At 44.9% G+C, this 220337-nt stretch overlaps 3 protein-coding genes, 2 long non-coding RNA genes and 1 pseudogene across 16 annotated transcripts; 4 read left to right on the top strand and 2 right to left on the bottom strand.

Moving 5' to 3' along the window:
• Positions 1 to 7736: 7736 nt before the first annotated feature.
• Positions 7737 to 8834, bottom strand: LOC123386235 (glycine-rich cell wall structural protein 1.8-like). Its single transcript, XM_045060652.1, has one exon. It carries the CDS (start codon positions 8832 to 8834, stop codon positions 7737 to 7739), a length of 1098 nt encoding a protein of 365 aa, XP_044916587.1.
• Positions 8728 to 147410, top strand: APH1B (aph-1 homolog B, gamma-secretase subunit). Of its 7 annotated transcripts, none has more exons than XR_002742900.2 (8): positions 8729 to 8945; positions 10355 to 10525; positions 16085 to 16155; positions 17552 to 17674; positions 36776 to 36903; positions 46995 to 47189; positions 75082 to 75159; positions 146974 to 147410. XR_002742900.2 is itself a non-coding variant. In XM_023255250.2 (7 exons), the coding sequence occupies exons 1-6, from the start codon at positions 8833 to 8835 to the stop codon at positions 47160 to 47162; spliced, it is 774 nt and encodes a 257-aa protein (XP_023111018.1). In that variant the 5' UTR covers positions 8729 to 8832; the 3' UTR covers positions 47163 to 47189; positions 146974 to 147410. The 7 variants fall into 7 exon arrangements, 5 of the variants coding, with proteins under 5 accessions (XP_023111019.1, XP_023111018.1, XP_023111017.1 ...); XR_002742899.2 differs by lacking the exon at positions 146974 to 147410 and adding an exon at positions 83860 to 87195; XM_023255250.2 differs by lacking the exon at positions 75082 to 75159.
• On the top strand, positions 32369 to 36768 carry LOC101098231 (annotated as a pseudogene).
• CA12 (carbonic anhydrase 12) lies at positions 66382 to 118231 on the bottom strand. Of its 6 annotated transcripts, none has more exons than XM_023255241.2 (11): positions 118007 to 118231; positions 112643 to 112663; positions 86241 to 86420; positions 85221 to 85363; positions 82790 to 82885; positions 81850 to 81913; positions 81509 to 81666; positions 80118 to 80244; positions 70752 to 70784; positions 69799 to 69886; positions 66382 to 68961 (listed from the first exon to the last, which is right to left on the bottom strand). In XM_023255241.2, exons 1-11 carry the CDS (start codon positions 118086 to 118088, stop codon positions 68889 to 68891), a joined length of 1065 nt encoding a protein of 354 aa, XP_023111009.2. In that variant the 5' UTR covers positions 118089 to 118231; the 3' UTR covers positions 66382 to 68888. The 6 variants fall into 6 exon arrangements, with proteins under 6 accessions (XP_023111009.2, XP_023111010.2, XP_023111011.2 ...); XM_023255242.2 differs by having other exon boundaries at positions 66382 to 68958; XM_023255243.2 differs by lacking the exon at positions 70752 to 70784.
• Positions 147411 to 170542: 23132 nt separating the features above from the next.
• On the top strand, positions 170543 to 175510 carry LOC123385899. The gene is made up of 3 exons (XR_006599149.1): positions 170543 to 173359; positions 174105 to 174202; positions 174294 to 175510. It is a non-coding gene; the product is annotated as an uncharacterized LOC123385899 (long non-coding RNA).
• Positions 175511 to 185336: 9826 nt separating this feature from the next.
• Positions 185337 to 210236, top strand: LOC123385898. Its single transcript, XR_006599148.1, has 3 exons — positions 185337 to 186734; positions 193833 to 193933; positions 206682 to 210236. It is a non-coding gene; the product is annotated as an uncharacterized LOC123385898 (long non-coding RNA).
• The last annotated feature ends 10101 nt before the right edge of the window (positions 210237 to 220337 follow it).

Raw genomic sequence — 220337 nt, 5'->3', positions numbered from 1 at the left:
AGCATTTTGTGCAGTCTTTGTTATAAATGTTCCGAAGACTATACTCTTTACTCTGAAGGACTATTTTTTAATTATACCTCATTTAGCTAACTAGTATTCTAATACCTGGTAGAAAAACAGTGAGCCAGCCTTTAAGCATCCGGCACCATTTAGATTTTATGTTTTGTTTTGGACTAAAGACATCATTGGAAGAGGTAGGAGATAGTTTACTTTAGAATAGAACATACATGTCATATCCACTTAGTGCAAAAAAGGTATTCTCGCCCTGTCTACATTAAGAAATTTAGCTGTGCAATATAGATAAATGTTTGCAGAAATTTCTAAGTAAGAGATTATAACTCCATTTTACGGATTCTGAATGCTGAGAATCTGTATTAAGACTTATAAAGTTTTTCCTGTGAACAGTAAGTGATACATTTAAGGAGACTTTCTTTTCTAGTTCATGACTTAGATTTCTTTACAAATTTAGTACTTAATCTTTAAAGATGGACTTCTGAGCTTCAAATTTTAAAACAGCATTTCGTTACGTTGGTTTACTTAGCTCAGATTTTAAGCACTCATTTCTGCTGTCGGGTTTTTTAGAATTTTTCTTTTAACAGAAAGGACCATTCCTTTTCCTTCTTGTGGTATCCAAAGAAAGGAGGAAAAAGGAATGTCTAAAAATGAAATTCCTTGTCCTAGAGGTACAGGATATGCTAATAAAAATTTAAATCCCAGCACAATTTTACAGGAGAATCAGTCTTTTTTTTTTTTTTTAGACTAATAATATTAATGGGAGTCATGGTCAATATGAAAAAATTCTAAATGACTGAAATTTACAGAAGTGAAAATTAGCAAACAGTTATTTTAGGGATATTTTCAAATTTTCCTTTGTTTTTTGCAATGCTTGTGCCATATGCAATTGCATTTCTTATTGCCAAGAACTAATAGAAACTTCTTGTTTCATTTTCTTACCTGTTTTAAAATGTGAATTTAATTATTATAATTCATTCCTATGGCCTTACAGATGGGTTTTATTTTGTTTGTTTGCAGCTGACACTGTAGTTCCTTTAATGCAAAACGCCATAAACGATTGGACTAAAATCATGCCCCTAGTGGGAAATATCTAGTCTTTCCATAGAATTGTCCTACTGTGTATGTTTCGGCACTTTTTTTTTTTTTTTTTTTTTTGCTTCAACGGCTTATTGTGAAAAGCTCCTGCAGATAAAGTGAACCTGTCATGTGGTTAATCTTGTTTAAGCCAATTCATTAACTGTATACTGATAACTGATGCTGTGTTTTTTTTTTTTAATGGACTTTATTCCAGGTGAACTTTTTTTTACAATAATGTTCGTCTAAAATAAAAACTACATAATGAAAACACCCCCGACTCTGAAATGGACTGCACGTTTAAAAAAATGTTTCTTCAAATTTGCTAAGCGTGTGTGATTCAAACCGTGGTAGACTTAAGATATGTTAGCAAACATATCTGGCTTGAAGTTGTTTAAAACTTGGAAAAATGGCCACATCTGCTCATACCTACATCAGCATACATTGAGGTTGTTCTATTCTAGAACTGTAGCCTTCCCTTCTTAGTCCTCACAAGTGTAGTTTCTGTTGTTGTTTTGTTTTCCCTTCCAAATCCCATGGATTGAGGCCCTGGACCTATTGCTGTCCTACCACTATGCTTGTGCACATTCCTGGCCGTAGCCTTTTGCATTCAGCCCCACCACCAGTTTGAACGTTCACTGTTCCCGAGCTTCCTACTTCTCTCCCTCCACTCATAGTAGAGAGGTCTTCCACCTCCTGCCTCACAGAGAAAAGCATCAATCAAACACGAGGTTCTTAGCCACCTCTTCCTCCCCAACCGATAGCTTCCTATGGGCTGGCTGCCCATCGCCAACCCTCATCCTCACTCCTTCCTTTTGGAGTAGAGGCATCTTTTCCATTCTGTGCACTTTGCACCACTGCCTCTTCTCTGAACTCTTCCTCCCCCCCTACCCTTCAGAGAACTCGCAGCTCTTTCTCTTCTACCTTTACACCCTTCTCCTGTGTCACCCCTGTCCCTTCAGCATCTAAGCAGCCCTGATGTTTGATGTACCTGCAGCAGATCCCAGGGGAGATGTCTAGTAGGCAGATCAACTTGGAAGTTGATCCAGCCTTTGGCCTCGTCTCTGTCTCACCTATTGCCCTTTTTCCTCTTCTGTTGTAGCTAACTAAGCTTCTTCAAAGAGTCGACTACAGTTACTGTCTTCAGTTTTTCAGTTTTCATTTATCCCTCAGCTCTCCTCCAGTTTGGCTTCCACCCCTGCCACTTCACTGACATTGTATTTACAGTTGCCTAGTTGCTAAAGTAGCTGACAATTTTCAGTCCTTATCTGGGTTAACCTCTTGGCAGCATTCGAGCAGTATATCTCTTCTTCCTAGAAATGTTCTCGTGACGGCTTCTGTGACAGTGTTCTCCTGGTTTTCCACGTTTTCCAAAAATAATTTCATCCCTTTTCATGGCTTTTAAATGTTCGTAACTTCTGTGGTCAGCTGAATAATGGCCCCCAAGGATGTTCATGTCCTAATCTCTGAAACCTGTGATTGTTACTCTATACAGGGAAAGGGACTTCGCAGATATGATCAAGTTAAGGATCTTGAAATGGGGGGTTGTCCTGCATTATCGGAGGGTGGGGAGCATGTAATCTCAAGAATCTTTATGGGAGGGACACAGGAAGAGTTGGAATCAAACAGAAACTATGTGATGACAGAAACAGAGGGAGAAAAGGTGTGATCGTGAAGGGCTGTGAGCCAAGGAATGTAGGTAGCCTCTGGGGTCTGGAAAAGGTGAGGGAAGAGATTTTCTCCTAAAGTCTCCAAAAGGAACCAACCTGGCCCTAACAGGTTGGTAAGGTGTATTTCATAATTCTGCCCTCCAGAACTCTTAAGAGAATAGATTTGTGTTGCTTTAAAGCCACTAAATTGTGATTATTTGTCACAGCAATGATAGGAAACTAATACCGCTTTCAAGTTTATATCTCTAGCCCCAACCTCTTTGCAGATGGGCAGACTTCCAAGTCGATCTGTCCACCGGACATCTCCCCTGGGATCTGCTACAGGTATCTCAAACATCAAATACAGTCTGAAACTCATACTCAGCTCTCCATCTTTCCTCCTCCCCAGCAGTTCCCACCAACAGCCCTTAAACCTAAGAGGAAAAAGCTCTTCTGTCTCCTTTTTTTCTTCCTTGTGATAGATAGCATCATCACCTACTTAGATCTGTACACAGTTCACTAGCCTCCAAGTCTTATTTATTTATTTATTTTAATTTTACCTAAGTAGGCTTCACGCCCAACGTGAAGCTTAAACTCACAACCCTGACATCAAGAGTTGCGCGCTCTGCTGACTGAGCCAGCCAGGTTCCCCTTTGGAGCATTCTTTTTTTTTTTTAAAGATTTTATTTTTAAGTAATCTCTCTGCCCAACATGGGTCCCAAATTTATGACCCCGCGATCAAGAGTTGCATGCTCAGTAGCCTCCAAGTCTTATAGATCAAACACCTTAATCTCTTTCTAATCTGTCCACTTGTTCATTGTTTCTGCCTCTGTCTTTGTTCAGGCCTCGTCATCTTTCGCCTAGATGTCTGCAACCTCTCCTATCCAGTCGCCCAGTGTCGAATCTTATTTTCCTCCAAGCTGGTTTTCACAGTGCCAACAGGCTTTTAAAACTGTAATCTTCAGGGGCGCCTGGGTGGCTCAGTCAGTTAAGCCTTCGACTTCGGCTCAGGTCATGACCTCCCGGCTCGTGAGTTTGAGCCCCGCGTCGGGCTCTGTGCTGAGATCTCAGAGCCTGGAGCCTGCTTCGGATTCTGTGTCTCCCTCTCTCTGCCCCTTCCCCACTCTCTCTCTCTCTCTCTCTCTCTCTAAAAAGTAAGAATTAAAAAAAAATAAATAAACTGGAATCTTCTATCACTGCCAAATTTAATCCTTCAGTGATACTTCATACCTTGGGGTATAAAAAGCTAAACTCTTTAGCCTGGCAAACAGAGCCATCTACCACCCCCACATCTTTCTCTCCAGCCTTGGATCTCGTCATACCCTAACTCATACCCGTTTTAAATGTCACCGCTAATTGCAGTTTCCCAAATACACCACGTTTTGTCATTCCTTTTCTTAGGCTACTCCTTCTGCTGACTCCCTACCCCTTTTCTGGCTAACTCTTCCTTATCTTTCAAGACTTACTAAGGGTTTTTCTGGGAAGACTTCCTGCACAACCCATCCAGGTTAGGAGCCCCCTCCTCTGTAGGCCCGGAGTGTCACTGTACCGGATTCAGATTGTCATCTTATTTCCTTCCCACTAGACTCTAAGCTCCCAGGAGCTTGAATCTACGGTATCCTGTAAGGAGCCTGGCACATAGTAGGTGTTCAATCAGCGTTGAAGGAATCAGTGAACTTCATCAAAATTAACATGTTGGTGAAGAAAGCTAAGTAATTTAGGAGTTTTTTCCCCCATTTACTTCTTAGAGAAAAATTTAAAGTAAATTCATCAATGCCTCAGTAAGTATAGCAAGAAAAAGAGGAGCTTCATTACCTGGTTTTTATTCTAGCCCTTACTTTACATTATTTTAGTCTTTATTAAATACAGAAGAATTTCCTTTTAATAAAATAAATCACCCAGAATGCTACCTATGTATTGATAAATTGAGTAAACTTTTTCTCTCCTTTTCTTCATGTGTCCTACCTTCAAAATGTGGGTTTTCCAATATTGGTTCCGGGAATATATAAGAATTCCCCCATAGCGAATAAAATTAATTTCTGTCCCTCAGAAATGCCCTGCTTTCTTTCACTTTGAGGCCTTTCCACTTGTCCATCCATTTCTCCCCTGCTTCTCATCTTTGCTAACTCCTAAGCAGAGGCCTGAGTGAATGCATGTTCTCTTTAGCAAAACCTCACACATCCGGACTGGGTGCCCTTCCCTCTTCCTATACATTCTCACAGCACCCTATACCTGCCTATCCGGCTTCCCACTAGACTGTAATCTTCACGGAGACAGGAGCACATCTGGCTGCTGGTGGATTCCCTTTGCCCAGCATTGTGCCTGATAACTTCATCGCTATTCAGCATGCATTTTGGATGAATGAATAGATGGTTGAGTAACTCTGAATCTATCAGCACTACCAGAAACAAAGCTCAAGTGAGTTCATTAGTATCTTGTGAGTTACACGTAGGTATCTCAAAGCCTTATCTGATAAATTGCTAAAATGTGGTATTACTTTTGTACCCCCCCCAACCTCCCTGCCCACACCCAGCTTCCCACATGCACCCAATTTTGAGGAATTCCCAGCAGTCTATATCCAGAGCCATACCATGTGCCAGCCTCTTTCTGCCAGTCACCTCTTAGGGATTTAACCATCATCACTTGGTACCTTATGTTTTCAAGTTTTCACGGGACGTTAATAGTGCATAAAAGCTTGAGGAGTCAATAGCACTGCTACTTAGCCTCAAACTCCTCTCTTGTAAACAGAATTGTTGAAGTCAGTGTGAAAGTGTTCTTCAAATAACAATGCATTATATAAATGTAAGGTGCTATTATGCAGAGAAAACTTGAAATCAGTTTTTCCAGTAAATAACCGTGAATGCTGAAGATGACTATTTTCTTGGTGATTTTTCCAATTTGGTCTAGTTGCTTTCTTTTCTCTTCCAAAAGACATCAGTTAAAGATGTCTTTACTGATGGGGGCGGGGGGAGACCCATTACATTTTACATTACCTTCCCATTGTTTTTAAGTGGATTTGAGGACTAAGATTGAACTGAAATATGGTCAAGACACTATGAATACAAATTGCCCCAACTTACAGTTCTGCCTGTTGAGTTGCCTACTACAAGATATTTGAGGCAGCTTTAACCAAGACACAAGATCTTAGTTACAATTGGGGTAATCAAATCATTAAAATAGGGAATAAAGAATACGGCGTTTTCTGAGGTCATGGCAGTAATTATAATGCTAAAAAAAACCAGAATAGTTGCTATCACCGACTATTAAATTTAGCTCGAAGCTTCCTGAGAGTGCAATAAAGCCTGAATATGATGAGTTAGCTCTCAAAGCTGAGCTGAGTATCTATCGGGAGAAACAAAACTTTTTTCTAGCCCTGAACTCAAGTAGTAAAGCATGGATCTACTAAAGATATTGAACACTGATAAAGTTTTATAAAATATGCAGGAAAAATGTAGATGGCCATTTGTGGTATAAAAATCTTAATTTATGCTAAGGACATGAGTCCATTATGCTTCGTGAAGACATTTCTGCATGGAGCTGAAGTAATGGAATTGCATCTGGTAACTTTGATTCAGGTTAGAACCAAAAGAATATGTAATGGTGACTCACTCCATCATTTTGAACTGTGGTCTCAACCTGAGTTTCAGTAGGTACTATATAAGACATTTCAAAATGAAGTATATTGTGGAGTAAATGGAAAGTACATATGTCTGTTTTCAGTGAGCAAAGGTGACGTTTTATAATTAAATACTTGTAGGGATGCCCAGGTGTCTCAGTCTGTTAAGCTTTTGACTCTTGATTTCAGCTCAGGTCATGGGCTCACATTTTGTGATATCTCGCCCTGCATCAGACTTTGTACTGCATCAGACTTTGCATCAGACAGTGTGGAGTCTGCTTAAGATTCTCTCTCTCTCTCTCTCTCTCTCTCTCTCTCCCTCTGCCCTTACCTCTCTCTTTCTCTGTCAAGATAAATAAACTTTAAAAAAAGGAAGTAAATACTTGTAGTTGTATTATTTGAAAGCCCATTATCAGAGACGAGATGCAAAATATTTTCAGTCAGGTCCTGGCTACCAGTGTTTCTCTTTTCAGTGTTCATTTCCAAGAGCTTTATTCATATTAAAGAATGAGTAGGAATGGCTAACACTTACATACCACTTACTGTACAGGCACAATCCTCAAAATAACACATAAGGTATTATTATCATTATTATTCCCTTTAAACATGGAGAAAAATCTTAGATGTGAAATCCAGGAACTTAACCTTCTGATTTTAATTCTTAAACCTCTCAGAAGTTGTTCCATTAATATAAAGTAGCAAATGTTTATAAGTTCCATCTTTTAAATTGTTTAGTTCACTTAACAGATATTTAGTCAGCACCTTCTAGGTGTGTGGAAACAGCAAAACAAAACAAAACAAAGCCCCTACCCCCTAAAAATTTGCGTTTTAATCGGGGACACAAACGAGTAAGTGAAAACAGAGCAGGGAGATTTTACTGTTCGTATAGAGTGGGGGGTAACCGGAGAATGTCTTCAAAAATATCTTTTCGAAGACCTGGGGGTGAGGGGACAACATAAATAGAAACAACCCTGAGGACAGCTTCGTCCACCACTGTTTCGTATGTGTGAGTTATCACCTAGGTTACCGCTATTCCAGCTTGGGTTTTACATACGATGGAGCACGAAGTTCCCGCAACTGTGCAAATGGCAAAATGTGCTTTAAAAAGACACATTTAACTTTTACTTAAAAAGTTAAAATTGACAACTTTATTTAGAAATGGAATCCTGCTTCTGTCCGGCGCTATATTTCTTTAGGGGATCTGGAATCTTCCCCCGTTCAGGCTCCAAAGCGGGCTGAGGACCTCTCTTCCTAGCCGCGTCGCGGCCGGCACCGGCGGCCTGATCGAAGTGTAGGAGTGGTGATGGTGGTTTCGGGGGCTCGGGGCCCCAGGCTAATGTCGCCAGGTACCCAGGCAAGGGTACCTCGGAATCCGGTCGGCCCTAAACGCCCAATTCGGGGGGTGGGGCGGGAGCTTGGTGATAAGGCCCGGCCTCCGCCCCGCCTTCCAGCATCAGCGCTTCACCCCCTCCGCCCCGCCCCAACATCCCTCCGCCCCGTTCCAACCTGCCACCAACCCTCCTTGCTAAGACCCGTCCCGCCTGCCCCAGTTCCCTCCGCCGCACCCAAACACCCTCCGCCCCGCCCCCAGCTCCCCTGCGCCGCCCTATCTCTCCGCCGCGCTCCGCCCCTCCCCCTTCTCCGTGTTCCGCCTCATCCCCCCTGCTGCGCCCCGCCCCCGCCCCGTCTCCAGCCCCCTCCTCCGAGCCCCGCCCCACCACCCCACTTCCAGCCCCCTCCGCTGCGCCCCGCCCCCTTCCAGCCCCCTCCGCCGCGCCCCGCCCCGCCTCCAGCCCCCTCCGTCCCGCCTCCAGCCCCCGCAGTCGCGCCCTGCTCCGGCTCCGCCTCCAGCCCCTTCCGCCGCGCCCAACCTCCAGCCCCTCCGCCGCGCCCCGCCCCCGTCCCGCCTCCAGCCCCCTCGGCTGCGTCCCGCCTCCAGCCCCCCACCGTCGCTCCCTGCTCCCGCCCTGCCTCCAGCTCCCTCCGCCGCGCCCCGCCCCGCCCCCGTCCCGCCTCCAGCCTCTCCGCCGCGTCCCGCCCCCCCCGCCCCGCCTCCAGCCCCCTCCGTCGCTCCTTGATCCCGCCCCGCCTCCAGCCCCCTCCGCCGCGCCCCGCCCCCGTCCCGCCTCCAGCCTCTCCGCCGCGTCCCGTCCCCTCCGCCCCGCCTCCAGCCCCCTCCGCCGCACCCCGCCTCGAGCCCCCGCGGTCGCGCCTTGCTCCCGCCCCGCCTCCAGCCCCCTCCGCCGCGCCCCGCCTCCAGCCCCCTCCGTCGCGCCCTGCTCCCGCCCCGCCTCCAGCCCCCCTCCGCCGCGCCCCGCCCCTCCCCGCCTCCAGCCCCCTCCGCCGCGTCCCGCCCCCGTCCCGCCTCCAGCCCCCGCCGTCGCGCCCTGCTCCCGCCCCCGCGCGGCGCTGAGCTCTGTCGGCGCCTGGCGTACTTCGAGTCCCCGCCAGGCCTCCGGGCCGGCTTCCGCGGTCGCCATGACGGCGGCCGTGTTCTTCGGCTGCGCCTTCATTGCCTTCGGGCCTGCGCTGGCCCTCTACATCTTCACCATCGCCACTGAGCCGTTGCGCGTCATCTTCCTCATCATCGGGTGAGGCGGTTGCGCCGGGAAACCCAGGCCCGGGGCTCCCCTCCCCCGCCGGAGATACCGGCGACCCCCGGCGTCCGCACCAAACGGCTCGATCTTGTTGGGCTTGGAGGGGAGAAAGGTTGGGAGGGTTGAGCCGGGACCCCGGTCCCCTAGTACTCCTCGTCCTCCGAGGGTCGGCGGGAAAAGAACAGGAGCCCCGGGACCCCACAGTGGGGGCTCTGGGGAAGGAGCTCACACTGGGTCTCAGAAAACCCTGATGCTTGGCTCCTGAGTTTTTGCCGAGGGTCCATGGGTGGGCTTTAGTGAGTCGTGAACCCATTAAAATTGCATGAAAAAATTGTGGGTAAGTTCACATATTCACCTTTTATATTTCTTGAGGGGGGGGGGTCTCTAGTTTCCCTCAGATTCTCACAGGCATCTGTAATCCCGAAGGGGTTAAGAGCACATTAGCACCTGGGGTTTAGGTGCTTTTAAAACATACGCATGCCTACCCCCTACCCCGGATCAGCCACTTCGGAATGTCGGGGGCGGGGGGGAGTCGGGCTACGGATTTTCTTCCTTAATGCTCCCCAGAAGGACAGCCAAAGGCTGGAAACCTGTGAAAACACCGACGCACCTGTCAGTGCATCTCCTGGCAGGAGCTTGGTAAATACTGAACTCTGGTGGCGAAGGTGGTCATAATCCCGGTTCTCACCTGTCCTGCAGCCTTCCCGGGGCTCCCCACGTCCCCCTCCTCCCTTGAGTCTCACTTAGTACCAGGAGAAACAGCCTTGGTAGGCCAGTGATTCCCACCTTCTCTGAGCTGTTTCACCTCTCGCAGCTGTAGTGAAAGTGCTGCATCACAGGTGTCATTTTAAACACAATAGAGATTTGGGCAAAAGGTTTGTAAAGCTGGTTATAATCATTTAAAATCCACAGGTATGTTGCAAAAGCGGGACTGGAAAACTGATTTAGATTTGCAACCATCAGCGGTTTCCAACCTCTGAATTTTGTACTAATCACTGTGTTAATAGAGATGTAGACATTTTTCTGGAAAAGGCTCATACTTACACATCAGTGGGCAAAGCCTTAATTAGGAAGAGTAGCAAATAACCAAGTTTCTAGCTAAATGGCCCTTGGCAGGTAGTCTGCAGATGTACTTAGAAATAGCAGAGTCACTGAAAAAAAAAAAAAATAGACTTAGGAAAAATCTCACATTCCTCTTGGAAGGCATGTTCGTCTCCCTGGGGAAAACGAACCAGTGATGAAGAACAGTTGATCCAAGCATCACTTTATGAGGACTTCCCCCCACCCCCCCTTGTTAAGGAGTCGGGAAATCTGTTACTTTTCAAGTAGGGTTTTTTTTTTCCCCACTTTTAAGTCTTTATTAATCCTGTTCACTTAACCTTTTTCCCCCCTCTAATTTTCAGAGCTTTTTTCTGGTTGGTATCTCTGCTGTTTTCGTCCCTGTTTTGGTTCATGGCAAGAACCATTACTGACAACAAAGATGGACCAATACAGAAATATCTGCTGATCTTGGGAGTGTTAGTCTCCGTCCTTGTCCAAGAAATGTTTCGATTTGCATATTATAAACTTTTGAAGTAAGTTAAATGTTTGCTTTGCCTTTCTTTGCATTTATACTTGAATTATGATTTAGTAGTTTGAAAATGTTAATATAGTGTGGTGTTTGAGGGTCCGTGTCTTCCTAACAGAGTTGAAAGTCAAGGGATTGTACATGTTCAGCCTGAAAATGCTGAGTATTTTAACTGAGTATGTTAACTCCCTTCATTCATTCACTCATTCCAAAAATACTTCTTCAGAATTTACTTAGTGCCAGGCACTGTCCTGTGCCCTGGGAATGATACATCCTGATTAAAAGACAGTTTCTGTCTTCACAGAGGTTATTTTATAGTAGAAAGAGATGACGAATGAACAGGAAGATACATTGTATGTTAGAAGATAATAAGTGTCTTAGAGAAAAATAAACCAGAGAAAGAGTTATTGAAACAACAAGAAAAAGTGTTCCAGGTTAGAATTTCTGTGTGCTTCTTTTTGCTGCCACTTAAAATAAATAATTCTTGTGGCGATTTTGCCTACCACTGTTTTAAATGCATTAGGGGAAAACTGGGGTTTATTTTGTGATATTTCATGGCATTTCATATCTATAATAGAAAAATAGATTTAAAAAGAAGCCATTGTCTTGAGTTTCATTTTTTGGTCATAGGCTGTCTGTAGGACCCATGAAGACCTCACATGAAACCACTGATTTGAAACACAGCTTGATCTTGGGACCATGTTTTCTTTCAGGCAGTCATGAGGCTGCCTTTGATTATGTAGTAAGAATTAATAAAGTGATGTGTGCTCTTTTTATTTCTGCAAATGAGATGATTAAGACATTCCACGAATTTCATAGATGAAATCAAGACAGAGCCTCAACAACATCTTTTGTAATAGGCTTCTGATAATTTGTTCTTGCCACTATGCCCGGCCTTCTCTATTTTTTTTACTTGTTGCTTTTAATAACAGATATTGCAATTTAACACTGAAGCTGTTTTAATTACAAACAACAAACCCAGGAAGCTACTGCTGAAAAGCAAAAGTTCTATCTTGGAACAGGTTTAAAAATGATATTTCCCCTAGTTTCTGGAAATATTAAAGAGCAAAAACAAAATACCGACAATTACTTCTCAGTTTCCACAGGAGTACAGTACCCTTAACAGATGGACCATCTATTCACCTGTGGATGTTTCTGGTATGCAGCAGTTACTTTCATTCAAAAATTTAATTTGAACTTTAGAATATATTAAGGTAGACAAAGTCTCCCTCTTTCTGACCTCTGCCCCACATGGCCAAATGAAATCTTTGCTACATGGTTGTCCTCTTGTCTCTTACAAGGCTACCCATACCTCATTTCTTCGCCTGGCCCTCAGAAGACGTAGATATGGCTTCCAAACCTATTCCATCTCTGTTCTTTACGTCACTAGACACCCCCGTTTTTAGTGCCTGGAGTTTACCTGTGCTTAAGACCAGCACAGCACTCTGCTGTGGTCGAAGTGGTACCGAGCAGTGGCCCTTCCCACCCTTGACTGGGCACTGTCCTCTGAGCAACTCAGCCTCAGATTTTACTGTTTTTTTCCTGTCAGCAACATCATTGGCTCATGTTAGTTTTACATTTTCCACATGATGATCCTGATTTTGAAATAGGTTAATTTTGAACGATTTTACAGTGTAGGGATATGGGTTGAATAACCCCTTAGGGCTTTAGGTCTGTAATCCAGCTTGCCTGGAGTGGCTAAATCTGCCGTTCTTTACCACCTTCGCTCTTCATGGTGTCTACCTGGAATGCAACCTTTTATTTTGCGCTGTCCTGTGTTTCTAAAGGACCGCAGGCTGAACATTACCATTTTTAATAAGGGTAGTGAGGGAGTGGGGCCATATGTGGAAGGAATTACGGGTCAGTCTGATGGCTCTCAGGCCCGCAAGTTCAGTAAAGCCCCTTTGGCTTTCTGGGGAAACCATGTTTACTCCTCTGAAAGGGCCTTTGAAAATTAGCAACCAGGTAACACGACAAACCTGTATTAATAGGTTCCTTTAAGGACACCTGAGTGGCTCAGTTGGTTGAATCAGGCTCAGGTCATGATCTCACGGTTCTTGGGTTCGAGTCCCGTGTTGGGCTCTGTGCTGACAGCTCAGAGCCTGGGGCCTGCTTCAGAGTCTCTGTCTCCTTCTCTCTTTGCCCCTCTCCCACTCACACTCTGTCTCTCAAAAATGAATAAACGTTTAAAAAATAATAGGTGGCTTTATTTGCCATTGCAAAATGCCTCTTTGCTGAAACTTTGGATTATTGTACCATATCTTCCTAGCACATTTTAGACATATTGGCTGTCATGTAGTTATGTGTTAAAACGAGTTTGAGAATGATTATGATACTTTATTCATGACTAATATATAAATACATTTAAGTTGTTGTCTTATGCTATGCTGTATTTAAATATAGGAACTTTGGTTCAGTCGATATTTTAACTATCTTCACTGTTAAAGTGGGTTCTCAACTGTACAGTACTGCCTTAATCACATATTTGCTATCCGAATTTGGTGCCAAGATTATAATGTGAACATTTTGCACTGTTTTTTTTTTTTTTTTTTTACATATATGAAATTGAATCAAAATAATTATCATTGTAATCTCATAGCTTTATTTCATAGGTCAGGCTTTAGGAAAAGTACTTCATCTTGAATAATGAATAATAACTTTCACCCTAACAAAGAGTTGTACCCTGAGAAACTGGCATGTGGCCACAAGTGATAGCTCTTCCTATATTAATTTTTTAAAAAATCCAAATTATGGGCCTATACATTGCCTAAAATATACATTAAAAAAATGTTGGCTTGGGTTAACCTTTTGCAATTTAATCCAATTTTGTCTTACAATGCTGATACCATAAATATTTCCTAATTTTAGAAAATCTTCCATTTATGAAAAGATAATCTTTACTATAGTTTCTTAAAAGGCATAATCTATTTTTAAAAATTTCTAAAATGGAATGTTTATATGCATATTTTTTGATACTGTTTGTCTTTTACTATACATACACAAAAGAAGACAAAGAAAACATGATTTATCAGTAGTTTTTCAAAGTTTGTATTTTAAAAATTGGACTTTTTCTTTTATGTTCTTGAAAATAGTAATAAATGCAAACAGAGAACTTCCCACTTCAGTAAAACTGTCAAAAACGCTGTCCATCAGGAATATGGAAACTACATTTTCATTTCCTAATGTTAGCATTGAGAACTGTTAATGGCATTGACCTTTCCTCTCACAAATTTGTAATGTGGAATGAGGAAGTTTATTAAACTTTTGAAATTATATATTTAATATATTTGTGATAGCAGTACTTTGCTATACCAGATAGCAAAAATCTTTTATTCATTATTGAGCAATTTAAACAGATCCTCCAAAATTTAATGATTCTGTTGTATTCTTATGTCCATTTGTTGATAGAGATTATTGCTATCATATATGTTTCTAAGCATTTTTTTCTAAGCTTTATTATTTTTTTAAGTTTATTTATTTATTTTGAGAGAGAGAAAGCTCGAGTCAGGGAAGGACAGAAAGGGAGAGAGAGAGAATGAATGCCAGGCAGGCTCCATGCAATCAGCACAGAACCCAACTCAGGGCTCAAACCCATGAACTGTTGAGATCATGACCTGAGCTGAAGTCAGATGCTTAACCTACTGAGCCACCCAGGTGCCCCTTTTTCTAAGCCTTAATTAGCCTTTAATAACATTCTTGTGACAGGTTATTTTATTTTATTTAGAAAAATTGAACATTTTAGTTGGTTACTGGTCCAGAGAAAGATGATGACAGGCACTTAATGTCAATGTCCTTGCTACCAAATAATGCTTCTAAATGGAGTACCCTGAAATCGCATATTGTTTGTCTTGAGTCTGGAAAAGCAAAAGGCCTTTTTCATTATGCTTATTGCTATTTTGGTTGAATTCTGCATTGCCTTAATTTACTTTTTTTTTTTTTATTTTTTTTTATGTTTATATTAGAGAGAGAGACAGAGTGTGAGCAGGCAAGGGGCAGAGAGAGAGGGAGACACAGAATCGAAGCAGGCTCCAGGCTCTGAGCTGTCAGCACACAGCCCAACGTGGGGCTTGAACTCACAATCCGTGAGATCATGACCTGAGCCAAAGTCAGACGCTTAATCGACTGAGCCACCCAGGCGTCCCCACATTGCCTTAATTTAAAGAAATCCGTGATATTTATATTTATGTAATGAATAAGCCAGCTGTACTGAATATGTGTACCTTGAAATTTAAATTAACACAATGCCCAGAATATAAGTATGTTTTGGTTAATTTAAATTTTCTGTTTTTAGAGTTAACCCAACTCATTTTGTTTCTGCATTTGCTAAGAAATCAGTCTAAAACGTTCAGTTTCTTTATTGCTTTAACAAATGTACTTTATAGTAAATATAATGTAGATATCCTTGGAGTCAGGATCATTGTTGCAGAGTTTCTAGCCGACAAATGTTAGTAATAGTGACAGTAGTGAAACAGACCAGCCACATCTTGCATTCCTACATACATCTGCATGGGAGCAGGGACTCATGGTAAGTTTCTGAATTGTTCACAGCACAGATATGATCACTCTGAAGATCATTTCTCATTGAGCAGTATTTTAATGTTTCATTTAGGTATTCATTTATCTCCTTTTCTGAGGGCAGCATTTTATTCTCCTCTGATTATTTCTTATCTGAAGCCTGATTGGGATATGAAACAAATATGTTCAATACTTTTATCATCCGAAGACCAGGTTAAGTACTCATATAAGAGTTCAGACCATGGGTATTCTAGGATTTAAGAATAAGAAAGTAGAGCACCTTAGGGACCTAGATCCCTCACTGAGTGGCTCAGTGAGTGGGGTGTCTAACTTTGGCTCAAGGTATTATCTCACAGTTCGTGAGTTCAAACCCCATGTAGGGCTTTGTGCTGACAGCTGGACCCTGCTTCAGATTATCTGTCTTCCTCTCTCTCTGCGCCTCCCCCACTCACACTGTCTCTCAAAAATAAGCATTAAAAAAAGGGGGTAAGGAGATAATAGCAATTACCAGTCACTGGCAAAGGTGGTTTCTTTGAGACACTGCTGAGTAAGTGAGACTTTGGAGGATGAGTATAAGTTAGGTCCTATGAAGTGGAAAGTAGAAGGGAGGGGAGCACATAACTATAATCCAGGCAGGTGACAGTATAAAGTGCCACTAAACTGGGATTGAAGATATAGTACTTTTGAAAGAGAAAACAATTCAGAGTGATAGATGCCATAGGATATTGAATTAAATATTTACTGAGCTCAGAAAGTAGTCAGAGCCATACTTTTTTTCTTACTAAACCCAATCCTTGATAGCTTGTTTACTTACATTTTTCTTATTTTTTTCTCTTCTGCATGAAAGTCAGATAAAAGGCAAAATGTTGGTTGTAAATTTCGATTGATTTAAGTTAATTGAAAATTTTCTGGGTTTCGTTTAAATGGATTTTAGATTTAGAGTATAACCTGATTAGAAACCTCAGTAAGCATCTAGATTTTGAAATACCTTGTGTATTTTCCTGATATACCATTTTCCTTTTAAAAAATTGTCTGTATGGTTTTATTTTAGAAAAGCCAATGAGGGTTTGAGGAGTATAAACCCAGACGAGACAGCACCCTCTATGCGATTGCTGGCCTATGGTAAGTTGGGACTGCATGTTGTCATTAAGAGAAAAAACCATACCTGGCATAAGAGCCATTTTTACTTTTATGTCTTTGTAGATTTTAAATAGTATTTTATTACTGCCTTGGCCTGTTGGTGTACATTGTGTCTTTTTCTAGCTTTTCAGGACCATTATATAAAGAGAAATAATTACAGGTGATCTGTGTGTCCATTAAATGTTAACTGGATTTGAAACTTGGGTTTCTAATATGTATACACTCTAACAGTGTTTAAGTGATGTTTCTCTTCTCTGGATGGTTGCCGTGACTTTGGCTATAGTAGGAGGACTTTTCATATTAAATAATTAATACCCTTGTATAGTCTTCTTTCAGAATTATGTTTTAAAGACTGGATCTAGGTCCGTAAGTTGAATCACCTTTGTTTGACCCAGGAATTACTTTCTATAATCCAGTCATCCCTCAAGATCAGTTCCAGTTTTGAACCCCTGGACTTCTTTTTTTTTTTTTTTTTTTTTTTTTTTTTTTTAATTTAGCTTTATTTAATTTTACCTTATTAATTTTTGGAGAGCTGACTATATAGATTATGACGTAGGTGTGCAAAGATGAATACAGTTATAGACTTTAAGATGTGAAACATTGACCAAAACAAGAGAAGTATTAACTCCCTTACTCTGTGCCTGGCAGACCAAATCTAGACACTGTTTCATTCCAGGCATCCCGTTTTAAAAATGATATTGATAAAGTAATGACAGCTCAACATTCTGACCTCTTGGTTTTTGACCTTTTCATCTTCAAGGACCTACCTCCACCTTTCCTTAGCCTCCCCCTCCCACGAATGGTAGGAGGCAGAGTTAGGAGGAATCTGTACATAGTTTATCCGTGTTGATTCCCTTGTCCTAAGCTCCCAGTTGCCAACCCTGGCTGCACATTAGTGTTACTGGGGAGGCATTAAAATATATTCATGTTTAAAACCCACTCTGGAATAATTAAACAGAATTGGCATGAGGAAAGGGAAGAGATCTGTTCAATTTTAAAAGTTGCACAGATGTTTGTAATGTGTGGTCAAGGTTGAGAATTAGTTCTACAGACTGTTAACCTAAACCAAAGCCAGAACTTCAGCGTAGTGTCTTTCTCTGTCTTGCCTCTTGTTTCTGTGCCTTTCTAGATCTTTTTCTCTCCTTTTCATATCTCTGCTACATTCCACTGTTTATTTCCCTTCCTTTTACACCATTCTTGCTCTATTTATCATTTAGCCAAGCACTCATCTTTTCTGAGCCAGCTTTCTCCACAGCTTCTCCAATAGCATGTGTCCTTTTTCTCCTTTAAAAAATAATATTCTCTAATCCTTGGAAATTTGATTTGAAGAGAAATCATAACATAAAAAGGGTCTAACAGTGTGTTTCTTCCTCTTTAGTTTCTGGCTTGGGTTTTGGAATCATGAGTGGAGTATTTTCCTTTGTAAATACCCTTTCTGACTCCTTGGGACCAGGCACAGTGGGCATTCATGGAGACTCTCCTCAGTTCTTCCTAAATTCAGGTATGTGCCTACCAGTTGTGAATGTCAAGTCTTCTGGTCTAAATGATCATCCTTATTGAAGTTACCTGGCTTAGGAATTCAAGTGAATATAAATTTATGTGATACCTTTTAAAGGCAAAATACTGTTAGACATCAGAAGGAAAGGACCTAGGAGGGGTGCCTGGGTGGCTCAGTCAGTTAAGTGTCTGACTTTGGCTTAGATCATGATTTCACAGTTGGTGGGTTCAAACCCTGCGTCGGGCTCTGTGTTGATAGCACAGGAGCCTGGAGCCTGCTTCACATTCTGTGTCTCCCTCTCTCTTTGCCCTCCTCCACTCACATGTGTGTGTGCTCTCTCTTTCTCTCAAAAATAAACAAACATTAAAAAAAAAGAAGTAAAGGACCTAGGAAAATAAAAATTTGGTTAGGGTATTTAGGATTTTAGGGTGGAATTTAGCATACATAAAATTTGTTTTTATTTTTGTGTACTAATAATGTTGCTGTGTAGTTGATACATTGTAAGTGAATTTTTGTAGGATATGTGCTTTTTGATTTTTATTAGTTTGTATTTATTTTCAGTATAAGCAGTAGTCTTCAATTAGTCATCCTGGCCCCTTTTTGGGATAGGCAGTATAACTGGATTTTGAAATTGAGAGGGGAAAATGGTTGTTTAATGTGATGTTTATGCGTCTACAATGTATATTTAAACATACCTGTATCATTTAGAGATTAACAACAAATCTTCCCTTTTCCTTAAGAACTAGAACACTAATAGTACCTTAGAATCCCTTGTTTTTCATTGTTTCTTCCCCACAGGTAACTATTGCCTTTACTTTGTGTTATTAATTCCCTAGGTTAACCGGGTTTGAAAGCTAGGGTTTTTTTTGTTTTTTTTTTTTTAACTTATATACGTATTTTGTTTTGAAGGTAAAACATGAAAGTTTTACCTTCATGTATGTATTTGAAAAGAAATTAATCGTTTTCCTGCTTCTGAATATTTAAAAATAAATCATGTGACATTCTTTGAAAAAAGAAATTGACAGGAAAAAATGATAGTAGAGAAGTTGACCTTTTTTTTTTATTGCTTTTCAAATTTTTATTTAAATTTCAGTTAGTTAACATAAAGTGCAGTATTGGTTCCAGGAGTAGAGTTCAGTGATTCACCACTTACATACAACACCCAGTGCTCATCACAACAAGTGCCCTCCTTAGTACCAGTCCCCCATCTAGCTCATCCCTCACCCACCTCCATCCATCAACCCTCAATTTGTTCTCTATCATTAAGAGTCTCTTATGGTTTGTTCCCGTCTCTCTTTTTTCTTTTATTTTTCCCCCTTCCATTTGTTCATCTGTTTTTTTCTTAAATTCCACATATGGGCGAGCTAATTGTCCTTCTCTTTTTTCGCTAAGCATAATACATTCTAGCTCCATCCATATTGTTGCAAATGGCAAGATTTCATTCCTTCCGATGGTTCAGTTATATTCCATTGTATATACATACCGCATTTTCTTTATCCATTTATCAGCCAATGAACATTTGGCCTGTTTACACAGTTTGGCTGTTGTTGATAACGCTGCTGTGAACATTGGGGTGCATGTGTGCTTTTGAATCAGAATTTTTTTTTTATGAAATTTAGTTAGCTTGGTTTCCATACAACACCCAGTGCTCATCCCAAAAGGTGCCCTCCTCAATGCCCATCACCCACTTTCCCTTCCCTCCCACTCCCCATCAACGCTTAGTTTATTCTCAGTTTTTAAGAGTCTCTTATGGTTTGGCTCTCTCCCTCTCTAACTTTTTTTTTTCCTTCCCCTCCCCCATGGTCTTCTGTCAAGTTTCTCAGGATCCACATAAGAGTGAAAACATATGGTATCTGTCTTTCTCTGTGTGACTTATTTCACTTAGCATAACACTGTCCATTTCCATCCACATTGCTACAAAAGGCCATATTTCATCCTTTCTCATTGCCAAGTAGTATTCCATTGTGTATATAAACCACAATTTCTTTACCCATTCATCAGTTGATGGACATTTAGGCTCTTTCCATAATTTGGCTGTTGTTGAAAGTGCTGCTATAAACATTGGGGTACAAGTGCCCCTATGCATCAGCACTCCTGTATCCCTTGGGTAAATTCCTAGCAGTGCTATTGCTGGGTCATAGGGTAGATCTATTGCTAATTTTTTGAGGAACCTCCACACTGTTTTCCAGAGTGGCTGCAACAGTTTGCATTCCTACCAACGGTGCTGGAAGGTTCATTCCCCTTTCTCCACATTCTCGTCAATATCTGTTGTTTCTTGTATTGTTAATTTTAGCCATTCTCACGAGTGTGAGGTGGTATCTCATCATGGTTTTGATTTGTATTTCCCTGATGATGAGTAATGTTGAGCATCTTTTCATGTGTCTGTTAGCCATCTGGCTGCCTTCTTTGGAAAAATGTCTATTCATGTCTTCTGCCCATTTCTTAACTGGATTATTTGTTTTTTGAATATTGAGTTTGATAAGTTCTTTATAGATTTTGGATACTAACCCTTTGTCAGATATGTCATTTGCAAATATCTATCCTTTCCTATTGCGTTGGTTGCCTTTTAGCTTTGATTGTTTCCTTGGCTGTGCAGAAGCTTTTTATCTTGATGAGGTCCCAATAGTTCATTTTTGCTTTTGTTTCCCTTGCCTCGGATGACATGTCTCATAAAAAGTGGGTCAGAGGGGTTGCTGCCTGTGTTCTCCTCTAGGGTTTTGATGGTTTCCTGTCTTACATGTAGGTCTTTTATCCATTTTGAATTTTTGTGTATGGTATAAGAAATTGGTCCAGTTTCATTCTTCATGTTGCTGTCTAGTTTTTGCAACATCATTTGTTGAAGAGACTGTCTTTTCTCCATTGGATGTTATTTCCTGCTTTGTTGAAGATTAATTGCCCATACAGTTGTGGTCCATTTCTGGGTTTTCTATTCTGTTCCATTGATCTGTGTGTGTGTGTTTTTGTGCCAGTACCATGCTGTCTTGATGACTACAGCTTTGTAGCATAGCTTGAAGTCCAAAATCATGATGCCTCCAGCTTTGCTTTTCTTTTTCAGGATTACTTTAGCTATTCAGGGTCTTTGTGGTTCCATATAGATTTTAGGATTGTTTGTTCTAGCTCTGTGAAAAATGCTTGTGGTATTTTGATAGGGATTGCATTTAATGTGTAGATTGCTTTGGGGTAGTATAGACATTTTAAAAATGTTTGTTCTTCCGATCCATAAGCATGGAATGTTTTTCCATTTCTTTGTATTCTCTTCAGTTTCTTTCATAATTGTTCTATAGTTTACAGAGTACAGATCCTTTACCTCTTTGGTTAGTTTATTCTTAGTTATGGTTTTTGGTGCAACTGCAAATGGGATTGTTTCTTTGATATCTTTTTCTGCTGCTTCATTGTTGGTGTATAGAAATGTAACAGGTTTCTGTATGTGGATGTTATATCTGCAACCTTGCTGAATTCATTTATTAGTTGTAGCAGTTTTTTGGTAGGATCTTTCAGGATTTCTACAGAGTATGAAGTCATCTGCAAGTTTGGCTTCTTCCTTGCCAGTTTGGATGTCTTTCATTTCTTTTGGCTGAGGCTAAGACTTCCAATACTTTGTTAAATAGTGTTGGTGAAAGTGGACATCCCTGTCTTATTCATGACCATAGAGGAAAAACTCTCAGTTTTTCCCCATTGAGGATATTAGCTGTGGGTTTTTTGTATATGACCTTATGATGTTGACATATGTTCTGTATATCCCTACCTTGTTGAGGGTTTTTATCAAGAATGGATGCTATATTTTGTCACATGCTTTTTCTGCATCTGTTGAGAAGATAGATCATATGGTTCTTATCCTTTTATTAATGTGATGTATCACATTGATTGGTTTGCAAATATTGAGCCACCCTTGCAGCCCAGGAATAAATCCCAGTTGATTGTGGTGAATAAATCTTTTAATGTACTACTCGATTTGATTTCCTAGTATCTTGTTGAGATGAGTTGACCTTTTTATTCAAAGATACAGTGTAAAAGGACCACCTCATTTCAAATTGCTTTTTCATCCACCAGGTAAAAATTGTCATGCTGCCATGGTCATGCATTTAGAGTTGATAATGTACATAATATAAAATTTATCTTAAATGTTCAAGAAGAATCTTTTAAAAATAGTTTTAAGAAAATTCCATTGTATTTTTTTCTCCACAAGTTATATCATTAAAATAAGTGTCCCCCATAAACACGTTCTATTAATTAAAAATTATTTAACATCTTATGGGGTGCCTGGATGGCTCTGTTGGTTAAGTGTTGAATTCTTGGTTTCAGCTCAGGTCATGATCTCATGGTTCGTGGAATGAGCCCCGTATTGGGCTTTGCATTGACAGCACAGAGCCTGTTTGGGATTCTCTCTCTCCTCTTTCTGCCCCTCCCCCCCTCAAAATAAATAAACATTAAAAAAAATATTTAACATCTTATACTAAAGGAATTTCTGTCCTCAAGGATCTTACCCTCTGGCAGGGAAAATGAGACTAAAAAAAAAAAAAAAAAGGAATAACTGTTTTAATATAATGTAAGGTAGCAGTAGAACCAGATATTGGAAGGTATGCCCAAATTTTAAAAACTGCCACAGGTATGGAGGTTCCTCAAAAAAACTAAAAGTAGAACTACCCTACAATCCAGCAATCACACTACTAGGTATTTACCCAAAGGATATAAAAATACAGATTCAATGTAGCACATGCACCCCAGTGTTATAGCAGCATTAACAACAGTAGCCAAACTATGGAGAGAGCCCACATTCCTTACACAGAAGAATATTACTCAGCCATCAAAAAGAATGAAATCTTGCCATTTGCAGCAATGTGGATGGAGCTAGAATGTATTGTGCTAAGCGAAGTAAGTTAGAGAAAGACAAATACCATATATTTTACTCATGTGGAATTTAAGAAACAAAACAGATGAACATATGGGAAGGAGGAAAAGAGAGGAGAGAGGGAAACAAACCACAAGGGACTCTTAACAATAGAGAACAAACTGAGGGTTGCCTGAGGGAGGTGGGTGGGAGATTGGCTAGATGGGTGATGGGTACTAAGGAGGGCACTTGTGATGAGCACTGGGTGTTGTATGTAAGTGATGAATCCCTGAATTCTACTCCTGAAACTATGATTGCACTGTATGTTAACTGAAATTTAAATAAAAACAAGCTGCTGAGGTAATTTAGTCATCCTGACTGTTTTAGTGATCCCCAAACCCAGTAGACTCTTGTTCTTCATTTTAGTCCAGGCCTTGGTATCTCCTGTCTAGATTACTACCATCAACTCCCAACTGCTTAGTCTTTCCTCAGCACACATTTCATATGAATCTGTCCTATATGCAGGCAGCCACCAAACTGATCTTCCTTGTACAAACATGTATGACTTGCTAGGGTCTCTTCTTTCCAGGGATTAAGTCAGGGCCCATTACATCTGGCTACAAGTTCATGGGTTGGACTTATTTAGAGGCACCTCCAACAAATCTAATTTTCTTCATCGTAAGCATTCCATAATTACAGCATTTCTGGCAGTTTTTTAAAGGAATTATAATGAACATTAGGTTTTTAGAATAAATGTAATGTTAATAGCTAAAGTCTGTTAGAGTCTAGTATAAATGAACAAAACATAATCAGGAGGGAGTATTACTGCTACGCTTTTCTGTATTTTCTGAAATTGGCCCATTATACTGCTACCTAAGCAGTTTTCTTTTGGTTCACGTAGCATTCTCCTAATGGAGTTTCTTTTTCTGCCAGCTTCTTTCGCTAGATGGTGCTAATTCCCTTTCATAAGACTAGCTGAAGATGATTCTTTTGGAAGAAAGTGAAAGAAAGATGTGCTAGCAGTTTGGGGATTGTATTTGCAATTTCTATAAATGCAAGAGAAAATGCAATATTCCAAAGAAAATAAAGTATTTTAATGTCTCTGGCTGTTAGGATGGCAGGTTGACCATGCTGTGAATATGACCTATAGAAATAAAGAACAGCTGTCATTTTATTATATGCAAGAGTTTCTTATTTGTTATAGCATCATTATTTGCAACATAAACTCTGAATTATGCATTGAAGACATTTTCATTGCATTTTTTTTTCAATATATGAAGTTTATTGTCAAATTGGTTTCCATACAACACCCAGTGCTCATCCCAAAAGGTGCCCTCCTCAATACCCATCACCCACCCTCCCCACCCTCCCACCCCCCATCAACCCTCAGTTTGTTCTCAGTTTTTAAGAGTCTCTTATGCTTTGGCTCTCTTCCACTCTAACCTCTTTTTTTTTTTTTTTTCCTTCCCCTCCCCCATGGGTTTCTGTTAAGTTTCTCAGGATCCACATAAGAGTGAAACCATATGGTATCTGTCTTTCTCTGTATGGCTTATTTCACTTAGCATAATAACACTTTCCAGTTCCATCCATGTTGCTACAAGGGGCCATATTTCATTCTTTCTCATTGCCATGTAGTACTCCATTGTGTATATAAACCACAATTTTTTTTATCCATTCATCAGCTGATGGACATTTAGGCTCTTTCCATAATTTGGCTATTGTTGAGAGTGCTGCTATAAACATTGGGGTACAAGTGCCCCTATGCATCAGTACTCCTGTATCCCTTGGGTAAATTCCTAGCAGTGCTATTGCTGGGTCATAGGGTAGGTCTATTTTTAATTTTCTGAGGAACCTCCACACTGTTTTGCAGATAGACTCCACCAGAAGTCTGCTAGAACTGATACATGAATTTAGCAAAGTTGCAGGATACAAAATCAGTGTACAGAAGTCAGTTGCATTCTTATACACTAATAATGAAGCAACAGAAAGACAAGTAAAGAAACTGATCCCATTCACAATTGCACCAAGAAGCATAAAATACCTAGGGATAATTCATTGCATTTTAAAAAAATTTTTTTTTCAACGTTTATTTATTTTTGGGACAGAGAGAGACAGAGCATGAACGGGGGAGGGGCAGAGAGAGAGGGAGACACAGAATCGGAAACAGGCTCCAGGCTCCGAGCCATCAGCCCGGAGCCTGACGCGGGGCTCGAACTCACGGACCGCGAGATCGTGACCTGGCTGAAGTCGGACGCTTAACCGACTGCGCCACCCAGGCGCCCCTCATTGCATTTTAAAATAATAACCTCAGATTTGCATATTTTTTGTGTTTGTTGTATATGTTATTTATAATTGCTATCGTAACCACTTATTTAGGCATAAGCTCATTTTTTTTAAGTTTATTTTTGAAAGAGAATGAGAACATGTGCGAGCGGGAGATGGGCAGAGACAGAGGGAGAGAGAGAATCCCCAACGGGCTCTGCGCTGAGCTTGGAGCTCAGTCCCACGAACGTGAGATCATGACCTGAGCCAAAACCAAGAGTCAGTGTTTTTTTTTAATTTTTTTTTTCAACGTTTTTTATTTATTTTTGGGACAGAGGGAGACAGAGCATGAACGGGGGAGGGCAGAGAGAGAGGGAGACACAGAATCGGAAACAGGCTCCAGGCTCCGAGCCATCAGCCCAGAGCCTGACGCGGGGCTCGAACTCATGGACCGCGAGATCGTGACCTGGCTGAAGTCGGATGCTTAACCGACTGCGCCACCCAGGCGCCCCCAAGAGTCAGTTTTTTAACTGACTGAGCCACGCAGGCACCCTGCCATGAGCTCATTTTTAATTTGTTAGTTAAATCTGTAAGTTTATATGTTAGTTTAACATATGTCATTACACATGCCTAAGTAGTAATCAGAATAGGGCCTATGGGGTCACTATGTTAGTGTCAGAGATACACTGTATAATACCTGTCTGTACATAAATTTTTGTGTTACAAGTAGGCATAGTTTATAAATGATATGTATTTCTAAGTTAATTATTTTTATTTATAGTTGTGTAGCAGGCGAGCATTAAATTTTATTAGAGTCATTACCATCTTAGTAACGCTGTATAGAGGCAAAAATATGGAAATTGGAGTCCTAAGTTCAAGTCTTTTTCTGGCTCATTAATATAGTATTTTGGGCAAGTCCATTTGATCATTTAATCACTCATTCCACACAGGAATATTAAGTATTTTTATCAAACAAGTTATACCAAGCTATGAAAATACAGCTTAATTGGTGTCTGTGCCTTCCACTCTTAGTGGGGGATGAAGACAAACAGCTGATTATAGTAAAGTGTGATAAATGTTACGATGAGGAAGAGCCATGAGCACACAAAAGTCAAGCCCTGACCCATGCTCAGTTGACCTTGTGCTTGTCTTTTTAGTACTTTCTGCAGTTGTTATTAAGTGGTCAAGTGTGTAGTTATTTATGTCTTTCTCTCCAGCTGGATGCAAAGCCTTTTAAGCGCAAGGACTATATCTGTTTTGTTCACACCAGCACCTTGTGGAGTCCTGTATTTCTCAAATATTGATGGAAAAAATGAAAGCTGGGCACAGCTTATGGAGAAAGTGCTATTTGAGTAGAAACTGAAAGATGAATAATAGCTAGGCAGGCAAAAGAAGGAGGTTGTCAGGGAAGAATGTACCAGGTGGAGGGAAGAGGTCTTTTCCCTACTGTCCTGGAGGTAAGAAAGACGTTGTTCCTTGGGTAAAGGAAGTACTAGACTTCTGTCTAACCCTCAATTTCCTCATCTTTCTTTTTTTTTCTTTTATATTTGGCTTTTATTTATTTATTTATTTTAAATATGAAATTTATTGTCTAATTGGTTTCCATACAACACCCAGGGCTCATCCCAACAGGTGCCCTCCTCAGTACCCATCACCCACCCTTCCCCCCTCCCATCCCCCAAACAAAATGTCCTCATATTTCAAGAAGAACAAAAATGATGCCTAGCTCCGAGTTGTAATGAATTAAATGAAATTAATTTAGAGAGTAAATAATTGAATAAACTGTAAAATGGCCTAAAGGTAGAAAAAGTTCTTATCAGGGTAGAGAATTTGGTTCTTGAAATTAAAAAACAGGATTTGGAGGATAATTTCTCTAATTTATGTGGAATCTGGGTTTATTACTCTGCATTGTCTCTCATGCTTTAGAAGAAAAATGTCTTTAACTGGTACTCAGTAAGAAGGGCAGCTAATATTTTATTCTTAAAACTTCCCCAAATCATTTCATTTATATTTTCTTGGCAGTGCTCCTATCTAGGTAAGGTCTTAAACTTTGTACCCACTCACTAGGAGAAATCAGCACAGGTCAGATCATCATGTTCAGTTCTGAGCATTGTGATTTAACAGGAATACTAAAGAACTAAAATTGGTACAGAAGAACATTGTGAGTATGGTGAAAGACTTAGAAGCTGTGTCCAATGGGGACTGATTGAAGGAAGAGGAACGTTGAGCCTGAAGGAAAATAAAAGTAAGAGGAACACCGGAGATTCGATATTTGTCCCAATTTGTCATTCCCGTTATAGAATTACGCATCCACATCCCTGCATGGCCTGTCGTGGCCAGGATGTACTTCTCTGCGCTTGAGGTTACACACAGTAATGTGACTTGAGTTGGTTAATTAGTGGATGTAAGGTAAGTCAGAGGCCAAAAAAGCACTTTATGGTTGGGCCTGCCTCTTCGGACTCCGGTCATGTGCCATGAGAACGTGTCCCGCATAGACTCGCATGCAGCTGTAGCAGCCTGTAGCAGTGCTGCCCGGCTGAGCCCAACCTTAATCAGCCAGAGCACAGTCAGTGAGACCTTTAGACCAATGAACATGACTCTTATAACCCAGTGAGTTTCCTTTTTTTCCTATAATATTTTAAGTATAATCCTTATAATATGTCAGTTTGTTACATGTTTAGACTTTTATTATTTTTGTTAATGTTTGTTTATTTTTGAGAGAGAGAGAGAGAGCGTGAACAGGGGAGGAGCAGAGAGAGGTAGACACAAATCTGAAGCAGGCTCCAGGCTCCGAGCTGTCAGCACAGAGCCCGATGTGGGGCTCAAACTCATAAACTGTGAGGTCATGACCTGAGCTGAAGTCAGACGCTTAACCACCTCAGCCACCCAGATGCCCCAGGTGTTTAGACTTTTAAATGAAAGCTCTTTGTAAGCAACATTATCTCAAATGACTGTCTTACCAATTACAAAGTGGTAGACTAATAGATTAACATCTATTAATGATACAGAGAAAGTTTTTAACAACGGAGATTAATCTGCAATTCCTACTCTTCTCTGAATGTATTAGAATCTTAATTTCTTAGAATAAATTATCAGAGCTAACTGCCACTGCTTATGATGCAGTAATATGTCATCAGTGTTGTCATCACATATATTTTTTCGTTAGGTTTTCATTGTATCAGTAGCATAATAGTCTTTCCTTCAAGCTGTCCATGTAACAGAGAATGGGAAACTCTACTGTTGGAATGTCCTCGGCCTGTTAGAGACTAGCAGCTTGTGATACGTTATCATGGATGCAGAGCACCGACAACCGTCTTTAGGCAGTATGCAAACGGAGCTCAGGAGGCTGCTTCACAGTTTGGCTGAAAGAACGACGCAGGCTGTGGCTCTAAGACTTGGTGGCTCTTTCAGATATGTTCCAGGCTACTTTCTGAGACACTGCTGTCTTTTCTGTCACAGGGCTGAGTGGCTGGGCCCTGCTGACCCCTGTGCAGCTCAGGCAGTCTACTGGCTTCTGCTGCTCATTTTTCCTCAGGCCCTGTTTCTTCTTCTTTGCATGTGAATAAGTCCTTATTTTCTTCATCCACTACTGCCTTTAATTTTTGGTGTTTTTGTGTTTAGTTTCTTTTTCTTCCTAGAGAAAATCCCAGAGAATTTTTTCATAGCAATGATGAGCAGGATATTACTCTGCAGATGATTTGCACTGGATAAAAGTAACATTTTTGGAATATCATCCGACATAGTATCTTTTTTTCCTTCAGTCCCATAGGAACATATATTTTTTCCACTACCTCACTATTTACAAGTTTGAAAGGGGGGGAAAAAAACCCACCCTGTTTCCAGCTTTATTGACCAGTCTGGCTTTTCTCAGTCACCTCAGCGTGATCCTGTGAGCTCCGTTGCTGTGTTGGGAGCATGTTCTGGGAGTCCTGGCATTTGCTGATCTGTTCTGTGCCCACTTCTCGTCACCAAGGATGCTCTTCACTGCTGGGATCAGTGGTGCCAGTTTGCTCCCCTGCCTCTCCATGGTTCTTCTAAAGAGAACTAGAATGTTCACATCAGGGCCGCTGCATTGCATCATTTCTGGGGAAATCATTCATATTGTAATATGTTTCACTGGTGTACTCTGAGGTTTTCCTCAGTACTCTGAGTGCTATTACTGGAGCAAGTCTTAGCCAAATTTCCTGGAACCAGACTTTCTGTATTTTATGCATAAATGTTTAGAAATCTTTGTGGTTCTTTTTTAAGGAATTAATCAACCTTGAGGCTTATTTTAAGGGATAGATCTATTTGATTTTATCAGCTTTTTCATTATTCGCAGTTCTTCGCCAAAGAAGATATATTTTATTTCATCAAAATATCAAAAATATTTTGATATACGAAGATTTTGATTTACAAAGGTTTACTCAAATATTAACTTTGAATATTTTTTTCAATTTTTTAATGTTTTTTATTTTTGAGAGAGAGAGAGTGAGCGAGTGTGAGTGGGCAGGTACAGAGAGGGAGAGGGAGACACAGAATCTGAAACAGGCTCCAGGCTCTGAGCTGTCAGCACAGACCCTGATACGGGGCTTGAACTCGGAAATGGCGAGATCATGACCTGAACCGAAGTCAGATGCTTAGACTGAGCCACCCAGGTGCCCCTTTACTTGAATATATCAATCTTGAGATTGAATTCCCAGTTTCAGATGTTGATTTTCCATCTTTGGAGGATTTTTTTCTTCTTACATTGAATGGAACAATGATTTGAAAATCTGACTTCTCATCAGTAATTCTGGAGGACAGAAAACAGTGCAACAACATCTTTAAAGTGATGTTCTTAAGAAGTCTTCCTCATTTCAATTGATGCCCTTCCATCCTTCCTCTTGCTCAGGCAAAAACCTTGGCACAATTCCTTTCTTGGCACAAATTTTCCTTTTTTCTTATAACTCACATCCAGTCCAGCTACACATCTTACCTCCAACTTTCATTTAAATCTCCATCCAAGTTCTTTTGTGCTTAGTTTTGCTTTATATATAGCATTAGGAACGAACGGTTTGAGAGCTGGTTTGGAGCAAACGCTTAAAGGTAAATCTTGGGATGCCTAAGTGGCTCAGTCAGTTAAGCGTCTGACTCTTGATTTAGGCTCAGGTCATGATCTCATGGTTTGTGAGCTCAAACCCTATGTTGGGCTCTGCGCTGACAGTGTGGAGCCTGCTTGGGATTCTGTCTCATTCTCTGCCCTTTCCCTGCTTGCTCACTCTCTGTCTCTCTCAAAATAAACAAACAAACAAACAAACAGTTAAAAAAAAAAAAGGTAAATCTGATGGTGCTGAGACTATTCCAGGTCAGAGACAAACATGGAAAGGCCCTAGTTAATGTCATAAAGCCAACACAGCATTAATACAAAGCAGTAGAATCCGGAGAACCCACACTCCCGGCCCACTGCCAGAGGATGGGTTTCCCATTAGGGAGTTGTACCGTAGGTTCCCATGAACACTGCCTTAGGCCACGCCTGCTCCCAGTGGCAGCTGTAGCCAATAACTTTTGGCATAGTTATCCAGCATTTTTGTGACAATAGCTGAGTAATAGAGTTTCAGTTTTTTTTAAGTGTGCTACATATGGGAAATAAAAGAGTTGACTCATTTTTCTTCAAAAAGCCTTCCTAGGATCAACAAGCAGCATTTGGAGCAGAGTTTCTCAATGGCACTATTGACATTTGGGCTCAAATAATTCTTCATTAGTGGGAGATGGAGGGCTGTCTTGTGTATTGTAGGGTGTTCAATAGCATCCCTGGCCTCTGTCTACTAAATGCCAAAAGTACCCCATCCTCAGTTGTGGCACCCAAAAATGTCTACAGATATTGACAAATGCTCTCTGGGGGCAAAATTGCCTCACTTGTGAATCACTGAGTTAGAAGGCAGATTTGGGTTCATTTGGAGAAGAAACTTTCCCACCGTGACTGCTTTAATGAAGTAAGCTTCTAGACTGGATTTGAAGTGGACCCTGTGGGATTTACTTTTTCATTGCACAGAGATTAGTTCATGAAACGTCTAAGAAGTTTCCCAATGCTGACTCCCCACTCTGATGAACTAATCTGGAGAGGATTTCATCATTTTTTAACATTTGTTAGGGAGACTTTAAACAAAATCATATCTTTGACAGTCTGTTCAGTTCATGAGAATATTTCAGAAGCATTTTCGTAAATATGAAATGATAAATGCTGTTTAAACACCAGTAGTTAATTCAGATTGCTTTCAGGACATCTCTTTTATGATCGGTTTGGTATTAAGGGATAGTACTACCCCTTTCTTATTGCTATGTAATATAAGGTAGTTTTCAATATGTCTTTTTTAAATCTTGGAGAATGTTATTTGATCAGCAATGTATATATTTCTATATTATAATAGGTCACAGGAATGTCATGTTTTTTAAAGCTAAATTTTAAGTTAAATCACTCTTACAGGAAAAGCATTTTCAAAAATATTTAGTTCTGTGGCTTGACTTCTACTTTGGCTAGGTCAATGGAGATCGCTCAAGAATCCAGAGAGTTTCTGTAACCAAGAGGGATGGAGAACAGTCCCTCACTTCACAGAACCTTGACACCCCAGACTCTTTTCTTACTTAGAGAAGGAAGCCAGAAGCTCATTAGTAACTACAGTCTGTCTCTAGGCAGTTGAGGCTAACCCTTGGCTTTGCTAAGTCCTCCTCTGCGTGTTGCTGCCACCACCCAGCAGCAGCCTTTGGCTCTCTCTGGCATAGTTGGAGATACTCTGAAGTTGTCGAGGGAAGCCAGATGATAGCAGTGTCTGTGCTGGTAGGATCTAGTGTTAGAACCAGTCGCTATTTTAAGCTGCTATCTTTGCAGGGACAGAAAAGTAGATACCAGGAATAAGGGAGAGAGGGACAAGCATGAAAATGAGGATATTTGTGAATCTGTGTGCTGAAACATTTAGAGTATATTCAGGAAGAACAAAAGAGCCAAATAGTAAATGTGGCCTCTTAAAGATAACGCTGAAACATTTTGCTTAAAAATGGGTTAGATTAAAACATTCTCTACCAAGGGAATTTGACTTAAAAGATATTTGGAAGAGGAAGTCCATTATCAAACTAGCAGCTACAGTTTCACAAACAGATGTACAAAATTTGTTAGAATGTTAATCAGGTTTCTGATTAATGTTCCAAAACACTAGAAATTATAGAACTTCCTTTTATCAGTCTGTATTATAAAGAAGTTGTGAAATTTATATGATTAAGTTAGAGAAGTTTTTTTTTTTTCTATTTTTAAGAATATTAGAACAAGGCACACTTAGGGTTAGATTCACTGAAGGAATTGTTGAATTTTATAGTTAGGAACATGAAATGAGAAAGTTTTACTAATGAAAAGATAATATCCTAGAATAGCAAATCCTCTAGTTGGAATTCTGTTTACTAGAGACAAGTATCAACATAGTATGTATGTACCGCTAGCTACATGTACATGGCAGGATACTCAGGTCTCCATTTCTCTTGGACCTCTAACCAGTTGCAGAGGGAATAAACAATGAATCGCAGTATTCTAAAGAGCACATTGTAATAGGAAAGGCTTGTGATGACATGGAAGCCAGCCAGAAATGAATGCCAGCCGAGTAAATAAGCAGTCAGGTAAGAATATGCAGTGTTTTCACAAATGTCCGAGAGGTCCCCTTTGGATACTGTTAATAAAACAGGAAACTGAAAGGATGAGGCAGAGTCCCATGGGACTGTGCTTTGTGCGCCGTGATAGCCCCAGTGCCTGGAACAGTGCCTGCCCATAATGGACATTGAATAAGTATGGGGAGGAAGAAGACAAATGTAAAAGTAATACCAGGTCAGAGGAAGAAATAAATGTCCAAGAGTGAAGAAGAGTGCATTTTAAAACATAGCCCAGTACCTAGGAAACTTGGATAAATGTGGTAACCGCTTGCTGCTTTGCCTCGCTTTCTTTCCCACATGACAGTACAACTCATTAAAGGCTCTGCCCTACTCATCTTTGAACCTGGAGACGATAGCAGATGGTAGCATCATTTATTGAACAGCTGTGGTTTTTATTAAAGCACTGTTCTTCCCTGGAAGAGCCCTATGAGGTATTATTGGCCCCATTTCTGAAATAAAGGAAACAGAAGGGGAGGGAGGTTAAATAATCTGGCCAAAGCCATATTGTGGAGCTCGCATTCCATCTCAGGATTGTGCGACTCCTGAGCTCCTATACAGAATCTTTAGGCCAGACTATCCAGGTGCTCAGTAAATGTGTGCTCAGTGTTTTTGAAAAATGAAGATTAGGTGTCCTAAAGAATTGACCAAGGAGATGGCATCAAGCTAGATCTTAAGTAAAAGTAAGATTTGGATGTGGTGAAATGTTGCCATCATCCCAAAGGTACATATTTTAAAACTCCTCCTCTACTTTAAAGTATTTGTCATCATTTCGCTAAATGATGTCATTATATATAAAAACTTGCCTTCTAGGGGAGCCTAGATGGCTCACTTGGTTAAGCTCCCGACTTAGGCTCAGGTCGTGATCTCACAGCTTGTGGGTTCAATCCCTGCGTCAGGCTCTATGTGGACAGTTCAGAGCCTGGAGCCTACTTTGGATCTCTCACTCTCTCTCTGCCCCTCCCCCGCTCACGCTCTGTCTCTCTCCCTCTCTGGAAAGTAAACAAACATTAAAAAAAAATTAAAACTTGCCTTCTTCTAATCACAACAATTATATCCTTTTAATGTATAACAGTTTTGTCCTTTTAATATAGTTTTTGGATGTTTTTAACTTTGTATAAATAGTGGTTGGTGTCCCACAATATACTTTTGTCCCCACTAGCATTATATTATTGAGATCATTTATATTATAGAGCGTATAGTATTCCATTGTGCGAATGCACCACAGTTTATCCATTCTGATAATGATGGAAATTTTTTGTTAATATAAACAATGATAGTATAAGTATTCTTGTATGTGTCACTTGGTGCACATATATTAGAGTTTTCCAGGGTAGTGGTTCTCACATTTGAGCATACATCAGAACCACCTGAAGGGCTGTTTAAACACAGGTTGCAAGGCTCTTTGATTCAGGAAGTCTGGGGTAAGTCCCAAGAATGTGCATTTCTAACAACGTCTCAGGTACTAATGATCTATTGATCCAAGAACTAACTGCTTCAGAGTATATATCTAACTGTGGAATTGTTGGAGTGAAATAGAGAGTACATACTTTCAATTTTACTAGGTAATGCTAGATTGTTTTCCTATCAGCAATGTGAAAGCAAATTGTCAGACTTGAATTTTTGCCAGACTAGTGGGTGCTAATGGTATCTTATTATGTGGCTGAAAGGGGAAATCGATATGCTTTTTTTTCTTCATATTAAAACTTTCAGAGTAGACCCTAGAAGCAGCTTCTTGGCTCCTTCTCGAACCTCAGGCAGGTTCAGCCTACTTGCCTCCCCTCCAGCTTCCACACTGGCCTCCACCATGTCTATCAGGGCGACCCAGAAGTCCTACAAGGTGTCCTTCTCTGGCCCCTGGGCTTTCAGCAGCCTCTCCTTCACTCACGCGCCTGGCTCCCGCATCAGCTCTGCCCTGTCCTGGGTGGAAAGTGGCAGCAGCTTCCAGCGTGGCCTGGGCAGCAGCATGAGTGTAGTTGGGGGCTACGGCAGGCCTGGGAGTATGGGGGGCATCACGGCTGTCTCAGTGAACCAGAGCCTGCTGAGCCCTCTTAAGCTGGAGGTGGACCCCAACATCCAGGCCGTGCGCAGCCAGGGGAAGGAGCAGATCAAGACCCTCAACAGGTTTGCCTCCTTCGTCGACAAGGTGCGGCATCTGGAGCAGCAGAACAAAATTCTGGAGACCAAGTGGAACCTCTTGCAGCAGCAGAAAACCTCTCGCAGCAACATGGACAACACGTTCGAGAGTTACGTCGACAACCTTCGGCGGCAGCTGGAAACCCTAGGCCAGGAGAAGCTGAAGCTGGAGGTGGAGCTTGGCAACATGCAGGGCCTGGTGGAGGACTTCAATAAATATGAGGAGATCAAAGAACGTGCAGACATGGAGAATGAATCTGTCCTCATCAAGAAGGATGTGGACGAAGTTCACATGAACTAGGTGGAGCTGGAGTCCCGCTTGGAAGGGCTGACTGATGAGATCAACTTCTTAAGGCAGCTGTACGAAGAAGAGATCCGTGAGCTGCAGTCCCAGATCTCGGACACGACTGCGGTGCTGTCCATGGGCAGCAGCCACTCCCTGGATCTGGATGGCATCATTGCCAAGGTCAAGGCCCAGTATGAGGAGATCGCCAACAGCAGCCAGGCTGAGGCTGAGACCATGTACCAGATCAAGTACGAGCAGCTGCAGACATTGGCCAGGAAGCATGGGGATGACCTCCATCTCACAAAGACGGAGATTTCCAAGATGAACCAGAACACTAACTGACGCCAGGCTGAGATTGAGGGCCTGAAAAACCAGAGGGCTTCCCTGGAGGCCACCACAGCTGATACCAAGCAGCTTGGGGAGCTGGCCGTGAAGGACGCCAATGCTAAGGTGGCCGAGCTGGAGGCCGCTCTGCAGCGAGCCAAGCAGGACATGGCCCGGTAGCTGCAGGAGTACCAGGAGCTCATGAACATCAAGCTGGCCCTGGACATCAAGATCACCACCTACTGCAGGCTGCTGGAGGGCGAGGAAAGCAGGCTGGAGTCTGGGATGCAGAACATGAGCATCCACACTAAGACCTCCACCGGCTACTTGGGTGGGCTGGTCTCAGCCTACAGGGGCCACATGAGCCCTTGGCGTCAGCCATGCCTTCCAGTCTGGCTTCAGCTCTGGCCAGAGCTCTGCTTCCTCTGGCCATGTCAGCTCCTCCAAGGCTGTGGTGGTGAAGAAGATCGAGACCTGTGATGGGAAGCTGGTGTCCCAGTCATCTGACGTCCTGTCCAAGCGAACAACCACTGTGGTCCCTCCCAGCCTCCCCGCTCCCGTGGCTGCCCTAGAGCCTGTGGGGGAAGGAGCCGTGCAGGGGAGTGTCGGGAATGAGAGGCCCACCTAAGCCTCACCTCAGTCCTTGGTCTACCCTTAGAGGGAGTCCACCACCCTGGGCACACCCCTCTTGCCCATGTCCCCAGCTAAAAGCCAATTCAAGAGTTTTTTCCCAAATAAAGCCTCAGATGGCTCTGCCAATCCCCCCCTTCCCCCCAAAAAACCTTTCAGAATATGCGGAATTGGTTCATTTTAAATAATATTTTCAGGGCACAGGAAACACACTCTTTTCCACAGAAAAATCTGGGTGTGCTGATCAAATTCAGTTTTTGTTGCCTAAGAAGAATCTTAGATAATTGTTGTAATTTTTAATTTTTTTATTCTTCCATTGGCCTTTTTAAAAAGGAAAGAACACAGGAGAAATTCCACTTTAGTGAGACTTGTGTAAACTGAATGTACTCCGTTTAGTTGGGGATGGTGCAAAAGGCTAATTTGGAAAGAGTTGATTAGATACCACACTAGTTTTATTGCGTTCCTCAGAGATACTCCTTGAAAGCCAGGTCCAAGCTGACTTTAGGTTTAACAGGTTTAACAGGTTCACATTCTGCATGAGAAGCTACTGCAGACCTGGCGCCTCCTTCAGAAATGTTGCTTTCCAGGGGTGCCTGGGTGGCTCAGTTTATTGAGCATCCAACTTCGGCTGAGGTCGTGATCTTGGGATTCGTGAGCTCGAGCCCTGCATTGAGCTCTTTGTTGACACCTCAGAGCCTGGAGCCTGCTTCAGAACCTGTGACTCCCTCTCTCTCTGCCCCTCACTCTCTCTCTCTCTCTCTCTCTCTCTCTCTCTCTCTCAAAAAATAAACATTAAAAAAAAAAAAGTGTTGCTTTCCAGTTTACTATTTGAGCAAATGTGTGTCAAAGTCCTGCTTCTGGCAGGTGATAGTTAAACGCTCAAGGTGGTGTACCGCACCCCAAGAGCCTGTTGTATCATGACCAAGTGTGACTGGGCTTTGGCGTCCGCGTCTGTATGACTGGACACTAATTGATAATTGTCTTTCAGCTTTCATGACGCTGGTTATCATATTGCTGCACGTGTTCTGGGGCATCATATTTTTTGATGGCTGTGAGAAGAAAAAGTGGTCTGCCCTTCTTGTAGTTCTTCTGACCCATCTGCTGGTGTCAGCCCTGGTGAGTATTGATTGTCACCATGCTCACAGTATTTTTTGGATCATAAGTCCACATATGGTAGATTCCACTCTCAATGAAATACATGCTCATGAGAAGATGAAGCTCTTTAATGAGTGAATGGTAGATAGATAGATAAATCATCTATTCCTACAGAAAAAAGTCACTATTAATTTGTTGGTTGATTTCATTAAAGATTTTATTCTATGTATCTATCTTTCTTTTATGGGTATAGTCAAGCCTGAAATAGTCTTGCGTTAGGCTTACATTATGTAACACATCTTACATAAGTACCATGTTATTAGAAATCCTTTTCATATATACATTTTAATAGCCTTATATCATTACATAGAAATTATATTACAGTTTGCTTAACTGATCACATCTATTTCAAAATTTTGTTTCTTACAGTGCTGTCTTGAACATCTTTGTACATGAAATTTTTTCAATATGATGTTTAGATTTCATAGAATGAAAATATGAAATTAAATGGTACAAATATTTTTAAAGCCCTTGATATAAATTGGTAAAGTCCTCTTCACAAGGATTGTACCATTTCTACTCACTCTGATAAATAACAAGGGTGCCCATTTTATTCCCTCCTCACTGAGATTATAATTATTATGCCAGTTTTCTAAATAACTAAAATTTAAAAAGAAAGCTTGACTAGCTATATTTCTTAAGAATATTTAATGGTTTGGGTTTGATTTTCATGGTAATTTGCCATGTATTTACATCAGAATTATCCCCACCACTGCCTTGTCCAGACCCTTATCATTTCTCATCTCTTAGTATTAGAAAGGTTCTTTCTGATGGGGTCCTACCTCATGTTTCTCTCTTCTCCATCCACTTAGCATTTATATCAAGTTTTCTCATACTGGGCTCCTTGACCTCTGATGCATCGAAAATGAAGTCTTGCAGGGGTGCCTGGCTGGCTTAGTTGCTAAAGCACGTGACTCTTGATCTCTGGGTCGTGAGTTCAGGCCACCAGTTATAGGCATAGAGATTACTTAAAAGATAGATCGATAGTTAGATAAAAATGCAATCTTATTGCTTCCCCTTCCTAAAACCTTTCAGCGGTGCAGGATACTAAAGTTAGTGTGATGGCAACTATGTGAAGCCAAATCTTCATGGAAAAAAAAGACTGGAAAGAGAAAGCATTAAAATACTAATAGTATTTATCTCTGAGTGGATTCTTTTCTTCTTTATAGTTTTTGGCATGTTCCAAATTTTCTGCAATGTACGCTTCTATAATCAGAAAAGAAATTAAATGAAAAAACAAATGTCCTTTTCATGGATCCATTTGGCTAATTCATTCATTCAACAAATATTTACTGAGTACCTTCTATGTTCCAGGCGCTGTTTTAGGTAAACAAAACAGTTTAGTGAACAAAACAAAGATCCCTGCTTTTACAGTTTAGTGGTGAGAGAAAGGCAGCAAGCAGCAGGCATAATAAATAAGAAATTTTATCGTGATAGGTGCTATGGAAATAGAGCACAGCTAAAAGGAATCCAGAGTGTGGGGAGGCAGAGGATGTCCAATTTTTTAATTAGGTGGTCAGAGTAGGCTTCGTTGTGAAGGTGACCTTTGAGCAAAGAAGTGAAGTAGATTGGTCATGCGGCTCTCTGGGGAAGAGCATCCTGGACTGCACAGCCAGTAGCAAAGTCTAAGATCAAAGAAATTGCTTGGTGTATTTTTGGAAGCGAGGGTGGCCAGAACAGAGTGAGCTAGGGTAAAGGTAATAGATATTGTCACGGAGTTGAAGGTGGGGAGGGAAGTAGAGGTTAGAAGTGAGAACCGCATCTAGATAATGCAAGATGTTGACATTTACTGTCAGTGAAATGGGAGTCGTTGCAGGGTGTTAGGGCCATGATCTGACTCACATTTTTAAAAGATCACTTGGCCGTGTTAGGAGTGAACTGTAGCAGGGAAAGATTATAGTCATCAGGAGAAGGATGGTGATAACTTGGGTGAAAAAGCAGTGGATATAATGAGAAATGATCAGATTGAGGATATATTTTTGAAAGTAGAGCCAGCAGTATTTCCTTACAGATTGGGTAAGGCATAGAGTGAAAGAAGAGGAGCCAAGGATGTCTCCAAGTTTTGGGCCTGGACAATTAGAAGGATGGAGTTACCATCAGCTGGGATGGGGGAGCTTGTGAGGGTGGATCAAGGAGTTCGTCTGGACACATTATAAACGTAGTAGAGGTGCCTGTTGGACATCCTAGTGAAAATATCCATTAGGCAGTTGGATGAGAAAGTACGGAGTTGGGGAGAGAAATCCAGGCCAGAAATCCAAAGACTGAGCTCTGGGACGCTCCCACATTGAGACTGGGGAAAGAGAAGGTGCCAGCAAAAGAGACTGAGAAAGAGCCACTAGTGAGGTTGGAAGAAAACCAGGAGCCAGATGTCCTGGAAGCCAGATGTGTTAAGGAGAGAATGATCAGCTGTAGTAGATGCCTGTGGAATAAAACCCAGACTTCTTTGTTTGACATAAGCCTCGTATCAGCCTTACTGGTACAGAACTTAACCTCCTGCTGCTCCCCACAGTTCACATCATATGCTCCATCTAAATTAATCCATTGTGGCTTCCCAGTAGGTGTGCCTTGTCCATGCTGTTTTATCTGAGGTGACGCGTCTCCCCCTAACCTAAGTCAGTTTGGAAAAGTACTCGTTCCATGTGAAGCCTCCCTGGAAAAGGTGCATATTCCAGACTGAGCACGATCACCGGCCCTTATTCATAGCTGTGTTATAACACTTATCCACAGATAACACTGTTTTATTTAATATAGCTATTTATTCATTTATTATTATTTTTTTTAAATTTATATCCCAGTTAGCATATAGTGCAATAATGATTTCAGGAGTAGAATCCAGTGATACATACAACACCCAGTGCTCATCCCAGCAAGTGTCCTCCTTGATACCCCTTGCCCATGTAGCCCATCCCCCCATCCCAAACCCCTCCAGCAATCCTCAGTTCTCTGTATTTAAGAGTCTGCAGCTACTTTCGAGAGAGTGCTTTTCCTGTACTCTCACGATGTGCTGCACGCTTCTCCCCTTTCTCTGTCCTCTCTCTGCAAAAACAGCTCCCTACCCTCCACAGCTTCTCTCTCTCTCCCCCACTTCACCTCTCCGCACCATGTACCTGCCAAGTTCTGTGGTGCAAGTTATGCAGATTGTTGTGTTAATCCTCAGATCAATTTCCTAGATGTGCAAAATAATGTGGTGCTGATCTAACTGCATTTCAGGGATGAGAGAATCTGAGAACTTGAGTGCTGTGCTGCTCTCCCATCTTGGCCTCACCATCTTATTTAATATCGTTTTTGTATATCTCTCTCCAACTAGAGTTTGATCATCAGGGATGATCTTATCTTGTCAATCTTTGTATCCTCAATCCTATAAATGTTGTAGAATATTGAATAGTTGATATTCTCTTTAATGACTAAAGAGAACCCAGGAAAACAAACTAAAATAAAAAAGAATTCGGGAAATTTGGAAGATTATCTACCAAAATTTTAATAGTAGTTATCTCTGAATAGCAGAGGGGGGAGGGGAACGGGGTAGTGCTTGGTGGCTCAGTCGGTTAAACATCTGACTCTTGATACCTGCTCAGGTCTTGATCTCCTGGTTGTGAGTTTAAGCCCCCTGTGGGGCTCCATGCTAGACATGAAGCCTACTTAAGAAAAATAACACACACACAGAAACATATACAGATCAAAAGTGTACATCTTGTAACCTATGTAATTCGAACGTACATGAAAACTAAAACATCAGATCCCATGAGCCTCCTACCACAGTCCTGACTTCTAACACCATGGCTTGCCTTGCCTTTTGGTAGTTTATGTAAACAGAACTGTACGGTATTTACTCTTGTGTCTGACTTCTTTCGCTTAACATTATCTTTGTGAGATTCATCTACATATATTGCTCATTTATTACACTCTAGTATTCTACTTTGTGACTGTACTATGATTTATCCATTCTACTGCAGAAATGGTATCTCTAGTTTTTGACTTTTGTGACTAATTATAATGCTTTGAGCATTCTAGAATATATCTCTTTTGAATATATGTGTACATTTCTTTTGGATGTATGCCTAGGAGCAGAATTGCTGATCTTGGGGCATGCATATGTCAGCTGTTCATACCACTCAGCTTTTCAGAGTCATTGTATTGACTTACATTCCCATTAATTTGTGAGTGGCCGTTCCTCCACCTCCTCACCAATGGTTGGTATGGCACTGTCTTGTTACTGATCCCCCTGGGTATGTGGTGGTATCACATTATGGTCTTAATTAGCATTTCACTAATGATTAATGAGATTAAGCAGATCTTCATATATTTATTGGCCATTTGGATCATTCTTTTTTTTTTTTTTTGAGTTGTAAGAGTTGTTTATTTTTTAAATTTTTTATATGAAATTTATTCTCAAATTGGTTTCCATACAGTACCCAGTGCTCATCCCAACAGGTGCCCTCCTTAATGCCCATCACCCACTTTCCTCTCCCCTCCCACCCCCTATCAACCTTCAGTTTATTCTCAGTATTTAAGAGTGTCTTATGGTTTGCCTCCTTCCCTCTCTGTAACTTTTTTACCCTCCCTTCTCCTCCTCCCTGGTCTTCTGTTGAGTTTCTCAGGATCCAGATATGAGTGAAAACATCTGGTATCTGTCTTTCTCTGCCTGACTTACTTCACTTAGCATAACACTCTCCAGTTCCATCCATGTTGCTACAAATGGCCAGATTTCAGTCATTCTCATTGCCAAGTAGTGTTCCATTATATATATAAACCACATCTTCTTTTTAAAAAAAATTTTTTTTTAACGTTTATTTGTTTTTTTGAGACAGACAGAGACAGAGCATGAACGGGGGAGGGTCAGAGAGAGAGGGAGAGACAGAATCTGAAACGGGCTCCAGGCTCTGAGCTGTCAGCACAGAGCCCGACGTGGGGCTCGAACTCACGGACCGCGAGATCATGACCTGAGCCGAAGTCGGTCGCTCAACCGACTGAGCCACCCAGGTGGCCCAAAACCACATCTTCTTTATCCATTCATCAGTTGATGGACATTTAGGCTCTTTCTATAATTTGGCTATTGTTGAAAGTGCTGCTATAAACATTGGGGTATAAGTACCCTTATGCGTCAGCACTCCTGTATCCCTTGGGTAAATTCCTAGCAGTGCTATTGCTGCATCATAGGGTAGATCTATTTTTAATTTTTGAGGAACCTCCACGCTGTTTTCCAGAGCAGCTGTACCAGTTTGCATTCTCACCAACATTGCAAGAGGGTTCCTGTTTCTCAACATCCTCGCCAGCATCTCTAGTCCCCTGATTTGTTCATTTTAGCCACTCTGACTGGCATGAGGTGGTATCTCAGTGTGGTTTTGATTTGTATTTCCCTAATGAGGAGTGACGTTGAGCATCTCTTCATGTGCCTCTTGGCCATCTGGATGTCTTCTTTAGAGAAGTGTCTATTCATGTCTTCTGCCCATTTCTTCACTGGATTATTTATTTTTGGGGTGTGGAGTTTGGTGAGCTCTTTATAGATTTTGGATACTAGCCCTTTGTCTGATATGTCATTTGCAAATATCTTTCCCCATTCCATCGACTGCCTTTTAGTTTTATTGATTGTTTCCTTTTCAGTGCAGAGCTTTTTATCTTGGTGAGGTCCCAATTCATTTTTTGCTTTTAATTAATTCCCTTGCCTTTGGAGATGTGTCAAGTAAGAAATTGCTGCAGCTGAGGTCAGAAAGGTTTTTTCCTGCTTTCTCCTCTAGGGTTTTGATGATTTCCTGTCTCACATTCAGGTCCTTCATCTATTTTGAGTTTATTTTTGTGAATGGTGTAAGTTAGTGGTCTAGTTTCATTCTTCTGCATGTTGCTGTCCAACTCTCCCAGCACCATTCGTTAAAGAGACTGTCTTTTTTCCATCGGATAATTCTGTTTTTTTGAGAGCAAGAGAAAGAACAGGCATACACACGTGAGTGGGGGAGGGGGTGAGAGAGAGAGAGAGAGAGAGAGAGAGAGAGAGAGAGAGAGAGAGAGCGCGCGCGCATGTGAGCAAGGGAGGGGCAGAGAGAGAGAGGGGGAGATAGAAAATCCCAAGCAGGCTCCATGCTGTCAGCGCAGAGCCCAACTCAGGGCTCGATCACACAAATTGTGAGATTATGACCTGAGCTGAAATCAAGTCAGACGCTCAACTGACTGAGTCACCCAGGCGCCCCTGGATAATTCTTTTGTGAAGTGCCTATTCAAATCTTTTGCCTATAAATCATTTTGATTTTTAGGAGTTCTCTTTATGTTCTCTGACAAAACGTCTTTGTCAGATATACATATTGTAAATAACTTCTCCTGTACTGTGGTTTATCTTTATCTCCTCATACTGTTGTCTTTTTTTATAAGCAAAGTTCCTCATTCTAATTAGTTTAATCAGTTTTTCTTTATGGTTTGCAGTTTTTGTGTTCTGTTCAATAAATACTAACCTATCTGAATTTCAAGTTTTAAAATTTGTTTATTTTACTCATTGGTGTATTCTAATTTTTTGCAACAATCACAGCTGCTTTTGTAATTGTTTAAAAGAGAAAAAAATTTAAAGAAACTAAAAAGAAATACAAAAGAGCTTAGCACCCTGTAAAATAAGTTAAAATTCAGTGGATTTGAGGTAAAGAATTATTCTGAAGAATCCAGAAAATGCTCAATGCCTGTCATACCCACCAATGCCTCTTGAGAAAAGCACTTTTTTCTGCATAAGTAGCTACCTGCAAAATCAGCCCATTTTCCTGGCCAGAGCTGATAGGTGGGGTCATGTACAGGCATGGTGAGGGTAAGGACAGTGAGGAGCTGTGGAGGCACTTCCCCTGAAGCCCCTTATTGGCAAAGGGGTATGGTGGCAAGTTGACCCAATCAGATTCTCTCCTTTGGTACGTGTAAGTGCTGGCTTACGTGGGAACCCATCTCCTTATCTTACCCTGGCCCAGTAAAGGAAGTATCCCTCTTTCTGTCAAAGGCCAGTCCCTCCTCCTGGCCACCAGATCCAGTTCTCGTTTAAGGACTTCGCTCCTCTGATTGTGCCCTTTATCCCATACCACCAGCTTTTCCCTCTTTTCATCAACATACAGACATATCTTTTTGATTTTTTTTTTTTTTTAGAGAGCATAAGCAGGGGAGTGAGGTGGGGGGGGGGTGGAGAGAGAGAGAGAGAGAGAGACAATATCTTAGGTAGGCTCCATGCTTAGCTCAGAGCCCAATGCAGGGTTCCATCCCATAACTCTGGAATCATGACCTGACCCGAAATCAAGAGTCGGACGCTCAACCACTTGAGCTACCCAAATGCCCCCATATAGACATATCTTTAAAAAAAAAAACAAAAACCTCTCCTCTTGCCTTTCCCCCTCCTAGCCTTCACTCCTTTTTTTTCTCTTCCACATCACAGCCAAATTTCTCAGAGTTACGTCCACTAATTTTGTCTCCACTTCTTCACCTCTCCTGCTTCTAATCCAGTCTGGCTTCTGCTCAACCACCTTCTTTGTTGTTGTTGTTGTTGTTGTTGTTGTTGTTGTTGTTGTTCTTAAAATTTTTTTTAACATTTATTTACTTTTGAGAGAGAGAGAGTGAGCACAAGTAGGGGAGGGGCAGAGAGAGGGAGACAGAGGATCTGAAGCAGGCTCTGTGCTGTGAGCACAGAGAATGATGCTGGGCTGGAACTCATCCAGCATCCCAGCTGGAGCCACCCAGGTGCTCCTCAGCCACTCTTCCAAGATTGCACTTGTCAAGGTCAAAACAGACTTTCGTTTCTCCAAATCTGATGGACATTGGTGTTTTGGGTTTTTTTTGTTTTGTTTTTTTCATTTCAGCAGCCTTTAAAAGAGTTCACCCCCTGTGAAACATTTTCCTCTTTTGACTGCTATATCACACTGTCCTGATTTTTCTTTTACCTCACTGTTTGCTCTTCTCAGACCCTTTTGCTGACTCTCTCAGTACGAGTCAAGCTCACAGATTGGGGTACCTGGGTGGCTCAGTCGGTTGAATGTCCGACTTTGGCTCAGGTCATGATCCCGTGCTTCATGGGTTCGAGCCCCGTGTCGGGCTCTGTGCTGATGGCTCGGAGCCTGGAGCCTGCTTCAGATTCTGTGTCTCCCTCTCTGGCTGCCCCTCTCCTGCTTGCACTCTGTCTCTCTGTCTCCCAAAAATAAATAAACATTAAAAAAAATGTAAACAACAAAAAAAGTCAAGCTAGTAGAAAGGTGTTGACACTTTTAATTTGCTCCTATAATACTAAGCAGCACAAACAATCTATAAATGTTCTCAGGGCTTATTCTTCTCCTTTCTCTTCTTTCTACAGTAGCTCCCTGAGTAGAGACATGGCTTTAAATACCATCTATGGGGGTGCCTGGATGGCTCAGTCAGTTGAGTATCTGACTCTTGATTTCAGCTCAGGTTATGATCCCAGGGTCATGGAATTGAGCCCCATATTGGGCTCTGCACTGGGTATGGGTCCTGCTTAAGATATTCTCTCTCTCTCTCTCTCTCTCTCTCTCTCTCTCTCTCTCTCTCTCTCACTCACACACACACACACACACACACACACACACACACACACATACACAGACATTCTCTCTCTGTCTCTTTTTTAGAGAGAACTCTAAAAAATAATAATAAAATAAAAATAAGTTAAAATTTAAAAAATTTTTAAACTTTATGCTTATGGACTGTGCTTTGGTATTCCTCTTTCTAGCCTAGGCCTCTCCTCTGAGCCCCATGCTCATATACCTAATGTTTACCTGACATTCCGTCCTTTGAAATCTCACAGGCATTTCACTCTTAGCGTGTCCTTATTGGACTTGATTCTTATCCATCATTTCGAGCCTGGTCTTCCTCAAGTCTTTGTCATCTCCTTAAATAGCACCATCATTTACCAAGAGCCAGAAACCTGGAAGTCATTTTGGCCTCCCCCTTTCCCTCACATTGCATCCATCAGCAAGTCCTGTCAGTTCATACTGCCCACTCTCTCCATCTCTACTGCCACCACCCTGATTTCATCAACCAGTGCAGAATCTTCCCAATGAGTCTCCCTGCTTTCACAATTGCTTCCTTTAATCCATTCTCTGCAGTTTTAAACAACTAAGCCAAGTCATTCAGCCCCTCCACGTAAGCCTGTTCTGTGACCCTCTGTTGCACTGAGGATAAAATTTACACTCCTTACCCATATGCTACATAGCTGGTCCCTGCCTTCCTCTCTGATGCCTCATCTCTTGTGCTGCCTCTCCATCCCTACACATCAGTCATAGCCCTCTCTCAGGTTCTCAGCTGCCCCAAACTCTTTGCTTTACTGTCATTCCCTCCCTCAGTCTACATGAGGCTGGCACTCTCCTCCCAACTATGTGTCTCACTTTACGTGCCACTTACTCAGGACCTCCCCTGAGCAACCTCAATAGACCACCTTATTCTTACTTATCCTGGCACCATCACAATTAGAATTATTCTGTCTAGCATTCATCACAATGTGTAATTATTTAATTCATTTATTTGTTCTTTCATTACTTGTCTCTCTTCCTAGCATATAAGCTCCAGTAGGTAGATACTTTGGTCTTCACTGTTGTGTAACAGAGTACCTCTTGGCTTTTCATCATTGTTTTTTAAATAAACTTTTGGAAGGCTCAGCAATTATGCAGCCGAAAAAGAAATGCTGTGCCCTCTTGTTCCCTTAAATACTAAAGGTTCATACTAAAGTAACTTGGACGTGTCCTACTTCCTTGCAAATATTAAGAGCCAGCTAACACAGAAATTATTATAAACTGGGCCCAGATTATATAACATGTATCTTCTCTTGGGTATTCCATTAGATGCTGACTTCTAATTACCCTCTAGGTTTGGCATTTGAATATTGCAAAGCGCACACCTATGGGTTAGCGTCTGTTGACTAGGTTAGTTCTGTCCGTCTTTGTGGAACTCCGCAATACATGACATACATCATATGTCTGTTGAAACACACCCCAGCTGTTGAAAGTATCCTAGATTTTCCTTTATCTTTGGTTACTCTACATGTTTAATCAGCTCGCTGTTATTACCCAAACTGCTTTATTTTCCTTTTGCAGACCTTCATAAGTCCTCATTATGGAATAAATTTGGTGTCAACATATATAATTGTGGTACTCATGGGCATTTGGGCATTCTTTGTTGCTGGCGGCAGCTGCCGAAGCCTGAAACTGTGCCTCCTCTGCCAAGACAAGGACTTCCTCCTTTTCAATCAGCGTTCCAGATAACCTCTGACAACCAGCACCTGCCAAACAGTAAGCTGCATCTTTAGAGGAAGCACAACTGTGCCTTTTTCTAAAAATTCCTTTTCCTGGTGGGATTTAGAAAAAACAAAACCCTCTAGATAAATAAAATATGACTTCATGCAACAGCTCTCTGGAAGGATACAGCAGTGGATGTACACATCCTGGCTGCACATTAGAATCGAATCCCTTGGGGAAGCGTAAAGAATATTGATATCTGGGCTTCACCCTCCACATATAATTGGTCTGGGCATTTGGTCATTTTTAAAAGCTTTTCCCAGGTGACTCTGATGTGCAGCCAGGTTGATAATCATCACTGTCCAGATAAGAACTTTCTGAGAACACCATAAATGAATAAAAGTCCGATGTTTAGCCGTCTCTCAACTCAGCTTGTGCTGAGCAGGTAAATCTCTGACTGTCAGATCCTGCTTAGCCTTTGTCTTTTTAAGTTACGAAGTCACAAAACGCTAAAGGGCTCTCACCCCTGTGAACTTTTCATGTTCTTTATTATACCCTAAATTTATGAGAACATGGTAGGTTGTGCTTCTAAATGCAATAGTAAATTGCACTGACTTACTATGATAATTTAGCCAAAGTAAGCTAGTGATTAACAAGCTGCATTTTTCCTGTAGTTTTACATTCTGGATTCTGCTTTTTGAGGCATTACTTTGTTCGTGAGCGTAGATTCAGTTTCTTTACCTAAAAATCAATTATTTTCTGATTTCTGGGAAAGTATTATAAACCAAGAATTTTTGTGCAACTTCCGTAAATCTTTCCTGGGTTTAAGGCTTTTCGTGAGCTGTGCCCCGAGGCAGTGTTTACCAGCCGAGTGCTAGCAACCAGCTGGGCTAGTTGGGGTGAAGTCCATTGTTCTGTCTCTGAGTAGTTCTGCAGGTTGCTGAGTGATGTACCCTGGGACACGCTTCACTAGAGCTGGGGAAAGTTCAAAAGCATGAGGACAACAAGCCAGTAGAATGATGTTGACACTTTAAATTTGCTCCTGTGATACTAACCAGTACTTCCTCCTCCTCACCAAGTGATGTAGTGCAGAATTAGAAATAGGTCTTAAACTGCCAAATCGATGCTTTTACAGAATCCGTATAATCTTTAGAGCTAGCAAATGTCTCTGGGTTTTAGTAGCAGATACAACACTCCCTTTATAGGAATACCCAAGGTGTTCAGCTTCTGAGCAGCCCTTTTGATTTCCTTTATAAAGAGGAAATGCCAGTGAATTGTGCCTTTACTAACTAGAAATTCCTCCCAGTTAATGGCTTTTAGAGAGTGGATGGTGTGAAATGAAAATTCCCTACACATTAAAGTGATCAGCTCAATGGATCCCATATGTGCAGTAGAACACCCAAAAGAAATGGGAGCAGCAGTGAGAGAGAGCTCACCAGTGCCATGGCAGATGGGAGAGTTGAACGGTACTGTGATGGGAAAGAATAACGAACATGTCTAACGTGGAAATGTGGCCAGTGTTTTGGGCTAGCCACACATCATTCCAGGGGCCAGACCTTTCACACGAACTAGATCTTTCTCGGTGAAATCTCCGCCCATGTTTAAATTATGAGAATTTCTCAATCTGGGGACTCAAGAGAAATAGGATTTCTAGCAAGGCTGTAAACAGTCTCATAGCAATTACAGTTATTACCCTAAAGTTCACTTCACAACACTAATACCGACGCTTCCACTGGAGTTTGCAGTTTTCCCCCTTTATACAAAGTTTTCCTTAGATGAAAAGAGCCACAGGAAGAGTCAAAGGCATAGAGACTGAGCAGTGAAATTTACTGTGCAGAGTTACGGGAAACAGGATACCCACTGAACTGCCCTTTATTCCTATAGGAATGTGGTGTTCTTTGATGAACAGAATAAGAAAAATACATAGTTGGTTATTAGTATTGACTTACACATCTCTTAAATGGATAGTCTGATAAAATATTTGATCTGTAAAGTATTGAAAAATCCGAGAATATTAGTCGTACACATTCCTGCCCTTTGAGGATATCCTCTGTGCTTTAATAGTTTAATATTAAGTAAAGAAGCTGGGATATGGTACAATCTTATTTATAAAAATTTCTCAGGCCAGAGGAAAATTTTCTTTGATGCTAAGACTCTTGTCTGAGGAAATTATTTTTGACTCCCTATGAGTAAAGGAACTTTGTAATCCTGATTTCTCTTAAAATGTGAGCATTGCCATAGTCAGCTTAGGCACTGTTGTCATGAATAGCCCTGATCTGCCTGATGCCAAGGACACCCAGAAGGAGAGGAGAGGATAGTATTCCTCTGTTGCTGTGTATATATTAAGGTGCCTTTTTTTTTTTTTAACATTTGTTATCTATGGTGAGCCTTCTGAGCCCTGATAATATTTGTAGAGGAGGTGGTATTGATATTTTGTTTTCCTCCGCACAAAGCTTTCTCAGTTTGGAAGGAAATGTGGGTTATAGAGTTAAAGTTGACCTTGGAATATGAATATTGTTGCAGTGCTTGACTATTTTGCCATGTGATTAATAGAGATTGGTTTTGTTGCTCTCTAATAAATTTGTATTTATTTTGTATTCATTTAAGTCAGTAGTTGTAACTGCAGAAGTTTTGTTACCTCAATCCTGGCCCACCTGGCTGGTCATATAGTAAGTAGCAGTTTCTTTTAGAGCATCTAATGAAAACATGGCTGAAAGGAAGAAATGATGATAATGGCAGATTGTCTAGAAAATGGTTTTTGTTCTCAATGTTAATTTTTTATTTTAAATCACACTTTGGTGTTTGCTGAGAGTGGTAGATTCACATCAAAAATATTAGGTGTTCTTATCCATAGAGTTGGTGCAGTATAAGCAGTTGTTGACAGAAGCTTCCTCTTACCTGCTACTCCTCCCACTTCCCAGTCACCTCATACTAGCGCCAAGACAGGGATTAGCTGTCATTATGGGCCTGAGGGCTCCAGGGAGGCCAGGGTGGCGGCCTGTCTTGAGCAGCGGCAGCCTGATCCCCAGGAAGAGCTCCTTGAAGGTGCTAGCTTTCGTTAGCTGTTTCTTAGGCCCTGCTATTCCTAACTCTGGGTGGACCAAGTAGGTATCACAACAAACCAATTTTAAAGTGCTTTGCTTAGAGCATTTTGTTTAGATTGCAGTGTTTACAGTTCTTATTTAATACAAGGCTTTACTTCTATTAAATTCTAGTGTTTAGAGAGGTGGGGTACTGTATGTATCATTTTATGTAAGTATGCAATATGTATCATTTTATATAAGTTACGCCGTTATGTATCCTTGTAATGTCAGGCCTTGCGTTCAGTACACAATGCAATAGACTCTTTGCAGACCTGTATTTTTCAGTGAACAATAAAAATATTGTTTGGCACTATTCATTTCCCATGTTTCCTCTTTTTGGAGTAGTGTATCCTTCAGTGTGTGTTGTTACAGTTTTTGTCTCTTATAAAACTTGGCTGTATATTTTGTTGTTTATGACTGGTCAGCTCTGAGACTTTTTAAAGAGAAATCTTTGTTACCTTAAAATTCCTAAGGCCTATTTCATTTCTGTGTGTTCAGAAACAGTTTGGTGCAGAGAAGTTCTTTGAGGTGTTCTAAACCAAGTGGAAGATTATTCTTGAAGATCCTAGAATCACCTTGAAAAATCTCCTCTAAGTAATTTTTTTAAAAAAGTTTATTTATTTTGAGAGAGAGAGAGAGAGAGAGGGAGAACATGAGCAGGAGAGGGACAGAGAGAGAGAGAGGGAGAGAGAGAGAATCCCAAGTAGGCTCTGCACTGTCAACGTGGAACCCGATGTGGGGCTTGAACTCACCAAACTGTGGATCATGACCTGAGCCTAAGTTGGACACTCACCCGACTAAGCCACCCAGGCATCCATCTTTCTAAGTAATTGTAAAACAATTAATTTATAAAACAGCATGTAATAGTGGCTAAAGATGGGAATTGGTTGACAAAGAGAGTATAGTTTACTTTCTACCCAGTGACCCTGAGCAGCCTATAGAGTCCTTATGTTTTTTTCTCTCCTCGATGTGGAGGCAGGGCAGCTGAGGGGTTGAGCTTGGCTTTCACCGTCAGACAGGCTGTGAAGAGAATTGTTATGGCCTGAAACGCAAACCATGTGATACCTGTTCACTCTGGTTTGAAATGAGGCTGCTCAGGTTTATGTTGACTGTGTTATTCTGTGAAATCACCTCAGAGACCAAGAGCTTTTTGGTTGTAACTTGTAAGCCAGTGGAAGAGATGTACATTCTGTAGGTAATAGCCCAGATTTGTGTGCAATTTTTTGACCCCTTCCCACTGAAACTGTGGCTCTAGTTTAATTGTTTGATATTTAGTTGGAACAAGGATTTCTCTGTGACCAGCCTCAACACATGAGAAACCTCCAATGGAAAGAAGTACATATTTTATCTTCATCTCATTGAAAATGTTGAATAGAAGGAGCTACTTAACTGGCTTTTGGATTTAGTCTTAGTAAAAGAATTGGGGACTTGACACATTCTAAGGCGACTGTAATTATGAGCGCGGAGCAAGTCCTGGCTTTAAGACTCAATAATACAAGGTACATGTTGCATGAGTGTGGATCTCTCTAAACCTTTCTTCGATTTTGTAGTAAACCATTCTTTTTTCAGTGCTTGAGCCAAATCAGAGATGGAGTTTGTAGTGTTTAATCAGGGCCTAGCATGCACAGAACACTGTATTAGATTCTTTAAAAAGATGGAAAAGAACAAGATGGTGGAGATCTTTGTTCTCTGGGAACATATAATCTCACCGCACAGATTAAAACACATAAATATTACTTTAAGGCAACTAAAAATGTACTACCAATTATGAAATAATACAGAATAGCTTGAGGGAAAAAAAGAGGGTACAAATATGACTATCACTACAGATCCTACGTTTATTAAATAAAAATAGAATATTATAAACAGCTTAATGCCAATAAATTAAAAACTTAGATGAAATGGACAAATAGCTTTAACAACTCACCCAAGAAGAAATTGAAAATCTTAATAACTCTTCAGACTATGATAATTATTTATTAAACCTGCACACCATATATTGAGTAACAGGAACTGAAATAGGCTTTTAGTGTAAATTTTAATCTGAGCAGAAGTTGGATTGTATTAAATGTTTGTTGCAGCTCTAAGTACCAGAGGCTTCAGATTCCTCTAGTGTCCTGTTTTGGTCTCGCCTCTTGACTTTGGGCTTCTCTATATGCTCCTTGTCAAAGGAAGTCTAAGTCTTACAGCTCTTTCAGCTATAATCCACTGTTATTATGTTGGAAACCTACTGGTGTGACAGTAAAAGACTTAAGAGAAAGAAGGTGTCCTATAATCTTAAGAATAAATTTCAATTTTGTAGTGGGCCTGCATCCTTAAACTAAGCATCTCTTAATTTTTTCCCCCCTGGGTAAGACAGGAAAGCCAAACAGGGCTAGAGTGGGAGGAATGCCTTCCCCCCAGGTAGGATAAGGCTCTTATAAGGTCTTTTTCTGTGGAGAGTAAGTCTTTGTTATGGATAACACTGAGCATAATTTACAATATTTGCTCTTACCCTTTCCCTGCCTGAGCCATAGCGGATGGACCATGAGATTGTGGTCATGTTCCTAGGGGTAAAACCTAGAAAAATGTGAGCCTCTTAAGACTGTGTGCTAGTCTTAGGGATTTCTCACTGTTAGGCTACTACACACTCAGACTGCAGCAGTTTGTTAAAATTAGCCTGTAAGTGTCCCTATCTATTTATGACTCTGGTGGCTTCTGCCCTAAGCAAGCAAATCTCAGTTGTGACTCTGCAGATTCCCGTCTTTCAAGATTTCAGGGTGGTGGCATGTCCTGAGACTCAGTTCTCTAAGAAGTGCAAAGCATTATTGATTGTTAATTGGTTTAGTGTTTTCTTGTTGTAAGGATGGGAGCGACAACTTCCAAACTTTTTACTTATTGGAACTAACCAGGATTCCCCTGTCTCTATTAAAGAAATTGAATTTGTAGTTTTCATGAGGGCAATTCCTAGAAGGCTTCATTGGAGAATTCTACCACACAGAAAGAAAAAAGGAGAAGGAAACAATACTGATTCTACACAAATGTTCTACAAAACAGAAGGATGGCACACTGTCCAGTTCATTCTATGAGCATTACCAATGATAACAAGACCAGACAAAGATATTATAAAGGAAAACAAAAATAAAAGCTACAGATCAGTATCTAACGTGTATAAACATGTAAAAATCTTCAACAGTCTTTTGGCAAATTGAATCCAGTAATATATAAAAGATAAAATGCATGTGACCAAATGGAGTTTATTCCAATAATAAAAAATTAGTTTAACATATAAATACCATTCAGTTCACCATGTTAACAGACTAAAACAAACAAACATGATCATATCAACAGATCCAAAAAAGCTTTTGACAAAATCTAAATTCCATTTTTTTAAATTAAACAACTCTCAGCAAACTAGGAATAGAAAGGGATTTCTCTGACCTGAAAAGAAGACATCTATGTAAAACCTGTATCTAAGGCCATGCCTAATGATAAAGTACTGAATGCTGTCTCCACTAAGATTGAAAACAAGGCAAGAATGTCCACATTCACCACTTTGATTGAACATTGTACTGGAGGCACAAAAAGACAAAAGGAAATAAGTCATCGATCAAAAAGGAAGAAATAAAATTTTCTTTTTTCAGATAATATGAATTATTAGTGTAGAAAATCCTAAGGAAGCTACAGAAAGGTGATTACAACTAATTAGTGAACTTAGTAGGGTCATAGGATATAAGACCAACATAGAAAAATCAATCATGTTTCTCTATACAAGCAGCAAACAATTGGAAATTGAAATTGGTTGGCTCTCTGGAACTAGTTTGCTTCTCAAACTGTAGTGAAGGGCCATTTTAAAAAAAACCTTCTAATTCATTGCAGATCAATACTTTTGTAAAATACAACAAAAATGAATTATTATGAAAATGTGATAAAACATTCAAATTACAAACCCAAAATTGTTGTTGTTAGAGTCAACAGATACAAAATTACATTCAGTAAATAAACCAAAGCAAACATAGAGGAAAAAAAGAATTACAAAAATGTATATGTTTTATTGACCATGTGCTTATAGGCAGTTAATATGGAACCAATATTATACTCAAAACTTTCTGTTCTATAATAACTGAACAAAATGTCATAATGAAAAGGATATTCTCCATGTTGAATGCCTATTTAACACACCATGAAGCTTTTTTATGTGATAAATAATCTTGTATCCTGTTTCTTAATTTACCTAGTCTATTCAAAGAATAAAGCATATTTATAGTATTTCTGTGTTTATCATACTAGTTACCAAAATATACCATAAATCTACAATAATAGATATGGATAGAAGATTCAGGAGCAGGCCAATGTGTATATGAAAATCTAGTATATAATAAAATCAGCATTTTAAATTAACAGGGGAAGAATCAGCTATTCAGTAATTGGGCTGTTTGATAATTTGATTATATTTGGGGGGAAAATGTACAGCCAGGTCTTTGACTTTTACTGTAAAACAAAATCTAAACATTAAAAATTCAAATGCAAGAAGTAAAACTAGAAAAGAACTAGAAAAAAATTAGACTACAGTTGATCCTTGAAAAATGTGGGGGGGTAGTGGTGTTGACTCCCCCGCCCCTTGCATGCAGTTGAAAAATCTGTGCATGACCTTTGACTCCCTAAAAACTCAACTACCACTAGCCTTACTGTTGACTGGAAGCCTTACTGATGACATAAATAGCCAATTATCACATTGTATGTGTTATATGTATTACATACTGTTTTCTTAAAGTAAGCTACAGAAAAGAAAATGTTATTCAAAAATTATAAGAGAATGGGAATGCAAGCTGGTGCAGCCACTCTGGAAAACACTATGGAGGTTCCTCAAAAAACTAAAAACAGAACTACCCTACAACCCAGCAATTGCACTACCAGGCATTTATCCACAGGATACAGGTGTGCTGTTTTGAAGGGACACATGCACCCCCATGTTTATAGCAATACTATAGACAATAGCCAAAGTATGGAAAGAGCCCAAATGTCCATCGATGGATGAATGGATAAAGAAGGTGTGGTATATATATATACAATGGAGTATTACTCGACAATCAAAACGAATGAAATCTTGCCATTTGCAACTGCATGGATGGAACTGGAGGGTATTAGGCTAAGTGAAATTAGAGAAAGGCAAAAATCATATGCCTTCACTCATATGAGGACTTTAAGAGACAAAATAGATGAACATAAGGAAAGGGAAACAAAAATAATATAAAAACAGGGAGGGGGACAAAACAGAAGAGACTCATAAATATGGAGAACAAACTGAGGGTTACTGGAGGGGTGGTGGGAGGGAGGATGGGCTAAATGGGTAAGGGGAATTAAGGAATCTATTTCTGAAATCATTGTTGCACTATATGCTAACTAATTTGGATGTAAATTTAAAAAAATAAAATGGAAAAAAATTATAAGAGAAAATATATTTATAGTACTGTACCATATTAACATTGTAAGTTTACATCATCTGCTTACAAGATGAATTGTCAGTACCTACATCAATATTGCCTTAAATGATACAAAACACTGTAAATGTTATATGTATTACTAACACTGGACATCAAAAATGAAAAGATAATGTGAAAAAGAAACTCATTTATTTACAGGTATAAGAACTCATGCATTGAGAAGCAGCAATATGATTGCTTTATGGTAACCATATTTTTATGTAATCAATAAGATTGCTTCATGGTAGCCTAGCCTACACTCTGATGAATTAATTGTTAGAAGATTATTATGGCTTACAGTATTACAGTCATATTCATAACACAGTATTGGAAATATTGTTGCTAAAAAAAAAAACGCTTGTGATGATAGGCTGATATGCAGTTTCTCTAATTATAAGAAGCATACTGTAATTCCTGAAAGCAAAATTATAAAACAGAAAACTAACACATTATTAACTTTATGTTAAATATCACTCACCTTATGCCTATGTGAGGATAGGCTCTCCACTCCCATACAGGTTTCACATGCAGTGCTCTACATGATGAACACTTAGGCGATGATGGTAATGGTGACACAAAATGTCTCACACAATTATTGTACAGTTGTTAGATTTTCATATGAAGACACTCACATATATACATAACACATAAGTTTGTTGGCTGTACAGCATGATTGATTATTAAGTGGAAGTGAATCACCATAAAGGTCTTCATCCTCGTCATCTTCACATTGAGTAGGCTGAGGAGGTGGAGAAAGGAAGGATCGGTCTTGCTATCTCAGGGCTGGCAGTGGTGGAAGAGGTCAAAGGGGAGGCAGGAGAGGCAGGCACACTCAGTGTCACTTTATGGAAATACATCGCAATTTCTGACTTTTTGTATTTTCATTTCTCTAAAAATGTTTCTATCCAGTATCAATTGTTTTTCCACCGTTTGTTTTAGTTTCAGTGCCTGTATCGTAGAAGGGTCCATGTTGTAGAAGTCACAAGCAGTCTTGAATAATCAGAACCCTTCTGCCAGATTGTCTAACATCCACTTGTTTTCTGGCTTCTGTGACTCCTTCTTTGTCTCCTTCCTCATCATCTGGCACTATTTCCAAAGCATTCATTTCCATCAAGTTGTCTTCTGTTCATTTTTCTGGTGTGGTGTCTATTAGCTCTTGAATTTCTCTAAGATCCTTGAAACTCTCACCCTCCACCTTTTTTTTGCTATATATAATCTCTAGGACTGGCCCTGTTGTAAATCCTTTGAAGTCATGTTTAACATCTGAGCACAGCTTTCTCCAGCAGGAATTTATTGTTCCTGGCTTGATGCTTTCATGGCTTTTTCTATAACAATGATTGAATCTTCGATGATGTGATCCTTCCCGACTTTCATAATGTTTTCCCTTTCAGGGTTCTTTTCCATAGTGTTGACAATCCTTTCCATAGAGTGTTATGTATAATGAACCCTAAAGGTCTTAATGACCCCCTGATCTAGAGACTGAATTAGAGATAATTGTGTTTGTGGGTAAGTAAACCACTTTGATGCCTTCTGTGTTGAGCTCATGGAGTTCTGGGTGAGTAGGGACATTGTCCAGTATCATAAGAACTTTAAAAGGCAGTCACTTACTAGAGATCCTGTCTGGCTCAGTAGGAACAGCATGCAGTTCTTGATCTTGGGGTGGTGAGTTCAAGCCCCACATTGGGTGTAGAGATTACAAGAGAAAATAAACATTAAAAAAAAAAAAGCCTGGCTGTCACTTACTGGCAAGGTACTCCCTAACTTCAGGAACATTGATGGAACCAATCCAGAAAAAGAGTTCTGTTGTCCTCTTGTCGTATAACCAAAAGATTGGCACCTGGTCTTTTTTTCCCTTCAAGGCTCTGAGCTGAGTAGCATTACAGATAAGGACAACCCTGACTGCATCTGCACAGAACAGTAGAGGTAGCCTATTCCTTCCTGCCTTAAATCCTGTTGCTTAATTCTTTATTAAGAAATGCCCTTTGTGGCTTTTTCTTCCCCCCTAGAATAGGGCACTTTTGTCTGTATTAAAACCTGTTCAGGCAGATAATTCTTTTTTCAACAGTGATTTTCTTAACGGTGACTAGGAGCTCATCTGTTGCCTCTTGGTTGGCAGAAGCTGTTTCTCTTGTTATCTTGACACTTTTTAAGCCAAACCTCTTTCTAAAAGTATCAAACCACTCTGCTGGCATTAAATTTTCCAGCTTTCGATCCTTCACCTTCCTTTTGCTCTGAGTTGTCACATAATCACTTTTCTTTTTCTCAAATCATGATTAGAGTATATAGGAATGCCTTTCTTATAGCAAGCCTGCACTCACATTAAGGGTGCATTTTCAGTACAAGATAAAGGTGATTTGCAAAAAAGTGCAAGATTTTTTGCCCCTGCTGGCATAGCTGCAGTGACAGCTTTGTGAATTTTGGTTTTGTTGTTGTTGTTGTTTCCCACAATGGTCCTTACACTGGATTAATTTGCCTTGAAAAAGCAGGCAACTGCAGCTGCAGACCTCAAAGTATGGTGCAATTCCGCTTTTTCTTGTAACGTCGTGACTTCTGTTTCTTGGCAATGTTTCCAGCATTACTTAGTGGTACTTCAGAAGGGTCCTGTAGTGGTATTCCAGGTTTATAGTATTGCACTAAACATAATGAAAACTATGTGAGACCTGAGAGAGATCACTTTTTACTGTGATACGCAAAAATACTGGAGAGGTAAATTGGTCATGCAGAGACGATTAGCGTCACACAGCGTTTTAAGCAGATGCTTGCAATACTTGAGTCCACCTCAATAGCAACAGGAGGTGGCTGTGAACTATTACAGTAGTACGTTATGTATTGCAGTTAATTTTATGCAGTTAAGATTTAATGCAGCATTTTTGTGTGTTTACATTTCTCCTGACTAATGGCGCCATGTAAGTAAACTTTAACTTTTTGTGATAGATTTGTGTATTTTTCATGGAAAAAAATGATAAAGTAGACCATTATCTACATCTTTTGTATGCCTGACATACCTAACATTTTCTTAATTTTTTTTATATTTCTAGGCTATGCAGTTGTCTAAGTTTTTTTTAATTGTTGCAAGTCTCCAAAATTTTTTCAATAAATTTATGGAAAAAAATCTGCCTGTAAGTGGACCAGCACAGTTCAAACTTGTGCTGTTCACGGGTCAACTGTGGTTTCATAATCTTAAGGCAGATAGAGTATTTCTCAGCACTTTACTATAAATCACAAAGGGGAAAAAATGGATGGATTTAACTGCATAAAATTTAAAACAGCAAAAGATACCCTAAAGAAGAAGACTGGGAGAAATATCTTTGGCATATATTACAAAGAATTGCCACCTATAATATATAAGAAGCTTCTATAAATAAAAAGATGACTGATTTAGTGAAGTGATCAAAGGAGGTCAACAGATAATTCACAGTATGTAAATGTAATAGCCAACAAACATAAGATAAAATGCTAAACTATTAATAATAAAAAAAAACACAATTTTTAGATTTATCAGATTGTCAAAGGTGAAAAAGATTGATAATATCAAGGGTGGTTGAACATATGGTGGAAACAGCATGTTGTGAGATAGCAAATTAGTACAACCTTTTGGGTGGTAATTTAGCAAAATTTATTGTATCTATAAAATGTTGAGATATGCATATGTTGCGCCAGCAGTTCCTTTTCTGGGAATTTATCCTATTAAAATATATCCAAGTGCAAAAGGATCTTGCATTAGTACTAAAAGGTAAGGAATTTGCAATGTCTGTCAGTATAGCTTTGCCTCAAGGAGCAGAATACTTTATAGCCATTAAAAAGAATGAGGATGTTCTTTGTTTTATTAGGAAACAAAAGCAAGGTATAGACCATTCTTCCATTCAGCACATATTTCTTTTTTTTTTTTTTTAATTTTTTTTTCAACATTTATTTATTTTTGGGACAGAGAGAGACAGAGCATGAACGGGGGAGGGGCAGAGAGAGAGGGAGACACAGAATCGGAAACAGGCTCCAGGCTCTGAGCCATCAGCCCAGAGCCTGACGCGGGGCTCGAACTCACGGACCGCGAGATCGTGACCTGGCTGAAGTCGGACGCTTAACCAACTGCGCCACCCAGGCGCCCCAGCACATATTTCTTAGGCTAGGCATTGTGCTAGATACTGAGAATACAAGAGTGAAAGTAGACAGGTATGATCCTAGCCCTTGGAAAGCATGCAATATGTATCCTTTTAGTCCATTTTATTAAAAATTTAAAATAAATATTAAAATATGCACACGCTTACATAAAAGCCAGAAAGATAAAACTAAATTACTAGCAATTTTTATTTTAGGAGTTAGGATTATGGGGGACTTTTGGTTTTATACATATATTATTTGTATTTTTTAATTAGCATATATTGTTTGTGTAATCAGACAAAATGATAAGCCCTTTCATGATTTTTGTTGTCCTTATTAGAAAGTGGGTATCATTCGAGGCCTTTCACCATCTGATCCCAACCACTTTTTCCCTATCTTTGTTTCTCAGATGTTCTCAAACACATCCCTGAGAGCTCTTATTATCCACTGTGGACTTTCACACCTCCACCTTTTTGCTTTTGTTTTCAGTTTCAACCAGAAAGCATCCTATTCCTCCTTCAAGGTCCTCAAATTTTACCCTTTGTGAAGTCCTTCCTGGTTAGACTCAAAACAAATGGCTTTCTCCACTGTTATCCTTCAGCACGTATTTTCTTAAATTAAGGAATAATTTACATATGATAAAATGCACAGATTTGGAGTATACAATTGGATGAGTTTTGACAAACGGATACACCTATTTGGTGAACACCACATCTGTCAAGATATAGAACATTGCCTTTCCCCAGGTGGTTTCCTCATGCTCCTTTCTAGTCTATTCACCCCACCTTCCACAGAGGTAATTGCCAGTTACAACTTCTATCGCCATAGATTAGTTTCACTTGTTTTGAACTTCATATAAATGGAATAACACTAAATGTACTCTTTTGTGTCTGACTTCTTTCATCCAACATAATTTTCTGAAACTGACCCATGTTTTTGTGTATATCAGTAATTTACAACTTTTTGCTAAATACCATTCCATCTTTTGGATATACAGTTTGTTTATCCATTCTTCTGTGGATAGGTACATAGTATTCTTTTCATATTACTCTTCTATATATTATGTTTAGCGTTTTCTGCTTGCTTCCCCAAAAGAGACTGTGATACCAATTGTCACTGAATATAGGAACTCTATCTAAATCATGTTTGAATCTCCATCACTTAATCTATGCTTAGCAGACAGTAGTTATTCATTAAATTTTTGCTTTTGAATAAGGAGGTGTGAGAAAGGAAGGCAGTTGGAAATTACTTTGAATGATAGAGGAGAGATCAAGGAAAATGCTGTTCTGACAAAATGTGTGAGGTTTTCCACACCAAGCAATTCTCCAGTTCTCAGTGGACACTGTGTAGATGTTCTATAATTTAACTCATTTCTAACTAACTCCCCAGACCCACAGGTTAAAGGCTCAATCCCACAAGACTGCCCCCACTTCAAACACCAGTTTGTCTGACACCAGTTTGTCCCAGATTGTCACTTGTACTTCTGACCAGGTATAAGTTGTAAGTTTCCATGGCTCCCTTCTCAGGTCTGATAATTTGCTGGAACAGCTCACAAAACTCAGGGAAACATTTACTTATATTGACTGCCTTATTATAAAGGATATTACAAAGAATACAGATGAACAGCAGATAGAGAGGTACATAGGTCAAGGTATGGGGAAGGGGCACAGAGCTTCCGTGTCCTCACTGGGTGTACCACCTTCCCAGCACCTCCAGGTATTGGAAGCTCTCTGCACCCCGTGGTTTAGAGTTTCTGTGGAGGTCCCATTATATAGGTATGATTGATTAAGTCATTGGCTATTGGTGATTGAACTCAATTCCCAGTACTCCCCTGGAGGTCAGAGGATAGGGCTGAAAGTTACAACCTTCTAATCACATGGCTGGTTCCTCCGGCAACCAGCGTCCCATCCTCCAAGCATCACCTCTTTAGCATAAATTTAGGTATGGCTTAAAGGGACTTATTATGAATAACATTTGGGATCTCTGTACCAGGAACTGGGAACAAAGACCAAACATGTATTTATTATTATATTACAGTATCACAGGAGATTAATCCAGATTTCACCCAGTGGCTAAGAGAAGGTGATAAGCTCCAAAGCATGCTTGTCCAACTCCATGAAAGATTGTACGTTATTTAGGAAAACTTTTTTAAAAATTTTTTTAAATGTTTATTTTTGAGAGAGTGACAGAGCGTAAGCAGGGGAGGGCAGAGAAAGAGAGGGAGACAGAGAAGCCAAAGCAGGCTCAAGGCTCTGCACTGTCAGCACAGAGCCGGACACGGGGCTCAAAACCAGGAACCATGAGATCACGACCTGAGCCAAAGTTGGACACTTAACCGACTGAGCCACCCAGGTGTCCCAGGAAAACTTTTCAAATGGTTATGTGTTGGGTGGCTGGGAAGGAAGGAAACTAAGGTGCATGAGAACTATTGTTGGATGTCTAGGTATCTCGGGAAACTAGTTTCAGCAGACGAATGAACTGGTTATATTACCTGTCTCACCAGGAGAGTCTTTGCTTCTTGTAGAGAAGGTAGTAGACCCTGTCATCACTGACAACAAAGTTCCTATAGAGGTCTGCATCTGTCCTTGAACCTGTAGCCCTGTGTTTGTTGTCTTCATTGCAGGTAATTAAAAGTTAATATTTGATACTAGTGAACTCAAGCAGAAACAATGACTTTGACTTCCAGTATCAAGAGGTCATAGCTGGTCATGTGAATAGAGAGCACACTTCTTCCTGGGCTCCCACCCACAGGGTGGGTCCCAGGGAAGGTGCCAGTCCTGGGCAGGCTTCTTCTAGATGGACCAGGAGGATAAGCTCTCAATGGAAACTCCAGGACAGGGCAGGGTGTCATTTGGCTGTGTGTGGGCGCACATTTAAAGTGTAAAATTTGACCATTCTTGACCTATGCGGAGAAACTATCACTGCAAACAGGATAATGAACGTATCCATCACCTCACCAGTTTCTGGTACCCCTTTGTAATCCCTTCATCCCCCACCTTCCGCCCCCACCTCATCCCTAGGCGACAACTGATCTGCTATCACTATAGTTTATTTTGCACTTTTTAGACTTTTATACAAATGGAATTAAAGTGTGTGTGTGTGTGTGTGTGTGTGTGTGTGTGTGTGTGTACACATGTGTGTATTTATTCCTTCTCTCCAGTTCAGCCGTCAGATAAAGTTCAATGAATGCATCCTTGGGACACATTTGGTTTGCAGAAGTAAGAGGTGAGGGTTACATCCCAGGAGCTGTGCTGACTCCTTTTTCGACTTGCAGTTGGCAACCTTTGGACCGACTTTTCCTGAACAGAGGCCAGGGGTTAATAGGACCAAGCAGAGTGGCGGCAGGAGGTGGTTGTTGACTTTCCAGAAATTGTTGGCACAAATGCCTTTATTGCCTTTAGCCTTTGGGGCTTTATGAGGTTGTGGCATGATTGAGATAAGCATAGTACATTCTATTACAAGAAGGTGTTTTCATGTCACTGGAGCTGCGAAGGGCAGACCATACTGTCACTGCAGATCCTAGAGCCGCAGGAGCTGTGTCAGCTTAGCCCAGAGCAAGAGCCCTGGTTTGGTTTCCTACTTACAAGGGCAGTGTTTCCTCTTTTCCCTGGGTTGTGAGATAATGGAGTGAAGGTACGTTCAGTCTAGGATATACAGGTGGGAGACTTACTGAAGCCTCCCTGGTTGACCTGCAGTCATAACAATATGCTGACCTGGTTGCAATGATTTGTTTATGGTGAATAATTCTATTACAAGGCACTGTGGCCCTTATCCCTACCCATTCAATATAAAATGAAAAGGCACAGGTAGAGCATGGGGCCCCTCCTCTCCAGCACTGTCTGGGCCTTATGCCTTCTCTCCCACCCTCTCGTAGTGGAGTCTGAGCCAGATGACCATAGAGGATCATGCACTCCTGCCAGGCTGTGTACAATGTGGACATAGATGGCAATGCCAGAATGTGCGGTGGGCACCTCTGCTTCCCAGCAGGCCTCTCCAGAGGTCTCCTTTCCTCTTGTCTCAAGACTTCTCCCCACACCTGAATGGAAGGCAACTTACAGCCCCTTCCAATATGAGGGGCCAGGCCCAGCTGACAGTTCAGGGAACTCAGGTTTCAGGCATTTGCTGTCTTCAGGCTGGCCAGGACTGGAAGAGTGGAGACAAAGCAGCAATGTTGGGACTCTGAGATCAGGAAGAGGATGTTGTCAGGGAGGTGGGGGGGGGGGGGGGGGAAGAGGGGAGTTAGCACCTGGCACTTGGCCAGGGAAGTGCAGCAAGGTCCCCTGACAGGTTAACCAGGCATCCTTGTGCCTTTAGCTCAAACTCCTGCAAAGTCACCAGAATGCCCTAGATCGAGTTGCTACTGAGCACCTGGACCCCAGGGCCTGGCCAGGGGACATTGCCAGGGTGAGAAGGGCTGAGAGCCCCCATGGAGCTACAAGAAGAGGTGTGAGGGAAAGGAGATCTATGCCTAAGGTCTGCTGCTCTGTTCACCTTGTCCTGATTTTTCTGTCTGCCCTCTTTTCTTCTGTCGTCCATATCCACCCACCTGGATTCCCCCATTTTCTATCTCTCATCCCCCATCCCTTGCCCCTCAAAACTTTGTTCTTAGGTTGATTTTGCATGAAAGTTCTCTAGGTTTAACTCTCACAAAGGGTATGTCCCAGGAGGTGAGCGGTCCATATCTGCACAGTGGTTGTGCTGGCCTCTGGCCATATGTGGCTACTGAGCACTTAGGATGTGTCTAATGAAACTGAGAAAAAACTTGATGTATTTTCCTTTTTTTTTTTTTTTTTAATGTGTATTTTTGAGAGAGAGAAAGAGAACAAGTGGAGGAAGGAGAGAGGGGAACAGAGGATCTGAAGCTGGCTCTGTGCTGACAGCAGAGAGCCTGATGCAGGACTTGAACTCTCAAACCACGAGATGACCTTAGCCAAAGACGCTTAACCAGCTGAGCCACCGAGGTGTCCCTGATTTATTTTACTTTAATCACTTTAAATTTATTATTTTTTTTCAACGTTTATTTATTTTTGGGACAGAGAGAGACAGAGCATGAACGGGGGAGGGGCAGAGAGAGAGGGAGACACAGAATCGGAAACAGGCTCCAGGCTCCGAGCTGTCAGCACAGAGCCCGGCGTGGGGCTCGAACTCCCGGACCGCGAGATCGTGACCTGGCTGCAGTCGGACACTTAACCGACTGCGCCACCCAGGCGCCCCATAATCACTTTAAATTTAAAAGCTGATAATTGATTCAGTTATTTGGAAAATTTTTAAGTGTGTTTGGAGCAACTCCTGGCATATGAATCTGCGTTTTCAACTGTAATTTTGTCAAATCTAAATACAGATCAAATATTTTCAATGAAAGTTCAGCATCTGAATCAAGATGTGCTATAAATGTAAAAATACACACTAGGTTTCAAAGACTTACTACAGGAAAAAAGAATGAAAACACCTCATATCAAAATATTGATTACAAAGTGTAGTGTTTTGGACCCACTTTTTTCCTTTTGGGAGGTGTGGCTACTGCGAATGTTCATGTGTCTTGCATTATGTTGTCTTGTATTCTGTTGGGCTTTGTGCTCCAGAATGTCCATATAGCTGGATTTACAAGAGGAGGTAATGGCCAACCTGAAGAAGGACTTGAGTGTCACCTGGCATCCCATGGCTCTTGCCACCTCACATCCGTGATCATCACCCCTGATGAATCTTGAGTTCAGGGAATGGGGAGAGAGGCTATGGAGAGACGAGGGAGATGATTTCTGTTGCTGGCCCCAGCCTCCCCTCCCCTGTCGCCCCAGCACCAATGGGAATGAGAGTCACAGGCACTCTGTGTATGCCTCGCTTCACCTGTCCTCACCCGAGAAGGATGCTAAAAGGGGCAAACTGAAGAATCCCTGTGTTCTGACCAAGAGACCATCAGAACCTGAAGGGGTTTATAGTGTTTCTCTTCTAAAGCTGGGTCCGCTGTTTTATCACCTACTGAAGCAAAATTACCCTTGGACAGTTCATCTATTTCCATCCTTGGGCAACTAAAGTGAAGACTGGAAGCTTTTCTAAATAACTCAAACAATTTTGTAACCAGTACAAGACTGTCTCTTTTAGCAAACCAGAATATGAAATCTGGAATTAGATAAAAATTATATGGAAGGCGATAGCATGTTTTGAAAAAAAAAATCCAAAATAGGTAGCAGGCAAGCTAAAGCGGCTACCAACCTACTAAGTGCAGTAGCTACTAAGACCCATTCTCTATATTCATGTCACTTTGGTTAGGAATGCCTCCCTCTTTCCGTCCATCTGTTCAAATGTGACGTATTCTTTAAGGCACAGCTCAGATACCCGCTTCTCTCTGAGCGTTTCCCTGATTATTCTAAACTTCCCAGCTGTACTCCCTAAGCAGCTGTGTGATCCTAGGACTTTACTGCACATACCATAGGCCTCCTTCCTCAGTAAAATGATTAAATACATCGGTGTATTTTCCTTTGGAGCCGGGTTCTAAGACCTGGATGCAGGTGACATCATTATGATCAGTTACGTGTCACCATAGACCAGGAACTACAAAGTGCTTTGCCAACAGTAATGCTTAGCCTCACCTCCAAAAAATCAGTCTGATGTGAAAAACATTTTATTTATAATTTCTCATATTTATAGTTTAGGTCTTCATTACAATCATTCTTACAATAAATACAGAAGTGCTAAACGTCATCATCACAGTGGCCCATGATCCATCCATGGCACAGGAATGGAGGGGTGCTGCAGACCCCACTGCTCCCCAGCGGTGCTCAGGAGGACTTCAGAGAGTTTAGCAAAGGGGAGAAGAATCTAAGGTCTGAACTTGAAATAGGATTAATAGTCAATGCAGCAAAATTCTAGAATGTCTATTAAGGAAACAAGTATAAGTTACTGTTTTTACCAGATGGCACTAAAGAAACAGAATACAGAAACTCAGGTTATCCGTTGGTGAAGCAAAGAAGCCAGGGCCTTCCGTGTGTCCCTTTCCAGTCTGTGCCTGGTTTTTGTGATCCCTGCCTGCTGTGCACCCAGCACAGCACCGGGGCCCTCCACCAGGTGCATGGGAGACAGAGGAGCGTCACACACCACAGTCTGGGTTCCTGTAGTGGCCACTGGTGTCAGTGGAAGGAGGGAGAATCTGAAGAAAGGCTTCCCAATTCCAAAGCTGCTGGGTCCCCAGAGGTCCCATAATGATTCACATGGAAGTTGACAGTGTTGATTCTTGGAGCCTTCTGCCTGCCTCCCTAGCGTTGCTTTATCTCAGCCACAGGGCAGGAAAAATGCCAGTTTTCATGGCTCAGTAGATGTCCCTTTCTTTGAGCAGCTGTCATGCCAGGTATGATGATCTCTTTGTTCTCTTACAAAATTTGTTCATAAAAGGTATAGAGAGACATTCCCATGGCTCTGGAGTGGTTTATGTTGGTTTCTGATGGACAACTTTGGGCCAAGGCCAAGAAAGGATCCCCTAAGTCACATTGCTCTGTCATGAGGGCTGTCCCTACTGTCATTTGATCAGCATCAGGCATGCTAATGGCAAGGTTGGGATGCTGCCCCAGGCTCCAAAGCTGTCAGAGTTCTCATCCACACACATCTGAGTGTCCATTAGGTCTTTCATAACTTTGTTTAGCAAACTAGCTACAAAGCCACGGGGCTTGCCATCGCTACAGAAAGTCATGACAGTAGAAAAGGGAAAAGGCTTCTCAGAGTCAGAGAGAGGAGTAGAAGGAAAAAGATGTTATAAAGAAATCTGTGCTTTGATAGGACATTCCATGCTGTCACAATGAGACCAGGAATCAGAAAGCTCTCTGTGAACTGCAAGGTGCTGGCCATGAGAGGTTGGTGCTGGAAGCTCCTTCTCAGTCATGGAACTAACTGATCTCCATGGGGCTCTTACATCTAGGAAAGAGTTAAGTCTTTTCAGAAACTGCAACTTGAGTGGAAGACCATGAAGAATCTTTGTAACATTTCATTATTATTGGTCCCTAAATACCGTGGTGCCCCCACCCTGCACAGATAACTTCCCACTTTCATAGCTCGAAAACAGATTTTAACCAAGCCCCCCCCCCAGATTTTAACTCAATATCCCCCAAGTCAGAGAAGTAAGAAGTCCCCATTCCATCCAGCTAGGCACTAGAGATACCACAGAAGTGGCAGAAATGAAATTTGGGCAAACGAGATGAAGCTCTTCAATCGTTTTGCATCTGCCTGTTTCCTGTAGAGTCAAAAGCAGTTTGGGTCATCTCAGAACTCATGTCTAGGAGAGAGAAAGCAACAACACATTTTCAAGGAATAGCCTAATCTTGTATAAAGTGTGTGGAGTACAAAGCATAACTGCCCCACTGACAGGAGTCTGGGCTTGACCTTAATATTCTGTCCTTCTCACACTTACGGCTTGACAGACAACTTCTGACTCCAAAGTGAGGTTCCTCCAGACCTTAGGTGTCTTCTCATTCTCTCCCTCTCAGGTCCCTTCGCTACATTTGAACCCAAGTACAGGACTTTGGAAATGCCTCTACTGTGTTTCAAAGAATCTCTCTTGTTTTCTTTTGTCTCTGATACCTTGACCCTTCCTGAATCATTCTTCCTTCCAATTGTAAGGTCAGACCAAAGCTTTTGTCATAGCAGGAGGAAATCAGAGGAGAACAACAACCCCTTCCCTGAGGAAAGAAACTGAGTCTCAAAAGCAAATCCTAAGCAGAGAGTGCACATCCAGGTCTGAAAGCTTCGACAGGAAGCAGGATTTCCAGGATCCTTGAAATCACACTCAGGTGAATCCCTGGGTCAGAATGTTTTACAGTCACTAACAGCCCCCAGTGAGTGACCTGGCTTGTGCCCCCAGAATCCAGACAACTTAATGGTCCACACAGCTGAAGCAGACTCAGAGTTTCTGCCTCCTTGGTGAGTTATTCCCATCCATGCATCGCACTGGCCGGTGGCCGTGGCATCAGGATGGCAGGGCACCCACCGAGAAGCGCCCCCATGGGTCTGGAGTGTTTGTGGGTGGAGCGTCAGAGAACCTCAGGTATTTCAAGTGTCTAGGGAGCCACATTGTGTAGTGTCCAAACCAGAGTCCTTCCTTGGACGTGCCTGGGAGTTCTGGGGCCTCAGGCATGAGCTTCGGTCTCCTTCTTGATGGCCGGTTTGTAAATGACTCCTTTGTTGTCACCTTTTTTGCTACTGGAACAGGAAGAACACACATTTAGTCTCAGTTAAAGAGAAGAGACAGGCAGAGAGTAGCCTGACTCAGCTATGAAATAAGATGAATTTCAGGGGTCAGATTCCTTTCTTAGGGACCTTTCCCCAGTTCTGTCACTCTTGGGAGGAATGCCCCCAAATAAAGCATCAACCAAAAAGGAACCTCATCTGAAGAGTCTGTTTAAATGTAGACTTTTTTTGAGCCCAACCATCAGAGACTGATTCAGTCTGGAATGGGGCCCAGGAATCTGCAACTGTTCTCTTTGACCAGCTGACAATACTAGACCTGCATTTTGAAGAAGGTCTCATGACTATCCTGACTTCAAACCTTTGATTGTGTATAACTTTTGTTACAAATGCCAGAAGAAATAGATTTTATAAAAACCAAACATGACAATAAAAACATGAGCAAAGGGCATTAATAGCTAATGTGAGTGATGAATCAAGTTTTCCTTCTTTTTTCTTCTGGGGTTCAGAGAAGAAAAATCAGATTTAGAACGGAGACAGCCTTGCAGCTTGTATTTAGCCAAATGGGGCCTCCCGCGCCCCAGTCGAGAGACTTGTCTCTTGTCTGAGGTGTTAGCTGGTGCAGCAAGGCTGGCAGACACACCTCCAGCTCTGAGCATAAGGATCCTTAAATGACCAGCATCTCCTGCAGAGGATGCGAGGGGCAACTGTGTTCTGGAAACAGCACCCGTAGGATAAGTGTTGGTACAGGTGACAGGGGCCCTTCGTTCTGCAGGCTGCCTTTCCAGACAGATCAATCCTCATGGACAAATAAGCTGCCCACTCTCATTTAGAACCAAAACCAGCTCCTACCTCTTCTTTCTTCTGAAAAGCCAAATGGACACTGCCAGGACAACGCAGATGCCAAGAACGCCAGCCAGGGCCACTGAAAGGATGATGCCTGGTGAAGAGGCAATGAACACAAATTACCTTCCTCCCTTCCCCTGCGTCTCGTCCCATGGCACATGGATGTGAAGTCATGTGACAGCTGTATAATCTGCCACAGAAAGGTGTCATTTCCCTATTTCTGTTCTCAGGTTCTGGTCTTTGGCTCAGCAGAACTGGCTGGAGTACTTAGCGGGGGGCCATTTGCAAACTGTAGTGACTCTTCAAGGGTTCTCAAACTTATACCAGGATCATCTGAAGAGCTTGTTTAAATGTAGACTTTTTTTGAGCCCAACCATCAGAGACTGATTCAGTCTGGAGTGGGGCCCAGGAATCTGCATTTTTACCAAACAAACAGCTCTAGCTGATGCTGATGTAAATGGTTCATGAACCATACTTTGAGAAACCCTGAGCTACAGAATAAGAACTTACTCTGTCTTTGTTTGCTGGATTTAAGGCCCATTGGGATGCCTCTATTGGCTTTTCCCCCAAGCTCCATTGCACAGTCCCAAGCAGTCCAAGACAACCAGGGGTCCATTGCCAAGATCACCTAGCCAGTCACCCAACCTCCACACTGGGCTCAGGCATGTTTTTTTTCAGACAATGGCTTCCCACCATGGCCAGCAGGTCTTGGATAGCTCGTTGAATGTACACATGCTATAGAGTGATTAGGTCTTTCATTAGGGAAGCATTTGATTGGCGGTTCATCTTTGAATCACAGAGTGACCTGAAGGTAAGACCCACATCAAGGAGAGGACCGGGAGCCAGAGCAACAGCACAGAGAAGCAGGGAGATTGGACTGGAAGTATCACAGGCCCAGATCACACCAAGAATCACAGAGATCACCCAGCTGCAGCATGCAAGGCCGGCAGGCCACATACCCAGACTCAGTCCTGTGTAGGTAAGGTCTTGCACTTCAAAGGGGAGAGGAAAAGGTTGAAAATTAACCAAGTCAAACCATGGTGGATTTGACCAGTGTGCTGAACATTTGGTTGGAAGTACAGGGCTTATACAGACTTTCTGAGAGTATTCATTCTTGACTCAGGTGCCTGATGGTATAGAAGGAATTGCCCACCTTGGGAGTTCACACTGTGATCCTCCTTTCCAATTTTTGTCACAGCAGTCTTTTTGCTAGGGCAAGACTTCAGTTTTTAGTACAACATGGCTAGAGTGGAACATAAGGAAGGGTAAGGATCAGAGTCTCCTTGGGCAGGCTATTATCTGCTGCTTGGATACCTATCCCTCTTCATCTGCAAGGAATCTTCCAGGTTCTGGCTGTCTGGGGCTGGCAGGGCTTAGCCGGAGCCTGTGGCTAGACTTCTGCTCCATCCCTGTCTAGTCCTGTTATCATGATTTGGTTTTGTTTTTGCTTTGGCCCCACTGGGCAAACTGGAGATACCCCTCCCTGATACTAGCCTCCCTTCTCTGATGTGGAACGAGAAGATTATGGCTTCTCTTAGTGAGTTCCTTTGGGGGTAAGTTAGGAGTCTTCAATGGGGCTGAAATAGTGCCCAGCTATCTAAAATAAAATCCCATAGTCAGCCTCCTAGGGACCTCCCTGGGGGAGGGTAATGGGTGAGCCCATCTTTTTGAGTAAGACAGTGGTGCCCAGTCATGAAGCTCCCCTGGGTAACCCCAGCATACTCCTTCCAGGTTCTTAGAACTACTCCCCATTTTCCCAGTCAGGTCCTGCATCTAAAGAAAGTCTCTGTTACACATACCCTCTTGTCTGGTGGTTTTCTGACCTTAGCAGAAACTTCTAGCATATGTGTGTATGTGTCGTGTGGGTGCTTGTTCCAGTTCACATTGGAAGCCAGAGTTGTGCTCGGAGTTGTGGCCACCCAGCGTGACACTGAGGAGAGCCTGTGCCCACAGAGCCCACTCTGAGACTCAGACCTTGGGAGAGCCCTGGCCAGTTGTGAGATGTCAGCAGAGGGCCAGGGACTCAGACTTGGGGGCACTTGACACCCTGGGGAACCAGACCTGAGACTGCAGGATGAGGGTTTTTTTGTTCACTCCCTTCTCCTGTTATGTGGCCAGAGTCTGGTTGATTCCCCCGGAGCCATCAGCCCTGTGTCTTTTCTCGGCTGTCCTCTTCCACAGTCTCACACTGACCCTGCAGCCTCCCTCATCCAAGGCTGGCCCCTGGAGTCTCTGGTCTGGCCTCCCCAGGTGGCCCGAGGCTGTTGTCAGAATAAGCAGAGCCGGTATGGAGAGGAGCTATCCACAAAGTACAGGGTGGCCTGTTCTCTTGGCTCTTGCTAGCCATCAGCAGCCCATGGCCTCCCAAGTGGCAGAGAGAGTGTGGCTCCGATGGCCTGATTCCCTGCTTCAAGTCTCTTCTTGTAACCTGAATACAAGGACCAGTCTGTGGCTTAGGGAGACACTCAGGATATGAGTCTCCCCTGAGGAGAGTGTCCAGATGTCTGTGGTACCAAACTAGTTCTCGCCACATAAGACCATCACTAGTAAGCCTAACCACTGGCTAAGCCGCCCCAACTGAACAGTTTCTAAAGTCGTTGCTTTCACAGTCACCTCAAACATCCTTGAGAAACACACAGGGCCCCGGACAGCTGAGCAGCCCCACTCCAGACTGTAGGGGCCACCCCCAGGGAGCTTGGGGAGCAGAGCCAAGTCTACAGAAGCAAGGCCCCCAGAGATGGGACTTTTCTCAAGAGTCCATGGCCCAAGTTGATGTCTTATCTGGAAGGAAATCTGGCTGCCCTTGGCTGTATTAGGCCCTGTAAACAACAGCCTAATTTAATTCAGGGCTCTAACCAGGGTTCCTTGCTCCTGGATGACCACTTGTGAGGGCCTAAATTGCCTTTCTGTGGAAATAATGAAATGAGCAAGCAGCCACAAAGGCAAAGTAAGCCCCAGAGACTGGGACAGATGCTTTTCAGCCAAGACTTTGATGCAGCAAAGACAAAGCGGCTTGACTGAGCAAGTGAAAAGTGTAAGCCACTATGGAAGAGGAATGGTAGTGAGGGTGTCACCTCCCAAGAACTCCATCCCCAGGGGAGCCCAGGGCAGGAAGATGTTGTTGGGATGCTACCCCCTGCCAGTTGAGACAGCACCAACCATCCAGGAAGCGGGACTTCTCTGCAGAGCCAGATGAAGTCCACAGGGCTTGGGGCCCCCTGGAAGCAGCTGCTAAAGCATCTGTTAATTAACAGGAGAGGGGAAAGTCAAAGAGACTTTGGGGGCACAGGGAAAATTCTTGGGGCAACTGAAGAAGTAGAGCCCAGAGAGAAAAGCCAAAGCCTGCATCAAACAGAGCCTGTGCGGTGGGGTAGAGAATAGGGAACACAGTTGATGATGGGAGGGACACAGCCAGAGAAATTCATCTGCAGATTAAACAAAGAAATGGATTGGTTTCTATATGGCGACTAACACAGGCAGTTCCCACTGAAGAACAGTGAGACAGGAGAAACAGAGACAGGCTGCTTGACGGAGATGGCCCACAAGAGCTACTGCATGAGAACACGACGAAGGGGCTTCCGAGCTGGTTGGTTAAGAGGGTGCATGCCATACAGATGTGGGAGCTATCTGCTATCTAGAAAGTGCTCTGGTACGGATCAGGGTGAGCAAAGATAGGGCAGTATGACACAGAGAATGAAATCACACAGATACAGAAGAATTCGGTTGTCACATGCCTCCCCCAGGAGGGTACAGATCCCGGAGAAGGCAGACAAGCTGATTGCCACAGGGGCACTGCTACCTGTTGTTGCTGGCTCAGGAGCTGGATCCTCCACTGGTATCTCGCTGGACCGAGGGATGCTGGTTAACTGCTTTTGAGGTCTTCTGAAGCCTCAAGTGCAGACACAGAAAAGCCCAGCAGAAGGAACAAGCCCCTCGTTCACACAGCTTGCCGTTCCTGGAACAACTCTAACATTTTCGAGATCTATTTGCAATTCTGTTTATTCAAACAGAATTTTAAATAAAGAGGAATACAATCCTTATTGTTATTCCTTTCAAAATGTTATTTTAGGGGCGCCTAGGTGGCTCAATCGGTGGAGCATGCAACTCTTGATTTCGGCTCAGGTCACGATCTCACAGTTTGTGGGATCGAGCCCTGTGTCAGGCTCTGTGCTGACAGCATGGAGCCTGCTTGGGATTCTCTCTCCCCCACTCTCACTGCCTCTCCCTCGGTCATGCTTGTTCTCTCTCTCAAAATAAATAAACATTAAAAAAATATTAAAGTATAGCCTATTTTGGTAAGTGACATTTTACATAGTTACATACACGTGTACACATATGTATATGCCTCTTTAGCAGTCTCCAGTCGTATAAAAGAGACAAAAAGAGCTTTGGCTTAGCAGGGATTTGATAGTTTAAATACATAAAATCCAGTTTGAGATGATAAAAGCTCTTATTATTACGCTTAATACAAGTCATAGAGTGAAGTAACTGAAATGCTAGTCCTCTCTTTGGATGATGCTTTGGTAAGAAAAGCAAGGAAGATGCCCTCAGTGACTACAGACCATAACTATCTTTGGAGAACATATTTAACTGGAGGACTTTTTTATTGACGCCATGGAACCCCAAAAAGAAAGAATTTCTACAGATCTGCCAAAAGGATGCCACCACATTACATCAGAGTGCTGGTTTCCTACAACCATGATAGGGACTGAGGGCTTTCCCCTCCAGATGGCAGGATTGTAGGCCCAGGACAGAAAGCCACATATTGCTCTGAGGGGCCTGAATCCCGGGGCAGTAGGCGTGGGTTCCAGTCCCAGCACTGGGGGTTTAGTGCGCTCCGTTCCCTTCAGTGGCCAGGCACAGGCTGTCTGTGCTGAAGGAATGGTAGGTGGTGGCACGGGGGCCTCTTACTCCTTTCAGGCCGGAGCAACAGAAAAAGCCTGACAGCATCCCTAGGCGACTCTCTCCTAAGACCTTGAAACTTGACGGCTAAGTTCTGATCTTTAAGGCTTCTTAAACCAATGGATTGGTTTGAATGCCTGTTGGCAACCTGAAACAAAGCAAAAGAAGGCTTGAAACTAAAAGGTGACCGCTGGCCAGGCTTACGTTCAAATCATCCTGCAGAGAAGAAAGAGCCTGGGGAGGGGAGCGGAAGGGAGCTGGCTTGGTTATATCCTCTTAAACTTGTAATGAGCACCAGGCACGATGCCCGCCACAAAAGTGAGTCCCTGTCCTTAGGGTCTTGGAGTGTGTGGAGAATCTAGACATTGTTTTTCTTTTTCTGTACAGCAGTAAATCATTATCCTGCGCTATGCTAAGAACCATAACAGAGATGAACGGGTTGTTCCAGCCGCATTGAAAGAGACTGTAAGTCACCTTCAGGGGAACAGGGAAGATTTCTGGCATGGCATTAGAGTGGGGTCGTGAAAGAATTTTCCAGGTGGAAGGCTGAGGGGCATCGCCGGCAAAGGGAGTCGTGTGCAAAAGTAAATCATATGCACACGTAAAAGCCGTGCCTTGCTAAGGGAGGCCCTGCAGAGCGTGGACGGGTGTCAGGAGGAGAAATGCCGGAAAGATAGCTGGGGCCACCTTGCCGTGGGTGGGTCCAGCTTTCTGACTCTCCACCTGGTCTGCCCTGTGCCAGAGGCTTGTTTTTAAGGAGCAAGAGAACATCCACAGTGAGGTTTTTTGTTCTCCATAATGCTCGGCTTGGGGTATGCTGAGGAAACATGTGGTGTGTTGAATTGCACTAGATGAAGGGGCTAGGGGCTTCGTAGCACATTTGACAATTACTCCTGACTGTTCAGCCCCCTGGATCCAGGGGAATTGGAAGGTGGGAACCCCTCTGTCTTTCATTTGGATGTCTCAGTAGACTTGATGATACTTCCCATCTAATAGTTTTTATTTAAAAATAGGAACTTTTAGAAACAAGAGGTCGATAACCACAAAGCATACAGTCTAGTCTCAAAAAGTAGATAATTAGCCATCTTAGCTTTGTAAGAGTTTTTCCTCTTTTTAAAGGTTTTATAAAACTCCCCAGGTCTCTAAGGGTCAAGCGGATTCTAATCGTGCGACTCCACAGATTTAGCACGGGTCAAAGCCCTGCCCCACTACTGTCCAGCGCTCTTGTCTAAGAGTGCCTCAGCTGGCTCTGGGCTCTGCAGTGGGGAACATGCAGTTGCTCAGCGAAAGCCCACTAACACGTGATTATAGAAACTCTTTGGCTTCCCCTTGTCCCTCGAGTGTCCCTGGCCCTGGTATATTAAAAATAGGACTCAGGGCGCCTGGGTGGCGCAGTCGGTTAAGCGTCCGACTTCAGCCAGGTCACGATCTCGCAGTCCGTGAGTTCGAGCCCCGCGTCAGGCTCTGGGCTGATGGCTCAGAGCCTGGAGCCTGTTTCCGATTCTGTGTCTCCCTCTCTCTCTGCCCCTCCCCCGTTCATGCTCTGTCTCTCTCTGTCCCAAAAATAAATAAACGTTGAAAAAAAAATTAAAAAAAAAAAATAGGACTAGATAACATTAGCATTTAGGTTCAATAGGCTCTTGCTTTATTATCCACCACCGTCAGGACCCAATGTTGCTATCTTTAGCTTGGAAGAGGTCAACGTGAAGGACCTAAGAATCAGGCTCCTGGGCTGTAAATCTGCCCGTGCCATCTTTCTCCTTCTTCACACAGGGCATCTGACTCCTGTGAGATCTGGTCTGGCCACAGGATGTCTCCCCCCTCTCTGGGGTCCCACCTTGAGGGCAATGGCTCTTGTCTCCCCTCTTCAGCTCAAGTCCTCCATTTGTACCCCTTGGAAGAGGCACTTTCACAAGAGCTTAAAAAAAAAGTGCCTGACATGACTTTCACCTCTCCATAAAGAGTGGTCATTTTAACTAAAGGCAACAAGAAACACAACACACATGAGAGAAAAAATGGTATAAAAGCGAGGGAGAAAAATGATAACGAGTTCCCGAAGCAAATTGCTGCCTCGGAGGCATCTGGAACCCTGATAAAGGGGTTTGTATGCTTCTCTTAAGGGTGGATAGTTCTCGCCTGTCCACTTCTCTTGGCCTTGGACATAGCCAATTATACAAAAAGCAAGTATATTCAAATTCTAAAGGAAGGTAAGGAACAGGGTTTCTCTTGAGTTTGGTTGTTCTACCTTAGTAACCCAACAACCTTTCGGTTTCAAGGGTAACCATCACCAATTTGAAAATGTCATGCTGTAATACAGGAAAGACCAGGGCATATGATAGAAAACTCCAGAATCCTGTCATATAAGTGAAAAAAAAAAATCAGCATGGGCCTAGGAAATTCATCGTGTAATTCCTGGGTAGTGGTTCTCAATTTTGCCCCTCATGCCCTGGAGACATTTGGCAATGTCTGGAGACATTTTTGGCATTCAAAAGTGGGGGGATGCTATAGGCATCTAGTGGGGAGAGGGCAATGCAATGCACAGGACAGCCGCCCAGTGAGAATTATCCAGACCAAAATGTCAATAGCACCAAGGTGAAGAAACCCTGCCCTAGGGCCAAATCATAGACTACCCCTTAAGGACAGATTACTACCTCTTAAGGACAGAAATTAAGTTCTTTATTCCTATTCTAAGCACAGTTGAGGAAGCATGGTAAAGTTAAATGATTTAGTCCCAGTTGTTCCAATGTGGCTAAACCTCAGAGCCTACTCTCAAAGTCCTTGCACTTTCTCTCCTAGAGGATTTCCTTAACATCACTTTTCTCCTGGCTCAATGTTCCAACTCCATAGTTCCTGTTAACTTCCAGAGAAAGCTCTGAATAAATCAGGCCCTAATTACAAGTTTGCCTTAATGGAAGTTTACAGATAATTCAGCACAATTGCTAAAGGTTCACACTGACACAGGCTCACTCCAGAAACCTGAAATGGCATGTTATGGTCTGAGGCCCCTCCAGGTTGGTGTGAGAGCCCTTCATAAATGCAGGTGCCCCCGGGGGGTGAGGTTTGGGGCTTCTCTCCTTTGTGGCCGCCCTCCCCATTGTTCCTTGGGAAACAGCCCCAGTAGCTGCCTGTGTCTTCAAGAAGTGGGAGGGGACAATTCTAGCCAAGTTTCTATAATCAGCCTCCAAATGAACAGGTTTGCCTTGGACTGCCAGGGTTTCTCACTCCAAGGGGAGAGCTGGGCACAGCCTGGGCTCTTGGAAGCAACAGTTCTGGGTGAGCCGTGCAGGAAGGGCAGTGGCAAAGCTGCATTTGGGCTTTGATCTTGATGTCCTGAGCTTGGAGTTGGTCTCCAGGCTTCTGCTAAGAGGCCCCTCAAGCTCCCCAGCCAGACTGGGAGAGTCTACTGAAGCGCTCTGCTACAAGCCTGACTGCACTGCCCACTCTGTGAGGGCCAACTTAGACCTGAGCTGGTCTAAGAAGATGGCTAATTATTCCCAGTGCCATAGTCCATTGTTACAAATGGAGGTTACTTTGGGATGTCAGACTCAAGTTCCTGTGTGGTTTCTTCTGATCCTCTGTAACTGCCCTCAAACACTGTCCCTGCAACGTAAAGTCAGGATGGGCAGTTGTTAGTATCCACTTCGAATCCTATAGCATGTTAGCGTTGAAAGCACATTAGCTCACCTTGTCCAACCTATCATTTTATGGCTAAGCCAAGGCCAAAGAAGGGACATGATTTGCTTACATCATACAGCAAGGAGGAAACAAATTGAGGCCTTGAACCTAAGTCTTCTGACTACAGGGGGAGTCTTTATGACCATATCCCCTGTGACTTATATAGACCAATCCAGAGAAGAGATCTGAGTATTATCTTGAATCACAAATAAGATCTACCTTATCTATGTGGGCCAAGTCCCTTATCTCCAGGTAGTTTTTTTGTTTTGTATTTTATTGAAGAGTTGAAGTATTTTCCAGTTACCCTTGACTACTACTCCATTTAGAGGAATGGGAAAAGAGAAATTTATATCCAAACTAGATCACAAAGGGATGATCTGTACATTTGAGGCGCTTTCCTAGAAAAGAAGTTGACAGTCATCATCATATACGTTCTCTGTGTTTAAGAAGGACCATTGTTCACAGATGACGTTTTCAGACCAGGAAGCTGAGAAAAAGAGAGAAACTACCTTAACCAGTGGTATGTGGCAAGGAGAGCACAAAAGATAAATTCTTGGGCAGGTTTCATTAAGTGATTGACAGGACATAATTCTGATCATATATATGGGTCAGTGCAAAAGGGCGTGTTTCTAAAGCTTTCCGGCAAGGACCCTGAAATACTATCTTCCTATGTTTAAGCTTAGTCAGTGGTAGTTATAATCTCACACAATAACAAAGGAACAAGAAGGTGAGACAAAGAGAACTGATTCTCGGACAAGTGGGTTAATGGGGTCATCTTTAGATATGAACACCTGGCCCAGTTCCATCACAAGTGACATAAGGAGAAAAAGTGGAACTTGCACAGACCTACCTGTTTCTGACCATGAGATTCCCGTGTTGGGAGTGGCCCAAGAGTCTACGGTGAGAAAGTGAACTTGGAGGTTTGAAGAAGGGTGTGGACCCCTAGGGTGCTCTCTTACCTGTTTCCCTGAACCCCCAGCTTCCAACAGTATTGACAGGGGTATTGAACAAGTAAAGATGTTAAATGTCCTTCTGGGGAGTTATGGTTACAGATTTAAGAGGAAGAACGGAGCTTTCATAGCATTAGGAATAAACCAAACTATTCAGCTTCATTCAGTATAGCTCCTGTGTGTCTGTGCTTAGGCAAGCTTAAGGAGATGAGACAAAAAGGCAGTGAATGCAGACGCTTTCTTGCCTGATGGGTCCTGCTACATCAGACCATGAGCTACTTATGCCCACAAATGTGGATTATGCCCACTCTCTGAAAGCTTAACGAAGGAGCATCCCTGGACGTTGGTGATGCTGATGGTGCTATGAATCACCTGGTGAGGCTGAAGATGGGCCTTGATGCCAAGAAAGCCTACGGCAAGACGTTAGGAGTTTGTCTCGTGAAAACAGTCCTACCATGTGTCTTAGGAGATGTAGTTCTCTGACAGAGAGGACCCCAGAACATCCTCTCTTCCCCATCTGTGAGACACTCCCAGACTTAATGGGGGCTCCGGTCCAGGCACCTAGAAGCCTTGGCTGGTGCTTCACTGCAAAGGCTCAGGGAAGTCAAGAGCAGGGGAGGGAGACCTCAGTAAACCCACACACAATAGCTTCTTACATACTTGGTTCCCTTGGCAGCCAGAGTGCTCTGAACCCACCCCCTAAGGGTATCAGTGACAAAGCCCGAGGGTAGGGCACCCGACTGCAGATAAAATGGGTGTCCTGGCACCATACGCCCCCCACACACCGCATCTTCTCACCTTGTCGGAAAGAGATATACACCAGCCTCTCGTCAAAGTTCTGGACCCGCCGGAAATTGTTGACCATCTCTCTGGGGGATGGGTCATCCACATGTGTGCAGTACAGAGCAGTCTCCAAAGCTAGCAGCTGCAAGGCAGGAACACACCCCATGGGCAAAGTGATGCTCCCTTGCCTGACCTCAGTGGGGAGGAGAACTCTGGGGCTTGGCAGGAGGCACGTCAGAAAGCAGTGGGAAAGCCAGAGAACTGTCTCCCCTCCCTCGCAGGCGTCTGGTTGCCTGGACACCGGGTGAGCTGGTCTGTCACCACCACCCAAGGCTTGGGGGGAGGTTACAGCTCTTATCTGCTGGGTGGTGGAGGGGCTCCTCAGCCTCTCACAGGCCTGATTTGCAACCCAACTCTAAATCAGAGGGGCTTGGGGCTTATTCTGGTGGTCCCATCACAAGGAACAAAAAGAGGGAGGCAAGAGTTTCACAGTGCCTCTGACCACTGGTTCCATGGAATTTTCGTACACCCACATAGATTATATAATCTGTTTCCAAGGCAGCTTCTAGGTTATTGCTTCCCTGAACATTTCATCTCTTGATTCATCACATCTCTATTCCTGTCCGCCCACCTGCTGCCATTTATCTACATTACTCAGATCAGTAGCTCATAGTAAAAAGAACGACCAACAGTGAGGGCCTTACTGGTCAGGAAGAGGGGTTGGGGGTGGGACGGGCTATGAGCCAGTGTGCAGCACTGCCCCTGGCCCTGCCTCCTGGACAGTCAGTTTTCTTCTTGATGAATTTCAACTGTGGAGTAGGGGATGGGCAGCGACCAGCAACCCCAATCTGACTTTGGGGCTTGGTCTCCAACCAGCAGGCGATCCCACAAGCTCCCTCAACTGTCTATCCCTCACTTTCATCATCTGTAAGATGAGAAGGTTGGAGACGATCGCTGAGGCTTCTGTCCCCCAGTTTTGCACTAGACTTTGAGCTTCTTGAGAACAGAGACCATTGCCTACTCACTGCCGCAGTCCCAGCGCTCTGGTTGGTTAAACCATCGAAACTGGGTCTGTCTTTATTCTGCCCTGTAAAGGAACCGTGCCCGCTCCACCATGGAGGCAAACGCTATGCAGCCACTGAGGGGTATATTAGGAAATGCAGCCTAACGACTTGCTTGTAAGGAATTGTGGAGATGGGTTCATTTTTCAAGCTTGACTTGGTAACTCTGTTTTTGAAGCTCGGCCTGTAATTTTTGCAGTGCGTCCAGGAACCCGCACTATTTGGAGAGGTTTTGCACAGCTGTCAGTGAAACTCTAAGTGAGGAAATCAAGTTGTTATGATATTGGGTGATGGTAGAGACGGAGGTGCCACATGGCCTCTGACTCAGAAGAGCACGACAGTTACCTGCTCCTGGGAAATTTGCACAGGGTTCCGGAAAACCGTCCAGAGCACTGTGGGGTGGCAAGGAGGTGTGGTCAGGGAGCCTTTGTAGCGGTAGTATTCGTCAGGCCTCTCAGGAAGCAGCTCTTCAATGCTAAAACCCGGAATGAGCACTTCTTGGCCTGGAGAGACATATTGGGGAGATGGTGTCCGCCTTTCTCCCCATGGCAGAGGTGCTGCTGGGCATGCGACTGAGCCTAGAAATATGAACAGCACCTGCCCCCTGCATTCATTTTTCTTCAGGTCACATGGGGGTGACTGTGTTCTCCTCTCTAGGGGTAGATAAGCATCCAAGAACCCCTTACCTTTGTATTTGACATCTTGAAGGTGCCTGAAGATCTTGTCATAAGATGGATTGAAGGAACCCATCTGCAACATAGATGGGGCAGGTTGAAGTAGGACAGAATTATATAGGCTGAGCCTGGTGTAACAGTTGCTAATGGAAGGACTCGACTAGGGGTGTATAGTCACCACTGCCAAGGTCCTCCCTGAAGGATTCACTTTACTAGGACAATTATGAAGGATCGCTAGCCTGTTACAGAGTGAGGGTGATGGTCCTGTCCTCTTGCATCTCAGGACGCGAGGCACTGAGCCCTCAGGGCACTGGGGCTTGGGCGTCGGGAGGCAAAGAATATAGCCTGTGCTCCTGGCGATCAGGCTTTGAGTCTGAAAGCCACAGCTAGCATGTTTTCTAACCAGAAGTCAAGGGAGATGTAGTACGTACAAGCCAAGTCAGGCAAGTAAGCATGTCGAACAACGAGGTACTTGTCTTATTAGGGAAATACATGCAAGCGAATCAGGAAACATTCCCATTTGGGGGATTAAGGAAAGAGCTCACTCCAGGGTCCATAGAAAGACTGCAACTTGGATGTTAGGAGTTGTGTAAGGGATTCGACACCTGATGAGGCAGCGCTGAATGATCCCCACCCCCCAACCCCATACACACAGGGCCTGCCTCGCTGGACAATTCCAAGCTTTATACAATAGGGCTAGCAACTAGGGCTCATTTTCTCCAGTCTTCCAAAGGACATGCCCATTTCTGCTGCCCAGCTACACAAAGTGCTGCCTCCTGGCCAAAAGACAAGGTCCCCTATGGGGGCATACCCCTGGCTCTAGAGGCAAGACACAGCCAAAATGAGAGTGAGCCACACACATCCAACAGACAGGCAACTCAGGGACCAAATGCCGAGTGTGATGCCATCCTGGCTTCAAGTTTCATGTGAAACCCCTTTCAACATCTCTTACCTCTATGAGAACAGCTAGGACGGCGAGGCCTTCTGACTTGTTACTGGCGGTGCTGGCGTTGGCATACAGGTCCGAGTTATAATGGACAATATGCAGCTGCAGTGGAAGGAAAGCTGCTCACCACGGGTGGGCGACTCATGGGAACCTTTTGCTTTTGCAGGGGGAGGACACATATTTATCCCTCCGGTGGAAGAAGAAATCACAGCCCGGCTTTTGTACGGGTTTAATCAGCCATATTTCAAGAGGCCAAAAAAACAAGGACGTTACTCTCTGAATGTAGATTCTTAGCATTCACAAAAAAATTCTAAGCTCATTTTTTCAAAGCAGGAATTACTTGTGATTATTAAAGTGAGGGAAAGAGAACGTTCTGAGAAATCTTGGGTTTCAAAAGTCTAGGTAACTGGGACGCCCGGGTGGCTCAGTCGGTTAAGCGTTCGACTTGATTTCGGCTAAGGTCTCATGGTTGTGAGATTGAGCCTCGAGTCCAGCTCTGTACTGAGCGAGGAGCCTGCTTGAGATTCTTTCTCCCTCTCCCTCTGCGCTCCCCCCCCCCCAACATTGCATGCACACATGCTCTTTCTCTCTCTCAAAAAAAAAATAAATAAATAAAAATGTCTAGGTAAGCATTAAGGTATTGTTATGATAAATTCTGACAATAGGTTGGACCTAGTTTTTAATCCAAAATGTGGTGTCTGTCACTTGTCCTCCAAAAAACTATATTAGTAGATACATCTATATATGTGACATGCATTTTTGTTGAGTCTTTGCCTCTTGAGACTGTGACACGCTGAGATTTTTTCTTTGTTCATCTCTTTCTCCGTCTTACATGGTCATAAATGGAATTCAAGCAGATTTTGCTGAATACGGCTTAATGTTCCCCGCCTTTCAAGTGGCCCTTTCTAATTTTCACAAGTGACATGACATCATTTCTTTTTTTAAGTAGTCCTCGCTTTGAAGGATGTAGCCTGCCGCCTTGCCCCCCACCACGTTAGCTTGGCACAGCCTTGAGAAATGGGGGATTCTGTGTGGCTGACACCCTGCAGGTCCTAGATCCGTATTTCTTTTTACAGCTGCCCTTTGAGCACGCGGTCTGCTTCAGCACTTTTCTTACTGTGTTCAGATTAAACGGAGAGGAACAGAATTCCCTGCTGAAGAGATGAAGAGACTCTTCTCTATAGGACTCAATCCAGAAGAACTGTGCACTTTCAAGGACCCTCCACAGGGAATCTGCCACTTTCGGGTCACCTTGAAGTATTTTCTCTGTTAGAGACATTTATGGCCCATCTTCACCAGGCCCTTGGTGATGATGTGGCTTCATAGCAGAAAATATAATAATGAGAAATCCATTTAAATGCCCACACTCTCCCAGCCTACACCCTAACTCCTTCTTTATTCCCCGTGTGTAGGTAGAAGCCTCCACATTGCAATTAGCCTGAAAGAAATTGCAGTCCTGGGGTTTCAGAGATGGGCCTGGTTTGAAATGCATGCCCCTCCAAGAGTGCCGTCCTATTGGGCCAGAATTATAGCCCCTCCACACGTGTAACTCTACCTATAATTAGCCTGAGACATTAAGCAGTTCAGCAGTTAAGAACAGAGGAGAGTGGTCATCTCATTATTTACCTTGGGCTCCACTGGCTGATCAGTAGCATTTATCTCCTTGTATTTATTGCCCTGTAAACAGTCAGAGCCACACCCCCAAGTTCTGTCCTCTGGGAGCTCTTAAGTGGAGCATCTCAAGCACCCCCACCGTACCCCCTGCACACCTATAGTGAAGGAACAATGCTCCACTCCTTCCGTTTCGTCTGGGCATTTTGGGGTAGTGCCTCAGAACGACACAACACAATGTTGTGCCGACATCCCAGACTATCCTCTTTGACTCTCTCATTGCCGTGATGTCCCGTGAATTATAATGCCAGTCTTCCCTTGGCTTGTGGCCCTGGGCCCCAAGGTTCCAAGCACAACCCATGCCCAGGAAAAGGAAAGCTGGAGTGGGAAAGGCCTGTGCAAACAGCACGGCTTGTGAAGAAAGATGGAGAAGTTGGGGGAAGCAATTAGCCCAGTAGGATTCAGCAGCGAGATACGATACGTCAGCGAGACAAGCCGGTGGGATCCCGATCTGTGCAGGCAGAAGAGCGATGCCGACAAAAGGGGCATGTGTGCCCCACTGTGCCACCCCGGGAGCATTGCCTTCTGAGCGGCGCCACTCAGTAAAGACAGAGACAAACTCCGTACGTTCAGGATTGGAAGGGGACCAGGACACCGCGGAAGAACCGCGGGGGGATGGGAGTGGCTCTGCCTTCCCTGAGTGGGTGTGTGGAGCCCGAAGGCAGCCCTTGCTTGCGCTCTGATCTTCGCTGCACACCAGCCAGGTGGAAGGGTGCCAGACCACCCACCGCCAGGCAGCCTCTGCCGGCCTGCCCGCTCCACTCACCTCAGCAGCAAAGTGCTTCCCACCGACAGTGTGCTCGGAGCCGTGAGGGTCATTCTGGTTCCCCCAGTGCAGGTGCAGCTGGGCGGCACTGTAGCGGGACCGGAGGCCCTGGATGTGCATGTCCGAGGGCAGGTTCAGCCTCACTGTGGGGAGTGGAGCCTTCAGAGCCCTGGCCAGCTGAGCACTGCCTGAGAGCAGTTAGCGATGCGACACTGGCCCCGGGGCCCAGACAGGAGGCAGGTGGATGCAGTGAGTGGAGACACAGCCTGGGGCTCAGAAACCTGGGCTCTTCTCCTGAAAGTGTCCCCATTTCCCTAAAGCAATTCTAGTCGCACCAGCCCCTTCTAAGCTCCCCTGGGAAAAGGATGGCAAGAGCACTAATACTAGATGGGTGGGTGTGTTTTTACATATGCACGTATTACACACCCAGCTATCAAGATAGAACCTTTAGTGAAGTATCTTCCAAGCCGTAGAATAATATAACAGCAACAATAATAATTGCTATTTATGAAGCATCTTCTGTATTCCAGATCCCCAACATACATAATCTCTAGTCTTTCCGCAGTACCCATCAATATGCCCATTTTCCACATGAAAGCTCAAGGAGATTAATATTCTTACCCAGAGTCTCATGACTCATAAGTAGTCAAGCCGGGATTCAAATCCAGGTTTGTCTGACTCCAAAGCCTGGGCGACCCCACAGTGAGTTGCGTGGCTCCTGGAGTGTTTGCGCCAGGGAGCCCAAGGGCTCAAGCCTGTCCCCCGCCTCCCCCCGCCCCCCCCCCCCCGCCCCTTCCCAAGAAATGTGCTTCTTATGCAAGGTGCTGCCCTGGAAGAACTGCCCCCGGCATCCCCCCCAGTGAGTGGTCCAGGCATCTCTCATCCCTCCCCCCTCCCACCGTCCCTTCTCCTGGGGGCTGTACTTCAGTGCAGCCCCCTCCCTGCCAGGGGCAAGAGAGTGGGCCAAGGAGCTGAGGGGAGCTCAGACATCCCCTTGCAGTCCTCAGAGGTCTCTCTCACCTGAATGGCCATCGTTGTTCAGGAGAAACTGCTCGTTAGCAGAAACATTGTAGCCTTGGAACCCAAGGGGCACGAGGCTGGCGTCGTACTGGAGGATGTCACTGTGCAGGTCTATTGGGGACTGCAGCACGCCCCCACATGATGGGTACTTCTTGGACCAGCTCTTCTCCCCATCTGGACCTGAAAGGGGAGATTCAGGCCCTAAAGTGAGTCCATTTCCCACAAAACTGTTTTCCTCACTTTCTAATTCTGTGTCCAATACAATCACTTCTTTTCTCCTCTTAATCCCCAGAGGTATATTCTTCGAGGCCCAGAAATCTCAGCCTCCTGCCATTTGTCCTTGAAGGGAGATGGGGATAGAAGGACTAGAGCAGCCCCATGCCACGGAATAGGGCCCACCAAGCTCCGTTTTCATTGCTCATATTCTGGCACAGTACACATCCTTTTCATGTGAGGACCTGTTGATATTCAGCAATTTAGCCTCTGTTTATGGAGCACCTATTACGAGCAGGAATTACTCAGGGTCTTGGGGCCACCAGGTTGAACACAACCATAGGGCCCCTGCTTGCCCAAGCTTGCATCCTCTGGGATGCTCCAGGCTGGAAAAAGTGGTGTCTTACTGACCACAGCTCCAGGAAAGTGTTCAGGGCTCGTGGATTTATAGATATGATCTTCCTGATAGGAAACCTTTGAGGACATTGACTCTTGATAGCCACATCCAGAGCAAGTGTAAAACCCCATCTGATAGGGATGCTTGAAAAATTCCAAGTAATTAGGGGATCACAGAGCTAAGTGCACAGTGTACCCTGAGAGAGTGTGACAACACTACAAACTAATGACAAACGATCAGTGAGGAGGAAGAGACTTAAAAATAAATCCTCCAGGGCTCAGGCTTCTTGCTAACTACCAGGTGATTGTCCTTCCTCTGGAAATGGAAATAAACAATCCAATCCCATGTTCAGATAAACTTTCTTACTCCCACAGGGAAAAATCTTTAAAGAATGTAAAGCTGTGTTTAAAAGATTATCTCCCGTGGTAATTAAATGGATTTTCAGGCTGAGGTTTCTCCAGAAAAGCGAATAGTTGGCATGTCATGGCTCGTTAGGGCAAAACCATTGTGCCCTGTGGGCTCCGTCTGAGTTGGGGACCACGCTTTGCCATCTGGGGTCCATTCATCAGTATTTTGGCACCAGGAATGATGTTAACTGGAGTAGAGGGAACGGAACTCCGCTTCCAGGAAGCCTTCCATAGACAGTGGCACCATTTCCCAAGAGTGTACGTGTGTATTCTGGTTCCCTACCCCTTGTTCTCTAACTAGGGGACTTCATCTGAGAGTAAGGAGAGTCTAAAGAAAAACTTGGGTGCCCGTGTTCATTTAAAATGCTATGAGGAATTGATCCGAGGTCTGGACACGCAGTGGAACCCTGCTAATTTTTCCGACCGTCAACCTTTGGATATACCTTTTGGGAAATGTTAGGGCTTGAAGGGATTTCAACATCTCCTGTCCAGCCTTCCAACAGACACCAGTTTCCTCACTTGCACAAGCCAGTCAGAGTCTTCACTGAGATATATTTTAATTTCGCAGACCTCAGAGCCCTGGACCTAGAAGCAACTCACACCAAGATGGCAGAGGGAGAGGGAGGCCGGAGGACATCAAAGCTGTCACTCCATGGGGCAAACCGGAGTAAAAGTAAGACCGTTGCTCAGCTGAGGGCAAATCCAAATTCCTTAGGGACAGTCGGAAGCATAGATGAAGCAATCATGGGGACCCTTCGGAACTCTCGGGTCAGGAAGAGGTACAGCTACCGGGTGGCAAGCCTTCTGGAGTGAGGCCGCCAGCCTTTTCTCTGATCACAACATCGTCTGGACCCACAGCCAGCGTGGCAGAAGCTGCCAGCCAGGCACGAATGGAAAAACTCAGTGAGTAAAGAGGCGTAGCGATGAGACGATTTCTCCTTGCCCACATGACTAAAGGGAACTGGGTCAGAAGGACTTTCTCTTCCCAGAGCAGAGGTTCCAAAAGGTGTCATGAAGAGAGCCTTCTAGTGATAACTAAACCAACAGCTCCTGGGGGACAGGGACATCTCTTGTTCGTCTCTGTGAACTCATGCTGTGATTAGGGTCCCGTGCATAACAGGCATTTAGTGAACAGCTTCCCAAAGAATAAAAGACCCCAAAGAACAGAGAGCTTGGGAAAAGGTTGTCAGGAGGAACTTTTCCTTTTCATTGCACCCTAAATACTCTTTGTTGGAAGTCACACTGAATTAGGTATTTGGGGGCAGAAAGACTAGGGATATAAAAGGCAACAGAGTCTGTGTTGGCAAAACCTCCCGAGGAAAGAAACGCAACTGCACAGGACCAGAAGAGTCCAGAAAACAAGATTTCAGCTCCAGCTGTCCCAGCACCTCAGTGAGTGACCTTGAGCAAGTCACATGCGCTACCTGAGTCTCCTTTGCCCTCATACAAATGAGAGGATTGAACGCCGCGTTCCGAAAGTTCCATTCTGGCTCCCAGCTCCGAGACTGATTCAGATCACCTAGGACTAAGCACCTCCACCCTCGGTGTCAGGCAGGTTTGAACGGGTTGGAGACGGTTGCTCATGCCAAGGCAGCTCCTGGGCATGTGACAAGGTGCCCAGTGGGGAGCGGCGGTGAGGCTGAGCGCAGGGCGCTGCTGCTCCGAGGTCTGGCTGGAAAGTCATCTGCATCAGGAACTTGCCACAGGTGTTGGCTGCCGTCCACAGGGGGCCTCGTCTTTGAGCCCCACTCACAGGCGCTTTTAGGGGCAACAGCGTCTAGTAGAAAAGGCTACTCCTCCTGCCTTGTTATTATTTTTAGTAGTTGTGGTTGTTACATCTCTAAACTCTATAGGATCCGAAAGGCAAGACTTGCCCCATTTTACAGATGAAGAATTGACATTGAATGATTTGCCCTAAGTTAGACTTGGGCTCAGGTAACAGAGTTACCTTGCCTGGGTGCCAGGACCTCCATGCCCTTCTGTTTTAGTATGTACCCAGGAGATTTGGTGCATGCCTGTTTCCCCCCTCTCCTGTGCTCGCCATGCAGGTAAGCATCATGTCACGTTCACCTGGCTGGCACGGAGCAGGCCCTTACTTGTTTACTGAGCTGGATTCTGATGCTAATTTTGTGCTTGTTCCTCTCCAGGGAAGCATGCACCTACGAATGCCCCTGGCTTCCCTTTTACCCCGTATAATTTTTTTTTTCCCATTAAAAAGAAAAGAAGAAACTTCTGTCCTTTGCTCAGGTTCAAAATTTACCCTCCTAGCTTCCTCGTTTACCTGCGTGAGGGTTCGTTCTGTTTGGGGGCCACTCACTGAGAACAAAATCTGGTTGCTGCCCTGGAGCCTGGGAGATGGTCTGCCAAGTATGGGGCTTCACCACAGTTCGTAGGACCCTCCACCAGCACGTGGCAGCCAGTGTCCCCTTCTTGCACATCTGGGGACACTGTCCGAGCGGCCTCCCATCGTTGTGGCTTGTGAGTGAGACAGGTGTGAGGTGCTGTGTGGGTGGACACCAGGGCAGCCGGTGTCAGGTCTGGGGGTGTTGTCAGTAGACCTCTCTCTGCCCCCCACCCCTCGCCTCCGCCTGGGCAGTTTGTGACTTGTTGCAGAGGCAATGCTGGCTTTTTACCGGCAGCTCCAGCCCAGGCTGTGGTTTTTCAACTTGGCCACGATTTTCACACTCATGCCAAGTGCTCTGGTGCCAGAAAACCACCCTTGGGATGGACTCTTCCAAAAGAAGCATTTATTTCCAGCTATCAGGAAAATGCCACTTTTCTCATCTGAGTTTTGACTTTGCCTTTTCAGTTAGTTGGATTCCTCGCATGATCCTGATAAAGGAGATCGTGTGTATCTCCCAGTTTGTTTTTCCAAATAAAGTCCCGGCATTATTTCTTTTCCAGCACATGTTTTTCTGCTTTAGGCAAAACAGAAGTGGACCTCATTTTTGTTTTGAAATGTGACAAGAGATTAACATAGCACAGCTCAGAATGCCTCTCGTGATCTCTGAGTGGGAATTATGAAGCCCGGGGTCCAAGATTTGATGCCCAAGGACCAGAATTTTTTTCCATGGAGAAATTCTCCATGGAGAATTTCAAATACATACAACGGGGGAGAGGGGAGCACAGTGAAACTCCGTGTCCCCCAGCTTCGACAACTAACAATTTGCAGAAACAAATCGCACCCGCTCCCCCCATCACTGGATAATTTTGAAACAAACCCAAGTGCATTTTTTCTGCACGTATTTCAGTATGTGTCTCTAAAACACAATGACTCAAAACCACAAGACCGTTACCACACTTCCAGAGTGAACGACTCCTTAATGTTATCAAATCTAGTCAGAACTCAGTTTTCCAGTTATCTCCTAACTGTTGAATGGTTTATTTGTAAGTATGGTCCACAAACTGCAGTTGAAGTATGGTCCACAAACTGCAGTTAATCAACCTGTGATGGCCTGGATCTCAATTCGATGGTGTGATGCCTCATCAGAGAACAACTGGCCCCACTCCTCCAAGGCTCCAGATCTCAGAGCCAAGCTGGCTGTGTCCATCCTGTGCCCTCACTTGGTCATGGAATCAAACAGAAACTGTTACCACCACCGTCTCCACCACCCTGGGGTAAGCCCTCATCATGTCCACCGTCAAGGCTTCCTGCAGAGTTCCGTGCCTCAGCCTCTCCTGTTAGCTGCCAGGCTCCTTTCTCTCGTAACCGAGTTTAACCAGACTAACCAGACGTTGCCCTGCCTCTGTGGCGCCGCCCCTCCACCCCACCCCCCTTCTCCAGAGCACGCCCACTCCACCCAACAGAGCAGAGCAGAGCCATAGCCATCTTTCAAGGCCTGTCGAGGCCTTCGGTGGCCCTCATACCCTCCCCCGCCAGCCCCTATGGCCAGGCCGGCTTCCCCATCCTCAGAACAAGCTATGAACTAACTCAACCTTCCCATATGTTCTTATGCTAAACAATGTGCTTAAAATGCCACCTTCTTTCCTCTTTGCCTTTCTGAATCTTGTTCACTCTTCCAAGTCCAGCTCAAGTCCTGCCAAAACTACTCCAGGGCTTTCTCCCTGCCCCGGGGACTCCTTGGCCAGCCTGCTGGGGGTTCACACGGTGGTACAGTGATACGAATACTCACTAAAGTCTCATGTGTGACTGCTGTCTCCAGACTAGCACATGAACCTGCTCCAGACTAGAACTCTGTCTACAAATTTCACAGTCCTGTTGAAGACTAGAGCTTTTTGTCACGTCCCTCCCCCATGTCTGATATAGCAACACTTACTAAACACTTAATAAATTGATTTGGGGGATTTCTTAAGCTCATTTCAGAAATCTAGCCATAAAGAGTTGAGAGAAGACTGTGTGTGTGTGTGTGTGTGTGTGTGTGTGTGTGTGTGTGTACATGGGCATGCGCACATGGCTATAGGAAGATGAGGATAACAAGAGGGGTTTTGTTCTTAATAGACAGACTTAAGCATACTTCCATACAGAATGGAAAAGGGAGTAGAGAAAGAGAGTTGGATCCAGAAAGAGGAACCCATGGATGGAATGTGGCTCTGAGAAGACAGCGGGTTGGGGAGGGTCCAGCCAGCGGAGCACACATTGACTCCAGGCTGAAGGAGGCACTCAGTAAGTATTCAGCAGATGAATCAGAGCAGGACACTGAAGGCGGCCTGGAAGTGAAACCCATAGACTGAAAACCTAGGCAGAAATCCAGGAGCTCAGCGGGCCCGCAATGCTGATCAGAGGGGATTGGCTATGGGAAGACAAACTTTCTCCACATTCTGCAGTATATGCAAGCAAAGCGCGCCAGTGAGCCTAAACAAGTCAGTGTGATTTTTTTTAATGCACTTATATTTTGATATTTTCTTAATACATCTTGTGTCTTGTTTTAAAACTCAATTACAGAGAACTTCAAAGCAGGTGCAAAGGTACCATATAATGTACCCATCTGTCAATCCATGATTAGTTTAGTTTTTGTCTGTCCCCCCACCACTGGATTACTTTGAAGAAAATCTGTGGATGCTTATCTAAAGATAAGGAGTCTTGGGGCGCCTGGGTGGCTCGGTCGGTTAAGCGTCCGACGTCGGCTCAGGTCATGATCTCACGGTCCGTGAGTTCGAGCCCCGCGTCGGGCTCTGTGCTGACCGCTCAGAGCCTGGAGCCTGTTTCCGATTCTGTGTCTCCCTCTCTCTCTGCCCCTCCCCTGTTCATGCTCTGTCTCTCTCTGTCTCAAAAATAAATAAACGCTAAAAAAAAAAAAATTAAAGATAAGGAGTCTTAAAAAATAACCACAATATTGTTTTCACATCCAAAAACTGTTGGCAGTAATGCCTTAATGTCATCAGATATCCAGAGACTGTTCTGGTTTCTGCAATTGTCACATAAGTTCATTGAACAGTTTGTTTGAGTCAGGGTCCAGGTAAGGTTCATGGATTATGACTGGTTAATATGGCTCTAGGTTTCTGTTTAATGGCTTTAGGTCTCTCTTTCCTGCCCCCGCTTCATCTCTCCCCAATATGGGTGTATTTACTCTGTACATATATGAGGTATGTCTTTGCCTCAAGCAAATAATAATTTATGCAAGTAAATGGAGGATAATTTTATTATTTTATAACCTGTCTGCAGACGTGGTATGGGGTAAGTAAAAACTTTATGGGTTGAGTAATTTCTTATATTTTTATGCCTGGTACATATACTGTAATAATAAAAGCACGGAGAGCGCCTTCGAAGATGAGAACTATGTAGTCACTGCTACAATCGGATTCCGGTTTCTCACTGATTATTCTCTCTCCCTGACTGTACATCCTATGTGCTCAAGAATAATAAAAATTTGAATAAAAACATTGTCTGTAACTTGCACTGTATCCGATGAGTCTGGACAAAAAACAAAATGCATTCATTGTCATCCTATTTTGAGGTTTGTCTTTGAGCCTCCCTTAAGTCGGTCCCTCAGATCCACCTGCTGCCCCTGACATTTCTTCATGGTCATCCTCTCTGAGGTAGACTCATCTCCGTGTCTCTGTGAACCCTTGTGCAGGCAGCTGCCTGGGAAGCCAGTCCTGTGCCACAGGCTCCAGGGCGTGTCTCTTCAGCGTGGCCGCCGAAACACAAAGATCAAAACTTGTGCCAACAGATAAAACCATCGTGGGAAGGTTTACAAGGTCTACATATTATGGATGTTGACATGCCTTTTTTTCAACCAATAGTCAAAGTTTCAGTGCAATAAAAGCTTTCGGTCAGTCCCCCAAAGGATCTGACTGTATAATGAAAATGGACCTAGTCCTGGCATGTATATACTTAAGTGATCACAGATTGTGTATCAAGTTTGAATACATTTAATGAGATTGATCATGTTTGCAATTAAAAATGGGTATTCAAATGTTGAATAGAGGAGGGAATTGCTACTCTCCTTGGAATGCTACTCAATTTTGAAGTCCATTCATTCATTTCTCCAACAAATGTGCCTACTATGTGCCCGACACTGTATTGGGTACTGAAGATGCAATGGAGAACAAAACAGATGTGGTCTCTGTCCTCATGGAGCATCCATTCCAGAGGAAGAGTCTGATAATAAAGTGCAAATAGGCAAACCAATACATAAATATAATAATTACAGTCTGCAGTCAGTGCTATGAAGGAAATCAGCAAGGACTAGGATGGAGAAAATGGAGGGATCACTGTGGACCAGGTGCTACAGGAAGGCTTCTCGGAAGAGGTGCCATTAAAATTGAGACGTAAAGGATGGATCTGAGCCAACCATGAGCAAAAACAGAGGAATGGCATTCCAGAGAGAGGGCACCACAAGCTCAGAGGACTTGCTGCAGCAGAGAGCCTATGTATTTTGTATGCATGTGACGTATCAACTCAGAAAGAACCTAGGATACATCTGGCTTCCCCATGCCCAAGATGGGCATCGCCCTACGACAACACTGCGAATCTTTCGGCACCTGCTCATGTACACTCCTCTGTTAGAAAGGCCCCCCCTTTCAGGGAGCTGGTACTCACCTTTCCCTGAGGGCCATCAGTCATGGTCCTGTGGCTAGAGCCATACGGAACATGGCTAGGCCATAGGACCCCATTCAGAGGAGAAGGCAGCCTTTGGGGCCCCCTCTAAATCCATCTTGAAACCACACATCCTGAAGATGTCATTAGGACATGGGAGTCACGTTTTAAAACTATTTAATATATACTTTATAGGTCCTGCAGTTTACTTCCAAAGTTGATTAAAAGATATACAGCTTCTCATAGAAGTCCAGTGGGTTCAGCCTATGGGGAGTAGGGAGTTCCCACAGAGTCCGCCCTAGCTGGGTTCTGGCCCCCCCTGCAGAAGGCCACGTTCTGCCGATTCTGCCTGCTTTCCTGCCAGTCAAGTGGAGAGGCATGGCCACAATAACCAAGATCCTGCCCGGAAGGAAAGGAGGCTAGCAGGGCTGTGGGTTAATGATTGGTGGATGAGGTCTTATGATTTTATTATAAACAAGAGGAGGCCAAGGAATCAAACTGGCATTTTCCTTTGTTAATGTTACAAATGAGTCAGAGACAGGGCAGTGAGCAAGGGCTGGAGAGTCAGGGTTACTTATTATTTATACAGCTTAAAGCTGGATTGCCGAAGGAGGCCCATTCTTCTTCCTTGGATTTTATGTTATGGGTTAATAAAAAGGGAAAAGTTTTTTTTTAAGTTTATTTATTTTTGAGGGAGATAGACAGAATGAGAGGGGGGAAAGGCAGAGAGAGAGGGGGACAGAGGACCTGACAATGTAGGCCTTGAGCTCACAAACCTTGAGCTCATGACCTGAGCTGAAGTCAGATGCTTAACCGACTGAGCCACCCAGGCGCCCTGAAAAGGGAAAAGTTTTCTAAAGATGCTTTAATCTGTACTTTATCTCAAACTTTCCTCTTTGTTATTTCCATGAGTATTGGGGCCAGCTTGAGAGGGAGAGCTGATGCTGGCGTCAGCTGGGCCCGTTTGAGAGGATCAAGCCTTGTTTGGTGTCATTTCTGGCTTAGCCGTGGCAGTAGGGGGAGAAGAGGTGAGCTGTAAGACTGACCGCCAACTCAACTCTCTGCTAGCCCTCAGAAGCCCCTCCCCTCTGCTTGCCATATCTAGAGGTACCCCCACAGTAGCACTGGGGTTGTGGCGGGGGGGGGGGTGGAGGTACGAGGGTAGATATCTCTCCCTGCCCCTCTCTCCCCCTAACACAGGACAGAGTGTTTCCCCCTCCTCTGCGCTCCTGTAGAGCCCTTGGCATTTCTCCTTCCTAGTAACACATACACTTTTCAAAATAGTATTTTCTATCTTTGTATCCCAGTAGACCAGTGGTTCAGTCTAGTCTCAGAACAGCTGTTGTCAGGCTTGAGTGACCACCAGAATTCCCTGGAGGGCTTTTTAAGACACAGATTGCTGAGCCCCACCTGCAGAGTTTCTGATTCAGCTACCAGGTGATGCTGATGCTGCTTGTCTGGGGACCACACTTTGAGAACCACCGTCTACAGCAGTGTTTCTTAACCCTGGATTTACACTGGCATCTCTGAGAGCTTCTAAGTGTGCCCCTGGCCCCAGCCCCTGACATCTGGTTTAATTGGTCTTGGGTGGGATCCAGACACAGGAAGCCTTAAAAAGCTTCCCAGGTGATTCTAACGTGCAGCCAAATTTGAGAAGAGCTGATGAAAAGTTCTTCCCAGATCAAAGGCCTTGAAGTTGGAGCCCCGGCTTTTACTCCCCATCGTCAGGGTAAGATTGCTTTTTTTTTTTTTTTTTAATTAATTAATGTTTCATTGTGGTAAAATATATATAACATAAGTTTGCCATTAGTGACACTTGGTATATTCACAGTGTGGTGCAACATCGTCACTCTTTAGCTCCAGAACATTTTCGTCACCCCAAAAGGGAACCCCATCCTCATTCCCCATTTCCCATCCCCACCCCCAACCCCCGGTAACCACTTATCTACTTTCTGTCTCAATGGATTTGCCTACTCCGTATGTTTCATCCAAGCGGATCGTACAACATGTGGCTTCTCTGTCTGGCATCTTTCACGTCGTAGAGTGTTTTCATGGTGCATCCATATCGTAGCATATATCCGTACTTCCTTTTTATAGCTGAATTCTATCGCTTTGTATGGATATGCCTTCATTTATTCATCCGTAGTGTTGCTTTTTATTGTAGTTTAAATATCTGACTCTGGTTAAAGTGCTGTTCGGTTGTGTAATAAAGCATCAGTGCCTCTCCTGTGAGGGTTTTAGAAGAAGTGTGACCAGAGTCAGCAGAAAAGGAAGATGGAGAAAATGCAGGCTGCTTTCCCGGGAACAAGAGTCTAGGGGTCAACGAGGCTCTTACTTGAATGAAAAGGGGAACCTTCCATCATCATGCTAACAAAGGCATGTTCCATACACGGTGGTGTAGCCGTGTGCCCTCCCACAAGAAGGAAGTTGGTGGGAGGGCAAATTAAGCGGGCAGAGGCTGCCTTTGTGACAGGCTCTTTGGCGAAGAGAGATGTGAAAATGTCTCAGGTGCTCTGAATCATTGGTACAGCCGTCTCCTCCAGCTGACAAGAAGCTGCTCGTCTCCAACGCCACCCCCACCCCTTTGTTAAAAGGGTGAACCTGGGGGTGACAAACCGTGACTGCATTCAGGCTTAGACAGTAGGTGAGGGACAGAAGTGGATATCTAAGTTGAATGTGGCCTTGGCAAAATCCTTAGTTGTGGACCTTGGATGTCCGTTTACTAGAACGAGTACTTCCCCTTTCGCTTTTACTGTGATATCTTTCCTCCACTTCTCAGCCAAGCATCTCCCAAGAGTTGTCTAAGCTGCTGGCTTCTGCGTCTTCACTTCCCATTCAGACTCCCTGCCCTGCGACTCTGACTTCTGGGTCCATGTGCCACTGAATTCAAATAGACTCTTCAGCCCTCGTTTTTCTTGCAGCCCTTGATCCCAATGCCCCCACCCCCGTTTCTGAAACCTCTCCTCTTCCGCTATCTGTAACTCACTGCCCCCTTAATGACAGCTGTCGTATGGTTTTGTTCTTGGCTCTTTCTTTACTTTCACACACGCCTCCGGACTGAGGCCATCCCCTCCCACGGTTTCAACACCACCTCTGCCCTACGCAGTTTCCTCCTGAGCTCCAGACCAGCTGCCTACTGGATGCCCCCATTCGATGTCGATGGCTCCCTGAAACCAGACATGGCTGGAGAGGAAGGCAGAGAGACAAACCATCAAAAAAGAATAACCAAACTTGCCATATTTTCCTCTCTGACCCTCCTCCTTCCAAAACCTCCCTTACTTCCTTCAAGGTTCTCTGTCTCAGCTGATGGTACCACCCACCACACCAAAGCCTGGAATCCCAATCTGCCTCTTCCTGTCCTCTCCTTTGGCCCCATTGCTAGGCACGGAGACATAATGATTTTATTTTCAGGTATCTTTTTTAAAGACTTTTTTATTTTGAAAAATCTTAAATGTATGGAAAATTGAAGGTACCACAATGAATTCCTATGTACTCTTCACCTAGAGTCACTAGTTGTTAACATTTTGCCACACCTGCTTTATTACTCGCTCTATATATACATATATATGCACATTATTATTGTTATTACAGTTCCTCCTCAACCTGTGACAGGATTACGTCCCAATACACCCATTGTAAGTTGAAAATATCATGTAATTTGAAAATGCACCTAACCTCTCGAACATCTTAGCTCAGCCTCGCCTACTTTTAAAAAATTTTTTTTTAACATTTACTTATTTTTGAGACAGAGAGAGACAGAGCATGAACGGGGGAGGATCAGAAAGAGGGAGACACAGAATCTGAAACAGGCTCCAGGCTCTGAGCCGTCAGCACAGAGCCTGACGCGGGGCTCGAACTCACGGACTGCGAGATCATGACCTGAGCCGAAGTCGGCCGCCCAACCGACTGAGCCACCCAGGCACCCCACAGCCTCACCTCCCTTAAACATGCTTAAATTAGCCTACAAATGGGCAAAAGCATCTAACCCAAAGCCTAGTTTATGAGAGAGTGTTGACTATCTCATGTAATTTGTAGAGTGCTGGGCTGAAAGTGAAAGTCAGAGTGCTTGTCTGGATACAGGATGGTTGTAAGTCCCTCAGGTGTGTACCCTCGTGGTGGTGTGACTGCCTGGGAGCTGCAGCCGCCCTACCTGGTGTCACCGAACGGAATCACACCAGGTATCCCTAGCCAAGGAAGAGATCCAAATTCACAATCCCAAGTATGGTTTCTACTGAATGCGTATCACTTTCACACCATCCTAAAGTGGAAAAATTTTAAGTTGAACCATCACCAGTCGGGGCTATCTTTTGAGAGAAAGGTTTAGACCTCATGCCTTCCTGTACTTAAATACTTACATGCCTGTCTCCTGAGAACAAGGACATTGTCCAACATAATCACAATGTAACGATCCCAGTCACGAAATTTAACAATTAGTACAGTTACCTAATATACAATCAACATTCAAATTTTTTGTACCCAGTCTCAAAGGATCTTCCCATAGATTGCCTATGGTAAAATTAAAATGGAAAGCTACAGGCATTATCTTAACCATGTGATCAAAATTATCACCAGTCGAGAGCCTCCTGATGAAATACATAGATATTCAAGGACACATTATTTCTACGGTATTCATGCCAAAATGGACAACCTAATCTCATGAGAAACCCTCAGACAAACTCAAATTGAGAGACCTTCTAGGAGATATCCAGTCTGTTTGCTTCAGAAATGTCAGAGCATGAAAGGTCTAAAGAGGCATGCAATGAGTTACCTGGATTGACTCCTGTATCAGTAAAAGTGCTATCAAGGACCACATTAAGTTTCTTTTAAACTTGGCCTTCATGTGTTCCCACTGGCACAGGCTTTGTTCAGACCCACAGCTCCATATCTGTCTGCCTCACTGGCCTTGTCTCTCCAGGCTTACCCCACAGCCCTCGCCTCTCCACACTAATTCACACCACTTCTGAACATTACTTTGCTGAAAATTCTACAGTGGCTCCTCAAGCCTTTGGGATTAATCCCAAGGCCTTTACTGCAGCCCTCAAGACCTTTGTGATCCCCCCTTCTCCAGCCTTTGCTTTCCCCACTGCCACCTGTCAAAAATCTGAGGTCAGTGGAGGGGGGACCTAAAATTTCAACCAGACTAACAAGTTAGGCTACCACAGTTTCATGGGAAAGACACGAGACTCCTGAGTCAGAGACAAAAGACAGTTTAATACTCACAGCAGTAGCAGAGTGACATTTGTGTCTGTTTCCAAGCCCCAATTCCACAGGGTACTACAATGAGGGCCAGGTGACACCTGCACATGCCAACTGCTCCGCATCATGGCCAAGCAACTCCAAGTTGGGAAAACCTGCCCAACTTTACCCCCAAGGGAGATACTGTCTTTATCTTACTGGATAGCAAACAAACCTGCTCTCTGCCCTGGAGGGAGACACTGTCTCTGTCTTCTAAAACTATTTGCTACATACACATCCTTGAAATGATTGTCCGGAGCAAAAGCCATCAGTGCCTCTGCCCACAGATTTGCTGAAACACAAGAGACCTAGGGAGAACAAGCTCCCAACACCACTCCTCAAACGCTAGGCTGCTGCCACCCTGATTCTCTAACCACGCCACACACTCTTACCTGCTTTTTGGACCTCTCTTGCCTTCAATGGAAAGCCATCCTCATCCCTAAAACACACACCACCCATGCACATAAACATTCACATGCTCTTCTCGCTGTGCTCCTTTGTCTTTCAAGAAACAGCTCCTCAGGCTGGCCTGACAGTCACTCTGCCTCCAAATTGAGGCTTGTTGTCATCCCTCCGTGTCCACAGCTCCAGCACACATTGTCATAGCACTTAATTTGCTCCACTCTAATTGCCTGTTTACATGTCTGCCGGTCCCTTGGCTGTCAACCCATTGAAGACAAGGGCTGTGTCATGCTTGTCGCTAATCCCAGGACCAGCCCAAAAAGGAATCATTAAGGACTGCTGGCAAGAATAAGTGACTCTGTGAATGAACTGTTATTTTATAGCAGCCAGCAGTTTCTTCCTGTCACTTGAGGTAGAGTCAGATGTACAAACCCTTGAAGCTGGAAGATTGGCATGGGACAAGGGGTGGGGCAGGTGTGGGGTTCATAAGCACCTTCAACATTCTGGGGGAGGAGCCAGAAATTTGTCCACGGGAGGCCCTCCCCGTGTTGTAGGATGGAGCACTTGGATAAGCCTTCTTAGCTATACACACCTGAGGCCTGGAACTACCCAATGTTGCTATGAAAACGTAACCCTGCTTGTAGCCATCCAAATGCTCGTGTTTCAGGCTGAGATGCTAAGCGTTCTGTTTAGTGACCCAATGATACAAACTGGGTGCATGTTTAACAGGTCTGTGTCCTTGCAAAGAACACTGTTTTTCTAAATATGAATTTAGGTGTCCTGAACAGGAACATTGTTGTCCCACTTGTGATGTTATTTCCAAAGTTTAAGTCATTGTGGTCAAGAGGAGTGATATTACCCCTCAGGGGACATTGGCAATGACTAGAGACATTTTTGGAATCCCAGCTGGCAGGTGCTACTGACATCTAATGGGTAGAGGCCAGGGATGCTGCTAAATATCCTACAATGCACAGGACAGCCCCGCACGACAAAGAATTATCCTGCCCTGAATGTCAGCAGTGCAGAGGCTGAGAAGCCCCGGGCTAGTCTATTGTGACTTCCTCTTCTGGGTGGTATGGAAGAGGGACCAGGTCATACAGTGCGGAGGAGGTTTTTCTTGAAGGAATTGGGTGCTCTCACTGTGAATCATCCTGGGGCCACAAAGAGGAATAGAGACCTGGTGTCAGGGAAGAGGGAACACAGTCAGGAGGACTCCAGGCCAGGAGAGCAAGGCCGGTGCCTACCTGGTGGTAGGGGACCCATGGCAAAGGGATGATTGTTGCCCTCAGGGAGATCTGTAGACTGTAATTGCCTGTGTCATCCCAGGGCCTGAACCAATTTTTTTTTTTTTTTTTTTTTTTTTTTTTGCTAAATTCCAAGGCCTAATGAATTGTTTTTTAGTGTTAGTGTTTTTTGTTTTTGTTTTTGTTTTTTTACACTACCATATAATGAGCGCTTACTATGTACCAGGTATCACTCTGTATCTGAGGTTGGCCAATATTTTCTGCAAAAGACCAGAGAGTAAAATATCTTAGGATTTGCAGGCTGTACTGTTTCTGTCACAACTACCCGGTCCTTTTGCTCTAGTGCAAAAGCAGTCCTAGCAACTGCGTCAGTGGATGCATGGAGCCGCACGCCAAGAAAGCTTCGGCTACAAAAACAGGTGGTAGGCTGCCTTTGGCCCACGGGGCATAGTTTGCCAATCCCCATTCTGTATGCGTAACATCTGTTAATTTAATCTGCGTACGAGCCCTATGACATAGGTACTATACTCTCATTTAATAGAGGAGGTGACTGGTGCACAGAAGTTTGAGTAATATGCCCAAAGTCATACTACCATTGAGTAGCAAGGCTAGGCTCTGACCTTGGCAGTTCATACTGGCCACCATGGCAGCTCCCAGCGTGCTTTATAGGGTACAGAGCCCGGGCATCGGCATTGGTTCCAGGGTGGTTAAGAGGTGACCAGCAGGTAGGCCCTGGGTAACCGCCCAGAGCTAGAGAGGAGGAGCAGCCATGGAGGCATTTGTGACCTTGTAAACATTCCCCAGGGAGTCTGGGAATCATGAAAAGAAAGGATCTGGTAAAAGACAAACTTTCTGCAGTTACCCTGGGTGGAAGCTGAACTAAAGTGAAGGGTGACTGGCCTCGACACACCGGCCTGATGTTAGCTCAATCCTTCACTTACCAGCTTTCACAATGAGGAAGTTCTTTCTGATAGCTAACCTACAGCACTCTTGCTGTTACTTAAAGCTACTCCCTCAGTTTTCCTGTCTAGTGAGAAAAGCTACTTTTTCATGGGTCTCTCCCACCTGAAGACCTCATCCCGGCTACTTCTTACTGTCCCCTTTCCGGAGAGGCATGAGGTGCAGCAGGAGGGCTTTGGAGCCCTCAGGCTGAGCTACCAAGCACAGCTCTGCCACTTACAAGCTGTGTGACCTTGGGCACATGTCATCGATGCCCTGAGCTTCACTCAGAAAATGGAAGTGACAGCACCTCCTCCCACCCCTGTCATGAGGAATAAATGTGGTAGCGTAAGATCAGTGTCTAGATGTGACAGACTCCCAAGACAGGCTGGGCCCTGGGCCATTCTGAGCTAAATTGTCTCAATCCTTTCTCTTGCGGGCCATTTGCCAACCTTTTCGAGCAAGGTCTCCCTTTCGCCTCGCTGGAAAAGAAATCCAGGGTTCCCTATGTGTCTCCGTTTACTTCTAATGAGATATGCGTGGTGATGTGGCATTTCGTTTCAGACTGGCTTTTACCTCTGAAATCCTATCATCCCAGATCAAGTGTCACCTTCTCCCTGGTGACTTCTCCAGCTCCCAAAGCCTAAAATAAGCAGAGAAATAAACCATTCTTTCCTCCTTCGCTCAACCAATGTTTCCCAAGCATCTTGCCTGGGCTGGGGTCGGTGCATCTGTCCAGGCAGCCCCTATGGGGAGGGTGTCGCTCCCCACAGGCTGTGCAGTTATGTGCTTCTTCTGGGTGACCCTCCTGGAGGCTGGAAATGGCTCCTTGCTCAGCCCCGTACCCTGCAGAGGCCCTAGAACACTGCCCTGCTTGCAGTAGGCTTATGCTAAAAAACAAAACAAAAAAACAAAAAAAAAACAAAAAAAACCCAAAAAACTTCTCCAGTGATAATCTTCACGTTAATCTTCACTGGAAAACAAGCGCTTGGCTATTGTTACCAACCCAAGAGGCACCTGTGCTTCGGGGGACAGTTATGTGAAAGGAGAACATTAAGTTCCTGCAGTTCTCCGTTTCTCTCCAGGGTGTAGTAAGTTTTCGGACCAGGCAGCTTTGCATACTCAGTGTTACTTGCACACCTTCCATACTCAGGGTTGGGACACTCCCTCCTTCATCCTTGCTGACGGACACATTGAAGCATCGCACCCAAAGGTTTATCAAGAGCCGGGGAGGTTCTTGGGTCACTGCCAGAAGGAGGCACAGAGGAGTCACTTGTAAGATTGCACCTGAGGGTCCCTCCAAGCTGAGTGTGTAAACAGACCATGCCTCAGAAACCAGCCGAGAGGCTACGCCAGCTCACAGGCTAGGGGATGGAATTGTGAGCGTGTGTGAGTACAGACGCATCTCAGAAAGCAGATACTCACATGAATATGGATGTGGGCGTGCATGTGTATATGTGCATGTGGGTGCATAGGCACGCCCTCCTTCCTGGGGAACCAGGACAGAGCACAATGGTCAGGCATTCCTCTTCAGTCTTGCCGGCTGCCTCTAGCCCTGCGGTGTGCCGTGCTCACACGACACTTGTCCACCAGATGCTCCCTCTGCCCCTGCCACCCAGCCCACTCACTTGATCTGCTTTTCTGACCTGCTTCCTCACCTCAATTCATCCTCTACTCCCTACTCTTCCTTCCAACGCTGATCCTTCTGATTCCAATGACCACATTCCTTCAGCTGCCCTTCCTCTTCCTAAGAATCTGAGAAGAGTATTGATTCAGGAATGCCCCCAGAGGAACCCCGACAACAGTAACAGCCGTGTGTTGCCAATGGTAACGATGGCGTGTGGGGGGGATCTATTGATTTTTTTTCCTACCAACCACACTGGTCCTTGATCTACATTTCCCATGAGTGTGGCACATGGAACCTTATCAGATATTTACCTATGTCAAAACGTATTGTGTTTTCTTTAACCACTAAGCCTTTTATCCTGACGAGGGGAAGAAAAGCACGTTAATTTGGCATAATTTGTTCCTGGCAAATCTACATTATTTACTTTAAAAAAAAAAATCACTGCCTTTCCTCAAGGGCTTTTACACAATGTCATGATGTGCAGTGTAGGGCATGCAACACCTGGTATAAAATAAACATCCGCAAAATGACCGGGAAAGCACATGCAATGGGAACCGGGAGGCACAAGTTCTGGTCCTGGCTCGGTGCCTCCTGCTCTGTTGGGACCACTGTGGAACGGTGAGTTTCCCCTGCCTCAGTGGGGGTGGGGTTTGGCTACATCAGTGTCCCATACACACACACACACACACACACACACACACACACACACACACACACACACCCCAGGGTCCCACGTAGGCAATATGGCAGTCTGCCTGCCAATTTGAACAGAGACAGGCACTCATCCACAATCAGGCTTCACCGTGTCTACGTTTCTGTTAGGTGTCTACATTTCCAGCTGATTTATACCAACAGGTCATTACCCCTATTCCCCCTCCCTTGGTTCAGACCCCTAAGCCCCTCTCCCACGTCCCTCTGGCCTCCCTTTCTCCAGTGTTCGCACTCCATTCACTCTCTACCCTGCAGCTGAGATGATCCTTCTAAACTGCTCATCTGATCACCTCAGGTTTGTACTTGGAATGTTCCAGCAGTCCCTGCTGCCTCCAGAATGAGGTCCTAACTCCTCAGCTGGCTCACACTCAGTCACAGTCTGGCCCTGGCCTGCCTCCCCAGCCCCAGTCCCCCTCATCAAGGTTCTTGGGTGGTCCCCAGAACATACCAGCCTAGGTGGTCATTGCATAGTTTGTCCCTTGGCCCCCAGTGCCCTTTCATGCCCTGCCCTTTGCCTGGCTTGCTCTTATCTGTCCTCCAGATCTCAGATTAGATATCACCTCCTCTAGGAAAGCTTTCTCTAGTCCTTTCCCCCAAACCCTAGGTGAGGTCTCTTCCATGCTTCATTTCTCTGTATTGTAAGACCCTGTCTAATTCACTGTCTCCTCCCAGATTCATAGTTCCACAGTGGTAGAGACCATGCCTTACTCGTCACTCTTTAGCATCTAGTCCAATACTCGGCACTTAGTATTCACTCAGTATTTGTGGAGTGAATGTGAACCAATTATCTTGGGCTAACTGAAAACTCTGATTGGTTTTTATGTGCATCTTTGATTAATAACAAAGGAGAAAGATTATTTCATTAATGTATTAATTTGTTAAAACAAATCTTTTAAGCAGTGGTGCCCAGGGAGGGGGCAGAATAAAAAAGAGTGGTAGAAATCTAGAGTATCTCTACTATAAGGTCCCTTCTAGCTAAAAATTCCAGAAAGCTATTTGTTGTAACCTTTTGGCTCAGGACCAGGAAAAATATCTAGAAACCAGAAGGGTGATATAAGGAAGAATCTTTAGATTTGCAGGTCATAGAAGAATAGACAGTTACTCAAGTCGGAGCCACCAATTTGCCTCTGGGCTTCCTGGTGGCCAAAGCCAAAAGGGAAACAGTCATTTGCATGACTGCCTCAGACTTGCTACAAAATGTCTTTGGGGGGGGGGGGGAAGTTTTTGTTCAACAACCTTCAGAGTCACCTTTTCTCACTTCTCCACTCCTCATCCACCTCCCAGAAGGTGGAACACCCAGGAACGGCCGCTGCTACGACAGCACTAGGCACCATTTGCCAATGTCCTTGTTCCCTGCTTTCAGTAAATCTCACTTTGAACATAAGGAGCCTTTCCAGAGTGATCAGCCCCTGGAAGGTGGGGGCTGCCTGAACCTTGCCCTGACTGTGCTGGTGTCTGGACGGGTCTCATCCAGTTCACCCAGGAGTCACCCAACTGATCTAGTCACCAGTTAATGATTGCAAAACCATTTAAAAAGTTAAGATGATTTAAACAAACCATTCCGAATTACACCAGTTCTGAGTCAGCCTTTATAGGCAGAAGGAGGCGCAGCTGGCGTTTCTTCCTTCCTGGTTGGCATAAAATCGAGTGCTTGTGAGGAAATCGGGGAGCTTGCTTCTTAAAGAAACACTTTGGTAAAAAAAAAAAAAAAAAGCTCCTAAATTACTTTGTTTATAAGTATGTGTAATATTATCAAACAGAACCGAAAATTGGAAAACGTTACAGTTTAAAGTCAAATATGATGACCCATCATTCCCGTATGCTGTGTTGGGCAGTGTGCGTACCAGCCATTATTTTCACACTTTTTTGCCCCCACTGTTTTCACTATTGAGTTATCAAAAGTAATCATTTCAGCTCCTTTCCTCATGTTCTTAGCATGTAACAGGGTGCTTCTCAGTGTTTGTGGAGCAACTACCATATTTCATTGCTTCCAGACACCATTGATGGTATGTCCCTATTTCAGAGATGCTAAAATGTGGGGGAAATGTGCATCTGAGAATCAAGCCATTATGGTCTTTGTCCAAGGCAGCCACTTGGCCACATGGGGTGGCCCCTGGAAGTCTGGCTGTGCTTCTGGGCTTCTGTACCCCTCACCCCTGTGGGTGCCGCTGCATAGGACCCATAACATAACTCTGCATAACAGAGCAGGAAGGAAGGCCCTCCCGCCCAGGGGATTGCAGAAAAGGTCTCGGATCCATTCTCTCCCTCCCGGAAAACCAGACTTTCCAGTCCCTGCCTAGAGCCTCCTTCACACACCTGCTTTGAATTCAGCCTTTTTTTGCTTTAAATCTTCCTTTGAGTCAGTTTACCCCGGAGGCTCCTCTCCGTTCAGTGCTGAGGCTGGGCTGCCAAGGGCTTTCACCAGCTCTGGGAGGGCCCTGTTCTGCCCTCACCAGGATGCCTGGGGCACAGGGCAGGAGGCGCAAGTCTGAGCACCGCAGGAGGCCTGATGGGGCCCCTGAGGAGACCTGCTCCTAGCTCCAGTCAGCCAGCCAGCTCTCACCCTGCAGTCCCAAAGCTTGACTCTGCCTCGGGTGGGTGAGGGTTTCTGCCTGGGGCTGGGCTTACTTAGCTCACAATCCTCACAGCCCAGCCTCAGGTTTCTGCCCAGGTTCAGACCTCCACCCCGGCATCCTAAATCGAGGATCAGCCTTGGCGCTTCCCAGGGGCTGGGTCGGGAGGCCAAGGAAGCTGCAGTGACTTCAGCTGTCTCGCTGAGGTGGCTGAGGTGGCTGTGGCTGTGGAGCCAGGTATCTGGTCCCTAGAGGCCAGAAAAGCACCGGGGAGATGACGTCTGACTTCATCAGAGCTGACAGAGCTAGAAGGAACATTCTGGCCTGTGAGGAGCTCGTGTTTTTTGCCCGGTCCCTTTCTTTCTCACAAAGGAAATGTCCATTTGCTCAGAATACAAAAGGAGTACCTCCTTGCTATTAAAAGCTCAGGCAATTCAGAAAAGCCCGAAGAAGCAACCTCCTCCCAACCCAGCTCAACGTCTGTTTGGTGCCATAGGGTTTACAAGGCATTTTCCCACATATTAGCCAATGTAATTCCACTCTGTGGGGTGGAGGGAAAGAAAATGGTGATTAGCTGTATTAGGGGCTCACTATGTGCCAGGCTCCACCAGGCTCTTTCCACACGTGATCTTGCTCAGTCCTCCATGAAGCAGACCCATGCTTCTCAGACACCAGTGGGCCTCAGGATCCTCGGGTGGGCTTCCCCAAATAGATGGCTGGGCCCAGCCCCAGTTTTTGTAATTTGTAGGCAGATCTGGGACGGGCCTGAGGTTTTGCGTTTCTAACAAAATCAAACACGGTGCTTTTGTTACTGCCACAGAACCGGAGCTGAAGAGGTTGCTGTTTCCTCCCAGCCTCCTTCATGTGTTCCTCTTCTAGTTCTTTCTTAGTGTTTGGGAAGGGCATCGCGAGTCCCAGGTGACGCTGATGCTACTGATCTGAGAACCACGGAGTAGACGCTATTACTCCCATTCGGTAGTTGAAAAAAACTGAAGTTCAGAGAGGTTAAGTTCCTTCCCTAAGGCCCTTCAGTCAGAAAGCGGCCCAGCAGATATTCATGGAAGTCTGCCTGGGTCTGGGTTCCATACATTTTCCACTTCTTCCTCCTGGTTCTTCCCCCCACTCCCGAGCCACTACACCTGCCTTTAGGAACTAATCCTGGCTTCCCTATGGTACTACCCAGCTGGTAAGGCCAGCCATGAACACTAAAATGCAGGCATTTTGGTAGCTACAGGCCAGGATCCCCCCGAACACACAAACCTCAATTCCACAGCTCAGAAGAGAGGAGAAATAAGTATGAGTAGGCAGACCATACCACATCCTAACAGACCCTGGATGTCACAACCTCAGTTCGAAGTAACTGGAACAACAGCACAGATTTCATAAATGATAGTGGGTTGGATTGCTAGCCTCAAGGGAAATCCCTAAGGCATAGGGCTGAGGATTCAGTTCCCTGGTATGAGAAACATGTTCCAGCCTTTTCCTGCTGTCTCTCCTCACAGTGCTCTGTGCCTCTTGGCATTCACCCTCAGGACAGCAAATGGAACTGGGGGCGGGGCGGGGGGGAGTCACTGGGGTGTTTGGAGTTGGTTGGGCTCTTATCTTTGGTAAAGATAAGAGCTATTTTTTTTTTTTTTTTAGTTTATTCATTTATTTTGAGAGAGAGGGAGACAGAAAGAGCAGAGGAGGGGCAGGGAGAACGGGAGAGGGAGAGAATCCCAAGCAGGCTCCAAGCTCAGCACAGAGCCCAACATGGGGCTTGAACTCACGACCACGAGCTCATGACCTGAGCCAAAACCAAGAGTCGGACGCTTAACCAACGGAGCCACCCAGGAGTCCTAAGACAAGATCTGTTCTTAACTAATTGCACGTGCTTCCTACCTGTGTTTTAAGTTCTCCCTTTAGCTCTTAGTCTGCTTCCCATACTACATTTGAGAGTGAGGTCACAAGTTGCCTTTATCTGTACTAAAAAATAGAAAGTGAAGAGTTTTTCCCCCAACCTCCCCCTTGTTTCGTATCTAGCCTGTAGAGTTTGGGAAGGCCTTGGGAAGGATGTCATGTGTCAGGGAAAGCTTGTTTGTGGCAATTTAGTGTTCCAGAAGATTCGGGACAGAAGGTGGGTGGAGCCCAGAGTCGGGAAAACCAGAGAGGTTTGCCCCGTGAAGGATCCCTGCCTGATTCCCAAGGAAAATCCTTTAAGACAGGGTATCTATTGTCTGGGACCAAGGGGAGCAGCATGAGGAATGAAGTGACAGGGCCTGGATCACACGGAGTCCTGCCAGAGTCCAGGGCCTTCCGGCCACATGGCAGAGACGCTGGGCAGGAGGGTCTGTGAGGGGCTGCAGCCCACTGCCCGGTGCCCCCAGGCCACGCCACCGTCGTTCCAGAGTTCCCTGCACCAGGATGGTGGGGCTGACCCGGCGGATGTCCTGCAGGGCCCCGACTCCAGGAGAGTGGGACGCCCGCCCCATGTTCCCCATCCATCCCATCTCCTTTGAAGGCTTATCTTTTATCTCCCAAATCTCTAGCAGATGATGGTATCTGTTTCTGAGCCAGCTCACATCTAAGGAGCACCGTAGCAATGACTGCTATGCTCAGGGATGGGGCACGGCACCCGTTCTCTGCTCATCTGACGTGTCCTTAGGTCATTAGTTCCAACACACTCATCCTTTTTGGCTGCTCTGTCGTTTTGAACACACTAAGGGGTCTGGGGGGCGTTTTTGTGGGGGGAGAAGTAAAAAAAACTTCCAGGGTAAGGACGACTCTCCCAGCCAGCTGGAATTGGTTGACTCTTTTATTGAATATAACACACGTACAGAACAGTGCATGGAGCATCCGTGAACAGCTTGATGAATTCTCCCCCCTCTGAGCACAGCACCCACACCAAGGAACTAACCGTGACCAGCACCCTCCTGGTGCCTCCTTCCAGTCACCTCCACCCCATGAGGGCCCCGGCTACCCTGACCTCCGTCAGCAGACAGTGACTTGAGCGGGCTGGCGTTTATCTCCCACTCACAGGACAACCTGACTGGAAGTGCCCTCCAGTCCACAGTCGGCGGAGCTTCCCGGGCTCAGTAGGATTGATCTGGGACTCACGAGCGGTGGGGAGGGCCTGCTCGGCAGCTCCAAACCCCGCTGACGCACCCAGCTGCTGCCCCAGCCACCCCAGAGGGGTGCACAGGACCGGGGGTGGGGGGGCCGTCTTGCCTATCAGAGGGTTCTCCTGTCTCCAGGCGGGCCGTCCGGGAGCTCAGCCTGGTGACTTTGTGGAGCGGGAGGGGGGAAGAGCTCTCTTTCCATGTGCTTCTAGAAGTCCTACCCTGTGTTCCAGGCCTTGGGAGGTCCCTGGTTCAGGATGACTCACCCGCATTTACGTACAGAGTAGCTGAGGTCTGCAGCCTGGGAAAACTAGCGCGTGGCATTTGGTTGGACTCGCCTCATTCAGGGCAGCCCTCACTGTTTGGAAACCATTTCCCCCGAGCGCCTATGCCAGGCCCTCTGTTTCGCCAGGTGACGCTGAGCACAGGTGCCCGCTGCCAGCCTGGACCCGTCCCTAGCCATCCTTCATTCGTCCTCCTTCACTGGCCCCCACTGAGGGCTGACTCCACATCACGTGTACTCATGTCACTAACAGGAAGCCAGATCTGTCTTTGTGCTCACCCCACGAATGTCACGCACCATTAGACTCTGCCCTCTGCTTCCTCAGCGGGGGGCTGCTACAGAGGTGCCGGCCAGAGCCCGTGGTCAGGAAGAAACGCTTCTGCACCACTCCTGACGGCCCCCCCCCCACCCCACACTGACCCTCCCGAGGAGTCCTGGGGCCCAGACTCTGTGGGTTCTTCCTTTGTCACGTCCCTTGCCCTGCCCTTTCCTTTCCTCTTCAGCCCCTACCACCACATTACTCTCCCTAAAACACAGACTACTCCCGGCCCTGCCCCTCCATCTATGGAAAAAGTGGGAAAGCTCCGCCCTGCCCCTGCCTGTCTCCCCTGTTCAATCCAACCTATCTTTCCAAACTTAGAGTTAATCACTCCCCTATAACTTTTTTTTTTTTAACATTTGTTTATTTATTTTGAGAGAGAGAGAGTGTGTGTGTGTGTGTGTGTGTGTGTGTGCGTGCAAGAGGCAGAGAGACAGAGGGAGACAGAGAGAATCCCAAGCAGGCTCCTTACTGTCAGTGCAGAGCCCAGTGTGGGCGGGGCCTGGATCCCCTGAACCATGAGCTCATGACCTGAGCCGAAATCGAGTCAGATGCTTAACCAACTGAGCCACAGATGCCCCAACTCTTTCTGTACTTGTCGCCCCTCAAATACCACCTTATTTCTTGCCTCCACTCATGTGATCCCATCATCATCTTGGCCAACACCACTTCTCTGAATCCACCACCACACTGAATCCTCTCCATCCTCCACGGCCCAGGTGAAAGCCCTTCTCCTCCAGGAAGCCTTCCTTGACCATCCAGCCCTAACCCTCTCTATCCTCCTCTGAACCATCAGAGCACCGAGCCATTTATTACCTGTCATTATCTATTTAGCTTTGAACTGTGAGCTTCAAGTATTCCCAGGTACAGACCACAGCCCACCCTTCTCATCACCCACGCACTCCGCAGTGTGCCTTGCACACAGCAAATACATAAGGGACGTTAGTAATGATGGAGCCATGCAGTGCTAGGACCAAGGGGACCTTGACCTGTAGGATCATTGGTTAACTAGCTCAGTGACTTTGCTGTGCCTCCTGGGTTAACAAACATCCAGAGGCTAGCTTTTGCAAATCTAAGGCAGACCTTTTTTGGATTCTTACGCTGTCGAGATCAACTCCTCTGCCTGTCACCACTCCTCCTGTGCCAGTGAGGCAGTCCCAGCCTCCTCACTAGACCAGTCCATCTTGCCCATTGCTTGTGACCGTCCCTAACAAGACATTATTAACATTCCTGTGCTTGTCAGTGGACCTGCCACTTGGCCTCCATTCCCACCCCAGCTGACGACCAAATTTCCAGTTCATTGCGACACAGCAGCTGGGCTGATTTCAGGCTGCTAACCTTGCAGGCCCGCCAGAAGTGGCTAATGTCATTCTTGAGCCAATCCCGCAGAAACCCCATTGCTTACTCGATGTCCCTCTCTCTCCTCATGCACGAGGCAGGCATCCCTCTTTCACGAAGGACTAACTGTCACTACCCCTGAGCTATGCTTGTTTACAAACATGGCAACAAGAAGTTAATCCTAGGCACACTGACAGCTTAACTCCTGGGGCCTGAGCCAAACTTCCAGAAAGGAGCCCTTTGTTCTTTGTTTTTTGGAGAATAAATGTCCTCCAGAGGAGAAGGTCTCTCTCCTAGCCAAGGCCCTTGCAGTCTGGAGGTAACCCGGGCACATTCACCTGGGAGGTTTGGTAGAAATCCTTGCAGGAAGCTGGAAGCCTTAACGCTGGGATTCACAGTTTACGTGCACAGAGCAGGCTCCTCGGCTTGGAGAAAGTGCTGCGTGGAACCTGGGTGGGACCGTCCTTTACAGAAGCCTGGGTACCCCCTTTTAATGATAGCAGAGTTGCTCTTCTCAACCCCCACCGTCACCTCCACAGATCGTGGAGTTTCTGGCTTTCTCATTAAATACAGCCATCTCCTCAAAAATAAAAAAGTATGCAAGATCTCTACTTACCAAAATAGCTCCACTTGGATCCTGCAAAGAACAAAACAAGGCAAAGTAAGTGCAACTGAACTTGAGCAAGCTAGAGAAAAATGCAGATTTTATTTTGAAATGGGTGCGGTCACAAAGGAGGTGGACACCCAGGCATAAAACGTCATTGGAGTCGGTGTCAGAACAACCGGTTCCCAGACTCACCGTGCTCCAGAGGGAGGCACAAGGCCATGGGTTCGGGCTGGGGCTCAAGGATCAGGGAGGGGGCTTCTTGATTAGAAGCCTCCCAGATCTTAAGCCAAATTTTATTTTTCTGAGTACGTAATAAAATTCACAAGGCTCAAAACCCAAAAGCTCCCGAAAGGTACCCGTGAAAGCTCCTCCTCCCACCCGCTCTCCCTGCTTCCATTAGAGACAGCCAGTTTTATAGTTGATGAGAACATTTTCACGGTCTGACTCTGCACACACACGTAATCACGTTCTTTCTCCCCCTTTGCACACAAACGTCCGCATACTGGAAACGTGGGTCTGCATCTTACTCCTTCCCACTGAACAGCATACCCTGGAGAGCAGTTCACCTCCGTGCATAAAGAGGAGAAAAGTCATCTCAAAAGGCATGTTCTTCGTGGAGGAAGCTGCCACCCTCACCTGCGTTGTTAGAAGGCCAGGGGCGGTAAGAACGTGGAGAAGTTCTGCCGGGAATATAATGGAAGCCGCCTACCCCCTCCCGCTCCACGCCCTTCACAGGTAGAAGTCCTCTGTTCCCACGTCAAAACACAGTTTGGGAAAAGAGGCTGCTGGGCGGCACTTTTGGTACCCCGCCTGACACCTCCCTCGTCACCTCCAGAAGGACACAGAGACCCTGAATCGAGACTCAGGGTGTCTCAGGGGACACCGCCAGGGAGAGGGACTCTCTAAATCCTAAGTGCCTCTCCTGGCTTCTCTGGAGGCCTCCATCATTCTGGGCCCACGGGGTATAGTCGGAAGAAGCTCTCACGTCTCCTTTCTCTCCTGGGAATTGATTTGCAGTAAAGCTTTAACTGACCAGCAATCTGTTCACTTAGCACAACTGGGCATTTTCTACTCAAGCCAATGGTGATTTTGAAAAGCTAAAAGAGTTTTTTTTTAAAAAAGGGAGGGTGCGCTTGGGTGGCGCATTTGGTTAAGTGTCCGACTCTTGAGCTCGGCTCAGGGCATGACTTCACAGTTTGTGAGTTCGAGTCCCGCATCAGGCTCTCTGCTGTCGGCACGGAGCCTGCTTTGGATGCTTTGTCTCCCCCTCTCTCTGTCCCTCTCTTGTTCATTCTCTCCCTTCCCCCTCTCTCTCAAAATAAATAAACTTAAAAAAAACTTTGGAAATCATTGAGTCTCCTTCTCAATCTGTAGTGTGGGAAAGAAGGGGGTGTTCAGATCTCTTAGAATATCTGATGAGTACCTAAGGACCTCTTCCCCATAAAAATGCCTGTAGGCTTGGACACACAAGATTTCACATACAGGTAATTTCCAGAGGTCCACAGACCCTCTAAAACCTTCTCTGGACCCCATACGAGTTAACAGTCCCAAGATTAACCTTCCCTGAATTAGCAGTTAGATGAAGACATTCAGAACCATGGGGAAACCGAACTTGTACGCTACCCCCAACTGTACCGCTGGACCTTTTACTGAAACAACACTGCAAAGGAACAAAGGAGGCATTGCCGTGGAACCAAGCTACCGAAGACCTCAACCCTCTTTGCTGAACATTTTTCCTTCAGCGGTTTTGCCCGAGGGGTTCATTATTAAAATACAATCATGGATTTCAGGGACAGAAGAAATCAGACTGCCACTTAGGCTGGGCAGCGCACTTGGAAGCTCAGGATCTAGAAGCTCACAAGTCATCGGGGAGTTTATCCTCACCACTAACCCGGAGAGACGGGCCACTGCGGTGAGCCCGGAGACCACCAGAAACACAGCTGCTGCCCGTGAGCAGTCCTGCCTTGTCCAGAAGTTGAATTGCACCTGCCCCAAATCAAATCATAGCCTCAGTCTTCCGCACCTTCCGCTCTCCTCCCCAAAGCTGGCCACGCTGAGGTTTTCCCTACTGTTGTAGCTCTTCTTCTGATGAGGCATCTGTGTGATACTTTGGAAAGCTCAGGGACCAGTGGTATAGAGTGGACATCTGGGACCGTAAAGCCTCGCAGGACCAAGGACTCAGTCTTTCTCAACATTTTTTTTTTTTTTTTTTTTTGGGACAGAGAGAGACAGAGCATGAATGGGGGAGGGGCAGAGAGAGAGAGGGAGACACAGAATCGGATACAGGCTCCAGGCTCCGAGCCATCAGCCCAGAGCCTGACGCGGGGCTGGAACTCACAGACAGCGAGATCGTGACCTGGCTGAAGTCGGACGCTTAACCGACTGCGCCACCCAGGCGCCCCAAGGACTCAGTCTTTAAAAAGCAGCGGCATCCAGAGTAAACGTTCCCGCCCTCCTCTCTCTGAGCAGGCCTGCCTGGTCCTTAAGACCAAGATACAAATGGCAGTGTCTGGAAGGACTCAGGAGCTGGAGGCTGGGGAGAGGAAGCATGATAAAATGAAGGGGAGAGTAGTCTAAGGGGGAGGGGGTTTCAGATGAAGGTCAAGGCCCAGCCTGGTCCATCTTCAGCTCAAAACTAACCTTAGGAAGACTTTCTAAAGGAAGTGTGTGTGTGTGTGTGTGTGTGTGTGTGTGTGTGTGTGTGTATGTTTGCTTTATCTGCAAGTAGCACCTCCTGGTTCCTCGCCTCTAGCTTTAGGGGCAGGAGTCTTTTTTTTTTTTTAATGTTTATTTTTTTTGAGAGAGAGAGAGAGACAGAGTACTAGCTGGGGGTGGGGGGAGGGGGTGGGGGTGCCGAGAGAGAGGAAGACACAGAATCCGAAGCAGGCTCCAGGCTCCGAGCTGTCAGCACAGAGCCTGACTCGGGGCTCAAACTCACAAACCACGAGATTATGACCTGAGTTGAAGTTGGATGCTTAACCAACTGAGCCACCCAGGTACCCCTAGGGGCAGGAGTCTTAACAGACTCACCTGACCATACACAGGAGGCAGGCCAGGCCAAAGCTCCTTCAGCCACATTTCAGAGGCTTCCTGAGGGAGCAGGCTCTTCCAGAAGGAAAATTTTCCCCTTCCTGGAAAGGTGATCTTGTCTGTTAGATGTTGGAGGCTCAGCTCAGTGCCTGTTAGAACCTGCAGGCCTACTCTGTACTGGGCAGGGAGAATGCCCTGAGGGCTCACTGAGGAAGTAGTATGGATAAGGATCCAGGCCAAGGGTTCAGGGCCCGCCTGTTCCCTGTCCTGGGTGTTAGAACCTTCTCTGAGTAACTGTCGTCGGGGAGGCCAGAGACTGTCTAGCTCTCCATACCAGGTTCAGACAGACCAGGCTCTGCAGAATTCATTGAAATGTTCCCCCACAGCAACTAAAAATTCCAAGGTTTTCTCCAGAAGACACTTGACCTCACTTTATTACATTCCCTCCTTCCCGACTCAAGTCATTTTTTTCAGACATTCACCAGTGCCAAACGCTGGAAGTTTAAGTGCTCCAGGGGGAGGGCAGACCACACTCCGATCTCTTTACCTAGCTTCACCCCCCTCCATTCCCAACCTTGGGTTAATACTGACACTCTACATCTCAGTGACGTTTGCTTTGACCTTGTCCCCCAAGGCAGTTAAACAGCCAAGAAACCTGCACGAGGAATAGCAGAGTAAAACCCGTGTTCTTCAACTCTGGGGGGTAGGCAGGCTGGCTACTCAGTGTGGGGTGAAAGTGAATTTTTTTACTGCAAGCTTCCCCCGCCCCAACTTGGAGAATGGGGAGGGAAGCAAGGCAAAGGAGGAGGGAAAGGAAAGGAAGAGGGAGGGCAGGGAGAAGAGGGGAAGAAGAGGAGGGGAGGGCAGGGAGACAGGGGAAGAGACAGCAGGGAGGAGGAGCTGCCCCAGAGTGAGGGGAGTAACAGGCTTTCTGGAAGGCGAGCCAATAAATGGCTGTTTCTCTCCCGTCTTGAGCAGCTTGGAACTACAAGGGAGATTTCTAGCAAAACTTCAGGTCTTGGTGCAGCTTTCTTGAGAGGGGAATCCATGTCAAAGTCTGCAACTGTAAAAATTAATTTCCACTTTTAAATAACCCCTTTCTCCCACCCACCTTCTCTTTCTCCTGGGCCAGATAGGGGAAATAATATCAAGCCTATCTTGCCAGCCAGCGGATTTGAGTTGAATTAAGAGTAATGCCAAAGCTGCAACAGGTCAGCTCCCTAGACCTTCCTCCTGCCCTGCCCCACGGGTACAGTGACCTCCAGGAGAGGAGGAGAGTTGGAGCTTGCACACTACAGAGGAGGTCCAATGTCCCACGACCACTGCCTAGTAGGGGAGGATCCATTTCCAGCCATCATAGTCACTTTCAGGCCTCCTACAAATGTTTCACCCTAATCGCGGTCCAGGAACCAGGCACCTACAAATGCCCCTACAACTTGGGACAGACTCTGTCAAGGGCAGGAGCCACCATCAGTTAGTCACCCAGAAGTTTCCACAAATGTCACCATCTACCCTCAAGAAAAGTGCTCACCCAGCACCTGGAGAGGCAGGGGACAGGTTGGGGTCCTGCTGTTTGTTCCTAAGGATGAACTAACCTTCGCCTTGGCTGCTCACCCAAACTCACTGCCTTGACCTGAGCCTGCAGTTCAGGTCCTCCCTGTCTCCTGTCATCCCATTGGGCACCCTCAGCCTCCAGCCCTTCGGGGTTAAGGGCCCTAATTACACTCAGAAATGAGGTGTGTATGCTCTCCTGAGTGCACACACACTTCCGTTCAGGATAGTGGAGCCCTTCTGGAGAAAAACAGTGATTAAGGATGGGATGCATCATCCCTTAGACTTGGAGGTAAAACGTCATGGTAGAGAGTCTCTCCTCCAAAGAAAAGCATCCTCCACTGTGGAAGGTTCTGCAACTGGGGCGCGGCAAACCCCTCCTGGTAACCACGCAGCCCAGAAGGCCACACTCACTTCTCTGCCATCTACACGTGGACCGAGGCACAGTACCTTAAATCCCGGTTCCCTTTCTCCTCCCTTCAGCAAGTTCCCAAGCCGCCCCTGCCGAGCTGGCGGGAGCTCAAAGAACACACAAAACATCTTTCAATCCGAAGACGACGTGCTTCCCTCAACCGCAACAGGTCGTGCCTCCCAGAAGAAAACGAATTTCCCAAAACGCATTTTCTACATTGTCTAAAAAAACACGCGTTGGAAAGTATGCATGACCTTCCCGGCTCCCCGGAATGATTTTGCTTTAGCATGAGAGAGAGAGAGAGAGCCCCGCAGGAAACCCCTCCGTCCAGGTGTAGCTGAGCTCCTGGACCGGGAGGAAAGAAGAGGCAGGCGCTTTACCGTGCAGCGGGGCCGGGCCGGCTGGCTGTTCGTTTAAGCACAGGAGCAGGAGGACGGCGGCGGCATGCAGTCTGCGGGGCATCGCTGGCTGTCGGGGCGCGGCGGGAGCGCAGCCTGGGCTGCCGCTCCGTCCCCTCCCGGGCTCTCCGCGCTGGGGACCGTGTGCGCGAAGCCCCGCCGCCTTGCGAGCACGTCTGCTCTTCGGGCTCCGGGCTCCCCGCGGGCTGCTTTTAAGGAGCGACTCAGCCCCAAACACATGATGTCATCGTGCAGGGGTGGGGGGGGGGGGAGGGGGGGTGGAGAACGCCCTGCCTACGGGAGGTCTGGTGCCCGGGGCTGCGAGGTGAGTTGTAGCCTGACTCGAGCCGCGCTCCGCGGGGCAGCGCTGCCCCGGGAATCCAGGGCTCGTTGGGAGCAGCGGGCAGGTGTGGGTCGAGAGCCGCCTGCCTCGGCCCCGCCAGGACGGGTGCGGCTGGGGACTGGCTCCACTGGTCACCGCCTTGATCTGTGGCTGCCCTTAAGTGAGAAGGGCCCTGAGTATAATGCCACACGGACAAGTGCCTCCTTCGGGACGCCCAGTTGCGTGCCTGCCTGGACCGGGCACACATCAGGGACTGGAAAGGACAGCAAAGGGGCTGCACTCCAATTCAGAATTTCCGCAGGTTGTGCAGTGCAGCCTTGCTTTTGAATTTGCACACAAAGAAATTAATTAATTAAGAATAGGTAAATAGGGGAGGCAGTGAACAGCTTTAGGAAGCAATTAGACTTTCCCTGGTAACATGTTAAGTAGACAAGGCTCATATTCGTTCGTAGTACCAATCCGTTCTCTACGAAGCTGGGGGGCGGGGTGTCCCTTCTGTGGGGTAGAAAAAGACTTCGATTATTTATTGAGTACCTTCTGTGTGTCAGGCACTGTACTAGGCATTTTGCATCATGCATCAATGTCTGAGTTCTGCTTCCCATGCATATTATCATCACCTGTTGCTCATTTCTGCCCATTTTTCTCACATATCTGTATTCTTTTCTTTTCTTTCTCTCTTTTTTTTTTTTTTTTTTGAGAGAGAGAGAGAGAGAGCTCAAGCAGCAGAGGGGCAGAGGGAGGAGAGAGAGAGAAGCTTCAGCAGGCTTCATGCCCAGTGCTAGCTGGACATGGGGCTCAGTCTCATGACTGGAGATCATGACCTGAGCTGAAATCAAGAGTCACGTGCTTCACTGACTGAGCCACGCAAGCACCCCTGTATTCTTTCAAGTATGTGTATACATACATCTAGTCACATACACATGGTTCTGATTCCCCTTTGTATTTAGTCCATGTTCATTTGTTAAGTCAAAAGTCTTACTAACCTGCTGCCTCGGTACGTCTTCCTCCTGCTGTTACTGCCACTTGCCATTCCCACATCCTTGTCGTTTGTTCTTTTGGCTTCCCCGGGCCGTCTCCATGTCTGCACTGCTCCCCGTGCTGGGCTCAATTTCCTTCCTGCTCTGCGACCTTGCCTGTTCTCTCGGCTCCAGCTGCCTATAGACGCTGTACAGACCACATGGTGTGCTGAAGGGCACCCACCGGCCCTGGTACACGACCCCTGCTTTTGTGACTTGGCCCATCCTGCCCTCTTCTCTTGGCCACAGCAGCCTGACCAGCCTCCCATCTCTCCGGTCTGTGCTGACTCTCAAGCCTATGTGGACTCTCAGGCTGGCCTCAGTGACCAGTGAAACCACTTGTCCATGCGGGTTTGGGAGGGAAAGAGCAGCTTCTGTGCTGACAGTCACCAGCAAGCACATGCCACCCACATTAGAAGGGGTGCTACTGTTCTGTCCCCAGCAGCTCAGCTACTGTTTGCATTAATCAAGAGCCCTGAAGTCTTCTTAAGGAAGTAGCTACAAAGACAATCTTGTTACTGGCACTTCCAGACCACAGCAGGCTTAAGGATGACCTTTTCTGCCTCCAAATCTTGATAAAGAGCCTTGACTAAGCTCCAGAGCAGCGAGTGAACAGTTCACTTACAGTTCTTAAGACATTCCTGCCTCCGATTTGTCATCAAGGGCTTTGGAAGATTAAATGTACTTGAAGGACACAAGAGATAGGGAAGAGCTGTTGCAGGTTCAGAGATGCACACACGGAACCTGTGCAGATGAAATCATTCACCCCACGTCTCACAACGACTTAAAGGTACCCTGGGCCATGCACACACATTTCGTTACTCTCAGTTCAGGTGTTTTCCCATTATGTCTGGCTAAACATTAAGTTCAATTTCTCCTTGAACATGCATCTCTAAGTCTTCTCCAAGGATCCTCTGAGATCGAGGTGGACGGGTTTAGAAAAGAGGGGGGATTTAATAGAAGAGTAAGGCAAGATTGTGAAGTGGGTTTGGTGGAGAGAAAGGAGAGGGCTGGGATGTTCACTGCGTGTCTAGAACAGAGATGTGGTTAATTAGTAAAGAATGGATAGCAATCCAAAGAGAATTGAGAATATCAACTAAGACCCAATTGCCCTGCTTTGAGTGATTTTTTTTTTAAGTTTAGGGGATCAGAAAGGGGGAAAAGCAAGCAGGAATGGATGGAGTGACCAAATTTCTAAAGTATTAAAGCTGAACATCAAGCACCCCCTCGCTCCCCAACAAACAGCACAAACCTAACCAGCTTAAGTTCCCAACTCTGGGAGCCTTCCCTGCCAGAGGCTCCCTGAAGCCTGCGTAACTGGACATGCACGGGCTCGCTTTGCCATCATCAGATGGGGCTGTCATCCGCCAATAAATAATCCATTACTCAATGGGTTAAGGTGGAAAACGGACCCGTGGCACACAAAATGTGGCAGCTGGCCACCAAACAACATGCCCAGGCAGAAGGCTCCAGGGTGAGGAGCTCCTGTATAATGTCGCCATCTGAATTGACGAGAGGGCGAGGCTGCTGAGTCAAAGGGCAGAGAAGTGTGGGGCAAAGGAACTCGAGATTTGGTGTCGGGGGGGTCTGGGCTGAAATGCCTGCCCCATCACTACTTACCGAATGGCCTTGACAGTGGTACAACCTCTTGAAACTTCAGTTTCCTCCTCTGTATAGTGCAGGTTGTAATCCTGGTCCCTGGGTGACTAACAGAAATGATATATGGCTGGAATGAGGGCGAGCGGAAACTTTTCTGTTCATTCATTCACCCTCTGTGTGCCAGGCGCTGTCCTAGGCGTTCTCCTTGCTCTTGGAGAGTGTGGAAACGTAAAACAACCTCATAAACAACTATATCAGATTGGAATAAGTGCGATGGAAGGTTGATGTATAACCAGACGGGAACCACTCTGCCTGGGGCAATGAGGGAAGACATCATCCATGTAAGAATTAGATTCTGTGACTTCATAAAACCTCTGAAGCACACTGCTAATGCCAATCTCTTCTTTCCCAGAGCTGGCATCGTTTGGCCATACATAAGCCAATGTGTAGCTATAAGCATTCCAGTATAAAGAGTTTGATTTCCTGGGGCACCTGGGTGGCTCAGTCGGTGAAGCGTCTGACTTCGGCTCAGGTCACGATCTCACAGTTTGTGAGTTCAAGCCCCGCGTCGGACTCTGTGCTGTGTGCTGACAGCTCAGAGCCTGGAGCCTGCTTTGGATTCTGTGTCTCCCTCTCTCTCTGCCCTTCCCCCATTCGTACTTTGACACACTCTCTCTCTCTGTCTCTCTCTGTAAATAAGTAAACATTTAAAAAAATTTTTTTAAGGAGAAAAAAATAATTTGATTTCCTAAGGTATGAACTAACTTTTCACATAGTGTCACTCAGGGTTGCCCAGGTGGCTCAGTCGGTTAGGCATCTGACTCTTGATCTCAGGTCAGGTCTTCATCTCAGGGTCCTTGAGTTCAAGGCCTGTGCTGGGCCCCAGGCTGAGCGTGAAGCCTACTTAAAAACAAACAAACAAACAAACAAACAAACAGTGTCACTCAGTTGGGAATGACTTGTTTATGGGGCTAACGAAAGGACTAGTGGGCGGAGGACTAACATTTAGTGACCACCCACCGTTTGGCACTGTGCATGGCACTTTATTCTCACAACAGCTTGTGAGGATAGTGTTAGGATTGCCATTTCACAGATAAGGAATCTGAGGCGTGGCAAGGTTAACTCCTTTCCTTGAACGAGGCTGTTGGGTGGGAGAAACTGAATCCTCAACCAGACGATTCTCTGTCTCCAAGACCCAGGCAGGCTCTTTTCACGGCTCCCCTAACAAATACCTTAGATGGGGATACTTTGTATCCTTCTAGGATGAGGATTCTTTCATTTTTTAGATGCTTTGATCATTTATTTGTGGATTGGGGGCACAATGTGCCAGAATGCCCAGCATGGGCCGTGGCTGTGTCCTCCCTGACCCCCATGGGGTTACTGAGAGCCCCTGCACTCTGATCAACGCATAGCACATCTGCCAAAATGTGATACGAGGAACCTGAGACCACAGAGCTTTGATATGACGCGTCTCTCCAGCAAATGAGAATATGAGCCCGACTGCCTAGTTACTTGTTATAGTAATGGACTTGTTATATAATGAACCAAGGAAAGGGAGTATGGAGGAAGGCAGAGGGAAAGGAAGGAAGGAAGGGAGGAAGGGAGGGAGGGAGGGAGGAAGGAAGGAAGGAAGGAAAAGGAAGGACAAGGAAGGAAAAGGAAGGAAGGAAGGAGGGAAGGAAGGAAAGGAGGAAGGGAGGAAGGAAGGGGAGGGAGGAAAGGAAAGGAAGAAGGAAGGAAAAAGCCACAGGTTTTTCTTTGACTTGGGTAATACCTGAGGAGACCTCTGGGCCAAGACTTGCACAGACCCCTTGATCCTGGTGCAAGTGTCTAGGTCTTTGAAAATGCAGTCACTTTTGCAGCTTTATTCACATGGGCTCCTTCACTTGTGAAGCTGTGGCTTGGAGTCATAGCCTCTGCGTGAACCCTAGCTACCCTGCTCACTTTCAGGCAGGATCGTCACAGGGTAGAGTGACCCACAGGAAAGAATGCTGGACTCATGGCTTTGCCAGGAATGAGCTCTGGGCTTATAGCAGATCTCTTGCCCAGCATAGGCCTCAGTTTTCCGATCTGTAAGTTGAAGTAAGAATGTCTAGCCACACACAGGGTTGCGAGTGTGGGATGAGACCATAGATGTGACAGTACGTCGGAAAACCAAGTGAAAGTACTCGACAAACACGATATTCCTAAGAGAGGGCTTGAAACAAAAGATATTGTTTTGATCTCGGCCTTGGTTTACCAAAGAAAATGAAAACTGGATTCCAACAAGGGACCATAAGTTCTCATTCAGCCCCTGCCACCAGTTACCATGGCAACTTGTGACTCTGGTCCAGCTACTTGTCCGCTGAATCCTTCAGCTGTTGCTTCTGTCAAGTGGGAAATAATGGCTTGTCATCAGGACTTTTATAAAGCACTCTGCATGATTAATAACAAAATGACAGTAATTTAAAATTCTATGCACAAGGAAGTACGCATTGTCAGTGAGAATAAACCTTGGTGCAATATGTTTCCTCTTTCCAGGCAAACGATTCTGAAAACCATGGTTAGCCGACAAGAGACTGCTTAGGAGATATAATTAGACTACAATAGCTTAAGGTTTCTCACATCCATCTCCTTTCACCCCTGCTGGTTGGATCCACTCTTCTCTAACCTCGGAGGTTTGGTCCAGATCCTGGACTATTCACCGAAAGTGAATAGTCCTCATATCAATTCTGACAACTTCCGCCCGGGGTTAGGAAGGCCGAATGGTATAAAGAGTTCGGCATCACATGAACCTGGGTTTTGAAAGTCAGCAACACCACTCACTACCCATGGGAACTTGGGCAAGTCACTTAGCCTCTCTGAGTTTCAGTTGCCTATTTTTCTTTTCTTTTTTCTTTTCTTTTCTTTTCTTTCTTTTTTTTTTTTGAGAGATAGAGGGAGTGAGAAGGGAAGAGGGGCAAAGGGAGAGAGAGAGAGAGAGAGAGAGAGAGAGAGAGTCTCAGACAGGCTCCATGCTCAGCACAGAGCTCAACATGGGGCTCAATCTCACAACTGTGAGATCATGACCTGAGCCAAAATCAAGAGTCAGATGCTTAACTGACTGAGATACCCAGGCACCCCTCCTGTTTTCCTTTTTAAAGAGATGAGGGCCATAGAGTAAGAATACCCCAAAGAGCAATAAGGAGGAATAAACAAAATAAGCTAGGCCTGTAAAGAACTTAGCCCAGTGGCATATAATGAGCACCATATAATGGTAGTTCTCTGCTATAGAAAGGCCTTGAATGGCTGATGGGGGACTATTTCACCCATTGTTCCTGGTTTAGGCAACCCCACCAACTTCCCTGGTTTGGGCAACCACACCAACTGTCATGAACCCTAAGAGAAGAATGAGTGAAGATCTCAAGACATCTCTTTTCCCCTAATTTTACACATTGGTCTCTCAAAGAATGTCACTTTTGTCATAACACACCAGCCTTCCTACAGAAGCAATGATACCTTTTAATCAAGGAGACTCAGAACTACTTTATCACGGGAAATGCCGGATCACTGGAATCTCGGAGCTGGGAGGTACTCCTGAGCTCAGAGATGCCACATGCTATTAGAATAAGCTGGTAATTTCCTCTTGCTTCGATACCCTTGTTTTTTACAATTGCAGGAATTTATAATCTGATCCCTCATTTCCTTTCCTTTCAAAGAAAACTGGCAAGCAACTCCCACCTTCCTTTGGCCCCAGTGCCAGGCAGAGACTCAGTAGGCTGGAAGCCTGGTGCAGTTAACATTGCTGGTTTCATGGCATGGACGGGTGAGGGCCACTGAGCATCTCAACAGACCATCCAAGTTGAGTTGGCTCTCGGGTCAGGTGCCAGCCCTTGGCAAGGATCCAGCTCCATCTCAAGCCCTGAGAAAGGGCTCAGGTGTACCCAGTGGCCAAGGACAGCAGATAGGCAGCCAAGGCTTCATTGTTCTCTCACCCAAGAGAGTATGGCCAGTGAACTAGAGATACCTCCCTGAGGAAAGGCTGCACGGTGAGCTCACTGAGATGAGTAAAGAAATCTTACCTATGGAACTAACTTCTTTATGCCCACCCCATCCCCCAATCCTTGAAATCAAGAGTCTGAGGCTCAGGGAAGAGGAGAGGGGCCGGAGGTTGAATCAGTCACCAACAGCCAATGATTTCCTCAGTCATGCTGATGTAATGAAGCCTCCAGAAAAAACCAAAAGAACTTCTGGGTTGGTGAGCACATGGAGATGTGGGGAGGGTGGGCCCTGAAGAGGCATGGAAGCTCCATACTCCTTCCCCAGACCTCATCCCGTGCAGCTCTGCCATCTGTTCCTGAGCTGCACCCTTTAAATGTGTGGGGTTTTCTTTTTAATGTTTATTTATTTAGTTTGAGAGAGAGAAATATATGCGTGCATGCACACAAAGGGGCGGGGCAGAGAGAGAGGGAGAGAGAGAATCCCAAGTGGGCTCCATGCTGTCAGCACAGAGCCCGACGCAGGACTCGATCCCATGAACCATGAGACTGGCAAGATCAAGAGTTAGACACTTAACCAACTGAGCCACCCAAGTACCCCTGTTTGTTGCTGTTGTTGTTGTTGTTGTTGTTGTTGTTTTGAGAGAGAGTCGAGAGTGGGCACAGGGAGAGAGACAGAGACTCTCAAGTGGGCTCCAGGCCCAGTGCAGGGCCCAACACAGGGCTCAGTCTCACAACCACGAGATCATGATATGAGCTGAGCTAAGAGTCTGATGCTTAACTGACTGAGCCACCCAGACACCCCGAGTTATATCCTTTGATTATAAACTGGTGATCCAGAAAAAAAAAAAGAGTTTGAGGCTCACTTTACAGTGGAATAAATTATAACTAGGTTACTTACATCTTCGAATTCTGTTTCTCTTGGGGAGGATGGGAAGGAGAAATGCCTCGGATACCTCGGTCATTCCATTTTTGTAACAGACACTGTGCCAATTAATTCCAGTGAGAATTTGTAAACTTCTTTTGAAACATTTAGGAAGGATTCCATACTCCATAATTACAAAGTGTACTGATGCTTGTTACTATTGAGTTGTTCATCTTTAGTGAAGGCATCTGATCCCCCTGTGATAAGAAGGATCTCAGAGTCATTACCCCTCTGAGACAAAAAAAAACCATGTTAACACAGGCCCAGTTCATAGTAAAGAAATCACTTCAGAGCTAGTGAATAAGAGAAATCCCGTCATGGGGTGCCTGCCTGGCTCAGTCAGTAGAGCATGCAACTCTTGATCTTGAGGTTGTGAGTTCAAGACCCATGTCGGATGTAGAGGTTACTGAAAAAATAAAATCTTTGAAAAAATAAAAAAGAGAAATCTTATCGTAATAGTTCCTATATAACGAGCTGCCAGCAGAAGAAAGATGGTAAAAACTGGGGAAGAAGGCAGAGAAAAGTTATGGAAGGAACAGTGCTAACTTGTAGCCATTGTCCAGACTAAAGGGGAAGAAGCCTGGGGAAGTCAAGGATAACTCCATGGTCTTCCGCCTGAGGGATGAGCAACATGTGATTTTGTGAAAATTCAGGAGTCTGATGCTGGACCAAGCATTCCTGGCCAAGACTGGAAACACAACTTTTTTTTGTTGTTTCTTTTTTTTTTTTTTAATGTTTATTTATTTATTTTGAGAGAGTGTGTGAGCAGGGGAGGGGCAGAGAGAGAGGAAGAGAGACAATCCTAAGTAGACTCTGTGCTGTGAGCACAGAGCCCGACATGGGGCTCGATCTCATGAACCATGAGCTCATGACCTGAGCTGAGATCAGGAGTGGGACGCTCAACCTACTGAGCCTCCCAGGCGCCCCTGGAAACAGAACTTTAAATGCTCAACTATAACAGGGAAACATCTCCAATGATTTTTATAAACAAAGTTATTTAGAGGGAATTCATAAAAGGAAAAGAAATCGCATACGAATGCATCCTAGTTGACAATAACTTCTTGCATGTTCCATTCTTATTCTTGTTCATGTGAACAAAAAATATTTATCCAGTTACTATCAAGTAAATATGCCATAATGTGCATACAACTTTTAATTAAAAAAAAATGACAGTGGATCATAAGCCCTTTTATACTTTTCTACGTAATCTTAATAATTTTTACATTGACAAATCTTAAGTTTCAAGAAGTCATGAAACCTGGGAAGAGTAGCGATTTAAAACAGGGAATCAAATTTCTTGAGGGAGTTCCTCAAGAAGGTCAGGAAACTCCTAGAAGAACAATGGAAGATACAATTTGACGGATTTAGATAAATACGACACTGGGTAGATTGTAAGTCAGTGGCTTGATGGCTTTGGGAACAAGGGGAAGTGATTGCATATACAGCACTGGCTGCACAGGGGAAGTGAGCCCACAAGGATGGGTCCAAGTTCACAGCCCAGAGCAGGAGCAGCCATAGTGTATGACAGTGAGTCTTCTTTCAAAGTTCGCATGCTGCACAGTGTTTCACCAGTAGGCACTCTAAAGAATCTTCTAGGCTTCAGAGCTCCTAAAAGAGCCCAAGACCGAGACCAAGAACCAAGGACACTCAATGAAAGGAAAAGTTTGGGGAATCATCAGAACCACACATCCAGGACATCCAGAGCTGGGCATTTTATTCCTTGTCCCACTTCTAGGTTGCCAGCCGCCCTCCTCCCACTCGCTTGTTGTGCTTTTCCTTTCTTCTTCTCTATTTCATTTATTCCTCCCCCGTGAACGTTCTCCATCTTTCAGTCTGAAGAATCAATGGGCTAGGGCACCTGGGTGTCTCAGTCAGTGAGTGTCCGACTTCAGCCCAGGTCATGATCTCGTGGTTTGTGAGTTCAAGCCCTGCATCGGGCTCTGTGCTGACAGCTTGGACGGAGCCTGGAGCCTACTTTGAATTGATGTCTCTGTGAAGAGGGATTAGCTAGGGCAGTAGGAAGTAAACTCCGAAGACCCTGTCCCAGGAAACAAAGTGACAGTTTTACTTGTTACACTTCTGTATTGTTTGAAGTTTTGGGGTTGTTGTTGTTTGTTTTAAGCAAATCTGTTACACATTGAAACAGTCACACAAGTCAAATTTTAAAACCATTGAAAGAGGCAAATGTTTTCTTTTTTGAAGTAAAAAGAAGCAACAGACAACTGTTAAAGAACAAAAGTGCAACTGAGTACATTTGAAGCTCTGATTGGCTTTATGAAGCGATTCCAGAATCTCACAAGTGGAAGTGAGCTTCCGGGAGAGGAATTCGACCACATGGAAGGTTTTTATAGGAAAGACAGTGGGACAAAGACGTCATTAGCAAAAGAAATGATTGTTCCAGGAGAGGGCGCTTTCTCTTTGGGAAAAGGGCGGGGGGGGGGGGGGGTCTCATCATGCAGATTACTTCATCTCCCCTTGGGTGGGGTGGAGAGGACCCTCGGGACAGGTTGCCTCATTGGTGCTGGCTGGCCTGCATTTGTAGGGAAGGTTGAAACTACAGTTAGGTTAGGTATAAAGCCCCTGTTTCAAGACTTGGCCTCAGTAACGCCGTGTTGAGCTGCTGGTTCTTTTTCACACTACCTAAGGAGAGTCTACAGTGCCAATAGAGCAGGGGCAAGATCCCAAATAGCAAATGCAGAGGAAAGGTCTCAGATGACAGGCAGTCAGTGCCTCCGAGAAATCCCGTTCTGCAAACACACAGAGTGAGCCTCGAGAAAGAACCCTGATAGGAGGGAAATGGCAACTGATAAGAGATGGGTCATTTAAAAACGTCAGCAGGGAGGACAAGGAGACAAGGCAAAAGCAGCAGGAGTCTCAAAGATTTGGAAAGCTTGAGGCAAACACAGAGAATAAAAGGAGCTGCCATTTCCGAAGCCAGGAGGGAACATTCCAGACAGAGGAGAGCTGGAGAAAAAGGGACCAAGAGGAGCAAGGAGAGAGCAGTTAGGGCTTGCACTGCGGGAAAAAAATGGTTCCGATTTATTATTATTTTTTTTTTTAATTTTTTTTTCAACGTTTATTTATTTTTGGGACAGAGAGAGACAGAGCATGAACGGGGGAGGGGCAGAGAGAGAGGGAGACACAGAATCGGAAACAGGCTCCAGGCTCTGAGCCGTCAGCCCAGAGCCTGACGCGGGGCTCGAACTCATGGACCGCGAGATCGTGACCTGGCTGAAGTCGGACGCTTAACCGACTGCGCCACCCGGGCGCCCCGGTTCCGATTTTTTAAAACGTTGTACTAGGGAAAGCTTTCAAACACATATAAAAACAGGGTACAGGGGCACCTGGCCAGTTCAGTTGGTGGGGTATGTGACTCTTGATCTCGGGGTTGTGGATTCAGGCCCCACACTGAATGTAGAGATTACTTAAAAACAAAATCCTGGGGCACCTGGGTGTCCGACTCTTGGTTTCGGCTCATGACATGATCTTGTGGTTCCTGGGATTGAGCCCCGAGTCAGGCTCTGTGCTGAGTGTGGGCCTGCTTGGGATTCTCTCTCTCTCTCTCTCTCTCTCTCTCTCTGCCTGCCCCTTCCCCCCATGTGTGTGTCCCTCTCTCTCAAAATAAATAAACTTTTAAAAAATCTTAAAAAAAAAAAAACAGTGTAGTTACAATGAATCCCTGTGTACCCATCACCCAGCTTCAACAATTGGCAGCTCATGACCAACCTTGCCTCTTCTATACGCTCACCAACTCATTACCCCTTCCCTGGGCTGGCTTGAAACAAATTCAAGATTCAACATCCTTTCAGTGGTTCTCAGACTCGACTGAGCATCAGAACCCCCTGGAGGGCTTGTTCAAACATGGATTGCTGGACCCCACCCTGGGTTTCTGATTCTGCAGGTCTGGAGAGGGACTGGGAATTTGCATTTCTATTTATTTACTTTTTTTAATGTTTATTTATTTTTGAGAGAGAGACGACAGACAGAGCGCAAGCAGGGGAGGAACAGAGAAAGAAGGAGACACAGAATCTGAATCAGGCTCCAGGCTCTGAGCTGTCAGCACAGAGCCCGACATGGGGCTCAAACTCACAGACCTCAAGATCATGACCTGAACCGAAGTCGGACGCTTCACTGACTGAGCCACCCAGGTGCCCCGAGAATTTGCATTTCTAACAAGTTCCCAGATAATACCAGTGCTGCGGATCCAGGGGCCACACTTCGACAACCACTGTATTATTTCATCTGTACATATTTCTCTTTTAAAAACGACCCCCTTGGGGAGCCTGGGTGGCGCAGTCGGTTAAGCGTCCGACTTCAGCCAGGTCACGATCTCGCGGTCCATGAGTTCGAGCCCCGCGTCGGGCTCTGGGCCGACGGCTCGGAGCCTGGAGCCTGTTTCCGATTCTGTGTCTCCCTCTCTCTCTGCCCCTCCCCCGTTCATGCTCTGTCTCTCTCTGTCCCAAAAATAAATAAAAAACGTTGAAAAAAAATTTTAGAAAAAAAACGACCCCCTTATTTAAAACATAATCACAATGTTGCCACCACTCACAAAAATCTATCGTAATTCCTTACTATCATGTTTTCCCAGTTGTCCTCTCGGTGGTCTTACCAACCACTTGTTGATCTGTGCTCCGGACAAGGTCGGGGTCTTGCCGTTGGTTAGTCTATTTTCTACTCCTCTGGTCTAAGGGGTGGGGTTTGAATGAGTAGCGTGAGGGTCGTTTGGGCGCTAGCATTGAGAGATGTGCCGCTGTGTATTGTGCATAGAGCACAGCCTTTGGGTCTGCGTCGCGCTCTGCCACTTGCAACTGACAGAGGTCGGACCCGCCACCGAAGTGCTCTGAGGCTCCTTGGCGTCATCTCTGAAATGAAGAGAATAAGCCTGTCTCATGGAAGACTTGCGAGAACTGCGTGAACATCAAGCCTGTGGCATGGTGTCTGGTCACCTGTTGGGCTAAGGAACCAGAAGCCATGGTCGGTAGCAGCTCTGTGACCTTGGGACCTCAGGCAGGTGCTTCCCTAAGCTCCAGCCTCCTAATCAATAAAATGGAGATGATAATAATAGTACTTTCGTGGGGTGTGAACGCGCTAATGGGCGCAAACAGCTGAAGCATGGCATCTAATGTGCAGTAAGCTCTCAGATTTGTTGTTGCTCTTAGGAAAATACCAGCTATTATTAGGAGCACAACGAATATCACTTTCACCTGAGTAGGAACGCCTTCTTAGAATCTTGGTTTTCAGAGTGATGGGCTGGGAGATCCCAGGCCGTGAATGTTCATGTTCCCCACCTCACTTATTTCTTCGTTTGGTTAATGGCACCACCGTCCTCCCGGGTGCCTGAGTTAGAAACTGGGGGTCGCCTCGACTCCACGCCACATTCAAGTGCATCATCCGTTATGAGGGTTTCCCCCTTCAGGTTGCTGCTGGGATCCCAAACTGAATGAAAGAACCTAATAGCGCCCGGTATACACAGGTCCTTAATCAACACTGATGGTTTATTTTTACTTCCATTGCCTCTGCTCTCCTTCTGACCACCGCCCTCCCCCCACCCACACTGCCCAGCAACTCCCCTCCCCAACCTCCCTTGCCCCCCCCACCCCGCCAGCCTCTCATTCTTCAGATGACAGCCTTTCTCCCTGTTTCTCCCCCTCCCCCACCCTGTCTGCAGTGCAGTCTCCCTCATTCTCCAGCTGTGTAAGGAGCCACTTTCCTTTTGTTGTGCCTCTCTCCCTTTGTTCCTAATACTTCTGGCTGCCTCCTTCCCATAGGCCTTCACTCTCGTGGGTTTTTTTAAATGTTTATTTATTTTGAGAGAGAGAGAGCATGCACAAGCAGGGGAAGGGCAGAGAGAGAGAGAGAGAGAGAGAGAGAGAGAGAATAGCAAGCAGACCCTGCGCTGTCAGCAGGGAGCCCGAGGTGGGGCTCAGTCTCGTGAACCCTGAGATCATGACCTGAGCCGATGTCGAGTTGAACCCTTAACCGACTGAGCCACCCAGGTGCCCGGCACGTTTTTGATAACGTGTTCTTGGCTACGTATGTGAACTTAAAAAATACATTGTGTTTTTTTGCGTACATTCTGCTCTTAAACCCACCTACCACATCTACTTATCCGGTTCCCTGGCAAATACCCTCAGCCCCCTGCGGCCAGTACTACAGTGAGACGAATGTCTTTGTTGATGATCCTTTAGGACCTGAGCAAAAGTTTCTCTGAAGCATATGCCAGGAGGGGAATCACTGAATCATAATATCTATGCCAATTTCCTTTGACAAAGTACTGCCGGGTCGTCCCTGAGAACTACAGAACTCTCGGCATCCGAAGACTCCGTTGTCCAAACCCTTCCACTAACAGACTTGATGAAACTCTAGCATGGCTTCAGTCACTTAAGATCATCCCTGGGATGATCCTAGCCCCCTGGAAGGGCCCACCCGGGAAGAAAGTTCAGTGCTGCGAGGAGAATTTGCTGTTCGTTCCCACAGATGGGCCCCCCGAACCCCTCAAAGGGCAGTTACTTTAGAAAGCTTGCAATTATGAATTCTTTCTCTGCCCTTTGAAATGCAAATCTACCACCTCAAACTGTTTCCTAAAAGACCTAAGAGGAAACATTCAGGGAGATAACCCTCCTCTCCTGCCTATCCCTGTGGGAGGACAAAGACCTAACTTGAGCGGGCGCCTTGTTGCATCTCACACCACTGCCTCCTTCATAAAGACGGGAGAATTTGTTTCTCCTCAAATAAGCACCAATTAACGAATCCAGGTAGCCTCGTCACATAGGCTGAGCCCTCTTAACCCCCACCTCAGTATCTTTCCCCTTGCACAACCTTGTTGAAACGTTTCCAGCCTTTTGTTTTGAGGACGTTGAGTCCCATTCCCTCTGGACTCATTTTCCCTGTTGCAACATAGTTACTGAATAAAACCTGTCCTCGCTGCTTAAACTCGTGTCCAGCTTTATTTGTGACACGCGCTAGAAAAATCCTAGCAGTGTACTTTCTTCCCAGCAGGCGACCAGAAGAGTTTCAGACCTTGCTAGAATTTCATATTACCCAGTCCCCTAATTCTTGCCAGCCTCCTGGGTAAAAAGAGATCTCTTTTGCTATTGTTTGGATTTTCATTTACCTGTAACGGGTGGGATTGAGCAGAACTAGTGGACTTTCTTGCGTAAGTCACATATTCGTATTCTTTGTCCATTTTCCTACTGGGTTCTCCATCTTTTTCTGATTGATTTGTAGGACTCTCTTATACATTCTGGGTAATAATCCCTGTTGGTTTTTGAAGTCTCAAATATTTTTTCTCAGTCTACCACCTGTCAGTTAATTTTGGTAACAATATCCATCATTATCATTAATTTTGACATAGATCTCTCCATTTTTTTGGCCTATGATTGTACTTTTTAGGTCTTGGTTTTAAAAGAATCCTTCCCCACTTTAAAATCATAACTATATTCTCCTACATATATTTCTGAGTCTTTTTTTGTAGGGATGGTTTTCACAGTCAATCTTCAGTGTATCTGAAATTCACCTTTGTTTATGTGTGTTGAGGCTTCAACTTAATTTTTCCCCATGTAGTGAGTCAGTTTCCCTGTCCTATCAACTCAGCAACTTATCCTGTCCCCGTTGATTGTGGTACTTTTTTTCCTGTACATCAGGTACACTCACACCCAAAAGCATATACGTTTCTGGGCACTTTATGGCCCTTGGTTTCCTCACATGTTTCTGCACCGTAGTGTTTTATGCCATGACCCTGGAGTATCGTGAGGTAAGTCCCTCCTCTTTGCCCTTTTCTCAGAATTATGGATTTTGATTTTATTCTTCTAGATAAATTTCTGAATATGCTTTTCCTTTCCACTCAAAAAATTATTAGATGTCTGTTGAAATTGCCTTACATTTTTAGATTCACTTTGGGAGAATTGGGATCTTTACATGTTAGGGAGTCTTGTCTGCCAACATGGCATATGTCTCTGCTCGTTCAAGTCTTGTATCGTGCCCTTTAATAGTTTTACATTTGGCTTCCAAAAATGATTTTGAACTTTTCATTAATTTTTAGGTACTTTATAATCTTGTTGCTCTCATAAAAGGTATCTTATTTTCTATTATATTTTCTGGTAAAATATTGCTAATACAGAAGAATGCTACTGATTTCTGAAAGCAGACCTTGTTCCTGACATCCTTGCCAGGATTCTATTAATTCTGGGGTGATTTTCTATATGGATAATCAAATCACCTGTCAATAGTGACAGTTTTGTCACTTCCTTTCCTTTTTTTTTAATTTGAGAGAGAGAGAGAGAGAGAGAGAGCAAGCATGCAAGCATGGGAGGGGGCAGAGGGAGAGAGAGGATCTTTTCTTTATTAATTAAAAAAAATTTTTTATGTTTTATTTATTTTTGAAAGACAGAGAGAGACAGAACAGGGTAGGGCAGAGAGAGAGGGAGACACAGAATCCCAAGCAGGCTCCAAGCTCTGGGTTGTCAGCACAGAACCTGACACGGGGCTCGAACCCACAGACTGTGAGATCATGACCTGAGCCAAAGTCGACGCTTAATGGACTAAGCCACCCAGGCACCCCAGAGAGAGAGAGAGAGAGAGAGAGAGAGAGAGAGAGAGAGAGAGAGAATCTTAAGCAGGCTCCATACTCAGTGTGGCAGTGTGGAGCCTGAGGTGGGGCTCAATCCCATGGCCCTGGGATCAAGACCTGAGCCAAAATCGAGTCAGATGCTTAACCAACTGAGCCATCCAGGCACCGCCCCCCCCCCCTGTTTTTTAAATTTAAATCCATGTTAGTTAACATATGGTGTAATAATGATTTCAGGAATAGAATTTAGTGATTCATCACTTAAAACACCCAGTGTTCATCCCAACAAGTGTCCTCCTTAATGCCCCTTGCCCATTTAGCCCATCCCCCCCACCCAACACCCCTACAGCAACCCTCAGTTTGTTCTCTGTATTTAAGAGTCTCTTGGGGTTTGTCTCCCTCTCTGTTTTTATATAATTTTTGCTTCCCTTCCTTTACGTTCATCTGCTTTGTATCTTAAATTCCACATATGAGTGAAGTCATATGATATTTGTCTTTCTTTGACTAATTTCGCTTAGCATAATACCCTCTAGTTCCATCCACGTAGTTGCAAATGGCAAGATTTTATTCTTTTTGACTGCTGAGTAATATCCATTATATATATATATATATGTGTGTGTGTGTGTGTGTATATATATATATATATATATATATATATATATATATACCACATCTTCTTTATCTATTCATCTGCCAATGGACATTTGGACTCTTTCCATACTTTGACTATTGTTGATAGTGCTGCTATAAAGATGGGGGTGCCTGTGCCCCTTCGAAACAGCACACCTGTATCCCTTGGATAAATGCCTAGTAGTGCAATTGCTGGGTCATAGGGTAGTTCTATTTTTAGTTTTTTGAGGAACCTCCATACTGTTTTCCAGAGTGGCTGCACCAGTTTGCATTCCCACCAGCAGTGCAGAAAGGTTCCTCTTTCTCCACATCCTTGCCTACATCTGTTGTTGTCCAGGTGTCCCTTTTTTTTTTTTTTTAAGTAGGCTCTACATCCAACGTGGGGCTTGAACTCGTGACCCTAATAAGATCAAGGGTCACATGCTCTACCAACTGAGCCAGCCAGGCACCCATCACTTCATTTCAAATCCTTATACCTCTTACTTCTTTTTCATGTCTTAACATGTTGGCCAAGACCTCCAGTACTCTGTTGAGAAGTAGCAGTTCCTGTTCTTAGAGGGAATGTGGATCTACCTGAACCTCTTATCTCCTTCCTATCCCCAGGGGCTAAGCCTGCCTTCATGTAGCCACAAGCTCTATTTCCTACTCGTGCAAGACTGGTGATTCTGTTTTGCCATGTAGTAGAGTTGGGATAAACCCTAATCTGTCCATGGAAATATGGGGGAGATGTAAGTTTCCCCACCTGTGGCACCTTTCCTCTTCCCCTATAGACTGTAGTCACATACACATATACCCTGGGACCCAACTATTTGCTGTCTCTCTAGAAGCTTCTCACAGTTATTACATTAGATATTCAGATTCACCACTGCTCCATTTCTGAGGCGTTCATTCCCAGCACTGGGTTGAGGAAGGTAGCCAGTAGCCTAAAATGGGTTGCCATTTTGTCAAGATCCAGAAGCCAGAGTGACATTTCTAAAATAATTCCCATCATGAGAGTGCTTTAATCATAGACCATTGAAGGCCCTCACTGTCAATTAATAAGAGCATTCAAGGACTTGACAAGGTGGCCTCACCTCCTTTTCTGCTTACCACAGCATACCCCACACTCAGACCATCCTGGGTGATCTCCTTTTCCTGAATGTGTGTCCACTCAACCTTATCTGCTTACCATTCAGTTCCCTCTGCAAGGGATTCTCTCGCCGTTTCTCCACACTGAGAAAGCCTAATCATTCATCAAGGCTCAAAACAAAAGTCATCAGTCTTATGCTGTCTTCCCAAGTTTATCTCATTGGTGTAAACCATTCCTTCCACCGTGGTCTCCAGAGCACTTGGCTATCAGATTTGCCTTACAGTTTGTTGTTACTTATCTAACTGTTCCTTTAGACAGCGACGTCCAGAAGGTCAAGGACTGTGTTCTATTCATCTCTGTCTCTGCAACAATTCCTCACACACAACAAGTGCTCAATAAATGCTTGTTCATCAAATGAAAGGGTAGAGATCACAAATTACTCAAAAAAGAAGTCGTGAATAAAGATGAAGTAATGCCGATCGAATGTGTATTTGCAGAGGTGTTGTTACCTGCAGTAATAGTCAGCAACACGCAGATAGGAGCGAGAACAGACCCCGTACGTGCCTAGTCATTCTTGTTATTCTGTGATAAACCTTGTGGGTGCTATAGTGACAGGTGTTCAACCTGTGCAGTGCGGAGCAACCCTGGGGGCAATTGTGGAAGTTAGCGTGTGGGCAGACATCCCTGGGTCTCTCCTTCTGAACGATACTTCTACTTATGCTGTATGCTACAAAGGCCCTTGAACTGTGCCACTTTACAGGTCAAGATTATAAGATACCTGGAAAGGGCTTTTGAAATATTACCTTTGGAGCACCTGGCTGGTTCAGGTCACGATCTCACGGTTCTCGAGTTTGAGCCCCACGTCAGCCTCTGTGCTCTCAGCATAGAGCCCGCTTCACATTCTCTGTACCCCTCACCCCGTCTCTCTGCCCCTCCCTGCTTGCACTCTCTCTCTCTCTCTCTCTCTCTCTCTCTCTCTCTCTCTCTCTCAAAAATAAATAGAAACATTTTTAAGCACCTTTACTTTTGATAGGCATTTTCAATAAGTGGGAGAGATTGGTCATGTGGTAGAGGAAACATTGAAAAAGTACATGAACAAACTGAAGTAAAATTGATCACGTTTGTATTGTTGCTTTTCTTTGAATGATGGTTTCTTCTGTGCGTTTATTCTTTTTGCTTTTTGCCTGTCTAGGCAGTAAGTAAAGAAGGTATTATATATATATATATATATATATATATATATATATAATACCTTCTTTACTTATATACCTTATATATATATATATAATACCTTCTTTACATATATATATATATATATATATATATATATATATATATATATATAGCAATCTATCCTAAGAGAGAAAGCAGAAAGGAAGGAAAAAGCAAAGCAAGGGCCATGTTTTTGTCCCCATGATACAGAAGAGAGTCTTGCAGAGTCACTGGCCTGAACAACTTCAGGGAGCAACCATTCACATTGAGGTCTATACTAATAGTCCCCCCACCCAGTTGTGCAGTGCGCAATGTACACAACTGTACACGGGGCCCCTGCCTGGCACCTAGTAAATGTTGAATGAATGAATGAGCAAGTGAGTGAGTGAGCGTGTGTGCGTGCCTACACATCATGTTTGTGGCATTTAGCAGAGTTTTAACTGGAAAGAGAAATAAGCCAAATTAGAAGGAGTATCCCTGTTTAGTGGGCTCCCAGAGCACAAACCACTTTGCTTTTGGTGTGGAAAAGTGAGAAAATAGCCAAAGCAGCTATAGATTCAAAGAAAAAACTTTCACCAAACGTTTGGTTAATGGTGACACCTAGTGGTGGTATCCAAGGTGTGGGTTTTCCTTGGAGTAATAAACTATTTTATTTTACACGTTAGGGTAGCGGAGTCCTTGGGAAGGTCGATTCCTGCTCCCCTAACAGATTGGGCAGTTAAGGCCGATAGGCTTCCCACGGTCAGCACAGCTGGGACACTTGTTGTTCTGGAGTTTAGCCCTGGAGAGGGCATTCCCTTGCTGCTGCCACAGAGACCTCGGAATAAATGCCAGAGGTGGTAGGAAACTCCCTTCCAGTGGCACAGGGTCACTCACTGTCACTTAAGACAACTGTCCTCAGCTTTTCCACGTATGTCTTAATCTTTTTCCCTCTCCTTCCTTTGCTTCTTCTATTTGTCCATTGCCCAAATCGCCAACCCATGTGGCCATTTAGAATGAAATGAATTAGGGGCACCTGGGTGGCGCAGTCGGTTGGGCGTCCGACTTTGGCTCAGGTCACGATCTCGCGGTCCGTGAGTTCGAGCCCCGCGTTGGGCTCTGGGCTGACGGCTCAGAGCCTGGAGCCTGTTTCAGACTCTGTGTCTTCCTCTCTCTCTCTGACCCTCCCCCGTTCATGCTCTGTCTCTCCCTGTCTCAAAAATGAATAAATGTTTAAAAAAAAATTTTAGAATGAAATGAATTAAAACTAAATGAACTGAAAACTTCAGCCCCTCACGTTTCAAGTGCTCCACAGCGCTGGTGGCCACTGAAGTCAGTGCAGAGCACGATCATTTCCATCATTGCAGAAAACCCTCCAGGAAAGCGCCAGCCTGGAGTTTGGTTACCTACCTCTCCAGCCTTCCCTCTCTTTTCCTTCTCAACACCTCTTCTCTAAGGGGTGATTCTGACCCCTCCCTCCCTCCCTGCTCACTCCAGTTTATTTGGTGGCTTTCCGTGTTCTGTATATTATTATGTAAACTTGTTGAGGTGACCTTACCAAGTGAACACAAAAATATATAATCATATTGGACAGTTTATTCAGGACAGTCAATGATTCATAGCATCTTGTTTTCCATGCTTTGGAACACATCAAAATATTTTTAAACTCAACACATCAACACATCATTTAAAACAATTATAGCTCAGGCTTTCTGTCTCTCTCTCTCTCTCTCTCTCTCTCTCTCTCCTGCTTTTTATTTTTTTTTTTAATTTTTTTTTCAACTTTTTTTTTTTTTAATTTATTTTTGGGACAGAGAGAGACAGAGCATGAACGGGGGAGGGGCAGAGAGAGAGGGAGACACAGAATCGGAAACAGGCTCCAGGCTCTGAGCCATCAGCCCAGAGCCTGACGCGGGGCTCGAACTCATGGACCGCGAGATCATGACCTGGCTGAAGTCGGACGCTTAACCGACTGCGCCACCCAGGCACCCCTCTCCTGCTTTTTAAATCCACAGGTTTCTGCCCTTCTACTTTGTCTTGAGTTAAAGTGGCTTTAAAATTAAACAGCATATCTTTTTTAATGTCTGAAAAAATATTTTTTAAGGTTTTATTTTTAAGTAATCTCTACACCCAAAGTGGGGCTCAGACTTACAACCCCAAGATAGATCGGGAGTCGCATGCTCTACTGACTGAGCCAGCCAGGTGCTCCAGAAAAAATATTTTTTAGGCATAGAATAGCTTTGAAGTAATATACCAGAAACTTTTGGTTGAATACTCTTTTATAATATTTTAGTTTTTACCAGATTTTTATGCATGTGTATATTTGTATCTGTGTATGTATTTATCTCTATGTATAACTTTTTATTACTTTTTAGACTTTTTTAAAGTTTATTTGTTTTGAGAGAGACAGACAGTGCCTGTTCAAGAGGGGCAGAGAGAGAGGGAGAGAATCCCAGGCAGGCTCCTCACTGTCAGCACAGAGCCCGACGTGGGCCTCGAACCCACGAAACTGTGAGCTCATGACCTGAGCTGAAACCAAGAGTCAGATGCTTAACCAACTGAGCCACTCAGGCGCCCCTGTATGTATAACTTTTTTAATTAAATTGAATTCTAAATCACTTTTGCAACTTAAATCCTTTCTGAAAATATATGTTGCAACCCTGAGAGGATCCAACCAGAGGCTTTGCAGGATACATGAGCTCTCGGAGGGATAGTAATTTCTGAATGAGCCTGCAAAGTTTGGGTGGTGACCCATCTCTTTAAAGAGATCAGGCGGGACGGGGCGCAGTGGGGGTGGATGTGGCACTGCATGAACTTCAGATTTATGTCTAATGACAATTTGCCAAGAATCGGAATGCACTGACAAGTGGCCCTCTTGACTGTCGATAGGAAGTTACATTGGCTGGAGAGTCTTCCTTTTCCTTCCCACCCATGATTAGAGAAGAGTGACTGAGAGCTTGTCCCCTTGGTGCCCATCTCGAAAGGGACCTTGGAAGGTGCTAACAGCTTGGATCCTCCCTTTCAGGGGCACACTGACCCCCCCCACGTCTCTGTAAGGGCTTGATGAACAGGGTGAAAGTTACCATCTCTTGGGGCACTTGGGTGTCTCTGACGGTTAAGACTATGACTCTTGGTTTCGGCTCAGGTCATGGTCTCACTGTTCGTGGGTTTGAGCCCCTCTGTGCTGACAGACAGAGCCTGCCTGAGATCCTCTCTCTCTCCCTCTCTCCCTCCCCGCCCCCTCAAAATAAATAAATGAACATTTAAAAAAAAAAAAAAAAACATGGGCTCAGGGCATGATCTCACGGCTTGTGAGTTCAAACCCCATGTCCGGCTCTGTGCTGACAGCTCAGAGCCTGGAGCCTGCTTCGGATTCTGTGTCTCTTCCCCTCTCTCTGCCCCTCCCCCTCTCACGCTCTGTCTCTCTCTCTCTCCTTCAAAAATAAATAAATATTAAAAAAATTCTTTTAAACAAAAAAAGAACAAAGGTTACCATCTTTCTTCCTTTTCCTCTGATCCCTCAGCTAGTCATGGCCACCTACCCTCCGTAGAACCACCGGCTTTCAAAGAAGAAAACCGGATAAACCCTGAGATCTCTCCTGACTTCAAATCTGGTTTCAGCTCAAAGTTACTTCAGAACTTGGATTTATGCAGCATTTATGTAAAGACATGTATCTCTCTGAAAAGAGATTTGGGGACCAGGACAGAATCACCATACTTCCATGATAAATAACGGCTCTACTGCCAGTATGAGAAAAAGGGAAACTGAGGCAGGGCACAGTAACTGTGGTGTGTGCTGGGATTTGCAGCCACTACTTTTGACTTCCCGTAAGCCAGTTTGCATCAAAACCGTATAATCATATGCCCAGACCAAACTGTAGCATCTCTGTGTGGATTCCTCTAAATAAAGTGCCGCCCGGACCATGCCACCCAGGGGAGTTGGTTTGTGGTTCCTTCTGACCGTGGACGCCTGTGGTGCCAGCCTGGCTCGGGCAGGATCATGGTCCTTCTGAAAGAACAGGCGTTTATGTGTCAGCTCCGTGGGGCATGCAGGAGTCCGTTTCTAATGGTGCTCTGTGATGAGAAGACAAATAACATCCCATCCCTTCCCCGGAGGACCAGCATGGTCCTTATCCCAAGGCAGACTGGCCATGGGAAATGGAAAACTCAGGATCATCAGTGCTACGAAGGCCCATGAAACACTCCTAGTCCATCCCCAATTTTATGGAGAGGGAAACTGAGGCCCCAAAAGGTTAGGGGGTCAAGCGACCTTCCTAAGATTATATAAAGGGAGTACAGGGCTGCAGCACAACCCCGGCCCCTGCCAGGCCTCCCAAACCATTTGGTGCTGCCTTGTCTGCACCATCCCAGCGGCCCCGAAGCCCCCCGTGCAAAGACTTCCTCTAGCCTCGTGGAAAGATGCAAACACCTTCATAGTGTCCATTCGTTAATATGAAGATTCACATACTGAGGATTACTCGGTGAGTGTTTTCAGGTCAGATTTCTTTTATTTATTAATTTTGAAAGAGAGTGCGTGCGAGCAAGGGAGGAGCAGAGAGAGATAGGGAGAGAGAATCCCAAGCAGGCTCTGGGCTGATGGTGGGGCTCGAACCCAGAAACCCATGAGATCATGACCTGAGCCGAAACCAAGAACCGGGCATATAACTGATGGAGCCACCCAGGCACCCCTCAGGTCAGACTTTAAATGTAGATCTGTGCTAATAAATTAGCTACTAGCCACATGTGGCTACTGAGCTCTTGAAATGCAACCACTATAAACATGCTATAACTGTAAAATACACATCAGAGTTTGAATAGTTGTTATGAGAAAAACAAACTTTAATCATTTTCATACTGACTAAATATTGAAATAATATTTTAGGTATATTAGGTATTATTTAACGTATTATTAAAATATGGGTGTGTTTCTTTTTACATTAAAAAATGTTTAATGTTTATTTATTTTTCAGTGAGACAGAGAGAGAGAGAGAGAGAGAGAGAGAGAGAGAGCATGAGTGGGGGAGGGGGAGAGAGAGAGGGAGACACAGAATCTGAAGCAGGCTCCAGGCTCTGAGCTGTCAGCGGAGCCCGCAGCTAGGCTCGAACTCACAAACTATGAGATCGTGACTTGAGCCAAAGTCAGACGCTTAACTGACTGAGCCGCCCAGGTGCCCCAGACGGGCTTCTTTTAATGGCAGTCTCAGGGCATTCTGAGTGATAAGGGCAGAAGTTGCAAGTCCTTTTGGGTTCTAGGCCCTGAACTCACGGGATGCCCGCTTAGCCATCTAATATCGGTCAAGGCAAGTCACAAAGCCAGCCCCACTTGAAAGAGTAGGAAAATAAACTTTGCCTCTTGGTGGGAGGAGCTGCAAAGAATCGATGGCTGGATTTCATTCACCACACACATGTACTAAAATATTCATTTACTCTTTTGAAATCTACATAATGCATGGCAAACCTAGAAAGCATTGTCTCAATTTCCACCATCTCCCTTAACTGGTTACAAGGAAAAGCAACTATCGCAAAACTATCCAAACGCAGAAGGTTTAATTCTATTTAAACTTAGATAAATGTGTGGTTTTTTTTTAAATGGAAGAATAAAAGGAGGGCGGGGAATGGACTTTTAAAGAGAATGATGAAATGCAGGCCTGGAAATGGAGTCCCCAGCAGGAACATCTGCTACCACTTAATATTTAACTGTGTGAGCCCCAGATGATGAGAATGGGTGGGATTTTAGTGTTTGGAACTTACTAAGCACCATCTATTTGCTACACTAATTTTTAGTTGATGTGGAATTCTGTATTTTAGGAAGACAATTTGAAGGGCACAAAATAAAGCTAAAATGAATATAAGTGAGCAAAGTGGGGGGAGCCCCGCGGGACAGCAGGTGAAGGGGGTTAGCAGGAGTGTAGCTGGGTGTTCATTAGATGTGATTGTTACATTAAGTATCAGTTTTGCACTCAGACAAAATGCATGGAAGAGAAAAAAGGAAAGGGGAAACAGCGAAAGGAGGAGAATCTTAAATGTTAAAAAGTGCAATTTGTGAAAAAGCTTTACTTCCAAAAGAAAAGAAGATTCATTTAATTTTGGAAGAAACTCTTTCTCAAACAACTGCCGTTTTCATCTCCAAACCCAATCCACCATATGTGAGATTGCGTTCAGTTAAAGAGAACAGGTTCTGGAAATGATTTACACACTCAGGCATCAGGAAAAGTCACTGATAAAAGCGAATGTGCAATTTTCTTGGGGAGAAATGACCAATGACCACAGGGATTCAGAGAGTATGGAGTGGAATCAAGGGCTGGGGGAGCCAGGCTGAAAACAAGAGAGAAAATGTAAGCCAGGTGAGAATGATCTGGATACGAGAATTGCAGGCTACGAGAAAGGGAGATAACTGGGCAAGAATCTGCTCGCTTCCTCCCTACCGGGATCCTGCAAAAGCATTAACTGGCCTTTTAAAAATGAGAAAAAGGAGAAAGAGAAACCAAACGAAAAGGAAGACCCCGAGACATCACCAGCCTGGACCAAAAGCCAAAATGGGGGCGTTTAGAGAGAGTTGCAAGGCCTGTGGCAGCTGTGGGGTCCTGACCCACCCCTCGCCAGCCATTTGACCTTGGGTGAGTCATATGATATCTTTGAACTTCAAGTTCTTAGTCTGCAAAATGGGAGCCGAAAGTGATGCACAGAGCACGCCAGGCACGCAGTAAATTCCTATTATTCTCTCGGGGCGAGCTAAGCTCCTGCCATTTTGTCACGCTTCCTGTCTCCTCCTCAGCCCTGACATTTAAGCTCATTCAAGACAGGCCCCGACTCAGGCACGGCAGCTTTGGGGGGGTCCCAGCAGAAGCGGTGAATAGTTTTCCTTCTGGTTGGGATCTAGTGGGGCCCAAAGGGGCAAACCTCAGCACGGCTCTAATTTTTAAACATTTTGTTGCCTTAAGAGGCCAATGTAAATACTTCCCAAGAGCCTCAGTAGATTTCCAAGCGTTGCCTGTGTTGCGGCATCTGCGTCACCCCAGAGGGAAAATGCTTAACGTTTTTAATGTGGATTTTCCTTCTCCCGAAGCCTTTAAAAAAGATCTATTTCTCTGAGTACCTTTTGCCAAGAGACAAGAGAGTAGAGAACATGCCTCTGTTGAGTTTTACTTCTAAGCGTAACGTAATCCTTTGCATTAGCTGAATTCACTTCAAAAAATATTTATTGAACATTTACTATGTGCCGGGCAACTAGAGGAGCTCAGGTGAAACAAAGAAAAGTGAAACATAGTTCTTGCCCGTGAAGAGTTTCTGGTCCAGAGGGAGCTAAACCGAATACACACTCAGGGACTCCCAATCAGGTAGGAACAAGGTAAACCGGGGGTTTTGAAGGAAGGGTAGCATTTTCTCTAGATTTTTATCTCATCAACAACATTCTAATAAAAATAATGCCCTAATAAATAGTGATTTTCCGTTCTCTGTGCTCCCTTACACAATCTTATTCAAGCATCTATGTGATTTTTATAGTATGTTCACAGTACAGTTTTGTGCTCTCCTAAGCATCAAGTTATAAGCATTTCCTTTTGCTAAATACTTTTCATCATAATTTCCCTCTGTTGGTGAATGCAATTGCCTTTACGGTCCCCCATTGTAGGATGGTTGGGCTATTTCCAGTTTTTTCATAGTGACAATTTATGATGTAAAGGGTATCTTTACACATGTAGCTTTTTTTCTTCTTTAGTATAATCTTATTTAGGTTAGGTCTGCAAAGTAGGATGGATAGGGGTCGAAGGGCATGAACATTTCTGTATCTTTTGAAATATATTGCTCTGTTGTTTCCAACACTCTCCCTCAAAACTTGGGCCCATTTACGATGTCACCAGCAACCTGTTTCTTCAAAACAATGTCAGCATTGGGTGATTTTTTTTTTTTTTGGCTTTTTGTTTTTTTAATCTGATGTCACAGCTATGCCATGATGCCTCACTGCTATCTTAATTGACATTTCTGCGATAACTTTTTCCATATCCTTCCTGGTTGTACCTCTTAGTGAGTTCCTGTTCAGGTCAAGGGGGCAGAATTCTACAGGCAGAGAGCCGGGGAACAGGCCCGTTGGGGAGAACAAATGGCTCAAGCAGGTGTCGGGATGGAAGGGAAACGCAGACTCTTTGGTTGGGGGATAGGGTATACCAAAAAGAGAAATGGTGGCGGTGAGGCTAGAAAGGGAAGTGGAGACCAGCTTGTGCAAAAGTTTGCTTTGAATCCTATGGGTTTTTAGTGTAACTGGTACAAAATGCCTCATAGGAGCAAACAGTGAGATGGCCTGAGTCTCTTTACCTTGATGAATCTATGTGACCAACACCCAGAACAGCCAGCTTCACGACCCCCTATTGCTTCTGCCCAAATAAGCTCCTGCTGCTCCCTTCTTTTGCACCCAGGGCCTGCTGATTCCCTGACTCCTGCCCACCTGCCTCACCTCCAGTCACACACTCGGGGAACCCTGGCCCGCCTCCTCAGCGGCGTCCCGCACTCACCCTCAGCATGTGGCGTGGGTCATGCTACGTGGGCTCTCTCCACCTGACCCAGCCCAGGACCCAGCATCAGTCCTGAGCATTGGATCCCCAGTCCTGCACTCCTCCTGCGCCCACCCCGGCCCCCTTGGGGATGTGTTCTCTCTGTCCTGCAAGCGGGTTAAAAACCACCAGACTGGGAAGGAGGCATCCACAGTGTCTTTCCTCACCTACTGGGAAAACCGGGCACCCTGAAACAGAGCTGTAGAGGAGTGTGTTGTCCTTTGAGAAAGCACCTAGGCCTTGATTCCTAAGCTTGGTGGAATCTTACGCAATAGTGTTTGCAAGTATGAGAATCTCAGACGTGAAATAAGGCTCCCAAGACAATGGCCTGGGAGCACTCTCTGACCCAAGGGTTGCCCTTGTGACTTTCTATAAGCAGACCTTCTGATAGAAAGCCCTTGATTCCCAAAACATGCCTGTGGGAAATTTCATCCCCCCACTAAGCCTCAGTCTCCTTATCTGTGAAGTGGGAAGAATAAAACCCATGCAAGGTGTTGTGAGGATTAAACGAAATAATGTATACAGAGGACTCAGTGCCCGGAGACACTCCATAAATGGTGGTCACGATAATTTGGGTTGATTTGGTCAGCTGCCTGCCTCTGTGCCTCTTCTGAGTGCACCAGCCTGAACACCCACGATGAGATTATTGAGCATCTGGCCCCAAGCCCTCAGGTATACCACAGGCCGGGGCCCTTCCCTCCAACCAGATCTGTAGACCAGAGCTTCCTTTCAGACATCTGTGGTGGGTCCAAATGCGGGTCTCCCGATGTCCACCCATGTTAGTAACGACTGTTCCTCCAGGGCAGGGAGGGGAGAGCCAAAACCAAATCCATGCTGGACCTTGATGGGAGGGGCTGCACCCAGGGGCCTGAGGTGGGCGGGTTCCCTCAAGGCATCGTGGCTTCCACGCTGGTTAGGGGCCTTGCAGCACGTGGCACCGCCCAATCTCAGGGGCCACTGGTGGGCCACTTACTGAGCTCCCGGTGCTCTGCTCAACCCACAAAGCCAATGTCATTCTCTCCCAGTGCTCTCCAAATAGGAGGGGGAGAACGCTGAGGGTTCTGTCCCTGGGTTCTCTGTGTGGACAAGCACTACTCTGTCTCCACAGGAGGAAGGTGTGAAATCATGTCTGTGGCAGCCCCGTGGAAACGACAAAGAGCTACACAGTGTCAGGCTCCCAACTGTGAGTTTTGGCGTGAGCCCCGCCCCTTCGATTTACTGACCCCTGGAGACCAACTGCAGGTAGCGTGTTGTGATACTTGAGCAGATTGCATGGTTCGCCAGCATGGTTTTTCAGACAAGGCAGATGAAATCACACCCTCGTCAAACTGGATAGACGCCCCCAGCTGGGGTCTGGTGTAAGCTGTGTTGATGATACCATCCAGATTCCAAGCTTGTCCCCACGCTTACCTGGTGCACACCCCGAAGGGAATACTGGCAGCTCCAAAAAGTAGAAAAACAGTTGCTTTTGATCCTGGACTACACTCTGCTCTCATATTGTGGGAGAGCAATTATTAACTTGTCTTAACTTGACATTCAAAACCATCTCAGTGTCTGTTTTTTATTAACTATATCCCACCAGACAGCCTAAGACAAGTGAGGGAAAAGGTAAAGCTTTGAACGTTATCTTAGAGACCAGCTGGAGGAAAATTTAAAAAAGAACAATCATATTAGCCTGTATTCAGTGCTGCCCTCCGCTAAATCCTGCCTGCGTTCTCCCTTTATCTTGACAATGACGTGGGAATCTATTATCGCCATTTGCCAAACAAATGGATCTCAGCTATTGGAATAATCAATATTTGGTTTTTACAATGAAAAACAAATTGAGCTTTATGTCCACATGTAGTACAGCAATGGGGATGCTTTTCTCTCTACACCAAAACACCAGTTGTGGTAAAGGTGTTGGTTGCATGACTTTTGTACGTTCTTTGACTAATTCCATCTGTTCTTCCTGGGGTAAGCTCACTACTTATATTTGCAGAGGCTAAAGCATGCATTTAAAGGGGGGCTCCCTGGCCACAGCTCATGTTGCTGCTCTGTGCACACGCTGTTCTGTTCCTCACTGCAGAGGGCCCTGCATGCACGTAGGCCAACTTCGTCCTCATGCTCCCACCAGAGCGCCCTTGGCTACCTCTTGGGCCCCTTGGTGTGCACGTCAGAAACACTACCCGCCTTGGGGAGGACGGATCTGGGGAAAAGTTCATCAAAGGGTCTGGGGCTCATTTCAACAGAGAATTCCAGGGCCCCAGGCACCACAGCCTGATCTGGAAGGTGCTTCTTGTCCCCGGCCCCCTTGGCTCCATCTTGCTCCGTGGGGGAAGAGCCCAGGGATAGGAAGGCCTAAGCACGTGGTCCTGTAGTGCTGAGTGTATAGGGCAGGAACCCTGACTGCCTGATCCAAGGGTGACATTTAATGGTGTGTGCCAGTGCCAGCCCAGATGGCAAACCAAGTGGAGAAGCATCGGCTATTCTGGCCCCACAGGGCCAATAAGCATATCCCTGGACCCAGTGGAGGTCCCCAGAGTGGAGCTCACAAGGACTGGATGCCCTCTCCACCTAGATATCATGTGGGTTTTTTTTTTTTAAGTTTATTTATTTATTTTCAGAGAGAGAGAAAGAGTTAGCACATGTGCATGCAGGGTTGGGGCAGAGAGAGAATCCCAAGCAGGCTCCGCACTGTCAGTGCAGAGCTCAACACAGAGCTCGAACTCAAGAAACCCGTGAGATCATGACCTGAGCCACAATCAAGAGTCAGACACTTAACCAACTGAGCCACCCAGGTGCCCCTATGTCAAAAGTCTCCTTAGCCTGGCCTCAACCCATTCCTCCCAACTTAGTCCCAGCATGTTTCCAATTAAAGGTTAACCTCCTCCCCCCAGTAAAAGAAAGGATCTAGGCCTAAAGCAGCTACTTCAGGAGGCTTAAGCCATGAGGCCCCCCCAAGCATGCAGAACCGACTAGGTGAAGTAACCAGAGAGAAGATTGGCTCAAAGGCTAGACAGAAGAACAAATGAGAAAAATGAGTCCTGCTTCTATTCCTGAGTATAGTACCTGGAGAAAGGGGTTTACAGACCTAGGATTTAGTGGGTAAAGGCATCATGCAAAAGCAGGACTTGAAACCTTCCACTTAAGGCAATAAGAGCTCTGAGCCTCAGTTTCTTCACTAGAAAACAAAAATCTACCTCCTTGCAGGGATATCGTGATGCGTATGTGGAGATAATGCAAATGAAGTGTTTTATGCTACCGAGTGCTTCACGTATGTAAGGGCGTGCTACTGGGTAATCTTGGAGGTCTTTTCAAGTCACTTGGAAAAAATAGTTTTGATGAGGTATACTTTGTGTGCCATGAAATTCACCCATTTTAAGTGTACAACGCAGTGATTTATTTTTGCACAGTAACAGAGTCGTGCAACCCTCGCCCCGATCCAGTTTTAGAACATTTCCATCGCCCCAAAGGGACCCCTGATGCCCATGTGCTGTAGAGTTCCATTCGCACCACCCCCTAGTCTGAGGCAACCATTGATCTGGTTTCTGTACCTTTGGATATGTCCTTTCTGGACATTTCACATAAATAGAGTCATACAATACATAGTCATTTACATTCAAGTTACTTTTTACAACATTATATATGTTGTCTTTTCCTTTTTCGCCCCGTAATTCCCAACTCACCAGACGATTTTATTCTAAAAGTTTATGTCTCACATTGGTCTTTAAACCTCACTTATGCTTCCCCAAAGAAATACTGTTGTAAGTCATGGTTAAGTTCCCAGGCCAACTCCCAATGCCTACTTAACCCCGAACAGAGCCGAACTAGACTATAAACACTTCCAGCCTGAGCTTTGAGTTCTGAGAGGAGGGGGCCACGGGATACAGAAGGGACATAGGTTTTCTCCTGCTTTCCCTTATACAGGGTGCTCCTAGTAACATCCTTGGGGTGGGCAAAACTTCCTACTGCACCTCTCTCTAGATCAAAATGGGATCCTTGGATTACCCGCATTAGAATTCATTCATTGGGGCACCTGGGTGGCTCAATCAGTTGAGCCTCCGACTTTGGCTCAGGTATGATCTTATGGTTCATGAGTTCAAGCCCTGCATCGGGCTCACTGCTGTCAGTGCAGAGCCTGCTTGGGATCCTCTGTCCCGCCCCCCCCCCGCCCCTCCCACACTTGCACTTTCTCTCTCAAAGAGAAATAAAAATCTTATTTTAAAAAATTCATTCATTCATTCAACAGAAGCATTTCAAGAGCTCTATGAACTATGCATCAATTCCCCTATCCCATATTTGGAAACAGAATATCTGGGAGTAGACCGCAAGAATCTATCGTATTTCACAAGCTCCCCAAGAGATCAGAATGCACAAGACAGTGTACCTCTTCTATGCTGGACTGGCTGTCCCTGAATTTAGGGTGTCCTAAGCCATTCAGGCCTAGGCTAGCCACAAAGTATCGATTACCTATCTCCCCTCCAATTAATAAAATTCCCTTCCCTCAGTATAGCTCTTTTCTGCTAGATAATAAAAGAGCATCCAGCACTGCCCTGCATGTTTCTGTATTTTCCAAGTTTTCTTGTCTAACAGTTTAAAATTAAAAAGAAAATATAGATAACAACAGAGGCAAAACTGGATTCTGTAGCCCCTTGTCCTTCCCTGCTCAGAGCCCTATAAAAACTGCACTTAACAGCTTGATTACTGTCTCCCTCCCTCCTGCTGGGGCACAAGCTTTGGGGGGGTGGGGAGAGAGAGAAGGGGGCTAGGCAGGCTGCCTTTGTCTGGTATATTCCTGCTGCCTTGCCCAGTGGCTGCCAGATAGTAGGTGCTCAATAAGAATCTGCTGAAGATTGTGAAAGATATTGGAAATCTGATTGAACAGCTCAATACTTTGAGGAGGGGGCACCTGGGTGGCTCAGTCGGTTAAGCGTCCAACGCCGGATTGCTGCTCAGGTTATGATCTCACGGTTTGTGGAATCGAGTCCCGCATCAGGCTCTGTGCGGACAGTGAGGAGCCTGTTTGGGATTCTCTCTCTCCCTCTCTCTCTCTGCCCCTCTCCTGCTCACGCCCTCAAAATAAATAAACATTAAAAAAAAACCCAACAACTCAATTCTTGGGGTTAATATTTCCATTCACTCAAAGGTAGTTAAATTTTTCAGAGACTGTCTCTAAGAGCAGGAGGGGTACCTGATGTTTCCCTGCAGTTTCTGACAGAGAAATTAAGGGAAAATAAGAGTCCAGGCTTTTTGAAGAAAGAGGATTTGGGGCCCAGAGACCATCACATGCAGGCTCTTGCTTTTAACTCCACCTTCCCAGTTTGTGGGACTCTGTTACAGAGGCCTGAAGAAATCAGTACACTGTCTCACCTCACTTCCATTTTTCCTTCACTTTTGCTGTGCCGTGGGATTATGTCCTTCCATAAAGTGTTTGCCTTAGGCTCTGTTGTCAAAGGCAGTTAAAAATATTATATATATATATGTATATGTAATATACATATAATTTTTATATTTTACATATTATATTATATATATTATTTTATTATATATTATATTATATATTAATATATTTTACAATATATAATATAATTATATAATATGTGTATATTGTAAAAAATATATAATATATATTTTATAATAAAATATAATTTATAATGTAATATATAATATCTATAAAATTTTAAGTATTATGTATATATTTATTATGTGTATATAAAAATGATGGTAATATTACGTATTATGTATATACACATTTGCGTATATAAATATATATTTGTGTGTATTATGTATACCTGAGGTGGAATTCGACCCATGATAGATAGGAGATGATTTTTTATATATATATATATATATATATATATATATATATAAAATATACATTATATGATTATAGGAGATGATTTTAGGAGGGTTATGTTTATAAAGGCATGAACTATTATTTTTGAGAGAACACATAAGAAACTGGTAAAAATCATTGCCTCTCCAGAGGAGGAGTGTCTCGGGACAGGGATGAAGAGAGAATTTTCTGGTTTTCTTTTTGCACCCTTTGCATGTCGAACAATGTGGATTTATTGTGTTTTGGTTTTTTTAAGGTAAATTTAAAATGGTTCAAAGACAGTGAGCCTAAGAAGGCCAGAGGCCCTGAAAAGGACACAGAGAGTACAGAGTAGAATGGCCTTGATGTAGAATGTAGAATGGCCTTGATGACCAGATAACAGATGAGGTACGTGATGTCCCAGAAGCCAGCACATTCTGCGCCAAAGCCTAGTCAAGATGAATCACGGTTCAGGGAGTAAACATGGGCAGGTGTCTTCCTCCACTATGGTGATGACACGTAAGCCCCCAGGATGAAGGAGGACAGTCACCCTAGGGAAAAGAAAAGAGAGGAACAAATACAGACTCCACTGAGCTTAAAACTAAAATGACCAAGAAAACCCTCAAGTGTCTGAATTTTCCTGGAATTGACTATCGTCTGACTGTTACTGTGTCTGCATTTAACCAGAAGGCAGGATGGGAGCTCGTGATAGTATTTAAAGCTAAATTTCAGAAAAATTTGGTATTTTAATTGGTATTTCCCCCATGTTACAGATGGGAAAACCAAGACTTAATCACGGTTATGCAACATCTACGTGTTAGAGCTGGGTGTTAGTGTCAAACCTAGGTGCTTCTAGCCCCCGAAGCTGATGCTTTCTTCAGGACTCCACATTCCATGTTAAGTGGGGTTTATTTGGTCACTTTTCTAAGAGAGGTCCGCACGTCTGCCAATTAAGTGGCCAATTGGCTCTTAACCAAATGATGCTTTGGGGTCGGGAGTAGGAAAGACTGAAACTGGAGAGGAGTGGAAAAAATAGAGGGAAAGAAGTGAAGCCCCACTCCCACTCATCTTTGCTTCTCTTTCTGGAGAAGGTACATCTTGTCCAACAGGTTACTTCTCCCTTCAGTACAGTCTGATCCAGGTGTAGCTCCTACTTGGCCTGAATTCTTGGTGACCTGGTGTTTTGGGGGACTGATTTGAGAAGGTTTGAGTTGACAAGCTATGGTGTCATGTCATAGGATGTCTGTTATTGCCAGAGTGTTCCCCAAGGGACAATGATAATCTGGGTCAGTCATAGACTGTTCTCTTGGTCTGACTTTATAAAATTCGAAGGATTCTGCTCCCAACTGGTTCTTGTGATTAAAGAGCAACAGTATTCCTGTGGCAAAAACTTATAGATTATTTATATAAAAATAAAAAGAATGCCTGACACTATGGAAACTGGAATCTTCTGACCTAACTATGGTTAGCAATAGGAGAGCTTCATGTTTACCAAACACTTCCTTTCCTTTGGGCCCCAGAGTTACTGAGTTCATCTTCTATCAATCTACTTATTCTAACAATTATTGGGAGAGAGGTTTTAAAATTTTTTTTTTTCAACGTTTTTTTATTTTATTTTTGGGACAGAGAGAGACAGAGCATGAACGGGGGAGGGGCAGAGAGAGAGGGAGACACAGAATCGGAAACAGGCTCCAGGCTCCGAGCCATCAGCCCAGAGCCTGACGCGGGGCTCGAACTCACAGACCGCGAGATCGTGACCTGGCTGAAGTCGGACGCTTAACCGACTGCGCCACCCAGGCGCCCCGGGAGAGAGGTTTTAAAATCTCAGACGGTTGGGGCACCTGGATGGCTCAGCTGGTTAGGCATCTGACTCTTGATCTCAGCTCAGGTCTTGGTCTCAGGGTTGTGAGTTCCAGCCCTGTGTTGGGCTCCACACTGGGCATGAAGCCTACTTAAGAAAAAAAAAAAAAATCTCAAACAGTAATTGTGGTTTTGTTTATAACTCCTTGTAGTTCTATCAGTTTTTCCTTCATGTACTTCATGAAGCTCTATTATAAGGTATACAAGTGGTTAAGATTGAATTGAATTGACTTCTTTGTCATTATTTCATTACTCTCTTTATTCCTGGTAATATTCTTTCTCTGAAATCTACATCGTCTGATATTTGTATAACCACTCCAGTTTTCCTTTGACTAGTGTTAGCATGGTATTATTTTTTCTATCCTTTTACTTTTAACCTATTTGTGTTTTTTTTTTTTTAATTTTTTTTTCAACGTTTTTATTTAGTTTTGGGACAGAGAGAGACAGAGCATGAATGGGGGAGGGGCAGAGAGAGAGGGAGACACAGAATCGGAAACAGGCTCCAGGCTCTGAGCCATCAGCCCAGAGCCTGACGCGGGGCTCGAACTCACGGACCGCGAGATGGTGACCTGGCTGAAGCCGGACGCTTAACTGACTGCGCCACCCAGCCGCCCCTAACCTATTTGTGTTTTTATATTTAAAGTGAGTTTCTTGGGGCACCTGGGTGGCTTGGTCGGTTGAGTGTCTGACTTCGGCTCAGGTCATGATCTCACAGTCTGTGAGTTCGAGCCCCGCGTCGGGCTCTGTGCTGACAGCTCAGAGCCTGGAGCCTGTTTCAGATTCTGTGTCTCCCTCTCTCTCTGCCCCTCCCCTGTTTATGCTCTGTCTCTCTCTGTCTCAAAAATAAATATATGTTAAAAAAAATTTTTTTTAAGTGAGTTTCTTATCGATAGCATGTAGTTGAGTCTACTTTCTTATCTTTGTTTTAATCTGGATATTTAGCTCATTTACATTTACTGTGATGATTTTTATGATTGGCTTCAATTTTCTCTCTTGTTCTGCCTTTTTTCAGCTAATTAGATATTTTTCATGATTCCATTTTTCTCGATTTATTGGCTATAGCTCTTTGTTGTGCTACTTTAGTGACTGCTTTAGGGTTTATAGTATGCATCTTTAACATCACAGTTTAACTTCAATTGACATTATACCACTTCATGTATGATGTAAGAATGTTATAATGATATACCTATGTATAATATAAAAACCTTATAACTGTATATCCTTCTGGCTTTTGGGTTATTGTTCTCATACATTTACTTCTAAATAATGGCATTATTATCTTTGCTTTAAATAGTCAATTATCTTATTTTTTAAGTGTTTATTTATTTATTTTGAGAGAGAGAGTGCACAAGCACGAGCTGGGGAGAGGCAGAGAGAGAGGGAGAGAGAGAATCCCAAGCAGCCTCCACAGTATCAGTTCATGGAGGCCGATGTGGGGCTCGAACTCACAAACCATGACATCGTGACCTGAGCCAAAGTCAGACACCCAAACAACTGAGCCACCCAGCTGCCCCATAAATAGTCAATTATCTTATAAGGAGATTTAGCTAAGAAGAAAAAAGCCTTTAAATTGCTGATGCAGTTGTCATTTCTGATGTTCTTTATTCTTTTATGTGGATCTAGATTTCCCTTTGGTATCATTTTCCTCCTGCTTATTAGACTTTCAATAACATTTCTTGTAGAATATGTCTGCTGCTGATGAATTTTTCTAGCTTTTGTGTTTCTGAAAATGTATTTTACCTATCTTTCTTTTTCCTTCTTACAAAACTTTTTTTAAAGATTTTATTTTTTTAGAGCAGTTTTAGGTTCGCAGCAAAATTGAGAAGGAAGTATACAGATTTCTCATATATCACCTACCCCCATACATGCATAGCCTCTCCCCTTATAAACATCCTCCACCAGAATGGTACATTTGTTGCAATTGATGAACCTACATTGACACATCACAGTCATCCAAAGCCCAGTTTATCTTAGGGTTCATTCTTTGTATCATACATTCTGTGGGTTTAAGGCAAATGTGTAGTAACATGTATTCACTATTGTAGTATCATACAGAGTGTTTTTACTGCCCAAACAATCCTCCCTGCTCTGCCTGTTCATTCCTCGCACTCCAACTCCTGGCAACTACTGATCTTACTGTCTCCACAGTTTTGCCTTTTCCGGAATGTCATACAGTTGAAATCATACAGTATATAGCCTTTTCAGATTGACTTCTTTAACTTAGTAGTATGCATGTCTTTTCATGCCTTGATAGGTCATTTCTTTTTAGCATTGAATAATATTCCATCGTGTGGATGTACCACAGTTTATTTAGCCATTCATCTATTGGAGGACATCTTGGTTGCTTACAAGTTCTGGTAATTATGAATAAAGCTGCTAAAAACTAAGGAGTGCAATTTCTGAATCATACGGTAAGAATATATTTAGGGGTTTTTTTTTAATGTTTATTTATTTTTGAAAGAAAGAGAGGGAGAGGGAGAGAGAGAGACAGCGCGTGAGCAGGGAAGTGGCATAGAGCGAAGGAGACACAGAATCTGAAGCAGGCTCCAGGCTCTGAGCTGCCTGTCAGCACAGAGCTGAACACAGGACTTGAACCCACGAACCACAAGACCATGACCTCAGTTGAAGCCGGACGCTTAACCGACGGACACCCAGGCGCCCCAAGGATATGTTTAGTTTAATAAGAAACCTCCAAAATGTCTTCCAAAATGCTCATGCGATTTTGCACTCTCACTAGTGGTGAGTGAGAGTTCCTGTTACTCTTGAGTCCTCACCAGCAGTTGTCATAGTTGACAGTGTACCAGATTTGGCCGTTCTAATAGGCATGTAGTGATACCTCATTGTTTTAATTGGCATTTCCCTGGTGACATAGAGTGTGGATTACCCTTTCATATGCTTATACACCATCTGCATATCTTCTTTAGTGACATGTCTGTTAAAGTTTGGCCCACTCTTTATTTGGGTCTTTTGTTTGTGGGTTAAAAAAAAATTTTTTTTAATGTTTATTTATTTTTGAGTGAGAGACAGACAGACAGAGTGTGAGCAGGGGAGGGCCAGAGAGAGAGGGAGGCACAGAATCCGAAGCAGGCTCCGGGCTCTGAGCTGCCAGCACAGAGCCCAGTAAGGGGCTTGATCTCACGAACCATGAGATCATGACCTGAGCTGAAGTCAGATGTTCAATCGACCTAGCTACCCAGGTGCCCCTAGTTGTTTGTTTGTTTGTTTGTTTAATTACATCTCTCTTTTTTTTCTTATTGCTATCTTATTGTTGAGTTTTAAGAGTTTTGTGTATGTTTTGGATAACAATCCTTTGTCAGGTATGTCTTTTGCAAATATTTTCTCCCTGTCTGTGGCTTGCCTTCTCATTCTCTTGATCATCTTTATTTTTTAAAGATATTTTCATTGAATGCAGAATTCTAGTTTGACAGATTTTTTTTTTCTTTTTAGCACTGTATTTAATTTTTTGGTAAAGTTTATTTATTTTGAGCTAGAGTGTGAGCAAGCACAAGCAGGGGAGGGACAGAGAGAGGGAGAGAGAGAATCCCAAGCAGGCTCTGTGCTGTCAGTGCAGAGCCGAGGGCAGGGCTCGATCCCACAAACTGTGACATCATGACCTGAGCTGAGGTCAAGAGTCAGATGCTCAACTGACGGAGCCACCCGGGCGCCCCTCTTTTTAGTACTATAAAGATGTCATTCTACTATCTTCCAACTTGCTTCGTTTCTGACCAAAATAATCTGTCATCTTTATTTTTGTTTCTCTGTAATATGTCTTTTTTCCTCCACTGCTTTTTATTCTCTCTTTATTACTCGTTTTAAGCAATTTGATTATGATGTGCCTCGAAGTTTTCTTCTTCATGTTTTTGTGCTTAGGGTTTGTTGAGCTTCTTGGATCTGTGGGTCTGTAGTTTTTGTCAAATTTAGAATATTTTTGGGCGCCTGGGTGGCGCAGTCGGTTAAGCGTCCGACTTCAGCCAGGTCACGATCTCGCGGTCCGTGAGTTCGAGCCCCGCGTCGGGCTCTGGGCTGATGGCTCGGAGCCTGGAGCCTGTTTCCGATTCTGTGTCTCCCTCTCTCTCTACCCCTCCCCCGTTCATGCTCTGTCTCTCTCTGTCCCAAAAATAAAAAAAATAAAAAAATAATTGAAAAAAAAATTTAGAATATTTTTGGCCATTATTCCCTCAAATATTCTTTTTGACCCCTGGACCCCCATTTCTGGGACTCTAATTTCTAAATTACACGTATGTTAGGCCACTTAAAGTTATTCTTCATTTTACTGATGCTGTAACTTTTCTTCAGTCTTTTTTCTAAGTTTCATTTGGGATAGTTTCTATGCTATGTCTTCAAGTTCACTCTTCTTTTTTTCGATAATGTACAATCTATTTATCCTAGCTCGTGCATTTTTCATCTTGGACATCATAGTTCTCATCTCTCAAAGTTCACTTTGGGCCTGTTTTATATCTTCCATGTCTCCACTTATTATGGCCATTCTTTCTTCTAGTTTCTCAAGATATGGAATACGGTCCTAATAACTTGAAAAATACATTGTTGTACATGAATTACAGCATCTGTATTCTTTCTGGGTCATTTTTAACTCACTGATATTTGTCTTCATTCTGGATTATATTTTCCTGATTTTATGCGTGCCTGGTACATTTTGTTTGGATGCCAAACATCGTGAATTTTACTTTGATGGATGTGAATACTTTTGTATTTATATAAATATTCTTGAGCTTTGTTCTTGAATGAAGTTAAGTTACTTGGCAATAGTTTGATCATTTCAGGTCTTATTTTAAAATTTTGTGAGACTAGATCAGAGCTGCATTTCATTTACAGTTATTTTTTCCCCGAAGACAAGACCCTCCTTAGTACTCTAGTCAGTGCCTCCTGCATTATGATGTTTCCACTCTGGCTGTTGGGAAAAGGAATTACTTTTGGCCCAGTGTGAGCTCTGAGTACTGTTCCCTCAAATCCTTTTAGGTGGCTCTTTTCCTTGTCTCAGCAAGATTCTTCACATGCGTGGGCTGACCAGTATCCAAATGTGTACTCAGGGGGCCTCCTTTGCAGATCTTCAGTATTCTCTCTCTGTGCAGCTCTCTCCTCTCTGTTACTCTGCCCTGTGAGCTCTAGCTGCCAGGGCTTCCCTGGACCCCACCTCTGTTTATTCAACTCAGAGAATCTCTCCTTCCGAGAGAAGCCTCACCTGAGATCAGGCCCTCCCCAGGGCAGCTCACATCTGGAGACTTAGAGAGGCAGACGTTATGGGGCGCCTGGGTGGCGCAGTCGGTTAAGCGTCCAGCTTCAGCCAGGTCACGATCTCGCGGTCCGTGAGTTCGAGCCCCGCGTCAGGCTCTGGGCTGATGGCTCGGAGCCTGGAGCCTGTTTCCGATTCTGTGTCTCCCTCTCTCTCTGCCCCTCCCCCGTTCATGCGCTGTCTCTCTCTGTCCCAAAAATAAATAAACGTTGGAAAAAAAATTAAAAAAAAAAATAGAGAGGCAGACGTTTTGTATCACTGTGGGACACTCTGAAGGCCACTACTCATCCCTGAGCTCCCTGTGGGTTGACTGAAGCTTTGTCATCCCTGCATAGCAGTTCTTCTTCTCCCGATGCCCAATCCTGGTTTCTCTGCCTGCCTTTTGCAGGCATTAATTCCTAACAAATGCCTTGTGCCCAGGCTCTGGCTCCACATCTGCTTCTGGAGAAGCCCGCTTGAGATGATTATCAAGCCAGTGACTACTGTGGGCAATTAAGTGGAGCTTAACCTCCAGGGACCTCTAGGAGACAGTGCAGGGCGTGTGCCTCGGAGTTATTCTGTCTGAGGATCAAGGGAGCTGGAGAATGTATCTACCAGCTCCCCTCAAGCATGGACTGAGGGCTGCTCTGGGAGCTGTTAAATCCTGGCCCTCTGGTCTGCCCCGCGGGCAGCACAGCAGGCTCCAGCAGCCAGAGAAAGCCCTCCGGCAATAATGTGGGATGCTGGAGCGGGGCCAGGCCTAAGTGCTGGATCCAGGCAGGCGAGATTCCTGGTTGGTACAGGGACTGCTACATTCATACAAAGGAAGAGTAAATAGCAGGAAAAATGAACGCAATATCTGTATCGATATGAATAAATCTCACAAAAATAATATTGAGTGAAACCAGCAGGTTGCAGGAGGAGATATGTAATAGAATATAATTTATGGAAATGTTTCAAACATGCAAAACAAGAGCAAATATTTTTGCGACGTAGGTACTCGTAGTAAAAGTAGAAAATGTGATGAACAGCGAATTCAGGTGAGTCATGACCACAGACAGGGAGGGAGGGATGGGATTAGAGGGCGCACACAGGAGGCCTTAAAATAAAAGTGTATTTTAAGTGTTTTGTTTTTTATGCTGGGCAGTAGGTATACCTATGACCATGGCATTATAGTCTAAAGTTTTTCTAGGTCTGAAATTTTTTAAACGAAAAAGTAGTATTAACCAAAGTAAAATCTTATTGGAAGAATCCAAATGGTTTTAAGGATTAAGGATCTTTTTAAGTTGAAAAATGCATCTGGGAGAAGAGCACCAGAGAATGTAATAGAAATCGCCCTTGGAAAGTAGAAATACTTCCAACTTCATACTTTCCCTGTCTGAACTTTTTTTTTTTCTTTTTTTTGAAAAAAAATTTTTTTTCAACGTTTTTTATTTATTTTTGGGACAGAGAGAGACAGAGCATGAACGGGGGAGGGGCAGAGAGAGAGGCAGACACAGAATCGGAAACAGGCTCCAGGCTCCGAGCCATCAGCCCAGAGCCTGACGCGGGGCTCGAACTCACGGACCGTGAGATCGTGACCTGGCTGAAGTCCGACGCTTAACCGACTGCGCCACCCAGGAGCCCCTGTCTGAACTTTTTTTAACATGAGCAGAAACTGCCTTTTAAAAGTTTTTTTTTTTTTTAATATTTATTTTTGAGAGAGAGAGCATAAGTGGGGTAGGGGCAGAGACAGAGGGAGACGGAGGCACTGAGACGGAGGCACACACTGGGGTGTGTGGTGTATGGGGATACAACCCTATTACCATACCATTGCCGGGATTCCCTCCGTGGCCTTCATTCCCCTGACTTATTCATTCCCAAACTGGACACCGGTGTCACCCTCTCCCTGCCCGCTCCCCTTCACCCATTTTGCCTAGGCCCTCACCCCTTCCCCTTGGGCAACCAGTTTGTTCTTTGTATTTGTAGGTCTGTTCTGCTTTTTTTTTTTTTCTTTTTCTTAGATTCCGCATCTAAGTTAAGTCACAATGGTATCTGTCTTTCTCTCACTTATTTCACTTGGCATTATACCCTCCAGGTCCATCCATATTGCCCCAAGTGGCAAGATCATTCTTTTTTTTTTTTTTTTTTTTTATGGCTGAGAAATATTTCATTGTGTGTATCTATCTACCTACCTACCTATCTCTTTATCTGTGTCATATCATCTTTATCCATTCATCAAGTAATGGACATTTGGGCTGCTTCCATATCTTGGCTATTATAAATAGGGCTGCAATAAACATAGAGATGCACACATCTTTTTTAATTTGTGTTTTCATTTTGGGGGGGGGGTAAATAACCCAACAGCGGAATTAACTGGATCATATGGTATTTCTATTTTTAAGTTTTTGAGGAAACGCCATACTGTTTTCCCCAAGAGCTGCACCAGTTTGCGTTCCCAGCAACAGTGCATGAGGGTTCCTTTTATTCCACATCCTTGTCAACACTCGTTACTTTTTGTCTTTTTGATACTAGCCATTCTGACAGGTGTGAGGTGATATGTCATTGTGGTGTTGATTTGCATTTCGCTGATGGTTAGTGAGGCTGAACATCTTTTCATGTGTCTGTTGGCCATCTGGATGTCTTCTTTGGGAAAATGTCTATTCGGGTCCTCTGTCCACTTTTTAATCAGATTATTTGGGTTTTGTTTTGTTTTATTTTGTTTTGTTGGTGTTGAGTTGTAAAAGTTCTTTATAGATTTTGGATAGTAAACCCTTATCAGATATGTTATATGCAAATACCTTTTCCCATTCAGTAGATTGCCTTTTTATGTTGTTGATGGTTTCCTTCACTGTGCTAAAGCTCTAACACCACTATTTTAATTTCCATTAATCCTTTTCCAGGTTTGCCCACACACATACATAGTGCTGAACTGCAGTCATATTGCACATGTATCCTATACTCTACTTTTCTCACCTAATTATACGTGGTATGTCCATAAATGTTTCTCCATTTCTATATAGTCTAAAGAATCATCCTTTTAAATGGCTGCACAATGTTCCGTTGTGTTGATGCATTCATCCAGTCCTCTATTTTGGACATTTATATTGCTTCTCAATTTTAGATATTGAAATAACTTTATGATAAATATACTCATAGAGGTTTTTGTTTATGTTAAATATAACCTTAGCAGAATCCCAGGGATACAATTACTAAGTCAGGGGGTGTGACTGTCTGTGTGGAATTTTGCCACGACACACATAAAGCTTTCTCTCTGACAATGGCTGTTTACTTAAAGCCCTGGCCCTCCCAAATGCCTAGGAATCTTCATTTTAGAAATAATCTATTTTGGGCTTGTTTTTGTTTTACTAGTTTGTGGGGAGGCTAAAGAAGACAGCTGGGAGGAGATGGGCAAACCCCAGTTTGCCCAAAGAAATGTCTATTTTCTTTTTTTTTTTTTTTTAAGTTTATTTCGAGAGAGACAGAGACAGCACAAGCAGCGGGGGAGAGGTGCAGGGAGAGAGGGAGAGAGAGCATCCTAAGCAGGCTTCACACTGCCAGCACAGAGCCTGATGCGGGGCTCGAACTCAAGAAACTGTGAGATCATGGCCTGAGCTGAAACCAAGAGTCAGATGCTTAACCGACTGAGCCACCCAGGCACCCCAGAAATGTCTATTTTCTAAGGGCCATGAAGAATTTAGGGGGAAGGCAGTCCTCACTTCTAATCCTGACTACTACTGCTGAGTTGTGCAGCCTTAAGAAAGTGGTCCCCTCTGAGACTCAGTTTCCTCATCTGTGAAATAGATAGCAACTATGTCTACCTCACGGGTATGTTCTGAGGATGAAGTGAGAAAACGCACTGAAATGCCGGATGCAGAGCTTGGCCCCTAGCAGGTGCTCCCCAGATGCGGACGGATACTACGATCAGCAGAAATACTCCCCCACAGACCAGTGCATCAAAGGCAGAGCCCAGCCCTGCTGATGGAAAGGGTGCAGAAGCTGGACCCACAAATCTGCCTGGCCGCAAAGTCGCTTCCTATGTGAAAGGCTGGTATTTCTCAAGGGTTCTGATGCTGGTGATAGTTAAATGATTGAAGGAAGGGGAGGGAAAGAATCTTCTCTGAACTTGGGAACCTGTACTTTCCATATTAGCCCAGAAATGAGAGGAGACTGGTGTTCCTTGGACAACTATGATGTCCTAGGTGTTTCCCGGGCACTTGTTGCCCCACGGTCTCTGTGCAGTGTGAGGAAAACTTGGAGTCGTCTAGGTAACCCATGTTTGCACCCTGACCCCCCCACAGCTGGGGAATTGCACAGCTGTATGTAATGTTTCCTTGTGCGTAAAATGGGGGTGATCAATCATCCTCGTGGGAAGAAACCATGCCTCTAAAGCGCCTGGTACATAGTACGCACCCAGTGGCAGCTGTAATGGAAACTTGCCCCGGCGCTGAGCCTGGGGTGGGGTCTCCTGCCTCCAAAATCCACATTCTTTCCACCACCATTCTTCCTCTCTATGCACATACCATGGTCTGTGTGACACAGAACACTGAAGGAATACTTGCATGTTGATTCAAGGAAAGGATTCTTCTGGGCGTCTATGTTCGGAGCATTCTGTAATCATGAAATTCATCTCTCCACTCACTTCTGAAAGTTTCCCTTCTTATTCAGGACCTCAAAAGGGGTGGAGACCCCGAAATGTAGATTTTCCCCAGATCAGAACAGCCACTGGGAACAGAAGCCCTGATACCCTCGTGGAGAGCAGTCCCTGCCTCTTCTTGGATGACGGCTTTCCCTGGAATAGCTGGACATTCATTCGTTCACACAAGGGGAAGCAAGCTCAGAGAAAAGCAAACCCGCGTTTTAAAGCCTTGGGGATATTTACCACACCTTGTTGAACCTGTTTGGTTAACAGGTAAGGAAACTGAGGCCCAGTCAGTCACGTTGGTCACAACTGCTCCACGCTTTCGTGTCTGAAACAAAATTTCTAACCACCCTGTGCTTCTGGTAAACAGTGTTTGAGGTTTCACGTCAATACGAGCGATCATATGTGAGAGCGTCTCTGGCTGTGCCGTTAAATTACCACCTTTCTAGAGTAATCTCTGCCCGAAATACGCTGCGGCTGGGATGGCCTCTTGCGCGTGAAATGACCGCGGGCCCCGTGGGCATGCAGAGGTCTGAATCAGGAGAAAGGTGACCCCCCCTTGGCAAGATGGGAGGAAACCTCACGTGTTTCAACTCGCTGGTGCCAGACTCCACACAGGGCCTGCTTCTGTCAAACAGTCCCTCTCTGCAGCCATCCTCACGTGACGGGGTGGAGCCACCACGCTCGCTTATTTTCAGCGGGAGCAAGCAGGGGCTGCTTCATAGAGGAAAGAGCTAAGAACGCACTCTGCCCACAGCGGGTACGGCGTCTTGCTGTTCTAAGCCTCGGTTTCCTTATCTGGAAGGTGGGGACGGTAACCTTTCCCGCATCCAGTCCTATGCATGACCAGCAATACCGTCGGTAGACCGATGCCTCCCACATTCGAATCTCCGTCCCCAGTGGCTCTCCTGAGCTCTAGATTCATGCATGTGACTGTCCCCTGTACCTCTGCTTTGTCATCCAATAATCAACACGCCTCTTCTCTGTAACCCATCAGGCTTCATCCACCTGCTCAGGCCAAAGACCTGGGGGCCCCAACTCCTCTTCCTCCCCTCCCCATGCTTAATCCACCAGCTGGCTCTGCCAGCTTCACCCACAGGATGCATCCAGAACCTATTTGTCACCACATACCCTATTTCCACTAGTGCCGGCACTTTCTTCATTTTCTTGCCAGGAACTGAAGGATCCCTGTATCAGAATGGTGTTTTTTCAGTACCTAAAACGCTGGGGATTACAAAGAAAACCAATCATACTGAAATATAGCTACCAAAACATTTTAAATAACAGACTTGTGGTATATTAATATATGTGCTTCACTGGTTAAGTGAAAAGACCTAGTGGCAAGTCTAATAATTATTATAATTACAAAGTAGTGACGAGGATAAGCAGTATTTCTAGACACCTGCAGAAACTGTATGTGACGTGATGTAAAACCATCTGTGATTTCTAGCGGTGACAGAGTCACAGGCGCTGCCCATACTGTGATCGTTGCCTACATTTACCATCGCGGGCAATGCTAACGTTTGGTTAGAGGTTAATAAAAATAAAGCGAAGCCCCATCTAAGGGCATGAACTCCTCGAATTCTGCAGGCGAACACCTGGAGTTTTACAGGAAGCCTCCAGGCTTGCAACCCGGCCTCCCTCCGTCCATTTTCCACACCACAGTCCCCCTGACTGCTTCCTATATATGTCCTATCATATCACTGCCCTGCTTCAAACCCTCCAACAGTGTCCCATCACCAAAAATAAAATACCAAGGGACCACAACAACAGGGCCCCACCTGATCCGGGCTCTGGCTGCCTCCCCCCGCCTCATCCTACCACTTTTCCCTCACTCGTTACACCTGGTGGGCCCACAGGGTCTTGGCCCAGTGACACTCCTTTCCCCAGTACCCACACGGCTCCCTCACTTCCCGGGGGCTTCTGCTCACATGGTGCCTCCTCAAGACACTTCCCGCGGTCCCCTCCCCACCTACCCTGTCTCAAAAAGACCAGCCCCTTTTCTCAGTCACCTTCTATCCTCATGCTCCACTCTATGTCCTTTCTAGTGTGTATTCCTCCCTGAAACGTGTTATATGTGTCTGGTTTTTTCTTGCCTGTCTTCCCCACTAGAGCGTAAGGCTTTATTCACTGTTCTTGGGGAAAACAATGCCGGCCCTATAGAGAGAACTCTAGACGGAATGAATGGAGAAATGTAAGCTTCAGACTCCTCAGTCTTGAGAGCACCGGCCAGGAGAGGCCAGTCAGGGTAGTTCCTGGAGAAACCGGAAGGCGAGCAGGGCCCCTGCCAGTTGAAGTTGTCCTCTGCTTCAGTGCCTCACTTCATATGCTCCGGTCCCCACGTCACTCACGTTGCCAGCGGACAGCCCATCTCAGAACCCACAGAGAGCCCAGAGGAGAGCGGGGCACCAGGCAAAAGGAAGTCCTGCAGTAGCCGAGCCCAGCCTGGGAGGGCACTGAGTGAGCTCTTGGTGTTACCAGCGCAGCCCTGAGGCTCTCAGCCCCTGCCCCAGGCTGAGGTCCCCTTCCCCAACCTCATCGTGCTCTCCATGAGGCGTGTTGAGAAACACAGTTCCGGAGGGGAACCGTCTTAGTCCATCTGGGCGGCTGTCTCAAAATGCTATAGGCTTCGTGCCTTATAAACAGCAGAAATTTATTTCAAACAGTTCAGAAGGCTGGAAGCTCAAGATCAACATGCCAGCATGTTCTGGTTGAAGCCCCTCCTCCTGGTTCATAGCCAGTGCCTTCTCACTGTGTCTTCCTATGGCAGAAGGACAAGCAAACTCCCTGGGTCTCTTTTATAAAGTGCTGATCCCATTCATGAAGGCTCCACCCACCGTGACCTAATCACAATCCCAAAGGCCTACTTCTTAATACCATAGGCTTGGGGGTTAGGATTTCAACATATAAATTTCAGGGGGACACAGACATTCAGACTATAGCAGGTACTACTGTCTTTATTGGTCAGTGCTCCGCCGATGCCCCTGTAATCGACTGTAGTGGGCTTTTCAGCCTCACAGTCTTGTCCTGGACAAGGACTGGGACCTGGACAAGAACAAGGATCTGGACTTCCCTCTCTCCTGGCCTGGCCTACCTGATCTCTCAATTTCAGGTTTTGGCAGAGCCCCAATAACCTTCAGCTCCCTCCAACCATCATGCTGCCTGTGCCCCAGATCTATGGTGGACCTGCCTGAAGAGTCAGCCCGTCGGCCACAGAAGAAAGGGGCTGCCCTCCCCTTTAATGGCCTGTCACATCTTGAAGCAAACAAAAGCAGTAATCTAGCTTAAGTCCCAGCCCGATTCACCAGATTTGATTCCCAATCGTTGAAATTTCCTTCCCAGGCCTCTCGGGACCCAAGGCTGGGCGGAGGAGCTGGGTTGAGCCGGCCTCTGGGCCACGTGGCATGACACCACGGGGGAGCTATAAATCAGGATCTTGGGTGAAGTTGGGGCCTTCCAATGGAGCCATGCCGAGAGGCCGACACCAGCCCAGAGCAACAGGCCTGCCAGCTTGGGTCTCCTTAACATATACAGGCTAAGTGTTCAGAGGTCACAGACCATATACATCAGTATTTTAAAATTACAAATCAAGGGGCATCTGGGTGGCTCAGTTGGTAAGCCTCCAACTCTTGATCTTGGCTCAGGTCATGGGATCGAGCCCTGTGTCTGGCTCTGTGCTGACAGAGCAGAGCCTGCTTGGGATTCTCTCTCTCCCTCTCTCTCTCTGTCCCTACCCTGTCTGTCTGTCTGTCTCTCTCTCTCTCTCTCGAGAAATAAACATTAAAAATAAACAAAATAAAATTACAAATCAAGCTAACAACAGCATGAAATAAATATGTTCTATCCTCCTACCTTGGCAAATACACCTTTATACCATACCTTCATTCCACAGGATGGAATCCCAGGTTCAGATGTAGAATTTTCACATTCCTCAAAGTTCCAAGCCCAAATATGATAGCAGAGGAAAGCCCCCAACCCCCAACCTGTCGGTCCCCCTGCCCAGTTTTCTTTCCATTGCCAGCTCTGTGTCATACCACGAGGGGACTTAGGTGAATGCATCTCGGCACCCCAACTCCCCACACAAACTTCATAGTCACAAGCAGCTGCCCTTGATATCTCCTCAGCCGAGGATAAGCACAGCAGCAGTGTAATCTAAGAGCGAGGTCATGCAGCTTAGAGGCTCTTGGGTAGGGAATGTGGGAGCTCCTGGTACCCTGAGGATGGTCCAGTAGTGAGGGCACAGCCACCTGGCACCATGAACTCCTGACCCCATGGGGAAGGCCAGGGCTAGAGAAGGGCCAGAGCAGGCCCTATAAAGTGTGAGGCCCAGGGCAAGTATCCCCCTTCCCCCAGGTCTAAGGGTGCTACCTCCCCAGACCTCACAGCTGAGCTGGTTGTGACATGGAACATGGGAGGGTACTGGGGAATGGAGCGTAGAGCACTTGCCTGAGGTGGGAAAAAGGAGCAAAACTCTGTTTAGACGGTGCTAAGGATAGACCTGTTATAGCATCAGAGGCAAATCCAAACCCATCTTCGGCTGTTTCTAAAAAATCTTCCCTTAAAGGACGATTTTGTTCTCATTGAGGATTTAAAAAAGAATCCCCTACAAATCGTTCCAAAACATTCTCTTGTAAAAATTCTAGCATGTTGGCAAAAAATAAGCTTTTCTGCTTGATGGCTTCACCATTCATAAAATATTCGATCCATCCAATTCAAAAATTGGAACAGGATATTTAAACTTTCAATAAATATAGGTAAGGACAATGAAACTTGAATTGTGGTTTTTAACCTTGTTTTTTAGTCGTGACCAGTTTAGGGGAGAAATACCAGGGGAAATGGGAATAAAAAGGTAAAGTAATTTTTTTAATGTAATTTATTGTCAAGTGTATACAAGTGTATACAGTGTGCTCTTGGCTTTGGGGGTAGATTCCCGTGATTCATTGCTTACATGCAACACCCAGTTCTCATCCTGACAGGTGTCCCCCTCAATAAGGCAAAGTAATTTTTAAAAAATATGGGGCGCCTGGGTGGCGCAGTCGGTTAAGCGTCCGACTTCAGCCAGGTCACGATCTCTCGGCCCGTGAGTTCGAGCCCCGCGTCGGGCTCTGGGCTGATGGCTCGGAGCCTGGAGCCTGTTTCCGATTCTGTGTCTCCCTCTCTCTCTGCCCCTTCCCCGTTCATGCTCTGTCTCTCTCTGTCCCAAAAATAAATAAACGTTGAAAAAAAAATTAAAAAAAATAAAAATAAAAATAAAAATAAACGAAGTTGGGGGGCACCTGGGCAGCTCAGTCTGTTAAGTGTTAGACTCTTAATTTCAGCTCAGGTCATGATCTCACAGTCATAGGCTCAAGCCCCACGTCCAGCTCCGTGCTGAATGTCGAGCCTACTTGGGATTCTCTCTCTCTCCCTCTGCCCCTCACCCCCAACTCGCGCTCTCTTTCTCTCTCTCTCAAATTAAAATAAAATAAATGAAGTGGAATAGGTATAGGAAGAAACAGAAATGTGTGCACAATGAGAAAAAGAAACATAAAAGACCTACCCACACTGATGAATATTCTTATACTGGTGCCTTTTAAGACACTAAGTATTTTGAAACCATGTGGCATTTTTACAACCATAGGCACCAACAGCGATATCATCTCTAAGTACTTGCCATATGAGTTGTATGAACTTGTGTGACAGACTTCTGGTTTCTCAACTTTTTCTAAAACTGTCTGGGCATGAATCACAGAGGGCAGTTTATCTTAAAAGCATTAAGCAAGTGGCAGGGGTCAGATATCTGAATCAGCAGGACTCTCTTTTGTCCCTATAGCAACCAGTCATCCATAATAACTAATTTTTAGATAGGACTGGTACCTTTTAGCCTGTGACGTCATATTGCCTCTAGTGGTCCCACTATAGCCACGGGTGGGTGCCTATCCTTGAGATACAGATAAAGAAACTGGAGAAAGGGGAAAGCGCTTGCCTAGGGTTTGAAAGCAAGTGAGTTACTAAGAGATCTAGGGCAAGAATGAGCAAGCACCTAGGTCTCCCGCCTTCTAGTGCTAAGTGCTCGCCATTTTGCTGACACTCAGCCTCCCCTCCCCCACCTTCCCCACCCACTCAGTGGAGAAGAGCTTGGGACATCCATGTTCCCAACAGCCAGGTGACTCAGGCACGGATGCCTGACAATGGCAGCAGGGAGGCATCATTCTGGGCTCCTCTGATGAGAGGTTGTAGGTGTAACCAGCTGTATGTGGTAGGGGAGGACCCAAGAGGCAGCTCTAGGGTGCCTTGTTTCTAAGAAGCCAAGAAAAAACAGGGTCTAATGGTGCCTTGAAATTAAATGCATGACATCCAGGTGGGCCAAATATAGAAACAAAATAATAGACGTGCTTTGGGAAATCACCATCCTTGCCACGTCTGAGGACACTGGCCCAGATTAAAAGGGAAGGAGGGAGGGAAGGGGCAAACCAGGGAGGCCAAGCTGTGGCTTTGAGCCAAGTTTGCCCCTTGAAGAGAGGTGCCAGGGCCACTGTTCCTGGCTACAGCTAACTGTGACCACTGGGCGAGCCATAAGTAACTCAAGAGGTGGCCCTAAGAGTCAGAGCTTAATAAATACACGTGGGATGAAAGAATGACTACGTGGACAGACTGAAGGATGGATGGAGGAACAGAATGAGTAATCAGTGTCTTGCTATCAAAGTTTCCGTGGGCACAGGGTTCAGGTTACATTTACTGCTCTGTATTTCTGGAGCTGTTTTTCAGGTTGGAATATTGGATTCTGCCTTTAACCAAATTTTTTAATTTTCAGAGTGACTTGGCCACTCCACAAAGCTGCAGACATTGGAGTGGGGAACCCATCACTCAAAAGTCACATCTAAAACTTGGCTTGATTTTTGTCTAGCCCTTGACAAGAATTTCCAAAAACAGTGACCTATGACTTGACTCTAATGGGCTTTTGTTGTTTAGTTTTAAGAATACTTTTGGGGGCGCCTGGGTGGCTCAGTCAATTGATCGGCTCAGGTCATGATCTCATGGTTCATGAGCTCAAGCTCTGCATCGGGCTCTGTGCTGACAGCTCAGAGCCTGAAACCTGCTTCAGATTCTGGGTGTCCCTCTCTCTCTGTCCCTCCCCAGCTCACTCTCTCTCTCTCTCTCAAAAATGAATCAACACTAAAAAAAAAAAAAGAGTATTTTTGTCCATGTGGCAGAAAACAATAGAAAGAGCACTGGTGTTGGAGTCAGAAAACTGGCCTCTGTCCTCAGATGAGATGTGTCATCATGTGAATCTGAGTTTCCTTGTTTGCAAATGGATAGGATTCTCTGCCCCTCATAGGATGTTGTAGGAATCAAACGCAAATGAGATGATGCCTCTGAACATTCTCCACACATGGAAACTGCTAGTTATAATAGTTATCGAGTGCCTTCTTGATGCGAGGCGTTAGTTCTAAGAACTTCACATGAATCAACTCATTTCATCTTTATCACAACACTGTGAGATACTGTGAGATACCTGTGGCGCTGTTAGTACCCTCACTTCTAGATGAGGCAACTAAGATACCAGCCCAAGACCACTCAGCCAGGAACTGGAAGCCCTCAGATACAAGCCAAACAGTCTAGCTATTGCTGAGCCTACACTGCAGCGACCGCCCATGTGCTCCTGAGTGTCACTGTCGCACCACTGAATGCAACGTACTCAAGCCTGTCAGTGTTTGGGTGGACGGTGGGGTGCTATTGGCATTGACGTCAGACCAAAGGCTGATTTCAAAACTTGTACCAGGCCCGCGATTATTGCTTATGTTTGTCTGAAGCCATTGGTAGGAATGTTTCTTCAGATTTGTGACCCATGACGCTGTCACAGAAGGGGAAACTAAGGCTGAGAGGTGAAGAGCCTTAGACCGTGGTCACCTAGCTAGGAAGTAAAGTAGCATGGGTGGGATTTGAACCAAGTCCCCAGAACCCACGTATTTGCCCTCACAGCAGGCCACCTCTTCTTGTCTGTGCATCCTGCTTAGAGCCTGGGACAGGGCAGGCTGGACACTGGGACAACGTGAAGAACATATTTTTCTCTTGCCACTCGAGGTTCCACATGAAGAAAAAGCAATCATTTTTGTTTTGTTTTTATTTACTCTGAGAGAGAGATAGAGAGTAAGTGGGGGAAGGGCAGAGAGAGAGGAAGAGACAGAATTCCAAACACCAGTGCTGACAGCACAGAGCCTGATGTGGCGCTCGAACTCACAAACCGCGAGATCACGACCTGAGCCGAAATCGAGAGTCAGACGCTCAACCGACTGAGCCCCCCGGGCGCCCCAAAAGTAGTAGTTGAATGATATGGCTATGGCAAGGCAGACAGACCATTTTGGAGGACAGGTTACTGTCCTGGAAGGGAAGATGCAGACAGGACTCAACAGTGGGGGCCGGGTCAAGGGGGCGTGCAGTGATCAGAGGGCATCAGAGGACACGGGAGGCGAACTTGGCCTATTCCTCAGGCCAGCCTGGTGTTGAGAAGAGGTTTGAAATGAGTGTGTTTACCTTGCCACGGCCCTTCCTGCAAGGCAGCGTGGCCCTGGTGAACATAGCAGTGTGGCTCCTCAGATGGGATCTGGTCTCTGGGCTCACCTCGGTATGTCTACAAGTCCCATACGCTGTGGCTCAGAAGGATGGAAACACGTTTTTCTTTGAATGGACAGGTCCACACCCCACCCATGCTATTTAAAATCAGAGTGGGCCAAAACAGCACGCTGGGATCCCAAACCCCAGTGGTTTTCATTCTGGCCCCCGAATCCAGGGGAATGATTTCCAAAACCTCTTTCAGTTGCCCAAACATGGCGTCCACCTTAAACCATCTAAAGATGTTCAGAATAGCCCCAGACGGGAGCCCAGAGCATTTGGGGCAACTTGGGAGCTCAACTGAGTCACAGCTTTGACTTCTTTTAGGTCAAGACTATTCATCTAAATAAGGCACAAGAGAAGCTGGTGTTTTAAGCTGTCAGGACAGACGAAAATAGCTCCCCAGCCTCCCTGGAGTCTGCCTTTCCACCTCAGCACCTGACACAGAAGTCACCAGGCCTGCAGCCAGAGATCTGTAATCCAAACTGTGGTGAAGGGGAATAACCGCCAAGGAGGCTCCTCTGTTAGCTTTGGATCGCCAAGTGAGGACGGGCCTCTGGCCGCCGGACTCTGGCTTGGCCCACAGACCTCAAATGTCTGAGACGGGAACGATGACATGTGTGGGGCTCTGATCACCAGCCTCGGAGGGCACTCGCTGACCAAACGGGATGGCGTGCCATGAGCCGTGGGCGTGGGGGAGGCCTGGGTCTGGCCGGTGAACAACAGTAGCTGCCTTTTCTGGAGCACCTGCCTGGTAGAGATTTACATTAGAGACTCCTTGCTAAGGTCAGGTTGGACAGAGGAACCATCCTGAGCAGAGGAACAAATTGGAGACCAAGAGTGGCTCTCCTGATTCAGCTCCGTGAGGACAGCACTAAGTCTGTCCCCTTCACTGTCCTTCCCGACACTCAAACAGTGCCCAGCCCAGGGTAGAAATAGCACATTGTTACTGAGTGGACTCGACCTCCCCTCGTGGGGCTATTGGCGTCAGAGTACTTTCTTGGAAATACCGGACACGTCAGCCCCCGTTCTGTGGAGAAACGTTAGTTCTTTAGTTTCTCTATCTGTAAAATGGGCGTAAGGCTCCCCTGCCTCTTTCCCATGGTTGCTGCAATGAATGCGGGAAATATCTGAAGTCTGGAAGCATCTTATAAGCGTAAGGGGTCAGGACCGTTGCCGATGAGGGAACCTCTGCTCAGATCTGTTGTCCCCGACGTTGAAAGCAGTCAGAACCTGAAAGCATGTCAGAGATTCGAGATGCCCTTTCGATTGTGAAAGATGGTATACTAAAGGACTTTCTCACCTTCGGGTTTCCATTATAGCGCTGCACTGTGGCCACCCCTGCGATGACAGTGTTGGATTCACATCCACCAGAGGGACAACCAACCACCATTGTAAGTGGCTAACCGTGAACTCAGCATTCACATCTGAGCGGTGAAGGGTAAAGAAGTGGGAATTCTTCACCTTTCTTAGGCACATTAAAATAGACCTGACCAACACAGTATCCTCTTTAAAAATCAATTCTCGGGGCGCCTGGGTGGCGCAGTCGGTTAAGCGTCCGACTTCAGCCAGGTCACGATCTCGAGGTCCGGGAGTTCGAGCCCCGCGTCAGGCTCTGGGCTGATGGCTCGGAGCCTGGAGCCTGTTTCCGATTCTGTGTCTCCCCCTCTCTCTGCCACTCCCCCGTTCATGCTCTGTCTCTCTCTGTCCCCCCAAAATAAATAAACGTTGAAAAAAAATTAAAAAAAAAATGAATTCTCTGAAGGGGCACCTGGGTGGTTCAGTCAGCTGAGCGTCTGACTTCGGCTCAGATCATGATTTTGTGGTTCGTGAGTTTGAGCCCCGCATCAGGCGCTCTGCTGTCACCGCAGAGCCTACTTCGGATCCTCTGTCTCCCTCTCCCTCCCTCCCTCCCTCCCTCTCTCTCTCTCAAAAATAATAAATAAAAATTTAAAAATCAATCAATAAATAAACTCTTTGGGTGTTTTGTATTAGAATGAAGATCCAGGCAACTCAGTGAATATAAACATTAGCTACTATTCAGTGAGTGCCTTCACCTGGGCCAGGTGTTTAACCAACACAATTTCCTTTTACTTCTTCCTTCGATGCTCTGAGGCCAGTATTATTCCCATTTTATAGATGAAGAAATCCAAGCCCAGAGACTTCAAGTAACTTTCCCAAGATCACCAGCAGACACCGGGGATTTCTCCAGCAGCAAAGAGGAAGAAGCAAAGAGGGTAATGGTTTGGGACCAACCAGTGAAGTGACAAATGACAGCAAGATCCTTCCGGTTTATTACAGACCATTTTTTCCTTTTCCACTTCAAAGTGTGTAACAGGTTGGAGCCATCTATAAGCTGCCATCCGGGACAGCCGGCTGCACCTGAAGTAAATGAGATCAATGAAAGGAACCGAGGTGTGCCCACTGCCAGGGATAAACTGGAATGACCAAGTGGTTAAGGTTAGTTTGCAGCAATCACACGGGAGCTGAGCCCTCCAAACCACTGCTGTTCTTTTCAAAGGAAGCACCTTGGAGGACTCCACTTCCTGCACTGGGCGTCGCAACCTGGCACATCGGAACCACTGGGAAACTTTAATACACTGATGCCGGGCCCGACCTGCCAAGATTCAATTGAGTTGGGCAGGCAGGGCCAAGGCATGGGGATTTTTCACATCTCACCGGGCGGTTCTAACATGCAGAGGGTTGAGAATCACCGCCCTGGGCCGAGCCTTTTGGGAACTCTTCCTGTAGAAATGCCTTCAAAGTCTGTGGCACTTTCCTTTGAATCTTATCAATAGTAACCAATCTTCTTCCTTTAAAGATAGATTGGGGTTTTTGAAAAACAGGCGAAGTCATTCAGAGCTGGACCTGTGGAGTAAGAACGAGATACTCTTCTTTGTCCCAAATAAGATGAGAAACCTCAAAAATGCACCTGGATCCCATGTGTGGCTCTGCAGGGGGTTTCAAAGGCAATAATGCACTAAGCACCTGCCATACGCCAGGGGCGGGGCTGGGGCCAAAGCTGTCAAGATCAGAGCTGGTCCTCCGGGTGAGTGGGAACCAGGACCCAGGCCTTGGATTCCCTGTCACTAGGGCTTGCTCACACTGGCCTCCCTTTGAGGGACTTTGCCAAATGCCCCATCCCTCTCCTGCCACATGGAGTTGTGGCATCTAAACGCTCCTGGTTTCTGGGGCAAAGATGCTCTGCAACCAACATCTCACCAAGCTACATTTGATCCTGAGCTGTGGCCTGAGGTTGAGGGTGGGCGACTTCCCATCCCTTCCTCTGTGCCCACCCATAGATGCCACAGGCCCTGCCCATCTTGCCTCATCCCTTGATGGAGTCTTCCCAGAAGTAGGTTCCAGAATGGGAATCAAGGTGTCAGGAATAAAACTCTGGGACACAATGACAAAGGGAAAGGGAGGACCTGACTTAGCCTTTCTTAGTAATGCCATGGTTTTTTTTTTCCCAAAGAATTGTGGGTTTTGTTTGTTTGTTTGTTTTAATGTTTATTTATTTTTGAGAGAGAGAGAGCACAAGCAGGGGAGGGGCAGAGAGAGAGGAGGGGATACAGAATCCAAAGCAGGCTCCAGGCTCCGAGTTGTCAGCATAGGGCATGACGCAGGGCTCGAACCCACAAACCATGAGATCATGACCTGAGCCGAAGTCGGATGCTTGACTGAGCCACGCAGGCACCCCAGTAATGCCGTGTTCTGGATAGTAATTTCACAGTGTAACCTCAGCAGTGTCTACACAGCTTGAGATCCCAGTTTCCCCAACTGTACATAAAGGAGATTTATTTTTGTTGTTGTTGTTTGCTCTTTTTTATTTATTTATTTTATTTTTTATTTTTTTCAATATATGAAATTTATTGTCAAATTGGCTTCCATACAACACCCAGTGCTCATCCCAACATAAAGGTGATTTAAATCGTTAATCTTTAAGATCCTTTCCAGCTCTAAAATGCTGTGAATCTAAAACTCTATGGGCCTGATTTTTTTTTAAGTTTACTTATTTATTTTGAGAGAGACACACACACAGAAGCCCAATCAGGCTCCATGCTGTCATCAAGAAACCTGGTGAGGGGCTCAAACTCACTAACTCTGAGATCATGACCCAAGCCAAGATCATGAGTCAGACACTCAACCTACTGAGCCACCCAGATGCCCCTATGGACCTGAATTTTTTAAATCAAGACTGGATTTTAAGACAAATTCATTACAACTCTGCTTTGCTGCCCAGAGGGACGAGGAGAGGATGGGCACAAAAGCAGAGTGGACACCTTGGGCGTGAAATCCGGAGACAAGTCTTGATGGCTTGTAGTGTATTCTAGATGTGTCCATACAATGAGCTTTCCAGATAAGGTTGGGAACAGTCCCCTGGTGCCAGAGTGAGACAAATGCCTTTCCTTGCTGCCTCTTAACACAATTATTGTCACGTCTGCGTGGTGGTGGTCATAGAGGCAAGACAAAATCATTCTGGAAGGAGAGCAGGACTTCTGCAAGTACTGCTTGTTGGCTTGATTATTTTGTGGAGGGGCAAGCCTTGCTTATGAACCCTCGTATTTCTGTAAACCAGAGGAGCTGGTGGAGCTAGATCATTTGGGCTTCGTGGACTCACGTAGCTGAACATTGAAAGTGGAGTCTGCCAATCACCCTTGTGGGTTAAGGCCCGTTTATCCCTGGCCGCTTTCAGAATTCTCTCTTTATCCTTGTATTTTGCCAGTTTCACTATGATTCGTCGTGCAGAAGATCGATTCAAGTTACGTCTGAAGGGAGTTCTCTGTGTGCCTCCTGGATTTCAATGTCTGTTTCCTTCTCCAAATTGAGGAAGTTCTCAGCTGTGATTTGTTCAAGCACAACCTTCAGCCCCTTTCTCTCTCTTCTTCTTCTTCTGGAACTCCTATGATACAGATATTGTTCTGTTTCATTGAGTCACTTAGTTCTCTAATTCTCCCCTCGTGATCCAGAATGTTTTTATCTCTCTTTTTCTCAGCTTCATCTTTTTCCATAATTTTATCTTCTAATTCACCTATTCTCCCCTCTGCCTCTTCAATTCTGGCTGTCACTGCCTCTAGTTTATTTTGCGCCTCATTTACATTTTTTAATTCCTCATGACCATTTTTTATTTCCTTGATCTCTGCAGCAATAGATTCTCTGCTGTCTTCCGTGCTTTTTTCAAGTCCAGCAATTAATCTTATGACTGTTATTCTAAACTCTTGTCTAGTTATATTGTTTATAACTGTTTTGAGCAATTCTTTAGCTGTCATTTCTTCCTGGAATTTCTTTTGAGGTGAATTCTTCCATTTCATCATTTTGGTTAGTTTTCTGTCCCATATGTGTTTTAAAAGCTTGTTATGTGTCCTGCACCTGTGAGCACTACTATATTAAAGAGGGGTCATGTGGGGCACCTGGGTGGCTCAGTCGGTTAAGCGTCCGACTTCACCCGGGTCACAATCTCGCGGTCCGTGAGTTCGAGCCCCGCGTCAGGCTCTGGGCTGATGGCTCAGAGCCTGGAGCCTGCTTCCGATTCTGTGTCTCCCTCTTTCCCTGCCCTTCCACCATTCATGCTCTGTCTCTCTCTGTCTCAAAAATAAATAAACGTAAAAAAATAAAAATAAAAAAAAAAAATAAAGAGGGGTCATGCACTGTCCAGGGCCTGGCCCTTCAGGAGGTGTTTTTTGGAGAGTGTTACTTGCTCTCTGTTGTTGTGAGTTTGGTTACTTTATCTCCCTACTCATGGTGATGTTTTGAACCCTCCACTAGGTGTGCTTTGGTTTGTTCCTTGAAGTAGTCCTATGGCCCGTCAGGTTGTCCCGGTGGGTCCCTGGAAGCGCGACTGTCTCTTTTCCTCCCGGACTCTCGGAGTTCAAAGTCCTTTACCTTCAACACTGCTTTGTTTGTGAGACTAGGAAACTTCGGATCCCCTTATTTCTCTGCCATGTTGGCTCCTCCCCCCTGGAGTCTGCCAATCAGACTTGGTTTCCAAGCTTGGTCTTGCCACTTACTAGCTGTGTGACTTTGGACAACTTTTGTCACCTCTCTGAGCATTGGTTTTTATCACTGGAAAATACGTAGGGATATATCCAGCTTGCAGGGTATAGGTCCGATTAGACACAATAATGCACATGAAGCAACTGGCAATAGAAGGTCAATGCTCAGTAGCTGAAACCTCCCCGTAACCTCTGGGTGTTTACCACCTAAACAGTTTGAGAACCACCGGCACTATTTATTGCAAGATCTGCGCAGTAAGGGAAAGATCTCAAGGAAGCAAAGACCTCTGCTCAAGGGAGGAAGGTTGGACCTTAGCAGCCAAGACTCCTGGGTATTTCCCTTTCTCTTCCGTCACCCCTCTGACAGTGCAAGGGGACACTGCCCTCCATCTCTGGCAGTAGAGGCACTGAATTATAGCAGCTCCAAAACCGTGCTAGCAAAAACATAATATAAACACAAAGCTTCATTGTAATTCCCAAGCCCAAATTATTCAAACCTGGGCCGGGGACCAGCCCGACATTGAAGGGTCTGGCTGGAGGGCACCCATGTGGTTTCCTGGAAACCTCTCCCCGACAGCACAACATATGGTCAAGATGACAAGCCTCTGTGTAACCCCAGGTTAAATGCATAATGTGCTTATTACACATTTAAGTATGTTGTTGATGTTTTGAACAGGCAGCTTCAACATTTCAGTATATACCTATCATTAAGGAGAGTTTTAAAAATAAGATCCTATGTACCTGGGGTGGGGGTGATGAGAGACAGAGGCATCAGCATGATGTCACTTAACTTCAACCTCAGGGAGCCTGGGTGGCTCAGTCGGTTAAGCGTCTAACTCTTGATACTGGCTCAGGTCAGGTTCTCACAGTAGTGAGATCGAGCCCGGGTAGGGCTCTGTGCTAACAGTCCAGAGCCTGCCTGGAATTCTCTTCCTCCCCCTCTCTCTGCTCCTCCCCTGCTGTCATTCCTTCTCTCTCTCAAAATAAATAAATAAACTTTAAAAAAAAAAAAAAACCTTCAACCTAAATACACTCAGCAAAGAGGCAGTCTCTGAAAGGCTTGCCCATATAGAAGTGCCCTCCTCATCACCTTGCCCCCAGGCCTAGGGGTGCTACCATTAGTCTGGGTCTTTGTCCCAAAGGGAGAGAGGAGAAAGGTCAACAGGAGTTAGGTTTATTAACTCACTTAACATTGGAATCACCTGGAGAGTTTAAAGTAGTGATGTCACCCCAACCCTCAAGCCTCTCCTCCCCTCCCCTTCCCACTCCAGTCCTGGTCAGTCTAGAAAGCCTGGGGCTCAGCAGACACCCAGTAACAAACTACAGGTAGGTATTGTGTTCCCATTTTATAGATGAAGAAATTGAGGCCCAGAGAGTTTAAGTGATTTTTCCCCAAGGGCACCCAAGTAATTAATGGCAGACTGGATTTCTCTGGCTTCAAAGAGATTCCCGGCTCATCAGGCTGCCTTGATAACCCAGGAGCATTAACTCCTTAAGCTATTAATACATCAGAAGATTTAATTTATAGTAGTAATGACCTCTTACATTTTTATGGAGGTGTTATGGTTCACAAAGCACTTTCACAGTAATTTGTTTTTTGATAGTAAGGATAAGAAAGATAAGAAAGTTTAAAGATAAGAAAACTGAGGCCCAGGAACATTAATACCTAGTTACACAGGTAGAGGAACCACAATTTGAGTGCAAATCTTCATATTCCTATTTCCAAAGCCTGGAGCACTTGGGAGAGGGGGGTGGGGGAGGTACCTTTTTGGATCTAGGGAACTGGAAAGTTTCAGAGCAGGACAAGCTCTCGGGTTCACTAAAGGCAGGAACCTGAGGGACTTCAATACCCAGGAGGCAGCAAAAGAGGGCAGGAGGCCATAAAGAAGGCTCCATCCTTTCTGCAGTTGGGTTTCTGGCAGCCAGCCCAGCTCAGAGAAGCACGTGTTGCCAAGTGTAAGGCCACTAATGCCCAAGTGCCCTCCCAGGAAAGACAAGAAAGGAGAAGGCCTTTTGCCTGGTTCCCTGTGCAACTGCCCCTGCATAACGTGCTGAGTTCTGTTTTATTTTTCTAAAGTGCATTCTATATCACATTCAGCACCCAAATATTGGTTTCCAAACACCATTGTCCAGTAAAAGCACCAAGGGCTCCTTAGAGAAATAGTTGATTCCAGGACTTGGGCAGGGAAGTAGAAGGTGAGTCTGGAACATCTTGCAGGACCAGAAAATGAGGGGCTTTTGAAATTTTTTAGTAGATGGGAAATACCCCAATTAATTTTAAAAAGCTGATAGGGACATTAAAAAAAAAAAAAAAACAGCAGGAAAAGGTTACCTCCTGGACAAACCAGAGACAATTTGGGCATCAAAATAAATAATAACTGTAAAAGATTATAAGATGTTATCCATCCAAAGACTCTATTAGCCCATATTGATACTTATAAACACAAACAGATATACAAATAGATAAATAATTAATTAAGGGATAGGAAACAGTAAGGAGAAAGAAAGCTCTTCCTGTCAAATAATAAATGTAGAAGAAATGATGAGTAAGAAAATCATCATTTTCTAACTATTATACTAATAAATGATTGTGTATTTAAAAAAATTTTTTTTAATATTTTGTTTGTAAGTAATCTCTACACCTGGGCTGGACCTCACCACCCTGAGATCAAGAGTTGCACGCTCAAAAAAAAAAAAAGAAAAAAAATCACATGCTCTAATGACCCTAGCCAGCCAGGCACCCCAATGATTTGTGTATTTTTTTATTATTGTGTATTTATTATTTCTTAACGTTTATTTACTTTTGAGAGAGAGACAGAGAGACAGAGCATGAGTGGGTGAGGGGCAGAGAGAGGAGACATGGGATCTGAAGCAGGCTCCAGGCTCCAAGCCATCAGCACAGAGCCCGACACGGGACTCGAACTCACAGACCATGAGATCATGACCTGAGCCGAAGTTGGTCACTCAACCTACTGAGCCACCCAGGCACCCCTGGTTTGTGTATTTTTAATTACAAAGTGAAAAGAGTCCCTTTACAGTTGAAAGATCTAGAAACACAACCTTAACCAACTGATCAAAGTTAACATCACCATTAATGAGACAACCAACATCATGTGCCTCCTGGTATGATGCACTGAAGAGGACACACTGTTTCTGCCAAAAACTCGTAAGCTGGACCTAATCATGACAAAACAGCCAGACAAATCCAAATTAAGGGACATGCTACAAAACCTGTGCCCATGATCTTCCAAAATGTCAATATATAGAATATATATAATGCACTAAAATGTTAAAGCTAGCGGATCTCATTGAAGAGTAAACAAGTGTTGTATTATTTGCCACTCTTCCATAGACTTAATTTTTTTTAAATGAGAACAGGAAGTACCGGTAGCTTTAGAAATAGCCACACAATATTCAAAGTGAGTTGTGAAGAACCAGGGAAGACACTTTTATTCTGAAACTCGGTTACTGTTTCTAACAGCAAAAGAATACTGAATCATTTACCTGTGTCACTGCAAGGTGGGAAAATCCTGTATGCCGTATAAGCACAGCTCTGTGTCAGTAGTTTCTAGGTGAAGCTCTTCAAAACAAAGTTATTTTTTTAATGGAAAATGAAATTTTAAAAAATGTTTTTCTAGGGGCGACTGGGTAGCTCAGTTGGTTAAGTGTCCACCTCTTGATTTCGGCTCAGGTCACGATCTCATGGTTCGTGAGTCTGTGAGTTTGAGCCTTACGTAGGGCTCTGTGCGGACAGTGCAGAGCCTGCTTGGGATTCTCTCTCTCCCTCTCCCTCTGCCTCTCCCTCACTCACACTGTCTTCTCTCTCTGAATAAATAAATACACTTTAAAAAAATAAAATAAAAAATGGTTTTCTATAGAATTTTATTTTTTTATAGACTTGGCAGTTTTGCTCAGACTTCATAGTTATTTAGCAGGGCTTATAATTCAATAGAAATGAAAATATATACTATGTTTCTATATTAAAATAGCTACACAAAGAATGTATTTACTTTTAATTATTAGTTATAAATAAATAACAGTTTTATATAAATTAAATACATTTTATATAAATAAAATCCTATGGGAATTTTCATTCTGGGATATTGATGTATACCCTATGACTTTAGAAACATGTTAGAAGTAGAAACTTTATATAGTTCATTGTAATAGTCTTTATCATAAGGAGACAGTACACAAAAAATACCATGGTGTTACTCTCCTACTTGAAGATTCTTGGAGTGTCCCATTAAGCCAACAGAAGCCCATGCTCCTTATGTGGACCCCCATAGCCTTCATAACTGGCTGCAACCCACTTGCTAGAATCATCTCTCTTCCCTGCCCAGGCACTCCCAGGCTCTTTCCTGAACAGGCCCTATCCTTTCAAGCCAGAGTCTTAGCAAACATTCTTCCCTGGCTGGAAGGCTCCTTCCTGCTCCCCAGCAGGTGACTCCTTCAAATAGCAGCCCTACCTCAGCCCCACCCCACCCTAACCCCTGCCCCTCTTTCTGCTCATAAATGTCCCCGGGGTAGCACTGCCTCACTATATTTGAACAACATATCATGACGGTGGGATCTTTCCTCTTTTCCAGAATTGCCTATGGCTTTTCCATAGCTGGAAACCTCACATTTTTAGAACAACTCCACCAGCTACCCCTGTACAAATTTTCTAACATGCAAAACATCATTTCTAGAGAATCAGCACCCCATTTCTCCCACCCGAGCCCCATGATTCCACCCTGGGTCCCTGCAAGATGCACTGGGGGAGGGGGATTGATGATTAACTTTGAGGGGTGAGCACGTTTGTAAATTGAGATGACTTTTTTGCCCTCTCCTGCCATTGTGAGAGGGTCCCCCGATTGGTCCCATGCATAAAGGCCAACAGTAGAAGTACCAAGATAATGACCCTGAGACAATCTTTTGTAGGGCCTCAGAGCTTGCTGGCCTGAGCAGAGCTGAGGGAGGTGAAGAGGAGGCTCACTAGGGTGAGTTAGCTAGAAGGGACCAGGGCCACTTCCTCTGCTGGGGAATATCATCGCAAAGACATGACCTCTGATTGATTTATAAGCCAGACCCAGGCACTGGGAGGCTCCTCACTCCTCCCCTGTCCTGGGAAAGTGAGTTCTGCTGGCTTTTCCTGCTCCCAGAGGCAGCACCAAGGACCTGGCCTTGAGACAGTGATGTGTTGAGAACATCTACTTTGTAGGCGTGACTAAACCCAATTAAATCCTCTTTGTAAACTTTTAAGGGTTTGGAAGGCGGCTGCAGGGACCTATTGGTCTTGCTGCAGCCAGACGAGCCTCATATGTAAGTTCCCTTTGCTTATTAAAATTGCCAGGACCAACCTGGAGTGGCTGCCTCTTCCTTCAGTCTCTCTGAACTCTCTGTGCACCGACCCTTCTCAGGTTACACCAGGGGAGTTCCTAAGAGGGTTTCAAACCAACATCCTCTAATCCCATTTCTGGAAAGGTACGGCTGGGGGCTCCAGAGCTGGAAAGTAAAGAGACAGGGAGAGCAAGCTGCAGCGTGGTACCGCCAGTGGGGGATGCACACGAGGTGGGGCGGAGTGAGACAGCCGGAAGTTGGACGCCTGATCAATTCTGCGCCAACCAATGTCAAAGGGATTGCGTGAGCTTGAGTCCTGTCACACTGGGGCTGGATGGAGCTTCTACCCATCCACACGGAACCTCTTGACAATGAGGTAGCTCAGGGACCAAGGTCCCCTGGCCATCCCAAAGATCAGCAATTAGAGCAACCAGGGGGACCCCCTCCCCATCACAGTCAGTTGTGGGAGAAGACTGGTTTCCCTCTCGGGTTTCCAAGCCTGGAAGGGCAGGAACAGGGAGAGAAGAGGGGCTGGAAAAGGACATTCCCCCAGGGATACACTGCGGGAGCTGTGAAGCTGGGGAGGGGACCCAGAACCCTATGAAAGAGAAAATGGGAGTTTGCTGCAAGAAATGCATATTTGTAGATGTTGGCACTGATTTTTTTAAATGTTTATTTATTTTTGAGAGAGACAGAGCATGAGCTGGGAAGGAGCAGAGAGAGAGGGAGACACAGAATCTGAAGCAGGCTCCAGGCTCTGAGCTGTCAGCACAGAGCCCGACGCGGGGCTCGAAACCACAGACTGTGAGATCATGACCTGAGCTGAAGTCAGACGCTCAACCGACTGAGCCACCCAGGCACCCCTGCACTGAAAAATTTTAAAACAATTTAAAGGCCATGTATTAAGTGTATTCCCATTTTAAAGTACGCATTTGGGGGAGCCTGGGTGACTCAGTCCGTTGGGCATCAGACTCTTGATGTCGGCTCAGGTCATGATCCAGGGTCTTGGGATCAAGCTCCAACTCAGACTCTGTGCTGAGTGTGGAGCCTGCTTAAGAGTTTCTCTCTCTCAAAATAAAAAAAAAAATTTTTTCTCTCTCTCTACTCCTCTCCCACTCACATGCTCTCTCTCTCTCTCAAAAAATAATAAATAAAAAAAGTATGCGCTTGAATGGCTTCCTTGTGTAAAAATGTGGAGCACATAACTGTAATACACAAACTCCTTACCTGTGAGGAGCCCAGGCGCTTTATCATTGGGTAGTGAAACCGCTGTGTATGCTGAACTTCAATTGTATTAAAGTGGTGGCATTTCTTCAGTTATTTCAAAGTTGTGTTTATTTTGCATGATGGGATTTTCTCCTGATGGCATGGCATAATACTTACTTTAGATTGTCCAAATTTCCCCTCTTTGTGTGTCTATATGTGTCCTATGTTATTTTAAGAACACGTAAAATGCTAACAACTTTTCTGAATGTTTCAAATGATATAAAAATAGGGGCGCCTGGGTGGCTCCGACTGACTTGGGCTCAGGTCATGATCTTACAGCTCACGAGTTCGAGCCCCACGTCGGGCTCTGTGCTGACAGCTCAGAGCCTGGAGCCTGCTTCCGATTCTATGTCTCCCTCTCTCTCTGCCCCTCCCCTGCTTGTGAGGTCTCTCTCTCTCTCTGTCTCTCAAAAATAAACAACCATTAAAAAATTAAAAATAAACAAACAAAATAAATAAAACATTACCCCAAAGAAGTTATTATAAAGGTTGTGATAACTACCACTGATGTTTATACATGGGTGATCACACATGGGTCCCTTTTATTAATGAAGTTGAAATGATTTAGACATCAGGTCACTTTTTAAGAAACGTAAATGCCAATGGAAAACAACATTTTTTTTAATGGAAATAATAGCCCTTTCTACTTTTTTTAACTGCTTTATTGAGATATAATTCACTTACCATACAATTCACCCATTTAAAGTATATAACTTAAGGCTTTTGATATATTATTAAATTTTAAATCATGGTAAAAAATATATAACATAAAATGTGCCATTGTACCCATTTTTAAGTGTGTAATTCAGCGGCATTAATTATATTCACAATCCCTGATATCACACTATTTTTCTTACTAGGAAAAAAAAGTTGATTTTTCACGTGAAGTGCTTTTAATTCTCTGCAGGGAGGATGAAATCTTTATGTTCTGATACCACTTGTGAAAGATGAAGAATAAATTAGAAGGGAGACCTGAAAGCAAATTTAAAGCCCTCACATCTGCTGACCAGCCCTGTGCCTTGCGACTTAAAAAAAAAAAAAAAAAAAAAAAGATTATTTGTAATTCCTACATACTACGAAAATACATGCTTTTAAAATGTTTCATCCTTCTGGGGAAAATGTGTTTTCAAAAGGAGAAAAATCCCTCTTTGGGCTACAAGAAAAGTCACCTGTGTGAGCAAGTGTATCCACACGGTAACCTGGGATGAGCACTGGGTGTTGTGTGTAAGGGATGAACCACGGGAATCTACCCCCAAAACCAAGAGCACGCTGTATACACTGTATGTTAGCCTGTTTGACAAGAAATTAGATTAAAAAAAAAAAAGATAATCTGCTGATATAATAAAGTGGATTAATTGTTACTTCTCAGGGGAGAAAAGAACAATCTGTCACACTGCACAGACATACACGTTCAGAAGTGAAATACAAATGTAGTTGCATTTTTATAAAGGTCCTCAATATCTTACTCAACCCAAAGAGACAGCTGAACAGTGGGAATCTGAGTTAAGGTGGCAAACCCCAAGGAGGGAACGATGGTGAGCGAGGGCCATGAGGCATAGTGGAGGCAGCCTTGGACCTGAACTCAGGGACAGCTGGGACTGGGACCCTTTTCTGCGGTTTACCAGCTACTCGGCCCGGGGAAGTCATTTCCCTTCTGATGCCTCAATTTGTTCTCACCCACGAGAAGGAGCGTGTCGAGCGGAATGCTTTCAGCTGCAAAGAACAGAAAACCCAACTCACAACAGCTGAGACAATCGAGAGTCTCGCAGGGAGAAGTGGGAGGGAGGAGGGTCAGGGTGGGCTCTCTCAGCTCCAGGCTGTTCTCCAGCCCCCAGGTTCCTTCCGTCTCCCTGCTCTGCCCGTGTCTGCTCAGGATAACCGCTCCTCCTCCAGGCCTCAAACTCAGACGCAACAGCAGCCAAGGAGCAGAACAGCAGCTCTGTGAAGAGCGAGGAGGATCGTTCCTCGAAGCCCTTCACCAGACTTGCTCCTGCATCCCTCTAGAACTGTGCCAGGTGCCTAACTGGCGGCTAGCAAAGGGAGTGCCCCCCACCCTGCCCTGTGCTGCTCCGAGATCTGGGAATCGGGGAGCAGCGCCCACCCCCTCTGAGGCCCAGGAAGGAGGAACAAAGCCGAGGCCCAATATTCACACGGAAAAGGAGACAGATGGGGACCCCCGGAATAACTGGTGAGTGGGCAGCCAACTCTGCCGCCTGCGGTTAAAAATAAGACCTATTCTAAAGTCTTGATATGAAGGGGCGCCCGGGTGGCTCAGTCGGTTAAGTGTCAGACTCTTGATTTCAGCTCAGGTCATGATATCGTGGTTTGTGGGTTCAAGCCTTGTGTCGGGCTCTGCACTGACAGTGTGGGGTGTGGGGCCTGCTTGGGATTCTCTCTTCCTCTCTCTTTGCCCCTCCCCTGCTCCTGCATTCTCTCTCTCTCTCAAAAATAAATAAACATTGAAAAAACCAGAGGCGCCTGAGTAGCTCAGTTGGTTAAGCGTCTGACTTCAGCTCAGGTCATGATCTCGAGGTTTGTGGGTTCGAGCCCCGTGTTGGGCTCTGTGCTGACAGCTCAGAGCCTGGAGCCTGCCTGGGATTCTGGGTTTCTCTCTTGCTCTGCCCCTTCCCTGCTCGCGCTGTCTCTCTCTCTCTCAAAAATAAATAAACATTAGAAAAAAGCCTTAATATGAAGATTAAATAAGATAAACATGTGTAATCTATTTGTAAATGTTAAAACACTGGGCATGTGTTAATTACTGAAATTACAAAGTGTTGAGCACAAAGGAGGGAGTAATTTTTGCTTCTCCGTTTTCATATGCTAAATGAGATGAGTGGACAACCAAACTTTCCTTCCTTCCTTGTTTCCTTTTCTTTCTCCTTCGCTCCCTCACTCCCTTCCTTCCTTCCTATCTTCCTCAAACAGTCCCGGGAGCTATGCTAAGTGATAGAAACAGAGATATGAATTAGTGTCGTCTTCCAGGTGCTCCCAGTCTGCTAGGGAGCCCTTACAACTTGTCTTACACTGTAAATGCCCTAAGGCGGGCAGAAAAAGCCCCAGCGAGCAGAGAGCTCAACTCTGCCTGAGCGGTGAAGGGCAGGTGGTGGTGCGGCCAAATAACACTATGCCTGATCTATTTCCAGTTTAAACTTGAACATAGCATGGACATACTGATGCTAAAATAATTGCTCCGTGATTATCTAAACTGGGCGCCCTGCGTGTTTGTGGTCATTGAATCTGACAATTCTGAGAGTCGGGGGATGTTAGAAGAATTGAACTGAGTGAAATGAAGTTGCTGTGGCCAGTTCCGAAAGCTGCAGGAGTTGGGGGGTGGGGGGTGGAGAGGAGGGATGGAATTGGGTTGTTGACCTGAGTTAAATAGAAAGGAATGGAATTTCACTTGTTAGGGTGGAATAAAACACAATGGAATCAGCTGAGTTGAGAGGCACGTAGTAGACCCACCTCTTGGCTCCTGCTCACCATTTATTGAGTGCTTGGCTTACACCTGACACGATGCTAAGCACTGAGCATGCGCTGTCTCCTTGCACCCACTCAGAGCAAGGACCGAGGTGAGGCAAGTGAGGTGCCTAGGATGCAACCCTTACAGGGACCCTCATGCTCAGGGCCAGACAAGTATGCCCTCTTCCCAGCCCTGCATCCCTTCTACAAAACACAGCCCCATGTCACAGATAAGATTAAGCTGAGGCTTGGGAAGGATTTAGCAGTGTGTTGAATTCATCAGCAGTGGAGTCGGGAGGCAAACCCAAAGGTCTGTGCCCATAACACACTCATGGGCTGTCTGAGAGGGGCAAGTGGTAGAACCACGAAATGAACCAGTCTCCCTTCCAGCCTGCACTTCCTACACACAACTTAATTTGTGTGGAATGAAATTCATGTAACATGTTTAATCTAGGGTGAGCAAAGTCTCTCTACATGGGACAGAATGGAGAGAAGTAACCTGTCTTTGGGGTTGGGGGATCCACAAATCCTCGCCACTCTGGCTACCCATTAGCATGCTTGGAAAACTTGAAGAAATGCGAGCCCCACCACAGATCTCCAGGGGTGGAGCCCCAGCATGGAAATTAAAACATTAAGGTTGAAAATCACACCTACCCTTAAGACTTGCGAATGCCCGGCTGATGAATTATCAGACACTAACTCCAACTCTGAAGAGAGATTGTTTCTGCCTTCCCACTGGGCCCCTCGCCAAAGGCCTGAGAGGTTTCAGGGGCCAAGTCAGATAGGCCATGGTAGGCTGTGTGAAAGGGAGTCTGGGGACACGCTGAAGGCTGGGGACCTTTGGCCTTCCTGTGTCCTATAAACAAAGAGAGCAAGAAGATAGCAACGTGGGTGTTTTGATCCCAAACAGGCTTGTTTTAGTGTAGGCAAGACTGTGACATTTTTTAGTTCTGATAGGGGTCGGGGGGCAAAGAGAAGGGCAGGACTATTACTAGCTCTATTATCTTAGACCTCTGCCGATACTCTTTGCTAGAGGTTCTCTCTCTTGCCTCTTTATCCCTGAAGCTGCCTAGTTTGTCCACCCACCAGAGGGAAGATGTGGAGTTGCACAGAATCCTGTGTCATGTCCTCAGAAGGGGAGGGGAGGGGACCCAGGTGCTGGGAGGAGGGGCCTTCCATATGCCTGGCTCAGCCACTGACTGTCCAGGTGCCCTTCACAGGCCCCTTAACCTGCTTGAACCTCAACTTTGTCATCTACAAAATAAGGACAATCGTTCCTCTTCTACCTACTTCCTAGACTTGGTCTAAGCAAGACTGAAGGAGATACTAGTTTAAAGCTGTGCTTGAGGGGCGCCTGGGTGGCGCAGTCGGTTAAGCGTCCGACTTCAGCCAGGTCACGATCTCGCGGTCCGTGAGTTCGAGCCCCGCATCAGGCTCTGGGCTGATGGCTCAGAGCCTGGAGCCTGTTTCCGATTCTGTGTCTCCCTCTCTCTCTGCCCCTCCCCCGTTCATGCTCTGTCTCTCTCTGTCCCAAAAATAAATAAACGTTGAAAAAAAAAATTTTTAAAAATAAATAAATAAAGCTGTGCTTGGAAAGCGTGGACACTTCATGCAACTCTGGCTATTTATGGTTCTAATTAGAATTTCGTATGTCGTCTCTGGGCTCTCGTGGAAGGCTCTAGATATTTCTGTGAATACCTGAAAGGACTTACAAAAAATCTTGATAGTATTTCTGACGCTATCTCTGTAAGCCTCTTATAGAACCCATATTAATTTATTTTATCTCTATGGACCTTATACTGACACTCAAAGTTTGCTACATGCTCAAGGGTCCATCAGTTATTCTAACTTAACATTTCCAGGGACTTCGTACCATACTTCGCAGGTGTTTGCAAGGATGAGAAACAATAGCACAACCTGGGAGATGTTTAGAAATGCAGACTCTCGGGTTCCACCCCAGACTTGTGACTCAGAAATTCAGAATCTACATTTTAAGATCCCCAAGCGATTCAATGTACATTTTGGTGTGAGAAGCCTTGTTCTAGTCACCAACTACAGAGTTAGAGAAAAGCTATGGGAAAGAAATGATGCCTGTGCCTGTGATACTTGAGAAGCCCTCACTCAGAAAAGCTTCCAGACCCCTGTGTCAGGAGGTCGTCTTGCACCTGCTAAGGAGGGCAAACACCCCCAATAGTGCACAGCTCCCGAGACAGGAGAAGAGGTGAGAAAGGGAAGCCAAAGGCAACCAAGTGATGAGTGTGAGGCTCTGTACGTGCAACTACCTGCTAGACAGACTTCATTGCCCCATTTCACAGATGAGGAAACAGAGGTTGATCAGGAGTGAGCAACTTGACTAAGGCCTTGCATCTGGCTAGTGGAGGAACTAGGATTCTAATTAGTATCTCATTAGCTACCTCATAAGGCAGAATGCATTCCACCACTCGACTTGGAGCAGAAGACCTGCATATAAATGCTCTGTTAGGCTCACGCATCTAGCTTCTAGATCGTTGTATTACAAAACTCTCATTGTGGTTTTCCTCCACTATCTCCTTCCAGAACATTTTTATCATTCGGTAAAGAAATGCCATATCCGTTAGCAGTTACTACCATTCATCTTCCCCCAGCCTCTGGAAACCACGAATCTATGCTGTCTCCATGGAGATGCCTTTTCTGGAAATTGCATACAAATGGAACCATCCAACATGTCTTTGGTGACTGGCTTCTTTCACTTAGCAAATGTTCTCAAGGTGCATCCATGCTTGAGCATGTATCAGCACTTCATTCCTTCTTAATTGCCATATAAGGTGCCATTGTATGGTTATAGGATGGTTTGCTTATCCATTCATCAGTTGGTGGGCATGGAGGTTTCCACTTTTTGGCTATCATGGATAATGCTGCTATGAACATGGGTGTGTGATTTTAAGTGGACCTGTGCTTACAGTCTCTTGGGTATATATGTAGGAATGGCTTTTGCTGGGTCTTACAGTAACTGTTTACAAACATTTTTCAGAAACTGCCAAACTGTTTTCAGAGAATCTTTTCACTATTTTGGTACTATATTGGATTTAAACAAGATCAGCATGCAGTTAAAGAGACTTGAATAAACTGAATAGACAAGAAATAGAAACGATTCAGTGAACTTCAACCTACACTACATCTGAAAAGCAGGCAAAAAAAAATGAATTTGACCAGAACCTAGAAAAGCCAGTTGTCTACAGGCCTGTGACTCATTTGTTTTGTTTAAAAAAATTTTTTTAATTGTTTTTTAATGTTTATTTACTTTTGAGAGAGACAGATCTTGAGCAGGGGAGGGGCAGAGAGAGAGAGGAGGACACACAGAACCCAAGGCAGGCTCCAGGCTCCGAGCTGTCAGCACAGAGCCCAACAAGGGGCTTGAACCCAGAAACCACCATATCATGGCCTGAGCCAAAGTCAGACGCTTAACCAATCTAGCCACCCAGGTGCCCCTACAGGCCCGTGACTATTAATGACAGCACAGGATGCTGGAGACCTGGGCCCAAGTCCCCATTTACCACTGACTGACTGTGTAATCTTGAGCAGGACCCTTCCTCTTGCTGGCCTCATTTTTGTCATCTACACATTGAGAAGTTCTGTCTGAATGGGATCTCACTCCCTGTAGTTCTATGGCCATCTTCCGCCTTCCCACATCTCGGAGCTCCTACTCCCAGTGATCAGGTGCTTTCCTGATCTAGATATTCACCCTGGAGCTCCAGAAGCCTCAGGAAATGGCTAAAATTACAGGTGCCCTGGAAGACCTTTCAAGAATGATGACAAGTCAGGAGGGTTTTCCAGTCATATGCACAGTGGCAAGCGAAGTCTCCTACCACAGGCACAGATGGCACTCAGCCACTGTGAACTGAACGATGTGGGTGAACAGATGCTGCATGCTGTGGATATGAAGATAGGATCCACCTGCACGGAAACAGTAAAACAGAAACAGCAACCACCTGACCAAACTCCACGTGTTTAAGCTTTGCATTTGAAAAAGAATATTTATTACATGTTAGTCACTCTAAAAATTCTATGTACTCATTACAGAAAGTTAAAACACAAAAAATTATGAAAAGAAAAATCAAGCATCCTACTACCATCAAAAATAACCATAATTTACAGTTTAATGTTTATTCTTAATATCTTTATAGTTTTAATTATTGGTATTCTACTTGATAGTTTCCTATTTTTCTCTTATTCCATGTCATTAATGAGTCATCAGGAACTTGATTTTCATTGATTACAGGCTATTCCATTGTATAGATAGACTATTGTTTTTTTAACCATTCATTATTAGATGTTTATTGGCGGGGGGGGGGGGGGTCCTAAGTTTTGTCTCTGAAAATAAACGATGTTCACCTTTGGGAATCCCAAGCACCTGGGTGTTTAAAGCCCTTCACAATTTGTGGTGCCTTGGTGGCTCAGTTGGTTAAGCATCTGACTTCAGCTCAGGTTGTGGTCTCACGGTTCCTGAGTTCAAGCCCGGCATTGGGCTTTGTGCTGACAGCTCAGAGCCTGAAGCCTGCTTTGGATTCTGTGTCTCCCTCTCTGTCTTTCCCCTCCCCTGCTCATGCTCTCTGTCTCTCAAAACCTGAATAAATGTTAAAAAAAGTTTTTTTGGTGGGGGGGTGCCTGGGTGGCTCAGTCGGTTGAGCGTCCAACTTCTGTTCCACTCATGATCTCGCGGTCTGTGAGTTCGAGCCCCGCATCCAGCTCTGTGCTGACTGGAGCCTGGAGCTTGCTTTGGATTCTGTGTCTCCCTCTCTCTCTGCCCCTCCCCCATTCGCTCTCTCTCCTTCAAAAATAAATAAAAACATTAAAAATTTTTAAAAAAAATTTTAAAGATTGTTTCTCTCTCTCCCCCTCCCCTTCCTCCTCCTCCTCCTCCCCCTCTCCCCCCACTGCCCCTTTCCCCTGATTGTGCTCTCTCTCTCTCTCTCAAATAAATAAAATGAAAAAAAATGTTAAAGCCCTTCACAACTTAACTCCAACGTGACTTTACAGCCTCAGCTGCCATTAGTCTCCAATGCAGGGCAGATGTTTAGCCAGCAGGCACTGATAGAGCCATCCTGGGTGTTCAAAGACGAATAACATCCTTCAGCAGGGTGGTTAAATCGATCGGAAGTCATCTCTAACTGCTGTCCTGAGCACCCACGCACACACACACCTCGGGGTCCCGGCCCTAGGAACCTTTCCCAGACCCAACAACTGAGATTCACCTGGCCAGTAATCATCAGGACTGGTTAGCCCGTGCACTTTACCGAGTGTTAACTCGGGACTTTGCCACCTTCTCCGGGGTGACCCTTTTGTTGATGCTGCTGCCCCCTTCCTCTGCCTCTGGCTACATTTCACCAGTCCTTCAAGACCTAATTCAAGTCGCCTTCTCCAGGAAACTTTATCCAACTACTCCAGATCAGTTCGATCTCTTGGTTCTGTGAACTCTTACAGTCTTTTGTTATCGTATAGTTACTGATATAGTCAGCACCTATCCTGCGAATGCCATGGTTGACACAGTGTTTGCAATTGTGCTGTTACTCACATTTTCATACATGCTCACTTTTCTCCCCAGCCAGATCCTGGGCTCCTCTGACACAGGCACGTGTCTTAAAGTCCTCTTTACTCTCTGCCACAGACAGTGCTATAATGTATTTATCAAGCTGTTGCCTCTTCCTAGACATACTGGAAAGTGATTTCCTCATATCCCTTGCGGTTCTGTTGGGACCGTTTGAATTCTAACCAAGAACATGTGTGCAGAAGTAATGTGCCTCTTCAAAGATCTCAGGCAAGCCTTCAACCCTCCTTTCTCCTTTCACAGAATGGCAGAGATGGTGGCCTCACAAGATGGAGGTGGCCTGGGTCCCTGAAGTACCACACGGAGCCTAGCTGCTCAGGAGATCACTGAGGCTGCCTGGGACAGTAAGTGAGCAAGTCTAAACCTTCAATGTGCTAAGCCACTTAGGTCGGGAGATTCTTAGCGCCCCCAGTCTGTTTTTATTGGGAATACAAGTTAAGAAAGGTGTTTGCGTTTTCAAAGGGATATAAACAGAATGCAAGAGCTGTATGTGGCCTGCCAAGCCTGAACTATTTGCTCTCTAGCCTTCTACAGAAAATTCTTGCTGAACCCTGGAATAACCGATAATGCTAACATAACTCTGCATAGCATTCAGTGGCCATATGAAGTTCACTCCACTGGTCCTTCCCCAATAGACTATCTGCACAGTGCATGAAGTCATGTGCTGGATGCGTGCTTCATTCATCTCTGCACCCTTATGGGTACTGTGCAAATAAATGTCGAATGAGTTAAGGAATATGGACATACCTACGTCCGTGTGGATGCGCTGTTCTGGGAAGCAGAGGTCACATAAACCTAGGAGTGAAAGATGTACCAGATCCAGTTTATATGCTCCCTATTATGTCTCCTTGGCCCTCAAACATTCCTTGTCCCAGGCCTTGACCCCTCTCCTTAATTCTTGGCCCAAGGGGTCCTGGCAGAGCTCATACTATTTGTGAGCTCATAAGGTCCTAGCAGCTACCACCATCACCCCCTCTCCCAGTGCCACTGGTTGCCTCCACCTCCTCTAAGGACAAGGGCCAGAGTACTAGGTGCTTCCATCCTGCCCACCACAGCAAGAACCACAGTAGCTCAGACCCCCGGACCTGAGCTCACCTGACTCATAGAGGCCTTGGCTTCTCCAGAGGTTGCCCGAAGTCTCAGGGGGGTGGGCTTGTAGGGGCGTGCAGAAATGCAAGGGCTAAGTACCCCGTAGGGCAAACTTTGATTAGCCAGAGACAGGAAATAGGAAGGTGCTGGCAAGTAAGGTGTTCTTCTCTCCTCCAAGGCTCTAGACGGTCTCTTCAGAGAAATCCCACATGACCCCATAACCCGCCATGCCAGCTCAGTACCACCATCCAGTATTTGCTCTTCCTTCCTCCCTCTCTTCTCTTTTCCCCCTCACTCTTGTTGCCCTGGGTGAAGCCAGCCAATAAAGCATCAGTGCATAAGCCCGGCTGCAGGCTCTGTTTTCTGGGGAACTCAAGCTAAGACAACAGGAAACAAAGGCTTATGGATTCCTATTAAGTGCCAAGCACAGTGAGCCTTCCCTGTGTTGTCTCATTTCATCTGTAATACTACGATTATTTCTTTATTTAAAAAAAAATTTTTATTACATTTATTTATTTTTGAGAGACAGAGTGAGACAGAGCACGAGATGGGGAGGGGCAGAAAGAGAAGGAGACACAGAATCTGAAGCAGGCTCCAGGCTCTGAGCAAGAGTTCAGCACAGAGCCCAACGCGGGGCTCGAACCCACGAATGGTGAGATCATGATCTGAGCCGAAGTCAGACACTTAACCGACTAAGCCACCCAGGCACCCCTATAATACTGTGATTATTAACTGGGTCTTCCAGATAAGAAAACTGAGGTAAAAAGAAATAGGCAGCTATTAACTGGTGAAAATGAAATGGAGTATTCAGACAGGCAAAGGGCACCATGCCTCACCCTCAGTATGTTACACTTTTTGTGATCTCCTAAGAGTTTTGGTCCTTTGAGGAGCCTGTAGTTCCATCAGTTACATGCCAAAGAGGTTTGGGGCAGAATTAAACCATAGATAGCAGCATCTGACCTAATAACAAACTGTTGTGAGGGTCCTCCAAATGACCATACAGAATCAGGAGGAATTCCAGGAAAGGAGACAGAGCAAGAGGGAGGAGGACGGGTTTGAAAGACTGGCGAGGAAGCTTTCATGTGGTTCTTTCCAAACCAAGGAGAGGCCTGAGCCCCAGAGGCTCAGGCCCAGTGTGAAGCTGGGTGACAGCAGGAGGATGTTAGCTGATGCAAAGGTGCCACCCTGGCGGGCTGCTGGGAGGTGAGAGCATGGGGGCAGGAGCTGGGCACAGCTGAGCAGGGCCGAGGGACGGGCTTCACCACCTTTGAGCCGAGCAGATTGTAGGGTAGGGAGCTCCATATCTGGTGTGGAGGCGCCTCCTAGGGGCTTTGGAGCAGCTGAAGGATGCAGGACACAGGGCCTTTGAGGGCCAAGCCTGCAGCCCCCAATGATGTCTTTCTCTTGGCCCCTGTCAGAACTCAAAGCCCTCTGTGCTGAGAGGAGACATACTAGAATAGAAATAACCTCTGGCTTACATTTTATGGAAAGATAGGAGCTCGGAAGACAGAACAGTCCTAAGAAAGGCATTTGGAATTTTGTAACTTACAGCAGGAAATGTAGGAGATTATCTGTGTGATCTCAGGTGAAAAATAATTTCCTAAACAAGATGCCCAAAGTGAAGGAAATGATGAAGGGAAAGATGGACTGTGCATTAAAATAAGAACTTCTATTCACTGGGGGGAAAAAATCACAGAGAGTGACAAGACAAGCCAGAGACTAGGAGAAGATCACTATCACACATACAACTGGCAAAGAATTCGTGTCCAGAATCTATAAAAGGCAGCTACAACTCAATAGGAAAAAACTTAATTTTTTAAATGGGCAAAAGACATGAACAGGCATTTCAGGCATGAAGACCAAAAGGCCACAAGTACATGAAAAGATGCGCAACGTCCTTATTAATAAAGAAATGCAAACCAAAACCAAAATGAGCAAATACTGGATGGTGCTACGGAGCTGGCTGTAGCTAGTCACAGGATCAGGTGGGATTTCTTCTCTGGTGAGTCAGTCTCGAGCCCTGGCTGACAGACAAGTGCCTTCCTACTTCCTATCTGTTGTTAATCAAGATTTGTCTTGTCCACAGTAACCAGAAATTTAGAAGCAATCAAGCATGAACAGGAATGCAGAACAGTGCGAATTCTCATATACTGTTGGTGTGAGTGTTAAGTTGTATAACCTGTTGGAAGAGTTTGGCCTTATCTTAAAAATTAAAGACCTACATGCTAAATGACCCAGCACTTCCACTTGTAGATACATACAAGCTCTTACCCATACGCTACAGGAGACCTATAAAAGTCTTGTTTGTAATATTCTCAAACTGGAAACAACCCAATGTCCATTTGCTGTAGGACAGGTAAGTGAATGATAGCACATCCCCATCATGGAATACTATATACCAGTGAAAAATGAATGAGCTGCAGCTGTATCTATCACCACAGGGACATCACAGATGCAAGAAGTAAGTTATAGAAACATACTTATAGTACAATCCTCTTTATAAAAGTTCAGAGACAAGGGGTGCCTGGGTGGTTCAGTCAGTTAAGCATCCAACTCTTGATTTCGGCTCAGGTGCTAATCCTGGTTTGTGAGTTCAAGCCTTGCATTGGGCTCTACACTGACACTGCAGAGCCCGCTTGGGATATTCTCTCTCCCTCTCTCTCTCCCCCTCTCTCTCCCCCTCTCCCCCTCCCTCCTCTTTGTCTGTCCCTTTGTCACGCGCTCGCTCTCTCTCTCTCTCTCTCTCTCTCTCTCTCTCTCAAAATAAATTAACTTTAAAAGTTCAGATACAGGCACCTGGGTGGCTTAGTCTTTTAAGCATCTGACTTCGGCTCAGGTCATGAATTCACGGTTCATAGGTTTGAGCCCCACATCAGGCTCTGTGCTAACAGCTCAGAGCCTGGAGCCTGCTTCAGAGTCTATGTCTCCCTTTCTCTCTGCCCCTCCCTTGCTTGTGTTCTGTCTCTCTCTGTCTCTCAAAATTAAGTAAACATTAGGGGTGCCTGAGTGGCTCAGTCAGTTAAGCATCCAACTTCAGCTCAGGTCATGATCTCATGGTTCGTGGGTTGGAGCCCTGTGTCGGGCTCTGTGCTGACAACTCAGAGCCTGGAGCGTGTTTAGGATTCTGTGTCTGCCTCTCTCTGCCCCTCCCCCATTCACACTCTGTCCCTCTCTCCCTCTCTCTATTTTATTCTCAAAAATAAAAATAAACGTTTAAAAAAATTAAAACTTTGAAAAAAGTTCAGAAACAGAAAAAAACTAATACATTTCTTAGGGATATCAAATATGTAATGAAGTTATTTTTCAAAAGGACAAGAAAGATCGACACAGAGTGAGGCTAGCAGAGTGAAGGGGCAGCATCTGGGAAGGACAAGTAAGGGCTTCACAGGAGATTTGGGGGATATTTTTTCTTAAGGTCAGTATGTGTTTTGTTGTATGAATGAACTTTTCACTAAAAACTCTTTAAAGATCAAGAGCTGGTTTTTTAAATTTTACGTATGTATGTATGTATGTAGGTATGTATGTATTTTACATCCAAGTTAGTTAGCATATAGTGCTATAATGATGTCAGGAGTAGATTCCAGTGACTCATCCCCTATGTATAACACCCAGTGCCCATCCCAACAAATGTCTTCATTAATGTCCCTTACCCACTTAGCCCATCCCCCCCACGCATAACCCCTCCAGCAACCCTCAGTTTATTCTCTGTATTTAAGAGTCTCTTATGTTTTGTTCCCTTCCTTGTTTTTATATTAGTTTTGCTTCCCTTCCCTTATGGTCATCTGTTTTGTATCTTAAATTCCTCATATGAGTGAAGTCATATGACATTTGTCTTTGTCTGGATAATTTCGCTTAGCATAATACCCTCTACCCTCTAGTTCCATCCACGTAGTTGCAAATGGCAAGATTTCGTTCTTTTTGATTGTCAAGTAATATTCCATTGTTTGTATGTATGTATGCATATGTATATATATATGTATACATATATATGTGTGTGTATATACACATATGTGTGTGTGTGTGTGTGTGTGTATACACACCCACCACATCTTCTTTATCCATTCATCTGTCAATGAACATGTGAGCTCTTTCCATACTTTGGCTATTGTCTATAGTGCTGCTATAAACACTGGGGTGCATGTGTCCCTTTGAAACAGCACACCTGTATTCCTTGGATAAATACCTAGTAGTACAATTGCTGGGTCGTAGGGTAGGTCTATTTTTAACTTTTTGAGGAACCTCCACACTGATTTCCAGAGTGGCTGCATCAGCTTGCATTCCCACCAACAGTGCAAAAGAGATCCTCTCTCTCCACATCCTCGCCAACATCTGTTGTTGCCTGGGTTGTTCATGTTAGCCATTCTGACAGGTGTGAGGAGGGTTCTCATTCTGGTTTTGATTTGTATTTCCCTGATGATGGGTGATGTTCAAGGAGCTGGATTTTTTTTAAAGGTTAGTCAGATAAGGGGCGCCTGGGTGGCTCAGTCGGTTAGGCGTCCGACTTCAGCTCAGGTCACAATCTCGTGGTCCATGAGTTCGAGCCCCGCGTCGGGCTCTGGGCTGATGGCTCAGAGCCTGGAGCCTGTTTCCGATTCTGTGTCTCCCTCTCTCTCTGCCCCTCCCCCGTTCATGCTCTGTCTCTCGCTGTCTCAAACATAAATAAACGTTAAAAAAAATTAAAAAAAAAAAAGGTCAGTCAGATAAGTCTCAGAGGGTACTTTCTATGTAGCTGATCCATCTGGATGGGCTCAGGACAGAACATCAGGGCTGGGGGAAGGGAGGGCATTCACACTAACAGGGGGCTTACCCTATGCCAGGGTCTAGTAGGCATGCACACTCTCAGTGGGCATCAAATGCTACCTTGCCAATAAAGCAGACCACAAACAAACTGAGGGGCTGAAATTCTGAATGACAGCGAATTAGAACTTACTGCCGTACCCAGTAGTCCGTGTGGAACATTTGCACAGTGTTTCACAATTTACAAAAACCTTTCATATGAGTTAACCCGGTTGGTTCCCATGATCTCTCTGAGAAGTAGCCAGAGAAGGTTATTTTTAGGCCTCTTGTAAAGGAGAAGAAGTCAAGTCCAAGAGAGGTGATGTGACTTGATTGAGGCCACACAGCCAGCACTAGGTCTTAGAACCTCTGGTCAAGTGCTCTATGGTTATAGCTGCTGCCTCTCTGTTCTGAGTGTGGTAGAGAGAGATTCTACCATAAATCTGCCACCCACCCACCCCTGCCAAGCCTGCACCATGCCCCTCTTCCCTCCAGACACCTCCTTCCTGGGAATGGGTCAGCCTGCTCCCCCCCCCCCCCCCACCGCCCCGCACCCTCCCACCCACTGGGACTACTTCTCTTCTCTGGTCTTGAGTTATATTTCCCTGTGTCCCAATCCTTAGGAGTCTTCTATTTCTTTTTCCCTGAGGAATTTCTTCACATGCTTCTTTTCCTTCCCGTCATTATAGCCCCTCTACATAGATTTCAATCTGCCTCTTACTATATACATCACCAGTTTACTGACACCTGTCCAGACTAGAATATCCCGGGGGTGGCACCCTGGCACACAAATCTTATAGATGGCTCTGTACAGTGCAGTCATTGTCAATGGAAAACATAGCAAGATGGTTTGGAAGAGCTCCCCGGAGACTCTGATTGGCCATTCCAGGTCCCCACCGTACCCCCACTTGAGGATCAGTGAGTAACACGTCTTAGCTGCGGGAGCTGATGGAGTTACCTGACCTCTCTGAGCCTCCATTTCCAAATCTGTTACTCTATAGGTGTTTTTAAGAAACTAAATGAGGCGGGGCCTAATGCATAGTATGTGTTAATCAAACGTTTGTTCCTTCTTCATCCAATCATCCCAGAAAACCGTAGTGGGGTGGGTTATTAAACCCAAAGCCTTTCTGACAGAGTGAAAATCGCTCACCCTCACACAGGCCCAGTTTCTAACATTTCCAGTCTTCTTTCAGGAAAAGAACTTGTGCTTAAGCCAAGTATTTGGGCTCTTGCTTGGATCCCTGGGTGGTGGGGCACTTGGAGTTCCCAGAGAGGAAAGGCCCAGAGTTCTTGTTGGAGGCTAGGTAGGAAAAGGAAACCAACTCCCACAACACAGAAAGTGTTCCCAGAACCGTGTTCTGGAAGTCATCCAGGCAGGGAAGAGGTGGACAGTTGGGGGCAGGGGCCTGGAAGGAGAGAATCACAGGTTCATTTAGATTCAAATCTAGGACCGATGAGAACCAGGAGCTAGAGGTTCTAGCTCTCTCTGTAAGCTTGGGCAAGTCACTTGACTGCTCTGGGCCAGGGCTCTGGGCCATAGCCGAAAGACCTTTCCAACAGAGACATTCAACGATGCTTTGTATCCTTCAGAGTCACTAGGAAACGAATTAACTCTCCAATCACATAATTTTCGTTTGCGTTATTGTAACCTGGGCTGATGTCCAACTCTTTAATAAACAGTGGGCAATTATGTCCCTTCCATTAGTGAGTCAAGCCCAGCCAAGGGTGTCACAGCATCCCTTTCCTCACTTAGTAGCTCTGGGCAGCAGAACAGAGTTGCACTCTAGATTTTGAAACAGCTGAGCTTTCTTAGGAAGATTCCAGAAGGACTTATTAACCCAGTGAATAATGCAGTAAGTGCCATTCTGACTCCCTGGGCTGCAATACTGCAGTGTTCTGGGGCTTTTCTGTCTTCACAGGAAAGACTCAAATGTTTAACTGCAATGAGAACAGCCGTTTCACAAAGGAGCAATTATACAGGCAAAACAAGAACCCGCGCACTGATATCCACAGAAATGCAGATTAAAGCAAATTTGGGACCCTCTTTTAAAATGTCAATTCTCAAAAATGTGTTAAAGTCACAACATTCACTGTACCCGATGTTGCAGCAAAATCGACTCACTTATATAATATAAACTATGCCATTATAAATAGTAATAGCTCTTTGGGGAAGCAATATGGCAACACATGGGATCCTAGAACCATATTCATGATTACTAAACAGTAATGCAATAAAAAGTCCGCATGAAGAAGTCAACATCAGCAACTTCTCTTATAGAAAAAGAAAAGGGAAAAAATGTGTCTAAGCTTAAGGGAATTGCTACAGGGATTTTGATGGGCCACACATTTACCTCCTACGTAGCTATAAGGATAATTATGCAGATTAAGTAGCAACATAGAGAGGAGTGTTCATTATGATTGAACTATAACAAACTTCAGGGTAACATGCATTTTGATTATAGCTTTTTACAATGTGCATACATGTGTAAAACAGCTGGAAGGTGTTGAAATACAAGTCGCTGTAGCATTCAGTTTTTCTGTTCAGATGACATCTTGTCTTCAGTTAAGGTATATCAGTTAAAAAAGAATTCATCTTATCACCAAACTTTCCCACTAGACAATGAGACCAGGAACTTGGCTTGTTTTGTTCAAACTTATTTACCAAAGCACTTGTCTGGTACGTATGAAGTGCTCTGTAAATATTTGTGGACGGACTGACCACTGCTGTCTCTACACAGGGTCTAATAAATCGCCGACAAAGACCTCCTGTCTGTGCAAAGACGCCCTTGCCAGCACCTTCCCAGTCTCTAAAAACAAGAGCACTGTCACTTAGAGACAGCTTTTCAGAACTCAGTATCTTCTCTTTCTCAGAGTTTCACTGGCAGAAGGAGGACATCACCCTAAAGCCACCACCAGCCCCGGGGTCACCTCGGCTTCCTCCTGCAGCTTCACCCAAAGGGCAGATCTTGACAGGGACACAAGGGGGAGCACTGGATCTGGATACTAATTCTTTACACCAGAAGGTGGCAGTCTATACACTTTGTTAGGGCACAGAACCAACACCTTCCAGGACCTTTTCGATCATCAGATCACTCAGTGGTGGACCATAGTGAGCATGTGACAAGGGTCACCAGGGCCTCAGGCCAAAGTCAATCGAGGAGGCAATCGATGGAGGCAATCGATGCCTACTGTGCCTGATACTAGGAGAGATGGCATCTCCTTCGTTTTACAGTTGGGGAAACCAAACTTCATAGAGGCCAAGAGACTGCCAAGTCCCCAGTCTCTAGTAGATGAGTATTGGCCAGACCTGAGCTCAGCTCTCCTTACTCCCATCCCTACCCTCCTCTACCACATCCTGTGACTCCCAGCTCCCCAGCAGCAGCAGCAGTCTGTGAAAAAGTGGGCAAGGATATTTCTAAACCATGACTTAAATGCTTTTTACATCAACTTAGATCATACCCTTTGATCATACTCTTAATATTACAGTTAAAACTGGAGGCAGCCTGAATGCCTGACCCTGGTAGGAGCTGGGGATACTGTACTATGGTCACTATACTGACACTGGGAAGATCAGAGCTGATGTCCAGCTTGTCACATGGGTACTGTCATACTGGTTGTTCCATTACTGAAATAAATATTCCCATGCCAGTCGGTAAATAGTATGACCTGAGCGTCCCCCACCCCCACTTGCCAACCTCCCTGGCTCCTCCCCTAGGATCCTCCTGGATCTCCCCATCCAGCCACTAAATGGTAATGCCTGGCCCAGGAGGATGCTCCAGGACCCTACCCTGTCAGTGGTCAATGCCTATCCTAGGAACCGTTCTTAAATATTTTCTAAACCTCCTCTGGCTAAGATTCCCTACAGTCACGTAAAGAGGACCTTGTTTTAGAAGGAGACCAGAGATATGGAGATCGATAAGGCAGAGACATCATATGACTTAGTAAAAAGAGGTAGATCTTGATGTAATGAATATAAGGAATAGCAATGAGGCAAATTTTTATTTACATAAAGAAGAGTTTCTAAGAAGCCCCAGAGTTTGTAAATATTTGGTAATTTCATGAATGGGAAAAGTGGCAAATATTGTCAGTTGCCTACTCAACAGCCTTTCCCCCTCATTCCTTCTTAAAAGAAAATTGCAATTTTGTTCATTTTCCTTCTACTCTTCTGACAACTAAGTGCTTTGGGGAAGGTTGAGCCTGGAGGTCTGGAAAAGGGGGGGGGGGGTTTGGTACAAATCTAAATTGCCCAAGGCCCACGTGGCAGCCCATTTCTCTTGCCAAGAGGTTAATTTAGACGTGGGCTGGTCATGCCATTCTGGCCAGTGAGGTAGAAGGGAAGGTAGGTGGGAGATTCTAGCAAGACTTTCTTTGCCCGTATAAAGGGTTCATGGCAGGAATGCCCCCTTTGTTTCCTTTGAGGATGTCTTGCTTAAAACTAAGGCAAATATCTTGTATCCCTAAAGGGAGAGCTAAGAGAATTCCAGAGAACAGGAGTCTTAGTCATGACGTCTTTGAGCTGCTAAATTAATCAACCCTGGAACTGCTCTACAGCTAACCTTCTTGTTATTGTTCAAGCCACTTTAGTTGGATTTGTTGGTATTTGCAGAGTCCCACTAGCACGTAAGCTATTTGTTCACTGCTATATCTCCATTATCTATAATACTGTCTGGTACACAGTAGACCCACCATCAATATTTGTTGAAAGGATAAATGATAGAAAGCACCCTCATTGATGTAGGAGGGTGTTAAGTTTTTTGATAGTCTTGGTGTTAGACTTTTCCATTTAACGAATGTCATTGACCGTCTATTGTGTCTAAGGCATTAGTGTTATAGAAAGTGGCAGACAGAACCAGATTTGAGTCTGGCCCTGGTACTTACCACTCAAGCACCCTTAGGCAAATTGCTCATCTTCACTGAGCACACATGCAAAATGAGCACAAACGACTAAATTATAGGGTGTTATGAGGCTTAGATGAAAAACAGCCACAGAATCAGACACATGGGAGGGGCTCAGCTGGTGTTTGTTCCTCACTTCTCTGGATTTCCACATCCTCAGGTACCAGGACACCAGGATGAATCAGGCCAATTCCCTCCTTAACCTTGCAAAGGGCCTCACTGGCCAGGGGAAGAATAGACACATTAACAAATCAACCAAGTGATCAATGTTAACATGACCAGAAATGAGACAGTGACCTCATGGACATCTTGATAGTGACACCTCAGGGTGAACACAGGTGAACACAGCATAGCCCATGGGATACTCCAGCCAAATCTGTACACCATGAACCCATCACGAGGAAACAACCGGCCAACCTAAAATGAGATGCTTTGTATAAAATAACTGGCCTAGATACTTCAAAAATGTCATGAAAGACCAAAAAAAAAAAAAAAAAGGTAACTCTTCTAGATTAAAGAATACAAAAGAGACATAACTAAACGCAATGTATGAATCATGATCTGGACTTTCCTTTGTGATAAAGGACTGCATTGGGGTACTTTGTGAAATCTGAGGAAAGTCTGTATGTTAGATAATAATCAATATCAAAGTTAATTGTCTAATTTTGATAATTGTTCTATGATTAGCTAAGAGGATGAGAAAACATACACGTTGAAGGAATAGAGGGGTATAAAGTCTGCAAGCAACTCACCAACAGTTGGGAAAAAATAAAATTACACATCCAGATAAATAGACGGACAGATCTAGAGAGATGAAGGCAAATGTGGCAAGACATTAACATTTAGGGAATCTGGGTGAACAATGTACATGAATTCTTTGTATACTATTCCTGCAGTCTCCCTTTAAGTCTTAAATTATGTCAAATAACATTTTAAGAAAACATTTTTAAGCAATAGCAGAGCCACATCTGGAAGGAAACTAGGAATTCTGAGGTTGGGAAGGAGGAAAAGGGAACCCCGGGGCCAAGTAAAGACTGAGGAAAGCATTCAAGAACCCACTGGATGCTGGTGGGCCCATTTCACAGAAAGCTACATTTGAGCAGGTTCTGGAAAGGGCAGGAAATAAGAAGATATATGTCATACACGGTGGGGGGATGAACGTAGAAGAGCAGAACAGGAGCTAGGGAGACCCAGGACTACTGCAGCATGTGGAGGCTAAAGACATTGAGGGCTTGAATGTTGGTTTCCCCGGCTATCCAAAAGTAGAGTGTTACTATGAAAACTTTTGTAAGCCATAATAGTATAAAGTGAAGCAGGAATCCCCGTTAATTTATGTGGAAAAATATTTTGAGCATTCCCAGAGCCAAAAAAAAAATTGCCTCTCTTAGGCCTTCCTTAGGACACATCTTGCTAACAGAAGCACAACATAAGTCAAGAAAAGGCTGGGATGCTCACAGACACTTTTCGGGGCTGTGAGGGCTGGATGCTGCCACGCTGAGTGTAGTTCATGCGGAAGGAGCTTGGTGGCGCCGCTGTTGCGGCTGGGGTGTGTGCTTGATAGTGGCTGACTGTAAAACAAACACTAAATGCTATTCTCAATTTTCACATTTAAAAAAAAAATTCTTTTTTTAATGTTTACTTTTGAGAGACCGAGCATGAGCGGGGGAGGGGCAGACACACACACACACACACACACACACACACACACACACACACACACGCACACACAGAATCCGAAGCAGGCTCCAGATTCTGAGCTGTCAGCACAAAGCCCGATGCCAAGCTTGAACCCACCAACCACGAGATCATGACCTGAGCGGAAGTCAGCCGCCTAACTAACTGAGCCACCCAGGGGCCCCAATTTTTGCATTGTTTTTGCAATCATAAAAGTGAAAATCCTCTTTAGATCTCTTTTGGCTAGTGAAAATAGATACTAATGTAGGGTTTTTTTTGTTTTGTTTTGTTTTTTACATTTTTTATGTTTATATTTTTTTGAGAGAGAGACAGGCAGAGTGAGAGTGGGGGAGGGGCACAAAGCGAGAGGGAGACACAGAATCCAAAGCAGGTTCCAGGCTCTGAGCTGTCAGCACAGAGCCCTATGTGGGGCTCAAACTCACGAACCACGAGATCATGACCTGAGCTGAAGTCGGACGCTCAACTGAGCTACCCAGGCGCCCCTGTAGGCCTTTCTGAAAAGCAGAGTGATGTAACATGAACTTTTGATAATTAGGGGATACCTGTAATGCCTTTCAGCCAGAACTAGAATGGTAATGTTTACATTTATGTCTCCAGGGGGAAAACTGGAATCCCATTTTGTGCTCTAATTTGCAGAGGCCATGGGACAACTGCTTTGCTGGCAAGGGCGAGTTCCTCTCCAGGCTTAGAGGGTGAAGCAGACATGGACACGTACGTGGACAGCCAGGGATAGAGGGCCACTAGCCATCGCATCATAAAAGTCCTTTGCAAAAAAAAAAAAAAAAAAGCCTTTGCTAAATGCAGAAAACCACCTACATTCCCTGTCCTAGTCAGCTCAGTCTCTGATAAACCCCACAGTGCCTGCCTGATTTGCCAAGATTTCAATGTGCTCCCCACGTGGGTGCTATGGCCACTCCTGCCACATTTCCACCCAGGATCCTAAAGACCTGGCCACAGACTTGACTCCTTTTGTTGCACAACAGTTGGGCATTTTCAAATCAAATAGAGTCAATCCATTCACTTAACACTCAGCAAATATTTGCCCAGTGCTACTGTTTGCTTAAGGGACTTAACTAAAAGGAAAAGGGAAAGCGGGCAGGGTGAGAAAATGACTAGGTTATATTAGGATAAGAGTGGTTTTTCCTGTCGGGTTTTCACTTGGTATACCCAAGTGAGATAGGGATTTGGAATTTGGATTTCAAACTTGAAAGGAATTGTCGTTGCTGGCTGAATGAGAAGTGGCATTCTGAGCAGCATGTTAAACGCTCATGGAACAAGACGATCCATATTCAACCTGAAGATTTTCCTTAGATGCATCTAGAATTCTTACTCGACCAGGGACGTGTTCGTAGTCATGGTGGGTAGGATGATGATGATGAGCACCTTCTCTGTGCCAGGCACTCTGCTAAATGCTTTCTGCATGTTCTCTCCACACCTAACCACCTAATCCTACAAACCAGGTATTGTACACTTGAGGAGGTCAGGATTCAGAGAGGCTGATGCACTTGTCCAAGGCCACGTAGGGGCATGTAGGGGCAGAGCCAGGATATGAATTGAGGTCTTCTTGTCTCCAAAAATTACGACCATTCACCCTCATGCCATGCCCCACCACTTCAGAATGGGAGGGGACTTTCAGGTAAATTAACAAAAGTGTGTGCTAAGTCAGGGGTCCTCAAACTTTCGCATGCACCAGAGTCACTGGGAGGGCTTATTACAATCAGGTAGTTGGGGGGGGAGGGGGGCGCCTGGGTGGCTCAGTCGGTTAAGTGTCTGACTTCGGCCCAGGTCCTGATCTCACCATTTGGTGTGTGAGTTCAAGCCCCCACACCAGGCTCCCTGCTCTCAGCCCAAAGCCTGCCTTGGAGGCTCTGTTCCTGTAGCTCTCTGTCCCTCCCCCGCTCTCATTCTGTGTCTCCCAAATAAATTAACATTATATATGTAGATATATAGTACAGATAGTTGGGGGCCACCCCCAGAGCTTCCGATTCAGTAGGTCTGGTGTGGGGCCTGACAAACCCAGGTGCTCCTGGTGCTGCTCCTCAGAACCACCGCTCTAAGAGACAGACTCCATTAACTTTCCCACCTCCAGGTCAGTTTGGCCCCTCCAAAGTCTACCCGCTTTACCCGCCTGAAGAGAAGAGGGAGGGCAAGTGCTGCCCCAGATCTTCCCCCTCTGTTTTCATGGGAGCCCGTGTTAGAGACCACAGGCTCCGTGCCGACAGAGCGGGGCCGCCCTCCCCCTGCACCCCCGGCGTCAATCCCAGGCCCCCCTGGACTTTCGCTCACTTGCTGCTGCTCGGTGGACCGAATCCGCTTTCACCTACTCGGTCGAGTATGGTTTGAGAACTCTGCCTGCCTGCAATACCCTCTTTCTTCCCATCCACGGGACTTTAGACTGGGAGTAAGAGATCTGATTCAGGTGACATGGGCCATAGGTTATCTGCCACCTGAGATCCTTGTTCCTCTGGAAAGATAAACTTTCTGGCAGCTGGGTGACCTTCCCGACTTACAGGTTTATATGGGAATATGTGTTTCAAAGGCTCATGAACTTTTAGACTTGGAAGAGATCTTAGCCGAAGAGGAAAGGAAGGAAACTCATACTTAGAATATGCCACGTATCAGGCACAAGGCCAGAGGCTTAGTATGTGTCATCGTATTTACTCTTCAGAGCGACTCTATGCGTTAGGGTGTGTGTGTCTTTTGATCCCATGTACAGATGAGAAAACTCAGATTATAAGAAGTTCGGCAACCGGCCACTCTGACACAGCTAGTAAAGAACTCCTCCACGATCTGCCCCCAGGTCTGCCCCTGCTCTCTCCACTAATGCTGGCCCGTCAGTTCACAACACTGATATCCTCTCCACTTTCAGCATAAAGTTATTGAGCTTTGGGCCACCCACGAGGTCCAAAGCCTGCCTTAATAAGACAAAACCTGAGTCAGTCACGTAGTAGTCAGTGCTAGGGAAGCAATAACAGGTCCAGTTTGAGATGCAGCCGTGGTGGGCAGGAAAGAGGCCATGGTCAAGTGCTGGGGGAGCAAGTGGGAGGTCCTAGGATTCTAGAAGAGTGGGTTGCAAGAGCTGCTCGGGGCAGGCAAAGATAAACAGGGTCACACGGGTCTCAGGGGAAGATGTGACAGCCAGTCTGGGGCCTTAAGTTAGAACTAACTGCTGTGCTCCTCCAAAGAGTCAGGTGCCAGCCTTCCTGGCCAGGCTGTGGGCCTTTGTGAAGGCAGCTCCCATGCCCAGAGGCATGTCTGTCAAGTGCCTACCTTTGTGCCCCAGCATTGTGCAAAATGATGAGGCTACACCTTGAAAGAAAAAAAAAAGTCCTCAAAGAGTACCTGTTTAGGAGCAGGTACAAGCAACTAACTAAACCCAGGCAGATAAATTAATTTGAATATAGTGCCTTATAGTTTGGAAAGCCTGTTCACATACACACACGGTGTCCAGTGACCCTCACGAGGACCCTACCGCAGGGGCGAAGAGGAAGGTTGCTGTGCTAGGCATTCTGTCCTTCCACACCTGATGTCTCATGGACCCTTGGCACACCCCAGGGGACTCACAGTGGAGGGGTGGGTGAGGCTTCCTGGAAGTGTAGCAGTTGAGTTGGGCTTGGAAGGACAGGTTAGGAGTTCTACGTGCAGAAAAGAGGAAAAGGGGGTTCCTGCAGGTGGAGGGAATGCTGCCATTTGTTTCACTGTGACTTCGGGGTTGTAGGCACTGTAGCCTTAGCTGAGGGGAGGGAGGCTTGGGACAGCCTCTGGGCCTCTTCCCTTCCCAGTTGAAAGGCTGTAGCTTTTTTATATCTGCCCTCTTGTGACAGCTCCCGCCAGAAGAGCCAGTATGTCTCAAATGCTGGCAAATAGGCATCTCAGGGGCTGGAGACATGTGCTTTCAGCTGACAAGGGCTGGCTTGGGGATAAAAGTTAAGATCTATTATTTTCTCTCTCTGCCATCCATTTTTCCTCAATGACTGTTTTCCTAGAGTCCATCATGTAGTGATCGTGACAGACCAGGAACAAATGAGGGAGGAGCCATCAACCATGGGTGTCATCTGTCCTTGTTGAGTCACTGAAAGAAAATGTTAGCCCAGGGATGCCTGGATGGCTCAGTCGGTGAAGCACCTGACTTCGGCTCAGATCATGATCTCACAGCTTGTGAGTTCGAGCCCCGTGTTGGGCTCTGTACTGACAGGTCAGAGTCCGGAGCCTGCTTCAGATCTGTGTCTCCCTTTCTCTCCGCCCCTCCCCGCTCATGCTCGCGTGCGCATGCTCTCTCTTTCTCTCTCTCTCAAAAATAAGTAAACATTAAAAAATCAGAAAAAAAAAAAAAAGAAAGAAAATGTCAGCCTGGAATCAATGAAAAGTTGAGCATGAAGCCAGAAGGGGAGGAGATTTAAATGTGTCTCTGAACCAGGGCAAGTAAGAAAGCAAGTCTTGGACTGGAATTTAGCAGAATGGCTTCACCTTAGCAGCTGGGGAACCGGGGGCCAGGAGGACCTGGGAAAGGACTCTCACAAGGAAGCACAGACATTAGTGAGATGGAGGGAGGAACGAGGAGAACCATCAGGCAGCCTGAGTGGTCGCCCAGCCCAGCTAGCACCAAGAGGAAAGACCATTCCTCCACCCCAAACAGATGTGGCCACCCCTCTGGGGTGCTCTTTGGTGGGGCCAGACTGAATACTCCCCAAGGGAACCTTGTACAGCACTCACACTGAGACTGTCTCTTCAGTGGACCCTGGACTGAGCAGGTGGAGAACCTGGCCCTGACAACCCCAGCAGCACCTGGATGAGGCTGTGGCCAGGAGCCAGATAGTATGACTCAGGCAAGGGAAGTCCCAGGAAAATCACTGTGAATCACTGTGAACTCCTACTGCCGTCAACAGGCCCTCATTTGTCTCCTTTCAACACCACCCCCTTCCTCAGGACCAGGAGGAGGAAGGATATTGAAATCGTAAACTGCACAGTGACTGAGATTTTAATAACTAGTTGGAACTACAAGCCTGTAAAACCTTAGAGGGACCTAAATACATTGCTTGCTCTAAGCCTATGGAGGGATCCAGGCCAAGAAGGGTTAATGCCATTATGGGAATAAAGCTAGTTTCATGTTTGCCCATGTAAAAGTGATGATAAAAACAAATCCGCCAGACTCAATCCCCCCACAACAACCCTTGGGGATATTTTGTTTGTGTTTTTTTTGTTTTGTTTTATTTTGAGTGTTTATTTAGTTGTTTCTGACAGAAGTGAGCAAGTGGGGGAGGGACAGAGAGAGAGGGAGACACAGACTCCAAAGCAGGCTCCAGGCTCTGAGCTGTCAGCACAGAGCCCAGTGTGGGGCTTAAACTCATGAGCCATGAGATCATGACCTGAGCTGAAATCAGATGCTCAACTGGCTGAACCACCCAGGTGCCTGTTTGTTTTCTGATTGAGGTGAAATTCACATAACATAAAATTAACTATTATAATGTGTACGATTCAACTGGCATTAGTAGATTCACAATGTTGTGCGACCACCACCTTTAGCAAGTTCCAAAGCATTTTCATCACTCCTTGGGGTTGTTTTTATGCCCTTTTTATGGGTGAGATACTAAGGCTCAGGAAAGAAAAGTGACTGATTCAAGTTCATCAGTGGTAGAGGCCACACTTGAACCCAGATCCTCTCGCTCCCCTGAAAGGAGGGAACGTTTGTCTTCAGACTTCAGTAACAGCCTCTGAACCCACTTCCTGTCCTCTTGTTTCCCCTCCCTCCAGTTCTCTTAGACACAATTAGTAGATTGATCTCCTACAGCAAGGCTCCAATAGCATCATTCCCCTCCTCAGCCTTCCAGAGAGTCTTCTTAGCATCGAAATAATGTCTGAACTCCTTTACGGCTTTAACCTGTATGTGATGGAATCACCCCGCACCTTGCAAATGCTCACTCATTGTTGGTGGGAACTCTGGGACTGGGGGCTGATCCCGGCCCTGCCCCTTCCTTTATCCTGTCCATCAGCTGCCAGCCAGCCTGCCTGCATTTGCCCTTTAGATTTCTTAGTTTTGGACACCAACGTTGGCTCTGAGAACAATAAGAAACCCTTATTAAGTTCTTTGTTCCCATCAGAGCCCCTTGCCTTGACTTGAGGGGAAGGACAGGAACCTCCTCTCCCTCCACTTTGGCTGGCTAAATTATTTTAAGGTCAAATAATGGATGCAAGGTAGATATTAAATATGTTGATGGCAGCATATATGTGTTAGTTGAAAAGACATTCGTGGTGTATTGTAAGATGCCAAAGGGTAAAATCATATATATATAATTGTTCCAAAAAATATCAATCTATAGAAAGAGTGCATATATATGTCTTGAACTGATGCACATATTTGCATGAGAAAAAAGTGTGAAAAGATATACTCCAAAATATGAATGATGCTTCTCTCTGGGTGGTGTAATATGGAGTGATTTTAATTTTTTCCTTTTGCTTATTTTCACATTTAGTAAGATTTTTTCCTAGAAAAACATGGCTTGCGTAAGAAAAAGAATACCGAAGGGGAAAAGCGTTCCTGTAATACTTTGGTTGCCCACCTCAGTGTGGTTTATCTCACAGCTCATTCATATATGCGCCTGCTTTCCCTTTACCTTGGGGACATGGATCTCCTCTTACTCATTTTATCTTCTCCATGACAACCCCATGACCTGCTCAAGAATGAATTAGCTGGCTAACGAGTGGACTCAGGCTCTCCTCTCTAACCCCTCTGATCCTAGCCCCTCGGGCAGGCCACCAGGAGATAAAGCTCCTGACACTTCCCAGTCTTGAGTACCTGAAGTTTCCTGCCAGGCAGGGGTGCCAATGAGCAAAAGGGGCAAAGGGGCAGCCACAGGCATACACAACTACCTCATCTGTGTCCTGTATTCACTAGACGAACATCAGAGGGAGAAACAGCAAGACTGTAGACCCAGCAAACTCTTGTGCGTGTGGGTTTCTTCTCCATATGCTTTCATTACTGTAAGGCAGATGTTCCATTGCTAGGGCAACCAGACCGGGGAGTATGCACAGAGCAGCCTCCACCTCAACCTTAATTCTATTTTGTTAAACTCCCACTGGGTTTTGAGCTCACTTCACATTTGTGGTTGCAATAATGTAAACATTCTTCATTTCTCCTGGTTGGGTGGTAGTTGCGGGGGGTGGGGGGGGCAGTCTTCATCTTGTCTTCTCTCTCTTTATAAGGTCTGCCTGACATGTATTATTTCTTCTACAAATGACCTACGAAACTCATTTTATTTTTACCAGCTCACTTTGATATCTTTCACTCCTCCCCTACTGTGTTGTGATCAGTATTGCTCACTCAAAATAGATGACTATATATAATATATATATATAATATATTTTCAATATATTAAAAACTAACAAGAATATCAGAATTGGAAACTTCCAGTGGAGAGAATGCTAGAGAAAACAGCTTTTAACTATGTTTTTCCCCCCTTGATTTGCAACCCCCCCCCCCCCCCGCTTGGTTTTCCTTCTCCAGCTCCATAGTAGCACAAACACGCATGTTTCTAAACTACATTGGAGAAGCAGCTCTCTGTGGCATGGCCTGATTAGGGTGAGCCATGATTCTGCCTCTCCCTGGTAAAATCAGAGGTCTCAGCATGACAGGCTGAGAACTAGACTCCTCAGTAATAATGAAACTCATGTGCCCTCCATTTCCCCCTCATTCCATCTCTTGTCCCAGTTAAATTATTTGTGAAGTAGACTCCATTCCTGGAATTGTGTCCCAAACAAAGTGGTTTTCTGGAGAGTTGAGCTTCAGTCATCTAAACACACTAGGCTTGCCCACCACCTGAAGTTTAATTGTTAAAAGGAGCTAAACCTAATTGAATAGAATCAAATCAGATCGAACTGATAGGCCAAAACCTAGCCTTGCCCATAAGGGCCACTGGCCCCTTAAATGTAGCCCAGCTGAAACCACAGTGTCTAAGAGGAGGCACGCACACTCCTAGCACCCATTCTGGTAGTTTGGGAAGGTTCTCTTCTTACTTAGCTCCTTGCTCTGTGGTTCAACTCTGGTTTCTCAGTTACTGCCTGTGGTAAACGACTGGCTTTGAATCAAGTCAAGAGCGTGAAGTCTCTGAGAGAATCCGGGTATGAGCTCAGCCGGGGTGTGAATGAGCATAAACGGGGTGGGGGAGGAAGAGAGGCCCCACCTACAGTCAGTGAGGGGAAAATGTAACTCAGAAACATAAGAGAGTTAGGAGGTGAAATGGTCCCGCCCTCTCTGGATAGGTCCCAGCCGTGAAGGTATCCGAGAACAGCCAAGCCAGGAGAGGTACACAGGGGCAACTTCAGGCTGCAGCCTGATCCCGCACCCGGAACTTGAAGGGAAAGAAGAAAGGTCAACCACTGTGCTAGGTTAAGCAGTTAGTTTTCATGACAAATCTGGGATGTAGATCTTATTCCCATTTGACAGAAGGGGAATCTAGCCCAGAAGGCTTAAGCTGTATAATGGGCAGGTCATCACCTTTAGAGACGAACTGGGTATCTAATATCACTGCTTCACCTCCCTGACCCTCAAACTCCTCATCTGTGAATGGGAGATATTAATGCCCGCCTCCCAGAGTTGTGAGGATTCCGTCCAATTAAGGACAATAATGCACAGAAAACAAGGCCCTGACACACCGGAGGTAGGTTTTCAGGGAACGTGGCTCCTCTTGCTCCTTGCCCAAAGTCAAGGTCACCCATCCCCCTGGGGGGTAAGTCGGGGACCTCACTTTAGGGCAGGATCTCCATGCCTCCTCTGGTCTCCCTGTGTGTGCTCAGGAATCGGCAGCTGAAAGGAGAGAGAGAGGGGGTTCTCCAAGCACCCAGTCAGCTCTTCCTCACACTTGTCCCTCCTCCAGCCCACTTCGTTGTCCAACCTGGTGCTGGACTTGCTTGCTTTCAAGTGACATCCCTTAATGTCCACAGAAGAGCCAGTTCTGCCATGTGGAGCTCATAGTAGCCCCAACTCAGACCTCGACCCACTGACCATTCTGGTCCCTTCAACCTCTGTATTAATACCCCCTATTTCCCCTCTTCCCCCCTCAGGGCCCACCATCTTTCTTTCATGTGGAGGCACAATGTTTGTGGCCTCTGCTGGGAAGCCTCCCATCACACTCTTAGCTGCAAATAACTCTGTCTTGCTCTGCTCACTTACTCTTGACCAAACAATTGTCACCTACTGCCCTGCGTCCCAGTAGTTAGCTTGAGACTCATCCGGGGAACTACAACCCCACTCCCCAGGAAGGAGGGCCCCTGTCTCTTTTTCCTTTCAGTGGTTTCTGTCCTGCCTCCTCCCCCAGGGAGGCCCTGCCACTTGAGGAGAGGTCAGCAGGGGAACTTTCAGTTTGCACTGACCAGCTGAATCAGGTGAGAAAGAGGAAACCATGTGCCATCCACTTTCTCTAATCCAGTTTTGCCAACCATTAAGACCCTTAGCCCTGGGTCAGTTTCTCAGCTGGTTGAAACCCACATGGAAGGAGGAGCAGGATTTCTGCTCAGACCTCAGCGGCAGACTGGGACCCCTGTGGGGTCAGAAACTCTTGTTTTCAGTAAATTGAAAAAAAAAAACACCCTATTACATATAAAAGAAAAATACAGCATATCTGTAAATTATAAAGCACAATAATAAACACTCCACTTAAAAACTAATCCAAACGGTCTCCTCCCACATATCCTGTCTCTTCTCAAAAGGTAACCACTGTCCTGTATTTTGAGCTTAAAATTGCCTTCCATTTTTTTGTTTTCAGTTTTAGCCAATATGTATGCACTTCTGAGCTCTATATACTTTGCCTGCGCTGGGTTTTGAGGATGCGGTTCTCTATAAACAATCTCAAACTGAATTTAAACTCCAGTGGTCATGAGATTTACCATTTAAGGATGGATATGTACCTACCCTGTCACGCAGCAATTCCACTCCTCAGTATGTACCCTAATGCAGAGCTTCTTAAACTTTTTGGTTTTAGGATTCTTCTGTGCTCTTAACAATTATTAAAAGATCCCATCCCAAAGAATTTTTGTTTATGTGGGGTTGTGTTTATTGATATTTACTATATGAGAAATTAAAACTGGGATGCCTGGGTGGCTCAGTTGGTTAAGCATTCAACGTGGGCTCAGGTCATGATCTCCTAGTTCGTGAATTCGAGCCCCATATCAGGCTCTGATCTCAGCACAGAGCTTACTTCGGATCCTCTGTTTCCCTCCCTCAGCCCCTCCCTTGCTTGCATGCACACTCTCTCTCTCTCAAAAATAAATAGATATTTAAAAAATTAAAACTGAAAATTTAATTTATTAATTTTATTTTTTTAATGTTTATTATTATTGAGAGAGAGAGACAGAGTGTGAGCAGGGGAGGGGCAGAGAGAGAGGGAGACACAGAATCTGAAGCAGGGCTCAAACTCACGAACTGCGAGATTATGACCTGAGCCCAGGTTGGACACTTCACCGACTGAGCCACCCAGGCACCCCTAAATTAATTTATTAATTTTAAAATAAACTCATTACATGTTAACACAACATATTTTATGAGAAAGAATTATATATACTTTAAAATTTGGGGAGATGAGTGGCATATTTTTACATTTTACCAATCTCTTTATTGTCTGGCTTAATAAAAGACAACCGCACACAGATACATAGTTGGAAAAGTCAGGAGTGTTTTAATTTTTTTTAATGTTTATTTATTTTTGAGACAGAGAGAGACAGAGCATGAACAGGGGAGGGTCAGAGAGAGAGGGAGACACAGAATCCAAAGCAGGCTCCAGGCTCTGAGCTGTCAGCACAGAGCCCGACGCAGGGCTCGAACTCACGGACCGCGAGATCATGACCGGAGCCAAAGTCAGACGCCTAACCGACTGAGCCACCCAGGTGCCCCAAGACAGGAGTATTTTAAATAGCCTTTTCTGATCATGATGCATATATCCTACAACCTTTGGAAAACTGCACTGCATATGCCTGACAGAATAAGAGGGAAAAATTATTGTGAAAATAGTTTTGACCTCATGGTCCCCCCAAAAGGACATAGGGACCCCTAGGGTCCTTGGATCACACTTTGAGAAATGTGGTCTCAGTGAAACTTAAACATGTGTGCTGGGAGGAATGTGCTAGATTGTCCATTGCAGTATTGTTTGTAATAGAAAACACTGGAAACATTCCAAGTATCACCCATCAGCAGGAGAATGAATAAATGAATTGTAGTTCATTCACACAATGGAATATTTTATAACAGTAAAAATAAAGCCTCTTTCCCCCATCTTTGTATATGGGAAGTCTATGTATTAGCAGAGTTCTTGCATTTTGATTGAGTAGCTCAAATGATAGGTAGACTAAAGTGTTAAATGAGGCCTTGCACAGAGTAGGTATTTAAGAAATGGACAAATGAAAGAACATGCACAAAGGCTGTGACTGAAGAAGCAAAGCCAGAGTCACCTAACTTCCTGCCGTGACTTTTGTCATGTTAAATTCTCAGGCTGAAGCCTTCTTATTTTCTGAAGCACTTGATTTCAGACAGATGATTAAAAGCTAACTTCCTGTTTTAAAATGATGTTTATGTCGCTGCAAAATACTTTGCAAACAGTGGGACTTGATAAACTGTGAGCTCACAGAGAATTCAGCACATTTATAAAAGATCTTCCCTCTGGAAGTTGGAGAGCCCAGAGCTAAAACAAGTACATTCTGTGTTTAAAACTGAGTCTTCTTGCTGGAATAAAAACATTTCAAAGCAAAATCTTCCCACACATCTGATCCCCAGTTAAAAGGGGAGAAGGAACAATTGAGAGCTTTATAGAGGCCAAACAGGCCACTGAAATAATCCTCATCAGCACAAACTCCTAAAGGTTGTAGGGAAGTAGACCCAAGATTCCTATGAATGGAATTGTTTCCCAAAGGGCTCCCTTCTCCACCATCCCCATCACTCCTGCTCCTCCCCACCCCCCAACCATGGGTAGTGAATGGTACATTCTTTCAACTACAGGTGCAGGTGGTAGTATTACAGTGGCCACAGACTAAGGAAGTAGTAAAGGATACGTGTTACATCTGTCCTTCAAGCGCACTTATATTAGTAGTTATGAATACGGTGACACTTCATGTATCCAGAGGCTCTTACCCAGCAAACTTACTGGTTTCCAACATAGATTCTCCACATATTAGTATTTTGATATTGTTTTGAGATATCAAATATCAAATGTTTTCCCAAAAGATTTTTCCATTCTGTACTGTCCCTATGTTGCCAATGCCACCTCCCCCACACCCCCCAACACACACACACACACACACACACACACACACACACACACACTTCCCTAGCTTAACTCCCAAAGAGCAGGCAGCCACATATACACCCACTAAGCAGGAGACTGGAGGCCCCAAGGGAAAAAGGCTTAAGAGATTGACAGTTGAAGGTCACCTAAATAAACAGTGGGCTCTCTGCCTAGTTGTCCTGCCTGAAGCCTTTTTATCAAACAACCTTATTCTCCCTCTTAGACACACACACACACACACACACACACACACACACACACACACACACACATTTTCCAGTCAGTTTTTCTGATGCTCCGCTCTTAAATAAGGATAAATAAGCAAAAGTCATATAATTAAGGCAAAGTCTCTAATTTAAAAGCAGCTAAAACAAAACAATGAACTCAGAGAAAAGAGAGATATACAGAAAAGAGGAGGGAAAAAATTCTATATTTAATCTTCAGGAAGGGAAGAGAAAATAATGTATCCATGAACAAAAAGGGAGCACTTGGAAAACAATAAAACACTCTTGGACTTGAAAATATGATAGGAGAGCGGGGTCTGGGTGGCTCAGTCAGTTAAGCTTCTGACTCTTGGTTTCGGCTCGGGTCATGATCTCCTGGTTCATAGGATGGAGCCCTGCGTCCCACTCTGTGCTGATAGTGCAGGGCCTGCTTGGGAGTCTCTCTCTCCTTTCTCTCTTCCCCTCTCCTCTCTCTTTTTCTCACTCTCTCTGTCTCTCGAAATAAACATTAAAATTTTTTTTTAAATATGAGAGCAGAAATGACAGCTCAGTAAAAGAGTCACAAGATAGAATTTAAAAAATCTCCCAGACCAGAAAGTAAACAAAAAAACCCTGCATAACTTTTTGTTGAAACCAGAAACTTAAGATGCATTTGCTTTATCAACCAAAAAGTATTCAAGAAGCCTTGGTTTAGGAAATCAACTTTTCTATATTTCCTGTTGCGTCAACATCTGGCTTCTTAGACATGATTGGATCCCACCCTCTTTATCTGTTTTGACTGTTTGACTTTATCTGTTTGACTGTGTTTTGACTTCCAAGAGTTACTTACTTCAAATGTAGAGGTATTTGTATGGATGATTCCATAAAATCAAATGCTGATTTCTGGTTAACAAATAAAGTGTTACCGACTGAGAAATAGACAAACCAATAAAAAAAAAAAAAAACTGTCCAGAAATAGACCCAAGTATATATATGAACATAACACTTAATAAAACTAGCATTTTAAAGGAGAAAGGAAGTACTATTCAAGTGTGTGGGTATTGAGACAGTTGACTAAACACCATTTTCCATTTGGGAAAACTGTTTAAATTCTATTGCTACTTCACTCCTTACTCCAAAATAAATTCCAGATGAATAAAAAACTCAGTGTAAACCATGAAGCCACAAAAGTATAAGAAGAAAGGGGCACCTGGCTGACTTAGTGGGTAAAACATGCAACTCTTGATTTTGAGGCTGTGAGTTCAAGCCCCACATTGAGTGTAGAGATTACTTAAAAAATAAAATCTTAAAAAAAAGGAATATATTTATAATCTTGAAACTAAGAAAGGATGCCATGAAATATAGAAGCTCTAAAGGCAAACGTTGATAAATTTGAGTATATAAAGTTTTTAAATTTCTGAACAAGAATAAACATAGAAACAAAGGCAAAAACAAACTAATAAAATCATTACATATATGATAATTGGCTAATTTCCTTATACAAAGAGTTCTTACAAATGAATAAGGAAAAAATCACCCAAGTGTATCAGTCAAGATCCAGTCAGGAAGACAGAAACCATGCTAGGTAATTCCAGCAGGGATAATTAATGCATCTGATTACACAGATGCTGGAGAGTTAAAAGACAACGGAGTAACACATTTAGAATGCATATCATACATAGAGAGCTAATAGTGTTAATTTAAAAAAGTGCCTGAGACCAAAAAGAAAAACCAACAACTCCACATCAGGCAAAATACATGAAAATTCACATAAAAGAAAATAAAAATGGGTCTTTTTTAAAAAAATGTTTATTTATTTATTT

The sequence above is a fragment of the Felis catus genome, chromosome B3 (assembly GCF_018350175.1).
Source record: "Felis catus isolate Fca126 chromosome B3, F.catus_Fca126_mat1.0, whole genome shotgun sequence".
In the NCBI taxonomy this organism is placed as follows: domain Eukaryota; kingdom Metazoa; phylum Chordata; class Mammalia; order Carnivora; family Felidae; genus Felis; species Felis catus.
The sequence above is the reverse complement of the archived record's forward strand: the minus strand, read 5'-3'. Positions and strand labels throughout refer to the sequence as shown.

Coding starts and splice junctions, on each gene's coding strand:
- LOC123386235 (XM_045060652.1), bottom strand. CDS start 8,834: ATGGCGACCGCGGAAGCCGGCCCGGAGGCCTGGCGGGGACTCGAAGTA.
- APH1B (XM_023255250.2), top strand. CDS start 8,833: ATGACGGCGGCCGTGTTCTTCGGCTGCGCCTTCATTGCCTTCGGGCCT. Junction 8,946..10,354: donor GTCATCTTCCTCATCATCGG/GTGAGGCGGTTG, acceptor TCTAATTTTCAG/AGCTTTTTTCTGGTTGGTAT. Junction 17,675..36,775: donor TCAGTTCTTCCTAAATTCAG/GTATGTGCCTAC, acceptor ATTGTCTTTCAG/CTTTCATGACGCTGGTTATC.
- CA12 (XM_023255241.2), bottom strand. CDS start 118,088: ATGCCCCGCAGACTGCATGCCGCCGCCGTCCTCCTGCTCCTGTGCTTA. Junction 81,914..82,789: donor TCCTAGCTGTTCTCATAGAG/GTAAGAGATGTT, acceptor TCTATGTTGCAG/ATGGGTTCCTTCAATCCATC. Junction 69,887..70,751: donor CTACACAGGACTGAGTCTGG/GTATGTGGCCTG, acceptor CCTCTTCACCAG/GCATCATCCTTTCAGTGGCC.